We start from the raw sequence: 236,357 nt of genomic DNA, 5'->3' as shown, positions 1-236,357 counted from the left end.
GGGAAGTAAAGCAGGATAAATGACAGGTGCACAGGCTGCCTCAAATGCTCAGGCTGCCAGGGTAGGTGGAAGAAGGAGCTTCCTTACTGTCCAGCATTGTCCACTTGATGGTTGTCTCCATTCTGGGTCCCCTGGTCCTGGAGTCTCATGATGTCCCCCCCTTTTTTTTTTTGCCAATTCTAGGGCCTGGGCACTGTCTCTGAGCTTCTTTTGTTCAAGGATAGTACTCTACCACTTGTGCCAGAGTACCGCATCTAGGTTTTTTTCTGTTTATGTGGTACTGAGGAATCAAACCCAGGGCTTCATTTATGCTAGGCAAGCACTCTACCTCTAAGCCACAAACGGGAATGTGGCTCTTTCTGAGTGTGTCTTTCTGGATCTGCTTCCATAGTAACTGACATTAATTCTGGGGGAAAAAAGTCTTCCAAGCCAGAAGACATCTTAATCGCTACAAACACACCTCCTCTGATCACAATGTCCCACCCTTCCTGAAGTGATAAATAGGACATTTTTCTTCCTTAAAAGACAGTCAATTTTTTTTAGCTCCTTCAGTTCTTACAGTAGCCTACCAAATAGGATTGGTTTTTTGTTTTTGCTGGCCTGGGGGCTTAAACTCAGGGCCTGGGTGCTGTCCCTGAGCCTCTTTGTGCTCAAGGATAATGTTCTTATCACTTGAACCACAGCACCACTTCTGCCCTTTTCAGAGTAGTTTATTGGAGATAAGAGTATCCCAGACTTTTCTGTCTGGGATGGCTTCGAACTATGATCCTCAGATCTCAGCCTCCTGAGTAGCTAGGATTGCAGGTATGAGCAATTGGTGCCCAGCTCCGATAGGGATTTTACCAGCTTCCCTTTCTAGGCGAGAAAGCTGAGAGCCAGAGCAACTAACCAGAGCCATGTCCTGGCCAAAGCAGATGGGGGTTCCTCCAATGCTTCCATTTCCAGATTCCTCACCAGGAAAGGCTTTACCTGCCTTCCTTCCATCCGTTTGTCCAGACATCCTGTCTGGGTCACCCATAGCCGTTGGCCCTTTGGTAAAGTGTGCAATGATATGGGTAGACAAGTCCCCACGCATCACACCTGTTGATCTAAGTGTGCAGAAGGCTGGGCTGCCAGATACTGTTTGGAGCCATATCTCATCAATATCCACACCGTATGTGGGATTTCACTTTTAGCTCAAATTAGCCTGCTCATCTTAGATCTGCAGGAAGATCTACTCCTGGAACAACATGTTCTTTCCAGCCATACAGGTACCAGACGCTCCAGCTTTTTGTTTTATGTGGAAAGCCTTCCTCCTTGGCCTGGCTTCATGGCCTGCATGAGATAGCTTATCCTGTGAAGGCCAGAAGGTGAGCTCTCACTAATTTCAAATGTGACTGAACATCAGGCCACACCCAAGAAGCGGGCTGTGTGTGTGTGTACTGGGGCTTGAACTCAGGGCCTACGGTGCTGTCTCTTAGCTTTTTCACTCAAGGCTGGTACTCTACCACTTGAGCCATGGGTCTACTTCTGGCTTTTTGATGGCTAATTGGAGATAAGTCTCAGGGACCTTTCTGCTCAGGCTGGCTTTGAACTGCAACCCACAGATTTCAGTCTTCTGAGTAGCTAAGATTGCAGATGTGAGCCACCGGCACCCAGATCTGCTCTCCATTATTATTATTTTATTTTTTTTAAATAACTGGCCTGAGTTCTGCCACAGTTCACCAAGGCACCACTGTAAGGTTGTATACTTAGAAGCTTCACCCAATGGACACATTTGAAGACAGAAGACCTTTCAATGTGTAGGAATGTACATGGGGGGGGAGGTATTGAAGCTTGGCGTTGGATAAGCAAGATTTCAAATCAAATGTAGAAAATCACTTTATTGAGCAGTAAGGGCTATAAAGGAACTATAAGCTAAAGGGGGTGGTAGTGGGGTCTTGATAAACTTTCTCCTGGTAGCTGGTCTCCCTGGAGCTCTTTCTTCTGCTTCTTGCAGATACAGGCAAGAGGCTTCTGGGGCATACACTTGTTTCACCCCACTTCAGCCCCTCCTGGTTTGTGCTGGTGGCCACTGGCAGTGACTCAGGAACAGGAGTCTATCTGGTACATTGGGCTTCTACTAGGCCACTCTGCACCATTTCTGTATACTTGGCTCTTTCTTGGTTTGCACAGTGAAGATTATTCTTTCTTCTGCCCGAGAAAAAGCCTTTGTCCAGGCCAGCTTCAGCTCTGGGAAATCAAAGCAGCCTCATCTCTCAAACCTTCTTGCCTGTAGCCAGTTGGAATAGAAGGGGAGCTCCTGGCTGTGGAGGGCTCAGGCAGAATGGCTCAGGTTCTATTTCTAGAGGCAGGCAGTGGCAGTCACTCTTACATGCTTGTCCTTTCAATAGATTAGGTCGTTTCGCCAGCTTCTTTGGGGTCAGCCTTCTGCCACCATGGTTCAAAGGACGAATTTTGGAGTTAGAGCAACTTAGATCTTCATCTGGTTCTGGAGCTCGATGTCTCTTGGGAGCCTGCCTGGGTGCTGGCTTCTCTGTTTTGGTCTTTGCTGGAGTGGCCAGGGGAGCATCGCCATAGAGCCGGTAGCCACCCACCAGACAGTACGTCTCCCCATGCCAGCCTATCTGGGTTTCTCCATACCCTTGGTAGAGGACATGGTAGTAAACAGGCGTAGGAGGCGGCATGGGAGGCACTGCAGGAAAGAAAGCCAGAATGGATCCGTCACTTCTGCTTTATACACTGCGCTGCTAGGACCTTCCTCTCTCACATGATTTCCTGTTTCTGGCTAAAGCCCCTTTTATCTGTTTACCATCCCAAACATAGTCTTAGCCTGCCTCCTCTCTGGGTTACCTAGAAAGGGATGCTTGCTATAAAACCATTTGACTTCTGTGGAACCAATGGCAACAATGGGAGACCAGGGTATATTTCCTTATTCCCAGGGAGAACCAGTTAACCTCAAAATAATTGTAGTTGGCACCCCTCTAGTGTCTCCCTTTCACAAATGAGAACATTTTCTAAAGGCCTACCATTTCTGAGCTTTAATAATGGTTTTCAAGTTATAGAAAAACATGTGATGGGATTTAAATTGGTTGTGAATCCCTCCCACCATGGCACTCATTTCTCCAGTACTCAGCAGCTCAGACTGGGAAGTACCTGAGGGAGCTTAATCTGTTTGTCTCCAAGGCAATACAGCAAAGATTACACAGGTCTTAAGTGGAGGTTCCTGTGAGGTCTTTAACAACTCTACCTTAAACCACTCCACCTAGACAACAAAAGTACACTTGGCTTTTTGCTATCAACTTAAAAAGTCTGGCCGGGTGCTGGTGGCTCACGCCTGTAATCCTAGCTACTTAGGAGGCTAAGCTTTGAGGATCTCCGTTTGAAGCCAGCCCAGGCTGGCTTATTTCCAATTAATCACTAGAAAACCACAAGTAGCACTAGGTCAAAGTGGTAGAGCACTAGCCTTGAGCAAAACAGCTCAGGGACAGCATTTAGGCCCTGAGTTCAAGCCCCACAACTGACACCCCCCAAAAACAAACAAACAAACAACAAAAATCTCTGAAGGAAGCATCTTGTAGCCCAGAGAGGAAGGTGACATTGATAAAGATCAAGAGACTTCTCTGAAGTCTTGCCCAGAGATGATGTCACTTGCCCTTAGTGAGCAGGAACACTGTGGGCTCCTGAATGGGGAACCGTTCACTGGTCCTACTCACAGTTGAGGACGTTCTGAGGTGTGGTGACCAAACCATAAAGCTATATGGTGGCCCACAGTTGTTTGCACCAAGGCTTCTTGTACAGGTGAGTGACTTTGACCTACCTGTTGCACTGCTTTCCCAGGGGACAGAAGACATGTTGGAATGAATATAGAAGATTCGGTCAGACATTTTCTTTCAGGCAACCAACCAGATCCGTCTCTTGTAGAGAAAAGATAGGGAAGTTTCCTCAGGGAGATGGCGTTTGCGTAGTTCTCTTGCCATGGAAACTGAGGCCTGTGATGTCATTACTACCCAGTGAGACCACATAAGCAACTTCTGACAAGAGGTCTAACCCTCTGTGGAGAAGCACAGGGAAAAAGCTGAGAACCCTTTCTGGACCCTCCTGTTTGGCCTCCCCACCCATATACTAACTACTTAGCCACTCCCTAGGGAGCACAACTTGTGGGTGGGGACAGTTCCAGTGACCACAGGGAGGGCTAGGAAAACCAAAAATTGTCCCCAGTCAAGATTAGCCTGAGACACACAGAATGCACTGTAAGCATTTGATAGTGGGAGAGGCAGAAATCTGGGTGGATTAGGAGACCAAGCGGCACTCCTTAGAAGTGGCCTGGTGAGAACAGGATAGGTAAAACGGAAAGGCATCCCAGTTGGGAAGAATCAAAGCAGAGACAGGCTCTTCTTGACTGTGTTCTGTTCTGTTTTGCTTTTTGCCAGTCCTGGGGCTTGAACTCAGGGCCTGAGCACTGTCCCTGGCTTCTTTTTGCTCAAAGCTAGCACTCTACCACTTGAGCCAGGGTGCCACTTCTGGCTTTTTCTATATATGTGGTGCTGAGGAATCGAACCCAGGGCTTCATGTATACGAGGCGAGCACTTTACCATTAGGCCATATTTCCAGCCCCTTTGTTCTGTTCTGAGTGTAAATTAATGGACCCCTCATCTTTTGTTGTTGTTGTTGTTTGCCAGTCCTGAGGCTTGAACTCAGGGCCTGAGCACTGTCCCTGGCTTCTTTTTGTTCAAGGCTCGCACTCTACCACTTGAGCCACAGCGCCACTTCGAGCTTTTTCTATATATGTGGTGCTGAGGAATTGAACCCAGGGCTTCATGTATAAGTAAGGCAAGCACTTTACCACTAGGTCATATTCCCAGTCCCCCCTCATCTTTTTAAAGTGAGGTCTCTTGTTTTTTTTTTTGTTGGTCACAGGGCTTGAACTTTGGGCCTGGGTGTTGTCCCTGAGCTCTTCTTCAGCTCAACGCTATTGCTCTACCACTGGATCCACAGTGCTATTTTGTTTTTTTTGGAGATAAGTCTCATTGGCTTTCCTGCCCAGATTTGGCTTTGAGGCATGAGCCACTGGTGCCTGGCTTTTAAGTGCAGTTTCTAACAAGTGAAAGGGAGTTAGATGCTGGTGGCTTGTGCCTGTAATCCTATTACTCAGAAGGCTGAGATATGAGGATCCCACCAGTCCGGACAGAATGTTTGTGAGAGACTATCTCCAATTAACCACCAAAAAGCCAGAAGTTGAAGTGTGGCTCAAGTGGTAGAGCACCAGTCTTGGGCAAAAAAGCTAATGAAGCTAATGGACAATGCTCAGGACCTGAGTTCAAGCTCTAGTACCAGCACACACACACAGCTCAACAATAGGGCTTTCTATTGGAGCTCTAGGACAAGTTCATCACAATTCTAGGTGTTGGACATTAGGAAGATGATGCTCCAAGGCAAAATGTAGGTCACTAATAATTTTAAAGGTGAGAATGACAATCCACCCACTCACGCTCATGCTCATAATCCTAGCTATTCAGGAGGCTGAGATCCAAGAATGGAAGTTCAAAGACAGCCCGGGCAGAAAAGCCCAGAAGGCACTGTCCCAGTCATGTCTAACAGTTTGTGACAGACTTTTGCCATCACAAGCTGCACTGAACCCTACATGAGTTGAGAAAAAATAACCTGTGTGTTTGTGTGTGTGCGCATGTGGGCCTGGGTTTGACCCACAGCCCCTCTTTTGGCTTTTTTTTTTGGATTAGAGTCTCACAGACATTCCTGCCTAGGCTGGCTTGAACCATAATCTTCAGGATCTCAGCCTCCTGAGTAGCTAGGGTAATAGTACGAACCACTGGTCCCCAGCCATTTTTAATTAGGGCAGAGAGGAAGTGCTTCCCTTGCTGGACCAGAGGAAAGTCTGACTGGTACAAACACAATCCTTTGATTGTGCAATTACCTCTGTCATAGTCTTGAAGCAGACTGTTTACTAGAATCTGGTGTTGCAGTATTATATGCAATGAAAAGCTTCTGTTGAAAAAAAAAATCCCATAAAAACTATCATTTATTGTTAGAAATCATAATAAAGTCAAAATCCACTTTATTTTTCACACTCCAGTGCTGGCCAGCAGCTTACCTTTCAAAGCCACAAGGAGAAAAGCAGGGCTTCAGGGAGAAGACAGGGTATGTCCAATGCTTCCTTCTGACAAATGTGCTCACCCACCCAGGACAAAAGCAAATACCTATCACCTTTATGTCAGCCAAAATCAGGCTGGCTCAGGCAAAGGATCTTTCACTGAGGATTCTAGTCCTGGAAGGCTTCTCCTTCGACGAGCTGCCAGTTCAATCTTCTGAACCAACCTCACATCCCAGGGATGGGTCACAAAACTGATAACCGTGCCTGGTACCTCGCTCCCCACTCGGCCTACCCTCCCTGCTCTGTGTATGTAATCCTGAAGGGTGAGGGGGAAATCATAATTAACAACCAGCTCCACATGGATGCTGTCCAAGCCTCGAGAAGCTATGTCTGTGCAGAGAAGTATGTCTCGGGAGCCTTTTTGAAAGCACTGGAAGATACCTGTTCTCATTTTGGCTGGCATTTGCCCCTGCAGCCTTAGGTGTCGAATTTTGTGATCATCCAGAATATATCCCAGCCAGTTCACAGTGCTAGAGCTGTTGCAGAACACCAGAACAGTCCCTGATGGTTTAGTCTTATCTGTTTTGTCATACTTCTTGAGGATCTGTACCAACTCAGCCACCTTCTCTGCTCCTTTCAGTTTCATAAACGTCTGTTTGACATGAGGCATGATGCAGTGAAGCTTAGTGCTTGTGATGGTGGTGAGAGAGTCTGGACTGGCAAATTTACTGAGCAACTGGCTTACGCCTTCAGGAAATGTGGCTCCCACCAGCACTAACTGAGCTTTGGGATTGAAGGGGTCTTCTAAGTCAGCTGGGCTTTCTGCTATATGGCTTTTCTCCAGGATGTAGGTCACAAGTTCCAGGAAGCTTTCATCCAGCAGTGTGTCTGCCTCATCCAACACCATGAAGGAGAGCTGTTTTAGGCTGATCAGTTGACTTTTCAGAGCCTTCCACAGAGCCCCTGGAGTGGCCACTAGTACATCTGCTGAAGGTTTTCTAGACAGTTGCAGCTTGACCCTATGCAGGCCATGACCTCCCTCTAGATCCTGTACTTGCAGGCCCAAGTACCTGCCCAATGGTTGCGCTACAGCCTGCACTTGTTCGGCTAATTCTCGGGAGGGGACAAGGACTAGGCTGCGGGGAGTGGCGATAGAGCTGGAGTCCAGGACAGGCCCACCCAGGAGCCGCTGAAACAACGGCAGTAGGTAGGTAAGAGTCTTTCCACTGCCCGTTTCCGCGGCGCAAAGAACGTGGCGGCCACGGACCAATGGGGGAATGGTGCTTGCCTGCACAGTGGTGGGCCGAACGACTTCCGGCGCGGCCTCCTCAAGGGCACTCAGCACGCGGGGCTCCAAACCTAGCTCCGCGAAAGTGCCCTGCGACGAAAGTTTCCGCAGGGCAGGTGGCTCTTGCTGCGCGCGCTCAATGGAAAAATAGTCCCCACGTGCCCGCCGATGCTTCCAGCCGCGCGAGGCGAGCGGCGCGGACTCCCACCGGCTCAGAGTGAGGCGCGCCGGCTGGTTCAACTGCGGGCGCCGCGCCGACACCAACAGCGGTCCAGGTCGCACTAGCACCGGCTGCGGGAGATTCCGACGCCCGCTCTGCTGCTTTTCCTGCCGCCGCTGCAAAGCACGCGGAATGCGCACCACCGGCAGAGGCTCGTCGGTAGCATGGACCGCTAGATCCCGCCGGGGCGCTGGAAACAAGCGAACGAAGAACGACCACAGCGGTGACCGACGCGTTAGAGCCATCGTCGCCCTGGTTGTGGGAAGGGCGCGGGTCGATGACGTCACGCGCGCGTCTCCGCCTCGCCTACGGTGGCCGGCGGGGCTCTGAGCCGTGTGGCCCTGCAAGCCGTGAGGAAGGAGGGGAGGACCTTAGAGTTCAGTGGCTTCGAGGTCTGTAGATCCAAACGAGGGGCGGCACTCTCCAGACCCGGGCCAGCTTGGAGGAAGGACGTGCGGTGGAGGCGAGGGTGGGGGTGGGGGCTGGAAAGTCGAAAGGCGACAGCGGGGCTCTGGCCAGATGGACCAGGGGTGCGGGTGGCTCCCGGCAATTGGGTGGTAAATCGGTTAGCGTTTGTCGTGCTCCCTGCTCCTGGGATGGTTTGTTTAGCGTTTGTCCCTCTCCACCCACTCTGGGGGGTGCCGGGTGTTGTAATGCTTCCCCACACGTGGACTCCGAGCAAGCCGTGGTAATACCTGTGTGAATGAATGGTAGGTGAGTCTGGGGTCGTGGATCCAGGCTCATTCCCGGGTCGGAGCGCAAGGTGATGATGGCTTTCCTCTTAGTTCTTTTCTCAAGTGGGAGGTAAAGTCTTAAGGCTTTCTTTTTAGAGGAGGCTTGAACTCGGCTTGGGCGCTGTCCCTGAGGTCTTCAGCTCAAGGCTATAGCACTCTACCACTTTGACCACAGCTCCACTTCCGGTTTTCTGGTGGTTAATTGGAGATAAGAGTCCCATGGATTTTCCTGCCCGGGCTAGCTTTGAACCGCTATCCTTAGATCTCAGCCTCCTGAGTAGCTAGAATTACAGACATGAGCCACCGGTGCCCCGCTGGAGTCATCTCTTCTTTATGTTTTTTCCCCTTCCAACCAAATTTTAATTTCCATTCCCTTGTCACGCCTGGCTTCTCATCCTGAATCCATCATTTGTTTCCCCATTTCTATTTGCATGTATTAGTTGTACACAGGTATTTCGCTATAATAGTTCCATATGTATCCTGATAAAACGCTTCCCCTTTTCATCTTCCACCCAGCAGTCTATCATTCTTGCAGTTTGCTTACCTCCACTGGCTTATTGTTAGATTCCTAACTGGTAATGGTAAATAGTAGTACTATTACCAATAGTGTTCTGCTACATCTATGAACTGATTAGGTATGAGATTTATCTCATATATATTTGAATTATCTGAGGTGCCTGGTGTGACAGATCAAGCAAATTAAAAAAATTTTTTTGGACTGATTACCCTGAAGTTTCTTAACACTTAAGGAAAATACTTTAATTGAATACAGTTAGCCTTTCATATCCACAAGTTGGGCATTTGTGAATTCAAAATTAACCATGGGCGAGGGCGTTGGTGGTATAGTGGTGAGCATAGCTGCCTTCCAAAATTAACCATGGACTGAAAGCATTCACGGAAAGAATTGTATCTGTACTAAACTTAAAGATTTTTTGCTTGCCCCTAATTTCCCAACAATATGGTATAACAACTAGTTACATAACATTTGCATTGTATTATGCACTGTAAGCAAAAGATGCTTTAAAGTATATGGGAGAACACTAAGGATATAGCTTAGTGGTAGAACACTTGTAGAGTTGGAGCTCACAGATGACTGGAAGAAATTCTGAACTTTATATATAAAGAACTACGGTAGCAACTAGAATTGCTCAGATCTGCTTGGAATATACTGAGTTTTCTGTCATTGATAAGTTCAGTACATAGCCAGGTGCTGGTGGCTCATACATGTAATCCCAGCTAGTCAGGAGGCTGAGATCAGGGGATCAGGTTTAAAGCCAGTAGCAAAAAAAGGGCTACAAGAGTCTATGTCCATCTCTAATTAACTAGTGAAAATGCTGGACTGGAGATGTGGCTTAAGTGGTAGAGAGAAAAACTTGAGGGAAGCATAAGGCTACTCGTTCAAGCCCCAGTGAAAACACACACACACACGCGCACACACACACACACACACACGCACACTGCTCAGAAAGCAAAATGAATAAAATATCTGTCTGTGGAATTTACATTCTGATTGTCTTGAGGTAAGATCTAGAAACTGGTATTGTTTTTGAAAATGCTCTTAGCTAGGCACCAATTTGCTCATGCTTATGGTCCTACCTACTCAGAAGGCTGATATCTGAGGACTATGGTTCTAAGCCATCCTCAGCAGGAAAGTCCATGAGACTCTGTATTTCCAATTAACCATCAGAAGTCCAGAAGTGGAGCTGTGAGCACTAACCTTGAACAAAAAATTAACTAGGATTACAGACATGAACCCCTGGCACCTGGCTGTAAACACTGTTCTTAATGAACTGTTGTTAGATGAATAACTGAACATGCATACTTTAATTTTTTATTACTATTATAAAAATGATGTACAGAGGGGCTACAGTTACATAAGTCAAGTAAAGAGTACATTTCTTTTTGGGTAGTGTCACCCCTTCCTTTGTCCTCTCTCAGTTTTTCCCTCCTGTCCCCATCCACAAGTTATGTACTTCATTTCAACATAGTGTCTCCTGAGTATCACTGCTGAACATGCATACTTCTTAATGATCAAAGGAAAGAAATGAAAATGAGTAGAGGAAGGAGGAAGGGAAGCCTCCACTGGATGATAGGAATGACTTTCTTCACTTTTGTTACTACTCTTGTTTTTCCTTTCTTTAGGCATAGCAGAAGAGGAATGATTGTGAATAATATTTCCCTGTGCTACCACAACAAAATCATCCTAGCCCCTATGGTTCGGGTGGGGACCCTCCCAATGCGGCTGTTGGCCCTGGATTATGGAGCAGACATTGTTTACTGTGAGGTAAGGTGCTTTTGATTTTCAGTGTGTTGGGGTAGCTTTCCTACAAAGTAGGAGTGAAGGAAACAGAATGGGAACTCATCTCATAGGTGCTCATGGAGCGATGGAGGGATGAACATACAGGACCCTGATGAGTTCTGTCCCCTCTTCCCCAAGGCTAGCAGCCTAGGCAGCACAGAGGCATTGTTGAGGGTCATTTCCCTGGTCCCCGTTGAAGGCAACACACATCCAGTGCATTGATGCATGAACTCTGAGGTTAGGAAGAAGAGAGAAAGGTAAGCTGGATACAGTTGATTGATAGCCAGAGGATTTTCTTGTGGTAGCTCCCATTATAGGTTTAGAAAAAATTGCTAGGAAAAGTAGAATTCTAGAGGTAGCTGATCCTGAATAGTGAGGGATTATCAGCTGTAGTTCTCTCTCTCTTTTTTTTTTGTGCCAGTCCTGGGGCTTGAACTCAGGGCCTGAGCACTATCCCTGGCTTCTTTTTTGCTCAAGACTAGCACTCTACCACTTGAGCCACAGCGCCACTTCTGGGTTTTTAAAAAATACGTGTGGTGCTGCGGAATTGAACCCAGGGCTTCATGTATGCGAAGCAAGCACTCGACCACTAGGCCATATTCCCAGCCCAGTTGTAGTTCTTTTTTTTTTTTTTTTTTTTTTTTTGCCAGTCCTGTGGCTTGGACTCAGGGCCTGAGCACTGTCCCTGGCTTCTTTTTGCTCAAGGCTAGCACTCTGCCACTTGAGCCACAGCACCCCTTATGGCCATTTTCTGTATATGTGGTGCTGGGGAATTGAACCCAGGGCCTCATGTATACGAGGCAAGCACTCTTGCCACTAGGCCATATCCCCAGCCCCACAGTTGTAGTTCTTAACTGAACATTTATTGGAATTTTCTGGTATTATTATTACTGAGATTCCCACAATCCTAATATGTTGCCCTATGAGTGTGAGACATGTAAGAAGCAGCTATCCATGTGCTTAGTGCTTCTGGTATTATTGTGTGTGTGTGTGTGTGTGTGTGTAAGGAGTGATGCTGGGCTTTAAACCCAGGCATTGAGCTTGCTGGGCAGTGCTCTACTTGAGCTATACCTGATATTTCAAGTGTTTTAAAGCTGCTTGGGGTTGGGGTGGGGGCAGGATGAGGTGAGGAGGTGAATGTGGCTGTAAAATAACAGCACAAGTAATTCGTTATAGTGATGGAACTGTGACTCTAGTGGTAGAGCATTAACCTTGAGTGAAAAAGGGAAGGGACAGTACCCAAGCCCTGAGTTTAAATCCCAGTCCTGACACCAAAAAAAATAGTATCAGGAAAGGCAGAAGTGAAAAGCTATGTCATTTGATACACAGAAATCCAGTTGCAAGAAGACCAGAAGTGCTGGGGATATAGCTAAGTAGTTATGTGTTTGCTTAGCATGCATGAGGCCCTGAATTTGATCATCACTATCACTAAATAAGTGGAGCTTTAAGACTATTTTTTTCAGGGATCATTTCTATAGTTTGTTACTAGAGAAACTCCACTGATTGTGTAGAGCACCATCTTGAGAATTTCAAAGATTAGCCATACGATAAATGTTTTTGTTTTAAAAATAATTAGAGCTTTTCACTTTTTTTTTGTGGGAGAAGGATTTTTCCTGGTTACTATAGTTAAGTATTGTTCTAGGGTCACAGCATCTTGTCTACATATGCTACCATTTTCCAGTTACTCTTGTTGTCATGTGAGTAAGATGTGCCTATTACCCTCAAGGAACTACAGAAAGCTGTAGCTCACGCTGTAGAGAAGATGAGTGTATAAAAGAAGAAAGTTGGGGCTGGGGATATAGCCTAGTGGCAAGAGTGCCTGCCTCGGATACACGAGGCCCTAGGTTCGATTCCCCAGCACCACATATACAGAAAACGGCCAGAAGCGGCGCTGTGGCTCAAGTGGCAGAGTGCTAGCCTTGAGTGGGAAGAAGCCAGGGACAGTGCTCAGGCCCTGAGTCCAAGGCCCAGGACTGGCCAAAAAAAAAAAAAAAAAAGAAGAAAGTTGAAAGTACTTTCTGGAGAACAAGGTGTTTGGGAATAGCTGTGGCACATTGGGTGAATGTCTAAGGAGTTAGGGAATTGATTTTAAAATACACGGGATGAGGCAGAAATAAGGCTTCTATCCACCTGGTCAAGAATTGAAGAGGTTAAGCCAGTAAAGAGGGCAGGCAGGTGGCCTGAGGTATTGAAGAAGTGGGGTGAAGGGAGTTCTTTGAAGATGACTTGCATGTTTATAAAATAAGAGGAAGGAAAGACTTAGATAGGGGGTAGGAGGAGGAGATTAGGGTGCTGAGCTAAGTTTGGAAACCTTTTCTTTTTCTTTTTTTGTACTATGGGTTGAACCTAGGGTCTTTCCTATGTTAGGCAACAAGCACTCCCAGCACAAGATTCTGTTGTTTTGGTAATTTTTTTTTTTTTTTTTTTTGGCCAGTACTGGGCCTTGGACTCAGGGCCTGAGCACTGTCCCTGGCTTCCTTTTGCTCAAGGCTAGCACTCTGCCACTTGAGCCACAGCGCCACTTCTGGCCGTTTTCTGTATATGTGGTGCTGGGGAATCGAACCCAGGGCCTCATGTATACGAGGCAAGCTCTCTTGCCACTAGGCCATATCTCCAGCCCCGATTCTGTTGTTTTGGAGGGAGCGGGTTTAAAGTGCTTTTCCATTTGAACCACCTCTCCATGTTTTTTTCTTGGCTTGGACTCAGGGCTTGAGCCCTGTCCCTGACTTTTTTTTTTTTTTTTTGCTCAAGGTTAGCATTCTACCACTTGAGCCACAGCACCACTTCTGGCTTTTTCTATATATGTGATGCTGAGGAATTAAACCCAGGGCTTTGTGATGCAAGGCAAGCACTCTACCACTAGATCATATTCCCAGCACTGTTTTTTCTTTTTTAAGACAAGGTCTTGATAGGTAGCTTAAACTGGTCTGGATCTCTTCATTTTCTTGTCTCACCTTCCCAAATGTACATCACCACACCCAAATGCCAGCCCAGGATTCTGTTGTTGTTGTTGTTGCTGTGGGACTTGAACTCTGGGCCTGAGCTCTTCAGCTCAACACTAGTGCTCTACCACTTGAGCCACATTTCCAGTTTTCTGGTGACTAATGGGAGATAAGAATTTCAAGGCCTTTCCTGCCTGCGCTGGCTTTTAACTGTGATCCTCAGATTTTAGCCTCCTGAGTAGCTAGGATTACAGGTGTGAGCCACCAACACCTGGCTCTACTATTCTTTTTTTTCCCCCTCTCAAATTTATTTTACTTTTTTAAATTAAGTAGCTGTACAAAGAGGTTTCAATTCTAGAAATCAGGTTGTGAATACAATGCATCTTGACAGCCTTGGATTCTTTTTTTTTTTTTTTTGCCAGTCCTGGGGCTTGGACTCAGAGCACTGTCTTCTTTTTCTTTTTGCTCAAGGCTAGCACTCTACCACTTGAGCCATAGCGCCACTTCTGGCTTTTTCTGTGTATGTGGTGCTGAGGAATCGAACCCAGGGCTTCTTGTATGTGAGGCAAGCACTCTACCACTAGGCCATATTCCCAGCCTGCCTTGGATTCTTGACAAGGCCCAGCCTTCCTCTGAGCGGAGACAGAGTGGGGAGAGTGGGGGAAGAGAGAAGCTGAGGGGGTTCTATGGCTAAATACTTGCTGGGAGATGTAGGAAGTCAGTCTTGAAATGAGGGTGACAGGATGGTGGGGGTAAGGACTCGAACATAGTCAAGTTCTAATCCTGTCCCTGTGGGAGGAGACGGGCATTTTGCCTGGCAGCCAGGTGTGCAAGGTGGTACTGGATCACAGCCTGGTGGGAGGAAGAACTGGAAGCCTGGCAGTCGGTATGGCCATGGCTGGGGACTGGCATGCCTGTGCCTGCAGGCAGGGCCTGAGGTTTCTAGTGTGCTGACAAGGTGAAATGGGAAGGCTGGGAATGGAGAGAAAAGGGAAGTGTTTTCTAGAGGTTTAAGGTGTTTTCTGAGTTCAGGATCTGAGGTCCATATTCTCACTTATAATGTTTTGTAGACACATTGGAGAGAGACTGTTAGTGTACACATTCATCTACCTTTCAGACTGCTAGAACACGTCCAGGGCAGGAGAAAGAAACTGGTTCCCTGAAGCCCAGTCCTAGGGGCACTGAGCATTCATTACTCTCCACGTCTCAGCTCTTCCTGATCTGTCCCTTCAGTAAAAATGAGAATTGACCCATTGAGTGCTGGCAATTCGCTTCTGCTCCAGCCATGGTCATTATACTGCTCTGTTTCCACCTCCCTTTGGTCTTTACTTTTTTTTTTTTTTTTTTTTTTTTGGCCAGTCCTGGGGCTTGGACTCAGGGCCTGAGCACTGTCCCTGGCTTCTTCCCGCTCAAGGCTAGCACTCTGCCACTTGAGCCACAGCGCCGCTTCTGGCCGTTTTCTGTATATGTGGTGCTGGGGAATCGAACCTAGGGCCTCGTGTATCCGAGGCAGGCACTCTTGCCACTAGGCTATATCCCCAGCCCCTGGTCTTTACTTTTTCTGAGAACCCAGAAAGTAAGTGTTTTCACTGGGAGAGTGTGGAGTGCAACTCCAGGGCAGGAGGCAGTGGCTCTCGTGGTGCAGTGTCTGATCCAGACAGCCATGCTGTGCTGACAGCCATGGGCATCTGTGCTGGTGTAGGAAGCTGGGGAGTGGAATCAGAGCTATCACAGGAAACAGCCCGTCTTCTGACCCTCCCTCAGCTAATTCTTTTTTTTTAATTACTTTTTAAAATTTTTTTGCCAGTCCTGGGCCTTGAACTCAGGCCCTAAGCCCTGTCCCTGGCTTCTTTTTGCTCAAGGCTAGCACTCTGCCACTTGAGCCACAGTGCCACTTCTGGCCATTTTCTACATATGTGGTGCTGGGGAATCGAACCCAGGGCTTCATTTATATGAGGCAAGCACTCTTGCCACTAGGCCATACACCCAGTCTTCCCCCCCCCCTCGGCTAATTCTTTGAGAGGTCTTAGTGTTGTTACCAAACCCTTTTGAAGTTAAGGGCATAAGATGTATGTCATGACTTCAGTATGTGGCCCTTTTACCTGGACAAAGTTTAGTTTTTCTAGTAAATGTAACTAATCTTTTCTTCAGAGTCCAGTGCAAATTTGTAGTAGAGGAAATACTAACTTTAATGCTAGCTTTAGTGTGGCTTATAAGCAAATCTACACTGGAAGAGACCTAGCAGTCAGGTAGGCCCATGACTGGCATGAAGTGGTTGAAGGCTACACCCTGAGTACTGAACATGGCACAGTGTGGTATCTGGTGCCCCCTAGTGGATAGAGGGTTGCATTACAGGCAATCTTGGAGGTCCCCTGGATGTGCTTTTTGGGTGAGTTTATCATAGGCCCTCCATTTATGAGCTTAGGTACTCAAACCAGCCCTTAGATTTGTCTACCAGGGATGGCTTCAAACCTCAATTCTGAGATCTCAGCTTCTGAGTAGCTAGGTTTATAGATGTGAGCCTGCCACTTGGCTCCCTCCCTTGCTTTCTTGCTTGCTTTTTTTCTTGCCCTTCCTCCCTGTTTCCCTCCCTCTCTCCCTCTCTTCTTCCCTTCCTTTCTTCCTTCATTTCTTGAGTCTGTTAGACTATATCCTGAGTTAGGGAGCTCATTACATTTGTTTGCACACAGGTAGACCTTTCTTGTGTTCATTGTGAATCTTTTTCCCGTGCTTCTGTTTCCTAGTTCCCAGTTTTGTTTTTGGATATTTCCTGGGAGCCCTTCACTGCCTGCCCTTCACCTAGTTCTTGAGGTGGGAGGTTCTTTGAAGAGATTGGGTCTGAGCTGAGACTGATAAGTGAGGAAAATATCCCTGTGTCTGCTGAGCAGTTGTCTTCCCTCTGGCACTCTTGAGTGGCTTATCCTTTCCCAAACTCAAATTGAAGGAAGTTCATTCAGGGCTTGTGCTTAGAGGGAGTAAAAAGGGCATGTCCCAAAAGCCATGATTTGTTGATAATAGGGTCATTTACCAAGTGATGGTCATCAGGTATGTAATGAAAACCTTCCTGTGCCCAGGGTCTAGTGTCTAGGCTGATGAGTATCCTCTGATTACTCTGCAGGAGCTGATTGACCTGAAGATGCTTCAGTGCAAGCGAGTTGTCAATGGTGAGTGCAACCCTGGCTCTAGGATTGTGTGTGTGCCCTGCTGGCTCAAGTGGCACCACCACCAACCTTGTTCACATTCCATCCTGTCTGCATTATGTAACTATGTGTGTGAATCATTTGTTCTCTTAAGAGCAGTCACTCCTCTCTAGAGGCTGTGACTGAAAGCCAAGTGAGAAGGGTGGGGTGTAACTCAGTGGTAAGATTGCTTGCCTAGCATGTATGAGGCTTTGGGGTCCATCATCGGCACTACAAAAGAGTAAAAGAAATATGGAAGTAAGTGAGCAGATAAGTAAATTACCAAGCCACCTATAGACTTTGTGGCTAGAAATTCCCATTTCATAATGCTTTGGAGCCATTCAGCATTGGTCCTGGCATAGATACTCCCTAGCTGTGTGATGTTAGACAAGTCACCTGACCTTTCCCTACCTCAGTTCTTCTCAGTAAAAGGAAAATCAAAAGATTTGCTTTACTTAAATCATAGACTTAAGAGGAAGGATCAGATGAGCTATGGTGCCAGTGAGAACTTTGTACACCTTAAGTCCTGTGCTAATGGGAGTGATTGTGATGAACTATGGTTTTTCTTATACTTTATTGATGAGGCCAATTCTATTTGGTTGCAATTGTAATCTTTGAGGTTTTTCCTTAGAAAATGAAAACCCTAGCCGGGCATGTTGTCACATTCCTGTAACCCCAGCACTTGGGAGGTTAGGCAGGAGGAGGATCACAAGTTCAAGGTCAATCTGAGCTACAAAGTATGTTTCAGGCTCCATAATTCCATACTTAAAGAAGTAATCACAAAGAAGAATACTGTATGTTTTCCTAAACATACAGTGTGAGTAGTGTGTGTGTGTATACACACATATAAATGTGACAAGTTGATCTCCCAACTTCTCCACGCATAATCTTTGCCATTTTTCTTCTAGAGCATTTTTTTTTTTTTTTTTTTTGCCAGTCCTGGGCCTTGGACTCAGGGCCTGAGCACTGTCCCTGGCTTCTGTTTTGCTCAAGGCTAGCACTCTGCCACTTGAGCCACAGCGCCACTTCTGGCCGTTTTCTGTATATGTGGTGCTGGGGAATTGAACCCAGGGCCTCATGTATACGAGGCAAGCACTCTTGCCACTAGGCCATATCTCCAGCCCCCTTCTAGAACATTTTTACATGTCAGAGTTGATAGGTGACTGTGTCATGCTTTGTTTTGCTAATGCTATAATGGGGGGTTTTATTTTGCTGTTATAAATAAAGCTGCATTATAAACATCAAGTTTTTGTGGTTCTTTCTTTTTGCTAGGCTTGAGCTGCCTCTGTCAAGATTCAGTTTGATTATTTGACTCAGTGTATCAGTCCTCTATTTTACCTTTCAAAGCTTTCTAGGGGCTGGGAATATGGCCTAGTGGCAAGAGTACTTGCCTCATATACATGAAGCCCTGCGTTCGATTCCCCAGCACCACATATATAGAAAATGGCCAGAAGTGGCGCTGTGGCTCAAGTGGCAGAGTGCTAGCCTTGAGCAAACAAGCCAGGGACAGTGCTAAGGCCCTGAGTCCAAGCCCAGGACTGGCAAAAATAAAAAAAAATAAAAAAAATTACAGCTTCCATTTATGGATGTGCTTTAAAATATGTATGTATGTATTTATTTATTTATGTTCTGGTCCTGAGGCTTGAACTTAGCACCTGAGCACTGTCCCTGAACTTTTCTGCTCAAGGTTAGCACTTTACTGTTTGAGCCACAGCTCCATTTCTGGCTTTTTGGTGTTTAATTGGAGATAAGAGTATCACAGGCTTTCTGTCCCAGGTAGCTTCAAACTGAAATTCCCAGATATCAGCCTCCTGAATGGCTACAATTACAGGTATGAGCCACCTGTGCCCAGCTGTGTCCAGCTGTGCTCAGCTCATTCTTTCTTTTTTTTTTTTTTTAATAAATATCTGTACAAGAAGTCAGGTTATGGGTATAATGTATCTTGACCAATGTTACCCTTTCTATTCTCCGTGTGTGTGTGTGTGTGTGTGTGTGTGTGTGTATAAGTGTGAGAGAGATAGGGCTTGAACTCAGGGCCTGGACCTGGGCACTGTTCCTGAGCTCTTTTGCTCAAGGCTAGCCTTCTTACCACTTTGAGCCACATCTCCACTTCTGATCTTCTGGTGGTTAATTGGAATCTCATTGACTTTCTAGCCTTACTGACTGGCTGATTTAAATCATAATCCTTAGATCTCAGCCTCAGCCACCAGTACCTGTCTATTCCCCATATTTCCCCCTCCTATCCCTACACTCAAGTTATATAGTTCAAGTTTTACATAATATACATTGAATATAATGACTACATTTGCTCACCTTTCTTCCCTCTATTTGTGTACCTCCTTGCCCCCCCCCCCCAAAAAAAAAAGTGCTTTTAAGATCTCATTTCTTGAGCTGGAGTTAGTGCCAGACAGACACTGGTGGCTCATGCCTGTAATCCTAGCTACTCAGTAGGCAGAGATCTGAGAATAGTGGTTTGAAACCAACCTGGGCAGAAAAGTCCCTGAAAGACTCTTATCTCCAATAAAATATTCAAAACAAAACAAAACAAAACCTGGAATTGGTGCTGTGGCTCAAGTGGTAGAGCTCTAGCCTTGAGCAAAAAGAAGCCAGGGACAGTGCTCAGGTCCTGAGTCTAAGCCCCAGGACTGGCAAAAAAAAAAAAAAAAATGCTCTGTGTTTGTGTGTAATTGGGTCATTAACACTGAACTCATAGCCAAGAGCACTACAGTTTCATGCCTGAATAAAGTTTAGTCAGGCCTATGGATATAGCTCAGTGGTAGATCTTCAGAGTTCTATTTTCTGGGGGCAGTTTGGGTCCAAACTGAAATAGAAACATAGTAAATTTTCCCCCAGCATTTTAAAAAAAGAACAAAATGTCAGGGTGTTGGTTGCTCACATCTCTAATCCTAGCTACTTAGGAGGCTGAGATATGAGGATCAAGGTTTGAAGCCAGCCCTGGGCAGGGAAGTCTATGAGGCTCTTATCTCCAATTAAATCACAGAAAAAGCAGGAAGTGGTGTTATGGCTCAAGTGGTAGAGCATCCAGGCCCAGAGTACTAGGGCCCGCAAAAAAAACACACAACCCACTAAAACAAAATGTAGCTGGGTGCCAGTGGCTTTAGACCTGTAATACTAGCTGCTCAAGAGACTGAAATCTGAGGATTATAGTTTGAAGTTAGCTTGAGCAGAAAAGTCTGTGAGATTCTTATCTCCAATTAACCAGCAAAAAGCGAGAAGTAGAGCACCAACCTTGAGTGAAAAAAGGCTAAAGGAAAGCAAGAGGGCCTAAGTTCAAGCTCCAGTACCAGTACACACACAATGAAGCAAAATGTTAACCTAAGAAACAAACATGCATTTGAACAAGTAATTGTAAAGTGAACAACAGTCAGGATGAGGAGATACATTATTGCCAGTACTTTAGAAGCCTCTCATGGACATTCTTACTTTAAGATGAGTAGATACCTAGAGTTTTGTTTTTTATTTCCAGGAAACATAAACAGCCTAGGTTTATATCAGTTTTCTATTTTTCCGTGACAATACTGGGAATTGAACTTCGGGTTTTATACTTGCTAAAGAGGCACTGTAGCTCTCCCTCTAGAGTCATGTTCCAAGCCCTTTTTATTTTATTTTTAACTGTTCTGGGGTTTGAACCCAGGGCCTCATGCATGATAGCCTTTTGCTTTACCACTTAAGCTATTCCTCTAGCTCTGCTTTTTTATTTGTTTTGGAGATGGAGTTAGCAAACCTTTTTGGCTGGTCTGGTCTGGAACTCTGATCCTCTAGACCTCAGCATCTTGAATAGTAAAGATTTCAGGCATGAGCCACTGGCACCTGGCTTTGTTTTGGTTATTTTTGAGGTAGAGATTTTCACTTAGGCCTGAGTAGGCCTGAACCTCAGTCCTCCTATTTCTACTTCCATATAGCTGGAATGATAGATGTGTGGCACCATACCCAATTTTATTTAGATGTGCAGTCTTGAAAATTTTTGCCTGGCTAGCTTTGAACCATGATCCTCCCAATCTCTACTTCTGAGTAGCTGTGATAACAAGTGTGAGCCACCAGTGCCCAGCTTGAACTTGCATCTTAATTTAGTGGTCCCACGTGTTTGTGTTTTCTTGCAGAGGTACTCAACACAGTGGATTTTGTTGCTCCTGATGACCGGGTAGTCTTCCGCACATGTGAAAGAGAACAGAGCAGGGTAGTATTCCAGATGGTAAGAAGTAAGAGACTCCAACGTCTCAGGTTCACCTGAAGTTTCCTGTCCTATGGGATCTCCTTGTGTCAGCCAGTGTTCAGTACCTAGCCTATGTTACACAGTGCTGGCTCCCTAAAGAATTGGCTTGTGAGGTTGGAGGGGTGGGTCAGTTTGGTAGAGTGTTAGCCATTGAGTGAAAGTGTCAGGCACTGAGCTCTAGGCCTGGTCTCAGCCCTAAATAAAAAAGAAAAGGAAAGAAGAATTGGCTTGAACATTGTTCAGATTCTCTCATGTGTGGTTACACTATTGGAGTTTGTGGAAATCAAGCTACTTACAGTGGGTTGCATGCCTCTACTCTCCAATTAATTTACTTAATTATACCAGTTGTTTCTTTGATATGCTTACTTTTGTTAATCCCTGGTATTGATTACTTAGATCTTGGTGTTTGTTTTTGTGTAGTCTATATGTATTTCTTGTCCAACGAAATTAAGTTTTCTCAAAAGTTGTTCAGGAGCCATGTGTGTGCACACATAAACTGTGTGTTAGAGACCTATGGCTGTGTTTGTATCTGTGTGTGTACTTGTGCCAAGGCAGTGCTTGATACAGCCTCTTGTGTTCCTAGGGGACTTCAGATGCAGAGCGAGCCCTTGCTGTAGCCAGGCTTGTGTAAGTTCCTCCCTCCTTGGGGCTGTCCTTGTCACTTGGGTCAAGTGTGAAGTCTTAATGAGGGGTGAGCTTAGAGGTGGCCCCTTCCTTTCTGCCTCCTGGCCCATAACTTTCTGTTTTTAGGTCAAGATCCCATTTTCCCACTATGGTTAGATCTCAAAGACCCTCTGTTTAAGGACCTGATTTAGTGTTTATTCGTGGGGCTTTCTTTGCAGGGACTCTGCTGACTGTGAATCCTCAGGCTCAACTCTCATGAAGTATAGGTGTAACTCAATGCTTCCCAGCATAGGCACGCTAAAGAGATGGCCTTTTGAGCTCTGGCAGATTGAATTTTTGGCTGTGCTCCTTGCTTACTGGGTAGCCTTAGGTAAATTAGTTAACCTCACTGTGAACTTAGTCACCTTTTCTATAAAATTATGTCAGAAGTACTACCAACTTCTGGCATTCTAGGGAATGGAAAATGAAAGAGTGCATGTTATACCATGTGGCATACTATGAATGCTTAGTGGGCACTGATACCTTGCATTGGTAATCCTAGGTATTCAGGAAGCTGAGATCTGAGGATCCCAGTTCAAAGCCAGCCTGAACAGGAAAGTTTCCAAGACTCTATCTCTAAATAACCATCAAAAAGCCAGAAATAATGCTATGGCTCACATGTTAAAGCACTAGTTTTGAGTGGGAAAAAAAAGCTCTGGGACAGTGCTCAGGCCCTGAGTTCAAGCCCCCAGTACCTGCACTAAGAAACAGGAGCTGGGTGCTGGTGGCTCATCCCTGTAATCCTAGCTACTCAGGAGGCTAAGATCTGAGGATCACAGTTTGAAACCAGCCTAGGCAGGAAAGACCATAAGTCTCTTATCTCCAATGAACCACCAGCTGTAACTTAAGTGGTAGAGCACTAGTCTGTTGAACAAAGAGCTGAGGGACAGCTCCCAGGACCAGAGTTCAAGCCCCACAACCAAAAAAAGACAAATAGATTAAAAGAATCCTAGGCAGTCATTGCTGCTGAGCTCAGACTGTTAATGAAGTCTAAATCAGAGGTTCTTTCTACATCTGAGAATTATAAGTCAACAGTGTAGCTCAGAAAATGAAAGCAGTCCAATCACTTCTGTTAGAAAGTAGTGCTCTGGCAAGAGACTCAATGCTCATTCATGTTACTCTTCTGCACTGACAAATGACTTACACTATTCCAGTCAGAACTGTGACCCTGGAATCAAGTTGTGTATCGCTCTGTATTTGAATCACTTTATTTAATCCTAGTATAGCAAAAGTCCTCTACATGCAGCTCTTCATAGATATGTGTATATTATGTCTCTCCTAGGGCACATGGCGTGGATAGGCAGTCACACATTTTAGGGACAAGTTTCTTTCCTGATTTTCAACGACTGTCATTGTGTATTGGTGTATTTTGTAGGCTTTGGGACATGGTAAGAGGTTCACAAGCAGAGATCCCTTCATGTCTTTGATTTTATCTTCTTCCCTTAAGTTGAGTGCTTATTACCTTTTATCCATTTTTGTTTTCCAGAGAAAATGATGTTGCTGGTATTGATGTCAACATGGGCTGTCCAAAAGAATATTCCACCAAGGTAAACTTTTTATTCCTCACAAATAGACTTGTGATTAAAGCAGATTAAAGGAGACTAGCAAGATGTGACAACTAAGTAGACTTACCTAACTCTGGACTAGATCCTATGCTGGATGGGCAAAATGCTCAGAAGGATATCATTAAAGCAGTGGGCAAAGTTGGAAAAGAGGCCATAGTATGTTAGCTAAACAGGCTATATCGAGGTAAATTTATGAGGTTGCTAATTCTTTTGTGGTTATATAAGGGAATATCACTATTCTTAGAAAAAAATGTACTGAATGGCTTAGGAGTATGTCTCAAGTGCTAGAGTACCTGTCTAGGCCCTGACTTCAAGCCTCATTATGGCAAAAACAAAACAACCAAGGTGCTGGTGGCTCATGCCTGTAATCCTAGCTACCTAGGTGGTTCAGATCTGAGGATCACAGTTTGAGGCCAGCCTGGGCTGGAAAATCCATGATACTCTTTTTTTTTTTTTGGCCAGTCCTGGGGCTTGGACTCAGGGCCTGAGCACTGTCCCTGGCTTCTTTTTGCTCAAGGCTAGCACTCTGCCGCTTGAGCCACAGCGCCACTTCTGGCCATTTTCTGTATATGTGGTGCTGGTGAATTGAACCCAGGGCCTCATGTATACGAGGCAAGCACTCTGCCACTAAGCCATATCCCCAGCCCCCCATGATACTCTTATCTCCAATTTAAAAAGTCAGAAGTTGGGCTGTGGCTCAAGTGGTAGAGTACTAGCCTTGAGTTCAAGTCCCAGTATTGATGTGGTTGGGGGAGAGGAAGTCTTTAGGGGTAAAGGTCTATGATATATAGAACTCACTGTCAAATGATTTAGAAAAGAAATTATACTCCTCCCCACATTTACATACTACATACACATATATATATTTTGCCAGGGATGGTGTTATATACATGTAATCTCACCATTCAGGAGGCTGAAGCAGGAGGATTGCAAGTTTGAGGCCAGCCGAGGTTACATAGTTTAAGGTTAACATGGGCTAACAGTCAGACTGGAGTGTTATGGTGATCCAAAGAAGGGAGTAGATTGAGAGGGATTTTAGAGGAAAAAGTGGCCCATGGGGAAGACATTTGGGGCCCTCCAAACAGAGGGAGTGGCTATGAGCAGGGGGCTGTAGACCAACATGAGGTTGAGAGACAATTGGGAGTAGCTTGATTTGACCAGAGCACTGGTGGAGAAGGAGCTGAAGAGAGGAGGAAGAGAAAGCACGGAAGGAAAGTCTTGATTAGGATCAAGTCAGCTGAACCTGTGCATTAAGTACTTTTCACCTTTCTGGAAAAGAAGAGGCATGTGATTAGACTACTTTAGAAGCCTTAATCTGGAAATCATAATCTGGTGGGTTAGAATGGCAGGAAACTAGAGGGAGAACAGAGACATTGGAGATGCATGCCTGGGGATCAGAGTGATGTCTTCCAGAACTCATCAAATTTTCATCTTTGATACATGGATGATGCCATCTTCTTACTTGGTGAGGAGAAATGCCAGTTGTTAGGCGACTTTGGTTACAAAGTTGATACACCAAGTTGTTATTCTGTAGGGAGGGGCTGTCCTCCCCCAGCTGTAAGAAGGCATTCTGTGTGCTTCTCCATAGGGAGGAATGGGAGCTGCTCTGCTGTCAGACCCTGACAAGATTGAGAAGGTAAGTCCTACATGGTAAAAGTAAGGTCTTTGAACATGCCTGTGAACTGTAACTCACGGAGTTCCCACAATGCCTCTTCCCCCTACTCCAGATTTATCGAAGTCCATCCAGTCTCTGTACTTGGGGTTAGGATATTTTTTCTTTTTGCTGGTCCTGGGGCTTGCACTTAGGCCATGGGCACTATCCCTGAATCTCTGTGCTGAAGGCTAGCACTCCACCACTTGAACCATGGCACCACTTCCAGCTTTTTCTGAACATTTTATTGGAAATAAGAGTCTCATGCATACACTTTGAGACTTTTTTTTTTTTTTTTGGTCCTGGGGCCTGGGGGCTATTCCCTGAGCTCTTCAGCTCAAGTCTAGTGCTCTACCACTTGAGCCACAGCACCACTTCCAGTTTTCTGGTGGTTATTTGGAGATAAGAGTCTCACAGACTTTCCTGCCTTGGCTGGCTTTGAACCATGATCCTCAGACCTCAGCCTCCTTTGAATGGCTAGGATTACAATTGCAAACCCCCGGCACCTGGCTGGCTTAGGATGTTTTTTAAAAAGCTTCCCAGTGATTCTCATATGTAGTTGGTTAAGTTAGCCTATAGCAGCCTTGAGTTTGGTAAAAGTCTGGAGCTAGGGATCTATCACCCAAGAAGCAGAGGGTCTGAGGACTGGGATGGAGCCTCTCTTCTGTATTGGCCCCTCTCCATTCCAGGATGTTCATTAATGAAGAGCAGCGGCCAGACTACCTTGGGTGAGGATGAATTCAGTGATTGGGTGGGGGTGTGTATGAATGGGTATTTACCAGGAGGTTGGAAAAGAGGAGCAGGGAATCGAGTCTACCATAGCCCTTTGAGAGCAGGTCAGCCAGGGTCATACGAGGCAGGCTTCCCTGGTGATTTTGCAGACGGGTTTAATGATGCCCTGGGGAGAAGTTGGCAGTTGCCACCTGGGGTTGTGGGCTGCCAGTGCAAATAGGGGTGACAGTTCTGCCACATTGTACTGCCTTTTACTTTCCTTTCCCAGGCCACCAGCTCTCAACTTGTTGGTCCTTTCAGCTTCTCTTTTCCTTTTCATTCCCTTCCTTGTCTGGGCTTGACACTCTTGGTGCTTCCCGTAGGCTGGGACAACATGGGACTTAGATGCACTTGTGCTGGCTATGCTGGCTCAATCCTGTGTATTTCTGTTGAGTGTCTCTGAAATGTAGGAGGAACACTTGTGTGTCAGCGAGGAGCCTTCTCATTTTCTCCATGTGTGGCCACAGATAATGCCCCGCTAATCTGCCTCTAATGTACCTTTACCCTTTTAGACTAGCTTCCTTTTCAAAGTATATTCTAGTATACATTCTTTTGTTCCCCAAATCCTTTGAAGTAGACAGTAAGGGCATTTGTTCTCTCCTCCCATTTGTTTATTTATTTATTCATTGTTGGACTTGAACTCAGGGCTACTGTTCTACCTCTTTGAGTTACAGCACCACTTCCAGTTTTCTGGTGGTTAATTGGAGATAAGAGTCTCACAGACTTTCCTGCCCAGGCTGGCTTTGAACCAGGATCCTTGGATCTCAGCCTCCTGAGTAGCTAGGATTTCAGGCACGAGTCACTGGTGCCTGGCTCCAACCTGCAATCTACATTTGGTAAAGGAAGCCTGCTTATGGATAAGTGTACTATACTTCTGTATTTGGTCTTTTCCTAAAATACTTTCATGCTTTAGGAACTTGAAGTATGACTTAGATCTGGACAGTTAGGTGCCCAGAAGAGTTTCATATAAAGCCTGGATAGAAGATAAGATAGCCCCTACTTGCCCTTCTTTCTTACTGTGATCCTCACAAGTGGCTAGGGCTTTTAATGACCCATTTTCCTTAATGTATACATGAAATGATAAAAAAATTTTTAATTTACTTTATTGTTATTATAAAGGTGATGTACAGAGGAATTACAATGATATGAGTCAGGTAATGAGTATGTATCCTTTCATCAGTGTCTTGTGTTCCCTCATTTTCTCCCAATTCCTCCCTCCTGTCTCTATCTACGAGTTGTATAGTTCACTTTCATCCATGTCCAGTAAGCTCTACTGCTGCACTTTTTTACCCTTTTTCCCTCGAGTTCTGTGCCCTCCCCCCACCTTCCTGAAGATACACATTTGAATATGCCATACATAAAGAATAAAAAATAAAAATAAGAGAGACCTCTTGTTTCCATATCTGAGTTCATTTTTTTTTTTTTTTTTTGCCAGTTCTGGGCCTTGGACTCATGGCCTGAGCACTGTCCCTGGCTTCTTTTTGCTCAAAGCTAGTACTCTGCCACTTGAGCCAAAGCGCCACTTCTGGCCATTTTCTACATATGTGGTGCTTGGGAATCGAACCTAGAGCTTCATGTATACGAAGCAAGCACTCCTGCCACTAGGCCATATTCCCAGCCCTGAGTTCATTTTAATACATATATTTATTTTATATAACTATAAAGTTGCATGTAGACATTGCGACTTTTTGTTTCTCTCCTAAGAATGTCCTCTTTTGGTCTCACTGTGTGTGAGTATCTAGAATCCTGTCTAATTTGTAGTATCTTTTAGATCTAATTTCTGCATGTCAGAGAGAACATGTGCAGTTCTTTGAGCTTGGCTTACATCACTTACCATGATTTGTTCTAGTTCCACCCATTTTCCTGCAAATGACATTATTTTATTCTTTCTAATGGCTATGTAAAATTCTATTGTGTATAGGTATCCCATTTTTTGGATCCTCTCAAGTATTGTGGGGTACCTGGGCTGTTTCCATATCTTGGCTGTTGTGAATAGTGCAGCAATGAACATGGATGTGAAAGTGTCCTTATCATATCCTGGCTCATCATGTTCAGGGAAGATGACCAGGAGTGGTATGGCTGGGTCATAGGAAAGACCTATGTTTAGGTTTTGAAGAACCTCCAGACTGCTGTCCAGAGTGGTTGTACTAGTTTATATTTCTATCAACAGTGCAGTAGGGTTCCTTTTCCCCCATATCCCTGCCAAATTTTGTTGTTTGAACTGAATTTTTAATTTTTTTTGGTTGGTCATGGGGATTGAACTCTGGGCCTAGGCACTGTCGCTGAGCTCTTCAGCTCAAGGCTCTAAAACATGAGCCACAGCACCACTTCTGGTTTTCTGGTGGTTAATTGGAAATAAGAGTCTCACGAAATTTTCTGCCCAGGCTGGCTTTGTACCATAATCCTCAGCTCTCAGTCTCTTGAGTAGCTAGGATTACAGCCATGAGCCACCTGTACCCAATTGAACAAAAATTTTGATGAAAGTAACTTAGAGCTGCATGGATAAAATAACCTAAAAAGAAGTTCCATAACTCAGAGCATTGGATCAAACCAGTTAATATGGCTTAAATCATCACATTTTAGAAGATTACAACTGAACACTTGCAAGGGAACTTTCCAGAGACATTACTGTGATATTTTATGTCACAGACATACATAAGTTAAATAAGTAAAATGTCTCTGAACATTTTATTTTGTTTGTTTATTGTGTTTATGGATCAGTTTTTGTTGTTTCTTTTTATTGGTCCTGGGGCTTCATCTCTGGGCCTGGGCACTGTCTCAGAGCTTCTTTTGCTCAAGGCTAGTGCTCTACCACTTGAGCCACAGCGCCACTTCTGGCTTTTTTCTAAGTAGTTTATTGGAGATAAGAGGATCATGGACTTTCCTCCCGGGGCTGGCTTTGAAGCACAACCCTCAAATCTCAGCCTCCTGAGTAGCTAGGATAACAGGCATGAGCCACCAGTGCCCAGTTCAACCTGTATTTCTTAAGCAGTTCACCTTATCTCATTCTCACCCCTTAAAAGGTATGCCCCTTTAAGCCCTGTCAGAATGACTTTGGACCTTAGACAGTCTGCTGCCTGTGACAGCACCTGAGGACTGGTCCTCCTTATCTGGCAGTTGTACATGGGCCAGAAGGCCTTGTCTTACTCTTGAACCATCTGTCAGCCCTGTCTCTTGGTGTAGTATTTGCTAGAGTCGTGATCTGAGTCAGCCTTTCCTTAGAGAAAGTCCTCTCTTCATTCTAGTAGCCAGCTCTCTGCTCCCTTGCCTATCTAAAATCAAGAATAGCAGCAACTGCCTGGGTATGCTGTGCTCTGCTGGACAGAGGTCCACTTCTTGGAAGAGAACTGCTCTCACCTGGTTGCCTAGTCCAACATTTTTTTTGTGTGTGTGTGTCCAGTCCTGGGCCTTGGACTCAGGGCCTGAGCACTGTCCCTGGCTTCTTCCTGCTCAAGGCTAGCACTCTGCCACTTGAGCCACAGCGCCGCTTCTGGCCGTTTTCTGTATATGTGGTGCTGGGGAATCGAACCTAGGGCCTCATGTATCCGAGGCAGGCACTCTTGCCACTAGGCTATATCCCCAGCCCCAGTCCAACATTTTTGATGCAGGAAAATAGCACTGCCACAGACATTCAGTGTTATCTGCATCTCTTTTCATCTTTGTTCTTGTGTGGTCATGTCTTAGTATCTCCCTGATATTTTCCTGTGTGATCTCTCTCTCTCTCTCTCTCTTTCTCTCTCTCTCTCTCTCTCTCTCTCTCTCTCTCTCTCTCTCTCTCTCTCTCTCTCTCTCTCTCTCCCCCCCATCCTTGTGGTTACTATGGAATAAACAGTTTCTTATCTATTGGGCTTTTTCCCTCCTTTGTTTCGTCTTGTATATCTGGCTTCTTTGAAGAGTGGTATACCTGAGGGCAGAGCCATGCCCTTAAAAATCTTCCTGCTATCTCACTCTGTAAGCCCTGGGACAGCATTCAGGGAATATTTCCTTTCTTTCACTCAAGAAAGCAGCTGTAGGGGCTGGGGATATAGCCTAGTGGCAAGAGTGCCTGCCTTGGTATACCCGAGGCCCTAGGTTCGATTCCCCAGCACCACATATACAGAAAACGGCCAGAAGCAGTGCTGTGGCTCAAGTGGCAGAGTGCTAGCCTTGAGCGGGAAGAAGCCAGGGACAGTGCTCAGGCCCTGAGTCCAAGGCCCAGGACTGGCCAAAAAAAAAAAAAAAAAAAAAGAAAGCAGCTGTAAGCATGTCTTCTTAATCAGAGGTAGGCCTCAGAATCATGCTGAGGATAGAGGTCTTTTGGCAGAGCCTATGGAAAATGTACATTCTTAAACTGTGGCCCTAAAGACTCATTCAGAAAATATGGGGCAGAAACTAAGAGTTTGAGTGTCTTAAGCTCTCCAGGTAATTCTGATGCTTGCCCTGAAAAGGATCACTTGTGTAAAACACAGGAATGCCAGTAGATTCATGCACACGTGTGCGCGTGCACGCCTGCACACACACACACTCACGTATACACACAACACAAACACATGGTCCCAGGGAGGAGGTTGCTGGGGCTGAGGCTCTAACATAGAACAAGGGCAGAGTCCTTGCTTTTTAGAGATTATAGGTATATGCACACAACAGATACACATATGTGCTCTCAATTACACAAGCTGTTCATGCACTGGAATGCTCAGATCTGTAGCAATATTCATTAGTCCAAGCAGTGTGGCAATTTGTTCCAGAAGAGGTAGGTGCTCTTGTTTCTTTTCTTTGCAGATTCTCAGCACTCTTGTTAAAGGGATTTGTAAACCTGTGACATGCAAGATCCGAATACTACCTTCGGTAAGAATGATGTATAACATTTGCTGTTCTGATCTCTCTGGTGATGACAGGTCTGGGGATGTGAATTGTTCATGAGGCTTTGAATTAAGTTTGGTGGAGGGAGTGCAGCTAAGCAAACTTTGGGTACTGGCATCTGGTCCTCTAGGGCCTCAGTAACCACCCTGTGCTGTCTTCTTTTTTAGTTGGAAGATACTCTGAACCTTGTGAAGCGAATAGAGAAGACTGGCATTGCTGCCATTGCAGTTCATGGGAGGTGAGTGGTTGCCTTTCTAGTGACTGAGTGGCAGGAAGAATTATCAACCCCTCTTCACAATCCCTCACTAGACCCTAGGTGATATCCAGCCTTTTTCCTATGTTTGTATTTAGCCTACTTCTATCTAGCTCTTTGACATCTTGTGAGTCCAGAGGGCATACAAATTCCCCATGCAGCTTCTGTATGGACTTGTGTTTATCTGTGTTTTATCATTTAGCACCTGCTAGTGGTAGCCATAGCACCAAGCTTAGAGACAGGAGTGGAAGGATGTATATGTAGTAGATCTGCATTAATTTGCTCAAATTTGTATAACGCAGCCAGGAAATGGTAGAATTAGAAGTTGGACCCATTTTCTCTCTTTCTCTTTTTTTTGCAGTGTGTTTGTATATAGAGGGTACTGGGGATTTAGTTTAGTGCTTTGTGCTTATATACCCTCTTTTTTGTTTGTTTGTTTGTTTTTCCAGTCCTGGGGCTTGGGACTCAGGGCCTGAGTACTGTCCCTGGCTTCTTTTTGCCCAAGGCTAGCACTCGACCTCTTGAGCCACAGCACTACTTCCACCTTTTTCTGTTTATGTGGCACTGAGGAATAGAAGCCAGGGCTTTAAGCATGCTAGGCAAGCACTCTACCTCTAAGCCAAATTCCCATTCCTACCCTCTTTTTTTAGCCAGGGTCTTGCTAGATAGCCCAGGCTGGTCTTGAACTCACAGTCCTTGTGCTTTAGCTTCTAGGAGTTCTAGGATTACAGGAATATGCCAACACACCTGGATGAATCTTGTTTTCTTTCCACTTCATTGAACAGTGGCTTCTCCCTCAAATGGCCCTAGGCAAATGGCTGTTCTTTTAAAGGCATTCCTCTTTTCTCAGTCCTTGGTGGACTGCAAGCTGTCCCAATAATTGCTTTAAACAGTCCTTATATCTGTAGCTCATGGGTTATTTGCAAAAAGCTGACATGTTTCTAAAGGCTGTCCTCGGTTTCCCAGTCAAACCTGCTTCCTGTGCTCAAGATGTCCTTCTGTGCACAATTCTAGTCAGCAGTGGCTGGTGCCCTTTCTAAATGTTGCCCTTTTAGATTCAGAAGTCCAAGCAACCGTTGCTTGTGTCTATTACAGCATTTTCAGAATATACTTAAAGCTCTGACATAGAAAAGCTGAGCTAGGCTTGGAATGTGGTTTAGTGGTAGAGTGCTTGCCTAGCATGCATGAAGCCCTGGGTTCGATTCCTCATAAACAGAAAAAGCAGGAAGTGGTGCTGTGGCCCAAGTGGTAGTATGCTAGCCTCGAGCAAAAGAAGCTCAGGGGGCTGGGGATATGGCCTAGTAGGCAAGAGAGCTTGCCTCCCATACATGAAGCCCTAGGTTCGATTCCCCAGCACCACGTATACGGAAAACGGCCAGAAGGGGCGCTGTGGCTCAGGTGGTGGAGTGCTAGCCTTGAGCGGGAAGAAGCCAGCGACAGTGCTCAGTCCCTGAGTCCAAGGCCCAGGACTGGCCAAAAAAAAAGAAGCTCAGGGACAGTGCTGCTTGAGTGGAAGTGAGGAGGGGTTAATGAGAGCTGCACATGTATGTGTAAGCTCCTTCCTGAGACAGCAGGCTTTTCACTCCAACAATCTGGGTTCAAATCTCACCTCTGCAGCTTGTTAGCTTTATGTCCTTGGGAGAGACACTTAACCTCTCTGATACATTGCTCATTTGGAAATTAAGAGCGTTTCTACTTCTTAGGATTCTGATGAGCTTTTCTGACAATATAAAACTAAATCCTTGCAGGTAGCATTCTTAGTACATGAGACTGTTGCTTTTAGCAGAAGTTTGAGACACTAGGAAGACAGATTTGGGTGAATTTAAAAAAGACTTTCTGGGGGCTGGGGATATAGCCTAGTGGCAAGAGTGCCTGCCTCGGATACACGAGGCCCTAGGTTCGATTCCCCAGCACCACATATACAGAAAACGGCCAGAAGCGGCGCTGTGGCTCAAGTGGCAGAGTGCTAGCCTTGAGCGGGAAGAAGCCAGGGACAGTGCTCAGGCCCTGAGTCCAAGGCCCAGGACTGGCCAAAAAAAAAGACTTTCTGATTATCAGAGCTATTGAGGATGGTCTAAGATGAGGGCCTTTGTGTCCCTACAATTTATATAGTCATACTCAAAGCCTTCTTTTTTTTTTTTTTCTTTTTTTGGCCATTTTGGACTTGAACTCAGAGCCTGAGCACTACTGTCCCTGAGCCTTTCTGTGTCAAGACTAGCACTCTACGACTTGAGCCACACACCACTTCTGGCCTTTTCTGTTTATGTGGTACTGAGGAATGGAACCCAGGGCTTCATGCATGCTAGGCAAGCACTCTACCACTAAGTCACATTCCCAGCCTAGAAGCCTTTTTGTAGTTGACCTTAGAGGGAAGGTTTACAGGTTCTGTCCTGCTGCTCCTGTGGCTTGTCATGACAGCTATAGGCTGTGACCTGCCCTGCCACCCTGGGTAGGAGGCTTACTCTGTGTCCGGTGCTTCTCCCTAGGATCAGCTGTGCCGCGTGGCCTTGGCCCAGGCAGCTGTGTGGGAGTGGCCTATCTGCGCAGTGGCAGCTGTCCCTAGTCCCTTGGGGGGAGGGCAGGACTGGGACAGTACAGGGAGCATTCTTAGAGCTCTGTCTTTCATTTCTGGCAGAGAATAGGGAAAGGTAGGAGAATGCAGCATGACCTTGGGAGCTGGGCCACCCACATTGGTCCCCTGCAGCTATGTTTCATCTGCAGGCTCCTGAGAGTTGGCCTTGTTCTTCCCAGCATGGACCTATGCTGCGCCTGCCCCTCAAGATAGAGTCCTTCCCCCTAGAGGTCAGGGAGACCACCCCCAATCTGCCCGAAATAGCCACATGGCTGCCTGATCTTGAGGTTCAATAAGGAGTATCCGCCTTAGGATTTGGCTAAGGTAATCTAGTGTGAGTAATGACATAGCCTTTGGTCCTTAGCCCTTAGACCCATCTCTTTATCTCCAAGGAAGCGGGAAGAGCGACCTCAGCACCCTGTCAGCTGTGAAGTCATCAAAGCCATTGCTGGAACCCTCTCCATTCCTGTCATAGCTAAGTAAGTCTCTCTTCTTCCACATTTCCTTTTTATTATGCCCTACTTTCTTCAGAAAGGACTTGAGTTGGTATATAAAAATGAAATTAAAGCTGGGTGCCCGTGACTCATGCCTGTAATCCTAGCTACTCAGGAGGCTGAGAGCTGAGGATTGTGGTTCAAAGCCAGTCCAGGAAGGAACGTCCATGAGTTTCTTATCTCCAATTAACCACCAGAAAACCAGACATGGTGCTGTGGCTCAAGTGGTAGAGAGCTAGCCTTGAGCTAAAGAGCTCAGAGACAGCGTCCAGACCCAGAGTCCAAGCCCCATGACTGACCAAAAAAAAGAAAAAAGAAATTAAAGAGCATTTATTTGGGGCTGGGAATATGGCCTAGTGGCAGAGTGCTTGCCTCATATATATGATGCCCTGGGTTCGATTCCTCAGCACCACATATATAGAAAAAGCCAGAAGGGTTACTGTGGCTCAAGCAGTAGAGTGCAAACCTTGAGCAAAAAAAAGCCAGGGACAGTGTTCAGACCCTGAGTTCAAGCTCCAGGACTGGCAAAACAAAACAAAAAAAAAAGAGAATTTATTTTATTTTGCTCGATTTGTAATTTAATTTTATTGTGAAGGTGATGTACGGAGGGGTTACAGTTGCATACATAAGGTAATGAGTATATTTCTTGTCGAACATTGTTATCCATTGCCTCGTTTTTTTCTCCCACTTTCCCTCCCCCCAGCTCCCCCCAGGAGCATTTAAAGAATGAATATAACTGTGATAAGTCTCAAGCTTGAGATCATAGCACTATGGCTCAGGCAACATAAGGCAGGACATGGAAATCCAGACAAGCATTCTGAGCAGCTATAGGGCCAGGAAACTGGACTGGTAGCTGCAGGGTCCCAGTGAACAGCCCAAAGGTTTAGCAGTAAGACCATGTATAGTTGCCATTGGGAAACTGGCCTGTGTAGGCTAGCTGGGAGCCCAGCTCAGCCTTGCTACTTATGATGGCACAGACTCAGAGAGTCTAGAGGGTGGGAATAAGCAAGTCCTGATAACAGATAGGCCTGATTGGTAGAAGAAGGAGTGTAAGGGTGAGGATGGTAGTCAGGCCCTGTATCCCCCAGGTAAGAAGATTTTTAGGGATGGCTTCGTGAGTGAAGTGAGGTTTACTCAAGACCTTGAAGCCTGTTGCTTCTGCTGCCACATTGAGACTCCTCCCTACATGGTAGTGTCTGAACTATGGCTACCACTTGACTCTCATGATACAGATGAGAAGAGAGTAGTTTCTAAGAGGGTCCTTGGAGCAGCATGGTAGAGGAAGGGTAATTGTAACTAACGAGTCTCCTTCCATTCCCACACGATCACCAGTGTATCCCCCTCTCCAGTGTTTTGGCCCTGTCCTTAGAGGGGTTATAGAAGGCTGCTCAGCTCTCCTGTGGCCCCAACACCTCAGTTTTGGGCACTGTTTCAGATGACGGAAAAGGAATGTAAAATTTCTAGAATTTCTGTTAAATGCCAGGCATAGTTCAAGGTGCTTTACATACTTTGTTTCACCTAGTGCTCCTAACTTCATTAAAGAGTACACATTATAATCTTAACTTTGCTGAAGCTCTGATAGCTGAAGAGGTCATACTATTAATGAGTGGCAGATCTGGGAGATGCCTTTCTTCTGAAAATGCTGATAGGTCCTATGCTGCAGACACTCCTAGTCCTTGTTAATTTTTTTTCTTTTCTGTCAGTCGTGGGGCTTGAACTCTGGGCCTGGGCCCTGTCCCTGAGCTCTTTAGCTCAAGACTAGCACTCTACCACTTGAGCCACAGCGCCACTTCTGGCCTTTTCTGGAGGTTAATTGGAGATAAGAGCCTCACAGACTTTCCTGCCTGGGCTGGCTTTGAACTGCGATCCTAAGAGCTCAGCCTCCTGAGTAGCTAGGATTAAAGGTGTGAGTCACTGGCTCCTGGCTTCCTTGTTGATTTGTAGTGGTGGATCTCATGACCACATCCAAAAACATTTGGACATAGAAGACTTTCGACAAGCCACAGCTGCTTCTTCAGTGATGGTGGCCCGATCAGCCATGTGGAACCCATCTATCTTCCTCAAGGATGGTCCTCGGCCCCTGGAAGAAGTCATGCAGAAGTATATCAGATATGTGCGTATCCATACTCTTTCAAAAGCCACCATTTCTTACTATCAGCCAAGTTCTTGCCAAGAGCACTTTGTGGGGATCTCCAGGTGCCAGCAATCCCTGTTGTTCCTCTTCTTTTGTTCTGAGTTCGTATACCTACTAGAGCATTGGACCTTCCTTGCTGATATGCAGAGAGGATTCTGGGGTGTGTGCCCCTACCATCACCTCCTTCTAAAGCTTCTAGGGGTACGGAGGTTATCTGGAAGGACTTTCTAGGTCCAGAATGCTGCCAAGGCCTCAAACACATACCATCCTATTTCTCCTTCATACCTCCCACATGTACATACTTCATGCACATGGACAATGAGGTTCTTTGTCACTGAAAACAGACATGTATAGGTTGCTGAAGGTGCAGCCACAGTCAGGAGGAGCCATTGTAGCAATTGTTGCTTACAGATTACAGATTATCTCCATAGAGACTTCCTATCAGATTTGACTCATCTGTTAAGTTTGCTATTAAAACTTTTCTATTGTTGACAGGTTGCGAGTGGCCCACACCTATAGTCTTGGCTATAGTCAGGAGGCTGAGATTCGAGGGTCACTGTCCAAAGCTAGCCTAGCCAGGAAAGTTTGTGAGACTTTTTTTTTCTAGAGCTGAGGACCAAACTCGGGGCCTTGCACTTGCCAGGCAGGAGCTCTTCCACTGAGCTAAATCTCCAGCCCCATGAGACTCTTGTTTCCAATTAAGGACCAGAAAAGCCAGAAGTGGAACTGTGGTTCAAGTGGTAGAGCACTCATCTTGAGCAAGAAAGCTCAAGGACAGCACCCAGGCTCTGAGTTCAAGCCCAGGACTGGCACAACAAAACCCCCACAATTTTTCTTTAGATAATTTTGAGAATGTTTTGCTATGTGTTAGTGAATAGCTTGACTTTAATCCTCTCCTTACAGAATAGTTTGCTTGCTTGTTTGCCCCTCCCCCTTCTCTCTCTCTTGTGCCAGTTCTGGGACTTGAACTCAGGGCCTGGGCACTGTCCTTGAGCTTCTTTTGCTCAAGGCTAGTACTCTACTAGTTGAGCCACAGAGTGACTTCCAGTGTTCTGGTGGATGATTGGAGATAAGAGTCTCATGAACTTTCCTGCCCCGGCTGGCTATGAACTGCCATCTCAGATCTCAGCCTCCTGAGTATCTTTCTGCCTTCCTTTCTTTTTCCTTTCCTTTCCTTTCCTTCCCTCCCTCCCTCCCTCCCTCCCTCCCTCCCTCCCTCCCTCCCTCCCTCCCTCTCTCCCTCCCTTTCTAATCTATTCTTTTGCTGGTCCTGGAGCTTGAATTCAAAGCCTAGGCTTGTCCCTGAACCTCTTTGTGCTCCAAGCAAGTGCTCTACCACTAGAGCGACAAAGACACTTCTGGATTTTTCTGAGTAGTTTATTGGAGATAAGAGTCTGATGGACTTTCCTGCCTGTGCTGACTTTGAACCATGATCCTCAGATCTGAGCCTCCTGAGCGGCTAGGATTACAGGAGTAAGCCACCAGCACCCAACTCGATATTCCTTTTCTCAAGGCTAGTGCTCTAGCACTTGAGCCACAGCCACTTCTGGCTTTTTCTAGCCTCATGGTTTTTCCTACCTGAGCTGGCTTCAAACGTCTATCCTCAGATCTCAGCCAGCCAGAATTACAGGTATGATCCACCAGCACATGGCCAACACAGCTTTTTCTTTTCTTTTTCTTTCTTTCTAGTAGGTCTCACTGTGTAGCTCAGGATGGCCTTAAACTAGTGACCCTTCTCCCTTTGCCTCCTGAATGCCTGGGTTACAGGCATGCACAACCACAATAGTCCAGAAATAGTATTTTCTAAAGCAATTCCTTCTCACTAGGAGCTTGATGGTTGTGCCTAGGACATGTCCTTGCAAAGGAAGTTTTTGATGATTTCACTTTCCACTCTCTCTTGTCACAATCCTGGGACTCTGTGGGTTTCTGTGACCAGCTGTACATAGACATGGGTAGAGGCAGTGAGTGGTCCTCTAATTCTTCAGTGAGTTTGGCCTGAGCAGGACGCTGACCCTTGTTTATTTTTTTTTCCGTCCTAGTGACCAGTCTGCATGAACTGCCCTCTGCTCTGTCCACACCATGGCTGTGCCTGGACAGCTGTCACATGGCTTGCGAGCATTCCCATGGCTGGGGATGGTAGAAGGCTCTGAGGCCTGTGTCCAGTTCTGAGCAGCTTCTGTCCTAGAGCCTCTTTTCTCCAGTGCTGCAGCCCTGCAGATCCCCTTGGTTCTGAGTGTGTGGCGTTGGGCAGACTGGAGTCCATTAACTCTCCGGCAGTTTCGGTCAGCTGGAGGCAAGGGGCCTTGCCTCAGCAGAGATCAGCTGTCCAGCTATTCTGGCCAGCTGGCAAGTACGTAGCAGAGAAGACATGTTGAACAGTGTTGAGCCTCCTCACTGGGTGAAAGGTGATATTATCACTCCTGCTCAGCCCTCCCTTGGCAGCTCTGAAGAGGCTGTATTGTCGTGGAGAAAGGAAGTGGCCTTAAGCATCTGCAAGGCTACTTCTGGTCTGTCCAGGTACCTTTTGGCTTCACCAAGCTGAATCATGGTCTGCCTCAGGCTTACTCCTTGCTTTATTCCCTAAATATTCCATGGTACCAGGCATAGGCCCAGGTGGAGATCCTAAAATAGTGTACCGTACAGGGTAAAGGAAGGGAGGGATTTCTGGAGGGTTGTATAGGCAGCCTTTACCCACTACTGTTCTTCTGTTCTGTCCCTAGTTGGGTGAACATCTATGATATCATTAGAATTATCTTCTTGCTTCCCTGAGCCTTGCTTCTCAGACTGTGGAATGGAATACTAGTTGCATCTTTTATATACATACACAAAATGGCAGGAAATGCATGTGAATGCTCTATGCATGGGAGAAGTCAAAGAGAGGCTTGTCAATACTTGGGAGGGAGAGATGCTCACCCTGGTGATAAGTAATAGAAGGACCGTACTCATGTTATGGGGCTAGGCCCACCATTCTGGAATTTGCTGTGTTCCCTCCTCCCTATGCTAGTAGATACTTATGGTAACTGAAGCAGGAGGGTGTAATCTGTACTTCTGGGCCCAGGTAGACTGTCTGGGCAAGTGTTCTTCTGATCTGGGCTTTAGCTATGACCCTCAAGCTTTGTACCACAAGATGGAGAAGTGGATGGCAGGTTAGAACTGGCTGTAACATGAGGTCACATTGCCTCCGCTGTAAACACACCTCTGATGTCCCCTTTGGAACCCACTCCTTGCCAGCAGAGCTTGGGCCTCAGTGCTTGCTGGCAGCAGATGGGCCATGCCCGTTCTTCTCTTAGGCAGTGCAGTATGACAACCACTACACCAACACCAAGTACTGCTTGTGCCAGATGCTGCGGGAACAGTTGGAGTCGCCCCAGGGAAGGTTGCTCCATGCCGCCCAGTCTTCCCAGGAAATTTGGTAAGAAGGGCAATGGGCTATCCATCTGTCCTTACAGACAGTTCCTAGGCTTGACCTTGAGCCCTAAGCTGACTCTTTGGGGGGAATCAGGAACAAGGTTTCTGGATGCAGATGTGGAGGAATGGAGTGGTAGTAAGCTTTGCCACACAAAATGGAGAACTTTAAACGCTTTCAAGCATTTCATCTTTGAACTGGTCTCCGAAGTACAGTTTTTGGAAATAGGTCCCTAGTAGGGTGGAAGAATACAAAGGATTAGTTGGACATTGGTGGCTCATGCCTGTAATACTACCTATTCAGAAGTCTAAGATTTAAGGATCAAGGTTTGAAGTCATCCCAGGCAGAAAAATCCCCAAGACTCACCTCTATTAACTAGCAAAAAGTTGGAAATGGAGTTGTGGCTCAAGTGGTGGAGCACTAGTATTGAGCAAAAAAGCTAAGCAAGAGTCTTGAGTTCAAGCCCCATTACTGGAAGAAGGGGAGGGGGTGAAGATGGGAGAGAGGAGAGAGGAGAGAATGGGCTTGGAAATTCCTCAGGAAGAAGGAGGCTTTTCCATTAGTGAGCCTGTCACATATCAGTCCAACCAAACACAATGGTCAGGAAAGACGGAGTTGTAGAATGAAGCCCCTAGTCTGTACTTACACCTATCATGCTGCAGTCTGAAAGGTAGCCATTGGTCTTTTATTTTTTTGGTCAGTCCTGAGCCTTGAACTTTGGGCCTGGGTACTGTCCCTGAAGTTTTTTTGCTCAGGGTGAGCATTCTACTACTTGAGCAACAGAGCCACTTTGGCTTTTTTTTTTTTTCTTTAACAGTCCTGGGGCTTGAACTCAGGGCCTGGGCACTGTCGCTGGCTTCTTTTTGCTCAAGGCTAGCACTCTGCCACTTGAGCCATAGCACCACTTCCAGCTTTTTTTAATAGCTTATTGGAGATAAGAGTCTCATGGAGTTTTCTGTGCAGGCTGTCTTTGAACCTTGATCCTCAGATCTCAGCCTCCTTAGTAGCTAGGATTACAAACATGAGCTACCGGTGCCTGACTCCCATTGGTCTTCTTGATCTGATGCAGCTCCAACTCAGGCACTGGAGGGCTCTTCACAGTTTAGCCTAGTCCTGGCTACCATAGCTTCCTGTCATTATGTCTCCTTCCACAGCTCCTCATGGCAGCTTCCTGCACCACACTTGTTCCAGGGGGAGTGGGGGGGTCTACCTTCAAGATGCCTCCTAGAGCTAGGCGCACACCTGTAATCTTAGCTACTCAGAGGAGGCTGAGATCACAGGATCATGGTTTGAAGCCAGCCTGGGCAGGAACCCCCTCATGAGACTCTTATTTCCAGTTAACCACCAAAGAAGTAGAGCTATGACTCAAGTGGTAGACTGCCAGCCTTGTGTGAAACAGCTAAGGGACGGCACCCAAGCACTGAGTTCAAGCCCCAGTACCGGTACACACACAGACATACAAAGGTTCTTCCTAGAAGGGAAAGCCCTACCAGAAGCCTTCTCCCACACCTAGCTTGTGGCATTGGTTCTGTCTCCATCACACGTAGTTTAAGCAGCTGGACCTCGATGTCTTCTCAGTTCAGGAAAGGCCTGTGGCAACTGTGGAGGGTGAGGAACCACTCAGTTGTCAGACCTCAATATTTCCTTCCATGGTCCCCGATCCTCCAGGTGCTTGGTCAGCATAGGTCAATTCAGTCATGGCTGACTGTGGATATCTACCTGTGTGGTCATCCTTGAGGTGATCTCTAGAAACCTTTCTACCCACCCCAGCTTCCCTTCAGTGTCCATGCTCAGGGTTTTGAATTTATTTTCCACCTTCCAGTCCAGGTGATCCCAGGAAGTACCTTCTCCTGGCCAGGCCCTGGTTTAGTATGTGGTATGAGAGTTTCTCAGTTTGAGTTTCCCTGGCATCCTGCAATGCCCTGGATGCTACTCTACTAAGGTGTCCATCCTGCTCTGCTTCTTCTTCTGAAGTGAGGCCTTTGGCCTTGGTGCCTTCTATGAGGAGACCACACGGGAGCTGGATACCCGGCGGGCTGACCTCCTGGCCAGGACTCCAGAGGAGGTGGAAGAGTCAGCTGAAGATATCACTGGCATCATTAAGATGGCTGTTAAGTTTGATCGGTAGGTTTTCACCTTGGCTTCAGCATGGGTCAGGGTCTGTGCTTTCAAGGTTTGAGTGAACCAGCAAAGTAGCTGCTGTATTTGGTTAGTTTCCAGCTTAGGGGTCATTGGTCTCCTTGGTTTGGATACTTGTTCCCAATTTTCTGTATTTCAAAGAAAGTAATTTCAGGGAAGACAGTCCTGGAAGCCCAGGAAGCACTTTTGGGGATATATATGTGGTCCCTAAGTGACTCAACTCACTTTTTTCCTGACCTACCATCTTCCACAATTTGGAGCAGAGGGACTTGTCTTCTGTTTCTAAAAGTCTGTGCTATTCTCTTGGAGCTGAACAGGTACAAGAGCCTTGTCCTTATTTGACTTTGTTACTTGCCTCCATACCATTACCCCCCATCAGCCCAAGGGTTCCCTCATTAGGCAGAAGTAGTCTCAGATTGATTTATCCCTCAGATTGTGACTCATCTTTGAGTGGTCTCCTTATCCTTCTATACCATCTGGATATGAACCTTTCTCCAGTCCCAAGGCTCAGACCAGGAGCTGGTCTTGTCTGATAGGGACTTGGGATGGGGTGGGAAGACAGCTGTTGGGCAGTCATATGCCAGAGAAGATCCCAGTGGAAGTTGGAATATGTCCTTTCCACCTTGTCACAGATGGACTCTGAAGCCAGAGTCCATTGTCTCCCTGGCACAGCAGAACATCTTGCACTCCACAGACAGAATCAAAGTGGACACTGAGCCCATTGTATGATCACCTGCATTTCCCACCTCCACCTCTTCCCCCTGATAAATGTCTTACAAGACAAACTGAACCTTCCTTCATGGAAGGAAGGGCTCAGAGAGCTCGGAGTTCTTTGCTGCTCCAATTTCTCAAACATGAGGAAGTTTATCTTCCCTTTAGGTAGAATCTAAGTTTAAACTGCTTGTGGGACAAGAAGGAGAGCCCACAGGAGTAGGCACAGGAGCCTTAAGACCGAGCCTGGACTCATTTCTCTAGCTCCTGCAGCTCCTCTGAGGAGCTGCATGTGCTCTTTGCTGAGGGAGAGAGTAGAAATGGTGAATGGAGCCAGGCTCTCGTGGCTTAGGCTTGTAATTCTAACTACTCCGCAGACTGAGATCTAGAGGATTGCAGTTCAAAGACAGCTTGGACAGAAAAGTTCACTAGATTACATCTTCAAATCATTGGCAAAAAGCTGGAGGCATGGCCATGCCCTGAGTTCAAATTCCAGTGCTGCCAATAAAAAGGAAAAAAGAAGTGATGAGTAGGCACTGATTGCCCTTCTTTTTCCAGGAGAGCTTACCCACCCCAAATCACCCCTAAGATGTGCCTGCTGGAGTGGTGCCGTAGAGAGAAGTTGGCACAGCCTATGTATGAAACGGTGAGTTCCTGCCTGAGAGTGCCTGCAGCCATAACGCTCCCCTATGGGAGCCATTAGTCTAGTACACCCACAGTTTATATCCTCAACTCTAAGCTGCTTGGCCAACATCTAGCCTTGCCCTTCATAGGTTGTACAGAATTGCTGGTGGTGGGATCAATTACTGATTAAGCAACCTTCAGACTTTGGCCTGTGGCCACCAATTCTGGCAGATGTATCTTTGGATATGTCTTCTTTTTCCATTTTTCTTTTATTTCACAGATCTGCATCTAAGCCATGGAAATCTTGGGTTGAAATCCTCCCCCTTCCCCTGTCCCCCTCCCTGCTCCAGTCCTGGGGCTTGAATAAAGGGCCTGGGCACTGTCCCTGGCTTCTTTTTGCTCAAGGCTAGCACTCTGCCACTTGAGCCACAGCGCCTCTTCTGGCCTTTTCTATATATGTGGTACTGAGGAATTGAACCCAGGGCTTCATGCATGTTACACAAGCACTCTACTGCTAAGCCACATTCCCAGTCCTTGGGGTTGAAATCTTAAGATTGTTTCACTTCCTTTGGTCACCATAGCTATGCCTTGTTGAGGCTGCTCTGTCTCTTGTGGACTGGCTTTCTGGCCCCATACTTTGGTCTTGTGTCCCCTTCTACCAACATGATGTGTGTGTGTGTGTGTGTGTGTGTGTGTGTGTGTGTGTGTGTGACAGTATTGGGGCTTGAACTTAGGGTCTTGCACTCTCACTTGGCTTTTTCACTCAAGGTTGGTGCTCTACCACTTGAACTATACCTCCAATTCCATCTAAAGTGACTTTTGTGAAGCAAATCTAACCTCTGTCTCCCCTCCCCTCCCCTCCCCAGTGACTTTGAGCTCAAGCCCCAGCCCTTCAGCACAGAGCACAGGGCCTCTCACATGCCTTGCTGCTGCAGGTCTCATCCATTCAGCTCTCTGATCCAGCTACATCGCCTGATCCCTTTGCCAGGTGTGCCTTCTCTGTCACCATCCTTGTTCCCTCTTTATTGCCATCTGGTAGATGGGGGCCTTTGGGGACACAGGGACCATCTAGCTGTCAGTAGGAGGAGGCCTCCTAGTGTACTCAGGCACAGCTTAGGGCACTGATAGCCTCAACAGAACTCTAGACATATTCGATGTCATTGTCAATTTGTATATCTGCCTGTGTTTCCTGGAAGATATATCAGGCACTTTTGCATGGGAGGAGCATGTGATCAGGCAGCCTTCACTTGACTTAGGTTGATAGTGCTTCCCTCTATCTGCCTCTGATGTCATGAGCCTCTTTCCTTTCCTCTTTCTGGATCAGGTCCAAAGACCACTAGATCGCCTATTCTGCTCTGTTGTCACTGTCGCTGACAAAAAGTACCAGTCCACCTTGTGGTGAGTTTCATCAGAGAGTTTGAGGCTTGGGGTGGGGGAGCCTGAATCTAGCATGTGGCCTGGGAGAGCTGGGTGAATGGCTTTTGTGGGAATTGATGAGCCTGGATTATGATCTCTAACCTAATTTGTTAATATCTCTGCCAAGTGTACATACAGTCTGGCCTCCCAGTCTCTAGTCCTTTGCTCACTTGCCTTATTACCTGTGCCTCATCTGCCCAGGGATAAGTCCAAGAAACTGGCAGAGCAAACTGCAGCCATCGTTTGTCTGCGTAGCCTGGGCCTCCCTGAGGGTCGAGTGGGTGAAGAGAGTCCTTCCTTGCACAAACGGAAGCGGGAAGACCCTGACCAAGACCTCAGCGACCCCAGGGCTCAGGAGCCAGCACTGCCTGAGGATCTATGCAAGAAGTCCTTTGTGGCCTTTGGAAGTGGTGAAGACAACCCCCTGGAAGGCTGGTGACTGTTGTCCTTGCCCTGGTCTCTCCCTCTATGGGCCTGCCAGAGCACAAACCAAATGCCAATGGACAGTTGGTTCCTGCCTTGCAGGAGTTAGAGGTCCATGTCCAAGCGTAGGCTTTCAGCATGGAGCACCAGCCAAGGAATGCTCAGGGGTGATCCTGTCTCCTCTGATGGGTCTGAGTGGCAGGGCTAAGTTCCAGTGCCCTGAGTACTTTGAAAAATAAGCTTTTCAGTCAGCCCCTCTTCAACTTGACATTGATACAGTGCAATAAAGATACCCTCATCCACGACTGCTTCAGTCTTGAATATCAATACACAGGACTGTGTTCTGGCATAATTATTCTACTACCCTCTGTGCAGAACTAGAGATTCTCCAAGTATGGTCCCTGCTCATCCTTATAGGAATAATGGTGGTGGTTGGAGATAGGCTCTCTCCTTTCAGGTCGATTGGACTTTGGCTTAACCAGGAAAGCCCAAGAAACCCATTCTACTGATGGGAAACTTAAGATACTAGACCCTAGTTGACTTGCCTGATAAGAAGTTCTATGGACTCTAGGGAAGGATTGGTACTATGGAATTTGGTACGTGTAAGGGACCAGCACAGAGGTGTTAGGGTAAGGAATTGGTCTGACTCACAGTTTCTTTTAAACATGACAGCTGCCTAGCAAGCTTAGACCTGATGAAGGGGCCTGCCCTGGGCAGGAGACACTAGAGGCTGCTAAAGATGGCAATTTGCCTACTGCAATTCACAGGTTAAGCTCTTCTCTTCCCCTCCCCTCTCCAGTCCCACTTGGGGCGGAAGGAAGTGGCAGAGCCTCTTTAATTTCCTCTTGGCAGTGAGAAGCAAACAAATGGGCTACCACCACATCTCATGGCGCCTCCCCTGCTTACTGGGAGGGGCGTTCTGACCAAAGGTCCCTGCCATACCCCACCCCCACTTCCTCTGCTGTAAACATGTTGTGTGTCCTTTCTTTGCCAGCCTCTATCTGGTGGAGGATTCTCCTCTAGGCCAATCCTATCTTCTCCACATCTCTGTGGGTCAGCCTGATGGCTCTGTTACAGCCCTGTCAAGAGGTGAGACCTCTGCCAGCCAGCAAACCCTGACCCTGTTGGTCCCTCAATCAAGGGTTTGGTGGGTGAGGCTTTGCCTTAGTCCTGGTGCTGCCCCACCCTGCCACCCACACTTGCTCTTCTCTGTGCAGATAAGGATACTTTATTCAGCTTCCTCCAAAGAGCTCCTCACCCTTTTGATCTTGGGCAACTCACTTCTGGCCCTCTCTGCTCAGAAGCTCTCCTCTAAGAGTGGGATCAGCTGCCTTCTGCCTAGGTGAAACTGGCTAGAAAATAACAAGCTCACTCTGTGATAGAGGCACTGCATAGCCTATGGCATCATTTCATGTGAAGGCAGGTCTAACTTCCCAAACCAGTGCTCCTAGAGGTGGGGCCCCACCCAGAAAGAAGACAGTCTTGGTTTAGTCTTAGCCACCAAGGTTTAGGCACAATTTATTATTGTTGTTGTTGTTGTTGTTGTTGTTTTTCAGGGGCAAGGGGAGTGGGGCTGGTCCTAGAGCTTTAACTCAGGCCTGGGTGCTCTCCCTGAGGTTTTTTTGTTTTGTTTTTCTTCAAGGCTAGCACTCTACCACTTGAGCCACAGCTCTACTTCTGGCTTTTTTGGTAGTTTATTGGAGATAGAGAGTCTCCCAGAGTTTCCTGCCCAGGCTGGCTTTGAACCACAATCCTCAGACCTGAGCCTCCTGAGTAGTAAGGATTACAGGTAAGAGCATTGGTGCTCAGCATTTTCTGTTGTTGTTTTGCCAGTCTTGGAGCTTGAACTCAGGGCCTGGGCACTGTCCCCGAGCCTCTCTTTGCTCAAGGCTAGCACTCTATGACTTGAGCCGTAGTGCCACTTCTGGGTTTTTCTGTTTATGTGATACTAAGGAATGGAACCCAGAGCTTCATGCATGCTAGGCAAGCACTCTACTACTAAGCCACATTCCCAGCCCTTCTGATTTTTTTTTAGACTAAAAACAAAATCAAAGTGCCCCCTCCCCTTAGTCTTGGCAGCTGGGGGCCCTTCTCCAGGCATGGTGAGTGAGGACTCTGGGGAGACCACAGGTCACATGCTGAATCCAGTGTGGTTTTTCTGAGAATAGCCCCTTCCCTGGCAGGGCTAAGTTTACTTTGGGGCTGCAGGAAGGAGAAGTAAGGATAGATGACTGCTGTTAAGATATAGGCTGGAGTGTAGCATTCCTGAGTGCACCATTGAGAGGCTCATTCATGTGTGATCCAGGTGGGGAGGGACTGGTTAGTGTGTGCCCCATGGCTGAGAATGTCTGACAAAGGTCCTGGTTGAATTAGGTTGGTCCTTAAAGGATCTCACTTAGCATACCTCTCTAGTGTCTGCTCTGCTCTCAAGTGTCCTGAGTTTAGAACTGACTGAGACACCCAGGCAGGTCTAAAAGATCTACTACTGTTTAACTCCCCATGTCTACCTTAAACTAGGCCACTAAGAATCTCAAACTCCTACCTGAGCTAGTAGTTACAACACTTATCCATCCTTTCTTTTTTACACCAGTCCTGGTACTTGAACTCAGGGCCTGAGCTCTGTCTTTGAGCATTTGTGCTCAAGGCTAGCATGCTACCGCTTGAGCCACAGCACCACTTTCATCTTTTTTTTTTTTTTTTTTTTTTGGCCAGTCCTGGGGCTTGGACTCAGGGCCTGAGCACTGTCCCTGGCTTCTTTTTGCTCAAGGCTAGCACTCTGCCACTTGAGCCACAGCGCCACTTCTGGCCATTTTCTGTATATGTGGTACTGGGGAATTGAACCCAGGGCCTCATGTATACGAGGCAAGCACTCTTGCCACTAGGCCATATCCCCAGCCCTACTTCCATCTTTTTTGGTAATTAGTCTTTGCGGAATTTCCTGAAGGCTGGCTTCAAACCTTGATCCTCAGATCTCAACCTTCTGACTATCTAGGATTACAGGCATAAGCCACTGATGCCCAGTTTATTTTGCCACTTTGAGGCCCTCTCCTGAGCTCATCACTTTTTAGGGACAAATATGATATGACCATGGGAGGAAGGCTATACAAGTGGAGAAGGTGACAGGGCTTCCAAAAATCCAATAAGCAGACTTGGATTTGTAGAGTTCCAAAGGGGAATCACTGTCTATACTCCCACATAGGATTTCCCAGGTGCTTTTCCTGTAAAGGACTCTGCCCTGGCTCTCAGACTGCCCTCTGGACCAAGTCCAAACCCCTCAGCCCAGCATGAGAGGACAAAGTGCTAGCCTGTCTTCTTAGGCCTGTGCTGACTTCAGCAACTAACCTTTTGAGGTTGTAGCTGGCTGGTCTTAATCCTGTCTGCCAGATTCTGAGCTACTCAAGGGCAATCCTTGTGTCCTCTCTGGCCAGTGTTGGCACAGGGGTGAAGTACAGGCTATGAAAATTAAAGCAAGGGCTCGAGGTGAGGGGGTGCATGGCATGGAGATGAAGAGCTTTTCTAAACTCTGACTTTCTTCCAAGGCTCCTATTTTCCCTAGGGTGAAACAAGGGCTTGAGCTGGAGTAAGCTGTATCATACCATGACTCTATGGAACTGAAGAGCCTTCAACAGTGGGGCTTCAAGCCTAGGCATGTGGCAATTGGTGAAGAAATGATTTGCACTGATTCTCAGGCCTGGCATTCCTGCAGAAGGGAGGGATGGTATACAGAGACCCCTGTAGTCTCTACCTTGGAGTTTAATGTACTACACTGTCCCCCTAGGCCTGTATTTCACAGGGCTCCATGGTGGGTTAGATGACCTGCAAGAGCTTTGAAAGTACCTTGAAGAAAAGCTCATGGGGCAAGGTCTTAGCCTTATAACCTGGGGAAGGGAATAAAAAGAGTGGGTATATTGGTATGTGTGGGTGGGGTGGGATGGAGCAGCCATTGCTGCCTGTCTTACAAAGATGATGCTTCCTGTTAATGGTCTCTTCTCTACCTGAGCCCTCATCACTCCATATTAGATTCTGAGTTTACTCCAGACCAGAAACCCTGCCCCTGATGTGTTCTACAGTGCGGGAGAACACACATGTACCACCAAGCATTTAATGAACGGGTTTTCCCCTACTATCTACAGCTTCTTATGGTTCCTCTGCAGTCAGGAGCTGACAAGCCAGTATCTCCCTTCTACCTCCCCTCCCCTCTGGCCTGACTGGCTGAGGCTCTGGTTCAGGTGAGGTCATGTCCCAAGATGGGGAGGGACTAGATAAAGGTCCAATCCAGATGACAACCTGGGTGACATAGGGAGAAGGGTAAAGAGGAGGAGGATGCTTTACGTTTTGTAGGCATGGGAGGTAAGCTGGCTAAGCTTTCTTTTTTTGTTGTTGTTGTTGGTCATAGGGCTTGAACTCAGAACCTGGGCGCTGTCCCTGAGCTCTTTTGCTCAAGGCTAGCATTCCACCACTTTGAGCCAAAGTGCCACTTCCAATTTTTTGAGTGGTTGAGGATAAGAGTCTTAAGGGGACTTTTCTGTCCAGGCTGGTTTTGAACTATGATCCTCAGATGTCAGCCTCCTGAGTAGCTAGGATTACAGGTATGAGTGACCAGCACCCAGCTTGGCTAAGCTTTTGGGAAGGCCTTACAAAATACAAGAATTACGTGTGTGGTAAAAATATGATGACAGGCAAGCATCTTTCTGAGGCAGAGGATGGCATACCTAGTGTGGCATTTAGGCCCAAGTTTTACACTCAGACCTTCAAGGCTTTTGACCCTCTGAAGGAAGGAAAGCCTATTGGGGAATATTTTTCACCCACCTAGTGCCATTGGTTCCCTTTCATTGATTGGTGTATGTTGTCCTAGTGGAGGTGAGAGATGGGCTATCTCCATGCCGGCCCACTGCACATCACATCCCTCTCATGTTCCTTCTAGATATCTGCCAGGTAAGTCCTCTGCTGTAATCCCTTCTATGGTTCTCTACTGCCCTCAGGGTAAAACCCAGATATCATGCAGTGGCCTACTAGAGTGTATCCACCCATCCAACTCTACCTTTGGCTTCTGCCCATTGCAAGTATTTTCTGATCATCCAGTCTTTGGGAATCTATTCTCTGCTTAGAGCAAACCTTCATACTCATCCTGTGGAAGCTGTGTAGCCAGGTGAGGTTTGGACCTCCTCAGAACTTCTAGCACAGCTCTACTCTCTGTACAGTGACTACAAATATGTTATTCCTCTCTCTCCTAACCCTGAAGGGAGACTAGTTTATTTCTGCATCCCCAGGCCCTGCATAAAATACTGGCAGGAATGAGCCAATCCAAGATGAATGTCTTATGTGCTGGCCCAGTATAGGTACCTGCATAAAGCACTGGCAGGAATGAACCAATCCCAGATGAATGTCTTACGTGCTCAGAGCATTTCTTGCTCTCCAGACCTAAGGTCTAGTTGAGTTCACCCTAAGGGGCTCCCTGATAGCTCAGGAATTACTAAGGCACTGAGACGTTGCAAACCCTTCTGCCCCGGAGTTTTTGTGGGTGGTGTGAGATATGTTGTGGGTCCCTTGAGATGGCACTGTGTGTGTGCACACACATGCTAGTACAGTGGCTTGAACCCAGAGCTGGTGCTGTCCTTTAGCTTTTTTTGCTCAAGGCTGGTGCTCTACCAGTTGAGGTACAGCTCCACTTCCAGCTTTTTGGTGGTTAATTGTGGAGATAAAGGCCTCACAGACTTCCCTGGCAGGCATCAAATGATCCTCACACCTCAGACTTTTGAGTAGCTAGGATTATAGGCATGAACCACCAGCACCCAGGGGCGCATTTCTGATACCTCTCACTTGCACCCAAGCTCTTGGGACGGGTGCCTTGAGTTCCTCCAGCAACGCTCACCAAGAGATGCTAAACCCTGTGGGCTCGGGGCCTGGGATGTGGAGCTGGGGGAGGCCGTCACTGCTGCTTCTCCAACTCCCTGTGTAATCATGTGCCTTGCTGGAGCCCTAAGTAAACAAGCCAGGCTCAGAGTCCCCAGACCCCAGATGGTATCTTAAGCCATCTCAGGGGAAGAGAGGCCCCTTGGGGAGGGAGGCAAATGCGAAAACGGTTCTTCAGGCAGTGTCACTACTTAGTCACTGGCAGCCATGGGTTTGATATCTCCTGCTCTCAAAGCTGTGCACCAGAAGCTGCATGGGGCGCGTTCACAAGTGACGTCCTTAGTCTGCTCAACTTGTAGCCGGGGACCAACCAGCTGGTCTGGCAAGAAAGCCGTGGCCTACAAGGTGGGGGTGCCACCCCACGGGGGGGGGGTGTCTCTGAGATGAGACTCAAAGGCACACTACAGGTTTCCCTAATCCACCACCAACGTTTCAGAGGCTTGGTCGAGATACCCGCCACCGAAGTTAGGGTAGAGGTAGTAGGTGGATGTAGGTGATGTCCAGGTAATCCTGAGGGGCCTCGACGCACCCCCTAAACTCAGCCTTAAGGAGTAAATAACAACCCGGCCACGCATCACCCAACTCCTCAACCAAGCACTCCGGAGCCTCGACGTGAACTCCGTCCAATAGGGAAACGGGCCTCCTCCAATTGGCCTGTGGTGGATACCCAATCAATTTGGAGAGCTCAACACTCGTCCAGCGGTAGGAGTCACAGAGAGAATACAGGCCTCACTGCAGCTCCCGAGAGGAAGCGGGGCTCGGCAGCGCTCGGGGCTCACGTGACTTCCTCCTCCAGGCGGAGGGGCAGTCGCGCGATAGGCTGCCAAGGGGGCGGGGCCCGAGAGCGGGGCCGCCGGGCCGCCAGTGGCCTATGGGCGGCTCCGCCGGATGGGCGCGCGGCAGGGGGCGGGGCCAGGTGCGCGGCTCGGCGCGGGAGCGCGCCGGCGGCGGCGGCGGCGGCGGCGGCGGCGGCGGCGGCCACAGTTGGGGGGCGGGGAACTTTGGCTCCGACGACGGTGGCGGCTTAGGCACCCGCGACTAGCAGTTCTGGAGTCTCTTAGTGCGGCTCGGCGCGCAGCCAGCTTTTCAGTTCGGAACGGAGCGCGTGGTGTTGCGGGCCCCGCCCGGAAAGTTTGCCGTGGAGCGGCGACCTCTTGGCCGGTGCGGCCCGGCATGAAGCGGCGTTGAGGAGCCGCCGCCGCCGCCGCCGTCGCCGTCGCCGCCGCCGCCTGAGGAGGAGCCGCAGCACCCTGGGCCACGCCGATGACTACTGCAAACTGTGGCGCCCACGACGAGCTCGACTTCAAACTCGTCTTTGGCGAGGACGGGGCGCCGGCGCCGCCGCCCCCGGGCTCGCGGCCTGCAGGTGGGTGTCGAGCCGGGCGGGACCGTGGAGCGTCCCCTTTGCTTCCTCACGCGAGCTCGTCCTTCCTCCGGTCCCTGGTTGTCCGAGGACCGGTCAGCCTGTGTGAGTGCGTGTGGCGAGGGAGGATGGATTGAATTCCAGGAGGAGGCGTGTGGATCGCCGCGACGTGGAAGTGGCCTCGGGCTTGGCTAGAAGTGAACTGGGGGGGTGGGGTGGGGGGGTGGGAGAACTCCAGCCCGGGACGTTAAAGGCCGAGGACACCCGGAGCGTGGAGGTTGAGGGTTGGGGCCGCAGCTCCGGTGGCGTGCGTTCGTCGTTGCTTTGCCAGCGTGGTGTAGAGAAAATGCCCCCTGTGAAGTGTAGGCTCACTTGGGGCTTCATCTATTTTAGGTTGTTAAAAAAAATTATTTACAAAACATAGACGTTCTTGAAGTTTAAGGATCCTTCTAAATCCCTATACATATTTCTTGAAATCTACTTTGCTGGGAGATGGATATATTCCCGATAACTTACAAATTGTACACGTTGATGGGCCACGCTGAATTCAAAGTGTGACGATAACGGGACTTCTGGAAACGGTTTCCTTGGTTGAGCAAAAGCGTTTCAGATTTTTTTTAACAACAAAAACAATTTTTTTTTAAAAGTTCTCATTTTCCTAGAAAGTTCTGGGAGTCAATTGTTTTAAGAAAAAGCTCTCCTAAGAAGATATTTTAAAGGGGATTGTAAATTGGAAAAGCTGGGCACCATTATTCTGGCAGGTCAGACCAATCAGGAAATAGAAACAGGATGACTGGGGACTTGGAGCTCTTCTGTGACCTGGTTTGGAATATTGTGGTTCATCAAGTTCAGCTTCCCTATTGCAAATGCAGGCAAACTTTAAAAAAGTTATTCTTTCTGAGTGTTAAGTGAATTATTTAATAGTGTTCGTATTGATGTTCAGTAGATCATTTCAGAGTTGTATTGAAAACCTTAGTTGAGCAAAAAAGGATTCTCTGGGCAGTACAATACTTGCTTTATTAGTTCATTTTCAGTCTTTGTACTTTACGTGTCTTTTTCAACATAGTAAATATTTTATAATAGCCATGTGTTGGATGTAGTTATTTTCAGTTCCACCAGCATTTGAACACTTACTGTTTTGAAGATAATATTAGATAGTTTATACTGTTGCTGGTACATAAAGAACTGAAGCTTCCCAAGGACTTTGGGAAAGAAATAGTTGGAAGGTACACATAACACAAAGTGGTACAGGCAGACGGAATTGTGATGCATTTTAAAAGAAGAAACGAAAAGTTATTTGTGGAGAGAGTATCATTGTACTTAGGTTATTGAGACTGAACAAAGTAGCTTAATGAGTGTTTTTGTTATATAGAATATAAACAGTTGATAGTGGCAAAGCTTTGTTGCATAAGCATTATATATTAAACATTAGATCATAAAAGTGTGAACCAAAATAAATAATAAAGGAATGTCAACATATAAGTATGAATTGTATGCACAATCAAAATATTAAATTACATTTTTAAAAACCATGAAAATAGCTTTTTAGATCATTTTGCTAAAGAAAAACATTTTGATACTTAAAGGGAGTCTAGAAGAGGCAGACAGGCTGTGCCTGTTCAGAAGGCTGAGACCTGGAGGTTGAGACTGGGAGGTTTTGAAGCTAGCTCAAGCAGTAAAGCCTGCTAGACTCCATGTCCAATTAACTAGCAAAGTATTGAATTGGATGGAGCCATGACCCAAGTGATAAAGCATCAGCCTTGAGCAAGAAAGTCAAGGGAGAAAGAGCATTAGGACCTGGGTTCAAGCCCCAGTACTGGCACACACAGTCTAGAACAGATTAAAATTTGTAACTTGATTTATAATTGTAATTTCTGTATGTGAACACAAGGAATTTCATTTGCAACTACAAGTTCATTTGGAATAGTCTAGCATGTAATTTAAAAAATTCCTAAAGAAAATTACTGTGAAATATATATATATATATATTTTGCCAGTCCTGGGGCTTGAACTCAGGACCTTGGCATTCACCTACCCCTGAGCTTCTTTTTTGCTCAAGGCTAGCACTCTCCCATTTGCCCCATAGAGCCACTTCTGGCTTTTTCTGTTTATATGGTACTGAGAAATCAAACCCAGGGCTTCCTCCATGCTAGGCAAGTGTTATACCACTAAGCCACATTCCTAGCCCTGCGAAATACTTATGAATCAATAAATCATCTTAAAATGAACAGTTTAGTGACATTTAATTTTCAGTACTGCATGGGTGCTTGTGGCTCACATCTGTAATCCTAGCTACCCAGAAGTCTGAGGAGGGGACCCTGTTTGAAACCAGTCCCGGCAGAAATTAATCACCAAAAAGCTAGAAGTGGAGCTGTGGCTCAACTGGTAGAGTGCCTGGCCTGGAGTGAAAAAGCTGAAGGATAGCTTCCCAGCTCCAAGTTCAAGCCCCAGGACTGGCACCAAAAAAAGAAAAAAAAAGAAAAATGAAAAAAGGGGGCGGGGAGGATTTCCATTTCTGTACATATACATGTACACACCACAATTTGTTTATCCCTTCATTCATTGATTAGCTGTTTCTACCTTTTGGCTAGTGTGCTTTTTTTTTTTTTTTCGTTTTTGTTTTTGGTTTTTTTTTGGCCAGTCCTGGGCCTTGGACTCAGGGCCTGAGCACTGTCCCTGGCTTCTTTTTGCTCAAGGCTAGCACTCTGCCACTTGAGCCACATCGCCACTTCTGGCCGTTTTCTAGATATGTGGTGCTGGAGAATCGAACCCAGGGCTTCATGGATACGAGGCAAGCACTCTTGCCACTAGGCCATATTCCCAGCCCCTAGTGTGCTTTTTTGAACATCAAAGCTATCAGAATTTTTTGTTCACAAAAATTAAGTTTTTATTTTAATAAACATAATTGTGAGTATAGGATTTAGTTTGAAGGATTCAAGTGGATTAACTAAAGCTTTTAGGAAGATATGTGCAGTCAAGAGAATAAAGAATTCAAATTGATGTTGGGTTGTATCATTGTGTTTTTTATTTTCTTTTGTGGAATATAATTTCCTTGAGAGCAGAAACAAGGTTTGAACATTGTTTGTGGTTGTATTATCAGTACCTTTACATATTTGACACCTAGTATTTGTTGAAGTAATAAATACTACTTAAGTTTTGAGTCGATATTCACTGTTTTTTCATGGTAGAGGAAGTGGATGAACATTGCTTGAGAGCCTTGAATTTTATTGGTTAGTTCCATAAAATAGCAGCTCTTGTTCATTTTGACCTGAAGGTTTGAAAGTACTTGGGGTATATCTAAAATTCCATAGAGGGAAAATATTTTTGAAAAATATTTGGTGGGAAGAGGTAGTAGAGAGAGGACAAGCAAGGGGCCGGATTTAGTGAGCTCCCTAAGCAAGCTTGTTTGAGTATACATTAAATTAGTCAAGGGCTGGGAATATGACCTAGTGGTAAAGTGCTTGTATACATGAAGCCCTGGGTCCGATTCCCCAGCACCACATATATAGAAAGGGAAAGGGGGAGGAAGGAGGGGGGGGGTATGAGGGATGAGGTAACAAACAGTACAAGTAATGTATCCTATGCCTAACGTATGAAACTATAACCTCTCTGTACATCAGTTTGATAATAAAAATTTGAAGAAAAACCCCAGCACCACATATATAGAAAGGGAAAGGGGATATGAGGGACGAGGTAACAAACAGTGCAAGTAATGTATCCAATGCCTAACGTATGAAACTATAACCTCTCTGTACATCAGTTTGATAATAAAAATTTGAAAAAAAAAAAAAAAAGAAAAAGCCGGAAGTGGTGCTGTGGCTCAAGTGGTAGAGTACTAGCCTTGAGCAAGAAGAAGCCAGGGACAGTGCTCAGGCCCTGAGTTCAAGCCCCAGGGCTGGCAAAAAACAGAACAAAACAAAATTATTCAAGGTGCATTTGGTAACATTGAATAGATTTGTGACTTTTATTAATGCTTGTACTAGGGTTTAAATTGAGGTCTTCTGCTCCTGCTGGGGCTTCCTCCCCCTTTCACAGCTGGTCTTCTGCCATATCTCCAGCCTTTCCCCTTGTTAATTGGAGATAAGAATCTCCTAGATTTTTCTGCCTGGGAAGGCTTCTGAGTCACTGAGGGGCTGGAGAGGATATGTGCTATAAGGTTTGTGGTGTCTTTCTTCCTCCTTTCTTCCTCTTTTTCCTCTTCTTCTTCCTCTCCTCCTTCTCCTCCCCTTCCCCCCTTTGGTCAGTTGTGGGGTTTGAACTCAGGGCCTGGGCACTGTACCTGAACTTTGCTAGCACTGTACCACTTAGAGCCAGAGCTCCACTTCTGCTTTTTGGGTGGTTAATTGGAGATAAGAGTCTCAAGAACTTTCCTACTTTGGCTGGCTTTCAACTGCGATCCTCAGATATCAGCTTCCTGAGTAACTAGGATTATAGACATGAGCCATTGGTGCCTGGCTATGGTGTCTTTTCTAAGAGAGGAGAAATAGGTTATTATAAAATATATATTCTTATCAGATGCTTAATACATGTTTCATATGAGACATTGATTGTTTTGCCTTAGAGTACAATTTATAGTTACTTTAATTTGTCTAGTACTTGGAGATCTGATTCATGTGTTCATTATAATTTTACTGTCTCAGGCAATTTATCTTGTGGCTTTGCAGTATTTATTTGGTTTTGTGGCAGTCTCACTGTGTAGCACAAGCAAGCCTCCTGTGGAGATCCTCCTGCCTCAGCCTTCTGAGTGCTAGGATTACAGGAATGTGCCACCATACCTAGATCAGTTTTTGTTTTTTGCTTTTTGCCAGTCCTGGGCCTTGGACTCAGGGCCTGAGCACTGTCCCTGGCTTCTTTTTGCTCAAGGCTAGCACTCTGCCACTTGGGCCATACCACCATTTCTGGCCATTTTCTGTATATGTGGTGCTGGGGAATTGAACCCAGGGCTTCATGTATACAAGACAAGCACTTTTGCCACTAGGCCATATTCCCAGTCCCCCTAGATCAGTTTTTGTTTTTACTTACAGTTTAAAAAAATCTTGTAGAGTGTACGTAAAGCTCTTAGCACTGTCTTAGTTCAGTGGTTCTCTTTAAGAGGTCATACTCTTTTGGGAGAGGGACAGTAATAGAACACTGGTGTTCTACTACTTGAACCATGCCTCCAGCATTGCTTTTTGCTTGATTGTCAGAAATGGGGTATCTTGGACTTTTCTGCCTGGTTTTGGCTTCCAACCAGGATCCTCTCAGTTCAAGTTACAGGTATGAGCCACCAGTGCAAGCACATATATGTAAACTGATAAGCTAATTTGTATATGTGTGTTATTCCTAAGGCTTGAGTTCAAAGCCTGGATGTTGTCCCTGAGTTTTTGTTGTTGTTGTTTGCTTTGTTTTGTTTTGTTTTTATCAATTGTGGTGCTTCAACTCTGGGCATAATTGCTATCCATGAGCTCTTTTGCTCAAGTTTCACAGACTTTTCTGCCTGGGGCTTGGAACTGCAATCCTCAGATTTCGGCTTTCTGAGTAGCTAGGATTATAGATGTGAGCCACTGGTGCCCAGTTGCTTTTGCCACTTGGATTTGTGTCTATTCATATAGGATTTTGCTGTATAGTTTTGTTTTGCTCTCTTCGGCTTATTTTGGTATCTGGGAAATCAGCTGGCCCCTTAGAACATAATAGAAAGTGTTCTGTTTTGTTCTTTTGTCTGTCTTGGGGCTTAACCTCTGGGCCTGGGCACTGACCCTGAGCTCTTTTGCTCAAGGCTAGGGCTCTACTACTTGAGTCACAGTACCACTTCTGGTTTTCTGGTGGTTAACTGGAGATTAGAGTCTCTTGGACTTTCCTATCTGGGCTGACTTTGAACCACTATCCTGAGATCTCAGCTTCCTGAGGTAGGAAGTAGGCTTGAGCCACTGACAGCCAGATAAGCTATTTTTTTTAAATTTCTTCTTTCCTAAACTCTTCTCTATGTAGTTATAAATTAAAACACTAAAAGAAGTTGAGTGCTGGTGTCTCATGCCTGTAATCCTAGCTACTCAGAGGCTGAGATCTGAGGATCACAGTTTGAAGCTAGCTCAGGCAGGGAAGTCCATGGGACTTGCCTTCAATTAACGGCCAAAAAAAAAAAAAAAAAAAAAGCTGGAAGTGGCGCTGTGGCTCAAGTGGTAGGCTATCCTTGAGCAAAAAAGCTCAGGGGCAGTGCCCAGCCCCTGGGTTCAAGCCTGAGGACTGGCTTGAAAACTCAACACTAAAGTAGGAACAAATTAGAGATCCAGAAGCTTAAACATTACTTACATTTTAGAATATTTGGTTTTATACTTTTTTTTGTTTTGTTTTGTTTTTGTTGCCAGTTCTGGGGCTTGAACTCAGGGCCTGAGCACTGTCCCTGGCTTCTTTTTGCTCAAGGATAGCACTCTGCCACTTGAGCCACGGTGCCACTTCCGGCTTTTTCTATATATGTGATGCTGAAGAATTGAACCCAGAGCTTCATGTATATGAGGTGAGCCCTTTACCACTAAGCCATATTCCCAGCCCCTATACTTTAAAAAAAAAAAATCCTTTTAAGTTTGTCTGTTTTTATACCAATCCTAAGGTTTGAACTCAGGCCCAGGGCCTAGGTGCTGCCCCTGAGCTTCTGTGCTCAAGGCTAGTAGTGCACTACCACTAGAGCCACAACTGCACTTTTGACTTTTTACTGCTTAATTGGAGATAAGAGGATTTAATCCACTGGAGTTGGGCTATAGAGGAACATTTGATTTCTGCTACTCCGTATTTTCATACCACAGGCCAGTTTTCCTTTAGACTTGGATGTAATACCAGGTGTTATATATACACATACATACCATACATACATACATTTGGTGACGGGTAATTTTATTGTGCTACTTGGAAGAACAGTTTAATATTCTATTTCTTTGACACTTTTCCTGATTAGGGATTGAAGAAGAGGTTTTTTTGTTTTTGTTTTTTTTTTTTTGTCAGTTATGGAGCTTGAATGCCAGGTGCTACCCCTAAGCTCTTTGGCTTAAGGCGAGCACTCTACCACTGTGAGCCACAGTGCCACTTCTAGTTTTCTGGTAATTAATTGGAGGTAATAGTCTCATGGACTTTCCTGCCTGGGTTGTCTTGGAACTGGGATCCTCAGATCTCAGCCTCCTGAGTAGCTAGGATTATAAGCGTGAGCTACCAGGGCCTGGTTTCAGAAGAGGTTGTTTGGGGGTGGGGGGTTGTTTTTTATTATTGTAAAGGTGATAGATACAGAGGGGTTACAGTTACATATGTCAGGTATTGAATACATTTCTTTTTCAACAGCGTCACCTCTTCATTTTCTCCCAATTTTTGCCTTCCAATGCACCTCCTCCATTCCGAAGAGTTTTTTGATGGAGATTTATGAATAAATGCATTTGAGTGAACATGAGGGAAAATCCAGGGGAAAAAAAGTTTGTTATTTTATTTAAAATGTTGCTCAGTGTATGAAGTAAAGTATTCCTGTGTTTTCTAAGGTTTTCCATTTGCCAGTACAGAAGAGATATTTTATCATACTTTGCGAACAATTCCTACATGTTAACTTGTTAACTTTTATTAAATGAAATAGAAGTTAAAACTTGTTTATTATGTAAATGACCAAGGAATTGTGAGGGATCCAGTAATGCTTGTATCTAAAGCATTAAAGGTATTAATTTAGGTTGAGTTGTAGAAACAATTTATTATGACTTGCCTTTCTGAAGTAACTATAATATTTTTGAGGTTCCTTATTTGTGTGTGTGTGTGTGTGTGTGTGTGTGTGTATTTTTGGTGAGAAATTGTACTTTTTTTCTCAAGTCACAAATACTAATGTGTTACATTGAAATAAGCCTTTTAAGAAATGGTTTGCATTACTGATTTCCTTTTCATTACTGGTAGTTAAAAGTGGAATGGTTGAATTTGGTAATACTGTATTTAAATAGAGGTGGGGTTAAGGAAGCCATAATGTTGTAAAGGCAATTACATTACTTCAAAGACTTAGGAAACCTGAGTAGGTTGAGCTTCATTTGATAGTAAGTGGCAGTTTGCTCAGGGCAGTAACATAAATAAGGGAGGTGTTGTCTAAAGCTGTGTTGGTGGGTCAGAGGAGTAGACACAGCAGACTTGGCAGTAAGCCTGGCTTCTAAAACTAAATCCAAGTCATCAAATTTGCCCAGGCATGCCATATGAGGTTCAAGTAACAGTGGAATTTAAGAGGAGTGAGTTTGTTCAGGGAGTCTGAGGAGAGTCACAAGCAGGAACAGGCTTCCCCCCCCCCCCCCCCAAGCTTGAACTCAAGGCCTGAGCACTGTCCCTAGCTTCTTTTTTGCTCAAGGCTAGCACTCTACCATTTGAGCCACAGAATGACTTCCAACTTTTTCTGTTTATGTGGTCCTGAGGAATTGAACCCAGGGCTTCATGCATGCTAGTCAAGCACTCTACCGCTAAGCCATATTCCCACCCCAGGAGCAAGCTTCTTAAAATGTCATTATTTGAATTCACATAGGAGTCTACCAATATTCAAGTATCTCTGATAATGTCTGTATATTTTTATTGTATGGTTCTCACCTGTTTGCCTGTACTTTTGTATCTGTACGATTTAAGTAGTATATCCTTTCAACTGGTAGGTTACCAACAACTGACAATTGTTCTAGATAACATATTGGTTTTCCTGTGTGAAAAGGAACTACATGTCATTGAAAGCCTGGATTCTTTTTTTTTTTGGACTCAGGGCCTGAGCACTGTCCCTGGCTTCTTCCCGCTCAAGGCTAGCACTCTGCCACTTGAGCCACAGCGCCGCTTCTGGCCGTTTTCTGTATATGTGGTGCTGGGGAATCGAACCTAGGGCCTTGTGTATCCGAGGCAGGCACTCTTGCCACTAGGCTATATCCCCAGCCCGAAAGCCTGGAATTCTTAGTGCACTGGAGAAGTAACTTGAAGGCTTCATTTTCCTTCAAAATATAGTCTTAGTAAGTCTTATGTTAACAGCAACAGTGAAAGTGAAAGCTTTAACACCACATATATGTATTTTAGTATCTTAAAAACTTCTTGGGGGGGGGGTGGGGGCTGGGAATATGGCCTAGTGGCGAGAGTGCTTGCCTCCTACACATGAAGCTCTCAGTTCGATTCCCCAGCACCACATATATGGAAAAGGGCCAGAAGGGGCGCTGTGGCTCAGGTGGCAGAGTGCTAGCCTTGAGCGGGAAGAAGCCAGGGATGGTGCTCAGGCCCTTAGTCCAAGGCCCAGGACTGGCCAAAAAAAACAAAAAACAAACTTCTTAGGGGGCTGGGAATATGGCTTAGCAATAGAGTTGTTTATCTCGCATGTATGAAGCCCTGGGTTTGATTCCTCAGTACCACATAAACAGAAAAAGCTAGAAGTGGCACTGTAGCTCAAGAGGTAGAGTGCTAGCCTTGAGCAAAAAAGAAGCCAGGGACAGTGCCCAGGCCTTGAGCTCAAGCCCGGGATTGGCAAAACAACTTCTTAGGGGCTGGGAATGCAGAATGTTTGCTTAGCATGCATGAAGCCCTGGGTTTGATTCCTCAGTACCAAGTAAACAGAAAAAGTCTTAAGTGTCACTGTGGCTTAAGTGGTAGAGTGCTAGACTTGAGCAAAAGACTGAGTGGGGGGGGAGCAAAAAACTCCTTAGTTGTTTTTATCAGCTTGTTTGTTTAATTAAAAATAGGAATAGGGGCTGGGAATATGACCTAGTGGCAAGAGTGTTTGCCTCGTATGCATGAAGCCCTGAGTTCGAGTCCCCAGCACTACGTATATAGAAAATGGCCAGAAGTGCTCAAGTCCCAGGACTGGCCAAAAAAAAAAAAAAGGAATATGTGAGCTCTGAAATTGGGTTACTTTCAGATTATTTTCTCATAGCCTTTTTCAGTATTGTTGACTGATCTAACATTTCTTTTAGATATGTTTCATTTTTATTTTTGGCAGTATTGGGTTTTGAACCTGAAAGGCTTGATTGCTAGTCAGGCTATCACTTGAGCTATGCTTCCCAGCACTAAAACTAAAACTCATGCATGTGTATGTATTTGAAGTCAGGGCTTGTGTGCTATCTGTTCCCTGAGTTTTGTTTGTTGTTTTTTTTTTTTTTTTGGCCAGTCCTGGGACTTGGACTCAGGGCATGAGCACTGTCCCTGGCTTCTTTTTTTGTTCAAGGCTAGCACTCTGCACTTGAGCCACAGTGCCACTTCTGGCCGTTTTCTGTATATGTGGTGCTGGGGAATTGAACCCAGGGCTTCATGAATGCGAGGCAAGCACTCTTGCCACTAGGCCATATTCCCAGCCCTGTTCCTGGCTTCTTTTTTGCTCTAGGCTACCTAGTATATTCTACCACTTGAGCCACTGCCCCACTTCTGGCCTTTTCTATATATGTAGTGCTGAGGAACCGAACCCAGGGCTTCATGAATGTGAGGCAAGCACTCTTGTCACTAGGCCATATTCCCAGCCCATCCCTGAGTTTCTTGTGCTCAAGGCTAGCACTCTACCACTTGAGTCATAAGTCTGGCTTTTGGGTGGTTAAATCGAGATAAGAGCAGACAGACTTTCCTGCTCAGACTGGCTCTGAACCATGATCCTTTTTTCTGAGAGCACTGAGGATAGGTTCTGTTTTTCATTTTGTGGTTTCATCTTATTTTGCATAGTCTTTTCCTTCTGCATTTCTTGTCTTTTTTTGTCTCTGTTTTTGATGATGAAACTGTTTCATATGTTTAGTGATAATTACTATCTGCTTATTTTTTTTTTTTTTTTTTTTTGCCAGTCCTGGGGCTTGGACTCAGGGCCTGAGCACTGTCCCTGGCTTCTTCCTGCTCAAGGCTAGCACTCCGCCACTTGAACCACACCGCCGCTTCTGGCCGTTTTCTGTATATGTGGTGCTGGGGAATCGAACCTAGGGCCTCGTGTATCCGAGGCAGGCACTCTTGCCGCTAGGCTATATCCCCAGCCCCTGCTTATTTTTTTAAAAAAAAAGAGGCACAAATATTGTGCCTCTAAAAAATTGGTACTCAATGGCCACAAGTGGCCCTTGCTATTTTACTACAGGCATTATAGGAGTTTTTTTACTACTTACTCTAGATGTCATTATCTGTAGGTCTTTTCTCTTAGGCTAATTAGATTCCCATGAGAGCAATCTTCTAGTCTATTGCCTACAGACTGAAGCCTGTTATTCCATGAGCCAAGGGAATAAAAAGCACTTAGGATTTCAATATACAAGTTTTAGAGAGACTTATTTCATCACCTTGTTTTCAGTGTGTGTCATTGTCCAGGCTCTGGGTCATCTTTCTCTCTTTCCCTTTCAGAAAATTTTGTCTTATGCTTAAAGGAAAAATCATCCAGCAGTACAGAGTGGGGAGGTGTGAGAATTTGGGAGGCTTCATTAAACAAAGCTTTGCTTTTCACATCCACTTCCAAAAGAAGCTGGTAGTATATTTCCTTAAAGTTTTAGGTTCTTTGTTGCAAATCAATTTTCTTCTTGGCCTTCCTCACTGCTAGCTTACATTTAAGCATCTCTTAAGTTACCACGTATCTTACAGTCCAGCATTCATTCATTCATTTATTTATTTATTTGCCAGTCCTGGGGCTGGAACTTAGGGACTAGAAGTTGTCCCTGAGCTTCTTTGTGCTCAAGACTAGCACTCTACCACTTGAGCCACAGCCCCATGTTTGGCCTTTTCTGAGTAGTTTATTGGAGACAAGAGTCTCATAGACTTTCATGCCTGGGCTGACTTTGAACCGCAATCCTCAGATCTCAGCTTCCTGAGTAGTTTGGATTGTAGGCATGAGCCATCAGCAAGTACCTGGCTAAATTTTTTTTAATAAGTATAAACTGCCTTTTTTTTTTTAATTTATTATTTTTTTTGCCAGTCCTGGGGCTTGAACTCAGGGCCTGAACACTTTCCCTGCCTTCTTTTTGCTCAAGGCTAGCACTCTACCACTTGAGCCACAGCACCAGTTCCGGCTTTTTCTATTTATGTGGTGCTGAGGAATCGAACCCAGGGCTTCATGTATGTGAGGCGAGCACTTTACCACTAGGCCATATTCCCAGCCCCTAAAATTTTTTTTTTTTTTGCCAGTCCTGGGCCTTGGACTCAGGGCCTGAGCACTGTCCCTGGCTTCCTTTTGCTCAAGGCTAGCACTCTGCCACTTGAGCCACAGCGCCACTTCTGGCCGTTTTCTGTATATGTGGTGCTGGGGAATCAAACCCAGGGCCTCATGTATACGAGGCAAGCTCTCTTGCCACTAGGCCATATCCCCAGCCCCCCCCCTAAAATTTTATTACTATGATTTCATCTCCTTTTTGTTCCTGTGAGTTTACCATCTTACAACATTGACTACTATCATTTATTAGCATTTCAGTAAGATTGAATAAATATGTGTTTTCAATCCTTGTTTATCTGCACATTATTTCAAATTGTGTGTGCGTGCACGCATGTGTGCATACCTGCTTGTCCTGGTGCTTGGTCTCAGAGCCTGAGTGCTGTCCCTGAGCTTTTGTACTTAAGGCTAACACTTTACCACTTGATCCATAGCTCAGCTCTGCTTCTGGCTTTTTGGTGATTAATTGGAGATAAGTGCCTTGGGTGGGCTGGGAATGTGGCTTAGCAGTAGAGTGCTTGCCTAGCATGCAGGAAGCTCTGGGTTTGATTCCTCAGCACCACATAAAACAGAAAAGGCTGGAAGTGGCCTTGTGGCCCAAGAGGTAGAGTGCTAGCCTTGAGCAAAAAGAAGCCAGGGACAGTGCTCAGGTCCTGAGTCCAAGCTCTAGGATTGGCCAAAAAAAAAAAAAAGGCCTTAGGGACTTTCCTGCCTGCTGCCTGCTGGCTTCGAACCATGATCCTCAGATCTTAGCTTCCTGGGTAGCTAGGATTACAACTACCCAGCACCAGATCAATTTATTTATTTCTCTCTGTCTGTCTGTCTGCCTGTCTGCCTGTCTTTCGAGGGACTTTAACTCTGGGCCTGGGTGTGCTCTCTAAGCTTTTTCTTTTCTAGCACTCTTCCACTTTGAGCCACAGCACCACTTCCAGTTTTCTGGTGTTTATTTGGAGATAATAGTATCTCAGACTTTCCTCTGTAAGTTGACTTTGAACTGGGATCTTCAGTTCTCAGCCTCTTGAGTAGCTAGAATTATAGATATGAGCCACCAGTGCCTGGCTTAAATTGTATATTTTTAAATGGCTAAGTGTATTCTGTATGGATTCACTTTAAAAACAACTGGCTAGGTACTGATAGCTCACACCTGTAATCCTAGCTACTGAGGCTGAGATCTGAGGATTGTGGTTCAAAGCCAACCGTGGCAGGAAAGTCCATAAGACTATCTCCAATTAACCACCAGAAAACTGGAAGTGGGACTGTGGATCAAAATGGTAGAGTGCTAGCCTTGAGCAAAAAGCTCAGGGATGCCCAGGCCCTGAGTTCAAGCACCAAGACACACACACACACACACACACACACACACACACACACACAATTAAATGGTATTTAATTATACTTCATTGGTATTCACAATGCTGTATGATCACCAGCTCTGTTTAGATTTATCACCCCATAAAAATACCCATACTGGCTGGGAATATGGCCTAGTGGCAAGAGTGCTTGCCTCGGATACATGAAACCCTGGGTTTGATTCCTCAGCACCACATATATAGAAAAGGCCAAAAGTGGCGCTGTGGCTCAAGTGGCAGAGTGCTAGCCTTGAGCAAAAAAAAGGTTAGGGACAGTGCTCAGGCCCTGAGTTCAAGGCCCAGGACTGGAAAAAAACAAACAAAAAAACCCATACTATTCACACCCCATTTCTCTCTATATATCTCCTGATAAACGAATCTACTTTTTATCACTGAATTTTGCCTATGTAAAAAACATCAAATAATAGATGGCATTTGTATCTGACATCTTTCACTTAACATATAATTTCTCAAGGTTTGTTGAAGATGTAACATTTGTCTGCTTTTTTATGTCCTTTTATTTTTGCTTTTTTTCTTTTGTCCACACTGGTCTCTAAATTTGTGAGCTCAAGTGATCCTCCTTTCTGTCTCCTAGTAGTTGGAAATACACATATTGGGTTTTTTGTTTGTTTGTTTGTTTTGTTTTTTATGGTTTCACATGGCATATTGATAATAATTACAACAGTGGTATAACTCTTGTCTCCATAACGTGGAGTTCATTTCACTTGGCATCATCTTATACACATACTGTTATGACTAGCTTACTTTGTCCTCCCAAGTTTTTATTTTTTTTTATTTTTTATTTTTTTTGGCCAGTCCTGGGCCTTGGACTCAGGGCCTGAGCACTGTCCCTGGCTTCTTCCCGCTCAAGGCTAGCACTCTGCCACTTGAGCCACAGCGCCGCTTCTGGCCGTTTTCTGTATATGTGGTGCTGGGGAATCGAACCTAGGACCTCGTGTATCCGAGGCAGGCACTCTTGCCACTAGGCTATATCCCCAGCCCCTCCCAAGTTTTTAAAAAATTGGCATATATTATTAGTCCAGTGGGGTTTTATTGTAACATTTCTATACAAATATATAAAGTATCCCATCAAGCTCATCAGTCCTCTGTTTTTCATCTTCCCTCTTCTTAAAACAAGTTCAACAATTTTTGTTGCTCTATATTGATATATGCATATAAAGTACCTTGACCATATTCATCCTCATTTATCCTATCAACTCATTGGTCACTTTCTTTGGTACCTACCCCTCAACCGAATATGTGCTATTTTATATTCCACTGAGTATACCACGACTTGCTTATCTATTAGGAATATTTGGGTTGTTTCGACCTTTGGCAATTACGAATAATACTGTTATAAACGTTTGTGTACAATATTTTGTATGAACATGTTTTTATTGCTTTGGAGGCATATGTGTGTGCATTATACTTACATACATACATGCATATGCCATTATGTGTGTATGCTTGAACTCAGGGCTTCTCTTGATCAGCTTTTTCCACTCAGAACTGGTACTTTGCAATTTGAGTTACACCTTCAGCTCCAGCTTTTGACAGTTGAGGGTAAGAACCTCTTCGATTTGTTTACTCATGCCAGCTCCTAATTAAGATCTCATTTCTAAGTCTCCTGAGTAGCTAGAATTATATGTGTGAGGCACCACCACCCAACTTAAAAGGGTAGCCCACACTGATCTCAAACTCATGGTCCTCCTGCCTCATCCTCTTTGCCTGGGTGATTTGCAATGAATGCCACCGTGACCTGTTGTAATTCTCCATTTCTTACAGTGTTTTCCCCTATGTTATATTGTCACCAGTAGCATATGAAGGTTCTTATTCTTCCATGACCTTGCCAGTGCTTGATATATAATTTGTTTTTATTTTTTGCCAGTCACGGGGCTTGAACTCAGGGCCTAGGCAAGAAGCTCAAGGCTACTACTCTACCACTTCAGCCACAACGCCACTTCTGGCTTTTCCTATTTATATGGTACTGAGGAATCAACCTAGGGCTTCATGCAAGCTAGGCAATCAATCTACTGCTAAGCCACATTCCGAGCCCAATTTTTTTTTAATTAAAGCTATCCTGAAAACAAAAAAGCCATCGTGGTGAGTGTGAAATTGTATCATTGTGATTTTGATTTGTGCTTTCTTAATGGACATTGATTTTGACTGTCTTTGCATGTTCTTGCTGATCATTTGTATATCTTCTCTGAAGAAATGTCTGTTATATGCTTTAACCATTTTCTCTTGAATTTTTTTTATTGCAGTGGGAGAGTTCTTTATTTTGAGTACTAAGTTTTGTTTTTTTTTAATCAGATATATGTTTTATAGGGCTTCTTTCCTGTCCTGTAGGTGATCTTTTCACTTTCTTTTGTTTATTTGTTTTGGTTTTTTTTGTTGCCAGTCCTGGGCCTTGGACTCAGTGCCTGAGCACTGTCCCTGGCTTCTTTTTGCTCAAGGCTAGCACTCTGCCACTTGAGCCACAGCGCCACTTCTGGCCGTTTTCTGTATATGTGGTGCTAGGGAATCGAACCCAGGGCTTTATGTATACAAGTCAAGCACTCTTGCCACTAGGCCATATTCCCAGCCCTCTTTTCACTTTCTTGATAGCCTTTGGATGCATAAAAATTTTCAATTTGTGTGAATGTGTGCGTGTGTGGACTGGTACTAGGTCTTGAACCTCAGGTCTGGGCACTGCCCCTTAGCTTTTTTTTTTTTTTTTTTCTTCAAGGCTAGAACCCTAGGGCCATATCTCCACTTCTGGCTTAAAAAAAAATTGTTACTATAAGGGTGTGATGTACAGTTACATAAGTCAAGTAAAGAGTACATTTCTTTTTAGACAGTGTTACCCCTCCCCCCACTCTGTTCCAGTTTTTCCATCCCGTCCCCGCCCACAAGTCTTTTTTTTTTTTTTTTTTTTTTGGTCTGTTGGCGGGGCTTGAACTCTACCTGGGCACTTTCCCTGAGCTCCTCAGCTCAAGGCTAGTGCTCTACCACTTGAGCCACAGTGCCACTTCTGGTTCTCTAGTAGTTAATTGGAAATAGAGTCTCATGGACTTTCCTGCCTGGGCTGGCTTTGAACCTGGCTTTGAACTGTGATCCTCAGATCTCAGCCTCCTGAGTAGCTAGGATTACAAGTGTGAGCCCCCAGCCCCCAGCCTCACAGTCTTACAGTTCATTTTCAACATAGTGTCTAGTAAGTACCAGTGCTGCATTTAGTTCCACTTCTAGGGTTTTTTTTTGGGGGGGGGGCATACTTAATTGGAGATAAGAGTCTAGTGGACTTTATTGCCTGGGCTCACTTAGATCCATGACCCTCATATATCATCCTCTTGAGTAGCTAGATTACAGGCATGAGCCATTGGCACTTGTGCAGTTTTTTTTTTTTCTTTTGCCAGTCCTGGGACTTGAATTCAAGGCCTAAGCGCTGTTCCTGAACTCAAAGCTAGTGCTCTGCTTGAGCCACAGCTTACTTCTGGCTTTTTCTGTGATTAATTGGAGATAAGAGTTTCAGGACTTTTCTGCCCTGCTGGCGTGGATCTGCAGTCCTCAGATCTCAGCCTCCTGAGCAGCTAGGTTTACAGGTATGAGCCACCAGTACCTGGCTTGGTTTGCTAACTTTTTATTGAGGATTTGTGTCTGTATTCGTATAGGATTTTGGTATATAGTTTTGTTTTGCTATCTTTGGCTTATTTTGGTATCTGGGAAATCAACTGGCCTCTTAGTACATAACAGAAAGTGTTTTGTTTTGTTTTGTCTGTCATGGGGCTTGACCTCTGGGGCCTGAGCTCTGTCCCTGAGCTCTTTTGCTCAAGGCTAGTGTTCTACCACTTTGAGCCTTAGCCCCACTTCGGGTTTTCTGATGGTTAATTGGAGATAAAAGTCTCATGGACTTTCCTGCATGGGCGGTCTTTGAACCATGATATTCAGATCTTACCTTCCTGAGTAGCTAGGATTACAGGCATGAGCCACCAATGCCTGGCTTAGAAAGTATTGTTTCCAGGCTGCGAATGTGGTTTAGCAGCAGAGTGCTTGTCCTGTACACATGCGCCACCTGGGCCAAGCATACAATGTATCCTTTTAGTATAGCCATAATGTCATTGTATAATGCTTTGTCATCTAATTTGATAGCCAAATAACCCACTGAGTGTAACGCTCAGAGTCCGCTCTTTTTGTATTGGTTATGATGGCTATGTACTGGTAATTAAATAATAACAACAAAACAATAATAAAGTACAACGGGTGGTGGTGGCTCAGGCCTGTAATCTTAGCTACTCAGAAGGCTGAGATCTGAGGATTGTGGTTCAAAGACAGCCTGGGCAGGAGGCTCTGTGAGACTCTTATCTCCAATTAACTTCCAGGAAAGCTGAAAGTAAAGCTATGGCTCAAAGAGGTAGAGCTCTAGCCTTGAGCAAAAGAGCTCAGGGACAGCACCCAAAAGACTCCAAGTTCAAGCCCCATGATTGACCAAAAAAAACCCCCAAAACTAGAATTTGAGTCACGTCGCTATACATTTTAAAGTTTTCAGCCACATAAGTCCATTCTTAAGCTAAGCATTCGTGGCTAACACCTGTAATCCTAGCTACTCAAGAGGCTGAGTTCTAAGGATTGATGTTTGAAACCAACCCCAGACAGGAAAGTCTGAGACTCATCTCTAAGTACCAAAAAGCCAGAAGTAGAGTTCTAGTTCAGGTCATAGAGTGATTAACTATGAAGGGGGAGGGGGAAACAACCAGGGACAATGCCCAAGCCCTGAATTCAAGCCCCAGGATGAGCACAAACAAAACATTCTTAGGACTGGAGGTACATATAGCTCAGTGATTAGAGCACCAGCATAGATGCATAAGGCTCTTATTTCAAACCTTAATATACAAAATAATAATAATAATTCCATAGCTTTTACAGTGTAGAATAACAATAGGTCTGACTGGCTCACAGACTATTTTGTCATTTTTTAGCTTATAAAAAGTAGACATAGGCAACCTGTGTTCTCCAGCTTTCTGTATGCTTCACTGGGGCCCCCTCTGGTGGTTGGCAGAATATAGAACAAACAAGTCTTGATAGGTCAGATTTCTTAAGCACCATGAATGTGAAAATTCTAGAGTTGGAAATATGAACCTCTGTGTGTTTATCATGGTGAGTCTGTAGTAGCTGTACCTATCCTTTTCAGAGCTTGGATGTTGGTGATGAAAATGGGAAAATGAAGCAGAACTTTCTCCAAATTTTTGTTGATGACTTTGAATTACTTTAAGATATTCCTATATAAAATACATTTACTTTATAGTTCATAAAGTGTGAATTTCAGCACTAGTCAACCACTGAAATGGCATTCATATAACCTTTACACTAGATTAAAAGTATAAAGTATTTCGTGAGTGGTTTTCTATCCTTTTTCCACTCTGAGTTGAGATTTAATAATTTTTAATATCAAGTATTTTTTTTTGTGCCAGTGCTGGGACCTGAACTTGGGGCTCCACAGCCCTACTTGGCTTTTTTGCTTATTCTGGCATTTACCACTTAAGCCACACCTTCACTTCTAGCTTTTTGCTGATTAGTAGGAGATAAGAATCTCATTAACTTTTCTGCTTGAACTGGCTTTGAACGTGAACCTCAGATCTCAACCTGCTAAACAACTAAGGTTATTGGCATGGGCCTGGCTATAAAATGTACTTTCATTTCCTAGCAGTGTGGGGTTGGAGCTCAGTGTCTATTGTCACTTGGCTTGTTGGCATGGCTGGAGGTCTACTTACTTGAGCTGTGTCTCCAGCCTGACCTTTTCTGATTGTTTTGGACTTTTCTGCCTGAGCTAGCTTTGAATCACTGTCTTTGAGATCTCGGCCTTTGAGTAGCTAGGATTATAGGCATAAATCACCAACACCAGTTCATTTTAAACTTTAACTGAGTAGTTTAGTGCCATTATGCTTATTTGTTTTTGTTTAACTACAAGGATGACTTTATTGAATGCTATTTCAGTAGGGTACCATTATGCCTTCTGAAATTCCATTCATTTTTTTGGTCAGTTGTGGGGCTTGAACTCAGTGTCTGGACACTGTCTCTGAGCTTTTTGTGCTCAAGGCTAATACTGTACCACTTTGAGCCACAGCACTACTTCCAATTTTCTGGTGGTTAATTGAAGATACGAGTCTCATAGACTTTCCTACTAGGGTGGCTTTGAACTGCTATCCTCAGATCCCAGTCTCCTGAGTAGCTAGGATTATAGGCATGAGGCAACAGCACTCAGCTTGAAATACCATTTTTACAATAGTTCAGGAAACTATGGTGTGTTATACTTGACTTACAGTTTTGTTTTTTCCTCCAGAACCCCATGCATGGTTTCCTTGCTCATGACTGACATTAACCACTCGAGCCATACCTCTAGCCCCTTGACTGTTTTCTCAAATCCAGTGATTTCTATCTGTTCATCCATTTGCCAAAATCTGACTTCTTACCCTTCTACTTGTGGAGCTGTCAAACCAAAAGAAGTAAATAAAATAAGTTTCTTGAGCTGTTGGTGGTGGTAGGAGGAGATCCTGGAACAAGATTTTGCAACTTTCAACTACAGGAATAGATAGCAGCTGGAACAGTGTATACTTTGCTAAAGCTAAAAACATTATTGTAATGAAAAATTGGGAAGGAAAGTATAAGTTGTTTACATTGAGCCACAAAGCCATTTCTGGTTTTCTGGTGGTTAATTGGAGATAAAAGTCTCACAGAGTTTCCTGCCTGGGCTGGCTTTGAACTGCCTCCTGAGTAGCTAGGATTACAGGTGTGAGCCACCTGCACCCTGATATACTGTTGTTTTTTGTTGTTGTTGTTGTTTGTTTGTTTGTTTTGCCAGTCCTGGCTTGGACTCAGGGCCTGAGCACTGTTCCTGGCTTCTTTTTGCTCAAGGCTAGCACTCTACCACTTGAGCTGCAGCATAACTTCTGGCTTTTTCTGTTTATGTGGTATTGAGGAATTGAACCCAGGGCTTCCTGCATGCTAGGCAAGCACTGTACCACTAAGCCACATTTCCAGCCTGGTGCTGGCTTTTCTTGTTAGGCACTTGCTCTAATCCTAAACCATACTTGCAGCTTTATTTATTTATTTATTTATTTATTTATTTATTTGCCAGTCCTGGGCCTTGGACTCAGGGCCTGAGCACTGTCCCTGGCTTCTTTTTGCTCAAGGCTAGCACTCTGCCACTTGAGCCACAGTGCCACTTCTGGCCGTTTTCTATATATGTGGTGCTAGGGAATCGAACCCAGGGCTTCATGTATACAAGGCGAGCACTCTACCACTAGGCCATATTCCCAGCCCAGCTTTTTTTTTTTTGTACTTTTTTGCTCTAGTCCATGTTTAGACTGTAATCCTAATTTGTTTTCTACTATAGCTAGGATGATAGGCACATATCATTATTCCCAGCTCCTTCCATTTAGATGGAGTCTCATAATCTTCTTTTGTCCCAACTGGTATGGAACCACAGTCCTCTTAAGCTCAGTCTTCTTTATAGATGAGGCGAAGTGTGTGAGACACCGCTTTCATATGTTGGTTGAGAAGTGGTCTTTCATACATTTTTCTTGAGTTGGCCTTCAACTACCACTCTCCTGATCAGCACAGGATTACAGGTGTGAGCCATTGTGTCTGGCTCAAAAATTCCTTTTTTTTTTAGACAGGGTCTTACTATGTGGCTCAGGTTGGCCTGAACTCAAGATATTCTTGCTTCTATTTCCCAAGTACTGGGATTACAAAGTAACTGTTTTCAGAATATTACCATCAATACACATAGAGTTCCAATGTCTCCATTTCTCTAAGACTTCGACATTTGTTATTTTTGGTTTTGTCTATTGTATAACTTTTTTGGAAAAAAAATCTCTAATCAGGAAAGTGCTAGACTAGAACATGGCTCAATTAGTAGAGTGTCAGCTATGAGCAAGAAAACTAAGCTCTAGGAACAGGCTTTTTTTTTTTTTTTCGCCCTGATGAATTGCTTCCTACTGGCGTAAAGAGTCTAGTGGTATCCTATGGCTTTTACAACCTGGTACACTATGAGCAAACATGAATTCTTGATGATATGACTGTAGAGGAAGAAATGTCAATTTGAATTGTAAACATGTCTGGCCAGGTGCCAGTGACTTATTCCTGTAATCTTAGCTACTCAGGAAGCTGAGGTCTGAAGATGAGGGTTCAAAGTTAGCCCAAACAGGAAAGGTGGTGAGGCTCCTATCTCCAATTAACCACTAGAAAAAATGAAAGTGGCACTGTGGTTCAAAGTGTAGAGCACTAGCCTTGAGCAAAAAGGCCCAGGCCTTGAGTTCAAGCCCTGCAACCAACAATAAATAACTCTCTTTAAAAAATATCCTGAAGGAAAAGAGTAATTTTGAATATTACTACAAGAAAATTGCAGCCTACAGAGACTAAATGATGTGACTAAAAGCTTAAATTAATGGCAGTGATAGATTAGATTCTAGATTGCCTGAGTTGGACCCTTTTTGTTCATAAACCTTGGTGTGTGTGAGTGTGTATAAGTTATATGTTTAGTTTATATGTATATATGTATTTGCATATATTTATATGTTATATATACATACATTCATACATCACACATAGACACGTATATAATTTTTTAATAGCATTTCAGGTTAGAGGTACAGTTCAGTGATAGAGCACATACTTGGCATACAAAACCTCTGGGTTCATTTTCCGGTGCCAAAACAAACAACAGAACAATACACCTTTCAAAGACTTTGCTTATCTTTTACTCCATTTTAACCTATGAATTCTAAATAATGCTCAGTTTATATGATTATAGTGTCCTATAGTTCTGTGAGTTTTAATTTTAAACATATATGACTATTTCTTTTATATAAGCACTCATTATTTTCAGACTTTTATGCTAAGCATCTTTTAAGATATAGGAATAAAAAAGAAAAATCAAATGTATAGAGTAATAGGTCTGTAGAAGTAAATACATTCATTCAAACAACCCTATAGTGGAGTTAACGATATACATTTCATATACTACTATTTCCTCTCAGGATTATTTCCTTAGTAATTTATATATCTGAAATTTGTAATTTCTTGTTATGTTGACTTTTTTGCCATCCCCACAGATCTTGAGCCTGATGATTGTGCATCCGTTTACATCTTTAATGTAGATCCACCTCCATCTACTTTAAACTCATCACTTTGCTTACCACATCATGGATTACCGTCTCACTCTTCTGTTTTGTCACCGTCGTTTCAGCTTCAAGGTCACAAAAATTATGAAGGAACTGGTGATATTGCTGAATCTAAATACAGCTCATTAGGCGGTCCCAAACCCTTTGAGTGCCCAAGTATTCAAATTACTTCCATCTCTCCTAACTGTCATCAAGAAACAGATGCACATGAAGATGACTTACATATAAATGACCCAGAAAGGGAATATTTGGAAAGACCTTCTAGAGATCATCTCTATCTTCCTCTTGAGCCATCTTACCGGGAATCTTCCCTTAGTCCTAGTCCTGCTAGCAGCATTTCTTCTAGGAGCTGGTTCTCAGATGCATCTTCTTGTGAGTCTCTTTCACACATTTATGATGATGTGGACTCGGAGTTGAATGAAGCTGCTTCCCGGTTTACTCTTGGATCTCCTCTGACTTCTCCAGGTGGCTCTCCAGGAGGCTGCCCTGGAGAAGAATCATGGCATCAGCAGTATGGACTTGGACACTCCTTGTCACCCAGACAATCTCCTTGCCATTCTCCCAGATCCAGTATCACTGATGAAAATTGGCTGAGCCCCAGGCCAGCCTCAGGACCATCATCCAGGCCCACTTCTCCCTGTGGGAAACGGCGGCACTCCAGTGCGGAAGTTTGTTATGCTGGTTCCCTTTCACCCCATCACTCACCTGTTCCTTCTCCTGGTCACTCCCCTAGGGGAAGTATAACAGAAGATACCTGGCTCAGTGCTTCTGTACACAGTGGGTCAGGCCTTGGCCCTGCACTTTTTCCATTTCAGTACTGTGTAGAGACTGATATCCCTTTGAAAACAAGGAAAACTTCTGAAGATCAAGCTGCTGTCCTACCAGGAAAATTAGAGCTCTGTTCAGATGATCAAGGAAGTTTATCACCATCCCGGGAGACTTCAATAGAGGATAGCCTCGGATCTCCGTATCCTTTAAAGAAAGATTCATCTGGTGACCAGTTTCTTTCAGTTCCTTCACCTTTTACTTGGAGCAAACCAAAGCCTGGCCACACCCCTATATTTCGGTGAGTTGATGGAAGTGGCTGCTGATATTTTTCATGCTCACAGGTCATTGGTAGCATAAACTATATTAGTAATGGTTATAACTTCTCCTTCCCTTCCTCTCTCCTTTTCTCCCTTTCCTTCCTTCTTAAAATTATACCAGATAAGGGGCTGGGAATATGGCCTAGGGGCAAGAATGCTTGCCTGGTATACATGAAGCCCTGGGTTTGATTCCTCAGCATCACATATACAGAAAACGGCCAGAAGTAGGGCTGTGGCTCAAGTGGCAGAGTGCTAGCCTTGAGCAAAAAGAAGCCAGGGACAGTGCTCAGGCCCTGAGTCCAAGGCCCAGGACTGGCAAAAAAACAAAACAACAACAACAAAAAACTAATTAGAAATAAGCTTATTATTTTTATGTTGTTAAGAGCTCAGGATTTGTCCTGTCATATTTGAAGCAAGTGTTTTTCCAATTTATTAGTTTTTATTCATATTTTTTTCTTTGTTGGTACTGGGGATTGAATTTAAAGCCATGTACTTGCTAAGCAGGTATCCTACCACATCCCCAGTGCTATATTTTGCTGTAATTATCTTTTGAATAAGATACAGTGTTTTTGGCCTAAGAAAAGCAAACAAAAAGATTTATATTAATATGTATCTTCCTAGTAGAAAGACTTAAGTTAGACTGAGGACGATGTATATACCCCAGTACTAGGACTTGAATTTAGGGTATTGTGGTCTTGCCTGGCCTTTTTTTTTTTTTTTACAAGTCTGGGGCTTGAACTCAAGGCCTAGGCACTGTCCTTTTATGCGCAAAGCAAGTCCTCTACCACTTGAGCCACAGTTCCGGCTTTTTGTTGGTTAATTGGAGATGAGTCTCTCAAGTATGTCTGCCTGGGTTCATCTTACCAGCAGAGAACTAAACTAAGAGGCCCTAGTTGACTTAGGAAGGTCTTAGCTGTAAATGCTTGACTGTATTAAAGACACGAGAAAGATTTGCTGTTATGGTATTTGTGCAGTGGGATTTGCCCAGAAGGGGATAAATTAGGAGTCTCAGACTTTGCTGCCAAGGTCAGTTTCAATCCTTAGTTCTTAGTTTCCTGAGTAGCTAGGAATATAGGCATGAGCCACCTGTACCCAACTCACTTAGTTTTTTGTTTTTGTTTTTCTTTTTGTCAGTCATGGGGCTTTGAACTCAGAGCCTGGGCGCTGTCCCTGAGCTACCACTTTGGGCCACAGCGCCACTTCCTGCTTTTCTGGTGATTAATTGGAGATAAGAATCTCAGACTTTCCAGGCAGCCTCCTGAGTAGCTAAGATTACAGGCATGAGCCACTGGTACCCACTTTACTTGGCTTTTGGGGTCATAGCTAGGGTTCTACCACTTAAGTCACACTTTTACTTTTGGCTTTTTGCTGGATATTTAAAGATGGATTTGTCTGCCCCTGGCTAGCTGCAAACCTTGATCTTCTTAATCTCAGCATCCTGAGTAGCTAGAATTAGAGACCTGATTGACCAGTATCAGCAGTCTTTTTTTTTTTTTTTTTTTCTGGTGCTAGTACTGGGTCTCAAACTCTGGGCCTCATGATCTTACTTGGCTTTTTTTTTGCTCAAAGCCGGGCTCTTCCAGTTGAGTTATACCTTCATTTTTGGCTTTTGTGGTTAGTTGTAGATAAGATTCTCATATACTTTCCTGCCCAGGCTGGTTTAGTATCATGATCCTCAGATCTTAACCTCCTGGATTAGGATTTATAGGTATGAGCCACTGGTGCCTAGCTCTCATTATCTAATTTCTATGTTCTTTTGATGGCCTTTGTTAATTACATATATATATATATATATATATATATATAGTTTAGAGACAGTTTCAGTTTCACAAATTATTAGAACTTAGTCTTAAAAATTCAGGAAACCAAAAAGTAGAAAATAGATTTTAGTCTTCAGTTTAAATAATTTTTTGTTAAGTACCTACAATTCCCAGTGTTACAACTTACTAAAGAAAGTTTTATTTTGTAATTTTTGTTTTGAGGATCACAGGAAGAAATGTTGGTATTATTGGCAAAGAAATGAGTTGAATCAGAGATAATAGCATAGTGAAATGCTTTTTTTGTGTTTTGTTTACAGCACGTCTTCATTACCTCCACTAGACTGGCCTTTACCAGCTCACTATGGACAATGTGAACTGAAAATAGAAGTGCAACCTAAAACTCATCATCGAGCCCATTATGAAACTGAAGGTAGCCGAGGGGCAGTCAAAGCATCTACTGGTGGACATCCTGTTGTAAAGGTATGAACTTTTGGGGCCTGTTTTGCAGATACCATATATTTGTTAGTGGTTATGCAAATTTATTCATTTAGGTACCTTACACACCTAAGAGAGAGGACTCAAATCTGGATTGCATCTTATCTCTGTTAAGAGATAAAGGTCTTTTTGTTGTTGTTGTTATAATACAACTTTATTTGAACAAATAAGCAATAGAAGAGATAAACGTCTTATCAACTTTTCTCTTTTTTTCTTTTTCCAGTCCTGAGGCTTGAACTCAGGGCCTGAGCACTGTCCCTACTGTCCCTAGATTCTTTTTGCTCAAGGCTAGCACTCTACTTTTTTTTTTTTTTTTTTTTTTTTGCACTCTACTTCTTGAGCCACAGCACTACTTCCAGCCTTTTCTGTTTATGTGGTGCTAAGGAATCAAACCTAGAGCTTCTTGCATGCTAGGCAAGGTACTCTACTGCTAAGTCACATTCCCAGCCTGTTTCAGTTTTGAACTGACTCCTTGATCTGAAAAATAAAATAACTGTCTTCTTTCCCTTTCTCTACCTTGACCTAAATTATTGCTTATTAATTTTTTTCCTTCTCTACAACCGCCTTCCTACTCTTACTTTATCATAATTGTGTATATAATTAGATTCAGTGCTATTTATCATTTTTTATTTCACCAATTTACTGTTTTTTGCTTTTATTCAAGGAGGTGGTTAGATCCTGTAGACAATTTTTCTTATTGACTTTGAATATTTCAGTGGAGAAACTAATTATACTGGATTGATTTTTCTTCAGTCATTATAATTTATGGACAATTCTCTCTCTCTGTCGTTCTCACTCTTGTGTTTGTTAGTACAACATAACATTCTAGTAGATAGTCATCTGTAGTGACCCTTTCTGTGTCTGCCAGAGCCCTGGAGCAGGATGTAGGGTCTTTTGTCCTTCTATGTTTTTGTTCTTTTTGCCAGTCCTGGGGCTTGGATTCAGGGCCTGAGCACTGTCCCTGGCTTCTTTTTACTCTACCATTTGAGCCACAGCACCACCTCTGGCCTTTTCTATATATGTATATATGTGGTGCTGAGGAATTGAATCCAGGGCTTTTTATGTGTGTGAGGCAAGCACTCTTGCCACTAGGCCATGTTCCCAGCCCAGGTCTTTTGTTCTTTAAAAAAAAAATTTTTTTTAATGCCAAATACCAGGCTGATAGAATGCTTGCTTAGCACTCATGAGGCCCTATGTTCTATTTTCAGCACTGTCCTCCCACTGAGAAAAAAAAGAAGCTTACATACTAAGAACTAGGAAGTGAAGGTGTGGCTCAACTGCTAGAGCAACAGGGCAAATTTGATGGGGCATTCCTGTAATACTAGCACTTGGGAGGCTGAGACTGTAAAATCAAGAGTTCAAGGCTAGCCTGGCTACATAGCAAGATCCTCCTCTCTAAAGACAAAAAATTGTGAAAGACATTTACTGATAAGTGGCAAATAAGCACGTGAAAAAATGTTCTACATCATTAGGTATTAAGAAAATGCAAATTAAATCCACAATGAACTTCACTACATACCTATTAGAATAGCTAGAATAAAAAATGATGAAGCTGGGCATCGGTGGCTGATGCCTATAATCATAGCTACTCATGAGACTGAGATCTGAGGATTGTGGTTCGAAGCCAGCCTAGGCAGGAAAGACTGTGAAACTTTTTTTTTCTGTTGGTTCTGTGACTTGAACTCAAGGCTGAGGCCTTCTACTCAAGGCTAGGGCTCTACTACTCTGAACCACAGCCCCACTTCAGTTTTTGAGTGGTTAACTGAAGATGAGAGTCTCACAGGGATTTTTCTGCCCAGGCTGGCTTTAGCCTCAGATCTCAGATCTCAGTCTCCTGAGTAGCTTAGGGTTACAACAAGCATGAGCCACTGGCACTTAGCACCTACCTATAAGACTTGTATCTCCAATTAACCACTAGAAAACCAGAAATGGCACTATGGCTCAAAGTGGTAGAGCACTATAGCCTTAAGAGCAAAAATTCAGGGCTAGTGTCTAGGCCCCGAGTTCAAGCCTCATGGCTGACAAGAAAAAAGTAAATGCTAACAAGGATGCAGAGAAACTGGATTGTGTGCAACTACTCTGGAGTATAATTTTTCAGGTTGTTAGAAAACTAAATTTGGCCAGACACCTATGGCTCATGCCTATAATCCTAGCTATTTGAGAGGCTGAGATCTGTGGACCATAGTTTAGATCCAGTCGAGGAAGGAATGTCTGTGAGATTCTTATCTCCGATTAACCACCAGAAAACTGGTAGTGGAGCTGTGGTTCAAAGTGATGGTAGACCACTAGCCTTGAGCAAAAGAGCTCAGGGATAGAACCCAACCCCCAAGTTCACAAAAAGCCAGGGATGAAAAGTAAAAGGAAGTAAACTATCCACCTGCAGGATCATATAGTAGAATAAAACTCATTTCATACATTTGAAGAGCTATAGAAAATTTCAGACTAGATCCATGGATGCTGTCTCATAGCTAGTTGTTGTCCATTATTAACTATATATCTAACACTATAATAGGCATTCTATACTTGATATCATGTGTCAGGATACTTCTACAGTATAGAAGTAGAAGAAGAAGAATATTTGTAATGGTTATTAATAGTTCATTAAATCTCAAGCTTGGAAGCTAGGTGACGTACAACTCTTTTAGTCCTGCTATTGCAAAAATAACTACTGGCACTGTGGCTCGGTACCACAACTTGTACTATCAGCACTGGGGCTGGATGACAAAAACTCTACCACTACAAGTGCGAAGACTTAGACATCTTCTCCACTGTACTTTCTGAAAAATGGATTTTGATTGTTTGTGGATGTAAATTTTTCTTGTGAATGCAAAAAATTTAGGGCCAAAAGTATAAATGGTAGTTACTGAGAAAGATCTCTCTGAAACTTGTAAGACTTCACCAAATATGAAGATGTCACTGTTCCCAAAACAAGAGGCATGCCAAGAGAGCTGACTGACCTGCTCACTTCATACTTTTACCTGCTTGAGACTGAGACAGCTTAAAATACTCTCAGCTGTAATTTACAGAAAACTAGAGTGGTAATTAGAAGAGCTGAGAGAAATTCCTCCAGGGCACGTCTATAAGACCCAGGTTGAGGGGCTGGGGATATGGCCTAGTGGCAAGAGAGCTTGCCTCGTATACATGAGGCCCTGGGTTCGATTCCCCAGCACCACATATACAGAAAACGGCCAGAAGTGGCACTGTGGCTCAAGTGGCAGAGTGCTAGCCTTGAGCAAAAGGAAGCCAGGGACAGTGCTCAGGCCCTGAGTCCAAGGCCCAGGACTGGCCAAAAACAAACAAACAAAAAAACAGACCCAGGTTGAGGGGCTGGAAATATGGCCTAGCGGTAGAGTACTTGCCTCGCATACATGATGCCCTGGGTTTGATTCCTCAGCACCACATAGATCGAAAAAGCCAGAAATGGCACTGTGGCTCAAGTGGTAGAGTGCTAGCCTTGAGCAAAAAGAAGCCAGGGACAGTGCTCATGCCGTGAGTCCAAGTCCTAGGACTGGCAAAAAAAAAAAGAAAAGACCCAGGTTGAGATATCATTAGTTAAAGAGATACCTTGAGAGAAAAGAATAAAAAATAAAATTAAGGGCTGGGGATGTGGCCTAGTGGTAAAGTGTTCGCCTCATATACATGAAGCCCTGGGTTCAATTCCTCAGCACCATATATATAGAAAAAAGCTGGAAGTGGTGCTGTGGCTCAAGTGGTAGAGTGCTAGCCTTGAGCAAAAAGAAGCCAGGGACGGTGCTCAGGCCCTAAGTTCAAGCCCCAGGACTGGCAAAAAACAAAAAGATAAAATTAACGAACAAAGAAAACTCATAGATCCCAAATTAAGACTGGTCTTCTAATAATTTTAAAGGGCTGGCACCTTGACTGTGGAACTATAAGCAGATCTCTGGAATCTGGCGAGTGCTATTCCAGACATTCCATGAAAACAAATTTTACTCATACTAAAAGGCAGAAAGAGAGAAAACAATATTAGCAAACTGACAGATGGCTTAAATTCGATTTTTGAGTTGTCAGAGACTTTGAGAATAACAAGATAAAAATGCTAAATTTTCTATAGAAGAAGAGAGTTCCATATAGAACAAGAGAGAAAAGGGAAATGTGGAAACTCCATACATTTTTTTAAGTCAAAAAGAAAATGTGGTAGACAGATAAAAGGAAAAAAAATAGAAACTATAGATCTTGTCCTTTACAATTGTAGTTACAAAAACATTTAACAGAATACTAGCAAACCAAGTATAACAACACATCAAATAGATTGTAGCTAGGCACAAGTGGCTCACTCCTGTAATCTTAGGTACTCATTAGGCTGAGATCTGAGGATCCTGGTTCAAAGACAGTCCAGGCTGGCTTTGAGTCTGTGAGACTCTTACCTCCAATTAAGCACCAAAAAGCTGGAATTGAAGCTATGGCTCAAATGGGTAGAGTGTTAGCCTTGAGTGAAAGAAAGAAGCTCAGGGACAGCATCCAGGTCTTGAGGTCAAGATCTAGGACTGGCACAAAACAAACAAAAACACAAAAGTACATCCATTTGTAATGTATTCCAGTGTTTTCTAACTCTTAGACAAATTTAGAAATTTGGAGGACTGTTTGCAGACTTTTTTAACATAATAGTATGTGTAATACTGATACAAACTTATTATAAAGTGTATGGATAATGAATTGTCTTTTTGTGTTTGTTCTTCCTAATTAGCTTCTGGGCTACAGTGAAAAGCCAATAAATCTACAGATGTTTATTGGAACAGCAGATGATCGCTATTTACGACCTCATGCATTTTACCAGGTGCATAGAATCACTGGAAAGACAGTTGCTACCGCAAGCCAAGAAATAATAATTGCCAGCACAAAAGTTCTGGAAATTCCACTTCTTCCTGAAAATAATATGTCAGCCAGGTACCTTGAAACATTTCTCAAAACATTTATTTTCTTGAGACTTTTGAAAATAATAAACCTCTTTCTTCTTCTAGTATAAAAATAAAATGCTGGGCTGGGGATATGGCCTAGTGGCAAGAGCGCTTGCCTCGTATACTTGAAGCCCTGGGTTCGATTCCCCAGCACCGCATATACAGAAACTGGCCAGAAGTGGCGCTGTAGCTCAAGTGGCAGAGTGCTAGCCTTGAGCAAAGAGAAGCCAGGGACAGTGCTCAGGCCCTGAGTCCAAGACCCAGGACTGGCAAAAATAAATAAATAAACAAACAAACAAACAAACAAACAAACAAATAAATAAAATGTTCGTTTTTCTAAGTTAACCAGAAAATAATATAAGTAACTTGCATATTTGCTAAAGATAGTAGCATATTTCTAGAAAAAAATTCAACTCAGTAAATAAATATTTATAGAATATATCCTACTAGCTAAGCATTATCTTAGGTGATAAAGATAAAATAGGACTTGTATCAGGTTTCTTATTTGTAATAGAAAAAACAAGTGCATTACCTTCTCGGTTGTCAAGTGTTTTTAAAAAGTTTATTAGCACCAGACACTGGTGGCTCAAGCCTGTAATCCTAGCTATTCAGAAGGCTGAGATTTGAGGATTATAGTACAAAGCCTTCCTGGGCAGGAAAGTCCATGAGACTCTTTATCTCTAACCACCAAAAAGCCAGAAGTAGATCTGAGGCTCAAGCAGAACAGTGCTAGCCTTGAGCTAAAAGCTCAGGAACAGCACTCAAGCCCTGAGTTCAAGGCCTAGGATTGGTATCTTCCCTCCTCCCCCAAATTAATATTATAAAGAGGTTTCATTTTATATTTCTGTACATGCACCTAATGTACTTCGATGCTTCTTGATAATTGTCGCACTTTTCATTGTTTTCACCATTTCCTCCTTCCCATCCTTATCCAGACCTGTTTTTCAGTAGTTCATTTTATGATAGGGTCTCGCTTCTCACTCAGGCTCCTGTTTTGTCAGTTTGTTGGGGAAGAACTAAATACTATAATCAAGCTTATTTATTTTTTGGTCAGTTGTGGGGCTTGAAATTGAATTGTTTAGAACCACTATTATCAGTAACATATGTGATTTTTATATTTTTCTTCCTAGTATTGACTGTGCAGGTATTTTGAAGCTACGTAATTCAGACATAGAACTTCGAAAAGGAGAAACTGATATCGGCAGAAAGAATACTAGAGTCCGACTTGTATTTCGTGTACACATCCCACAGCCCAATGGAAAAGTACTTTCTCTACAAATAGCTTCTATACCTGTTGAGTGCTGTAAGTGAGCTTTTTTTTTTTTTTTTTTTTTTTTTTTTTTTTTTTTTTTTTTTTTGCCATCCTGGGCCTTGGACTCAGGGCCTGAGCACTGTCCCTGGCTTCTTTTTGCTCAAGGCTAGCACTCTGCCACTTGAGCCACAGCGCCACTTCTGGCCGTTTTCTATATATGTGGTGCTGAGGAATCAAACCTAGGGCTTCATGTATATGAGGCAAGCACTCTTGCCACTAGGCCATATTCCCAGCCCATAAGTGAGCTTTTGTGTTACTTTTTTTTTTTTTTTTTGCCAGTCCTAGGGCTTGGACTCAGGGCCTGAGCACTGTCCCTGGCTTCTTTTTTTGTTCAAGGCTAGCACTCTGCCACTTGAGCCACAGCGCCACTTCTGGCTGTTTTCTGTATACGTGGTGCTAGGGAATTGAACCCAGGGCTTCATGTATACCAGGCAAGCACTCTTGCCACTAGGCCATATCCCCAGCTGTGTTACATTTTAAGATTCAAAAAATTATTTTCGGAAATGGAGCCGTGGCTCAAGTGGTAGAGCACTAGCCTTGAACAACAAAGCTCAGGGACAGTGCCCAGGCCCTGAGCCCCATACCAACAACAAAAAAAAAAAGAAGGAAAAATGGAAGCCTCATGTTACAATGATGATCTAAGTATTCTCTATTTATTTATTTAAATTTTATTTATTTTATTTTTCATTTGGTATGGAGGAATTGAACCTTCCAAGGTCTCATGCATGTGAGGCAAGCACTCTACCACTAAGTCACATTCCCAGCCTTCTCTTTTTATTTATTTAAAAATTTTCATTGTTTTTTAAATTTGATAGTACTGGAATTTGACCTCAAGAGTCTTGGAATTAATAGGTAAGTGCTGTACCACTTGAGCCATGTCCCAAGCCCCACATTGTTTTTTTTGTTAGGACATTACTATTGTCTTGAATTTTAAATGCCCGAATGGCAGGTTAGTAGTCGCTTATGCCTGTAATCCTAGCAACTCAGGAGGTTGCCATTTGAAGCTCACGTTTGAAGTCAGGCCCAGCAGGAAAGTCCTTGAGACTCTTATCTTCAATTATCCATCCAGAAACCAGAAGTAGAGCTGTATGTAGTTCCAGTGGTACAGCACTAGCCTTGAGCAAAAGAACCTCAGGGACAGCACCTATGTCTTGAATTCAAGTTCCACACCAGCACCATCCACCTGAATTAATAACCAAATTTTACGTGTATTTTAAATTGTTTTTAACTTGAAGTTGTCTTGTATAAAACATTTTAAACTAATATTTTGTTTTTCTAAACTGTTTAAAAAAAAAACAGCCCAGCGATCTGCTCAAGAACTTCCCCATATTGAGAAGTACAGTATCAACAGTTGTTCTGCAAATGGCGGCCATGAAATGATTGTGACTGGATGCAATTTTCTTCCAGAGTCCAAAATAATTTTTCTTGAAAAAGGACAAGGTAAATAATATATGTTGATTGACTTCAGTGTAAGTGACACAAGGATTGAAATAAATTATTTAGGTTTTTCAGTCATATTAATCACAAGTAGTTTTCCTAAAGTCTCATGCATTATTTATGCACTAAATTTTTATTTCAAACCAGTTACTAAATTTTTACATAAATGTTAAGTTATCTTTAGAATGTCTCAAGAAATATTTTCTATGTAAAAGCATGTTCACACAAAAGCTAAGATATAAATTTTTATGGCAGCATTATTCATAATATTCCTAAAGTAGGTATATCACAAATATTTGCCTACTGATAGAATGTGATATATCCATACAATAGAATATTATTCACCCTTAAAAATTAATGAAATATTAACATGTGTTGCAACATAGGTAAAAAGTGGCAGAGGAGAAAAAATCCTCAGCACGGAATTAAAAGCTTTAGTATTGGTACACCCACGCAAAATATTTCTAAGGGAATGAAGAAAGAGAAAGGAATCAGTCTGTTTAAAACACAGTACATGAGTATGTAAAACATTACAATTAAATACCTTTGGGCAATTAACACACTTAATAAATGACAAAGATGCATTCGTTGTACACATAAACTGCTTTGTTAAATGGCAAAAAAAAGATTGATACATAACTCAAAATTAAGTAAGGGGAGGGGTGGGTGAGAATGTTGAAAGTGGTGACATTGATCAAAATGCACTGTATTGGCCTGGGAATATGGCTTAGTGGTAGAATACTCTAGCGTGCGTGAAGCCCTGGGTTCAATTCCTCAGCACCACATACACAGAAAAAGCCAGAAGTGAGTGGGGCTGTGGCAAAAAGAAGCCAGGGACAGGGCTCAGGCCCTGAGTCCCAGCCCTAGGACTGCTCCCCCCCCCCCCAAAAAAAAAAAGCACTGTATTCATAAATGCTTTGGTAGATGGCAACTCCTTTGTACAACTACTTAAAGATAATTTAAAAAAAACATTTGTTTTAACCAGGTACCAGTGGTGGATCATGCCTATAATCCTAGCTACTCAGGAGGCTGAGCTCTGAGGATTGTGGTTCAAAGCCAGTCCAGGCAGGAAAGTCTGTGAGACTTATCTTCAATTAACCACCAGAAAACCAAAAGTGGCACTGTGGCTCAAGTGGTAGAGTGCTAACCTGAGCTGAAGAGCTCAGGGACAGGGCCCAGGCCCAGAGTTCAAGCCCCACAACTGATACTCCCCCCACCCCCCGAAAAATTACTTTAATGAAAGAAGAAGTAATAAGTCAGCCAGTGGATGTAGGTGAATGTAAATGATTGCTAATTGGTATAGTGTTTCTTCTGGAGATTATGAAAATGTTTTGGAATTAATGACAATGTTTGCACCGCTTTGTGAATATACTAACAATCTAAATTCCATTCTTGGTTTTTGGATATACTTTTCCGTCTCTACCTTCCTTTCTTTCTGACAGTATTGGGGTTTGAACTTAATGCATTGTGCTTGGCAGTTCAGACACTCTATTACTTGAGCCACGCTGTCCTAGAACTATGACTCTCCTGTTGCCTCTGGGTAGCTAGGATTACAGATATGCACCATATGCCTGCTGAATTGTGTGTTTTAGAAGGATAAGATTAATAGTATGTGAATTCGGGGATTTCTTTTTATTGTTGATGTTTTTTGCTGGTCCTGGGGCTTAAACTTAGGGCCTGGGAACTGTTCCTGAGCTTCTTTTGCTCAAGGCTAGCATTCTACCAATTGAGCCACAGTGCCTCTTTCGGCTTTTTCTGTTTATGTGCTACTGATGAATTGAACCCAGGGCTTCATGCATGCTAGGCAAGCACTCTACCACTAAGCCACATTCCCAGCCCGCTTTCTCTTTTTTATCTCTACTACTACACTTTTTTTCATATTGGAGATTGCTGAGAAAAAGATTCCATTTGCCAATAAATTTGTAATTATTATATGGTTTAGACTTTGTATGCTTTCTGACATGAATTGCTTTTTTGTTGTTGGTTGTAGGGCTTGAACTCAGAGGGCCTGAGCACTGTTCCTGAGCTCTTCTGCTCAAGGCTGGTGCTCTACCACTTAGATCCACAGTTCCACTACCAGTTTTTGGTGGTTAATTGGAGATAATCTCATGGACTTTCTTGGCTGGGCTGCTTTTGAGCTGTGATCCTCAGATCTCAACCTCCTGAGTAGCTAAGATTACAGATGTGAGCCACCAGTGCCTGCCTCAAATTGAATTGCTTTTAATTGAAAATTATTTCTTTCACTAGATGGACGACCTCAATGGGAAGTAGAAGGAAAAATAATCAGGGAAAAGTCTCAAGGGGTAAGAAATTTATTGTGTGTATCTATGTGTTTGTGTGTGTGTTACTTAGTTTTGAATTCAGGGCCTTGCACTTGGGTATACACCACTCTACCTCTTGAGCCATGCCTCCAGTCCAGAAATTTACCTTAATTTTTAAGATATACTTCAGAAACTATGGTGAAAACTGAGTAGTGCTGCTTTATCGAGTAATGAGGATATTTAGTAATAGAAAAGTAAATTCAAATTTTTTTAAGTTTGAGAGTAAAAGACCTTTCTAGTATTAAAATTAAAACGGGAAAAATAAACATTGACATCGTCTCTTTTTATGTAATAAATGGGAATTAGAAATGAAAGACTTTAATGAGAAGTCTCATTGAAATTGGCATTTTATTGAATTCAGTGAGGGAATTAAAATTAAATGCAATAAAGAACATATATAATGGCACAAACCCTTAAGGACTTGTGATTTAATATGCTGCTCCTAACTTCACAGCTGTGTGTATGGGGTGTGTGTGTGTGTGTATGTGTATACATGTGCATGTGTCCCCACTAGTCCTGGGGCTTGGACTCAGGGTGAGCCCTGTCCCTGAGCTTCTTTTGCTTTAAGGCTAATGCTCTACCACTTGAGCCACAGTGCCACTTATGGCTTTTTCTAAGTAGTTTATCGGAGATAAGAGTCTCACGGACTTTGCTGTCCAGGCTGGCTTTGAATTGTGATCCTCAGATCTCGGCCTTCTAAGTAGCTAGGATTGCAAGCATGAGTCACCAGTGCCCGGCTGTTGGGACTTTGAGATTCCACTCTGCAAGCTGTCCCTTATCCTGTCACATTGTTCTTCATCCTGGTTACATTGAAGATGGAATCTTCTCTGGGCTAGGAAATACTATTTCTTTTTTTTTTTTTTTTTTTTTGGCCAGTCGTGGGCCTTGGACTCAGGGCCTGAGCACTGTCCCTGGCTTCTTCCCGCTCAAGGCTAGCACTCTGCCACTTGAGCCACAGCGCCGCTTCTGGCCGTTTTCTGTATATGTGGTGCTGGGGAATCGAACCTAGGGCCTCGTGTATCCGAGGCAGGCACTCTTGCCACTAGGCTATATCCCCAGCCCAGGAAATACTATTTCTATGTATAATGCTTCCCACAATTTGGAGCAGTTAAATTGAGAATTACTTTCATTTTTTTCTTCTTTCTTCCTTCCTTCCTTGTGTGTGTGTGTGTGTGTGTGTGTGTGCATGTGTGTGTATGTGCGCACGCGTGTGTGCTGGTACTGGGGTTTGAACTCAGGGTTGGAGCTCTATCTCTTGAGGCACACCTCCACTTCTGGCTTTTCTTAGAATGTAATATTAATTGGAGATAAAAGTTTCATAGGTTTTCCTGCCTAGGCTTACTTCAAATCACAGACTTCAGATCTCAGCCTCCTGAGTACCTAGGCACACAGCTGAGGATTGCCTTTGATTTGGGCTAAACATTGTATTCTACTTGTGTAAAATTATTTTTGATATGGATACAGATTTGTGTATGAGTTAGGAGCTTGAAATCGGGATCTGAGGGGCTAGGTGCTGTCCCTGAGCTCTTTTGCTCAAGACAAAAGCTACCACTTAGAGTCACAACACCACTTTCATTTTTTGAGTGGTTAATTAGAGGTAAGAGTCTCACAGGAACTTTTTCTGCCCGGGATGGCTTTTTCTGCCCGGGATGGCTGCGAACCACAATACTCAGATCTCAGCCTCCTGAATAGCTAAGCTTACAGGTGTGAACCACTGGCATGCATTTTGATGATAAAATTTAAAAGGAATTTTGCAGCTTGTGAAATATTAAACATAATTTGAAAATCAAGAGTGAACTTCCTATTAAAATATAGTAACATGTAATATCCAATATTATAAACATTGTAAACTATTTCACTACATATTATGTAATAAGACTATTTCTGTTACAACTAAAAACTCAATTGAATGGGTAAAAAGCAGTTTCTCAGTCAAGTAACAGTGGCTCATATCTAATTCTAGCTATTCAAGGGGCTGAAATCTGAAGATCGAAGTTTGAAGCCAGACAGGGAAGGAAAGTCCACAAGATTCTTATTTCAAATCTACATAAAGCCAGAAGTAGAGGTGTTGTTCAAGTGGTTGAGCACTAGCCTTGAACAAAAAGTTCAGGGACAGTACCCAGTCCCTGATTTCAAGCCCCATGACTGGTGTGCATACATACATACATGCACACACACGCAGCAGCTTCTTCATTAATAGTTAAAGGATTTGTCTCTGGCAGGAATCCCCAGAAATGAAGGTATGGGTCATTTGGTAGCATGGTAGCCTTGAGCAGAAAAAGCCAAGCAAGCTCAAGGCCCCAAGTTAAAGCACAAAAAAGAGTGAACTATCTTTAAATCTCTAGATGACTTATGTGACCAGTTGATGTACATAATTTTCTGTGATGGGAGAGCTCTGTAGTTAAGGTGAATAAGTTGAATTGAGTTTTTGTGGGTGCATTTCATGTTTAGTTTTGACTGTAATACAATCTTACTTTCCTTGCTCCTTTAGGCTCACATTGTCCTTGAAGTTCCTCCCTACCATAACCCAGCAATCACTGCTGCAGTGCAGGTGCACTTTTATCTTTGCAATGGCAAGAGGAAAAAAAGCCAGTCTCAACGTTTTACTTACACACCAGGTATGAGTTGTAATAGCTTACTGTAGTGTTTTCTTTCATACTGTAGAAAAAGTTACTTGGTAATGGGCTAGGAATGTGGCTTAGTGGTAGAGTGCTTTCCTAGCATGCATGAAGCCCCACGTTCAGTTCCTCAGTACCACATAAACAGAAAAGGCTGGAAATGGTACCTATGACTCAAGTGGTGGAGTGCTAACCTTGAGCAAAAGAAGATCAGGGACAGTGCCCAAGCCCAAGGACTGGCCAAAAAAAAAGTTACTCAGTGCATCTTAGAACGTTTAAGGCAGACTGATTAAGGATATGTTGACTTGATTTTTTTTACTGATTATAATCTAAGTTTGCACTCACTTTAAGTATTAAATGTGCTATCCATGACTAATTTGTAGTGGTTAAGGAATAAGGAAATTAGAAGATAGAGTTTAAGGGCTGGGGATATGGCCTAGTGGCAAGAGTGCTTGCCTCGTATACATGAGGCCCTGGGTTCAATTCCCCAGCACCACATATACAGAAAATGGCCAGAAGTGGCACTGTGGCTCAAGTGGCAGAGTGCTAGCCTTGAGCAAAAAGAAGCCAGGGACAGTGCTCAGGCCCTGAGTTCAAGCCCAGGACTGGCCAAAAAAAAAAAAAAAAAAAAAAAAGATAGAGTTTAAGTTTGGTTTTTTGTTTGTTTGTTTGTTTGAAGTCTTTTCAGAAGGAATCAGAAATTACCAGCACTGAGTACCAGTAGCTCATGCCTATTATTTTAGCTACTCAGAATGCTGAAATTTGAAGATCGTGGTTTGATCTGTGAGACTCTTATCTCCACCTAGACAGCAAAAAGCCAGAAGTGGAGCTGTGGCTCAATTGGTAGAGTGCCAGCATTGAATAAAAAACAAACAAAAATGCTAAGGGACAGCATGTAGACCCTGAGTCTCATGAAGATTTCTGCCTGGGCCAGGCAATGGTGGCTCATGCTTATAATCCTAGCTACTCAGGAGGATGAGATCTGAGGATCATGGTTTGAAGCCTGGGCAGAAAAGTCTGTGAGACTCTTATTTCTAGTTAACAACCCCCAAACTGGGAGTTGTGCTATGGCTCAAAGCAGTAGAGCACTAGCCTTGAGCCCAAAAGCTCAGGGACAAGAATAGGGATTTCTGCTTGGAAGGCCTTGAACCCACATCTCAGCCTCCTGAGAAGTTAGGATTACAGGTAGGAGTCACTGGTACCTGGCTCCATGTAACTTTTAGGATGAGTTTTTCACTTTGCACAAAAGTATCATGTGGATTTTTGGTAGTAATTACAGTGAAATCACTTTATGAGTATGTTGTCATATTAGCAGCATTAAAGTTTAAATCTATCCAAGTACTAGTAGCTCATGTGTGTAATCCTAACTATTTAGGAGGCTGAGATCTGGGGATCTTGGTTTAAAGCCAGCCTGGGCAGTAAAGTCAGTGGAACTGTTATCTCCCATAAAGTACGAAAGTGGAGTTCTGTCACAAGTGGTAGAGTACTAGCTTTGAGCAAAAGACACTCAGAGACAGCACCCAGGCCTAGTTCAAGCCCCATGACCAACACAAACTCAGAAAGAAAAAAAATAATAGCCTTTAAATCCATGAACCTGAGGTCTTTCCATTTATTTAACTCTTTTCCTCCTCCCTTCTTCCTCTTCCTTCTCATCTTCATCCTCCCCTATTCCTCCTCTTCCTTTTTCTTCCTTCTCCTCCACCTCCCTCCCTCCCTATATAGTCTAGGCTAGCCCAGAGCTCTCGATCCTCGTAAGGCTCAGCCTTCACAAGTGCTGGGAGTTTACAGGTGTATGCTTCTATACTTGGCCCAAGATCCACCTTCCTTTTCCTTTCTCTTTCCCTTTCTCTTTCCCTTTCCTTTCCTTTTCCTTTTCCTTTGCTTTCCTTTCCTTTCCTCCCCTTCCCCTTTCCCTTCCTTTATTTTAAATTTTTGTCAGTCTTGCCTTACCTGATTAGATTCTTTTTGAAGTTTCTGTAAATTACTCTTCTAGTTATCCTCAAACCACATCATTTCTCTTCCTAGCAGAAAATCCATCAGTTGCTAGTTTCTTATGCATCTTTGCAAATAGATATATGTAGTATATAAAATAATGTATATAGTATAGAGAGAGAGACACATATCTATGTGCAGAATTGTCTATGTGTGTATATATTATCCACACAAGCACAAGATTTATGTTTACTTTGCTCTCTGATGACATTTATGTCATCATTAATTATGCCACCCCCTGGTTTAGATACATAACTATAGCTGCGTAGCCTATAATAAGGCCTGTCATAATTATTTTATGTGTTACATAATAACATTTGTTATTATAATTACTCTCTTCTCAGTAATGATGAAGCAAGAACACAGAGAAGAAATAGATTTGACTTCAGTTCCACCTTTGCCTGTGCCTCCTCCTACCCAGACCCAAAGGCCTTCTTCAGATACAGGGCACCCACATGACAATGTAATGTCACCCCAGAGAAGCTTGGTTTGTCCCATCCAGCAAGCATATGCATCCATGGTAACCTCATCCCATCTACCGCAGTTGCAGTGTAGGGATGAGGGTGCAGTTAAAGAACAGCATATAATACCTTCTTCAGTTGTGCACCAGCCTTTTCAAGTTACACCAACATCTCCTGTGAGGTCTTCCTATCAGCCTATGCAAACTAATGTGTATAATGGACCAACTTGTCTTCCCATTAATGCTGCCCCCAATCAAGAATTTGATCCAGTTTTGTTTCAGCAGGATGCAACTATTTCTAGTTTAGTAAGTCTTGGCTGTCAACCACTGTCATCCTTGCCATTTCTTTCTTCAAATTCAAGCTCAGCAGGACATCTCTTAGCACATACACCTCATTCTGTGCAAACCTCACCTCATCTTCAGTCAGTGGGATACCATTGTTCAAATACAGGAGCAGGACAAAGACCTCTTTCTTCTCCGGTAGCAGATCAGGTCACAGGTCAGCCTTCTCAGTTGCAACCTATTACATATGGTCCTTCACATTCAAGGTCTGCTACAACAGCTCCCCCAGCAGCTTCTTGTCCCCTGGTTAGTTCATCACTTTCTGGTCCACCGTCCCCTCAGCTGCAGACTATGCCTTACCAGTCTCCTAGCTCAGGAACTGCCTCATCACCATCTCCAGCCGCCAGAATTCATTCTGGACAGCATTCAACTCAAGCACAAAATACAGGCCAAGGAGGTCTTTCTGCACCTTCATCCTTAATATGTCACAGTTTGTGTGACCCAGCATCATTTCCACCTGATGGGTCAACTGTGAGCATTAAACCTGAACCTGAAGATCGAGAACCTAATTTTGCAACCATTGGTCTACAGGACATCACTTTAGATGATGGTAAGCTCACCTTTCTGTTCTATAAATTACTTACTGGCATATAATTGGGCTTCTTAATAAGTAATAAAAGAAATAAGTTAATATACAACTTTGAGCACAGAGCACTATAATGCAGAATATAGCATTTCTTTGTTTTGAACATATGTCTGAAGAATGAAATCAGGAGCGTTAATTCAGAAAACATTGCTGAGACACTGAGCTAAATCCTAGAATACCAGGAATGTATTAAAGAACAACTATCTTTATTTTATTTTTTATTTTTGCTGGTCCTGGGGCTTGAACTCAGGGTCTGGGCTTTGTTCCTGAGCCTCTTTATGCTCAAGGCTAGCATTCTTTCACTTGAGCCACAGTGCTACTTTGGCTTTTTCTGTTTGTGGTTCTGAGGAATTGAACTCAGGACTTCATGCATGTTAGGTAAGCACTCTGCCACTAAGTTACATTCCCAGCCCAACTACTATCTTTAAAGAGACTCACAAGTAAATAACCTGCTCCCCTCTTGCTCTGCCAGCTTACCTAGTTAGGTACTGTTATTACTGTTACTACAGTCATTGCTCAAGGACAAAAACAAAGTATTGTTTTAATCTATCTCAGTGTAGTAAATTTGTATACATTACTGATCTTATAAAATTAATATACTGGAATATTACTTATAAGAGTAGTAAATAGAAATAAGAAGGAATATAATCATTTACAGGTTCTAAATAGGGATTCAGTGAAAGCTATCTCTGTTAGTCCAGTGTGAAAATTGTAAGATTCTGAAGCATCAAAACAGAATTTTAGACTGGGAATGTGGCTTAGTGGTAGAGTGCTTGCCTAGCATGCATGAAGCCCTTGGTTTGATTCTTCAGTACCACATAAATAGAAAACATCGGAAGTGGAAGTGGTGCTGTGTCTTAAGTGGTAGAGCCCTGTCCTTGAGCAAAAGAAGCTCAGGGACAGTGCCCAGCCCTGAGTTCAAGTCCCAGGACTGGCACACATAAATAAAATAAAAGTAAAATAAAATGAGGGACAATGCAGAAACAGATAGGTATTTTTAAAATACAGAATTTTATTTCTCTCTGATTCTGTATTAATCTGCTATAGGAAAAGAAGTCTAGATCACCAATCTTTTACAAACCTTAAGAGGATGGGTTTACTCCTTAGTTGCAAAGCTGGCATTAAATCTCAAGTCTTGAATACAAGGAGCAAGGAAGGCAAATAAAATGTAGTATTAGCTCCTCGGGCTTTCTAGCCAAATAAGTATATGTCTTCAGATACTATAACCAAGGCATAAAAGCAACATGTAACAACAATTTAAAAAAGAAAAGAGACATACAGAAGAGATTAGTAGCAATATGTAACAGATTTTTTAGTATTTCAGGAAGGTTTCTGTGAGTCAGTGACATTTGAGCTGGGTCTTGGAAGATGAGAACATGTTTACAGTAAATGAGGTCCAGAGAACAACTCAGACAGTAAAAAACAGAAACATAGAGATATGTCTGAAAGAACATGATTCTTTGGCTAGGAAACAAATGTTACAGTAGAAGATGATTTTCAGAGGCATGGAGAGAGTGGCTTAGATCATTTGTGTGTAATCACAAAATATATATATATATTATATATATACCAGAACTGTCACCTAAAATTTGCAAAGGATTTCCTACTTGTTATCTGAGAACATTCTTGTACCTCTGAAGTAGATAATCACATTTATACATTTGGATATTCCAAAGGTCCCAGAACTTGTAAACAGCAGAAATAAAACTAGATTCACTTCTATTTATTTATTGTTTTTTATGCCAGTTGGGGGCTTTAACTCAGGGCTGGGTCCTGTCCCCTGAGCCTTTTTGCTCGAGACTAGTGCTCTACCACTTGAGCCACTATTCTACTTCCAGATTTTATGGTACTTAATTGGAGATAAGAGTGTCAAAAAAAAAAAGTGTCACAGACTTTCCTGTCCACCTTGTCTTTGAACAACTATCCTCAGATCTCAGCCTCCTGGGTAGCTAGGATTATGGGTGTGAGCCACCAGTGCCTGGCTGAATTCACTTTTTAAAATTCTAGTCTTTTGCTTCTACAGAGTTGCTGCTCGGCAGCAGGTAGTTGAAACTCTGTGCTCTGTGCTCAGTGTGTGTTTTAGGGGCAGAGTCTCCCTGTGTAGTCAAAGCTGGCCTTGAACCTAAATCTTCCTACTTCAGCCTCTCAAGTACTAACTAAAGGTTTTTTAAATTCCTACAATATAGAAAAGTTTTGATATGTCTGTGCATGAACACATATGGCTACATCTCAGAATACTTACAGGATCTGTTATTAAGTATCTTTTACTATTTATACATAGCTGATATTACCATTGCCTACTTAATGGTGAAGTATATCATTTGAAATACATAGGCATTTGTTAGGATATTTTGAGGCAGTAGTACATGCTGGCCTGGAACTTATTATTTAGCCCAGGTTGACCTCAAACTCAAAATCGTCTTGCTTTTGGCTCCTGAGTGCTGGGATTATAGGAGTGTGCCACCTGACCACCTAGCATCCATGCGTATATGTGTGGGTGTGTGCGTGCGCATGTGCGGCTTAAAATATTACCTACTACACACACACACACACACTTTTTTTTCTTTTTTTTTTTTTTGCCAGTCCTGGGGCTTGAACTTTTTGCTCAAGGCTCTGCCAACTTCAGCCACAGTGCCACTTCTGGCCTTTACTATATATGGGGTGCTGAGGAATTGAACCTCGGGCTTCATGTATACGAGGCAAGCACTCTTGCCACTAGGCCATATTCCCAGCCCCCCACACTCCTTTTTTTTTTTTTTGTAAAGCAATTTTAGATTTAGTAGTCACAGTATTTTCACCCTGAAACAAAGAGTAAGCTGTGAATAATGACTTATCACCCATTTGAGGTGCAACTTTGAAATGCCAGATTTATTGATATTTATTGCCATCTACAGGTATTTCAGCTCATTTTAAAGAGACCAAATCTAGAACCTGCTCTTATTAACTATAGATTGAGTGATATTTGATTTGTTTTGTTTTGTTTTTGTTGCCAGTCCTGGGGTGTGGACTCAGGGCTTGAGCACTGTCCCTGGCTTATTTTTGCTCAAGGCTAGCACTCTACCTCTTGAGCCACAGCGCCACTTCCGGCCTTTTTCTATATATGTGGTGCTGAGGAATCGAACCCAGGGCTTCATGTGTACGAGGCAAGCACTTTACCACTAGGCCATATTCCCAGCCCTAGATTGAGTGATATTTGAGAGAGAGTGATACAAGTTGACATTTCTAGAAAGATTTTCTTAAATTTTAATTTATTTTACTTTTGAATATATAAAGATATTACAAAAACAGACTATCTTAGGGTACCAGTGGCTTGTGCCTGTAATGCTGTTAAAGATTCTGAGATCTGAGCATCTTAGTTCGAAGCCAGCTCATGCAGAAAGTCCAAGAGACTCCCATCTCCAATTATCCAGTGAAATTCCAGATTGGAGATATGACTCAAGTGGTAGAATACCAGCCATGAACAACCAAATCCCAAAAGAGAGCTCAAAGCCTTGGTATACAGATATATATGCAGAGAGAGAGAGAGAGAGAGAGAGAGAGAACAAAATCTGGAGAGATATTCACCTAATGAAGGTGGGTATAAAAGCAATTTTATTTTTGCTCCATTCATTACATAGGATACAAAGTTTTAAAAAAAAAGTTTCCAGATTTTATCCTCAAAGATGACAGAAACTGGCTATTGAATTATCTCATTGTTATCCATGAAAGCACTTGATAGAAGCTTAGTGATACCAAGCAATAATTTGGAGGGAAAAACTAATATGTGTTCTCGAAACTTCAGATTATAACATGTATAATTTTTTTGTTTTTTTTGTTTTTGGCCTGTCCTGGGCCTTGGACTCAGGGCCTGAGCACCTTCCCTGGCTTCTTCCTGCTCAAGGCTAGCCCTCTGCCACCTGAGCCACAGCGCCCCTTCTGGCCTTTTTCCATATATGTAGTGCTGGGGAATCAAACCGAGAGCTTCATGTATAGGAGGCAAGCACTCTTGCCACTAGGCCATATTCCCAGCCCCAACATGTATAATTTTTTGCAGTCTTTTGGTTGTTGTTGTTGTTGTTCATTTTTTTGTTAGTCATGGGGCTTGAATTCAGGGCCTGGGTGCTGTCCCTGAGCTTTTTACTCAAAGCTAATGCTCTACCACTTTGAGCCATAGCACCACTTCTACTTTCTGGTGGTTAATTGGAGATAAGAGTCTCATGAAGATAAGAGTCTCCTTTACAAGTTGGCTTTGAACCACAATCCTTAGATCTCAGCCTCTTGAATATCAGCCAGGATTATAGGCTTGAGTCACCAGTGTCTGGCTGTGCAGACTATACTTTAATGTTGAACTCAAAATGTATTGCTTTTCTCTTGAAAGAGTACTTCTGCTCTCTCCTGCTAGGGGGTGAGGCGAAATTCTCCTTCAGAGTAATGGTAGCAGAAACTGGACTTTAACCAAGCAATATTCTCATTCACATAATTTGTTATTCAGCCAATTAAGGCATTGTTCAAGACTATTTTGTTACTTGCCTTTCGTACTTTTTGCTACCTAATAATATTTGTCCCACCTTGAAGAGTGTGTTCTGCAGTACCAAATTATTATTGAGTTACTGATCACATATTATAATTTGTGTGCCTAGAGTTGTGATTTTCCTTAAACCTTTCTGTATAGTATGGAGCGTGTACCCCAGTTTTTGGACCAAATAATATATCATAGAAGTGTTTTTTGGTGTTTTTTTTAACATACGTATAGGGGTTGGAGGCATGGCTTGGTAAAGCACCAGTTGAACTAAAGTGTCAGGTACCAAATTCAAGTCACAGTCTTGGAGAGAGAAATTGTCACAGTTGGGTTTTTGGATATTTTTGGTTTGGGGGTTTTCTTTGGCCAGTCCTGGGGCTCAGCTGGTTTCTAAACATCTTAATTGAGATTATACTATTATAAAACTAGGCATTTCAGACCTTTAAACACAAGGCTTGTTTAATTTATGATTGAGCTAACTGAATCCTCTTACAACTTTACCTTAGAGTTCTCCCTCATTTTCTACTTGTCTTCCTTTGTTCACAAACTTAAGAGAAACTGTAATGGGGTCCCCCAAGGGAGGGGACCACAAGGTAATGGGGGGGGGGATCCCCCATCCCTCCAAGAGTCCACCACTCAGAGACAGTCTCAAGTAAAAAGATGGATTTATTGAGGAAGTAAAAAGCATACTGACTGGCCAGGGTCACTATCCAGACTCGCGAGCTGGAACCACAACCGTAAAAAGCAGGCTGGGACCGCACACCCGGGCCATGCTCCGGTCAGGTTATAAAGGCAAATACCACATGGTCAAGCTTGCCACACGCAGGTGGCCAATGAGGTTACAACACTTACAGAGCATGCCAGGTCATACGCTGGTGGCCAATGGAGTTACAGTCTGTCTCATAGCAACTGTTTGAACCAACCTATCATTTTAGGTAGACTTGGCGCTCGGATTTGCGGGGCTCACATGATGCAGGCAGATAAGCCTACTCATGGGAGGGCACAAGTTTAACCTTGAATGCTCTACTACTCAGGTGGTCAAGCAGTTTACACAGTCTTATCACAGCGAAGGGGAACTTCCCTGGATAGGGCAGGGGAGATCTTAGTGAAGATGGAGTCGGCTTCTGCTCTCTTTAACTAATCTGAGATGGAGTCAATCTGACACCCCTCAACAGCCAATGATGGTGCTGGCCAGATCTGACCTCCATATTACAAAACCACAGCTGCAGCTTCATCAGAGAAGATGCATGTTAAATATAGCTTGACCTGCTGCAGTGAAAACTGACACTGACACTTGCAGGCTCTGCAGCAACATGCTGATCCTGAATGTAGGGCAATTGCTAACTTGACAGTGAAGGACTCCAGACATGATCTTAGCTGATTCAGTTCAGGATATAAGTGACAAACAGATGATCCTCCTTTTAAATGGATACTTTTTTCCCCCTGTTGAGACAGAGCTCTTGCTTTATAGTCCAGTTTGGTCTCCATTTCATAGTCCTCCCAAGTGCTAGGATTACAGGTGTCTGCCACCATGCCCAACTTACTAGGTGTTTTGTTTTTGTTTTATCGCAGTATTACAGTTTGAATTCAAGGTCTCACACTTGCTGGGTAGGCACTCTGCCTCTAGAGGCATATCTCCGGCTCAGTACATACATTTTTCAAAGAATAATAGTCACAAGAATCATATTGTTACTTGCCAAGAAAGGCAGGAGACTGATATATAGGAAGAACAGAGAGTAAAATATGTAACTTTTTGTGGGCCTATGGGATAGTGGTTTCACTTGTGTGTATTTTTTTATGTAAAGTATTATATCTAAATGAGTAAAAGAAAGTCATGCATAGCCCACGGGGAGAGCATGCAGTGAATCAATATGTTAATCTATTGACCTATAGGCACAAAAAGTATGAGAAAATAATAATACTGAACTTTCTAGTCTAACTGGACACTAGGCCCTAATTGAGGATGAATACATATACTATGTAAACCTAAACATTTATGGGTAATTCTAAAGATCCCAAATATACCCATGTAGGTTTTAGATTGTAGTTTATGCAAGGGATCCAGGACCTTTTTGACACTACTATTATGTAATATACCATTAGAAAAATTAGTTTCCAAATCCAGTGAAGAAGGAAAAGACATTTGATAAGATTTTTTATATCAAATGTGTTTCTCTATTACAACACAAATTAGTTGTACCTCTTTTTTAAGTAAATATATTATTTCTACCATTTGAACAAAGTTGTTGTTTTTTTTTTAATCAGTTTGCCATTAAAATTGTGTGAGGTGTTGGTGGCTCACACCTGTAATCCTAGCTACTCAGAAGGCCAAGATCTAAAGATGACCATTCAGAGCTAGCCATGGCAGAAAAACATATGAGACTAATCTCCAATACCAGCCAAAAGCCAGAATTAGAGCTGTGGCTTGAAAAGGCTCAGGGACAGCACCTAGGCCCTGAGTTTAAGCACTACCACTAGTTTGTTGTTCCTATCTTGAAAGAACATTGAATTTTGTCAAATGCTATTCTGAATTAATTGAGATCATGGGGTGGAGGTGGAGTCCACTTTCATTCTATTCATCCTTGAATTCTGGATGAAACTGAGTTGCTCATGAAGTATAATCATTTTATCATGCTTCTAAGATTAGTTTACTAGTATTCTGTTGGGGATTTTTTCCCCCACTTTTATAGTAATAGGTAGCTAGCTAGCTAGATAAACTTGGGGAAGGAGTATGCTTAGGATTGAATTTAGGGCTTTGTGCTTGCTAAGTTCTCTATCATTTAAACCACACCCACTAGACATAAAGATTTCTTTTTAATATGGTGCTGGGCTTGATCTCTGAGCCTTATACTTTTTAGGCAAGTGTCATGTATACATTTGAAAGCTATTTTGTAAGTCTTATTCCCTCCCCCCTTAAATCTTTCTTTTTCTTCTTTTCAGTACTATTATACCTAAGGTTTGTGTATGTTAGTCAAGCACTCTACCACCAAGCTATATCCTCAGCCCTCTTACAGTGTCCTTATCTGACTTTGGTGTCAAGGGTAATGATGGCCTTCCAATTTAGTTAGAATTTCAGAAAGATTAATTTTGATTCTTAGTGAAAATGTTTGGTTAGAATTTGTGTGTGTATGTGCCAGTTATGGGGCTTGAACTTAGGGACTCTCACTTTTCCTTACTTTTTCCTTTTAAGGCCGTTGCCCTATCACTTGAGCCACTCTTCTACTTCTAGCATTTTGCTGGTTAATTGGAGATAAGACCTCTGTGTCCAGGCAGACTTCAAACCTTGGTACTCAAATGTGATCTCATTTTTCCAAATAGTTAGGATTATAGGTGTGGCGGGGGGAGGGGTTGCCAGTCTTAGCTCTTGAACACTGGGTCTGAGCACCATTCCTGAGCTTTTGTGCTTAAAGCTAGAGCTCTACCACTTGAACCACTGCTCCACTTCTGCTCTCGCACGCTGTATGTGTGTGTGTGTGTGTGTGTGTGTGTGTGTGTGTGTGTGTGTGTGTGTGTGTGTGTTAAACTGGTTTTGTTTTTTTGCCAGTCCTGGGGCTTGAACACAGGGCTTGTCCCTGGCTTCTTTTTGCTCAAGACTAGCACTCTACCACTTGAGCCACAGGCGCCACTTCCAGCTTTTTTTCTGTATATGTGGTGCTGAGGAATGGAACCCAGGGCTTCAGTATACGAGGCAAGCACTCTTGCCACTAGGCCATATTCCCAGCCCTGCTTATTTTTTAATCAGGAGAGATGAGTGAAGTCTTGTTTTGCTTTTAATTTGCTAATACTGCTTAAAGGAATTAGAAGGATGTGTAGAGGATTGTAAATTTCCATAAAGCACAATCTGAAATTAGCATCGAATTATCATTTCAAGCCCCCAGTGTGCCAGGTGCTGGTGGCTTACACCTGTAATCCTAGCTACTCAGGAAGCTGATATTTGAAGATCATGGTTCAAAGCCAGCCCAAGGAGGAAATTCTGTGAGACTTTTTTGGGGGGAGGGGCAATTCCTGGTGCTTGAACTCAGGGCCTGAGTGCTATCCCTGGGCCTCTTTTTGCTCAAGGCTAGCACTCTACCACTTGAGCCACAGCACCACTTCCAGCTTTTTCTGAGTGGTTTATTGGAGGTAAGAGTGTCATGGTCCTTTCTGCTTGGGCTGGCTTGGAGCCATGATCTTCAGATCTCAACCTCCTAAGTAGCTAGGATTACAAGTGTGACCCACGGGTGCCCAGCTTCCCTGTGACTCTTATCTCCAATTAGCCACCAGTAAACAGGAAGCAGAACTATGGCTCAAAGTGGTACAGTGCTATCCTTGAGCAAAAGAGCTCAGGGACAATTCCCTGCCCCTGATTTCAAGCCCCATGACTAACCAAAACAAAAAAAGTGTTAGGCTAGGGGCATAGCTTAAGGAATAAAGCACTTACTAGGCCCTTGAATTAAAACCCCATTACTGCGCTCGTGTGCACACACACACACTCCTAGTTCCTGTTAGTCTCTTAGCCATGCTTCTGCACTTGTTTATTCTTATGTATATACTGACTTCCCTGGGATTTCATGTCATACATTTGAAATTCTGTTTGGAGAATGCAGTTGTAGAGATTTATCATTGCCAGCCAAGTGTCAGTTGATCACACCTGTAGTCAGTCCTAGCTACTCAGAAGGCTGAGATCTAGAGAAGATTGAACTTCAGAGCCAGACTGAGAAGTCCTAGAGACTCCGTCTCTGATTAACCAGCAAAGTGCTAGACTGGAGTTGGGACTCAAGTGATAGAATGCCAGCTATGAGCTAGATTGCCAGCCCCTAAGTTCAAACTTCAGCACTGGCAAAAAAAAAAAAAAAAGGTGGGGGGATACTTCACACAACATATATATTCAGTTTTTTTTTTTTGTTGTTTTTTGTTTTTGGCCAGTCCTGGGCCTTGGACTCAGAGCTTGAGCACTGTCCCTGGCTTCTTCCCGCTCAAGGCTAGCACTCTGCCACTTGAGCCACAGCGCCACTTCTGGCCGTTTTCTGTATATGTGGTGCTGGGGAATCGAACCTAGGGCCTCGTGTATCCGAGGCAGGCACTCTTGCCGCTAGGCTATATCCCCAGCCCTATATTCAGTTTTTTATTTTTTATTTTTTTTTTTATTTTTTTTTTTTTTTTTTTTGGCCAGTCGTGGGCCTTGGACTCAGGGCCTGAGCACTGTCCCTGGCTTCTTCCCGCTCAAGGCTAGCACTCTGCCACTTGAGCCACAGCGCCGCTTCTGGCCGTTTTCTGTATATGTGGTGCTGGGGAATCGAACCTAGGGCCTCGTGTATCCGAGGCAGGCACTCTTGCCACTAGGCTATATCCCCAGCCCTATATTCAGTTTTTTAAATGCTTGACATGACATACTGAAATCTTTAAATCATTCCTGAAAACTAGGTGAGTGGTATCAAATTTAATACCAAAGTTTGAAGCAGAAAAAATTCTGCATAAAGTAAAGGATTTCTGGGTTTTGTTTTGTTTTTACCCCTTTAGTGAAAATACACATTATATATATTGGATCTTTTTTTATTTTTCTTCTTTTTTTAAGAAGAAGGTGTTAATTAGTACATACAAAGAGTATGTATAGTACAGATTCTTCTCTTCCAAAGTTAGGTTCTTTTGTTTTTGTTGTTGTTGTTGTTTTGTTTTGTTTTGTTGTTGTTGTTTTTTTGCCAGTCCTGGGCCTTGGACTCATGGCCTGAGCACTGTCCCTGACTTCTTTTTTTTTTTTTTTTTGGCCAGTCCTGGGCCTTGGACTCAGGGCCTGAGCACTGTCCCTGGCTTCTTCCCGCTCAAGGCTAGCACTCCGCCACTTGAGCCACAGCGCCGCTTCTGGCCGTTTTTCTGTATATGTGGTGCTGGGGAATCGAACCTAGGGCCTCGTGTATCCGAGGCAGGCACTCTTGCCACTAGGCTATCTCCCCAGCCCCCCTGACTTCTTTTTGCTCAAGGCTAGCACTCTGCCACTTGAGCCACAGAGCCACTTCTGGCCGTTTTTTATGTATGTGGTACTGGGGAATCGAACCTAGGGCTTCATGTATACGAGGCAAGCACTCTTGCCACTAGGCCATATTCCCAGCCCCAAAGTTGTTTGAAGTTGTACAACAGAGGTTAAAAATATTTTTTATAGGGGCTGGGGATATGGCCTAGTGGCAAGAGAGCTTACCTCGTATACATGAGGCCCTGGGTTCAATTCCCCAGCACCACATATACAGAAAACGGCCAGAAGTGGCGCTGTGGCTCAAGTGGCAGAGGGCTAGCCTTGAGCAAAAGGAAGCCAGGGACTGTGCTCAGGCCCTTAGTTCAAGGCCCAGGACTGGCCAAAAAAAAAATTTAAAAAAAATATTTTTTATAGACCAAAGGAAGAGATGTTGTAAATGACAAATCTAGTATAATAAAAACTAATTTAAAATTTTATTCCTTAAAACCGCTAAAAATCATAATTTAACTCTTAGAAGTATTGCCTGTATGTATATGTATATATGTGTGTGTGTGTGTGTGTGTATATATGTATGTGTGTATATATTATGTGTTTTTAACTTATCACTCTCTCCCATCCTCCCTTCCCGCTCTGTCCTCTCTATGTCATTGGTACTGGGGCTTGAACTCAGGGCCTCATGCTCTCATTCAGCTTTTTCATTCATCACTGGCTCTCTTATCCTTTGAGCTACATCTCCACTTCTGGCTTTTTGCTGGTTAATTGTCAGTGACAGTCTCTTAGATTTGTTTGCTTGGGCTAGCTTCAAATCCTAATCCTTAGATCTCAGCCTTCTGAGTAGCAAGGATTATAAATATGAGCCACCAGCACCTGGGTAATGTTGCCTTTTTAATTGAAAACCTAAACTATCTGAATACCAGTGTTTATATATCTAATAAAATGTGGGAACTCATGACAAATAATTGACAAAGGAGAGCTAAATTATTATTGATTACAGAAAGAAAAATAAAATAAAAAAGAAACAGGCTGGGCACTGTAATAGATTAAGTTCACCCTCTGGTTTGTTCCATTCAGTAGTGATGTTGTCTTCTTTGACACAGACCAGTTTATGTCTGACTTGGAACACCAGCCATCAGGTTCAGCAGAGAAATGGCCTAACCACAGTGAACTCTCATGTCCAGCTCCTTTCTGGAGAATCTAGAGGGTGAGTGTTGATTGAACTATGTCATTGTTTTGTGCCCTAGTCTGGTACTTGCATGCAGTGGCTGGATTTGCATGTGCTACAGAGGAGGGGGTGTGCATAGGCACTTTCTTGGTAGATCCACTTGTTATCCAAAGATAACATTATAAGATTCTGCTTTTTCAGTTTAACTACACTTAGGTTCTCATGCTCGTACTTAATATTTTAATGTGGGTTTAATGTGTGAGTGGAAGCCAGATGTTTAATTTCTTAAACCAGAGCAGCAGAGAGGACCCATATGTGTAAATTGTATGACTTGGATGTTACCTACATTCAGTTGCTGATCAGATATGCAAGTCCATCATTTCTGGTCAAGTATTTCTTTAAGTTTAGGTGTGAGGCACTATGGAATAGAAGAGGAACAAGAAATAGGATCATTTTCAGAGGCAACCCAGACTTTTCATTTTTGGCCTGCAGAATATACCCACATTTACACTCCTGGTAATTCTTCTAGGCCTCCACTGGAAATGAAGCCATAATAATGGAGCCCAGTATCAGTGAGGGAGGATCTTAGGCCTCAGCCTACCAGGAACACAATCTTCCCTCATGGTCATGTTAGATCCTTTCTTCAAGATTTGAAGCCCTTAAATAAAATATGTACCTAGGTATTGTGGTGCATACCTGTAGTCCCAACTACTCAAGAAAACTGGGACAGAATGATCACAAGTTTGAGACGGGTCTAGGCAACTTAGTGAAACCTTGTATCAAAATAAACAATTTTAAAGGGTTAGCAACACAGCTCAGTGGTCAGAATGCTCTTGTAGCAGGCATAAGGTCCCACATTCAATCCCCAATACTGCCAGAAAAAAAGTGATAGAAATTATAAAGATTGTAATTCCTCAAATTTTCTTTTTTATTTTAAAATGAGTTTGGATTTGGAAGAGTCCTTAAGAAGCATGTCCACTACAAAATCTTTAGGATTTTGAACCTCCTAATTAACTATCATACATCAAAACCCTGGCTTCTCTCAGAATATAGGCCTATCCTGGTGTCATTCTTGTCTAACCATGGTAGGAATAAAAATGGTAACTATCTGGAGATGGCTTAGCAGTAGGGTGCCCAATTAGCAAATGCAGGGTTCTCAGTTTAAACTCTTAGTACTGCCAGTTAAAGTTTGCCAAACTGGGTGCTGGTGGCTTACACCTGTAATGCTAGCTATTAAGGGAGGCTGAGACCTGGAAGATCACAATTTGAAGCCAGTCTGGTAAGAAAAGTCTGAGAAACTGTTTCCAAAATAACCACTACAAAGCTAGGCTGCAGACATGGTTCAAGTGGTAAAGTGTCAGTTGTGAGTAAGCAGTGAGGGTCCTGAATTTAAAGCCTTAGTTGGGAGAGGGAGGAGACTCCTTTATATACTTTAAATGCAGAAGGAAAGAAGGATTCTGAGTTTGCAGCCAGGTTGGGATACCTGATATTAAAGGATCGTGATTCAAGACCAAGTCTAGGCAATGAAGTCTGTGAGACTTTTGTCTCCAGTTAACTACCCAGAAAGCCTGAAGTGGAGATGTAGTTCATGTGGTAGAGGGCTGGGCATCAGTGGCTCATGCCTGTAATCCTAACTGCTTAGGAGGCTGAGCTCTGAGGATCCTCATTCAAAGCCAGCCCAGGAAAGAAAGCCCATGAGACTCCTATCTCCAGTTAAACACTAGAAAACCAGAAATGGAGCTGTGGCTCAAAGTGGTAGGTAGAGTACTAGCCTTGAGCAAGAAAGCTCAGGGACAGTGCCTAGGCACTGAGTTCAAGCCCCATGACCAACAACAACAACAACAAAAAATCTTTTTAAAGAAATTCCTGGAGGAGGGCTGGGAATATGGCCTAGTGGCAAGAGTGCTTGCCTCATATACATGAAGCTGTGGGTTCGATTCCTCAGCACCACATATAAAGGAAAGGCCAGAAGTGGCTCAAGTGGCAGAGTGCTAGCCTTGAGCAAAAAGAAGCCAGGGGGCTGGGGATATAGCCTAGTGGCAAGAGTGCCTGCCTCGGATACACGAGGCCCTAGGTTCGATTCCCCAGCACCACATATACAGAAAACGGCCAGAAGTGGCGCTGTGGCTCAAGTGGCGGAGTGCTAGCCTTGAGCGGGAAGAAGCCAGGGACAGTGCTCAGGCCCGGAGTCCAAGGCCCAGGACTGGCCAAAAAAATAAATAAATAAATAAAAGAAGCCAGGCACAGTGCTCAGGTCCTGAGTTCAAGGCCCAGGACTGGCCAAAAAAAAAATTTCTGGTGGAAGTTTGTAACAGAATATTATATAAACATTAAACCTCCAGCTGAGTAAACAATGTGAAGATACTTGAAAGAATACTCAAGTATTAACATGTATGTACCCTTTGGGATCAACAATAACTGAAATATAAAAATAAATAGATACTTTTTTCCGTTTGTGTTAAATTGTGTAACTCAAACTTTCCCCACCACTGCCCTTTCATCCTGAGGATAGAACCCCAGAGCCTCATCCATGCTAGGCAAGTGTTCTACCCACTGAGCTACATTCCTAGCTCCTCAGAAGCATCTTAGAAATACTAGAAGAATCCCTTTATCTCTAAATAACCTTGTTCACTGATAATGCCTAAATCTAATACTAGGGGCCAAACCCGGGCTCCAGGGGCATAAATCCATACCACTCATTCTTCTACCTGTGGTCTGAATACTTTTCATTTTCAAGACTTTTACTCTCCATGTCTTTTGTCCATCTCAGTCTATCCATCTCTCCTTCTGTATTCTCATCAGTCCTTAATTTGGGTAAATCTATCTCATAAAAGCAGCCCAAGCCAGGCCCCAGTAGCTATAATCCTAGCTACTCAGTAAGCTGAGATCTGAGGATCAAAGTTCAAAGCCAGCCTGGGCAGGAAAGTCTGTGAGACTCTTACCTCCAATAAACTTATTCAGAAAAAGCTGGAAGTGGCACTGTGGCTAGCGCCAGCCTTGGAACACAAAAAAGCTCAAGGACAGTGTCCAGGCCCCAAGTTCCAGGACCAGCCCCCCCCCCCAAAAAAAAAAAGCAATCCAGGAAAAAAAAATATCCTAGACCCCATATTTTCTTTATGTAATTCTGTCATGACCTTATTTATTCTGTACCCAATACGTTAGTTTGAACTCAGGGCCTGGCATTGTCCCAGTGGTCAGAATTCAAGGTCAGTGCTCAAGGCTGGTGCTATACCATATGAGCCACAGCTCATATGTTTGTTAATTAGAGATAACAGTCAGATTTGTTTGCCTGGGCTGGCGCTTTGAACTGTGACCTTTAGACCTCAGATTTCTAACTAGCATTGCAGGAATGAGCCACCAGCACTTAGCTATGACTTTAGTATCTTAAAGGAGTTATTTGTACTGCTCTTTCTGTGCTCTCACCTTCCATTTACTAGACAGAAATGATTTTTTTTTTTTTTGTAACAAGATCACTAGTGACCAACTTTTGCTTCACATATGGGAGGGAGTACTCTGATAAACTTTGGAAAAAATAAGCTTTCATCTTGTCTGGCTATGATACAGCTAAGGCAGTTCATCCACAAGTCTTTCTGCTTCAAATTTTCTTGCCTATAATATGAAGAAATTACTTCAAATTCTTTTGATTCTAAATCACCTGAGAGTCTTACAGATGTTTGGTTGTCAACAGTTGTAAGATTGAGTCTTAGCATTTAGAAACAAGGAGCTGGGTGAAGAGAGGAAAGAGGGAGGCCAAACAAACATTACATTGGAAAATTCTCAGTGGTCATACCTAGCTTACAAATGGGAAGCTGAGAAATGTAGGCAGTATCTGGGTAGGCCTGTGACTAGAAAAAATACACAATTACTAGAGAAGAATGAATTGAGACATATTACCACAGATATTCTCTAAATTTCTTTTTTGTTTTTGCCAGACCTAGGGCTTGAACTCAGGGCCTGGGCACTGTACTTTAGCTTGTTTTGCTCAAGGCTAGCACTCTACCACTTGAGCCACAGCACCACTTCTAGCCTTTTTCTGTTCATATGGCACTGAGTAATCGAACCCAGGGCTTCATGCATGCTAGACAAGCACTGTATGTACCTCTGAGCCGCATTTCCAGCCCCCTCTAAATTTCTTTTAGAACTTATTTCTATCTTTAGCTTGAAAAGACAGATTATTCAGAATACCCATTCTTGGTGTAATTAGGTGAGTTCAGTGTTTGATATGTTCAGTTTTGGTGTTCTTAGAACTTATTAAACAGCCTAAAACCTTTAGCAAAACTGCTATAGTGTAATAAATCATAAACTAGACATCCCAAAATACTCTTTACCTGCATAGTGAATTTCAGGCCATCTAATATTACTAGACTCATTATCCCCTTAAAATCATCCACTGGATTCCTCATCCACTGACATATCTATACTATTAATTTGCTTTCAGATAACTTGTTCCTCTTCCTCCTCCCCCTCCTCTTCCTCTTCCCCCTCCTCCTCCCCCTCCCCCTCCTCCTCCTCCTTCTACTTTTGGCCAGTCCTGGGGCTTGGACTCAGGGCCTGAGCACTGTCCCTGGCTTCTTTTTGCTCAAGGCTAGCACTCTGCCGCTTGAGCCACAGCGCCACTTCTGGCCTTTTTCTATAAATGTGGTGCTGAGGAATCGAACCTAGGGCTTCATGTATATGAGCCAAGCACTCTTGCCACTAAGCCATATTCCCAGCCCAGATATCTTGTTTCTGCAAGTAAAATTGGTGAATGTAGTTTCAGGAGAAAATTATGTATAAATGGAGTCTAGTAGAACCCAAAATCTTCTATGAAGATCCTGGTTAGAAATACCCTTTTGGATTCCCTCACCACAAAAAAAGGCATTGGGGTTTTTATGTATGTGGCAGAGTGTCAGAAGAACATGCCCTGGGCTACCCTGACCCTTTCGATCTAGTTGTTAGATTTCAAACTATGCCTTGCTTGTCAGCACTAACTTTGATTTTGTCTTGGGGGGGCGGGAGAGCGGGGTTGCCAGTACTGAGGCTTATACCTGAGCATTGTCACTTTTTTTCTCTCAAGGCTACCACTTGAGCCACAGCTCCATTTATGGCTTTTTGGTGGTTAATTGAAGATAGTCTCATGGATTTTCCTTCCCCAAGCTGGCTCAGATCTCAGCCTCCCAAGTAGCTAGGATTACAGACATGAGCCATTGGCACCCAGCTTAAACTATGAATCTTTAAGCATAGGAAATAGCTGTAAAGGAGATGCCTGTTGCTACTCAGAAAAACACTCAATTCTTGTTTGTAGGAAGGCATTCCAGTACATGGCTAGTAGACATTTCTCAGATAAAGTAGCTGTTTTGTTTTGTTTTTTATAACAGCAGATACAACTGATGGCCCTCATTCTACTCTTGTTGTGTTAGCACAGGCAAATCCAGGTGTTGGGGTAGTAGAAGTTAAGGGTGGTGGTTGCCAAAAGTGGGTCAGATGCTATGACCTACATAACCTGTAACAGTGGCACTGAGGGCTGTCATTTTAGTTTTTAGTTCACTTTACTTTTGGGAAGGAAAGATGATAGAGCTATACATTAGAGACATAAACAACTTTTTAGCTTTTATTTTAAGTGGATGGAAAAATAAAGCCACCTCATACATAGTGAACTGTAATTTAATAACTCAATAAATTCATCATATATTCAAAATAAAATTATACTTAGTATTAAAAAGAACAACAATGTGGGGGCATATAAGTGTTTGCCTACTAGGCAAGAGGCATGAGTTCAGTCCCTAATACTGCCAACAAACAAGAAGAGTTCAGGCAAGCTGGGTGCTGGTGGCTCACACCTGTAATCCTAGCTACTCAGGAAGCTAAGATCTGAGGATCATGGTTCAAAGCTACCCCAGGCCCAGAGTTCAAGCCCCAGAACTGGGGCAGGGGGTGGAGGAAATTAGATGCTTTCTGGGCACCAATGGCTCATGCTTATAATTCTAACTCAAGAGGCTTAAGATCTGAAGATCCTGGTTTGAAATTAGCAGAAAAGCTAAAGGATATTGCCCAGGCCTTGAGTTTAAGCCCCAGTGAAACACACACAGACATACACACACACACACACACACACACACACACACACACACACACAGAGAGAGAGCAGATGTCATACATTGCCCTTAATGACATTCTGTAGTCCTCTTCTTAACCCTCACCTAATGAGCTTTTTACTGTACTAGCTCTTAATTTCCAAGTGATTATATTAAGACCCATTTATTCACTTATAAATTGATGTTAGTCAGGTTCTGGTGACTCACAACTGTAATCTCAGCTACTAATACTAAGGAGGCCAAGATCTGAGGATCTCTATTTGAAGCCAGCCAGGGCAGACAAAACCAAAAGACTGATGCTACCCAACTATAAAGTAATAGCAGGGCTCTTGCTTGGCATTTTTGCTCAAGGTTAGTGCTCTACCACTTTAGCCACAGCTCCACTTCTGGCTTTTGGTACTTAATGGGGGATAAGAATCTCACTGACAAGCAGTGCACCCGTGGCTCACTCCTGTAAGCAATTATAACTACTTAGGAGGCTGAGATCTGAGGACTGTGATCCTTTTATAGCTGAGATGCTGCCACACACAGCTCTGTATAGTAAGATGGGGTCTCATGAACCTCTTTTTGGCTGGCCTGGAATTCCAGTTCTCCTGATCTCAGCCTCCCAAATATAGTTAGGATAATAGACATGAGTGCCTGGCTAGTGTAGAATCGTCAGTTGAAGAATCGACAGCCAGAAAGAACTACAAACTATACCAATGTCACAGCTTGATAAAAGGGTAGGATAATAATATTAAATATGATAAAAAGCCAGGCACTGGTGGCTCACACCTGTAATCCTAAACTACTCAGGAGACTGAGATCTGAGGTTTGCAGTTCCAAGCCAGCCCCAGCAGAAAAGTTCCTGAGACTCTTAGAAAAAATTACTCAGAAAGAGAGAAGGTGGCTTACTGGTAGAGTGCCTAGCATGCATGAAGCCCTGGGTTCAATTCCTTAGTACCACATAAACAGAAAAGGCAGGAAGTGGTGCTGTGGCTCAAGTGATAGAGTACAAACTTTGAGCAAAAGAAGCTCAGGCCCTGGCCCAGGCCCTGAGTTCAAGCTCCAGGACTGGCAAAAAAAAAAAAAGAAAGGAAGAAAAGAATCTCAGAGATAGCATCCAGGCCCTGAGCTTAAGTCCTAGGACAGGCCAAATATATATTGTACACATATATGTGTACACACACACCCTCTATGGTTTGCTCTGGCTAGAGTATTTTCATTCACTTTATATGATGCTAAGTGGCACTATCTCTGCTCTAGAGCCTGAGCCTTTGGAGTGAAGATGAGAACATTTCCAGATGCTAGTCTCCATAGCTCATACCTGTAAGTCTAGCTACACAGGAGGCAAGACCTAGAAGATTGGGGTTTTTACCCAGCCCAGGCAGAAAAGCCCTTGAAAATCCAACTCCACTTAACTAGCAAAATGCTGGACTTGGAGGTATGACCGAAGTGTAGATTTCCAAACTTGAGTACGAAAGTCCTAAACTCACACCCTTTTTCCAAAACACCCACACACTCCTGTCCCCTCAGCCATTTCCTTCCCAACTCAAACTAAACAGAGAGAGAGGCAAAGGAGTCTGGAGCCACTTGGAGAATGGTGTTTCTTATTTTGTGTGTGTACGCTGGTCCTGGGGCTTGAACTCAATGCCCAGGTGCTGACCTTGAGCTTAAAGCTTAAGGCTAGTGGTCTACCACTTGAGCCACAGCTCCACTTCTAGCTTTTGTGGTGCTTAATAGGAGACAAGAGTCTCGGACATTCTTCCCCAGGCTGGCTTTGAACTGCAGTCATCAGATCTCAGCCATCTACAGGCATGAGCCACTGGGAATGTGGTTCCTGACTTTAACTCCACTCATCTGTGGAACAGGTTTCAAAATGTTAGGTCTGTCTTTACTGAAAGCTATGGGAAAGGCAATGGCTGGTGTGAGATTCATGTTACAGCATCATTACTCACTCTTCCTTTTCTTTTTCAGTGAACGAGATAATCGGGAGAGATATGTCACAGATTTCTGTTTCTCACGGCTCAAGGGTGAGCACAGAAGCTCCTCTCCCAGGTTCTGAGTCCCTGGATTTAGGAAGATCTGATGGGCTCTAACAGTGCACACCTGCATCCCTGTGCCCACCGTCAGCATCTCAATCAGACCTTGGGGTTTTTGACTCTTTGGCCTTCAAGACCTGTACCAGGAGTTGAACTCAGCCATTTGTGGGGAAAGCATCTGTTCACAGAAGAACAGGAGTGGCATAGGCTGAGTGGTGGGAAAATGAGCTTTGCATTTTTAAAAATATTTAAATAGAATACTTTTATATGACAGGTGCTTTGAGTGTGAATGCAGCAAGCTCTCCATTTTAGAGATGCTGCTTTTGCAGGTGACCTGGTTGTGTAGTTAGGATTAGTGATTTATACTGCTTTCTGGTCATTTGGAGGCCCTTTAGTTTTGATATTTTTAAAAATAAGAAATTTTGATAAAATTCTAGAGGTAAACAAAAGGAGAAAAAAAGTATCTTAAACCCCCACTTTATTAATGCCTCAGAAACTCAGCATGTGTCCTGAAGCCTTTCATAGATTCATAGGAAATAAAGCCAAATGTAGCTCACACTCTTTATAAAAAGTAAACTGTTGTTGTTAGATAAAATAAGAAGAGACCATTCCATCACTGAAGTGTTGGAATATAAAGACATTCCAGAGCATAGCCTTTATATAACTTTCTGGGTAATCTTCCTGCAGTCTCTCCATGTTACTAAAACTTTTATGCGTTTAGGACCTTGAGTAGATAAGATAGCCACTTGTGAGTTTGAAAGGTGGAGTTTAAACTAATAGCCTGTGGAGTGTTCTTCCTATTTATGTCTTCTGACCGCAGAACCTTTTCTGAGTGGGAGCTTCTGCCTTTGGTTGCTCTGTAACGTTTGATGGTTCAAGCAGCTTGTAGTTCTAATTATTTTATAGAAGACAGGCCAGCTGTGTCAGGAGCTAAGTGTAAATGAGTTCTGCATTAAGATAGGTAGAGAAAATGCAAGACTCCAGATCGAAAGGCTTATCCCCTATTCTGTTTACAGCCTGAAATGATTCTGGCCCACCCTTCCCTGTCTGTGACCTAGAACCCAGCCTTTTTCTCTAGAAGGCTTTGAGGCACATCCAGAAATGAGGTGATCATAGACCTCACCTTCTACACCAAAGACGCCCTGGTCCTGCTGCGGGTGCAACTATCCCAGGCAGCAGCCTGCAGAAACTCCAGCCTGCTATCTACCAAAGGAGGCACACATGTTGGGCACCTACCCTGCCCTTACCTTCTCCCTCTTAATGGGATTTGTTGCCTGTTTCTGGGCCTGTTTTTATGTCCCTGAACTTTACAGTATGCTTTCAGATGAAACAATGTGCTTTCATTTATTCAGGAAGAAAAAATGTTGAGTGCCTACATATAAGACAATACCGGGCTGGCTTCAGACAGGACACTGTTACTCCAAGCAATTGCAGACCCTTAGTGCCAGGACTCTATTATGGTCACATAAGGCCTGAGCAAAGGGTTGGTCTTTGTCCACCACCTGAAGTCAGCAGAGTAGAAGCTGCTGACCCAGGCTGAGGAAGTATGGGTTATTTTGTTTTGTCATTTAGATTTCTTTCCTCAAACAAGCTAGAGAACAGTCTATCCTCCAGTACATAACTCTGGACTGTCTTGGAGCTAAGTGTCTTAAGTTTTCTTTGAAAGTAAGTTTTGTGTCCGTATGGATATAAGATTATGCTTCAGGGCCTGTGGTGGAATCCCACAGCTTCCTTTGAAGAAGAGAGGGTTAGCCTCTGAGGTAAAGTTCCAGAAACATGACCAGACTTGTTTCTGCCCTCTTGTCCCTGGGCTCTGGGGTATTTTGCCTCATGTGGGGTCCTTTTGGGGCTGCTTTGCTCCTTTCAAGAATAAAAGCCTCTGTGATCCAGCGTTGCTATGCACCAAATTTTGATGCCTTTTAAATACCTTGATGCCTGTAGCACTAGAAATGCTTTCCTATTTAAAACAATTTAAAGTAGAGCTTTGTATACTATGTAAGCAGTTTTATATCCGCTTTGTAAAAGCTTTTGTGTAAGAATATTTTTGGCTCGTAGATAAAGACTGAATTTTTGTGTAACATAATGGTTATAAAGCACACATCCATTGGACTATGCAAATTGATTTTTAGTAGCAGCACTGAGTAACTGGGCATGTGCTAGCACACATCTCTCTCAAACCTGTGCTAAGTCTTGGGTTGAGGAATAGAGCAAGCAACATTCTGCCTATTAGATATATTAGAAACATGGCTGAAAACAACTATGTAAGGAAGAGATGCTTTGGGTTCGCATGTGGTGCTGCTGCCCAGGGTACAGCCCACACCCTCCAACCCCCTGGCAAGATGGTTGATTACCTTTATGACTCAAGATGGGCATAAGTTGAAACCTTGTGTTTTATAAAATGGATGCTTAGTAAAGAAACTGGCTCTCAGTTACGTTTACAGCACTTGGGATTGTGTTTTCTTGTACATTTTGTATTTTAAAACCCTCTTATAGGAGTGCAGTGCTCCTTTCCACAAATATAAAGGGAAAAAGAGCCACTAGTTCAGGCTCTTCCTCAGTTTTAGTGCTGAAATAATAAACGGCGACAGATTGACAGTCCTCTTGCAGTCTTGAGTTTTTCTCTGCTGGAGGTCGTTATGGAGCCTTTCACTCTCAGGCCAAAGCTTAGGACGCTGCAGCTTTTAAAGTCCACTTGGTCAGGAACTTTTGTTCATTTTACAGAGAGGACAGGGTTCCAAATTCCTTGAGGCTTCAGTTCTGACCCTATAATGGGTACAAAGGACAGGCCATTATGTTTGCTTGGCACTGGACAACTGGCCTTCCCAAGGTGTTGCAAGAAAGTTGTCTTTTCAAATTCATGCCTGAGTTTTTGTCTGGAAGAGGGCTCCTGCCCCCTAGTGTTCTCTGAAGACAGTGCAGAGTAGTCCAGAATAGCTTAGTGTTTTGCTCTCTACGTTCCTTGTGCTGGAGTGGGGCTAGCATTCTTAGGTGGGGCCACCCCTGGCACATTGTGGTTGCTGACACCCAAGTATCCTGAGGGCAAGGTCTGCCCCTCTCTTCTTTCCTGCCCTCACAGGACAGGAAGTGGAATAGAGAGCCTTGAGATCTCTATTCTGGAGGTTCAAATGGACCTTTGGTCCCCCCATTAGTCTTACATCCATGTTACTAGGGCTTACATGTTAAAGAAGCACAAGCCCATTGTGTTCCTGTTAGTCCCACAGTGTGTGTGGGTACAGGCCTGTCAGGAGGCCTAGGCATGCCACTGGAAGCAGGGCAGCCCCATTCCACCCTCAGCCATCATCTTGGGTGAATAGGTAGGGAAATATACAGAAGATGGATTTGGGCTTGAGCTTCTTAGTATGCCATCTGAGAGCTTTGACAAGCTAGAAGGAAGCCATCAGGCTGAGGATGCTCTGGACCCAGGAGAGGCATCTTAGCTGCGGAGATCAGCTCTTATTTATTGGCTTCCTCCTACAAACACACCCACTCCTTGGGGGTTTGTAACACAGTACGTGGTGGATCACCAACCGGCATCAGAGTGGTGTAGTCATCAGGGGCCAGCTGTGGAGGAACACAAATTTAGGGTATGCTGCTCCAGGCTCACCCAAGCCTTCAAGCCCTCCAGCCACATAATCTCACCTGGTAGGCCTGGAAGACACTGAGCAGATCCTTCATACCAGCTGTGTATGGGACACCCTGCATGCGGACCAAGGCCCCTGGCTGAGACAACACTGAAGTGGGAGTAGAGGCCAGAGCAGCAGTGGGGGTGGCAAGGTAGCCCATGGTGGTAGGGGAGACTGGGGGGCTAAGATGGGAGGGACAGGAGTTTAGTAGTGGCCTAGATCAAGACCTGCCTCTCTCCTCCCTTGCCTCTGTCTTGTGTTTAGTTCTTCCTTCACCCTAAAACCCCTGCCTCCAACTTGTATATAGGTAACATCAATCAGCCACCTATATACTTCTTGTCATCTCAGAACAAAGTCCAAGACTGCATTATCCAGATGGGTATAGCATGTCTGTGGGGTTCTGACAGCAGGGTACCTGGGGTAGTAGGCTGTGTAGTTCATGTAGAGTTGAGTGGCTGGTCCTGGGTAGTAGGCAACAGGAGTGGGGGCAGCAGGCACCCTGGCAGCTGGGAGCAGTGCTGAAGAGGAATACAGAGCTGCCGTCTCAGTGGGAATGAGGGCTGGGGTGGCCTGGAAGGCGGCGTAGGTGGGTGGCGAGAGGCCTAGAGGTAAGTAGAAGGTGCATCTGCAGGGAGCCCAGGACTACCCAAGAGGGAGCCCCCACTGTAGGAAGAGGCAGCCTAAAACCCCTGGCCTTCATGTGCCTTTGCCAGACCCTGGAGCACTCACAGGGCAGTTTGCAGGGTGGAGGGGACATGCCACTGCGACCCAAGGTGCCCCCCATCAGCACACGGCTCATCTCCTCTGTGGAGCAGGGGACGACCTCCACATAGCGTTCCTTCATCACCTTCTTGTGGCAACGCTGAGCAGCAGCTAGGGCACGCTCTGCTGATGTCATCTGGATGAAGGCATCGCCACTTGGCCGGCCCTGTGCATACCCTCTTGTAAGCAATCTGTTTTGTGCAAGAGCATGTGTGTTCCCCTCCCAGTAGCAGCCTCACCTGTTGGTTAAGTACCATGTGCACACCATGAGGCCGTATGTCAGCCGCTGCATCCCCCAGAAAGATCAATATGTCTTCGATGGTGGCTGTGTAGGGTAGGCCTCGAAGGCGTACACAGTCCCTTCCAGTGCCAACTGCCAGTGGAAAGGGGATGGGCAGCAGTGGAGCAGTAAGTGTGGGAAGAAGTGGGCTGGATGCATAGCGGTTTAGAACCTAATGAGAAAGGCAGTGGGCTTTTCACACCAAGAAGCACAGGGAACTGAAGCTTCACCCTATGGAAGCAGCTTGTGGGGTGGGGGAGGGCCAGGAGCCAGGGGCACTTACCTGCTGCACCTCCGCTGCGGTGCTCCGGAAGAGTTCGATATATCGCTTACCCAGCATGCCCTTATGCTTGCGCAGTGCAGCCTGTGCCAGCTCCTCACAGGCAAAGAGAGCAAAGGCATCCCCAGTTGGCCTGCCATCTGGGTGGCGCACAAAGAGCAGCCCCTCGGTGCCTCCAGTTACTGGGCACTCAGGCCCTAGGAACCCTAGCACATCGGTTGGCCCAGCTGAGAAGGGCAGTCCCCGCAGCCTCAGGATCACTTGGTCTTCCTGTGACAGGAAACGAGCCACCTCTAGTGATGTGCCTGCAGAGGGAATGGAAGTCATGGTGGGAGTTGAACACGTGCTCAGCTGGGAGCAGAGACAGAGGTGGTACAAATAGGATAGAGGTCAAGAAGCAAAGGCACACTCACCTCCTGCAATCTTTACAAACTCCTCTCCTGTGGCTTTATATACCTGGAAGCATAAAGGAAACAGCCCATGGGTCTCAGGCCTGACTCAGCTTTGCCCTGCTCCACTCCTGGGGAAAAGCCCCCACCTCAATATAGCGGATGCCCATGTGATGTTTGTGTCTCTGCAGTGCTAGGTCCCGCTGCTCGCTGTCCACAAATCGGATGAGGGCCTCGCCATTTCTGCGGCCCTGGGCGTTGAGGCAGAGTGCTACACCACCCCTGTGGAGCCAGCACTGTTAGTGCCTCCGGGGGTGGGTCTGTCCTGATGGCCCTCCCACCCTGTCACACCCACCTGGCAATGTTGAGCCCTTGGAAGAAGCGAGCCACATCCTGGTCTGAGGACTGCCAGGGCAACCCACGGGCCCGGACCACAGTCTCACTGTCCACCACATCAGCCTTGCTGCTGTGGGGGTAGGCAGGGCATGGGGTCAGAGCTGTCCAGCTGTTGTCACCCCCGCCCCTGCTCCCATACTCACCAAGGCCCCGTCTCATATTTCTGCTTTACCACCTCGGGTTTTGAAAACAAATGACCTGAGAGGAGATGGCATGGGGGTCAGCAGGGTCTGGTGGAGGGGAGGGGGTTCTCCCCACCAAGCTCTGCAAAAAGAGGACAGGTGAGGGGAATGAGGTGATAATGGGGTGTCTCCCCTGTGTTGGCTTAGGGAAGGGGTCTGGGAGCTTTTCTGCTCAAGGCCAACACTCTACTGCTTTGAGCCATAGCTCCACTTCCAGTTTTCTGGTTAAATGGAAATAAGAGTCTCATGGACTTTCCTGCCCACGCTGGCTTTGAACCACAATTCTCAGATCTCACTCTCCTGAGTAGCTAGCGCCCAGTGTGGCAAGGGAACTTTGAAGAAGGAATAGGCCTGACAGCAGGTAAGAGGCCAAGTGAGGGAAACTTACCATTGGGCCCTTCAAGCAGGTGGAGGATGACAGCTACCATTGTCTTCACTTCCCAGACGCCAAAGTCATCCTCTGTGGCATCTGTCTCTAGTCCCAAGTCTATGGGTAGGGAAGTGGCAATAAAGAAATCCCAGCTTAAGAGGCCCTGAGGGCTTCTGGCATGAGTACTAACCATGTTCAACCTGGGCCCAGGTCTCTTTTTTTTTTCTTTTTTTGCCAGTCCTGGGCCTTGAACTCAGGGCCTGAGCACTGTCCATGGCTTCTTTTTTTGCTCAAGGCTAGCACTCTGCCACTTGAGCCACAGCACCACTTGACCTTTTCTATATATGTGGTGCTGGGGAATCGAACCCAGGGCTTGCCACTAGGCCATATTCCCGGTCCCTCAGGTCTCTTTCTTAAACACATGAAGAATCCCCAACATGCACTTTACAGGCCCCCAGCCCAAATACAGAAATACACTCACATTCCAAATGCAGTCCAGCATAGACATAGCCCTGGGCACAGTCAAGGACTCAGCAGATAGCGCACGTCTGCAACCCATCTAGCAGCATGCTCATGCTCACATACAGCCCACAGCCACCCTCCACTTGAGCTGAGTCATGAGATACCCTGTGCCATGGTGGCCACTGTGAGGTCCCTGGCAGAGCAGGTGCTTGGGTGCTGCATATGGAACTCTCTGCGGAGGTCGTAGAAGGAGAAGAAGATGTCGGGGAGCACCAGGTTCTGGGGACACATGGAGTGGGGATGAATGAGGGAACTGAGGTGTGTTGGACACCCCTACAGTGGGAATCTTGGGACCCCAACCACCACTGTGCCTTTGGTGGCATACCTTCCTGGAAGCCTCGGGGTGCAGGACTTGTCGCAACAGCTGCTGCCCATCAGTGCAGAGCACGTAGGGGCCCCCGCCCAGCTGGGCCACATCCCCGCTCACCAGCTGTGAGAACTGGGGACAGGGAGTGAGGAGACTCAGACTCACAGACAGGCAGTAAAGGGGGGTGGGGAGGATAGGAGGAGGGAGGACTCAGGCTGCAAAGCTGGTTCCTCCAGATGTTCAGCCCTACCCGGCTTGGGGAGGAGGCCACACCTAGTGGGCCTGGTTTTGTGGCCTAACTTCCTACACACACCCCTATCCCTATCCCAGTCCACTGTCACCTTCTCCAGGCCGAATGAGGGCACTCGCACATAGCCCAAGCCCCCATCACACACACTCCAGGAGCTTGGAGTGGGGCCAGAGCAAACACCTGGTGGAGTGGGAGAAGCAGGTGGGAAGAGGCGGGGTAAAGCAGGTTAAACCAGTCCCAGGCCAGGCACCGCCCTCAGACAGGTGGGGGAGGCCCAGGCCTGCCTGAGGGACAGGAGGCTCATGGTCAACAGCAGCCCCGCCTCCTGGTCCGACCAACCCAGGGGCAGCGAAACTCCAAGGACACAACTCCACACTTGGACACCAGAGATAGCATGAGCTTTGACCCACACCCATCGACCGGCTGGCACTGAGCTGTTTGCTTTTAGAGGGGGTGGCACTCCAGAGGCTGCCCGGCACCCCCTCCCCAAGCCCCAACCTAGCTGAAAGACCGGTATAAGCACAGATTAACAGATCCCCACCACCACCCCCACCCCCGCCCCTGCCAATTCTATGTCACTTTACAACTTCAGGTTGACAGAACAATGCACCCACCCAGCTTTTCTCCAGGACCCTCCCCAGGTAGAGGCTAGATTCAGCCAGCACCTTTGTATTTCTTCATTAAGAATCCCCAGGTTGGAAAGAGGAAAGCATTTGTGCGTGTCAAGCAATGTACACGGAGTAAGCCAGGAGTCAGTCACAGGGTGCAGGCAGCAGTGAAGACTCGAAAACAGCAGTGGGAACTGCCTTCCACCTTGGCCAGGATTGGAAGCACCCCAATCTTAACACTCAGGAGGAGGAAGTTAGCCCCCAGGCAGGGTACGGACAGCGCCCACACCGGCCAGCCGGCAGAGACAGGCCTAGACGAGCAGCTTACACCTGGCGGCGTCTGCCCCAGAGGCAAACACCGCCCGACGCCCCCGCCCCAGATATTCCCAGACGGGCGGGCAGGACGAGGGCGCAGGGCGGCCAACCCCGAGCCCCTCGATCCTCGAGCCTTTTACCCTCCACCCCTCACCCCTGGCACGTTTCCAGAGGGCTCTGGGCCTCCCTTGCTCAGGCCGCCATCTCCACCCCTTCAGCATGCCTGGGAAGGGCCGGCATCGATCAAAGTTTCCAGTTAAGACCCCGTCCCCGCCGCCCCGGCCGGGAAGTGGTGGCGCGCCGGGCCTCGCCTCGCCTCGCCTCCCCTCCCGCTGCCCCACGCGGCGACACGACCCCGCAGCCCGGCCTCGCGGCCACCCACGCCGGGCCCGGCGCTCACCTGCTGCAGCACCTTGTCCAGGGACTCGGCCTGCGCCAGGCTGTCGGCGCTCAGCCCGCTCGCCTCGCGGCACTGCGGGCTCAGGGCGGTCGCCTCGGCGCGAACCAGCGACTTGTGCAGCGTCCCCACCTGCGAGGGGCAGCGGACGCCGATCAGCCGCGGGGCCCCGCGCGCCCCGATCGCCACCCCCCTCCCCACCCGCGTCTCCGGTCCACCCTACCTGGCGGCTCCTCAGCTCCACCACTTGCCAAACGAGGAGAATCAAGTCGGTTTCGTCGGAGCCCAGGTCTGGCCCCAGCGCACCGGCCGTGGCCCCGAACAGCACGACGAGCGATCCGGGCCCGGAGTAGGGGTCTGCGGCCGAATCGACGGCGGGGTCTGGACCCGGGGGCGGCGGCGGCGGCGGCGGCGGCGGCGGGGGAGTCATGGCCGCGGAAGAGGGGGGCGCTCGGCCACACACACGCGGACCGACGAGGCGCACGCACGCACGCACGCACCGACCCGCGGCGGACACCGAGGAGCCAGGGCGGGACCCCGAGTGTTGGGGGCGGCACCGGCGGCGGGGCCGGCGCTGTGGGTGCAGCCGGGACCCGCCCTGGGCGTCCGGCGGGGCGGGGCGGGGCGGCTGCCCGCCCCCGCCCTCCCGGGAGAGTTACCTGCCGCCCCGCCGGCCACGTGACCGGGAGCGCCCGGGAGAACTTCAGGCCGGAACCCGCCCTGCCGTGGAGAAGTCGCCCTGCCGCCGGGTCGCGCGGGGACCCGGCCCTCCTTGGTTTGCTGGCTTGGCTCCGGTCCGACTCGTGCAGTGAACCCATTCTTCGTTCTTCCTTCTCTCCAGCGCGGATCACGAGGCCTCCGCCAGAGCCGCGTGCCGGCGCCGAGGCCTTCCCCGGTCCCGGAGCGTCGCGCGTCACCAGTTGAAGTCATCCCGAGGCAACCTGAGGGTTGGAGGGAGAGGGGAGCCGAGACTCCCGGGGGATGGTAGCCACCGGGGGAGCAGGGGGGGTTGTGAGAGCTGCCGGGTGTCTCCGAGGCCGGGCTGGGGCGCACAGAGACGATTTGGGGAAGGAAAGCCTAGATCCCGCGTCTTCAGAGCTGTGGGCGGTCACTAGAGAGCATCGTTAAGGCCTCGTCCGCACGGCCAGCCTTCGCCGGGGGCCGCGATGGGCGGTCCCCAGAGTGCTGGCCTTGATGCCCGGCAAAGAGGAGGCTCCTTTCCCCCCTCCGGCCCCCAGGCGGTCCGCGTCTGAAGCCTCCTCGGCCCCGCGCCACGTGGGGGCGCCTGCGGGGTGGCAGCCTGGAGCCTTCATCTTGATCCAACAACCCAACACCCCATTAGCTTCATTCAACCACCACCACCTCCCTCGGATCTTTGCAAACTCCTTTCCTGAGCGTCCCTGGCCAGTCCTGGACCTTCTTAAAATTCCCCACTTCTGTAACTGACTAGTGAACTGCGGGAAGAAAGGGTCCCGACCTGAGATGGCCCAAACCCACCCGGGTCGGAAGCTAAAGCCTCACCTGGTGCGTTCGGAAAAGCCGGGGCTGTGGGCAGGAGAAAGCCCAGGACTCGGGCGCATCCCTTAGCTTATGTCCAGGGAGAGGAGAGAGCCATGGCCCCCGGGGAGAAGAGAGGTTGGGGTGCGCCTCCCAAGCCTTGCCCCTGCTGGGTGGCCCCCTGTGACAAGTGGAGAGACGGAGGCCCCCGGAGCAGACGTGACTCATGCTGGGACACGAGAGTGGAAGGGGAACGGCAGGTGGACGGCCAAGTCCAGCGCCTGGAGGTGACCAGCTCATGCCCTTGGGATCCAAAGCTAGTGCGCACACCTGCTGGGGCCAGCCCGCTCACCCGGCGCTGGCGACCAATAAGACGCCGGGGAGGGGGAGGGCTACTTTCCCGTGGCCCCGCCTTCGGACAGGCCAGGAATGTTAAATATTTGTCCCTGGGGCGGAGCGCAACCCCGAGGGCCCGGCCTTCCACCTCCCATCCCCGAGGGCCTCTAGGGCTGGTAGCGGTCCCGCCTTCCTCTGGGTCCCCGCGACCTCTTAAACAGCTCCTCTTCCCCTCCCCTACCTGAAGGAGCCCCGGGGTCCCCACCGAGCTCTGCCGGAGCTGCAGGCCTGGTTGTCACGGGTCCTAGTCCCCCTACCCGTTGGAGATCCTCCCTCTCCAGCTGATGCCGCGGTGTTGGCAACCCTAGCGGATTCCCACTGGAGAGTCGCCCGTGCGTGCCCAGGTCTTCTCTGAGAGCTGAGCCTGAAGCCCCAAATTGGCGGCACTGGGTGGTTCCCTCCGTGCCGGCAGGCCCACGCAGCCTCCCCCGCGGCAAAACTAGACTCTCTCTCCCTGCGTTCATGTCTGTATATACCCTGATCAGACCCATACTCTCCATCACTCTTCTGATCCGCTGGCCACTTCCCCAAATAGGTTTTAACGAGTTTCATTGTTTCATTTTCACACGTGTACTCGTCTGGTATTTTGTTACTTCCTCCGACCTCTCTGTTCTCCCCTCCTCTCTTTACTAACATTCCTGTCATTTTTTTTGTGTATGCTAATTGTTCAAAGAGGTTTCACCTTGCTGTTTCATACATGCATGTGCAGTATTTTAACTTTTGACTCTTGAAAACAAAACAAATTAATAGCCAGGAGTGATAGTGCACAACAGCAATCCCAGCTACTCCCGCAGGCTGAGGAAAGAGAATTGAGAGTTTGAGACCAGCCTGAGTTACGTAGCTAGACCCTGTCTCAAAAAAATTAAAATGAAATAAAGCTATGCACTGGCTCATGCCTGCAATCCTAGCTACTCAGAAGGCTGAGATCTGAAGGTCGCAGTTTGAAGCCAGACTAGGCAGAAAAGTCCCCATGAGACTCATCTCCAACTAACCACTCAAAAATCTGAAGTGCAGCTGTGGCTAGCCTTGAGCAGAAGAGCTCAGGGACAGTACCCAGGCCCTGAGTTCAAGCCCAATGACTGACAACAACAACAAAAACAGTTTGTGTGTAATGATTTAGCAGAACACAAAAAAAGCAAGAATGTGTCACTATTATACCTATTGAATGATGAGTTACATCACTAGCATGTGCAACTTTGTGTAGTACTAGCTGCCAAAATAAACTTCCTTCCCTATAACTTAAGATATACATGTACAATAACTTTTTTTTTTTTTAAGAATGCCACCCTTAAGCCTCAGGTCGCTGAGAGGATCCCAGATGTTTCCCTGCCTTCAGTGGCCTACTGGCTCGTAGCTGACCCGGCTGGTCCCCACCTGGTCTGCAGAGTCGCCCACCTGGGGAGCTGGGCTTTTCCCAGGCTCTCCCATCTGTGTGCCTTTGCAGAATATCAACAAATGCCCAGCAGAGGGCGCACGGACACAACTGGATGGTGAGGAGCTGGAGGAAACTGCCTACCGCACTGACGCTGCCCCCACCCCCACCTCCAGGCCATTCCCTTTGACCTTTGAGTCTGTGGGGCTTCTGGCTGGGAACATAGGCTGAGTTTTAAACCTTGTTCGCTTGTTTTGTGGCCCTAAGGAACAGAACCTTCAGCATGCTAGACCACAACTATCCTAACTTGAACCATATCAAGCCTTATTTTTTTTGTCAGTGTTTCAGTAGTCTATTTCTACATAGCAGGTTCTACAAGCAGGGTTTTTTTAATAATGTGTATTTTATTATTGTTATTATTATCATTTTTTGCCAGTCCTGGGGCTTGGATGGACTCAGGGCCTAAGCACTGTCCCTGGCTTCTTTTTGCTCAAGGCTAGCACTCTGCCACTTGAGCCACAGCGCCACTCCTGGTCGTTTTCTGTATATGTGGTGCTGGGGAATCGAACCCAGGGCTTCACGTATATGAGGCAAGCCACTCTTTGCCACTAGGCCATATCCCCAGCCCCTACAAGCAGGTTTTAAAATTAGCAAGTTTGCATCTCATGATTCTGCAGTCTGGGCTGGGTTCTGAGGGCATTTCTGCTCCATGAGATGCCTGCCTTTTACCCACTTATTTAGTGCCCAACAGTACAGTGTTTTTACTGGTTAGAGCTTATTAGAAAGTTTGGAGGGGATGACTGGTTATGTTTATCTTGTTCTATGGGGACTCTCCGAGTTGCTAACCCTGACCTCACACAAGTAGGATCTTTGAGTAGTTCTGATGTATTATATTGTTCAAAGCAATCACATTTCCAGCCCAGCTCCCACCATTTAGTGTGTGAAACAGCTACGATGTACAGGAGAGGAAGAGCTGATCTTAAGCAATATCTGTCACATTCTTTCCTGAGACCACAATCATGTACATACTTCCCATTTGAAAACTATGCCAAAGCCTCTTCCCATACACACCACCAAAATCTCATTTAATTATGGCATCAAGTTCAAAATCTTGCATCTGATAATTTGTATCAAAATCCAGATGTGGCTAAAGCATCTCAAGTACTTCCTTCTCACTGTGAATAATGCTATCTTTTCCATACACATCTCCTCAATGTAAAATGATGATCAAGCCTTTTTTTGTATTGTTTTGGTTTGTTGTTTTTTTTTAATTTTATGTGGAATCAGGGTCTCCTGACCTTTGCTGGTCTCACACTGCCCATCCTCCCCAGAATAGCTGGGATTACTGTACCACACCTAGTTCAAAGCTTGGTTTTCAGGGTCCTCAGTTTCTATTCTGCTACCATTGTCCTGGGCTATTCTGCTAGCCTTGTCCTGTGCTCTGGACACAGTATTGAAGCACTTACTTATTTGTAGGGTTTTTGTTGTTGTTGTTATTGTTTTTGCCAGTCCTGCAGCTTGAACTCAAGGGCCTGGGCACCAGCCCTGAGCTTCATTTGCTCAAGGCTAGCACTCTACCACTTAAGCCATAGGACCACTTCCAGCTTTTTCACTTTATGTGGCACTGAGGAATTGAACCCAGAGCTTCATGCATTTCATGCATGCTAGGCAAGCACTTTCCCACTAAGCCATATTCCCAGCCCTTACTTGTAGATCTTCCTTGGGATAGACTTCCTTGAGGTGATTAGGATACTTGCTCCATCCTAGGCCCCCTTGCCTCCAGGGACCTGGGTTGGGTCACTGGTGGGATCAGAATTTGGACTCTTGGGGCTGGGAATATGGCCTAGTGGTAAAGTGCTCATCTCGTATACATGAAACCCTGGGTTCAATTCCTCAGCACCACATATATAGAAAAAGCCGATGTGGCGCTGTGGCTCAAGTGGCAGAGTGCTAGCCTTGAGCAAAAAGAAGTCAGGGACAGTGCTCAGGCCCTGAGTCCAAACCCCAGGACTGGAAAAAAAAAAAATAGAATTTGGACTCATACTCTGGGGAGCCTCTGGCAGAGATGAAAAAGGTCTGCTGAATCTTGGGCTCTACAAAGAATCTGCTGGCCTCCCCTAGGGCTCCACTACAGCTGTAAGAAGCAACTTAAAAGATATTTTTGTCTGGATGAGGCTGAGATCTGAGGATCATGATTCAAAGCCAGCTGCGTAGGGCAGGAAAGTCTGTGAGATTCTTATCTCCACTTAACCACCAGAAAGCCAGAAGTGACACAGTGGCTCAAATGGTAGAGCATTAGCTTTGAGCTGAAGAGCTCAGGGATAGTACCCAGGCCCAGAGTTCAAGCCTGATGACTGACAAAAAATAAAAATAAAAATGCCTTTAGAGGAGGAGAGAAAGGAAGGGAAAGGCAAAGAACAAAAAAAAGATGCTTTTAAGGTGGGCCCTGGTGGCTCACCCCTGTAATATTAGCTACTAATGAAAGACTATCAGATTCTCTTTTTTTTTTTTTTTTTTTTTTTTTGTCAGTCCTGGGGTCTTGAACTCTGGGTCTGGGGACTGTCCCTAAGCCTTTGTGCTCAATGCTAGCACTCTACCACTTGAGCCACAGTGCCACTTCAGGCTTTTTTCTGAAGAGTTTATTGGAAATAAAAGTCTCAGACGAGGCTGGGAATATGGCCTACTGGTAAAGTGCTCACCTCGTATACATGAAGCCTTGGGTTCGATTCCTCAGCACCTCATATATAGAAAAGGTTGGAAGTGGCACTGTGTCTCAAGTGGTAGAGTGCTAGCCTTTAGCAAAAAGAAGCCAGGGACAATGCTCAGGCCCTGAGTTCAAGCCCCAGGACTGGAAAAACAAACAAACAAACAAAAAACAACAAAGAGTCACGGGCATGTCTGCCATGGCTGGCTTTGAATCATGATCCTCAGATCTCAGCCTTCTGAGTAGCTAGGATTACAGGTGTAAGCCACTGGCTTCAGGCAACCATGAGATTCTTATCTCCAATTGAGCACCAGAAAAGGCCAGAAGTGGTGCTATTGCTCAAGTGGTAGAGTGCTAGCCTTGAGCAGAAGCTCAGGAACAGTGCCAAGGCCCTGAGTTCAAGCCCCATGAAACACACACACACACACACACAGAGCTTTTGCTAGTCCCTTTGAATTAACTATAAATCTCCTGACTTTGTATCTACTCTTTGTCTGTTTATTTTAGTGCTGGTCCTAGGGCTTGAACTCAGAACTGTTGTGCCAAGTTGTGAGACGACCACCAAGAAGGCCACCGAGACTCCGACGTTCCAAAATGCAAAAGCAAGGCAAGGCTTTATTCAAGCGAGCTGCAACTCGGGCCTCGTCCTACCCACCGACACAGCGGAGGTTAAGAGGGAGCCCCAAGCTGCGATTACACAGGGCTTATAAAGGCAAAAACAAAGTTACAACAATCAGGTGTTCAAGCAAGCAAGATTAGGACACGGGTACAAATCTGATTGGCTCAGGGCTCGAGGCATTCTGGGGGCAGTTAGAGTTAAGCATTCCCAGTGGTTAGAGTTCTTGACCGACTGGGCCCTAATAAACTTGTCCTGGTTTTGCTCACAGGGCCTGCTTATCTCAGGTTCACGTGGTAAAGTGGGGCCTGACTTCAAAGTCTGGCACTTCAAGAACCTGTGTGCTGTCCCTGAGCTGGTTTACTCATGTCTAGAACTCTAACTTCAGCCATGGCTCCACTTGCTCCCTTTTTTTGGTGGTTAATTGGAGATAAGAGTCTCACAGCTATTTCTACCAGGACTGCCTTCAAACCATAATCCTCAGATCTCAGCCTCCTGAGTAGCGAGGATTGCAGGCTGGTGCCAAGCTTTCTGTGTGACTCTTATCTTTAATTAACCACCCAAAAGGCCAGAAGTTGGAGCTGTAGCTCAAGTGGTAGAGCTCTAGCCTTAAGCAAAAGCTCTGGGATAGCATCCAGGCCCTGTTCAAGCCCCAAGACTCACTTGAAAAAAAGAAGAAAAGAAATATCCTACAAGTGTAAGAGGCAACTTAAAAGATGGTTTTGCTGCTGGGTGCCATTGGCTCATACCTATAATCCTAGCTATTCAGGAGGCTGAGATCTGAGAATTGTGGTTCAAAGCCAGCTGGGGCAGGAAATTCCATGAGACTCTGATCTCCAGTTAACCACCAAAAAACTGAAGATGGCCCTGTGACTCAAATTGTTAGAATGCTAGCTTTGTGCTGAAGAGCTCAGGGACAGTGCCCAGGCCCAGAGTTCAAGCCCCACAACTGGGAGAAGGAAAAAAAAAAGATTTTTTTTTTTCTGGATCTGTAAACTCCCTATAAGCTGGATACTCAGCAGGTCAACTTTGTATCTGCGCCCTTTGATTAGAACTATTTCCTCCTTATAGTCATTTAACAAGCATCTGATCAGCGCATGATAAATATCTGATAGACAGACAAACACAACCAAAGACAAACTGCTCCTCACACAAACAATGCCTTTTTGCCCTTATTTCTTTTTTTGCTGGTCCTGAGGCATAGACTCAGGGCCTGAGCACTGTCCCTGGCTTCTTTTTTCTCAAGGATAGCACTCTACCACTTGGGCCACAGCGCCACTTCCAGCTTTTTCTGTTTTATGTGGTGCTGAGGAATTGAACCCAGGGCTTCCTGCATGCTAGGCAAGCACTCTACCACTAAGCTACATTCCAAGCCCAAGCAATGCCTTTAAAAAAGGCAAAAACAGGGCTGGGGATATGGCCTAGTGGTAGAGTGTTTACCTCGTATACATGAAGCCCTGGGTTCAATTCCCCAGCACCACATATACAGAAAATGGCCAGAAGGGGCGCTGTGGCTCAAGTGGCAGAGTGCTAGCCTTGAGCAAAAAGAAGCCAGGGACAGTGCTCAGGCCCTGAGTTCAAGGCCCAGGACTGGCCAAAAAAAAAAAAAAGGGGGGGGGGCAAAAACACAAACCTTAGAGCCTGAGGGCTGGGAATGTGGCTTAGTGGTAGAGTGGATGCCCAGCATGCGTGAAGCCCTGGGTTTGATTTCTCAGCACCACATAAGAAAAGCCAGAAGTGGCACTGTGGCTCAAGTGGTAGAGTGCTAGCCTTGAGCACAGAGAGGCTCAGGGACAGTGCCCAAACCAAACCCTAAGTTCAAGCCCCAGAACTTGGTAAAAAAAAAAAAAAGTAAAAAGTAAACAGGACCTGAGCACTGTCCCTGAGGGTTTTTGCTCAAGGCTAAAACTCTACTACTTGAGTCACAGCTCTCTACTTCTGGCATTTTAGTGATTAATTGAAGATACGTGTCTCTTAGAGTTTCTTATCTGGGCTGACCTTGAACCTCTGAACCTCAATCCTCAGATCGTCAGATCTCAGCCTCATGAGTAGCTAGGATTACAGGCATTAGTCACCAGGTAGGACTGTTTTAATGATGCATACCTACTCATTCCCTGGCCCCGACTCTTCCCCTGTTGAATTTAAGATTTTTTTTTATTATACTCCAGAGATAATCTTGGGGTCACTAAGACCCTGTGCCTTGCAATAAATTTGATTAAACCTTCCTCTCTTCACTGTTGCTCTTCTGTGTGTATGCTTGTGTATATACACGTACACAAATACTGGGGCTTGAGTTTTGAGTTCAGTGCCTCACCTTCTCACTGGGTTTTTTGCTCAAGGATGGTGCTCTAGGGCTGAGAATGTGGCTTAGCAGTAGAGTGCTTGCCTAGCATGCATGAAGTCCTGGGTTCCATTACTTGGCACCACATAAACAGAAAAAGCTGGAAGTGGTTCTGTGGCTCAAGTGGCAGAGTGCTAGCCTTGAGCAAAAAGAAGCCAGGGACAGTGCCCACGCTCTGAGTTCAAGTCCCAGGACTGGCAAAAAAAAAAATGGTGCTCTACCACTTAGGCCATGCCTCCAGTTCTAGTTTTTGCTAGTTAATTGGAGATAGGACTCTCATGGATTTGTCTGCTGAGGCTGGCTTCAAAAAGCAATCCTCAGGTGGGCTGGGGATATGGCCTAGTGGCAAGACCCAAGACCAGCATAAGAGAGAGAGAGAGATGGTGGGAAATTTTCTACCCAGCTTCTCAGTTTCCAGGAAAATAGCATCATCCAAACTTATTAATTGGAAGATTAACGAAGGTTTTCTTAAATCAGAGTGTGAGAGCCTCCAAAAGCTGAGCTGTGAGACCTGAAAGGATTGGAAGGGTGGAATGTCTCCTCCCAACATGCACTCTCAGAATGTGAGAGTTTCCTGAAAGGGTTAATTGGTCTTGGCTTGGTAGGAATTCAGATTTCAGTACTGGGTATGGGGCTAATGCCATACCAAACTTTCTGGGAACTTAGGGATAGACAAAAATATTTACATACCTTAAGTCATTTAACTGCTTACACCTGCTTTTTCTTTGCCAGTTCTGGGGCTTCAACTCAGGTCCTGAGTTCTTTTACTGAAGGCTAGTGTTCTTCTACTTGAGCCATGGCTTGTTCCACTCCTGGCTTTTTGGTAGTTAGGAGATGAATCTCACAGACTTTCCTGCCTGAGGAGCTCCAGTTACAGGTATGAGCCTCGAGTCTCCAGCTAGTTTGGCTTTTTGAGAGTAGAGCCAGAAAAACTTGACCATCTAGGTAGTGAGTCTGAAAAGCAAGGAGATATTCAGAGCCCAGAATAACCCATCTTTATAAGCAGGGACATTGGGTCGATTACAGGGTCATTGTGAAAAAGGCAACCTTTACCTCCTTTGTCTACAGTGACACACAAAGGACATTTTCAACCAGGTTTTGCTACCCCTTCTCCAATAGTCATGGTTCTGATACCAGAGAGTCATTGCTGCTATGTATTTCTTGTTCTTGTTCTTGTTCTTGTTTGGTCCTGGCCTTTGAACTTGGGGCCTGGACACTGTCCCTGAACTTCTTTGTGCTCAGGCTAATGTTCTACCATTTGAGCCACAGTGCTACTTCTGCCTTTTTCTGAGTAGTTTATTGGAGATAAGAGTCTCACAGACGTCTCTGCCTGAGTTGGTTTTAAACCTGATCCTTAGATCTTAGCCTCCTAAGGAGCTAAGATTACAAGCAGGAGCCACCAGTGTCCAGCAAGCTATCTACCTCCTTTTTCTTTCTTTTCTTTTTTTTTGCCAGTCCTAGAGCTTGAACCCAGAACCTGGGCATTGTCCCTGAGCTTCTCTTACTCAAGGCTAGCACTTGACTACTTGAGCCATAGTGCCACTTCTGGCTTTTTCTGTTTATGTGGTACTAAGGAGTTGAACCCATAGCTTCTTGTTTGCTAGGCAAGCACTCTACCACTAAGTCACATTCCCAGTCCAAGCTGTCTACTTTGGTTTATTTGTTTTGTTTTTGTTGCCAGTCCTGGGGCGTGGACTCAGGTCCTGAACACTGTCCGTGGCTTCTTTTTGCTCAAGGCTAGCACTCTACCTCTTGAGCCACAGCGCTACTTCCAGCTTTTTTCTATGTATGTGGTGCTGAGGAATCAAACCCAGGGCTTCATGTATATGAGGCAAAGCACTTTACCACTAGGACATATTCCCAGCCCCCAAGCTATCTACTTTCTATCTACCCTGGCCCTAGCATGGGATGAGAAAAGTTTTCAGGCAAGTGAATTGCAGTAGACTGGAAGGGGCATTTCTAGGGTGAAAATACCAATGATTTTCACTCCAGCAGAAGTTTTTGCTGAAGTATGAGATCCCTCCTCAGGACCAGTCCATGGGACAGAGTCACTGTCCCAAGGCAGAGATATTCTGACTCACATTTGACCTCTAGGGATGGTTTGTTGGCCTGGACAGATAAGTAAGTTAAGGATGTACTGTGCTAAGAACTATTTGTTGACATGCTTTAGGACAGAATGAACCCTTTTTCCAGTCATTGTTGGCTTATTTCTGTAATCCTAGGGACTCAGGAGGTTGAGAATCACAGATCACAGCCAAAGCCAGCCTGAGTAGGAAAGTCCATGAGACTCTTCTTTCCAATTAACCACCAGAGGGGCTGGGGATATAGCCTAGTGGCAAGAGTGCCTGCCTCGGATACACGAGGCCCTAGGTTCGATTCCCCAGCACCACATATACAGAAAACGGCCAGAAGCGGCGCTGTGGCTCAAGTGGCAGAGTGCTAGCCTTGAGCGGGAAGAAGCCAGGGACAGTGCTCAGGCCCTGAGTCCAAGGCCCAGGACTGGCCAAAAAAAAAAAAACCAATTAACCACCAGAAAACTGGAAGTGGGGCTGTGACTCAAAGTGGGAGAGCATTTTCCTTGAACAAAAAAGCTCAGAGACAGCACCCAGGCCTTGAGTTCAAGTCCCATGACTGCCAAAAAAAAATAAGAAAGAAAAAAATTGAAGCCTTTTATTAATCCTTAGGTAGATGCAAAAACAAATGGTGTGATATTCCCTACTATGGTGGTTCCCCTTTTGATTTCACCATCACACATAGCTAACTGCTACTTGTCAGTTCCTAACACCTGAAGAACATACGGAGGGGAGGGGCACAGCTAATTTCCTAACGGGGCTGCCTGTCCAGGGGCCCATGGTCACCTGAGACTGTTCTGACATGCTGACAAGATGCTTAGACTGGTCAGAGTCCAAGGCTGTCCAGCCTCTCCTGATCTCTTCCCCACCCCCATCCCCTGGGCTGTGGACTTGTACTTGTCCTCACTCAGGCAGAAGGGTCTTTCTAATCACCCACATTTCTTCCTTCACAGCTAGCCACCTTTTGCTTTGCTGGTGCCAGGGTTGAGGTGAGAAGTCATGGTTTAAGGTAATGGACAGTTAGACCTCAAGAGAGTAGAGGGAGTTGGGTGCCAAGTGCTTGGTGCTGGTGGCTCATGCTTGTAATCCTGCTCAGGAGGCTGAGATCTGATTATTGCAATTCAAAGCCAGCCTGGGCAGGAAAATCCAATTAACCACCAAAAAAAAAAAAAAAAAAGCCAGAAGTGGAGATGTGGCTCAAATAGCAGAGTGATAGATATGAGCTAAAAAGCTCAGTAACAACGGTCACTGTTACGCCATGCTGAATCCAAGCCCCAGGACCAGCACACACACCCACACACAGACACACACACATACACACAAAGAAAGGGCTCCTGGGCTGGGGATATAGCCTAGTGGCAAGAGTGCCTGCCTCGGATACACGAGGCCCTAGGTTCGATTCCCCAGCACCACATATACAGAAAACGGCCAGAAGCGGCGCTGTGGCTCAAGTGGCAGAGTGCTAGCCTTGAGCGGGAAGAAGCCAGGGACAGTGCTCAGGCCCTGAGTCCAAGGCCCAGGACTGGCCAAAAAAAAAAAAAAAAAAAAAAAAAAAAAAGAGGGCTCCTTATTCACTTGCTTCATTACAGGAACTCACAATGGGCAGGTCAACATAGTGATTAACTTTATCATGGGTCAGCTGCTTACCAGGATGGAAGGAAGGAAGAATCAGGACAGAGATCTTTAGATCAAGCAAGGATGACCAGGGTGTAGCTGGCCCTGAGGTAGGGAGGAGAAGGTGAGAGAATCAAATCCTTCATTCTGTGCAGAGTAGTGGTATATGTTTATAATCCCAGAATTGGGGCCGGAGGATCGCAAATGTCAGGGAAGCCCGGGCTACATAGTGAGACCCTGTCCCAGGAAATATAAACCTAAAATCCCCCACTCCCCAAACACACTGGTTTCACTGCCCTAGAGCATCATTCCCGCTATACAGAGTATATTCCTGCTGTTCAGTCTTTGCCCACTTGGCAAAAAGACTCCTGGCACCGTGTGTGTTGTATCACCATCCCTTCCCCCGCCTCCCTCTCCCCCCCCTCCCCGGTTTGCCTGGTGTAGGGGAGCAGAAGGCAAACACTAGTACTGATGTCCAACCTACTCTGCATGGGGGAATTTAGGAAAGACCGGAGTGCGGGGTTCAAGATTAAGCCCACTTCCAACTCCATTCCCAAATGGCTTCATCTGGTTGGGTTACCCCATCCTCCCTGCCCCTAAATGAAGCAGACACACCCCTCACTTGGAAACTGAGCATGCTGACTGGGCCTTGGGCCCTGGTTGGTGTCCTTGGGGGAGAGTTGGGAAGAACCAGGGAGTTGCACAAAAGTCCTGGTCAGGTACTGGCCACTTAGGATCCAAGACTTTCCCCGGGTATTATGTCCCTTCTTGCTCGGGAGGGGGTGGCTCAGCACAGCCACCGCTGGGCCCCATCTCCCGCTCTTGGCGCCTCAGGTGTGAGGTGTCAGGAGTGTGTGTTGTGCAGCGTGGATTTCGGGCTCCTAAGGTACTGGGCTCGGTTGGGCTGCGGACACCGCAGCCGAGCGGAGAGCGGGGCTGGGGCAGGGGGTGGCTGGGTGAGCCGCCCGCCAGCCAGGGCCAACCCTCCCCTCACCCATCGATGAGCTCGGCGCGCAACACTTCCGAGGGAGCTGGCCCCGAGGTGGGCAAGGGCGGGGCGACGAGCTCGGGTGGGCGGGACGCGCCGGGAGGCGAGCCCTTATTGGCAGATTGTTTGCGAGAGCTGGGCTCTGATTGGCTGAGAGGCTGCGGGCGGCGGGGTTAAGCACGTAGCTGCCGGCCTGGCCTAGGTACAAGCCCGGAGCTTTAAACGCGCGCGTCGGTGCTGCAGCTGTACACAGCGCCATGGACCACCGCATCCGCCCCTGCCGCGCAGCCCTGCTCCCCAATGGCCTCCTCCTGCTGCTGCTAATGCTTCTCGCGGACCCGGTGCTCCCGGCCCGGAGACATCCCCCCGTGGTGCTCGGTGAGGCGTGCATTTCATGGTGGGTGGGTCCTGCGGGAAGGGGTGCCCGCAGGGAGGTCTTTCCTGGTCCGCATCTGTTTTAAGCACCCACCGAGAGACGTCTTGGTCACCTTGGTTACCTTGATCTTGTCACCTGGATGGGTTGGCTCGCCTCCCGCCTTGCTGGGCTGGGCACGGGTGTGGTCATCCTCCTACCACCTGTGTCCCCACCCTCGCACAAAAAAAGGGGGTTGCTGTCTGAACACCCCACCTGCCCACAACATTGGTTCCAGTCTTTGCCTTACCACATACTCCCCCCACCTTTTTTTATCCAAGCTGGGAAGCCTGAGATGGTTCAGTTCCACTTTTGAGGGCTGGTGACCTCAGAATTGGGTCCCAGCTGTCACCCTCAATGCCTCTGTGTTTCAGAAGGCATTACTGGAAGCTAGTTTCCTGGGAAGAAATTATCATCCTAGCTGGACACCAAGTTTATTTTCCCTTATCCTCACCTTATCAGAGAAGTGATATTGGGCCCGAGCACAGAGGCCTAAAGCAAACAGGGCGCCAGGGAAATGCTGAAGGCAGGGGAAATGATCCACCTTTGACTATGAACAGGTGTCTGGGAACATGGCTATACTTTTCACTCCTGCCAGACCTAGTTTGAGCAGCTTCTGTTGGGGCTAGGTGACCTCTCCTGCCCACTCCCTTCTTGCTTCTAGACTGGGCAATTGAATAGGAGCCACATGTTTAATATGGTGTTGAGAGAATGTGGCTTCTGTCTAGGGAGCTTTTAGGTTCCTCCTTTAGCCCATGGCTCCCATTTAGTTCTGGTGTGGCTGGTTAGGACTCCTGAGAGCAGAGACGGATTGAGTCACAGGTTCCACAGGGAATCTGATGGAGCATGACCTCCCGTTCTCTTTCTGTTGGGACTTTTTTTTTTTTTTTTAAATGGGGATGAGAGGCAAAGTGATCCCAGGAGGCCTCAGTAAGAGTTCCAGGACAGGAAGTGACTCGGAGATTCTGGGTTCAGGTTTACCTTGAGATTTGTGCCAATTTGGCCCCTGTTTCCCCAAACTTCTAGGTGGGGACTAACTGATCTCAGAAGTGTGGTCTGTCTGAGCAGAGCCAAACTGGAATGTGTGTGTGTGTGTGTGTGTGTCAGGCAAGTCTTCCTGAAGTATTCTGGAGCTAAGGCCACGAGAGATTTCCAGGCAAAAGGAACTAGTCAAGGGAGGCTGGAATGGGAGTGGACTCTGCAGGGCTCGTGACTTACTGGATCATGTGCATTTTACCCTGAGGGTCAAAGGAAGCCATGTGTGGGTCTGAAGAGTTCCTAGAATGAGGGATATGGTATTGGGAAGTTTTCTCTCTGTGGGCACAAAGGTTTTGCCATATTTTTGCTAGGAGTGGTGCTGACTGCCCTTATTAGTTCTTTGATATCCAAGGTTACAGAAAAGCTGGAATTTTGAACAGCTGGAATTTCAATTTGCTCATCTTCTCAGGGAGTGAGGCTGATAGTGTTAACTCAGAGATCCCCTTGTGGGCAATGGGTGAGCTGCTCCTAGATACAGAATAGGAATGTGATTTTGAGGTTTGAAATTCTCTAGGTGTAGGTCCTGAATTGGTGCAAGAGGCATCAGAGCCAGCCAGACGACCCTGGGCAGGAGAAAAGGGACTTAGGCAAGAAACTCCTACCTCTCCCAGTCTCAGTTTCCTCATCTGTTAAAATGAGGAAAAGACCTCCTCCTCCCAGAGTTATTTGAGGTGAAAGGTATCTTGTGTAAGGCTCTTGTGCCTAGTTCCTAGGCACAAAGGGCTTCAGGAAATGGCCACTGCTATTTTTAGAAACCACACAGCCTGACCAGGGAAAAGGGTGTCCAGTCAAAGCAGATCTGGTAGCTTCCTCTTTCAGCCATTTCCCCTTTGGTGGAAACTGACCATATATACATATCAAGAGGTTGTGCAACTCCCTGCATCAGCATGTAAATCATCATGACAGGAGGGGAAGGCAGGTGCCATACCTATTTCCCATGGTACAGATATGGTGCACCAGGAGGGGAAGTTCAGGCATGGCTTAGGCTCATAGGACTCCTAGTCAACATTCAGTGAATGCCCAGGACATTTGAACCCTGTCTGTCCCCTCAGTGATCATGGATCCTAAATAGGGCTCTGTTTTAAAACTGTCCAAAGGATGGAATGAAGGGATCAATGGGAGAAAGCAGTAGACTGTCGAAGGTTTTGAATGTTGGACAGTAGAACAATGGGACGGCTTGGGTGTCACAAGGGCCCCATAGTTCTGTGTCTCTATGTGGACTGAACAGATTGGCTGAGATGGAATCAAGTCTTCTTTGTGGCCTCGTCACATACAACCCTTCTGGCTGTGTCTGGAATGGTATGCTGTTTCAAGGTAGCTATCTGTAATGTTAGGGGCTTCTAGATCATCTATATCCTGAAACTTTACTGTCCTGTGATAAGGCCTGGGGTCCTTGGCAAGCCTTATCTAAGGTGAAGCACCCAGATGATACAGTCCTCTTTCTCTCTGAAAGTATTTTTGTGTGTGTGCTAGTCCTGGGGCTTGAACTCAGGGATCAGGTGCTGTCCCTGAGCTCTTGTACACTTTGAGCCACAGCTCCACTTCCAGTTTTTGAGTGGTTCATTGGAGAGAGGAGTCTCAAGGACTTTCCTGCTCAGGCTGGCTTTAAACTGTGATCGTCAGATCTCAGCCTCCTGAGTAGCTAGGATTACAGATGGGAGCCACCCATGCCCAGTTTAGATCTCTTTTGACAGATAAGGAAACTGAAGCCTTGCATGGGGAAGTAACTTTACTGAGATCTCCTTGTATCTCTAACCCAAAAGGAAGTTCCAATGAAGATCTAGATTATTTATTTACTTATTCAGGATTTTTTTTTGGTGCTGGTTCTAGGGCCCGAACTCTGGGCCTGAGTACTATTCCTGAGCTTTTTCTGCTCAATGCTCTCAGCCTCCTGAGTAGCTAGGATTATAGATGTGAGTCACTGGCATCCTACTAGAGGATTTTTTTTTTCTGGAGTTGGGATCCTCCACCAAAAAATGTCATGTCTTTACTAAACTCCCCGTAATCTAAGCCCCCAAGCTTCTTTCCCATTAAGGTGCACCCTGTGGCAGTTGAGCTTGAACGTGGTAGAGCCTTGGCCTCTGATTTTCCTGCCCTTGGTACTGTGGAGTGAAACTGCAGAGGTCTGCTACAGTGAAATCTTCTTTAGACTTCAGGGTTCTTGGGCAACAATCTCCAGCCTTCCAAGCCCAGGGCTTACACATATTCTTTGTCCTCCTGCAGTGCCTGGTGATTTGGGCAATCAGCTGGAAGCAAAGCTGGACAAGCCAAAGGTTGTGCACTACCTTTGCTCCAAGAAGACGGACAGTTACTTCACACTCTGGCTGAACCTTGAACTGCTGTTGCCCGTCATCATTGACTGCTGGATCGACAATATCAGGTGAGGCCTGGGGCTCACAGATGGGGTACATTGGGTTCCAGAGAGGCCTCTAGATTCCATTTCCTTCCTTTTTTTTTTTTTTTTTTGGCCAGTCCTGGGCCTTGGACTCAGGGCCTGAGCACTGTCCCTGGCTTCCTTTTTTTTTTGGCCAGTCCTGGGGCTTGGACTCAGGGCCTGAGCACTGTCCCTGGCTTCCTTCTGCTCAAGGCTAGCACTCTGCCACTTGAGCCACAGCGCCACCTCTGGCCGATTTCTGTATATGTGGTGCTGGGGAATCGAACCCAGGGCCTCATGTATACGAGGCAGGCTCTCTTGCCACTAGGCCATATCCCCAGCCCCTGGCTTCCTTTTTGCTCAAGGCTAGCACTCTGCTACTTGAGCCACAGCGCCACTTCTGGCCGTTTTCTGTATATGTGGTGCCGGGGAATTGAACCCAGGGCATCATGTATAGGAGGCAAGCTCTCTTGCCACTAGGCCATATCCCCAGCCCTCCATTTCCTTCTTATCCAGCCTCCAGAAACCTGGAGGTCAGTGACCCCTTTCTCTGTCCCCAGGCTGTGGTCTAGACTGATCTAATCTCATCTGCTATCTCTACCTCTGAACTCTTTCAGGAAGAACTTTCTTTTCCTTCTGCTGGTTTCTTTTGCCTCTCTTCCCGTCAGCCCTCAGGCCCTATAGAAGTTTTTGATATTTTTGTTTTGTTTTGTGCCAGTCCTGGAGTGTGAACTCAGGACCTGGACTCAGGGCTTTGAGTGCTCTTGTTCAAGGCTACCATTTGAGCCTCAGTTCTACTTCTGGCTTTTTGGTGGTTAATTGGAGGTGAGAGTCTCATGGACTTCATTGACCTGGCTGGCTTTGGACTGCTGCCCTTAGATCTCAGCCTCCTGAGTAGCTAGAGTTACAGGTGCGACGCACCAGCACCTGGCGTGTTTTTGTTTTGGTTTGTTTGGTTTTGTTTTGAGACAGGATCTTAAGATGTATTTCATGATGACTCACCTCAAACTTGCTGTGTGGTTCATATTCTTCTCACACTCACAATCTTCCTGCCTTAGCCTCCTGAGCACTGGGCTTACTGGGGTTACAGGTGTGTGACACCACACCTATAGTTACACACAATTTCTATACTTCAGTCTGTGCATGACTCTACTCTTTCCTTGCCTGGGCTTCCCTCACAGCTGCTTCTCCAGGATGCTCTTCCTGGAGCACATTGTTGCACATGCTGTTCTTTCTACATGCAATCTTTGACTGGCAAGTTCCCACCCATTTGCCATTTAAAACCTGACCCTCGTTTCTTTTCAAATACCAAATGGCTAATAAGGATGAATTCCCGGGCTGGGAATATGGCCTAGTGGCAAGAGTGCTTGCCTCATATACATGACGCCCTGGGTTCAATTTTCCAGCACCACATATACAGAAAACGGCCAGAAGTGGTGCTGTGGCTCAAGTGGCAGAGTGCTAGCCTGGAGCAAAAAGAAGCCAGGGACAGTGCTCAGGCCCTGAGTCCAAGGCCCAGGACTGGCAAAAAAAAAAAAAAAGGATGATTTCCCAAATTAAATATAAGCACTGCACTTAGCTAGGAGTATGTACATTTTACATGCAATGATGTTCTGCCTAATGACATTTTTTGTTGTTGGTTGTGGGAATTGAACTCTGTGCCTGGGCATTGCCCCTGAGCTCTTCTGCTTAAGGATAGCACCCTACCACTTTTAGCTCTAGCTCTACTTCCCATTTTCTTTCTTTTTTTGCGGGGGGGGGGGGGGGATGGAAATAATTTTATTGAGTGAGAAAGTACTGACTGCCAGGACTGCACTCGAGGTGCGGATATCAAGATGCAGCCCCAAGCTGTCTTACCAGGCTGCTTATAAACCCAAAACCACAGGAGTTTTCCCTTTAGCTTAACTATAGTGGCTTGTTACATTCAACCATCCAGAAACCAGTCATAAACAGGTTAGGGCCTCTTGACCTTCACTGGAAATCATCTAACCCTCACTTGACAAAATGGGATGAAGATGAAACTCTCCTGGGTGGGGTTGGGTTACAGATGGGGTCCGTACAGAGCAAAACAAGTCTAAAAGAAGTTGGGTAAATACAAGTATATAACTTCACAGCAGGGGCCAGCTTCAGAAAAGTATTACATGAACAATGACATTAATACTGAACAATGTTACTTACTATGTGAAGTTAGTATAGTAACAGATTAACTATTTACATCACTTTACATTCACGAAAAAGATCTTAAGTTGTGCAAAATAAATATGGACTGTACATTTTCCATCTACTTCCCATTTTCTGGTGTTTAATTGGAGATAAGAGTCTCACTGACTTTCCTGCTCAGGCTGGCTTTGAACCATGGTCCTCAGATCTCAGTCTTCTGAGTAGCAAGGATTTACAGGTATGAGCCACCAGTGCCCAACTTTTAATAAAAATTCTTAAAATTAATTACTATCTTTTGAAGATGGTTTATTTATGTGTCTATCTTTGGGAGGGTAAAGGGGCACACAACTTGAGGGAAAAAGGTGAAAAGAACACTGTGTTGAAAGTGAACCCTACACCGAGTGGAGGGGCTGGGAATGTGGCTTAGAGGTAGAGTGCTTACCTAGCATGCATGAAGCCCTGGGTTCCATTCCTCAGCACCACATAAACAGAAAAAGCTGAAAGTGGCTCTGTGGCTCAAGGAAGCCAGGGACAGTGTTCAAGCCCTGAGTTTAAGCCCCAGGACTGGCAAAATTGGGTGGGCATGGGAGGTACTGGAAGAGAGTAAGGGAAGATACTGTATGAGAGGAAATGTTCTTGTTACCTGACTTATATAACTATAATCCCTCTGTATATCACCTTTATAATAACAATAAAGTAAATGTTGTAGGAAGCAGAGCTGACTCCATCTTTTTCTTTCTTTTTTTTTTTGCCAGTCCTGGGGCTTGGGCTCAGGGCCTGAGCACTGGTCCCTGGCTTCTTTTTTTTTTTTTTAGGACAAATTACTCAACTGTTTATCATACATAAGACCGCATGACTATAATACAAAGGGGGTTCTTGTTTTCATTTAACGTTACAATATACACAGCAAGTCCGGACTAGATCTTACAGTCTGAACACAGGTATTTAACCTTTTCCATGCTGCTTATGTTTACAATGCACAGGAGTCCTGTAACCAAACTGTGGAGTAAAGCACACAAAACTGGACTGTAACATAACACAGTATACAGAAGCATTGGATTTTATGATTCGCTTTATGTAAATATCGGCTCCCTGGCTTCTTTTGACCTTTCCTATATATGTGGTGCTGAGGAATCGAACCCAGGGCTTCATGAATATGAGGCAAGTACTCTTGCCACTAGGCCATATTCCCAGCCCTGATTCCATCTTGATTAGGGAACCATGGTAGGAAATGTTAGGGGCAGTAGACTAGGTCAACCTGACCCCAAAATTATGTTTCTGTAAATGGCTTGCTTAACTTGTTTGTTGCTTGCTCTACCCCCTGCGTCAACCTCCCACAGCTGTGCCACGCTTGCTTTGTTGTGTGCTCTACCCCCTGTGTCAAGTCCCTACATCTGTGCTACGCTTTTATCTTTATAAACCCCAATTTGAGGATTGCTCGGGGTCACGGTGGCAGCTCCCGAGTCTGCACTGTGTCCCTGGCTGTCAGCCCACTTCTTTAGGGTCGCAGTTTCAGCTCCTGAGTCTGTGCTGCGTCCCTGGCCAGTCAGTTCACTTTATGCTTCCCCAATAAACCCATCTTTTTGCTTGAGACTGTCTCTGAGTGGTGGACTCTTGGAGGGATGGGAAATCCCCTCCCTAGAGCCCTAGAGTAGTATTTCTAACCCTGTAACAGTGAATTTTCAAAAAGAAGTTGTACAAAGGGGTTGTGTTGGAATCTCTCAGGAGCAAGTGCTGTAACCCGCCTTGACCTGGAATAAGGCAGTAATGGAGACCCTATCGTGGAACTGTTTTGGGGGCACCAGGGAGCCTGTTACCTTTAGCCAGAAAAAGCCACCCAAAGGTCCAGTTAAGAGGTCCCCACTAGGGCTGGGAATATGGCCTAGTGGTAGAGTGCTTGCCTGGTATTCATGACGCCCTGGGTTCGATTCCCCAGCATCACATATATAGAAAATGGCCAGAAGTGGCGCTGTGGCTCAAGTGGCAGAGTGCTAACCTTGAGCAAAAAGAAGCCAAGGACAGTGCTCAGGCCCTGAGCCCAAGGCCCAGGACTGGCAAAAAAAAAAAAAAAAAAAAAAGAGGTCACCACTAACAGAGCCTTTATTGATTTGGACACAGAAGGTAATTACAGACACAAGCATGAGAATCACAGATCATAGCTAGCCTGGGCAGGAAAGTCTGTGAGACTCTTATCTACGATAAACTACTCAGAAAAGCCAAAAGTGGCATGGTAGCTCAAGTGGTAGAGTGCTAGCCTTGAGCACAAAGAGGCTCAGGGACAGACACACCAGTCCCCGAGTTCAAGCAAAAAAAAAAAGGCTATTGAAGTAGAGTGGCGGTTCGCTACAATGAAACGGGGTCCCCCCAAGAGTCCACCACACAGTCTCCAGCTACAAGATGACAAAAAGACAGATTTATTGGGGAAGTAAAAAGTGAACTGACCGGCCTTGGTCGCAGCCCAGACTCGGGAGCCGAAACTGCCGACCACGTGTGCAGGATCAGGGCCCAGACTTGGGAGCTGGAACCGCCCCGTGCGTGTGGCCTTCCAGCCTGGTTATAAGGCAAACATCACAGTCAAACTTGCCACACGCAGGTGGCCAATGAGGATACTACACTTACAGAGCATGCTAGGCCGCACACAGGTGACCAATAGAGTTACAGTCTGTCTCATAGTATCTGTTTGAATCAACCTAGTTAGAATTGGCGCATGGATTTGGCGGGGCTCACATGATGCAGGTGGATACGCCTACTCATAGGAAGGCACGGGTTTAACCTTGAACGTTCCTTGAACTTTCCATGCTTCAGGTGGTCAAGCAGTTTACACAATCTTATCACAGCAAAGGGGAACTTCCCTGGATAGGATGGGAGAGATCTTAGTGAAGATGGAGTTGGCTTCTGCTCTAATCTGAGCTGGAGTCAACCTGAAGTTCCTCCACAGCTAATGATGGCACTGGCCAGATCTGACCTCCCTATTACAGTTATAATAGAGTTAAAAATATCCTGTCATCTAATGACTGTAGCTATCAAACCCTAGTATGAAATGCGTTACTCACTTGCTTGTGATACTAGTATAAGCAACTTAGTACACAGTACTTAAGGTTGCAGCTTTTTGTGTTTACTACATGCGTAACTGTTACTATATACAAAACTTTTTATTTTGGAATATATGCTTACTTACAAAAAATAAATGAAAATCTAGTTGGTTATGGTGACACATGCCTATAATCCCAGCACTAGGGAGGATTAAGTTCAAGGCCAGTCTGTGCTACCTAGCCAGACTCTTTTTTTTTTTTTTTTTTTGGCCAGTCCTGGGCCTTGAACTCAGGGCCTGAGCACTGTCCCTGCCTTCTTTTTGCTCAAGGCTAGCACTCTGCCACTTGAGCCACAGCACCACTTCTGGCTGTTTTCTGTATATGTGGTGCTGGGGTGAACTGAACCCAGGGCTTCATGTATACGAGGCAAGCACTCTTGCCACTAGGCCATATCCCCAGCCCCCGTCTCATGATTTTTTTTTTAAATTATTTTTCTTTTTAGTCAGACTCTTTGTAACCTAGATTGGCCTCAAACTCACATCCTCCTGCCTCAGACCCCTAAGTATGTGCCATCATGCCCAATTTTAAAATTCTTTTTCTTTCCCTTTGTCTTTTTCTTTTCTTTTTTTTGAGATAAAGTATCTGTCTGTGGCTTAGGTTAACCTTGAAATGAATGTCCTCCAGCCTCTGTCTCCCAAGTGGCTGGGGTAACAGGTGTGTGCTACCACATCTGGCAAATCTCATGTTTACTTAGTCTTTTGATTGCATCAAGAAGCCACAGTTTGTGTTAGGAGGCCCTGATGATGTTTACATCATTCACTGAGTTGTATGTTTCTCAGAATGTATTTGGTCCTCAGATGACACATGACTTTTTTCATTTGGTCTTATTGTTGTAGGAAGCAGAGCTGACTCTATCTTGACTGGGGAAACATGGTAGGAAATGTTGGGGCGAGTAGAGTGACTCCATCTTATTAGGTCAACCTGACCCCAAAATACTGCTTCTGTAAATGGCTTGCTTGTTTGTTGCTTGCTCTATCCACTGTGTCAACCCCCTACATCTGTGCTATGATCTTACCTTTATAAACCCTAACTTGAGGACTGCTCAGGGTCACAGTGTCCCGAATCTGTACTGTGTCCCTGCCAGGCAGCCCGCTTTTCACTCTTGCAGTTTCAGCTCCTAAATCTGTGCTGCGTCCCTGGCCGGTCAGTTCGCTTTTGGCTCCCCCAATAAACCCATCTTTTTGCCTGAGACTGTCTCTGAATGGTGCACTCTTGGAGGGACGTTGAGTCTCCCTCGAACCCTGTAACACTTATGACCTTCCTCTTGGAACAGGTGCTGTTTCTAAACCTGCCTCACAAAGGCCTGGGGATGCAGCTCATGGTTAGGACACTTGCCTAGCATACATAAGGCCCCAGGGTTTGATCCTGAGCACTGCTTGCTTTATGGAAATCTGGAAGCTCCAGGAAGTTACAAAATTGCCTATGCTCACTCAGCTAGTAAGTAGCTGAGTCAGAATTCAGGCCCAGAATCCCTTGACTCTGTACTGAAGTTTCTTCCCACACCGAGTTCTCTGACAGGCAAGGCTGTATCTAAGTTTTTAGTCACTGCAGAACCAAGAACAGTCAGAACCCTGTGTGTGGTTGAGCTGATTGGAGCTTCACAAATTAAGTTCCTGCCAGAGACCTGTTTTCTGGTTCTCCAGGCACTTGGACCATTCCTTTTTTTTTCTTTCTTTTTTTTTTTTTTGCCAGTCCTGGGCCTTGGACTCAGGGCCTGAGCACTGTCCCTGGCTTCTTTTTTGCTCAAGGCTAGCACTCTGCCACTTGAGCCACAGCGCCACTTCTGTTTTTTTGGTGGTTAATTGGAGATATGAGTCTCAAGGACTTTCCTGCCTGGACTAGCTTTGAATCGAGATCCTCAGATCTCAGCCTCCTGAGTAGCAAGGATTACAGGCATGAGCTAACCTGGCTAACCTGATCATTCTTGTCATTTATATTGTCTGCTTTGTTGACACTTTCTTCCTTGGTAGATAACTGGGGTTATTTCTGGGCTGTTGATCTGCATTTCTATTTTTATAATAAGAGACATGGCTCCAGATACTGGCAATTGGAGGTGTAGTCTGGTTCTGAGAGGAGTCTGTCTCCCTTTATTGCTCTGATCTGTTTTGATTTCTTCTAGCACAGAGCTACTTTTGCTTTCCAGAACTAATTTTGATGGATTTTTTTTTTTTTTTTTTTTTTTTTTTGCCAGTCCTGGGCTTGGACTCAGGGCCTGAGCACTGTTCCTGGCTTCTTTTTGTTCAAGGCTAGCACTCTGCCACTTGAGCCACAGCGCCACGTCTGGCCATTTTCTATATATGTGGTGCTGGGGAATAGAACACAGGGCTTCATGCATGCTAGACAAGCACTCTACCACTAGGCCATATTCCCAGCCCCTCCAGAACTACTTTCTATGCTACCCAGGGTGGTCATCTACATATTGGAGAAAGTAGGCCCCTAGGACTTATTTGATCTTTTTTTTTTGTCGGTCCTGGGGCTTCAACTTAGGGCCTGGGCACTGTCCCTGAGCCTTTGTACTCAAGGCTAGTGCTCCACCACTTGTGCCGCAGCGCCTCTTCGAGCTTTTTTGAGCAGTTTATTGGAGATAAGAGTCTCTTGGGGACTTTCCTGCCCAGGCTGGCTTCAAACCATGATCCTCGGATCTCAGCCTCCTGAGTAGCTAGGATTACAGGCATAAGCCACTGGTCCCTGATCTTATGATTTTTTGTTTTTTTCCAGTCCTGGGGCTTGAACTCAGGGCCTGTGAACACTGTTTCTGGCTTCTTTTTGCTCAAGGCTAGCATTCTGCCACTTTGAGCCACAGCGCCACTTCTGGCTTTTTCTGTTAATGTGGTGCTGAGGAATCGAACCCAGGGCTTCATGCACGCTAGGCTAGCACTCTACTGCTAAGTCACATTCCCAGCCCTCTGTGATTGGTCTTTAAGGAAAGACAGGACTCAGGATCACCAGGAACTTCAGGAGTTTGAGGGTCTATTTGCCTTTTTTTTTTTTTGGTCAGGTGAGTCCAGAGTAAGTTTCCTAGACTACCACCAGGCTTTTCTACACTCCCCTCATCTCCTTTATTTTTCCATGCCCTGCAGATCCCCTGCCTAAGGAGGGAGTGTAGAACAGCTATGTATATCCTCAGTCCTGAGATACGCGTCTGTTTTCAGCTTGTCTTATACCATTGCTACAGAAAGTAGGAGATAGTAGTAGGCTTAGTGTTAAAAGCTGCTCAGTTGTGCTAGCCTTGAGCTGAGCTCATGGACAGCTCCCCAGCCCAGAGTTCAAGCCCCATGACCGAGGCCGCCCCTCCCCCCACACACACAAAAAAGCTACTAAATCTATGGCAATTTGTTCCCACAGCGATAGAAAAATTTTACCCAAGGGCTATTAACAATCCCAAGTAGCTAGCAGTTCATATGTCATATGTCACTGCTTTTAGGAATTTGCTGGGCAAATGGTTGTTATGGTTGGCTGGCAATTGATAGGATACCAAGCAGGCCATGTGTTCATTTCCGTAATGGATGGTATGGCTGGTATGGTTCAGACCCTTAGGCCTGAACTCTTCACTGTCTCCTTTGCTCTGTGAGACATTGAAGTGGATGACCGTGATCCATGGAGATGGAGTAATGGGAAATGACTAGGGTAGAATGCTTCTTGGGGTCATGTGAAGTTTATGACAGAGCCAGGATGGAGGCAGCTGCTGCTGCTGCTTCCCTTCTTCTTCCTCCTCCCCCTCCCCCTCCTCCCCTTTATCCTCCCTCCTCTCTCTCTTTTTTTTTTTCCCCCAGTCCTGGAGCTTGAACTCAGGGCCTGGGCACTGTCCCTGAGTTTCTTTTGTTCAAGGTTAGCACTCTCCCACTCGAGCCACAGAGCCACTTCCAGCCTTTCCTGAGGAATCAAACCCAGGAATTCATGCATGCTAGGCAAGCACTCTACCACAAAGTCACAGTCCAGCCTGAGGCTTCTTTTTCACCAGCCCAAGACACTGGGGAAGAGGGAAATTTGCTTTGGCAGGAGTCCTGTGGACAGTCTTTAGAGCAAATAAGCTTTGGTGACATCCTTTTAGATTGAGTTTCTCTCTTTCTTCCTCCTCCTCCTCCTCCTCGTTCTCCTTCTTCTTCTCCCCCCCCCCCCCCCCCCGCCCAATCCTGGGGCCTGAACTCAGGACTTGGGCAATGTCCCTGAGCTTCTTTTGCTCAAGGCTAGCACTCTACCATTTGAGCCACAGTGCCACTTCTGACTTTTTCTGTTTATGTGGTACTGAGAAATTGAACCTAGGGCTTTATGCATGCTAGACAAGTACTCTACCACTAAGCCACATTCCCAACCTAGATGGAGTTACTCTTGTCTGTGTTTTACAAATCTACTTTGTTACATGTTTTTCTTTTGGGGTACTGGGCATTTGAATGGAAGGCCCTATGCTTACTAGGCATGCTCTCTACCACTGAGCAACACCTTCAGTGCTTATCGTTATCTTTTCAACTCATTATACTGTGGATGAGATTATGGCCTAGGTCACAGGACAGTGTTGTGACGTACCCACCTCAATGTCACCTCTGGGTCACTGCCTCAATCTCCTCCTGATAGGCTGGTTTATAACCGAACATCTCGGAGAACTGAGTTCCCTGATGGTGTAGATGTGCGTGTCCCTGGCTTTGGGAAGACCTTCTCATTGGAGTTCCTGGACCCCAGCAAAAGCAGTGTTGGTATGTATGTGGCTCTTGGTTAGGACCTCCAGGGGATGGAGCTGTGGGGTTCTGCTGAATTCCTAGAAGGGTGCTGTCTGTGATCAGCATGGTCACAGATCCCTGTCACCTTCCAGCGATGAATGTACCACTCTCTGTGGCAGGTGTGGTTTGGGGGGGAGGGGGCGATGGCGGGCATAGGCTATACCTTGGCTAATCCTGTACCTTTCTGTCTTTAGGTTCCTATTTCCACACCATGGTGGAGAGCCTTGTAGACTGGGGTTACACACAGGGTGAAGATGTCCGAGGGGCCCCCTATGACTGGCGCCGAGCCCCAAGTAAGAACTCACCCTCATTCCCTCTCTGAGGTTGTGGGAGGAGGGAACAAAGCTGTCAGCCACCACAAGTCTTGGTCTGTGTCCTAGTCCTGGGCCCCTGATATCTAGCCCAGTGGTCACAGACACCATCACTGGTTAGTCTGGTCCTGTCCTGCCTAATCCTTCATCTCAGAACCTCTGGGCCTCTAAGTCCTTGGAGGGGAAGGGCATAAGACTGGGGGTGGGATGGGGAAGCCTCTTGGGCATCCCTTCCTGGAAGCTGAGGTGGGGGTGGGAGGGACCAGATGTCTCCCATTTAGGTTTTAGTACTCTCCCTAACTCCTAGTCTTGGGTCTTGCTTGAAGATTGGTTAGTGGTTGCCTCCTGACCCCTGCCTGGCTCTGGCCTGCAGATGAAAATGGGCCCTACTTCCTGGCCCTCCGCGAGATGATCGAGGAGATGTACCAGCTGTATGGGGGCCCTGTGGTGCTGCTTGCCCACAGCATGGGCAACATGTACATGCTCTACTTCCTGCAGCGGCAACCCCAGGCCTGGAAGGACAAATACATCCATGCCTTCGTGTCATTGGGCGCACCCTGGGGGGGTGTGGCCAAGACCCTGCGTGTCCTGGCCTCAGGTAAGACCTACCTGGCCAAGTGTCCTCTTGTTCCCCAAAATCAATCAGTCTCCCTCCCTCTCTCTCCTTCTCCCTCTTTCTCTCTCTTTTTCTCCTACTGGTCTAGTACTTCATGATTCTTTCCCTGAGCATCTTCTTTTTCCAGACTAACATTCTTTTTCAAATACTTTTTTCCCCCAAAAGATATTGACACTACTCATTTCACTTCTCTAGTTGACAGCATTTGACAATCTGTGTAGTTTCTTAGGCCTCATCATGGAGTACATGACAAGGTACTTTGCTTGTGTATACAGACACACATCAAAGGCTGGACAACAGTTTCTTGCTCATGAGTTCCACGTCCCTGTGTGAGCAGAAGGAAGTCTCTGTAGGCAGTGCAGGGAGGAAACAGGCGTAGATCTGTCTGGGCTTGCTCGCTCGGCAGTTGGGAAAGTTACCTTCTTGGTCCCTCTCCAGATCACTTGCCTTTTCATGACGGTCAGAACCTGCCATCTGCAGCTATGGGGTGGGGCTTCCTGCTATAGAGGAAGCTTTCTCTCTTATGCCACTTTGGGGGCCTTGAGACAGTCATGCCAGGAAACTCATGAACTTTCTGCAATCACTGGCACTGTCTGATCCTCTCAGCTGATCATTGTTGATTGGGTTAGATCCACACTCTGTCCCAGCAGTGAGTCTGATTTAACTGGACAATGAGTCCCTGGCTCAGACATTCACTTATCGTGAGGACCCAACATAGCCAATCTTCTGCCTATCCTGGAACTTGAAAAGAAGGGTACCCCCTGAATTTGGACAGGGAGCCATGATAAGAGTGAAGCCCTTGCTTGAGAGCCAGTGGCTCATGTCTGTAATCCTAGCTACTCAGAAGGCTGAGATCCACGGTTTGAAGCTAGCCCGGGCAGGAAAGTCTGTGAGACTCTTCTCACCAACTAACCATCAAAAAAGCTGATGGAGCTGTGGCTCAAGTGGTAGAGTGCTAGCTTTGAGCAGCAAAGTTCAGGGACAGTGTCCAGGCCCCAGGACCCTAAAACAACAACAACAACAAAAAAGTAAAGCCTGGTCTTCTACAGCACTTCCTTATGAGACCTCACAGAGCTTTACCTTATATTCTGGGAAACCTGGCAGTCCTGGCTGTTGGGGTGTGGGGGAGATGTGAGGAGAGGGAGATGTACAGATTCTTAGAGGCTACCCCCCAGCAGAAGGCCCTGTTTTTAAGGTTAACTCACCCCTTCCAGAAGTCTCACTGGGGATGTTTATGGAGTTTCCATGCCTGAGTGCAGTGGGATGACTATCTGAGCTTCCCTACCACCCTGTCTCCGGCAGACCCAGCCACCCAGGTCACCGAAGAGGCTGCTAGGTGGGATGAGGCCAGGCTGGCCCAATGTTGGTCTGGGTCCACAGAAAGAAAAATGTCAGTCAGGTGCCAGTGGCTCACGCCTATAATCCTAACTTCTCAGGAGGCTGAGATCTGAGGATCACAGTTCAGAACCCAGCCCAGGCAGTAAAGTCCGTGAGACTCTTATCTCCAGTTCACTATCAAAAAGCTGGAAGTGGAGCTGTGGCTCAAGTGGTAGCAAAAGGAAGCTTAGAGACAGCAAACAGGCCCTGAGCTCAAGTCGCAGGATTGGCACACACATAATACATTCAGAGAGAAAAAGGAATGTATCATCTGGTTTCTTCACCTTAGATATGGCTGGTGCCCAATGGCATGATGATACACTGGAAGAAGAACTATTGGTAGATGAGGAGATATAATAAATCACCCCAGAGGTGAGTCTTGCTTAAAACCCTGATGAGGTACTGCAAAAGAAACAGAGCAGGGCTTGGAAGTGTTCTTCCTAAATGGAGACGAAATAAAGGGGAACAATATAAGCCAATGCAGAGATAGGAGTTATGATGATGATTGACAGTGTAGGGATTCTGAAGTGTTGGCTGGGCCGCTGTCCTGCCAACCTGCTGCTTAGTCAGCTTGCCCTGCTGGGCACAGCCTGACTGGGGCCTTCTCCCTGCAGGAGATAACAACAGAATCCCTGTCATTGGGCCACTGAAGATCCGGGAGCAACAGCGGTCTGCTGTCTCCACCAGTTGGCTGTTGCCCTACAACTACACCTGGTCACCTGAGAAGGTGTTTGTGCACACACCCACAACCAACTATACACTGCGGGACTACCACCGGTTCTTCCAGGACATTGGCTTTGAAGATGGCTGGCTCATGCGGCAGGACACTGAAGGGCTGGTTGAAGCCATGGTGCCACCTGGTGTGCAGATGCATTGCCTCTATGGGACCGGTGTCCCCACACCAGAGTCTTTCTACTATGAGAACTTCCCCGACCGGGATCCTAAAATTTGCTTTGGCAATGGCGATGGGACTGTGAACTTGGAGAGTTCCCTACAGTGTCGATATTGGCAGGATCAGCAGGAACATCAGGTGTCATTGCAGGAGCTGCCTGGCAGTGAGCACATTGAGATGTTAGCCAATACTACCACCCTGGCCTACTTGAAACGTGTGCTCCTTGGGCCCTGATTCCTGCACCAGGCTCAGTTGCTGGATGGCTCAGCCATGGGGCTTCTCTTGGCCTACAAACTTAGCAGAGTTTGTGACTGACCATTCAGAGTCCTGGGTCTTAGACTGTGACGTGTCTGGGGAGGGGGGGTAAGTGCTGTTTCTTATCTTTCTGTGGCAGGGGGAAGGAAGAAAAGCATGTGGACTCAAGGGATCCTTGATGGAAAGAATACTGCCCGCGGTGAAATTGCTGTGACTTCACACCGGCTCTGCAGGGTGGATTGGGTGGCTCCTCACCCTGTTCCTCAACATGGGGAACATGCAGTCCTGCCAGCCCATGGCCTTTGTCCACTTATCCACTGGACCCTGGCCTTCCTGTGAGGGTTATTTTTGAGCTGTGGTCCTTGCTTGTGAAGGTCTCAGGTGATTCTTCCCATATTCTGGCTTCTGGTGTACCACTGGTTGTGGGTAGCAGGAGCTGCTGGCTTTCCCGTGGCCTCTCCTCTGGACAGCCTCGTACCCCCCTGCAGGCAGGGGCAGTTTGGAGGTTTTCTCCGTGGTTCCCAGGTCTTGGGACATTCACTCCACTCCTACCTCTCACCTCCAGGAACAGCCTGCTTATGGAATGGGCAGTAGTTCTGGGGGCTGTGTCTCAGGAGTCTTGATCTCCTTGGTTGTGTTATGGATTCCAGTATTAAAGCTGCCTCCTATGGCTCTGGCTCTGGGGTCCAAGGACAGCAGGACTCAGTGCTTTAGTCTTCTAGGTGCCTGTGAAGAAAGAGAACTCAAGAAGCAACCATGGCTGCTCAGAGCTATCCTGAGCCGTCTGCTTGCAAGCCACACCACCCTGCTGATCTCTGCCCTAGTCTTTCTAGTGCCCAGCTGGGCTGGCACAGGACTAAGAGATGATGGGACTCTTGCCAAGCACCTCCTTTCACTGAACGATATGTCATCTGCAGGGATTGGCCCAGACACAATGGGCCCTGCAAGGGCCAGGATCCTAGAGCTCAGGGATGCTGCATGGGTTCCCGGTGAGAGCAGCGATAGAGGCTAGGCCTACCTTAATGGCACTGGGCTCCAGGTGGGCACCTGCAAGCTTGGCAAAGTTTGCAACTGACTATTCAGGCTTCTCTGTCTTAGGTTGTGAAGCATCTGGGGCAGTTTCTTATCCTTCCTTTATGGCAGGGAAAAGAAAAAAAAAAACAGATGAATCAAAGGACCCTTGATGGAAAGAATGGTGCTAATGGTGGAATTGCTGTGACCTCAAACTTGGGTCCAACCTCCTTCAGATTGGGGTTCCAGAGACACCTTGAGGCTGGACTCTGCCACTCTCCCACAACATTTTTGTGGCACTGGATCTCCTGTTGTGCACATGCCCAACATCTGTCTCCCTTGGTTCCTGCGTGGTGGGTCCCACAGGGGACTCTGAGCAGGCTGCACCTCAATTCTGGCAATAAAAGTATTCTGAATGCTGTAAGGTGCCGTGGTCTTCTCTGAGCTAGAGAGGAGGGTGGTGGTGGTGGAGGTAGAAGGGTGCTAGAGAGGTAGGTAACCAGGGCTGGACTGGGCTCTCAGCACTGGAGCTCCTTCCTCGTCTACCTCCTTGCGCTTCATCCTCCTCATCCAGTTTTTCTTTGGGTCAAGAACTAAAATCTGAGCCATCTCCTGAGGCTCATGCCATCTCCATAGTCCTTTTTTTTTTTTGGCCAGTCCTGGGCCTTGGACTCAGGGCCTGAGCACTGTCCCTGGCTTCTTCCTGCTCAAGGCTAGCACTCTGCCACTTGAGCCACAGCGCCGCTTCTGGCCGTTTTCTGTATATGTGGTGCTGGGGAATTGAACCTAGGGCCTCGTGTATCCGAGGCAGGCACTCTTGCCACTAGGCTATATCCCCAGCCCCATAGTCCTTTTTGGTCAGCAAGCTCCACATGCTGCAGAAGTGGGGGTAAAGACAGTTCTGCACGTCCCCTCCTCTAGGGTTCCTAGCTCCTGCCCTCTCTAGTGTACAGGTCTCAGATCCTCTGAACTTAAGAGTTTCTTTTGTGTGCTGGTACTGGGGATTGAACTCGGGGCCTGGATGAATTTTTTCCCTTCAAAGCTTGCACTCTATGATTTGAACCAGTTCCACTTTCAGCTTTTATTTATTTTTGTTGGTTGTGGGGCTTGAACTCAGGGCCCGAGTGGTGCCCAACCAGCTTTCCCCCTCCCCCAAATTATTTATTCTTTATTATAAATGTGAAGTACAGAGGAATTACAGTTATATAACTCAGGTAAGAGTTCCTTTCTTTCCTTCCTTCCTCCCTCTCTCCCTTCCTTCTTTCTTTTTCTTTCCCTCCCTCCCTCCCTCCCTCCCTCCCTCCCTTCCTTCTGTTGTGGTGCTTGTACTCAGGGGCTCAGCTCTGTCCCTGAGTTTTTTTGCTCAAGGCTAGTGCTCTACTACTTTGAGCCACAGCACCACTTCTAGTTTTCTGGTGGTTAATTGGAGATAAGAGAGAGGCTCACGGACTTTTCTGCCTGGGCTGGCTTCCAACTGTGATTCTTAGATCTCAGCCTCCTGAGTAGCTAGTTTTACAGGCAGGAGCTCCTGGCACCCAGCTTAAACCTACAGTTTCTTTTTCCTTTTTTTTTTCTTTTGTGCTAGTCTTGGGGCTTGAACTCAAAACCTAAGTGCAGTCCCTGAGCTTTTGTGTTTCAAGACAGTGCTCTGCCCCTGGAGCCACAGCTCTGCTTCTGGCTTCTTTGGTGTTTAACTGGAGATAAGAGTCTCACAGAGGGCTGGGGATATAGCCTAGTGGCAAGAGCACTTGCCTCGTATACATGAAGCCCTGGGTTCGATTCCCCAGCACCACATATCAGAAAATGGCCAGAAGTGGCGCTGTGACTCAAGTGGCAGAGTGCTAGCCTTGAGCAAAAAGAAGCCAGGGACAGTGCTCAGGCCCTGAGTCCAAGGCCCAGGACTGGCAAAAAAAAAAAAAAAAAGTCTCATGGACTTTTCATGCCTTGGGCTGTCTTTGAGCTGTGATCCTCAGATTTTGGCTTTCTGAGTGGCTAAGATTGTAGGTGAGAGCCACGGTGCCTGGCTAGAGTTTCTTTACGATGTCATTCTCTTGGAATTTTCAGTTCATTTGCCTGCTACATGGCCTTCTTTGGGAAAGAATGTGGGAGAGGGAGAGACTAGTCTGAGACTGGCTTGGGAAGAGATAGAGAGCAGCGACAGGGACCAGAATATGGTACAGATGGAAATGGGCAAAGAGTCAGACAAGGATGTATGTGTGCATAGGGATGGGGTCCCAGTGGGAACTTTGTAAGGCCAGCAGGGTGGAACCCTGGTTCCTGTCCTTCCCATTGAAAAGCCCGCCAGTCTGGACTCCAGGCTCTAATACAACATGGACCACTAGGGGGCACCCTCAGTCTTCTTACTGCCCCACTACAATGAGGTTATTAGGCTAGATCTGGAAAGGAGTAGCCAAGAGAAGTGAGTCAAATGAGGCAGGTGGACATAAGTCTAGCCCCAACTCTGGCCTCAGTGAAAGGATGACAACAGAAAAGGAAGCCTCATACTCAGCTCTTGCCAGCCTGATGCCCACTCATGCCATCACTTGTGGTGACATGGCCGCTACCTGTTTCAGTCCCACTCACTTTCAGTTTTACAGGTAGAGAGAGTATGGACTAAGCCAACTTTAGGATCAGACAGCTTGTGTTCAAATCTTAGTTCTACCACCGCCAACAAGTAGCTTGGGATAGGCTCTTGCCCTCTGAGCCTCAGTCCCCTCATCTGAAGAATGAGGACAAAGTTCTGAAGGATGGTGGTCTTAAGGAACAAACACTGATGGTCTTGGAGAACATCTGATTTAGTAGTGTTTCACAAACAGTGGGTTTTCTGCTGATCAACTGATTTAACTGTGAGATTATAAAGAGATCTGGAAAGCTAGGCGCTGGTGGCTCACACCTGTAATCTTAACTACTCAGGAGGCTGAGATCTGAGGATCACTTAAGTCCAGGCAGGAAAATCTGTGAGACTCTGCATAATTCAACTAATTCCACTAAACTACCAAAAACAAACAAAACGATCTGGGACCAGCGGTTATTTTGTTTTCTGGCACAGGTACTGGGTTGGAACTTTGGGCATGGGTACCATCCCTTAGGTTTTTGTTTTTTTTTTTTTTTGTTCAAGCCTGATGCTTTTACTATTTGAGTCACAGCTCTACTTCCAGCTTTTTGCTGGTTAACTGGAGATAAGAGTCTCATGGATTTTCCTGCCTGGATTGACTTCAAACTACCATCCTCAGACCTCAGCCTTCTGAGTAGCTAGGATTATAGGTGTGAGCCCCTGACCCCAGGTTTCTTTTTTTTGGGGGGGGAGGGTCAGTCCTGGGGCTTGGACCTAGGGCCTGAGCACTGTCCCTGGCTTCTTTTTGCTCAAAGCTAGCACTCTGCCACTTAAGCCAGAGTGCCACTTCTGGCCATTTTCTATATGTGGTACTGGGGGATAGAACCCAGGGCTTCATGTATATGAGGCAAGTGCTCTTGCCACTAAGCCATTTTCCCAGCGGCCCCCCCCCCCCCCCGGGTTTCTATATGCAGCTGCAGCCACACAAGTGCACTGGCTGCCAGGGAGTGGCAAGTATCCAGAGCTGTCCATTCTGCCCCCTCTAGAGGGTGAAGTGTCAGACAATTACCCAAATATATATATATGTATATACATACACACATATATATATATCTATACATATATATATGGGCTCCCCCACCCCCTCTTTGGAAGGTGTTCTTGGCAGAGTACAGGATGAGGACAGCACAAGGATGGACCCCTAGATCTCTATGGAGGAGGATGAATGGAAAGGGTTTTTTCCATTGCAATCTGCATTTAGCACCTTCTACCGTGGGATGGGCTGGCAGCAGCAGGTTGAGAGATGGGTAGGCTATCAAGCTAGGGAGAAGGAAGCCATGGGATGCCGGCTCTGGGGAGGGGAAGGATGAAAAGTCAGGGTGCTGCCACTTTTGTGGCTTATGCCCTCTGTGGAGGGGCAAGGGTCTGCGTGTGACCTGAGAGCGGACAGTGTGCAGGGTGGACACAGGGCCTGGGAGAAATGGCTCTACCAGTCAGGAGTCTGAGCTGGCAGTGTAGGCAGGAAGCCAAGAGGAAGGGTGAGACCTAGAGTAAACGAGGAAAGGCAAGTAGGGGGAGAAGAGGAGGACTAGAGGGTGCAGCGTTTTAGGGGGCACCAGCTGGGCTGGGCAAGGCCAGGACAGCACCCCAGGAAGGTCTAGGGTGGCTAGGGGTGTCGGAGGAGGTGGCTGGGTGGAGGTGGCTGGGTGGAGGTGGACAGGGGCACTTGAATGGGAGCTTTGCGTGAACTTACCCGGGGTCTCCCGGGTGTGCGGGCTCCCGGCCCAGGCCCTGAAGGGCACAGAGTGGTGTCCAGTCAGGCATCCCTGTGTGGAGGCCGGTGAGCTGCCCGGTCCCGCCCGGATCCGCGGGTCGCTGGGGGCCGCCGGACCATCTGCTTCCCTACCCCTCCCCCCCTCCCCCAGCCGGGCCGCCCATCGGCCCCGCCCCGGCGTCCGGAAGCCCCTAGGCCCGGAAGGGCTCCCCCATGGAGTCGGGTCTCACCGCCGCTCGCCAGGCAGCGATCCGGTGGCGGTGACGCAGGACCGGGGCGGGCGGGGCGGGGCGGGGCCTGAGCGGCTGTGGAGACCACGCCACGGAGCATCCTGGAGGAGGCGCCTGGCCAGGGAGAGGTAACCGGCCGAGGGGTCTGAGGGGCCCGGGGGGCGGTGGAGGGCCCGGGAGGGCCGGGGGGCCGGGGCGCCGCGGCGCCGGGGGGCTGGGGTCGGGCTCACGCCTCATCGCGGGCAGCCGGACGCTCGGAAGCCGCCGCGCGCGCGGGTGCTGGATGCGGGCTGGGCACCAAGGGCGCGCGGGGCGCGCGGGCCGCGTGAGCGACGCCGACCCCGCGGGCACCGGGGACGCCAGGAGGGCGGGAGACCTGCCGAATGGGAGAGTGTGCGTGCGCGCGCGCGCGTGAGAGCGAGAGCGAGCGAGCGAGGGCGAGCGAGAGAGAGCGCCGACGGCCGCTCCGGGAGCCGGAGCGCAGGAGGATGCCCCCGGGCGGAGGTGCGGCTCCGCCGGGCTTCCCGGCAGACGTGGGAACGCTGCCCTCGGGGTCCCCGGCCTCCCTCGCTGAGGGAGAAGTTCTGGACGGGTCCCGGGGGTGAGAAAACTTGGCCGCGCTTTAAAGTCCACCGGCGGGCGAGCAGACAAAAGGCCGACCGACACCCCCCCCCCCCGCAGGGCCGGGGCGCCCCGAGTGCGTGGGCTCCCGGGGGGGGGGGGGAGAAGACCCCGCTCCCTGGGCTGTTGGGGTGCTCAGATGGTGAAGGCAGGGGGGTCCGGCTCTAAAGTTACGCGCAGTGGGGTTCTTTACTCCAAGCACGCCTGGAGTGACTTTCTGAGTTTCCTGGTAAGAATGCAGTCCTGCTTGAAAACGGACCCTTATCCGGGGGACGAGGCGGCGCCCCGCAATCCGCGTTTGGGGGCTGGTGGCCCAAGGTGAGGGAAGGCATACATCCTGTCAGACACAAGTGTTCATTCTTGGGGTGTGAGGGGTGCGTCCTGTTGTCTCCCTTTGTAGCAAAGTTGGCACTTGTATGTTTCTAAATACCGTACTTCCGAGTTGCCTGCATCAGGCCTCAGTTTCCTGAAGTTATCCTGCTCCAGAGGACACCCCGAGTGTGGAGGGGGAGATGTGTGTCTGTGTGAGAAAGAGAATGCTCTAGAGCGAAGGTGACTGTAGGGGAGACCATTGTGTGAAAAAGGGATCGTCTGGCGTGAGGTTCATTGAATGTGTGAGGACCCTGAGTGTGAGGAAAAAGACCCTAGGGAGAAAGCCAGGGCTGCGAGGGTGACCCTGAATGTAGAGGACCTCGTGTAATGAAAGAGGAAACACCTGGTGTGGGGGGACGGAGTGTGGGGGTGAAGGTGATTTGGGGCGGGGGTGGGGGGAGAGCACTGTGTGTGAAACAGGAAACACACTTTTTTTTTGGTTTGTTTGCTGTTCCTGTAGCTTGAACTCAGGGCCTGGGTTGTCCCAGAGCTTCTTTTGGTCAAGACTAATGCCTCTATAGCTTGTGCCACAGCTCCACTTCTGACTTTGCTTTTAGTTTAGTGGAGATGAGAATCTCACACTTTCCTGTCTGGCCTGGCTTCAAACCATGATCCTCAGATCTCGGCCTCCTGAGTAGCTAGGATTACAGGCGTGAGCCACCAGTGCCTGGCTTTTCTTTTCTCTCTTTGTTGGTCATAAGGACTGAACTCAGAGCCTGGACACTGGCCCTCAGCTTTTTCACCCAAGGCTGGCACCCTACTACTTTTTGAGCTTAGGCACCACTTCCGGTGCTGCTTTATGGGGACTGAATATATATGTGTGTGTGTGTGTCCCTGAGAGTGGGGAAGACACATGTGTGAAAGTGGAAAAAAAACAAAGGGTATGAGAGGACTGTGCACAAGACCCTGAGTGTGAAGGTAGAGTCTGGCCACCATATTGTGTAATGGTTAGTGTGAGTAGGAATCAGCATCTCATTTACGGGAAACTTCTCATGGGCACTGGGCTGTGTCCTTGGTGACACAGTTAAAAAGAATTCAGTCTCTGCCCTGAATTGGTGGGAGAAACCCACTGCCATAGCCAGCTAAGGTAACAGCATCATGGCAGAATGCAGCTAGCTGTCTGTTACCTCGTTTCTGAGATGCTGTTTTCCGGTTTGAAGATCTAGGAGCAGTGGATTTAAAAGTCTGCCATTGCTTCCTGAGACCCTTTTCACCTCTTTGCCTGTTGAGGTCCTTCCGGAAATTACCCAGACAGCCCACATTACTACGGTCCCATTGTGGTTGTACATGAATGACTTTTGCTTCCTGATTGAAGTCTCAGCCTGTTACATGACTCTTTAATATTTACTATTTCTTTCAAGCCTGGTTTCTTCCTTGCCTGTACTGCCTTCCTTTATTTGACTGTAGATGTAGCATAGACCAAAAGCATATTGCAATTAAGTGACCAATCTCCCTTGAACTTTTTTTTAATGTTGGTCCTGGGTCTTGATTTTTTTTTTTTTTTTTTTTTTTTTTTTTGGACAGTCCTGGGGCTTGGACTCAGGGCCTGAGCACTGTCCCTGGCTTCTTTTTGCTCAAGGCTAGCACTCTGCCACTTGAGTCACAGCGCCACTTCTGGCCATTTTCTATATATGTGGTGCTGGGGAATTGAACCCAGGGCCTCATGTATACGGGGCAAGCACTCTTGCCAGTAGGCCATATCCCCAGCCCCTGGTCCTGGGTCTTGAATTCAGGGCCTGGACACTGTCCTTGAGCTCTTTTTGCACTCTACCAGTGGAGCCACAGCACCAATTCTGGCTTTTTCTGTGTATGTTGTACTGAGGAATTGAACCCAGGGCTTTGTGCATGCTAGATAAGCACTACTAGGCCAAACTTCCAGCCCCCCAAGCTCTTTTTGCTCAAGGCTAGCACTCTACCACTTTGAGCCATAGTCCCACTTCAGGTTTTTGAGTGGTTAATTGGTGATATGAGTCTCATGGGGACTTCTCTGCCCTGGCTGGCCTTGAGCCGTTACCTCAGATCCTCAGTAGCTAAGATTATAGGTGGGAACCACCAGAATCTGGCTCCCTGGAAATTTTTGGCAGAAGCAATTTCTACAGAAGTTAAGCTGTAATGTGCTCATTGGTCCTGGGGTCCGGGAGCAACAACTAGCCTCCTTAACATGCATGATCTGAGATGATAGGGCTCCTTTGCTGACATATTGGTAGTGATTACTTCAGTCATACGCCCTGTGATAGGATGGGTATGATGGAACTCAGCAGTTGAGGGCTTATAAATTTAGATTTTACAAAGGGAAACACCATCCTGCTGTTTAATAGGCCCATTTTCTTTTCTTTTCTTTCTTTTTTTTGGGCAGGTTACACCTATTCTTTGATGCAAATTAAATGACAAAAGCAGACAAGTGGAACTAGCCCTTGCTATAGTGAATTGGTTTTCCTCTCAGAATTGGATCCATTTGTGATGAAGTGGTTTCTAAGAGTGTGATTTTTGCTTATTTGGTGGCAGGTGAGTATTAGTGCTGTCTTTATTAGATTTCTTTGGTCTTTGTGATTTATTAGGTAGCATATGAACAGAAAACTAGTAAAGATGGCTTAAGCCAGCAATGGTGACTCACACCTATAGTCCTAGCTACACAGGCGGCTGAGATCTGAGGATTGAGGTTTGAAGCCAGCCCAGGCAGGAAAGTCCATGAGACTCTTCTGTCCAATTAATCATAGAAAAAGTGGCGCTGTGGCTTAAATGGTAGAATGCTAGCCTTGAGCAAAAGGAGCTCAAGGATGGTGCCCAGGCCTAGTTCAAGCCTCAGGACCTAAATATATATATATATATATATATATTAAAAAAGGATAATAGCTTATGTTAGTGATATATCAGTGTTACATATGTAACACTATAATTATTATTATTATTTGCCGATCTAAACTCAGGCTTGGGCATTGTCCCTGAGCCTCTTTGTGCTCAAGGCTATGGCTCTGCCACTAGATCCACAGCACCACTTTGGCCTTTTCTGAATAGTTTATTGGAGATAACAATCTCATGGCCTTTCCTGCCCCAGCTTGTTTCAAACCTTCATCTTCAGATCTCAGCCTCCTGAGTAGCTAGAATTACAGGGCAATTCACCAGTGCCTGGCTCTGTAATTTACTATATAAATTATAATGTATAAGTAAAGTACATACTTAGATCTCTTCCTAAAGAGTACTTATCAGGGTGAAAGCTGATTTAAAAAAATTGCAAAGAGCTTCTGTGACTACAATAAATTTGAATTCGTTTTTATCATAGAAGTCATAGAAATACTACCTATTCCTCAAGATAAATCTGTATATATATATATATATATGTATATATATATATATATATTTTTTTTTTTTGGCCAGTCCTGGGCCTTGGACTCAGGGCCTGAGCACTGTCCCTGGCTTCCTTTTGCTCAAGGCTAGCACTCTGCCACTTGAGCCACAGCGCCACTTCTGGCCGTTTTCTGTATATGTGGTGCTGGGGAATTGAACCCAGGGCCTCATGTATACGAGGCAAGCTCTCTTGCCACTAGGCCATATCCCCAGCCCCTCAAGATAAATCTGTAATCCAGCTTTTCTTATTTTCTCTCTCTTTATCTCTCTCTCTGTCTCTCTCTCCTCTCTCTCTCTCTTTCTGTTTTTTTGAGACAGGGTCTTATATAGCTAAGGCTGGCCTCAAACTTAAGATTCTCCTGGTGTAGTCTTCAGAGTGCTGAGATTATAGGTAAGTACCAGTATGTCTCCCTCTACAGCTTTCTCCCTTTCTCCCTTCCAGGTGTGTGCGCGCGCGTGCGCGTATGCTTGAACTCAGGGCCTTTTGAACTCTTTTTTTTTTTGGGGTGGGGGCCAGTCTTGGGCCTTGGACTCCGGGCCTGAGCTCTGTCCCTGGCTTCCTTTTGCTCAAGGCTAACACTCTGCCACTTGAGCCACAGCACCACTTCTGGCCATTTTCATATGTGGTGCTAGGGAATTGAACCTAGGGCTTCATGTATACCAGGCAAGCACTCTTGCCACTAGGCCATATTCCCAGCCCCCTTTTGAACTCTTAATTCAGATTTTTTTTTTGTTGTTGTTGTTGAGGCCAGTACTCTACCACTTGAGCTACACCTCCACTTTCAACTTTTTGCTTGTTAGAGATAAGAGTCTCTTGGATTTGTCTATCCGAGGTGGCTTTGAACCTCAAATCTCAGATCTCAGTCTCCTGAGTAGCTAGGATTATAGGCATGGGACACCAGCACCAGACTTTGAGTACATTTCTTTCATTCTTTTCTTTTTCTTTTTTTGTTATATGGTCTTATTATATAGCCCAGGCTGGCCTCAAGCTATACCCAAGCTGTGTAACTCTTTAATCACAGTCTATCTTTAAATAATATTACATTGTTTCACATGTAATATAAGAACCTTACAACAGTATTCTCTTGATTCTTCCTGTTCTTTGTGCTATTGTTAGTAGCCATTTTATTTTTACATAGGTTATAAACCCATAATAGATTGCTACTAGTTTTTGCTTTAAGCATCAGTTGAATTTTATTATTTTATTTTATTGTTTTGGCTAGTCCTGGGCCTTAGACTCAGAGCCTGAGCACTGTTCCTGGCTTCTTTTTGCTCAAGGCTAGTACTCTGCCACTTCAGCCACAGTGCCACTTTTGGCCATTTTCTGTATATGTGGTGCCGGGGAATTGAACCCAGGGCTTCATGTATGGGAGGCAAGCACTATTGCTACTAGGCCATCCCTAGCCCCTATCGGTTGAATTTTAAAGCAGTTAAAGGTACATAATTTTTTTTTTTTTTTTTGGCCAATCCTAGGGCTTGGACTCAGGGCCTGAGCACTGTCCCTGGCTTCTTTTTGCTCAAGGCTAGCACTCTGCCACTTGAGCCACAGTGCCACTTCCGGCTTTTTCTGTTTATGTGATACTGAGGAATCAAACCCAGGGCGTCATGCCACATTCCCAGTTCTACATAATGTTTTATATTTACCTCAAACCATTTGATATTGTCCTCTATCTCTTAAATATTGTATCCTGTTTTACTTTTGCCTTTTTCTATTTTGTCTTAAACAATTTTCTTCTGCTCAAATTCCACATTTCTTCCCACCTATCCGAATTATCTCTAATGTATAGTCATTTTATTTTTAATTTTTGGAGGTTCTTGGGATTGAAAAAGAACATGTTTTAGATGAAGGTCTTGTTATGTTGCTTAGGCTGGTTTCAAACTCCTGGCTCATGCAAATCCTCCCACCACAGCCTTGCGAATACCTGAGACCACAAGTGTGCATCCCAGTTCTTGACTCCTCATATTGTGTTTGACATTTTTAATCTGGATCATCTCTTATGTCTGGTCCTGTTGATTACTTTGCCTCTTGATAGTGGGTAGTTTTCTTGTATTTCTTTGTGTGTGTTGTTGCTTGTCATTTGTTATTGATTGATATCATCTGAGACTGAACTATATATTCTGGGGAATGATTACACCTTTTCTTTTGTTAGGTTATTGGTAATAGAGTTTGAGCTCATGAGAAGAGTTGTGTTTCGGTTTTGTTGTTGCTTTGGTTACTTAGGTAAACCTTACTTCAGATCCCTAGGGTGGTTCCTTCACAACCCTCTTGGGTTTAGGGTTGCTTTGCTTTGGTAGGGACTTTTTCTCAGTGTTTATACATTGCCCTCAGCTTTAGTTCTTTTCCATGTACAATCTACCACACTCTGGCAGACTGCCATTGGTTATTCCTGGGTGCTTGCCAACATGGTGGTGGGGAGCTGAGAGGTTCTCTGTTGTCTGGTTCAGCCTCAGTCTTAGGAGGTGTTTTCTTTTTTTTTTTTTTTTTTTTATTTTTTTTTTTATTATCAATTGAACATAAATTTTTTTTTTTTTTTTACAAGGTGCTGTGCAAAGAGGGTGCAGTTACATAGTAGGGCATTGTGTACATTTCTTGTGATATCTTACAACCTGTTTTCCCATCCCTTGTCTAGGTCAGGTAGACCCATATGCAGTATACAATGTATCAAGCACATATACAGTGTTCACAGACTTGGTCTCTACTGTCTCTCCATCTCCCTTTGTTAACAGTCATATATCAGGGAGATCATGCCCCTTTGTTTTCTGTGTTCTAGGCTTGTCTCACTCAACATTATTTGTTCGAGTTCTGACCATTTCCCTGCAAATAACAATATTTCACCATTCCTAATCGCTATGTAGTATTCCATTGTGTATAAGTACCATATTTTTTGGATCCATTCATCTGTGGAGGGGCATCTGGGTTGTTTCCAAATTTTGGCTATTGTGAATTGTGCTGCGATAAACATGGAAGTACAAATGTCTTTTTGATATCTTGGGTTTTGCTGTTTAGGATAGATGCCTAGGAGTGGTATGGCTGGGTCATAGGGTAGGTCTATATTGAGCTTTTTGAGAAACCTCCATACTGTTCTCCAAAGTGGCTGTACTAATTTGCACTCCCACCAACAATGGAGAAGGGTTCCTCTTTCCCCACAGCCCCTCCAGCATTTGTTGTTTCCTGAGTTCAGAGTATAGGCCATTCTAACTGGGGTGAGGTGGTATCTCAGGGTTGTTTTTATTTGCATTTCCTTTACTAGCAGGGATGTTGAGCATTTCCTCATGTGTTTCTTTGCCATTTTTATATCTTCTCTTGTGAAGTCTCTCTTTAGCTCTTTTGCCCATTTCCTAATAGGTTTATTGGGCTTGGAGGGGCTTAGTTTTTTGAGTTCTCTGTAGATGACAGATATCAGGCCTTTGTCTGTTGCTGTGCTGGTAAATATCCTTTCCCATATCGTTGGCTGTCTTTCTATTTTGGTGGCTATGACCTTAGCTGTGCAGAAACTTTTTAATTTGTAGTAGTCCCATTTGTTGAGTCTTTCCCCTATTTGTTGTGCGCCTGGGACTCTATTCAGGAAGTTCCTTCCTGTGCCTATAAGTTCTAGTGTCTTTCCTACTCTGTCCTTCAGTAGTTTCAAGGATTCAGGTCTGATGTTGAGGTCCTTGATCCATTTTGAGTTGATCTTGGTGCATGGTGATAGGCTTGGGTCTACTTTGAGTTTTCTGCATATGGCTGCCCAGTTCTCCCAGCACCAGTAGTTGAAGAGGCTATGTTTATTCCATTGTATGTCTTTAGCTCCTTTGTCGAATATCAGTTGGCTGTAAGAGTGCGGTTTTATTTCTGGGTCTTCAATTCTAATCCACTGGTCTTCCGATCTGTTTTTATACCAATACCATGCTGTTTTTGTTATGATGGCCTTGTAGTAGAGCTTGAAGTCTGGTATGGTGATACCTCCTGCACTATGTTTTTTGCCTAGAATTGCTTTGGCTATTCTAGGTTTTTTGCTGTTCCATATGAACTTATGGATTGGTTTCTCTATTTCAGTGAAGAATGTGGCTGGGATTTTGATAGGTATTGCATTGAATTTGTATAACAATTTGGGCAGTATGGCCATTTTCACTATATTGATTCTGCCTACCCATGAGCATGGGAGGTCTTTCCATCTCCTTGTGTCTTCTTTGATTTCCCTTATTAGATTTTTGTAGTTTTCATTGAATAGGTCCGTCACGTCCTTGGTTAAGTTGATCCCTAGGTACTTTATTCTTTTTTTGGCTACTGTAAATGGAATCGTTTCCATAATTTCCTTTTCTGTTTGTCTATTGCTGGTGTACAGAAAAGCTGCTGACTTTTGTGGATTGATTTTGTATCCTGCTACTTTGCCAAATTGGTTTATTAGATGTAGGAGTTTGGGTACTGAGTTTTTTGGGTCCTTGAGATATAAGATCATGTCGTCTGCGAATAGGGATAACTTGATTTCTTCCTTGCCGATGTGGATCCCTTTGATGTCCTCCTCTTGCCTTATTGCTATGGCTAGGGATTCCAGTACTATGTTGAACAGAAGTGGGGAGAGTGGGCATCCTTGTCTTGTTCCTGTGTTTAGGGGGAATGATTTAAGTTTCTCTCCATTTAATATGATATTAGCAGTTGGTCTGTTGTATATGGCTTTTATTGTTTTGAGGAATGTTCCATCTATTCCTGTTCTCTCCAAAGCTTTTAATAGGTATGGATGTTGTATTTTGTCAAAGGCTTTTTGGGCATCGACTGAGATAACAATGTGATTCTTGATTTTAGTTCTGTTTATGTGGTGAATTACATTGATTGATTTACGGATGTTGAACCATCCTTGTGACTGAGGGATGAAGCCTACTTGGTCATGATGTATGATATTCTTGATCACTTTCTGGATCCTGTTAGCTAATATTTTATTGAGGAGCTTTGCATCTGTGTTCATTAGTGATATTGGTCTGTAGTTCTCTTTTTTTGTTGGATCTTTGCCTGGTTTGGGGATGAGTATGATATTAGCTTCGTAGAATGAGTTCGGGATTTTTCCCTCCGTTTCTATTTCGCGGAAGAGTTTGAGGAGTATTGGAATTAGCTCCTCACTAAAGGTTTTGTAGAATTCATTGGTGAATCCATCTGGGCCTGGGCTTTTCTTAGTAGGGAGGTTCTTGATTACCTCCTGTATCTCACCGTAAGTTATTGGTTTATTTAGTTGATTTATTTCTTCTTGGTTCAGTTTGGGCAGTTTGTACTTCTCTAAGAATTGATCCATTTCTGTAAAATTATTGTTTTTTGTTGAGTAGAGGTTTTGGAAATAGCTCCTTATGTTTGTTTGAATATCGTGTGTATTTGTTGTAATTTTTCCTGTGGAGTCCCTGATTTTACGTATATGAGTCTCTTCTCTTCTTTTTTTTGTGAGTCTTGCAAGGGGTCTGTCAATTTTGTTTATTTTCTCAAAGAACCAGCTTTTAGTCTTATTTATTTGTTGAATGGTCTTTCTATTTTCAATCAGATTTATCTCTTCTTTAATCTTTGTAATCTCTCCCCTCCTAGTCGTTTTAGATTCTGTCATTTCTTGTTTCTCCAGTTGTTTTAGTTTCATCGTGAGGGTATTCACCTGCTCTGCTTCCATTCTTTTAATGTGGGTACTGAGTGCAATGATCTTGCCCCTCAGTACTGCCTTAGCTGTGTCCCATAGGTTTCTTTGTGATGTGTTTTCTTTGTCATTGTGGCTTATGAATTCGTTGATTTCATCTTTAATTTGATCTGTGGCCCAAGTGTTGGATAGCAGCGTGGGGTTTAGCCTCCAAGAGTGTGTATAGGCTCTGTGGTATCCTTTGTTGTTGAGGGTTACCTTTAATCCACTGTGATCAGATATAATACATGGGATGATGTCAATTCTTTTGTATTTGCTGAGGTTCTTTGTGTGGGCTATGACGTGGTCTATTTTGGAATATGATCCATGGGCTGCTGAAAAGAAGGTGTATTGGGTCTCTGTAGGGTGGAAGGTTCTATATAGGTCTGTTAGATCCATTTGGGCAATGGTGTTATTTAGGTCCTCAGCTCCCTTACTAATCCTCTGGGTGTTGGATCTGTCTCTTGGAGAGAGAGGAGTATTAAAGTCACCCACTATGATTGTGTTTGCATCTATCTTGCTCTGTAATTCTGTGAGAATTTGCTTGACATATGTCGGGCCTCTTTTGTTCGGTGAGTATACATTTATCACCGTGATGTCTTGATTCTGGATTTTTCCTTGTATCAATATGTAGTGTCCTTCTTTGTCTTTTTGAGTGGACTTTAAAGAGAAATCCAGCTTGTCTGAGATCAGGATGGCTACACCTGCCGTTTTGGTGGGTGCATTTGCTTGGTAGATCTTGCTCCATCCTTTCATTCGAAGCCTGTTTTTGTCCCTTGCTGTAAGGTGGGTCTCTTGTAGACAACAGATGTCAACTTTTTGCTTGCGGATCCATTCTGCCAGTCTGCTCCTCTTGATCGGGGAGTTTAAGCCATTTATATTTAAAGAGATCAAGGATAAGGGTGTTTTTTCTCCTTCCATTTTCTTGTTGGGCTGTTTTTTCCTGTTGTTTTTTTTTTTTCTTCTTGTCTTTAGTGAGCTTGTGTTTCTGCTGGACTTTGGCTATTGAAGTTTCTTTCTGAATCTGTCTGTGTGTCTTTTACGATCTCTGTTGGGTGGGCTTCCCCTCTTAATATTCGCTGTAGGGCTGGTTTTTTATTCACATACTCCTTTAGCTCCTCTTTGGTGTGGAAAGATCTGGTTCTCCCTTCGAATGTGAACTCCAGTTTCGCTGGATATTTGATCCGAGGTTGTAAATTGTTATTCTGAAGTACTTGGATGGTGTTCTTCCACTCACTTCGAGCTTGGTAAGTTTGTGTGGATAAGTCGGATGTTATTCGAATCCTCTTCCCATTGAAAAAAGTTTCCTTCTTCGCTTTGGCTGAATTCAGAATTTGCTCTTTAATCTTGAGGTCTGTAGTCTTGAATATTATGTGCCTTGGGGTGGTTTTCCTGGGGTCTGGCCTGCCAGGTGTCCTATAGGCTTCGGTTACCTGGATGGGTTCCCCTGTGAGATTGGGGAAGTTTTCTGCAATAACTTTATTGAGAACATGATTAAGCCCTCTGCTCTGATATTCGGCTCCTTCTTCTATTCCAATTATACGCAGATTATATCTCTTGTCTTTGTCCATTAGTTCCTGGAGTAATCTTCCCTGAAGCTTCACCTTTTCTTGGAGTGTGGTCATTTTCTGGTTGTTGTCAGCTGCTTCATCGTCCAGGCGAGAGATTCTGGATTCCATATGGTCCACTCTTTGTGTTATGGTTTCAATTGCGGAGTTTATGGATGTCAGAGAGCTATTCATGGTTGTCATATCAGCTCTGATCGTGGAAATTTCTTCCTTTAAAGAGTTGTATTTTAAATCTATTTTTTCATGCATTTCAATTCTCAGGGTGTGGAGATTTTCTTTAAAGGCGGCTTGCATTGTATCCATTTTTGCTTCCATTTCTTTAAACGAGGCTTGCATTGTATCCAGTTTTGCTTCCATTTCTTTCTTGGCTTCCTGGGTGTCCTTCCAGATTTCCGCTCTAAACTCCTGGAATTGTTTTCTGATTTCATTTCTGACGGTTTCGATCATTCCTGTTAACATGTCCTCATTTGCTTTTTTATTCTCCATCTCCTCTCCAGTCGTGCTGCTTTTTGGAGCTGGCGAGTTGGCTTGTCCTTTGATGAACTGAGTTATGTTTCTTTGTGATTTGCGCATCTGGAAGTCTGTGTAGTTCTTCCCTCCCTTCTGTGTAGGCGTGTCTGCGTCAGCAGGTGCTGTCGCTGTGGCCCCGCCCACCAGTGCAGGGCACGCCTATCAGAGCGGGCGCTTTCGCCGGGGCCCCGCCCTCCTGTGCACTGTGAGTCCCCTACAACAGGCACTTAAGTGGGGTCTGCCTCCCAGAGCGAGCCCTGGGTTGTTGGGTTGTGCTTGCGCCCTCCCGCGAGTCCGTTGGGGGGGGGAAGCAGTATGTGTGGGGCCCAGTGGGATCGACTGTCCGGGTGTGGCTTGGCACCCTCAGACCTCGCCTCCGCTTCGAGGAGGGGGAACGAGATCAGGCTCAGGTGACCCTGCTGGGCTGGTATTGCCCACCAGCGCCTGTGATTTTAGTTGTAAGAGTCCGCAAGGTCTAGGCGCCTCGGGTGGGGCTTGCCCTGCCGGCCGTCCCTGGCCCCTGTTGGGAAGGGGACGGGGCCGGTTCTGCCAGTTCAGGAACCTTTGGGGGCTTGGGGCTGTTCCGCCCTTCCCCTGCTAGACTGGCTTCCCAGTGCCTGCTGGGAGCTTCCCGCCTGATTTGGGGAATCTTTGTTCCCACGGGAGTGGGGAGGGGGAGGGAGGGAGATATATCGTCTTTGTCGGGCTTGGGTCTCCCGTTGGGGGAAGGGATTATGGGGGACTCACTTTTGCTGCTTTGTGTGCGTGTCCCGCACCGCCGTTGGCCCTTCAGGGGTTGGCGAAGTGTCGTGGTGGCTCCCCCGTTCCCTCTTTCTGCCGCGCTGGGTTCCCTTGTCCGAATCCGGTGTGGACCCGAACTTCTCGTCGCTGCTGGGTGTGTCTTGGTCCGCACCCTGCTTTGTGTCCGTGGGGTCTCCCGCTATATGGATTCTGCGCTCCTGGCAACCTGTCTGCCGATCGCCGGGTTTCCCTTTCCCAGCCTGACCCTGTTTGGGCCAGGGCCGGCTGGTGGGGGGAGGGTGCCCCGATTAATCTCCGGCTCCGTGTAGGTTTTCGGTTCTTCTTTTTTGCTCCTTTTTGTTTTCCTGCGTTTCTCCACTGCTTCTGGATGCTGGTTTTGCTGGGTTCTTGGTGGAGTGTTGGGTGTTGGAGTTCCCAGCTCGCTATTCAGTTGGTGCGAGTCGGGGTGCCTCCCTATTGTCTCGGCGCCATCTTTCTCCTCAGGAGGTGTTTTCTTGAGTCTTCAGGATAGAACTTTCTAGGTGTTTCTGTCTTCTAGATGTAGGATACCTCTAATGGTCTTGACAAGAATTTCCTGTCTCTCCTGCCCCTCTCTACCCTCCCAAGCATAAAGGGTTTGTCCAATTTTCTTTGTTGTTGTTTTCTTTTACCCTGTTCCAGTGACAGAATTTGTTGACATTTTATCAGGGGTTTACAGTTTTTTATTCTTTAGAGGAGAAGGATTTGGGTGGATCTTGGCATTTTCCTCCTCCAGGCCCAGCACTACTAAGAAAGGTTTTCTTCTTGTTTCCTGCCCAGTATTTCTCATGAGCAACTACTGAGTGTGGAGAAAAACATCAGTGTCTGTGTTTTTTGCTAACTTGCACCTGGTCTTTAGTAGCTCATTAAACATTGTACTTGAATTCTTACCCACCTCTATGGTCATCTTCTCTTTTTCCTATTGCCACAGGGAAGCCAGACCTTGCATTTCTTTCTCCTTGAGAGTGCCTGTGTTTCCTTCTGTTTTTTTTTTTTTTTCCTTTTTGCTGATACTGGGTTTGAACTCAGGGCCTCATGTTTACTTAGCTTGTTTTGTTAGCATTCTACCACTTGAGTCATGTCTCTAACTTGGTTTTTGCTGGTTGCTTTGGAAATGTAGTCTTGTGGACTTTCTGTCTCCAACTGGTTTTAAATCTCAAATCTTTGGGATCTCATCCCCAATAAGTAACTAGAATTACAGGCATAAGCCACTGGTACGTTATACTTTACATATTTTATATTTTATACTGGGTTTGACCTTCCAGTGAAATGAATTTTTAACTCTTTTCTTTCCTTTGTTTCTTCTTTGCTTCCAGAATTTGTCTCTCAGCCACATTAACCCTGTTAAGGAAGGCTTCACATTTTATCATAGTTTCATGTTGCCCAATTTGATTCTGACAAAAGGTCAGTGAAACTGGGAAGAGCTGAAGGGCAGAGAAAGGTGAGGTCCATCTGGTTTGTGATCCCATGTTTTTCTCCAAGGACCTGGTCCACTTTCCTGTCTTTCCAGCAGAGTCAGATATGTAGGTGCTGGGCACCTATCTCTGTATTTAGAGTTTAAAAACAGAGGAAAGGTGAGGGATGGCTTTGGAGATGTGTGACCAAGTAACTGTGGGACTTGGCTATCTGGCTTCAGGGAACTTACTAGTGTTATATCATAATGGTGCTCTCTTTAGCAAAGAAATAGCAACTTTAATTACTTTGGCCAAGAGTTGGCTCCTATTGATAACTTGCACTTTGTCATCAATGAGGAGAAAGAAGCCTGGGTTGCTCTTATTTCTGTGTGAGTCCTGAGCTGAAGGAGGAATCCTTCCTAAACTCTAGCAAGACCTGTGTTTCTCATATAGGTGCTAGGACTGAGATTCTAGACAAGAAGGCTGCAAGTCTGTGACTGCCACTAAGCAGTTTCCCTCAGTGTATCAGACATACTTAAAACAAACTACCTGAGAAACACCAGGACCAGCTTGTACAAAGACAAAAGGAATATCTGCTAACAGTAGTTCCCTACCTCCCCCATCTAAAGTCTGAGAGAAGAGGGGAAGTTGGAGAGGCCACTGGGGCCGGTTTGGTAGAGAAAGGCAACCTAGGACACTGCATAGGACTCTTCATATGAGAATGAATAACCAGTTAGGGAGCTGGTTACTGGTTTTGTTCCCACGGGTGCCTGAGCTCACCTGACGGGACATGTGAAAACAAATATACTTCCACATGCCTGCACAGAGAAACCTTCATGGCTTGGTCCCAAGAGTGAAAAGAAAAGTGGGGCTGCTGGAAAGCCCAGCCTCATCTAAGCAGGTGTAAATAGATTCAACTTTCCTGGGACGGGAGAAGGCTGCTCGTGCCCCAGTGGAGCTTTTTCACTTGGGTTGAGAGTCAGATTCTGGAAAAGAATTGGGACCGGTAAAGCAGGGATTTTAGTTGCGGGGGGAGGGGGGCTGTGGAGATTAGAGTTTTCCAGAACTACTCATTCTCAAGTGACAGAAGCTCTGAGCTTGTTCTGAGCTCCTTGAGATCAGAATCAGGGACATATATCTGTGGTGAGTAGAGGGGAGGATTCTGGGAGGATTGATGTATTGATCTCATTCTTATTCCTGGAAGGTACCCCTTTGACCTTCAAGGCCTGGCTCCTGGGTGGGACTCACCACCCAGATGGGCTTTGATTAGTCTGATCCATAGGAAGTAAGGGAGGGAGAAGGCCACAATGGGGTACAGGGTCAAGAAAGTTCTTTTCTTCCTCTGACAGATTCTGGATCTTTCAAGGGTAGGTTACTGTGGGATGTAACATTCTTGAGGTTTCTAGATTAACTCTCACCCAAAGATGGTAGGTGTGTGTGTGCCATCTCTCCACAGCATGCTTTCCAGTGCCAGGTCTACGGCCAAGCCCATGGCTTTAGTTGGGTTCTTGAGTATTGGTGTGGGCGAATCTCTTTGTAGCCTAGGTAATAATGAGGATTGTGCGGCTGAAGACTGAAACAAACAAGCCAATAATGACTTAGTCTCAGATTAGGACATCCCGTGGATGATCTAACTACCTCTTCTTTCATTCTATAATCTTCTTCCTTTTGGGTATTTGGGAAAAGTATTGATTGTGCTAGAACAATGTGGAGAGTAAAATAGGTGTATGGCACATGGCTGTACATAGAGGACCTCTCCTTGGTTGTCTCTGCAGTAGTGATATATATATACACATATATATATACATATATATGTGTATATATATATATATATATTTTTTTGTCAGTTATAGGGACTGAACTCAGGGCCTGGGTGCTATTCCCTGAGCTCTTTTTGCTCAAGGCTAGTGCTCTACCACTTTGTACCACAGCACCACTTCCCATTTTCCAGTAGTTAGTTAGAGATAAGAGTCTCACAGAGTTTCCTACCTGGGTTGGCTTGGAACCCCAATCCTCGGATCACAGCCTCCTGAGTAGCTAGGATTACAAGTGTGAACCATTGGCGCCTGTCAAGACATGTTTCTTATTGGAATTTATCAAATCATGCCTTATCTCATGATGTCTTTTCTAGGAGCAGTGGAGATCTGCCTGCCTTCATTTCCCTGTGCCTTGAGGAGGGAATCGAGGCTTATTGATTATGTGTGTGGCAAGCTGTCCCTAAGCAGACCCTCACCAGCAACTGACCTAGACTTGACATTACTAGTTTTCTTCACCGGGCCACAGAAAACGCAAGCGTATAGGAACGATTTGCTATGGAAGCTCAGGAGCATGCGGGACCCCCTCCCACCTACCACCTCCTTGCCTCAGCCAGCCAGCCCAGGGTGGACCAGGAAGTCAGCTCGCCATCTAGAGAGAACTCAGAAACTATGCAGCTGAAGAAGGAGATCTCCTTGCTGAATGGGGTCAGCTTGGTGGTGGGCAACATGATTGGCTCAGGGATCTTTGTGTCACCCAAAGGAGTGTTGAAACACACGGCCTCCTATGGCTTGTCACTAGTTGTATGGGCCATTGGTGGACTCTTCTCCGTTGTGGGTGCCCTTTGCTATGCAGAGCTGGGGACCACCATCACCAAGTCAGGGGCCAGCTATGCTTACATTCTAGAGGCCTTTGGGGGCTTCATTGCCTTCATCCGCCTGTGGGCCTCACTGCTAATTGTTGAGCCCACCAGTCAGGCCATCATCGCTATCACCTTCGCCAACTACATCATCCAGCCCTCCTTCCCCACTTGTAATCCCCCCTACGTGGCCTGCCGTCTTCTCGCTGCTGCCTGCATCTGTAAGTATGAGGCTGGGTGTAGGAGAAGGTGTGAGGGTATGGGGTGCTGTGATAATTGTGAGGGTGTCTTTTGTGTGTTTTTTTCGTTTTTTTGGTACTGGGGATTGAACCCAGGATGTATTGTGCTTGCTAGGCAAGCACTTTGCCACTGAGCTATATCCCAGTCCAGGTGTCATTTTATTTGAAGAGCATGGTTTGTTCTTTTGGGAAGAGGGAGGTTTTCTTGATGTTTGAAGATGCCATTTCACCAAAGTTGCTTGGTCCTGAGAGATAAATAAGCATAAAGGATGGGGAAGGGAGAAGTCTGAGTTTGTTACATGGCTGTCCCTGAAATCTGTGTGACAGGTTGGTGCATGTCTTACATATGTCTTCTCATGTTTTTAGTCAGATTTGTGTGTGTGTGTGTTTGTGTGTGTGTGTGTGTGTGTGTGTGTGTGTGTCCGTGCGTGTTGGTTCTGGGGCTTGAACCTTGGGCCTGGGCATTGTCCCTGAGCTCTTTTGCTCAAGGCTGATGCTCTACCACTTTGAGCCATAGTGCCACTTCCCATCTTCTGGTAGTTAATTGGTGATAAGAGTCTCATGGGGACTTTCCTGCCTGGGCTGGCTTCGAGCCATGATCCTCAGATCTCAGTCTCCTGAGTAGTTAGGATTATAGACGTGAAGCATCAGTGCCTGGCTAGTCAGATGTTTTGATTGGTGCCAATATCAATACTTACCATTTAACAAAGAAAAAATACTAATGTTGAGACATCTGTTGCATAGAAAAAGTAGAGGTGGGGTGCTGATGGTGAAGGTAGTGGTATTTTACGTCCAAGCTTTTCATCTTAAGGCTGTTTAAAGGCATCGTGAGGCAGTCAACTTCTCTAGGCTATGGCAGGGCCAGGGGTGGGGGTGGGGGTGGAGGTGGAGGTGGGGTCCCAAAGCTTTATGCTTTAACTCACAGGACCCCTCTTTCCTGCCACTGCCATTCTTTGTGTTCTATTCTAAGCAGCAGGCACCACACCAAAATGGCTTTTATCTATTGATGTTTCAGATTTCTTTAAGCTGAATTTGTAAACAAGCTCTCCGAAAAAGAATAGTCCATAAGAAGAAGGTAGCTTCCACATTGCGTTCGGTCTTCTGGTAATCGCCTGAGAGACTTCAGTAGATCCCTATTTTCCTTTCCTTCTTATGGGGTAGAAAAGAAGGTGAAATCACAAAAAGGAAAGATTACTGTGAATGTAATTCAGCCATGCAGAATTAGTGCTTTAGAGAGCCCAGAATTCCCTGTGTTCCTTAGCACTGTGTTGCCAGAGGCACTTGATTATACTGTTTGCTTCTTATTACTGCTTGCAGAAGCTTTGGCTGCACATATAGTTTATCCACAAGGCTAAAAATAGACTGAGCGAGCTGGGTGCCAGTGGCTTATACCTATAATTCTAGCTACTCAGGAGGTTGAGATCTGAGGATGGGGGTTCAAAGCCAGCAATAAACTACTCAGAAAAAGCCGGAAGTTGTGCTGTGGCTCAAGGGCTCAAGTGGTAGAGCACCAGCCCTGAGTACAAAGAGGCTCAGTGACAGTGCTCAGGCTGAGTTCAAGCCCCGGACCAGCAAAAAATAAATAAATAAATAGAATAAAGACTGAGGGTACTTTAGACTTAGCAGTAAAGAACTGAATATTACACTCTGTCTCTTGACTTTAAGGATTAAAAAAAAAGCAAACAGAAAAGAGAATCCCTCCATATTCCTTGAGACAGTGAGGGGGGAAAACAAATAATCTTGGGAGGAAGAAGAAAGCTGGGTGCTTAGCTAGGTGTTTCATAGGCTTCAGCCAGAGATTCTAGTCTCACTGAACCTCTTAAAAGGAAACTAATTTTGTGATTGTAGAATATGTTCATCAAGGGGTTGGAGGTGTGGTTCAGTTATAGAGCACTAGTCAGTGAATGAAAGTGGCAAGTACTGAGCTTGAGTCCCCATCGTGGACCTAAAAAAAGTATGCTCATTGGGCTGGGAATGTGGTCTAGTGGTAGAGTGCTTGCCTAGCATGCCTGAAGGCCTGGGTTCGATTCCTTAGCACCACATATACAGAAAAAGCCAGAAGTGGCGCTGTGGCTCAAGAGGAAGGGTGCTAGCCTTGAGCAAAAAGAAGCCAGGGACAGTGCTCAGGCCCTGAGTCAAAAAAAAAAAAAAAAAAAAAAGTATGCTCACCAAGGAGAAAATTTAAATACTCTCATATCTACCAAAGATGAGTGGTTTAATAGTTTGATAGTGTTTGATATATATCTTTTCCTTATTGATACTGGAGATTAGACCTAGGACATTGCACTTGCTAGGCAAGCACTTTGCCACTGCTCTACATCCCAGTCCTGATAGTGTTTTTTTTAATAGAATTGTCCTCAGACTTTGCTGCTTGCAGACTTATAGTCGGCTTTTGTTTAAATGTACTTCTTTTTTTTCTGTCTTTTCTTTTTTGTTATGGGATATCAAACCCAGGATATTGTACATGCTAGGAAAGTGCTTTGCCATGGAGCTACTCTGCTTTTTTTCTTTTGTTTACAGTACTATGTCTAGAACTAAGGGCCTTGTACTCTGGCTTGGCTTTCTTGCTCATGGCTGGTATTCTACTACTTGAGCCATATCTTCTATCATATATACCACTTTATTTTTTTTCCAATCCTGGGCCTTGGACTCAGGGCCTGAACACTTTCCCTGGCTTCTTTTTGCTCAAGGCTAGCACCCTACCTCTTGAGCCACAGCGCCACTTCTATATATGTGGTGTTGAGGAATTGAACCCATGGCTTCATGTATGGGAGGCAAGCACTCTACCATTAGGCCATATTCCCAGCCCCAATATTCTGCTTTTTTTTTTTTTTTTTTTTTGGCCAGTCCTGGGGCTTGGACTCAGGGCCTGAGCACTGTCCCTGGCTTCTTTTTTGCTCAAGGCTAGCACTCTGCTACTTGAGCCACAGCGCCACTTCTGGCCATTTTCTGTATATGTGGTGCTGGGGAATTGAACCCAGGGCCTCATGTACACGAGGCAAGCACTCTTGCCACTAGGCCATATCCCCAGCCCCAATATTCTGCTTTTTAAATATAGTATACCACTCTCCCCCACCTTTATTTCATGAAATGTTCTTCAAGATCAACATTTTAAAATTCTTTTCTACCTGTCCTGGCTTTAAGCCATGATCTCATCTTCCTGAGTAGCTAGGATTATAGATGTGATCCACTGTCACCTGGCTAAAATAAAATTTCAGATTGTTGCCTAGCTGAAAAGATTGTTATGAGGAATATCATTGAATCAATGTGTGTGTAAGTGCTTCTTCCTATCTGATATATACTAAGTGCTCTATAATGTTATTTTTATAAATAATGCTGTTGTTATGATCTTTGTACAGAAATTATTCTTATATTTCTTTTTTTTTTTTGGCCAGTCCTAGGCCGTGAACTCAGGGCTTGAGCACTGTCCCTGGCTTCTTTTTTGCTCAAGGCTAGCACTCTGCCACTTGAGCCACAGCGCCACTTCTGGCCATTTTCTGTATATGTGGTGCTGAGGAATCGAACCCAGGGCCTCATGTATACGAGGCAAGCACTCTTGCCACTAGGCCATACCCCCAGCCCAGAATCAGACTTTAAACAGAACAAGAAGATATTGGAAGGAAGTCTCTTTGGGTAAGAATGGGAATAGTCTGAGCTGAAGAGACATAAATTGTTGGAAGAAACTAACAGGTTGTAATTCAGGAGAAAGAACACTAAAGCTTTGTACTCAACCCAGAGTGAGGCTTAGGTAGGATAAGAGGATGAAGTTTTGAAATGCAAAGATAAGAGAGGTTCAGCTTATTGGTTGAGAGACTGCATAAAGAAGTTAAAGCTATGCCAGAGTAAATAGTAATAGTTCCATGTTAGAACAAAGGATCCAGGAAGTCTCTGTGTAACCAACTCTAGGGGAAGAGCCACACACAGGCTGGTAGCTACTGGGCTAGACTTGGTCCACATGGATTTTTTTTTTTAGGCCTGTATAATGTTTTAAATAATTTTGAGTTAGTTACCAGCATTTGAAAAATCAGGTCACTATCTCTCTCTTTCTCTCTCTCTCTCTCTCTCTCTCTCTCTCTCTCTCTCTCTCTCTCCTCCCTCCCTCTCTCTCTCTCTCTCTCTCTCTCTCTCTCTCTCTCTCTCTCTCTCCCTCACAGCCCAGGTTTTTTGTTGAACTTGGGATCCTTTTGCCTCAGCCTCTCAAGTGCTAGTTTATAGGCGATGTATCACGGTGTTCAGTTCTTTTTTATATGGAGTATACATTTCTCCCACATTTTCTTTTTTTTTTTTTTTGGCCATTCCTGGGCCTTGGACTCAGGGCCTGAGCACTGTCCCTGGCTTCTTCCCGCTCAAGGCTAGCACTCTGCCACTGGAGCCACAGCGCCGCTTCTGGCCGTTTTCTGTATATGTGGTGCTGGGGAATCGAACCTAGGGCCTCGTGTATCCGAGGCAGGCACTCTTGCCACTAGGCCATATCCCCAGCCCTCCCACATTTTCTTGCCTTTGTCCATTCAGGTTACTTTCTTGGCCCCTGAAGGCACTGTTGCTTGCTGTACTCCCTGGCTGTACCCAGCACATTTATAGGTTATACTAGTGGAGAGATCTAAGCAGCTTTAGGGGTATTTCAGACTGTCTTAGCTACTTAATTACCATAGAGTAATGGTTCTCAGATGGAGGTGAGTTTGGCTTCCAGGAGCCATTAGGCAATTTTTGGATAAATTTTTAGTGGATATCACTACTGGGAGGTGGTACTGCTGGCATCTCATGGGGCTAGAGATGTTGCTGAAAAGCTGCTATGTACAGGCCAGCCCATATGGACTTATCCCACTCCAAATTTTAATAGTGCTGCTGTTGAGAACCCATACTAGAGATGCACTCTACTAGAGATACATTCTGGGGTCTTAGAATTTTCTGTAATAGATGGAGTCTTATGTTGCTGACAGAACGCTGAATGCTTAGGTACTGTTACTCACTTATGGGACTATGGAGAGGAACTGATTTTATTTTCCTTCCTTGGTTGTTTGGCTTTGGGGCTTGTGATCCCCCTGCCTCTGCCTCCCAAGTGCTAGGATTACAAGTGTGTACCAACATTCCTGGCAAAATGATAGCTCTTAATAGCCTGGTGCTGGTGGCTCATATCTGTAACCCTAGCTACTGAGGAAATTGAGATCTAAGGATCCTGGTTCAAAGACAGTCTTGGCAAGAAAGTCTGAGAGTCTTACTTTGAATTAACTACAATAAAAAGCTAGAAGTGGAGATGTGGCTCAAGTGGTAGAGCACTACCCTTGAACAAGAACAATTCAGTGACAGTATTTAGTCCCTCAGTTCAAGCCCAGGACTAACACTCTCTCTCTCTCTCTCTCTCTCTCTCTCTCTCTCTTTGGAATATAAATTAGGAATATAGGATCTCTTCCTTGGCTAGTGGCCAATGGTATTTTTTTTCCCCAGTCCTGGGGCTTGAACCTGAGCTTCTTTTTTCAAGGCTAGCACTCTACCACTTGAGCCACAGTGACACTTATGGCTTTTTCTGTTTATGTGTAACTGAGGAATCGAACCCAGGGCTTCATGCATGCTAGGCAAGCACTCTACCACTAAGCCACATTTTTAGCTGATCTTGTCTCTTTTGCTTGGCTTTTTTTTTCTGGCTCAAAGCTGGTGTTATTTCTTGAGACACACCTCCACTTCTGGCTTTTTGCTAGTTAATAAGAGATAAGGGGGCTGGGAATATGGCTTAGTGGCAAGAGTGCTTGTCTCGTATACATGAAGCCCTGGGTTCGATTCCCCAGCACCACATATATAGAAAACGGCCAGAAGTGGCACTGTGGCTCAAGTGGTAGAGTGCTAGCCTTGAGCAAAAAGAAGCCAGGGACAGTGCTCAAGCCCTGAGTCCAAGGCCCAGGACTGGCAAAAAACAAAAACAAAAACAAAAAAAAGAGATAAGGGCTTCTTGGATTTGTCTGTCCCACCTGGCTTCAAACAGTGATCTTCAGATCTCAGTGGCGTGAGCCTTTGGTACCCTGCCCTGAATATCTTTCCCTGGTCTCCTGCTTTCTTAGACTCACACCTGGTCAGGATTTTGATTTAGAAAGATATTTCCCCCTCATTTAGACAGTCCTCATTTTGAGAGTTACAAAGGCCTAATACCAAGTCTTCATCTTATTTATCATGTTCTGATTATAAGATGAAGTGTATTTGTATAATAAAAAGCAAAGATACTGTTTTTGTGTGTGCCTGGAATTGAACCTAGGACCTTTACACATGCTAAGCATGTACTCTCCTGTTGAGCTGTACCTTAGTTCCAGATTGGGTTTTTCTTTCTTTTTTCTTTTTTGGAGGGGGGAGTTGAAAAGCAAGCCATTGTTTAATTGTTTGGCTGGCTGGTGCTGTGAAAAGTAAATTAATCAGTCTTGACTAAAAGTGATTCCAGCTGATCCTTACAATTTAGTACTGTTTAGAATTGCTATTACATTATTTAAATGGACAAGTTTTTTTTTTTGTTTTGTTTTGTTTCTTTTGCCAGTCCTGAGGCATGGACTCATGGGCTGAGCACTGTCCCTGGCTTCTTTTTGCTCCAAGCTAGCACTCTGCCACTTGAGCCACAGTGCCACTTCTGGCCATTTTCTGTATATGTGGTGCTGGGGAATTGCACCCAGGGCTTCATGTATGGGAGGCAAGCACTCTTGCCACTAGGCCATATTCTCAGCCCCTTCTTTCTTTTTTTTAAATGTGGTCTCAAACTCCTAGGTGCAAACCTGGGCACAAATGATCCTCTTCAGCCTGTAGCTGGGAGGACAGCTGTTCAATACCAGGATCCTCTTTAAGAATACTTTCGGGGAAAATATGCATGTAATCAAGCATAGGCTAGGAGATAGCTCTGGATTCCAGATGGCCATTGGGTAGGGTTGACCTTCTGTGGACTCACCTACTGTTGTTGTTGTGTAGGGCTGTACTCTGTCCTCAGATGCCCTTTGGCCACACCCTGTCTGTCTGTGGGAGGGATTGGATGGTTTCACTGCCCTCCCCTGTGGGAATGGTGAGCTGTGACTCTCAGCATAGCTAGGACTACAGCTTCAGACTGCCCAGCCACCTCCTGTATAAGAGATGCCGTTCTCTCAGGCGGTGCATGTATTATTCAGGATTAGTGTGGGTTTCCTGCATCAGGAAACCTAAGGCAACATAAGTCAAACACTGAAGTTTATTCCCTATCTTACAGGGGGACTAGGCTGGTAGGACAACTTCAAAAATGTTTCAACAATCCAGGTTCCTTGTGTTTTACGTCTCTGCCATCCTCAGCTGTCCTCAGCGTGCCATCTAGCCATGATCTCAAACTCCTGATGTCAGGTCTGCCTTAGGAAGGAGAAAGAGAAGCACACCTTCTCTTTTGGAGTGCTCTCTCTCTCTCTCTCTCTCTCTCTCTCTCTCTCTCTCTCTCTCTCTCTCGTGTGTGTGTGTGTGTGTGTGTGTGTGTGTGTGTGTGTGACAGTCCTGGGGCTTGAGGGTGTTGTCACTGAAATTTTGTGCTCAAGGATAGCACTCTTACCAGTTGAGCCACAGCTCGACTTCCACCTCTTTTGATGCTTAATTGGATACAAGAGTCTCATAGACTTTGCTGCCTAACCTGACTTTGAATTGTGATCCTCAGATCTCAGCCCCCTGAGTAGCTAGGATTACAGTCGTGAGCCTCTAGCACCTGTCCAGAAGTGCTTCTTGAGATCTTATATGAAACATCTGTTTACAGCCCCCTTGGAGGAAGTGTGTTAGTTTCTTTTCCATAGCTACTTGTGAGAGAGGCTGGGAAATGTTTGATTTAGTCATGACTTCAGCTAAAATTCCTATGAAGGGAAAAAGGAGAGAGTAAATACTGGAAGATGATTTGCAAGTCTCTGCCAGAGAGAGTGCTCAGGGATTTATTTCTGTCTAGGGGTTGGGTTTGGATCTGCTGTTAGAATGTTCTTTCTTGGCAATATGTTGAGTAACCAAAACTTGAGTAATCCAGCTGGTAGAGTACTTGAAGTCCTCAGTTTGATTTGCAAAAACATAAAAACAATAAGCAAACAAGTAAATATCTGCCAAAAAAGCAGGCTCCCAGGGATGCTTGAAAACCTCGAGTGGGTCCCATGCTTATACATGCTGGTTTGTCCAGAAAATGAGAAGAGGGAAGGCTTAGGGTGTGAACTGTAGCTGTGGAATCAGAGCATCTGGTCTCAAGGCTTGCCCCTGTTATCTTTGTTTGAGCTCTGATAAAGTTTGGGGAGCTAAATGGCTGGAGGTATTGGCTGGCCTGGAGGGCTGTGACTCAGATGCTGAAATTGTTTTTCTTTTTTGTAAATATATATATATTATGAAGGTGACATACAGAGGAGTTACAGTTACGTAAGTCAAGACATTTTATTTCTTAATTAGAATCAGGGAAGTAGACCAGGTACTTGGCATCAGCGTGGTAGTCTGTGTTCTCTGGCAGGACTGAGAGCAGGATGAGGCAATCTATGTGCCTGGGGCTGGTCTTAAAGGATATACTCACTCTCAGTTTCCTGGAGTTGGTCCACTACAGTGTGCTCCTTTTGCTATGTACCCTAGACACCTGCTCCTTTTGTTACGTACCGTAGACACACTGCTCCTGGCCTTAGCAGCACATCTTGGCTAATTAACTACTTGAATGAAGAAAGAAGCATGTCTACATGATAACTAAGTGAAAGTATAAAGATAACTAAGTAGCCGAGTGCTGGTGGCTCACTCACGCCTGTAATCCTAGCTACTCAGGAGGCTGAGATCTAGAGGCTTGAGGTTCAAAGCTAGCTTGGGCAGGAAAATCTGTGAGATCTCCAATTTATCTCTAGAAAACCAGAAGTAGAACAGTGGCTCAAAGTGGTAGAGGGCTAGCCTTGAGCAAAAGAGCTCAGGGATGGTGCCCAGGCCCTGATTTCAAGCCCCAGGACTGACCGAAAAGAAAAAAAAAAAGAATAAGTGAAAATATAAAGAATAAACTGTGGGAAAAGTTTTCCCTCCTTCAGATTTTTTTGGAGGTACTGGGATTCAAACATAGGGCCTTGATCATGCTAGTTAGACAGGCACTTTACCCTTGGAGCTATGTCCTCAGTCCCTTTGCCTTGTTTTTGCCCAGGCCCACCTGGACAATGATCTTCCTATTTATGCTTCTCTTGTAGCTGTGAAGACAGTGTGAGCTATCCAGTATTCTCACTCCAGATTTCCTCTGTAGAGACAGGCTTGCTGACCCAGCTTCAGTCTTCCAATTCACCCAGCTAGTCATGGAAAGGGTCCTTCAGGGATGTCCCTGAGAAACAGCTTTCATTCATTAGAGTGGTTATTGAATTCCCACTGAATTGTATGTACTGTATGCTATGCAAAGAGAATCAAGCCTGCAGGAACCCTGTAGGATGGAGGGAAGAAGTGAGACATAATGCCTGGCACTGTGAGCAGAGGGGCATATCAATCTCTTTCTCATCTTGAGACTATAAGCAAGCTTATTGAGCCAGACAGGATATCAATCTGTTTCTGTGAATATATCCATTTTTCCTGTGTCTCCATTTCATACCTTTTTTTGTCTTTTATCTCTCTCTCTTTTTTTAAAAAATTTGTCTTATTCTCAACGCTGATGCCTTCTCACTTCTGCTTCTATTTATAGTCTTGCTTCCTTTTTCTCTTCCTGTTACTAAGGGCTTGTATGTTTTTTTTTCTTTTTGCCAGTCTTGGGGCTTGAACTCAGGGCCTAGGTGCTGAACCTCTTTGTGCTCAAGGCTAGTGCTCTACCACTTGAGCCACAGTACCACTTCTGGCTTTTTCTGAGTAGTTTATTGGAGATTAGAGTCTCACAGACTTTTCTGCCTAGCCTGGCTTCAAATCATGGTCCTCAGGTCTCAGTCTCCTGAGTAGCTGGGATTACAGGTGTGAGCCACCAGTGCCCAGCTGTTTTTTGACATGTAGTTCTTGACTCAGTGTAGCCCAGTACTATAGAAGATTTTGTTTCTTGGCATTCTGACACTAAGGATAGTTCCTTGGAGAGACAAAGGCTCAACTTGGGCTCATTATCTGGTCTGATGGATCATGATATATGGAAGTGGGCACAATTCCCAAGTGGTAGAATGTTAGCATACTCAAGGCTCTGAGTTTGATCCCTAGGACTGGAAGGATACCAGACACCCCTCCGGTCCCCACACAACTAGCAAAAGCAAAACCCAAACCAACACAAGGGGCTGAGCAAGCAGTACCTCAGAATGTACTTATTGTATTGCACATGGGCCTGTGGCTTGCTGGTTAACTGCCTATGTTAGCTAGTCTAGGATAAGTCCACACAGAGAACTTTGATCTGCAGTTTAGCAGTTTCTCCCTGACACTCTTGGCTGTTGCGCCTCACCCCTACTCCATATAATTGTTGTTAATGGACACCTGTATGATTTACCAGTGTAGTGAGTGAAGCTCTTGAAACACCACGGAGGCCATTCCTACCATGTGTTCATTTTCACAGCTAGACCCGGGGAGCTTCTCTCCTTTTGAAAGGAGAAATGTCTTATCTTTCTTTTTTTTTTTTTTTTTTTTGCCAGTCCTGGGCCTTGGACTCAGGGCCTGAGCACTGTCCCTGGCTTCTTCCCACTCAAGGCTAGCACTCTGCCACTTGAGCCACAGCGCCGCTTCTGGCCGTTTTCTGTATATGTGGTGCTGGGGAATCGAACCTAGGGCCTCGTGTACCCGAGGCAGGCACTCTTGCCGCTAGGCTATATCCCCAGCCCCTTATCTTTCTGAAAATTTGCTTGCTCCAGGAAATTGGCTATTTAATCAGAGTCATCAACCCCTTAATTTCATCCATGGTTCATCAGTTTTCTTTTTTTGCTGAGAAATGATTTAAGAATACACTATGTTTTTTATTCCCCTCTGCGGATTTATAATCTTGGGGTAACAAAGCCCAAACACCCGAGAGAGAGATCTCCTAGAGACATGTCCACAGGACACTGAGCTGTGTTGTGGAGTCAGACTTGGAAGTGGGTATCGCTAAGGCTGGAGGAGTAGGTAAGGGAGGCCATTTCTTTTGTGTATATATGTCTGGTGTGAGCCACTGGCACCTGGTTGTTTTTTGACTTACTGTCAAAGTGGGTAAAATATAGATACCAGTGACTAAGAGGATGGGCCTGAAAGCTTTTGGGATAACATTTGAGTCCATCTTTAAATTCCCTTTTTCAAGGTTAGGGGCAGTATTTGGAGGTACCACTGTGGGTTTTTTTGCTGTAGAATCCCAGTGGGGGTGAGGTGCTAGACCAACTCCATAGGGTCCAGATATCACTGAGGTGCACGAGGGAGGAGCTGGAGCTCAGGGCAGCACTGCTGATAGGAACCTTGGGAGCACTCGGTAGGCTCATTTCTCCAGGGACCTCACTGAGAGGTTTGGATAGGGCTGTGGGTTTGGTGATCGTTTGGGCTTTGGAATGGTAGTTGGCTCCCCTTAGCCTCAGTTTTCTCATCTATAAAATGGAAATATTATATATATATATATATATATATATATATATATATTATATATATGGGGGTGTTGTGAGAATTGATTGAGGGGTATCTATGAAGTTGTCAGTTATGTAACATTGTTGTTGTTGTTTGCCAGTCCTGGGCCTTGGACTCAGGGCCTGAGCACTGTCCCTGGCTTCTTCTTGCTCAAGGCTAGCACTCTGCCACTTGAGCCACAGTGCCACTTCTGGCTGTTTTCTGTATATTGTGGTGCTGGGGAATCGAACCCAGGGCTTCATGTATACGAGGCAAGCATTCTTGCCACTAGGCCATATTCCCAGCCCGTAACATTGTTTTTTAACACTTACGTACAGAACATTGTCTCTCTCTTGAGCTGCTGCTCAAGTAGTAGAGTGCTAAAAGAAAAAAGTGAGCAAAAAGAAAATAAATGAAAAACTGCTCATGGACAGCAACCAGGTCCTGAATTCAAGCCCCAGAACTGTCACAAAAACAAAACAAAGAAAAAACAAACAAACAAAAAGAGCTCCAAACATTGTTTCTTTTAATTCCTCAGTAATCAGTCATATGCATTCAGATTTACCTGACTTTTTTTTTTTTTTGCCAGTTTTGGGCACTGTCCCTGAGCTTGAGCTTCTTTTGCTTAAGGCTAGCACTCTACTGTTGGAGCCAAGTGCCACTTCTGGCCTTTTCTGTTTATATGGTACTAAGGAATCAAACCCAGGGTTTCATGGCTGCTAGGCAAGCACTCTGCCACTATGCCACAGTCCCAGCCCTACCTAACTTATTAATGTACATATAGGTCCTCTCTTGTCCCCACTGTCTAATGTCCATAGAGAGTCCTTGTGCCTCTTGCACTTTTTTTTTTGTCTAAGACTGGGACTCGAACTCAGTACCTGACACTTTTGTTCATTGGCTGCCACTCTATCAAGTGAAGTAACCCCTCTTGTTTGTACTTTGGCACCTTGGGAAGGAATGTGGATGAGGAAGATTGGGTGAGGTGAGGTTCACCTTTCTTGGGTGTGTGGAGAATTTCCAAAAACGATTCTGGCTATCAGAATGTATGAATATAAGTTCCTACATGCTTTTGTAATTTTGGATATTCATGAGTACTGTCAGTTGGGGCAGGTCCCCTGTTTGCCTGTTCTTATGTCCACTGGCCCATGGTTCCCTCGACGTTTGTGAGAAAAGGCAGAAGCGATGTTTTTCTATGAAGAGAGGTTGGGTCCTCTATGCCTTCAGCTTATGCTTGCCAGTAACTTTGTGGTTTTCCCTTCTAGGTCTGCTGACATTTGTAAACTGTGCCTACGTCAAGTGGGGCACACGAGTACAGGATGCGTTCACTTACGCCAAGGTCTTGGCGCTGATTGCCATCATTGTCACGGGCCTTGTGAAACTGTGCCAGGGTAAGATGGGCTTGCGGTGGGAAGGAGGGTGGATGTCCCAGGATTTCCTTTGCTTCCCTGAGGAAAATCTGGGGACACCTCTAGCTTTATTGCTCAGCTCTTTCTGTGTTATGCTAGAGGGTGTCAGTGAGTGCAAGAGATGGCCATAAATCTCTTCCCGGATTTAGTGGGCCAGGCTGGCTTGGCCAACTGGACATATTGGGCCACCTTCAGGGAGGCTGGGAACATTGAAAGAAGCCACGGGCATAGGAGTTTGTGAAACTTTTGTCATAACTGGGTCACAGATGTCATCTGGGGGTGAGGGTGGGGTGGGGGTGGGGCATAGACAGCAGGGTGAGCAGCCTGTAGGAAAACTTGGTCTTTCTATAGAGGGGTGACGGGGTATAGGTGTATTCTGGGAGGTTAGCTCTGTGGTTATTTTGCAGCCTTCACTTTTCCTCTGGATTGGGTTCAGCTTTCAGCTTTCAACAAGCCAGCTCACTGATCAAAATATTAGAATATTGTGAAATTGGCACTGCTTTTTCCACATGTTGGCTTTTGAGAGCTTTTCATTCCTGGATCTGAGCACACTGGTTGACCATGAGAGTAAATAGGCTTCCCATAATCTCCTGGGCTCACAGGGAAATCTTGAGGGTCTTTAGCCAAGATTTCTCCCTCATTTAATAGCCCCTTCCTTTAGATGATCAGTCTCTAAATGCAGCTGTGTTTGAAATCACCTGGAGAGCTGAGCCCCTCAACTCAGTGCCTGGCTGGCTTTAAGTCTAAAAGGTTAGGTTTGTTTGTTTATTGTTGGTCATGGGCTTGAACTCAGGGTCTGCGTGCTGTCCCTGAGCTTTTCTGCTAACACTCTACCACTTTAGGCCACAGCTCTACTTCTGGTTTTCTGGTGATGAATTGTGGATAGGAGTGTCATGGACTTTCCTGCCCAGGCTGGCTTCAAGCCACAATCCTTAAATCTCAGTCTCCTCAATAGTTAGGATTACAGGCATGAGCCACTAGCACCGAGCTTTTTATTTCTGTGCACTGGGGATGAAACCCAGGACCTCAGGAATAGTATACAAATGCTTGGTCCTCGAGCTATACCTCAGTGCAAGTTTGTGCTTTTATGAAGTGCCCTAGGGGGTTCTTAGGCAGTTGGTTTAGGATCTGAGTTGTGGAATATGTTCATGCCAAGTAAGTACAGGCAGTCCTCTAGATGTCCCTGGAGTCTCAGGAGCATCTTGGGGTCAAATTGGATTGTTGAGCAATCAATCTGAACCTCAAGATGAACCTCAGGGAACCACTGCTGTGTCCAATGACTGGCAGCTCTGGAGGACAGGGGTCTCTGTTTATCTTGCCCTTGCTGCACACTTATCGTTTTTTCCACACTGAGATCTGGGTCTGCCTTTCTACAGGAGTCGGTAATAAGCTCCCTTAGAAGGCTGAGTCTTTGTTAAAAACCCGAATGTGTCCAGGAGATCTCTGTTCTGGGCATTTGGGGGCGGCCCTGTGGGCTCCAGGCCTGCGGTCTCCAGAGGCTTTTAGGGAGAAGGACATATAGTAGGTATCTTAGCCTGAATTGGCTCCATGAAGAGAGGAGGTAACCCAGTATTAGATAAGAAAACCTCAGTTCCTCTTAGCCTGTAATTTCCTGTCCCTATAACCCCACACCCACTGCTAATAGAGCAGTGGTCTGTGCAACTGATAAACCCATGTGACCTTGCAGTGATCTGAGCCAAGACCTTGCACTGCTAGTAGAAAATGTCTCCTTAGTGGGGTGCCTGTGGTTCATGCCTGTAATTCTAGCTACTCAGGAGGCTGAGGTCTGAGGATCATGGTTCAAAGCCAGCCTGGGCAGGAAAGTCCATGAGGTAAATCTCCATATAACCACCAGAAAAACTGGAAGTGGCGCTGTGGCTCAAGTGGTAGAGTGCTAGCCTAGTGTTGAAGAGTTCAGGGACAGTGCCCTGGCCCAGAGTTCAAGCCCCATGACTGACAAAAGAAAAGAAGAAAATACCTCCTTTGTGCGAAACAGCTAGTGGTATTAGAAAAAAATTGGAACAGAAGTTGGCCTGTTGTGAAACCACTTACAGGAAATAGAAATTTGACAGAATTTGGGGAAAAAATGTCACATCAGCCAGGAAGGACTTTTATTTTTCTGAGATTGTCCAGTTTTCCTAAGGAGATAGGAACTTTTCTAAGTGAACAGGTGGGGTGGTAAAGTGTGGGGGAAATTTTGGGATTGTTCTTTTGGTGTTAAATAATGTTTTTGTTTTTTTCTTTCCCCATTTTCCCTTTTTGTTTGTCCCTGTTTATCTTCCTTCCCCTTCTTGCTTTTTTCATGTTTCCCACCTCTTGTCCTTTCTTCACATCCTTCCTCTTCTCCATATATTTCCCATGTCTTTTCTTCAACCTCTTCCTTTTCCCTGAACCCTCACCTGTCTTTGCCTCCATAGGACACTCTGGGCACTTCATGAACGCCTTTGAGGGTTCCTTCTGGGATATGGGGAACCTCTCTCTTGCCCTCCACTCTGCCCTCTTCTCTTATTCAGGTTGGGACACCCTTAATTTTGTAACAGAAGAAATAAAAAACCCAGAAAGGTAAAGGCAAAATCATACTCTCATTCTCCAATTTGACTGAAACTCCTGCTATAGTGGGTGTACTGGCCCTAACCCATACCTCCTCCTTCTGCCTCTCATCCTGTCTTCCTGTCCACCCTTCTCCAGTTAGGAGAGGTCAGGAACTAGGCTAGGAGTTAGTGAAAGTAGGAAGACCCCTGGCTGTATCTTCACGTTCCCACTGGAGAGTCCCCAGGGTCCTCCCTAGAGGAGAAGCCAGTAGCAGACTCAGCTGGGGCTGAAGTGTCAGGAACTCGCACTCTGGTGCTGAGATTATAGATGGCAGAACCTGAGTTTCTTTTGGCCAGCTGGGTTTCATAGCCTAGCCTCCATCCCTAGTGATCAGAGACGCAACATCATAAAGTTCTGTGGCAAGGGTAAAATATTGATCATGAGCTATCTTCACATGAAAAGTGCTCCTCCCTCCTCTCAGATCCCTTTTCTCTCTCCCTCTCTTCCTGTCCCTTTCTCCTTTCTTTCTTCCTCTTTCTTCTCTTACTCAGTAGAAAGAGCCCATGGGCATAAGGTACACACTTACTTTGGGGTATAAGGTGAAGAGGTGCCAACCACAACAACCCAGTGGCCAGTAAATTGTTAAGTGTTAAGACCTTTCAGTGGATACTTGGTGAACCTTGGTTCCCAGGAGAGCTTGGTTTTAGGTGATCCTGTCTCACTTGTCCTAACAGAAATTTGCCCTTGGCTATTGGGATTTCTATGCCAATTGTGATGTTCATCTACATCCTGACCAACGTTGCCTATTACACAGTGCTGAGAATTTCAGATGTCCTTAATAGTGATGCTGTGGCTGTGGTAAGTTTCTTGGGATCCTCAAATGAGGATCATCAGCTCATGATACATAGTACCCCTAAATGACCCATTCTTTCTCTCTGCAGCGACACCAGCTCTGTTGTATGAGGGGATAAGTCTAGGGCAGAGGGTGGGTTGCTCAGCAATGACTGCATTTGATTTAAGATTGTAGATACAGGCTGATTCCAAGTCTTGTCCTGTGTTGAATGTCCCTTATATGCTTTTTCCCCAGACATTTGCTGACCAGACGTTTGGCATGTTCAGCTGGACCATCCCCATTGCTGTTGCTCTGTCCTGCTTTGGGGGCCTTAATGCATCTATCTTTGCTTCATCAAGGTACTGTGTGTCAGCTTTACCAATGATAGACAGACAGACAGACAGACACACTTACTATATGAACCCAGGCTACCCTTGAACTTGTGATTCTCCTGACTCAGCCTTTTGAATGCTGGAATTACAGGCATGTGCCACCATGTCCAGATGCAATACTTAACTCTCACCAGTCAACTCAAACACCTTGCCCTGAAACGTCTTTCCCAGTGGTGTCATCAACTTCTAGGGTTCTTCCTTGGTGGCTTGCAAACATCTCAGACTTACTCTTTATTCCACATGTGATTTCTTTCCAGTTGTGCCATTATGGCTGTTTTCATTGCTTGGCATCTTGGCATCTGGAATTTTCCTTTAATGTCCATGTTTTTCCCACCAGTTGAAACATGCATACATATATACATGTATGTTCTCTCTCTCTCTCTCTAGCCAAACTTAACTGAGGTTATCATTTCTCTCCTCTACCAGGGTGCCTTCATCCCTTGAGTCATACCTCTAGCCCAGGGCCTCTATTCTAATGCGACAGCTGTGATCCTCCATCATGTCCTCTCCCCCAATAACGTGTCCTCTCACCTGCTCATGCCAGATGTCTCTGACATTAATTAGGCCACACTGGCTCCTAGTATTGTTCTGACTTTATAACTTGACCTTAGAGGCTGGATATTCCAAGAACTCTCTCCTCACACACTTTATCTTGAACTGTAGATACTCTAGCATCCATTTTTTTTTTGGGGGGGGGGCAGTTGTGGGGCTTGAACTCTGGGCCTGGGCCCTGTCCCTAAGCTCTTTTGCTCAAGGCTAGTGCACTCTCACTTTGAGCCACAGGGCCACTTCCAGTTTTTGAGTGTTAATTGGAGATAAGATTCTCATGGACTTTGCTGCCTGGGCTGGCTTTGAACTGCAATCCTCAGATCTCAGCCTCCTGAGTAGCGAGGATTATAGGCATAAGCCACTAGTGCCTGGCTGAGGCTACATTCCTTAATGACGCTGAGGTCTTTTGTTTTTTAAAAGTGTGCTGGTTCTCTGCGCACACACTTCTGGGAAACTTCTGCTCTTCTTCCAAGCTCGGATCTGATCCTCTCTTTGAAAGCTTTTTGCTCCCTCAGCCAACTCTCAGGCCGAATGAGTGAATGCTATGGTGGAGGCTACTTTGGATGGTATTTTATTTCTACATTGGTCTTTTTTTGGGGGTGGAGGGGCTTGAACTCAGGGCCTGAGCACTGTCCCTGGCTTCCTTTTGCTCAAGACTAGCACCCTACCACTTGAGCCACAGTGCCACTTCCGGCTTTTTCTATATATGTGGTGCTGAGGAATTGAACCCAGGGCTTCATGTATACAAGACAAGCAGTCTACCACTAGGCCAGGTCTTTTTCCCAGTTAGTAGAGCATTTTAGATACAGAGAGGAGGCCTGGATTGTCTCTGATCCCCTAGTTCACCCTATCTATCAGATATCAAACCATGGAAGATAAATGGAGGGCACAGATACTGCCCTTGTTTAAAAAGGCATGTAAATTTACAAATTTATTTACAAATTCACAAATAGCAGAGTGAAGGTACTCCTGGTTGGATGGGTTGGGGTGCTGGTAGGTGATGCCAGAATGTAGCTGTTGGTGAGGTGTTTGTGGTTGTGGGAGTGTTGGTGGGGGATGGTTGAATTTTACTGCTGAGGATTGGGGGAGGGGTGGCCAGTGGATAATGATAATGGTAATGGTAGGATGGTACAATCCAGGTAGTGGTGAGTTGCTAATAGTTGGAGAGGGTGGAGATGTGGGTATTATCAGTAAGGGGCTAGGCATGAAAGACTATCCCCCTGCTTTTTTGTGTGGCTCTGAGTCAAGTTTATCTAAGTGATGAGTATGGCTGTATGGTTGAGTAAAAGGATCCTGCTGACACATTTTTTATCCTTACAGGTTGTTTTTCGTGGGCTCCCGTGAGGGCCACCTCCCAGACCTCCTATCTATGATCCACATTGAACGTTTCACACCCATTCCTGCCTTATTGTTTAATGTAAGCTATGCTGGGCAGGGCAGGGGAGGGGTGGGGAGGGCAGGGTTCTTTCTCATTTGCACTAAGGATATCCAAGATTTGAAAACAGTCTGTCTATCTGCACATACTTTTTATTTATGCATTGCTGGCGACAGAACCTATCGTCTTCCACTTGCTAGGGAAGTGTTCTACCACTGAACTGTACTCCAAACTCCTCCCCCCCCCCTCTGTCTCTCTCTCGCTCTCGTTCTCGTTCTCGCTCTCGCTCTCTCTCTCTCTCATTTAGACAGAATCTCAGTGTGTAGCCCAGATGGCCTTACACTTTAGATCTTTCTGTTTTAGCCTCCGGATGCTGGAATTAGACATACATCACTAAGCTTGAACATTTTTCTTAATACAGAGGATCCTTCCTGTCTCTCTAGAATAGGCTCTTCTTGCCTTAAATTGTGTTATTTTGAGGTAAAAAGATACATGGGGATACTGTTTATTTGTTTTGTTTTTGTTGCCAGTCCTGGGGCGGCATGGACTCAGAGCCTGAGCACTGTCCCTGGCTTCTTTTTGCTCAAGGCTAGCACTCTGCCACTTGAGCCATAGCGCCACTTCCAGGTTTTTTTATATATGTGGTGCTGAGGAATTGAACCCAGGTCTTCATGTATATGAGGCAAGTGCTCTACCACTAGGCCATATTCCCAGCCCAGATGGGGATATTCTCTATACTTGACATTTAGGCAAATTGGACCTTGTCCTTGGACTTCAGTCCTTGATCTGTCCTATGGATTAATTTTGTGTTTATGCATCCCCCCTCCCCCCCAAGTAGGACACTGTCCCTGGCTTCTTTTGCTCAAGGCTAGCACTCTACCACTTGAGCCACAGCGCCACTTCTGGCTTTTTCTGTTTATGTGGTGCTGAGGAATCAAACCCAGGGCTTCATGCATGCAAGGCAAGCACTCTATCGCTAAGCCACATCCCCAGCCTGTTTATGAATTTTTCAGGCCATAGGCCATTGAGATGTTTCTGGAGGCCTTTCTTCCAATTCTGTCCTAAGGATTTGAGACCCAGGTCTAAGCCCACTGAATGTAGAGTCTTCGGGTTGGCTGGAGGTGACAGTGCTCACTCCTCTTCCCTGTCGCCTTCTCCACAGTGTACCATGACACTCATCTACCTCGTTGTGGAGGATGTTTTCCTTCTCATCAACTACTTCAGCTTCAGCTACTGGTTCTTTGTGGGGCTCTCTGTTGTTGGACAACTCTACCTTCGTTGGAAGGAGCCTGACCGGCCCCGGCCTCTCAAGGTCAGATTTGGAAGGGTGGGCCCCCTCTCCAAGGTGCCTTCTTGCTTATGGTTTGTACCATCGTCTCACATATTCTCATTTCCTTCCACTTTAGCTGAGCCTGTTTTTTCCCATTGTGTTCTGCCTATGCTCCGTGTTTTTGGTGATTGTTCCCCTCTTCAGTGACACCATCAGTTCTCTCATTGGCATTGGGATTGCCCTGTCTGGGGTTCCTGTCTACTTCATGGGTGTTTACCTGCCAGAGTCCCGGAGGCCACTGTTTATCCGGAATGTCCTGGGTGAGTATGTGCTCTGTTACTCACTAGCAGTGTGAAGATGTATACAGATGCCTGCGGAAGCTGATCCTCCCCCTCCCTTACTTATAATTTGCTGGAGGATAAGACCTGGCTCCCCACATACTTCTCTTTTGATTACTTTAGTGTCCTATTCTGGGGTTAAACTGTGCTGCCCATTTGGGAAGACAAGTAGTTTTACTTGTATCTTAGACTCTGGCTGGGCATGGAATGGAGAACAGATGCTTGTTGGTGGGGCAAAGCCAGTTTCAATATGCCCAAGGGACAGGTGCAAAGGGAGCTCCAGATGTGCTTTCAGCCTGCTGGTGTTTAGGTTGGGGCACTATCTAAATGCATTTGTTAAACCCTATGCGCTTCTGTTTTCATGTAGCTACTATCACCAGAATCATCCAGAAGCTGTGCTTTTGTGTCCTGACTGAGCTAGATGCAGCTGAAGAGAGAAAGGTTGAGAGGAAAACTGACTAGAGGCCAAAGGTGACATCCCCTGAAGCCCAGAAGGTTGTGGCTACAACCACCAAGATCTAGATAAAAAAGACTGGGGCCAATGCTCCTGAATTAAGAGAGACTGTAAGGGCTAGTGCTTCCCAGTTGGTATAGTAGGATACTCAGGGTTCAGACCAGTCTGAAGGTGGGGATCTCAGGGTAGAGGGGAGGCTGAGATGCAGGGGAATGGTTTTTTTCCTGGTGGGTAGGTGCAGTCCTGATCAGCCTTGGAGAGCTGCAGCAGGGGAAGACGAAGTGCTAGGTTGATGCTGTGCTGGTGGTTCAGAGCTATTGAGGTTTGAACCATGAGTCTCTGCAGAAGACCTTCTTGATGGGAAGTCTTCCTCTGACTGGGTGCAATCTCCTGACTTTAGAGACCTAAAATGATATTTCTTCCTGTGATTCAAACTCTTTGCTGAGGAGAGAACTGCATTCTTGTTTTGTTGCTGGTTGGGGTGGCATGAAAAGCAAAGCTGTATTTAACTGATATAGGAACTGTGTGTATCACAGTTCCTGAATTTCGCGAGGACCCTGTGCTGGAATTTAACACTTAAATAGGCTTGATGAGAGGAAATTATTTCAGGGCCTCAGCTGTGCTCACTGAACATTTTTGTCAAGACTGGTTTCTCAGCTGTGGGTCTGTATGTCTGGGGAGCCACAGCTCCCATTGTCTACCGATTATGCATCTCCGTGAAGAGGTCCTGATTGACTTTGCCTGGATCATGTCTACACTGTGGTCAAAATCTCATGGAGAGGCAAATTACCAGCTTTCTCATGAGTTGATCTTAGTCACCTGACTGTGCCCCTCCTACCTTGAACTGTGTATGATTCATGAAGGATGTGGTCCTGAAACAAAGGCAGGGAAAATGCTGCAGCGGCAGAGCGAGCAGGAACTTTTTTTTTTTTTTTTTGGCCAGTCCTGGGCCTTGGACTCAGGGCCTGAGCACTGTCCCTGGCTTCTTCCCGCTCAAGGCTAGCACTCTGCCACTTGAGCCACAGCACCGCTTCTGGCCGTTTTCTGTATATGTGGTGCTGGGGAATCGAACCTAGGGCCTCGTGTATCCGAGGCAGGCACTCTTGCCACTAGGCTATATCCCCAGCCCCAGGAACTTTTTAATATCATGTATCTGGCTACACTTTTGACCTGTTAGGTTACTAGCATCTGGCTCAGGTACAACAGACAGATGAACAACTCCATGAGTCAGAAGTCTGGTAATACTGATATTTTGAAGGATAATCCTTTATTTTATTGAGACCTTAGGTCTTTGTACTAGCTGATAGAAAGCAAATCTCTGGGATTCTAGAATGAACTTTAGTGGGGCTGGAATGTTCTGGAATCCAGGTGAATCACCTGAATTCTACCTGTTGTTACTGACTTGGAGAGCATCTCAGAGACCCATGTCATAGCTTGTTCTCTGTAAGGGCCTGCTGTGCAGACCCAGGCAAGCCCACCCTGGTGCTGGAAGTGATCCTTTTCTTCTTTGGAAAACCTCATACCAGACTGCATCCTCTCTTCTGTCCCCGGCACCAGGCTTTGTTTACACTCTAGACGGCCTTGGTGGGTCATGGGACAGTGCGTTCCTCGCCTGCATGCCCTCCCTCTCTCACCCCCAAGACCTAGTTGGACAGCTGCTTCAACCTCATTCTGGCTCCTCAGAAAACTGCAAAAGTGGAAGCAATTCATTTTGGTGCTCAGGCTGGGCTACTGGGTAAGGCTAGAGCAACAGACTTGGCCTACTTGGAGCTTTCTTCATGGGCACGCCTGTTGCATTGGATTGTACAACTGTTCTGGAATGCTCTCAGACCTGGAATGCCCCACTGTCATCCTGTGCCCTGAAGAACCTGTTGGCTTGGCATACCCTCGAGACAATCTCCCTTTCTATCCATTCTTCAGTCCCAGTTGCAGAGGAGTAACATTATAAAACATGTATTTGTTCAATAAAGATTTAGGGGAGCACAATTACAGTTACCTTTGGTTTAAATTACTTATCTGTGAAACTATAGGGGGACATTGCTGTCATGGGTTAAGGATTTGTATAGTAGATTACTTCCTGAGGACAAATCTTGTGCAAAGGCTGACTTGCCTGAACTATATAAACGTGATTTCTTTATGAGCCAAACTGGCACTCATCCCACGGTGCCCTGAAGTTAATCCTTTAAGCAGAGTATGCTTGTCCCTGACCCTGGCTTTAATGTTTTCTAACCCATAACCTGCTGATCCTAGGAATTTGCTGCCTCCCAGTGGTTTCTGGAGAAGCAAGGGTCTCACAATACAGGTGCCCTAGTACTTGCTTAGTGAACCATGTCAACTCCTCATTACATTCTTAACTCTGTGCTCTGGATACAGACTGCTCCCAGGAACCTTCCATGGGAGCGAAGCCAGACTAACAGCACTCAAGCTTCATGGTAGAATTAATTTCCACCAAGTCTTTGTTGTTTGCCTCCTTAAATCCATCTCCTGGTGTGCTAATCCCTTTTGCAATGGTACAGTTTGTACACCTTTTACTGAGGGTATATAGTTTATAAAGTTGTTAGCCTCTGTTTTTTCTTATTTTTGGACAGTCCTGAGGGCTTGGAACTCAGGGCCTGAGCGCTGTCCCTGGCTTCTTTTTGCTCAAAGCTAACACTCTACCTCTTGAGCACCACTTCTGGCCAGTTGTTAGCCTCTTTAAGGTTCATAAAATCTGAACACATGCAGCACTGAATACATTATAATGGCAGAATAGTTTAAAATCCTTTATTTCTGTGCCTGCAAGAGGGTAAGAGGATAACTTTTGTACATTTAAGTTGCTGTCTATTCATAGAACATTGAATTTTAAAAAACTGGGTCTGTTGGTCTATAATTGGTTGCAATAGTAGGACCTAAATATACAGAACTGAATCACTCTGACAAGTTCAATAACTACATGTAGAGACTAATATTGTTTCCGGCTTACAAAATGAAACAAATGTAGAGAAGCATGTGAAAATAAAAAGTAGAATGAAGGAGCTGGGCATGGGAGGATGGCAGTTGGAGGCTAGCCTGGGGAGTTTATAAGACCCCCTTTTCAGCCCACAGCTAAATACAGTGATGTACTTTTAAATGATGTGGAAGGCTGAGACTGGGAAGAGCAAAGTTCAAGGCCTGTCTGGGCAAAAAAAGTCCATGGGACTCTATCTCAATGGAGGGAAGCCCGACAGTGCCATGTGCCTTTCATCCTAGCAACAACAGCAAGCCTAAAATAGGTAGATTATCATCCAAATGTGCTTTCAGGTAGAAAGTGAGACCCTAACAAAAACAACCAGCACTAAAAACTGACATGACTACCGCCTGCTTAGCAAGTACAAGGCCCTATGCTCAAAACCCAGTACCACCAAAAACAAAACGAAACATCCACAAAGGCATTTTTCTGTGTAATTCATTTTCCCATGTAATGGAGTCAGAAATAAACTCAATGGCCAACCTGGAGCATGGCTCAAGGTAGAGCACTTACCTGATGAGCATGAATAGGTGCACTTCTACACGCGCGCATGCACACACACACACACACACACACACACCTACTTTTAGTAAGATTTTGAAACTTGTTTCACTAGCTCGTGTGTGTGTGTGTACTAAGAAGACACGTGAAACATTCAGATCTAAAAGATTTAAAAGGAATTGCTTTCTTCTATATTAAAAGTTAACTTTTATTAGCTGGGCACTGTGGCTCATACCTGTAAATCCTACATAGGAGGCTGAGATCTGAGGATCACAGTTTGAAGCCAGCCCCCACAGGAAAGGCTATGAGACTTTTATCTCTAATGAATTGCTCAGACAAAGCTGGGAATGTCATTGTGCCTTGAGCAAAAGCAGCTCAGATGTAGCACCCACATGCTGAGTTCAAGCCCCAGGACTGGCACCAAAAAGTTTTTATTAAACTGAGTATCGCATTAATACATATTGTTCCTTAGCATCAATGCCAAAAGATGACAATAATGTTTGTATCATTATCAGAGTTTCAAGGGACACAGAGATGACTATTTACTAAAGACTTAAATGGTTTAGACAGAGTCTATTCTTCCCCTAACAGCTCCTGCTACCTAGGCGGTGCAGTATATACTTTTTTTTTTTTTTTGTGGCCAGTCCTGGGGCTTGGACTCAGGGCCTGAGCACTGTCCCTGGCTTCTCTTTGCTTAAGGCTAGTACTCTGCCACTTGAGCCACAGCGCCACTTCTGGCCATTTTCTGTATATGTGGTGCTGGGGAATTGAACCCAGGGCCTCATGAATACGAGGCAGGCACTCTAGCCACTAGGCCATATCCCCAGCTGGTATATAGTTCTTTTCTACCTCTTTTATCAGAGAGAATGGGCTTGCACTAGAGGCAGGAGAAGTAGAACCTTACTGCTTCTTCTTTGGCCTTTAGCACAGATTTATACTAGGAAAAAAAAGCCTAAGCCAGAAAGTGAAAGAAACTTTTCATTTTTATAGTATTTTTCTCCAATTGTAGGATCACCTCTGGTTGAGGCCAACAAGTTCTACTTTGTAAGAGGAAAAAACTGACTCTCTTAGGTTAAGTTTTCCCTGTTTCTGGGTATGCTTTCCCTCCATATGCTCAGTTAGGAATCCTAAAAGGATGTCACCAGGCCAGCTGACATTAGTCAGATCCCTCAAGAGCCTGTGGAAGAACTACATGGACATCACAAGACTGTCAGTCCGAATCAAGGTCCTGGGGGTTGTCGTAGTCAAACGCCTTCCGTACATCCAAAGGGTACTTGCTCCACACCTGTCGTACGTGACTGTCTCCTTCTTCACTGAAGCTGTCATCAGAGCCAGAGCCTAGATGGAAGGAATCAGGAACAGACTTACTGTATGATATAGGCTACTTACTGCAAGAGCCTCTTCCATTCTCAAAAAGCCATTTTTTTGTTGTTCCTCTTTCTAAAATAAGTGTTCAATTTAGAAGATTTAGAATATAAAATACCCCTTTCTGAAAAGCAATCATATTGAGACAGAGTGATGGAAGGGGTGACATCCAAACAGAAAACTTGTACATGAAAACTTGTAATGTGATAAAGGTAGACTAGGGTTAATTTAACTGCTGCACAACTGCTGGTACCTGACTTATGAAACTGTAACCCCCCTGTATATCACCTTCATAAAAATTCAAAAATCTTTTTTTGAGATCTGAGGATTGCAGTTCCAAGCCAGCCTGGATAGAAAAGTCCCTGTGACACTCTTATCCAACTAACAACTCAAAAAACTGGAAGTGGTATTGTGACTCAAAGTGATAGAGCTAGCCTTGAGCCCAAGAATTCAGGGACAGTGCCCAGGCCAGGCCCCGAGTTCAAGCACCACGACCAACCAAAAAACCCCACAGAAACCGCAATCATATTCTCACGAATGCAGGTCCCTTAACACTGGAGTACTTATTTCCTTTATCCTGTTGTTTTGACAGTTTCTCTTTGTAACTCAAGCTGGTCTCAAGTGCTGGGATGACAGATATGCATCAACAGGCTCAGCAAAAATATGATTTTTTTTAATTGTTGGGGATTCAACCCAGAGTCTTATGCATGCCAGGCAAGCATTCAATCAATGAGCTACATTTCCAGCTTCTATCACTTTAGTATTTTGTTGTTACGCCACTGTTTATCTGTTCCTTTGCCAGGCAATATGCAGTTATTTCTGTTGGTTGCACTTGGAAGGATATAATTATCAAAGGAACTGGGCTGCCAGGACATCTTTCCTTCCTCTTCCCCCAGGTTTATGTCTGTATTGGATATTTTGAAAACAATAAATGGAAAACAACAGTTTCTTAGAGCTAAATGACTCTTGACAACCCTGAGCCTACTGCTAATGGAAAACTTTTTTGTTTCTGAGACAGGGTTTTGCTATAGTCTAGGCTGACAACAAACTCCCAGTCCTCCTCAATGTCCCAAGTGGTGGGTTACAGGCCTAAGCCTAGCTTCATACTTAATTCTGGCTCATGCTGAGGCTGAGCCACACTTCCAGTCTAGCTTTTGTTATTCTTTAGTTGGAGATAAGAGTTTCAAGGAGGGGCTGGGGATGTGGCCTAGTGGCAGGAGTGCTTGCCTCGTATACATGAGGCCCTGGGTTCAATTCCCCAGCACCACATATACAGAAAATGGCCAGAAGTGGCGCTGTGGCTCAAGTGGCAGAGTGCTAGCCTTGAGCAAAAAGAAGCCAGGGACAGTGCTCAGGCCCTGAGTCCAAGCCCCAGGACTGGCCAAAAAAAAAAAAAAAAAAAAAAAAAAGAGTTTCAAGGATTATTTTACCCAAGCAAGCTTCAAACTGATCCTCAGATCTCAGCCTTCTGGTAGCTAAGATCACAGGTGTGAGCCGCTGGTGCCTGGTTTAATACTTTCTTGATAAGAATACAGAAAAGGACAGAAAACGAAGCTCAGGAAAGTAAAGTAACTTGCCTGAAACCATAGATAGGCAATGACAACTGAGGATAGGCCTATCTGATTAACCTCACATTAGCAGTTACCCTTGAAACACTGTTCAGTGTTAGAGAGGGAAAGTCATTTATAACAAACATGTCAATTACTCCCTGACCTCAGTCCCCTCCCTATCTGGGCTGCCACTAACCTCTGGAATCTTCATCTCTATCACTGCTCTCTTCCTCTGGGTACTCATTGCGCCAATTATTTTCACTGTTCTCATCATCTTCGTCTTCATAAATGTCCTCTGCTGGTTGTTCATCGTTCACCTGCACATCTCAAAGCAAACATGAGTCTAAATGAAAACTTCTAAGGTTATGCAGTTTGTGGGAACTATTAGCATATTACTGTAGGAAGATTCAGAGAAAGGGGCCACGTGATAAAGGCAGACTAAGCTAAGGGGTTAATTTAACTGCTGCACAAGAGGCTGAAGTAATCTTAGGCTATGAGTGGATGAATTATAGCCCTGCTTCACCCAGAATCCAATTTCAGAATACCACATTCGAACTCCATCAGCAGAGTAGAAGAGCAACAGCTCTGAGCATGTAATGCAACCATCTTCAAATTCCTGAATGGCAGCCAAAGGGGAGAAGTATTGTATAGAATGTGGTTAATGCCAAAATCAGGAACAAAATTTAAGAGCACCAGCTATGGGAAGGCAGGAGTAGAGGGCCATGCAGTAATCCAAACAGGTGTGTGACTGTGAAACTGGAATTAGTGCAGGTGGGAGGATAAAGTGCTTGTCTTACAATATTAGCAACAAACAGGTGCTAGCTATACTTTTCCCATTAATGTTACAACCTAAGAATAATGGTGTTCGGATGTTACCTTTCACCACTCAAGTATTTCTCCTCTTTTAAAATATAATAAAAAATTGGGCTGGGATGTAGCTCAGTGGCAAAGTGCTTGCCTAGCAAGTGCAACGTCCTGGGTTCGATCCCCAGTACCAAAAAATAAGACAAAAAATAAAATACAATAAAACACTAAAATTACTATGCTTTCATTTGTATTAAAAATATCTGGTTTGGAGCTTGGAAGGTGGTTTAGTGGTTGAGTGCTTGCCTAGCATGCACGAAGCCCTGGGTTCAATTTCTCAGTACCACATAAACAGAAAAAGCTGGAAGTGGTGCTGTGGCTCAAAGTGGTAAGAGTGCTAGCCTTGAGCTAAAGAAGCACAGGGACAGTGTCCAGGCCCTGAATTCAAGCCAGGACTAGCCAAAAAAAAAAAAAAAAACAAAAACTATAAATGCTGATGGTTTTTCCTCAGATTCTCTGCACTAAACCAGGTTTGTAGAAGTATTTGAGGAAAGACCACACACACATGTGCACACATTCCATTCACATATATTTGGCAGTTTGAACTCAGGAACTTGCACTTGCTAGGCAGGTCCTCTATCACCTTAGCCACTGGCTCCAAATTTTTCCTTTTAAGTAACAAGACCTAAGAACAATGTTATCAGGGTTGGAATGTTGAGAGGCAAAGCACCCTGCCTGCTCCTTATGGAATCCCTTACCAGCTCCCACTCCTGGCTATAGGGCTGCACAGAAAGGATGTTCTCAATCCATCCTGGAGTGGCCATATCTAAGTAGTAAATGTCATACACATAGTCTTCATGCTTCCGTTCTTGGTGCCCATCTCCTGGTCCATCCTCAGATACAACTAAACGCTCACGTAACAACTCTACAGAATTGCAGAGAATCACATCTGGGTCAGCTATCTGTAAAGAAAATACAGATAACGGATAGATGAATGACTCAGAACAAGATATTCCAAGAGATGGATGAAAAAAAGCCTGCTATAGTTCTCTATATTGTTTTCAATTTCCTTAGTCCCATGGAATACTGTCCAGTTACTAAAGAAATCAAGAATGGGGGCTGGGAATATGGCCTAGTGGCGAGAGAGCTTGCCTCGTATACATGAGGCCCTGGGTTCGATTCCCCAGCACCACATATACAGAAAACGGCCAGAAGTGGCGCTGTGGCTCAAGTGGCAGAGTGCTAGCCTTGAGCAAAAAGGAAGCCAGGGACAGTGCTCAGGCCCTGAGTCCAAGGCCCAGGACTGGCCAAAAAAAAAAAAAAAGAAATCAAGAATGCCTAGTCCCCACCCTTCCTTTGATCAATTTCCCCCATCTACTTTGCTCCAGTGATCCAGCATTTCAGTAAAAGTGAAAAGCAACTTTCTTACAAACACCACAGAGTCTAGAAAGCATCCCTTCCAAATCCTTACTACTATACTATCTCTCTGGACTTAAGACAAACTGACTTGGTATACACAAAACAGCCTGTGTTCTTGCAAGACCTCTGCCCATCAAGCCTATCTCCAAGATAATCCCCAATGCCTCTGCTACTCAACTTCTTTAGACCTTCTTTCTTTCAAATGTCCTTTTCATTTAAGTTCAACTTTAAGAAAAATAAGGACCACTCGTTTGGTGCGCTGTACCTCCTAATCCGTATTGCCATCTCACATTAATTTATCTTTTACACACGTCAAAAGTAAATCAAATCGGTAAAATGAGGCCATCACTCCAGACAGATCGCACCCGTCCCTATTTTCGGTCGCAGAGTACTTTAGGGTGCTTACTATGCAGGAGTCCGTGGCATCAGCCTCTGGGTCTTTCTCCTCGTGGATCAGGTCCAACAGCTCGAAGCCTACATCCTCCGCAGATTCGGGCGCGCACTCGGCTTCCAGACTGCCAGAGGTCGCCGAGGCCCGGCGGCTGGAGACCACCCGGTAGCGGCCTTCTTTGCGGACCTCTCGAGCTGAGGCGCGGAGATCGCGGCGGATACGCTGCTGGCTGTCCCGGGATGGGCGAAGGGCAGCCCGCACGAGGGGCTGAACTGGCTCCTCCTGGGGAACGGGCAGGAGCGGGGAACGGCGTCAGCCAGGGCTGCGAGGGGGTTCGGGCATCCCGTGACATTCCAGCGGGCGCCCTAAGATTCCTCCCCGCCCCCCCACAGACTCCCTCGCCGCCCGATACCTGGGAGCGCACGGTGGCCACCAGCTGGAAGACATTGTTCTCTGCCGTGCTCTCCAGACACTCCGGAGTCTTCTGAGCGGCCGACGCACCCTCGGCGCCTCGGAGGCGTTTACAAGCTAGCACCAGAGCCTCGACAGGCTCAGCGCTGCGCTTCCGCTTCACTCGGAGGACTGCCGTCCTGCCGGCCTCCATAGCCGCTGTTGCGGAGGACTGTGGGAAAGCGCGGGGCGGAGACGGAAGAGGCCTGTACTTCCGGGGGCGGTGCGCTCGGCTTTGACGTCCGGATGCCCCGCCCCCACGCGCTGGCCGCGGCAAGATGGCGGCGGAGATGAGCGGCGTGGTGCGGGACGCCGGTGAGGTGCTGGGTGTTCTGAGACGGTGGGGGTCGTGTGGTTGGAGTCCCGGGGACAGCCAGCATCCTGTCTTTACCTCTAGAGTTCTGGTAGAGGCGTCTGGTGTGGCTGTACCTGGACGCCAGGACTCGCGGCTCCTCCCGACATTCTCCTGAGTCCGCGTGGAGACCCTGGGAGTCCCGTGGCGGATGGGATAGCGAGGTTGCAGGCCTACCCCGCCCCTGCTGTCTGGCCAGGTGATCGCCTCTGCAGGGGCTGTGGCCGAGTCCAGCGCGGGGCCTGGGTCATTCACGGTACCCGTGCCCGGCGTCTTCAGCCAGAGAGAGCCGGACCTCACGCTGCCTCAGCCTTCGCACCCGAAACTGGCCCTGCGCTCTTAGGTCCCGGGAAGTCTGTTAGCTTGCCTTTGTTAAGTCACTATTACGAGTACGTGGAAAGCGCTCTAGTGACTGTGAGGTCACCCGCAGTACTTTTGTGAAGGTGTGCACCTTCCACTAGGTAGACACATCCACGGTAGACATACACTCAGGGCAAAATCCTTTCCGAAGTCTGGTGTCATTTGCAGGAGCCCATCAGTTCCTCTGCTCTTTGCACTTCAGGCAAAGCCTGAAGGGACCTTGTCACATTTTCCTTTTGCATCTTGTACTTCTACTTTAGGGCCCTATCATGGAAAAGTTGAGTTAATATCCACATATTAGAAACTACTCTTCCTCAACTTTAGCCTAACCTGCCCGTCCATGACCTGTTCTTTTTCTCTGTGGGAACTGGGGATGTAGCTCTGTGGTAGTAGTGAGCTTGCCCTGCACCAGGGGGGTACTTGATCTCCAATACTAGAACCTCCAATGATTATGGCTAGGTGGATTATGATTGTTCTTGTTAGGATTAGGGTTTGGGAAGGTGATGTCCATTTATTCCTTGTAAATGGCTCTGTGAGTTCTCAGCTCTTGAAGAATGAGATCTAACAGCTCTCTTGAATCCAAAGCATGGGCTTTCTTTGAGAGAGAACAAATTATAGCAGTGCCTACATATGTAGTTTTTAACTAGAACCAGTTTATTCATAAAATTGAAAACCAAGACATGGTTCCATCCTCATTATGTAATGATAGGATGTAGCACAGAGGTAGAGTTTGCATGTGTGAGACCTTGGGCTTGATTTCCTACCATCATGTCCCCCCAAAATAATAATTTAGATTTATACCAAACTAATAAGTTATGTATAGTTTCTAGAATTGGGTATTGGCCTCCTGCATGTTAGGCAAGTGCTCTATCATTGAACCATGCCCTTGGCCTTTATAGTTGTGAAAAAAAACAATGTGACCCTAGTTAGAGCCAGAACCACATCACAGACAAGAATTTCAGGGCTGGGAATGTGGCTTAGTGTTAAAGTGCTTGCCTAGCATGCATGAAGCCCTGGGTTCAATTCCTCAGTACCACATAAACAGAAAAAAACTAGAAGTGGTGCTGTGGCTCAAGTCCTAGAGTTCTAGCCTTGAGCACAGAGAGGTTCAGGGACAGTGCCAAGGCCTTGAGTTCAAGCCCCAGGATGGGCAAAAAAGAAAGAAGGAATTCCATTGACTAAAGTTCTTTACAGGCTTTTTTTTTTTTTTTTTTTTTTGGTTGGTCACTTGAACTCTGGGCCTGGGCATTGTCTCTGAGCTCTTCAGCTCAAGGCTAGCACTCTACCACTTGAACCACAGCGTCACTGCTCGTTTTCTGGTGGTTAATTGTAGATAAGAGTCTCATGGACTTTCTTGCTGGGGCAGGCTTTGAAATGCTGTCCTCAGATCTCAGCCTTCTGAGTAGCTAATATTCCAGGCATGAGCCACTGGCACCTGGCTACAGTTTTAACTTTTAAATAGTTTTAGAATTGATTTCACATGAACCATAAGATAAGGGCTTCTGGATTCTTCCTCATGAAGACCTTATGGACATATTTGTTTTGGTTTTGGCCAGTCCTGGGGCTTGGACTCAGGGCCTGAGCACTGTCCCTGGCTTCTTTTAGCTCAGCGCTAGCACTCTACCACTTGAGCCACAGCACCACCTCTGGCCTTTTCTATATATGTGGTGCTAAGGAATCGAACCCAGGGCTTCTTGTATATGAGGCAAGCACTCTTGCCACTAGGCCATATTCCCAGCCTTATGGATATGTTTGTTTCTTTGTTCATTTTAACTTTAGCCAAACTAATATAGTGTACATAATAAAAGCTCAGGGGCAGTGGCTAGGCCCTGAGTTCAAGCCCCAGGATTATTAAAAAATAAAACAAGGGCTGGGGATATAGCCTAGTGGCAAGAGTGCCTGCCTCGGATACACGAGGCCCTAGGTTCGATTCCCCAGCACCACATATACAGAAAAAACGGCCAGAAGCGGCGCTGTGGCTCACGTGGCAGAGTGCTAGCCTTGAGCGGGAAGGAGCCAGGGACAGTGCTCAGGCCCTGAGTCCAAGGCCCAGGACTGGCCAAAAAAAAAAAAAAAAAAAACCAAAAGAGCAATTTAAGGCCCAAACAAATTAGAAACTATGTATACAGAATTTTTTTTTACAAAAGCAAATAAAATGAAATAGAACAACATATCGGAGGACTTTCTCCTGAGACAAATTAAGTACTATTTTGTTAACTTTTTTTTTTTTTTTTTTGCCAGTCCTGGGCCTTGGACTCAGGGCCTGAGCACTGTCCCTGGCTTCTTTTTTGCTCAAGGCTAGCACTCTGCCACTTGAGTCACAGCGCCACTTCTGGCCATTTTCTGTATATGTGGTGCTGGGGAATCGAACCCAGGGCTTCAAGTATACGAGGCAAGCGCTCTTGCCACTAGGCCATATCCCCAGCCCTATTAACTTTTAATAGTGACACTCAAATATGAATTTAGGGCCTCATGGTTGCTATGCAGGTACTTTACTGTTTAGCCACCCCCTTCAGCCCTACTTTGTGAAATCTTTAGTTAAATGTATATTGATTTCATATAAAATATATTTTCTAATGGAGTTGTCAAAACATATGAGAACTACTAGATTAGAGGCTAGAGGTGCTAGGATTTTAGAAGGTGAGTTTTGTGTGTGTGTGTGTGTGTGCTAGTCCTGGAGCTTGAACTCAGGGCCTAGCCACTGCCCCTGAGCTTTTGTGCTCAAGCCTAGCACTCTAACCACAGCTCCACTTCTGGCTTTTTGGTAGCTAATTGGAGATAAGAGTGTCATGACTTTGCTGCCCTGGCTGGCTTTGAACTGGGATGTTCAGATCCTCTTGAGTAGCTAGGATTACAGGCGTGAGGCACTGGTACCTGACCTAGAAGGGTTTTACCAGAAGACAATTTGAGTACTTTGAGTCAGGCTAGTGACTGCATCATTTCAGGAAAGATTGTTTTTCTGTCTCTAGAAGAATTTAAACTCTGGCTAATAAAATACTGTAGGGAGATTTATGAGATAAGTTTTGTTGTTGTTTTTGGTGGTCCTGGAGCTTGAACTCAGGGCCTGGGCTCTGTTCCGGAGTCTCTCTGCTCAAGGCCAGCACTCTAGCACTTGAGCCACAGCACCACTTCTGGCTTTTCCTGTTTCTGTGGTACTGAGGAATTGAACCCAGGGCTTCATACAGACTAGGCAAGCATTCGACCACTAAGCCACATTCCCAGCCCATAGGAGCTAGTTGTGGGTTGTTGTTTTTTTTATATTGGTCCGTGGGTGCTGTCCTGAGCTCTGTAGCTCAAGGCTAGTGCTCTACCAGTTGAGCCACAGCACTACTTCCAGTTTTCTGAGTGGTTTATTGGAGATAAGAGTCTCACAGACTTTTCTGCTGGGCTGGGCTTTGGACCCTGATCCTCAAATCTCAGCCTCCTGAGTAGCTAGGAGTATAGGCGTGAGCTACTGGCGCTGGCTAGGAGCTAGTTTGGTGAGTATAGAACAGCCATTCTGTGATTTTCCTTTTTTCCATTGTACCCTGATTTGAATTTAGGCCCTTGAGCTTGCTAGCAGGTACTCTTAGTTGACCTATACAGGCCTTAAAAAATTTTTTTTGACTCAACATGACATTATTGATTTCATGTTTGTGTATACCTGTGATTTAGTCTTAAAAGTCAGATCAGGAACTTTTTTCTGCCAACGGCCATTTGTACATTTCCAACCCATCATTACAACCCATACACAATTGTCATCATAAGGAGATGGGCCATGGACAGCATTTTGACTCTTTCCCGTTGTGTACCAAATGATTTCATGGGAGGAAGTAGAGCTATGGCTCAAAGTGGTAGAGTGCTATCCTTGAGCATAAAGAACTCAGGGACAGTGCCCAGGCCCTGAGTTCAAGCCCTACAACTGATCCCCTCCCTCCCCCCAAAAAAGTCACCCAAATGATTTCATGGGCTATAATTTGGTCTGCAAACCAGATGTTCTCTATTCTGGGGAGATTAACTTTAGATGAAATTTTCTGATTTGACCAAGGTTTTGTATTTTTTCTTACATTATTTTTTAAAAATTATTATTATTCCTATTATTATTTGCCAGTCCTGGGGCTTGAACTCAGGATCTGGGCACTGTACCTGAGTCTTTCTGTGCTCAAGGCTAGAGCTCTGCCACTTGAGCCACAGCAGCTCTTTGTGTTTATGTGGTACTGAGGAGTTGAATCCAAGGCTTCATGCATGCTAGGCAAGCACTCTACCACTAAGCCACATTCCCAGCCTTTCCTTACATTAGATGATTAATATACTGATGTCTCATCATTCAGTTTTCTTGTTCTCTTCCTATAGCCCTTTGCCTGGATTATTTCTGTTCTTACTCTCTTTACTAAGGGTTATACACAGATGGTCCTTGAGGCTCACTTGACCCTGTTGGGATCTTTCATGACAGCTCAAGTTTCCAGATAGCCTTATGAGCTTATTGTAGTTGTGTTTTGGGACAGGGATTCACTATGTAGCTTAGGTTGATCTGGAACTTGAGATCTTCCTGCCTCAGCTTCCTAGGTGGTGAGTTTACACATGTATTTCACTCTGCTTAGCTCTTTTTTAAAAAAAAATTAAAAATTCATTATTTTTAATTATTACTATAAAGGTGATGTACAGAGGGGTTACATTTACATAATGAGTACATTTCTTTTTGGACAATGTCATTCCTTCCCTTGCTTTCTCCCAGTTTTTCCCTCCTGTTCCTACCCCTGCTCAGCTTTTATTGTAGCTCTTGATATATGCTGAATATATAATTACGGGTCTTTTGCTGGAAATATTAAAATACTGATTAATAAATACTTTGAATAGTTCAAGTTTTTGTTAATTTCTTGATTTTTCTTTCCTCTTGTTTTCTTGTTTCTGTCCCTCCCACCCCCCTTGTTGGTGGGCATCTTGATTGAATAGATCTCTGACTATCAAATTTGTCCCTAAGAAGTTAACTTGGAGGACTGCTTCTCTATCCCAACACCGGGAAGCTGGTTGACAGCATGAAGGTCTTCTGTGGGCGAGCCAATCCAACCACGGGATCTGTGGAGTGGCTGGAGGAGGATGAGCACTACGATTACAACCAGGAGATTGCCAGGTAATAGGGGTTGGTTCACAGTAGGCTACAGCTGGGTGGGGCACTTCGTTTCAGAGCAGTCACTGAGTGGCTGTGGCTCAAAGTGGTAGAGCGCTGGCCTTGTGCTGAAGAGCTCAGGGACAGTGCCCAGGCCCAGAGTTCAAATCCCACAGCTGTAAAAAAGAAAAACAAAGTGTTTTATTTTTCTCCTGAGAAGGAATGTTTAAAAATATATAGTTTAGGGCTGGTGATATGGCCTAGTGGCAAGAGTGCTCGCCTCGTATACATGAAGCCCTGGGTTCGATTCCCCAGCACCAGATATACAGAAAATGGCCAGAAGTGGCGCTGTGGCTCAAGTGGCAGAGTGCTACCCTTGAGCAAAAGGAAGCCAGGGACAGTGCTCAGCCCCTGAGTCCAAGGCCCAGGACTGGCAAAAGAAAAAAAATATATATATATAGTTTAATAACCATAAAGTCTGTTTAACTTGATAGCATAGTGCTAGGGTAGGACTATGCTAATGTGGAGGTGATGAGGTTCCCAGCCTCAAAAAAACGTGCAATTTTGTGTGAGAGACAGATGATTAAACAACAACAACAAAAAGTTAGAGCACAGGGGGATAAAAGCCTCTGGAAAAACACAGCAGAAACCAATTGGATTGGGAAGAGTGATGTTATAACCTTAGTGTCATAACCCTGCTCGTCCCATAGTGCACGTATATTGTGCAAGGATAAGTTAGAGGCAAAAGACATTGAGTCAGTTCTTCCTGAAGAGAAAAACAACTAATGCAGAATATGAATAGATGCTTGTGGCTATGGGATTGTGAATGAGCTAACTGCCAGAGCATTTTGAGTCTGAAAGCACGTGTTTCTAAGATTATTTTCACAGTACTAGAGAATAACAGCTTCTGATTTGAGTAAAAATTTGGAGAGAAGGGAGGGTTTGTACTCAGGGCCTCAAACTCTCGCTTAGCTTTTTCACTCAGCTGATGCTCTGCCACTTGAGCCACAACTTCACTACTGGCTTTTTGCTAGTTAATGGGATCTCACCAATTTTTCTGCCTAGGCTGATTTTAAACCTTGCTCCTCAGATCTCAGCTTCCTGAGTAGCTGGGATTATAGTTATGAGTCACCACTGCCCAGGTTTGTTTGGGTTTTGCTATGCAGTACAGGCCGCCTTTATTGTTTTGTTTTGCCAGTCCCGGGGCTTGGACTCAGGGCCTGAGCACTGTTCCTGGCTTCTTTTTTGCTCAAGGCTAGCACTCTACTTCTTGAGCCACAGTGCCACTTCTGGCTTATTCTGTATATGTGGTGCTGAGGAATTGAACCCAGGGCTTCATGTATAGGAGGCAAACACTGTACCGCTAAGCCACATTCTCAGCCCCTACCTCAGACTCCTGAGTACTAGGATTATAAGTGTGTGCTATCAGCCTGGCTATTAAAACTTACAATCGGTGCTGGGAATATGGCCTAGTGGCAAGAGTATACATGAAGCCCTGGGTTCAATTCCCAGCACCACATATATAGAAAACGGCCAGAAGTGGCACTGTGGCTCAAGTGGTGGAAGCCAGGGACAGTGCTCAGGCCCTGAGTTCAAGCCCCAGGACCGGCAGAAAAACCAACAACACAAAAACTTAGAATCAACAACATGTTTATTCTATTTAATTAAGATATTAGTTTATATATAAGGATGTTTCCTTGTGTTGATAATTATCAGAGGTTCCTCACCTGTCTTTTTTTAGGTCATCTTATGCAGATATGTTGCATGACAAAGATAGGGTAAGTATAAGAGGAAACCGTGTGTGTGTGTGTGTGTGTGTGTGTGAATGCTGGGAGCAGAAGGTGTGTGTGTGTGTGTGTGTGTGTCCAGGAGCAGAAGGTGTGTGTGTGTGTGTGTGTGTGTGTGTGTGTGTGTGTGAATGCTGGGAGCAGAAGGTGTGTGTGTGTGTGTGTGTGTGTGTGTGTGTGTGTGTGTGTCCAGGAGCAGAAGGGGTGTGTGTGTGTGTGTGTGTGTGTGTGTGTGTGTGTGTGTGTGTGTGTGTGTGTCCAGGCTGGCTTCAAATCGAGATCTTCAGATATCAGCCTCCTGAGCAGCTAGGATTACAGGCAGGAGCCACCGACCCTCAGCTTTGTGTATGTGTGGCTATGTACTTGTGTGTGTGTGCGTGGGTGTACACGTGTATGCATAGTCATGCTGCCCGTAGGGTTTGAAATCAGAGCCTGGGCCCTATTCCTTAGAGGTTTTTTGTTTGTTTTGCCAGTCCTGGGGCTTGAACTTAGAGCCTAGGAACTATGCCCCCAAAAAACTAAGGGACAATGCGTGGGCCTTGAGTTTAAGCCCTAGTAGTGAGACAAAAGGAAAAATGATATTTTTTTTTGGTCAGGATTTTTTCTTCTATTTGTCTGTCCTAGTGGTAATACTGGGGTTTCAACTTCAGACTTCCCATTTGTGAGGTTGAGAAGTTCTACTGCTAGGCCATCTCCATCACCTCTCTATGAATGTAGAATAGTGAATGTGGAAGAGACAATTCCTTAATCAGGGTGGGGAGCTAAGCAAGTACTCCTTGAGTCTTCCAAGCCCTGCCCAACTTAGCTGAGCAGTGCTATTCCTCTAGAGACCAAAAAGCCCAGAGGATCCTGGCTTGCCAACTCAGACTCTCCAGCTGTATCCAGCATTTCACTTATTTTTAGTAACAGATACAAAGTAACAGCTATTTCTTCTTCTCTCTTAGAATATAAAATATTACCAGGGTATTCGGGCTGCTGTGAGCAGGGTGAAGGACAGAGGACAGAAGGCCTTGGTTCTTGACATTGGCACTGGCACAGGACTCTTGTCAATGATGGCTATCACAGCTGGTGCGGACTTCTGCTATGCTATCGAGGTATGAGAAGATCCCTATGTCCTTGCATTTTTCTTTCATGAACAAAGACTGGTGGAGTACTTGCTTCATGCCAAGCACAGGACCAGATTCTTAGCGCGTAGAGATGAATCAAAATTACTTCCTCCAAGAGATTGCTTTCTCCTTGAGAACAGTAGCTTTTGGCCTTGCTCTGACATCAGACTCATTGAGATGGCTTTAAAAACTCATGTTTGGGGGCTGGGAATACGGCCTAGTGGCAAGAGTGCTTGCTTCATATACATGAAGCCCTGGGTTCGATTCCCCAGCACCACATATATAGAAAACGGCCAGAAGTGGCGCTGTGGCTCAAGTGGCAGAGTGCTAGCCTTGAGCAAAAAGAAGGCAGGGACAGTGCTCAGGCCCTGAGTTCAAGGCCCAGGACTGGCAAAAAAAGAACAAAAACAAAAAACCTCATGTTTCGTCTACCCCACCAACTCCCATAGGGGTGTGTGTGTTGTGTGTGTTGTGTGTGTGTAGTATCTCCACCTTGATAATATTTTTAATGTTCACAGTTGATACTGTGGAAAATATAGAAAAAGATTTAGAAAAAAGTGACAATCTTGTCATTGTGACAAGTCATGTTTATTTGTAATCTGTGTGTCAGCATGAGTTTGTGTGTTATACACTGATGTGGTTGGTATTATGACGTCTAGACTGGGATGTTGGATGTAAGAGTTAGAGGTACTGGTGTCTAAGGAGCTCTGAAAGGCTCAGGAAAGACTTCTGGCAAGGGGAGGGTTTGCTCTGCCCTGGGAAGTTGGATTTCATTGGACAAGTGGGGCTAGGGCTAGGGCAAGCCCTTAGAGGCTGAACATTGGTTGTAGGGTCTAGGAGGAAGGGGAAGATATTGCGGGGAGATAAAGTGGACTATGTTGTGGAGGGTTCCAAGTACCATAAGGAAATTCAGATGCTTTCTGCCAGCAATAGGGGTCTGGGGCAGTTTTGAGTGAGAAGCTTACTTATTTCATACTTATCATCTTACATGGTAACAGTCTATTTCTCTGGCAAATGATGGGCACCTGTCCCCAAGTTCGTGAGGCAAGATCTCTTCCATCACACAGTGTAAGAGTGACATCTACTGCCCTTATTTGGTACTGCAAGATCCCCTCAGCCCCATTTAGTGGTGGGAGCTAAGCATGTTGTAGAAATTTCTCATGATGCCTGTACCTTAAATCTGAATCTCATTCTCCTAGGTTCATTTTCATGACAAATGTTTGTAGAATAAAGCATCTTGATTATAAATCTTAGAACCAGAATTCAGAACTGTTTTTCTGACTTTGCAGGGTTTTTTTTTTTTATTAGCCTATTAGTTGGATAAGGGAGATTTCATTGTTTCCCTCAAAGTATATTTGTATATATTTATACATTGTGTATCAACTTCAATCCTTCTGTTATTTTCCCTTATCCCTTGGTAAGATATTTTAAAACTTATTCCCCCCCCCCTCCCTTTTTTTTCCTTCCGGATTTTGGCTCTGCTTTCCAGGTTTTCAAGCCTATGGCTGATGCTGCTGTGAAGATTGTGGAGAAAAATGGCTTCAGTGATAAAATTAAGGTTATCAATAAACATTCCACGGAAGTGACTGTCGGGCCAGGTAAGATCTACACATCTGTATGGAAAGCTTTACTCATTCTTATATGAGGGAGGAAAAGGTTGTTTCAAGTTACATTAAATAGATGTAGCTTCTTTAGTCCTCTTTGATATTTATTTGTCTATTGAAGCAAGTAGCTAATCAAGTACAGCAATCACACAAATGACACCTTTTGCTTTTAGTTGGACTTCTTTGTTTTTTTGTCGGTTGTGCGGCTTGAACTTGGCCTGGGCACTGTCCCTGAGCTCTTCAGCTCAGGGCTAGCACTCTACTACTTGAGTCACAGTGCCACTTCTGGTTTTCTGGTAGTTAATTGGAGAGAAGAGTCTCATAGACTTTCACCTTGTCTGGGCTGGCTTTGAACTGAGATCCTTAGATCTCAGCCTCCCGAGTAGCTAGGATTATAGGTGTGAGCCACTGGCCCCCAGCAAGTTGCACTTCTTGAGTGGCTCAACTCTCTTAAGTTGGTCAGACAGAAGTAAAATGAAGGTTTCAGGAAGAGACTTCCTTGTGAATCCTGCCCCAATATATAGCATGTAAGATTATCCTGTGTGGACAAGCCCCCAATGTATCCAGAATATTTTTTTCTAAAATTTTACATACTCTTTGATAGTTGGAGAGCACATTTGAAAGATTTGAAAAATAGTGAAGAATTTCCTAAAATGGATTTTTTAAAGAGTATTTTAGATTTGAAGCATCTACCTAAAGCCAACTTTTTTCCCTCTGTTCTGTTTTATCTAGTTATTTTTGTGCTGGTTCTGAGGCTTGAACTCTTGAGTCTTGTATTTCCACTTGGCCTTTTTTGGGGGCTGGCACTCTACTACTTCAACCATGTCTCCAGTTCTGACTTTATGTGATTAATTATAGATAAGAATTTGTGGGCTGGGAATGTGCCTTAGCACTAGAGTGGTTGCCTAGCAGGCCTGAAGCCCTGGGTTCAATTCCTCAGCACCACATAAACAGTAAAAGCTGGAAGTGGCACTGTGACTCAAGAGGTAGAGTGCTAGCCTTGAGCAAAAAGAAGCCAGGGACAGTACTCAGGCCCTGAGTCCAAGCCCCAGGACTGGCAAAAAAACAAAACAAAGAATTTGCCAACATTGTCTTAGCTAGATTTATAGGCATGAGATATGGGCACCCAACTTTTTTTTTTTGGCTGGTCCAGGGGTTTGAACTCAGATCCTGGGTGCTTTCCCTTAGCTTCTACCACTTGAGCCACAGCACCACCTCAGTTTTTCTGTTTATGAGGTACTGAGGGATTGAACCCAGGGCTTCATGCATGTTAGGTAAGCACTCTACCACTAAGCTACATTTCCAGCACCCCCAACTTTTTTTATTCTAAAAATATTTTGGGCTTGACTTAGCGATGCACTCCTGTAATCCCAGCACTTGGAAGGGCAAGACAAGAGAATTGTAGATTTGAAGCCAGACCAGGCAACATAGGAAGACTTTGTTTCAAAAAGGAAAAAAGGAAGAGTGGGGGGGAGGGGTGTGTATGTATATTTGGGACTGGGGAACTAGGAATGTAGCCATTTTTTTTTACCTGACATGAAGAATTTATTTTATAGGAAACCTCTAGAAAATGCCACAGATAGCTTTAGTATGTCTATAGTACCATATACAAAAGGACCATTGTTTATAATGACAACACTAAAGCGCTGAAAGATAACACAGTATTTTCAGAATGGTAGTGTTCCCCTCTCTCCCCCAGTACTAGGGTTTGAACTCAGGGCTTCATACTTACAAGGCTTGTTTGGCTTGGAGCTCTACCATTTGATCCACATCTCTAACCCTGGCTTGTATTTTAAAATAGAAGTCCTAAAATGTACAAAAGAAGGGACTGGTAACCCTTTTATTTTTATTTCAGAAAGAAGTATACAGAGAAGGGCTTAAATCATTTTCTTCTTCATTTCTTTTTAAACAGAAAAGAACACAAAAAGTTTATTACAGCTAGTGTTCTACCACTTGGGCCATTGCACAAGTCGGGTAGTTTGCTAGTTAATTAGAAATGTAATCTAGCAGACATCTTTGTTTTGGCTGGCTTTGAACTGCAATCCTCTGTGTCTCAGCTTTCTGAGTATTTAGGATTACAAACATGGGCTACCAGTGTTTGGCCCCCCCCTCACCCTTATTTTCTTTGTTGGTCCTGGGGTTTGAACTTGGGACCTGGGCAACTGTCCTTGAACTTGGTTGACAGTCTTATGCCACTATACCCAACTTTTTATTGGTTAAGATGTGGTCTTATTTTTTTCCAAGCTAGCCTTGAGTCGAGATCCTTCTGATCTCTGCCTCCTGAGTAGCTAAGATTAAAAGTGTGAGCCACCAAGCTTGATGTAAAACTTTTCTTTTTTTGTTTTGTTGGTGGTGATACTTGAACTCAGGGCCTAATCACTGTCCCTGAGCTCTTTTGTTCAGGGCTAGTGCTTTACCACTTTGAAACACAGCGCCACTTCTGGTTTTCTGGTGGTTAATTGGAGATGAGAGTCTCACAGACTTTCCTGCCTGGGCCGGCTTTGAACTGTGGTGCTCAGAACTGAGCGCAGATCCTATCCTCCTGAGTAGCCAGGATTACAAGCATGAGCCATCAGTGTCAGGCAGACTTTGTTCCTAATCCCCCATATCAGCATGTAACTTTCTTGTTTTCAAGTTGGGTGTCCTCTGTTTCTTTTTTCCAGTTTTTGTAGCATTGGTACTTATCTGCCATTTAGTCCTTCCTGAAACTTTGTCTTAGTAATATCTCCTAATATTGGTTGTCCTTTGTTACTTTAAATCCCAATGTGTTTTCTCTAAGATTCTGTTTTCAGCCTTCCTTAAAATGCCATCTAAATTTATGGTCTTTTTCCTGGAGATGGATTGCACAGAGCAGATGTAGCAGCCTTTACCCATTCATGTGGCAAAGACTATTCCACACCAGGGTAAACTCCTCTCTAGGCCCCTCTGCATTGTTCTCTCACATGCTAAATGTCAGGCCCCCACAGAGTAGTCGTTAAAATTCAGTGGGTCGTAAAGTCTTGTTTTCATTTTAATGAGGCACTTTTGAACAATATATCATTTTTATGTTGCATAATTAACTTAAAAGATTATTCAGGAGGTAGAACTGGCAGGGGTTTGGTGATTGATTGGCTGTAGGATAACAGAGGGAGGAATCAAGGATTCTGTTGGTATCTACTCCTCCTTATGGGGTGCTAGGCACGAATAAGGTAGTGAACAGAGTACCTGTTCTCCTGGAGTTATTAGTGATATTTTCTGGACAGTATGACTGAGACTGTTTAGTGAGACAGGAGCCAAGTGTGTAGCAGTGAGGGAAGGGGTTTACAGACTTATGTACTTGTGCTTGAGATAGTGTATCAGCATTGTGACATAGGATGGGCAGGGTCCCTTCAGGGAGTGGTCCCTGTGCCAGAAGACAGAGTTTCTTCTGTTTTTTCTTGGTATTGAGGCTTGAACTCAGAGACTGAGCCTTTGCTCAGCTTTTCTGTTCACAGCTGGTGCTCTACCACTTGAGCCATACCTTCACTTTTTTTTCTTGTTTTGCTGGCCAATTGGAGATAAGAGTCTCTTTGATTTGTCTGCCAGGGATTGGTATAGAACAGAGATTCTCAGATCTCAGCCTCCTGAGTAGCTAGGATTGTAAACATGAGCCACTGGCACTTGGTTTGAAGTTTCTTAACATCTGTTTTACTTCATGTTAATATGGACCCAAGTGTACCACCATATGAAGCAGAAGTCATTCCCCCTTCTTGCCCTTTACCATCCATCCCCCTTTTACAGATGAGATATTTGATGGTCTGAACTGAGGGCTCAGGGTTAGACAGACAGACGATCAGATTTATAGGACTCTAGGTTTAAATAATCGTCTCTGAACTATGTTTCAGAAAACTGTTTTGTTTTGTTTTTTGTTGTTTTTTTTAGTACTGGCGTTTCAATTCAGAACTTTGTACTTGCTAGGCAAGTGTTCTACCATTTGAGGCATGCCTCAAGCCATATATATATATATATATATATATATATATATATATATTTTTTTTTTTTTTGCCAGTCCTGGGGCTTGGACTCTGGGCCTGAGCACTGTCCCTGGCTTCTTTTTGCTCAAGGCTAGCACTCTGCCACTTGAGCCACAGCGCCACTTCTGGCCATTTTCTGTATATGTGGTGCTGGGGAATCGAATCCAAGGCCTCATGTATATGAGGCAGGCACTCTTGCCACTAGGCCATATCCCCAGCCCCGTTCTGGTTATATTTGAAACAGGATCTACTTTATGCCTTGGTCACCCTGGATTGTAATCCTATTTGTACTTCCCACTGTAGCTGGTTAGACAGGTGCTTACCACCACACCAATTTTTTTGTTTTTTTTTTTGTTTTTTGGCCAGTCCTGGGGCTTGGACTCAGGGCCTGAGCACCGTCCCTGGCTTCTTTTTGCCATTTGAGCCACAGCGCCACTTCTGGCCATTTTCTGTATATGTGGTGCTGGGGAATCGAACCCAGGGCCTCATGTATATGAGGCAGGCACTCTTGCCACTAGGCCATATCCCCAGCCCCCACACCAATTTTTTTTTTTTTTTTTTTCTGTTGAGATGAGGTCTCAAGAATTTTTTGCCTGGGCCGGCCTAGAATCTTGATCCTCCTGATCTCAACCTCCCTGATAGTGTTACAGGCACAAGTCGCCAGCTCTTGCCCTTCTATGAACTATTTTAATACTTCTATTTTCTAGAACCATCTGTCAGACTTGTCTTCTGTATAAGGAAGATGAGTGGATTTTTGTCAAATTATAATTTATGAGCTGTTAGAAATGTTTACAGTAATTCTCTGTGATGAATAGTCCCTTCCAAAGTCTATTTTGTTTCTTGGTTCATTAAAAGTTTTAATTATAGAAGTAACTTATTACAGAAGTTTAGAAAACATTTAACAAAAAAATCCTTCAAAGTCCCACGTTAACAGTTGTTTTTGGAGAGATTATTTGGTAGCAAGATACCAACTTAATTGAGAGAATTTAATAGCAAGACTCTGGGGGAGTTCCAAACCATGGGTTTCAATTTTGGTGGTGTAGCTAAGTGACTGGAAGATTATCAGTCAGCTCCCCACTTTGTATGCGAGCACACATCAGTGCCAGCCAATGTGCACCAGTGCTAGGGCTTGAACTCAAGGCCTTGATTTCTTGCTTTTTTTTTTTTTTTCATTCAAGACTTTTGTCAGAGCTCCACTTACTGCTCTTTGCTGATTAATTAGAGGAGGTAAGGGTCTCTTGGTTTTGTCTGCCCACGTTGTCTTCAGTGATCCCCAGGTTTCAGCCTCCTGAGTAGCTAGGATTACAGTGTAAGCCACCAGTGGCCCAGCATAACCTCTCTCTTGATTTGATTTTTCTGTCCCTCTCTGTAGTCTGGAAATATTTGGAATACCAGTGTACTTTTTCTTCTCAAAATAATTTTTGTTGATAGAATAGAAACATTTCTATATATTTAACTGCTTTTGATTTGGAACTGTCTGTTTCGTTTCTTTTTCCGGCGTTTATTTTCCATCTAGTATACATTTGGGGCATAGTATTTATAGTTTCTTATTTTTTCTATGTCTTCTGCCTAAACTTCAACATACAGAAGAGTTAAAAGAGCAGTGCAGTGTGTCCACTTTACCTGATCCTGTTTTTTGTCAGTTATCATTTGCTTAACTTTGAGCTTTCAGTCATCCTGCCTCCACCGTCCTGGTGCTAGGATTATAGGCCTAGGATGCCTAGGTGCTAGGATTATATACCACTATGGTGGTATGTGGATTTTTTCATTGTTGAACCATTGGGAAATCAGTTGCAGACATGATATTTCAAATCTATGCATATGCACTTCATTTCAGTTTAATGAAACTGCTTGTCTCCTCCCCCCTCCCCTCCCCCGTTGTGAGACTTGAACTCAGGGACTGAGCTCTCCCTGAGCTTTTTTGCTCAAGGCTAGTATTCTACCACCACAGTGCCACTTCTGGTTTTCTGATGGTTCATTGGATATAAGAGTCTCACGGACTTTGCTCCCCACTCTGGCTTTGAATTGTGATCCCCAGATCGCAGCCTTTGTTTGTTTTGTTTTGTTTTTTCCAGTCTTGGGGCTTGAACTCAGGGCCTAAGCACTGCCTCTGGCTTCTTTTTGCTCAAGGCTAGCACTCTACCACTTGAGCCACAGTGCCACTTCCAGCTTATTCTATTTATGTGATACTGAGGAATGGCACCCAGGGCTTCATGCATGCTAGCTAGGCAAGCCACATTCCCAGCCCCTGATCACATCTTTTGAGTAGCTAGGATTACAGCTGTGAGCTACCAGCAGTGATTGGCTTGGCTATCATTCACTTATTTACTACAAATACTTTTCCTATTTTGTTGCTTGCTTTTGATTCTGTTCTGTTGTGTTTTCAGATGGTGATATGCCATGCCGTGCCAACATCCTGGTCACAGAACTGTTTGATACTGAACTGATTGGGGAGGGAGCACTTCCATCCTATGAACATGCACACAGATATCTTGTGCAGGTAGTTGGTACACACAATGCTTACTGCTAAACCACGCTCAGCATATTAGTACCTCTTTGTATACCCTGGGATATTCCTCAGTTCTGAGAGGAATCTGGCTCAGGTGCTGAATAGACACCAAACCTGGGACCAGAATTGCTGCTTAGCAGTAAGACCTGGACTGGGAAGTAGAATAATAACATAGCTTGATGTCTTTTTGCTTTTTGTTTTTGTGCTGGTACTAGGATTTGAACTCAGGACCTGTGTGCTGTCTCATTAACTAGAGATAAGAGTCTCACATGAAACTCAGTTCTCGGTCTCACTGAGCAACTGAGGCAGGAGAATTGGGCTACATGGAGAGAGTATTGCCATAGAAAAAGTGTAAAAACTGGCTGTGGTAGTTCATGCCTATAATTCCAGCATTCAGGAAGCTGAGGCAAGAGGATTTTCGATCTAAGGGTTGTTTTTTTTTTGTTTAAATGATGATTTTGGGGCTTGAATTCAGGGCCTGGGTGCTGTTTCATAGCTCCTCTTCCAGCTCTTTTTTTCAGTTAATTGGAAAGAAGTCTCACAGAATTTCCTGTCCAGGCTAGCTTCAAACTGTGATTCTTAGATCTCAGCCTCCTTCAGTAGCTGGGGTTACAGGTGTGAGCCACTGGCACCCAGATGTATATATTTTTAAAATCTAGCTTCATGGGGCTGGGGATGTAGCTTAGCGGTAGAGTGCTTGCCTAGCATGCATGAAGCCCTGGGTTCTATTCCTTAAAACTGCATGAACAGAAAAAGCCAGGAGTAGTGCTATGGCTCAAGTGGTAGAGTGCTAGCCTTGAGCAAAAAGAAGCCAGGGACAGTACTCAGGCCCTGAGTTCAAGCCCCATGACTGGCCAAAAAAAATTAATAATCTAGCTTCTTTGTTATCCTTTCCCCAAGGGCATATGACTAAAAGCAGACACTATCCTGATAGCAGGAAGATGTTACAAAATTTTTCTTGCCAAATGTAGGAATTACTGTGGGTCAGATGCCTGATTTGTTGTCGTTTTTAACACAAACTTAGGAGAATTGTGAAGCAGTGCCTCACAGAGCAACTGTCTATGCCCAGCTGGTGGAGTCCAGAAGAATGTGGTCATGGAACAAGCTGTTTCCTGTCCATGTTCAGACCAGCCTCGGGGATCAGGTCATCGTACCCCCCTCAGAACTGGAGAGGTGCCCTGGTGCACCCTCTGTCTACGACATTCAGCTGAACCAAGTATCACCGTCTGACTTCACTCTCCTCAGTCCTGTGCTACCTATGTTCAGGTACCAAGAATCCTCCCTAAGTGCTGGTGCTTTGAAACTTTTGATGGAGTTTGAGAGTTGGGAAATTCTATTTATCTAAGAAGAAAACCTGAGTTCTTTGCAACGAAGTATCATAGAGAGATCTCCCTCCATAGAAGTTTAATAGTAGAATGTGTAATGTCAAATTATATGGTAGTTCCCGAATATTCTTTCACAGTGTGGACTTCAGCAAGCAAGTCAGTAGCTCAGCAGCCTGCCACAGCAAACAGTTTGAACTTCTGGCATCTGGCCAAGCTCAGGTGGTTCTCTCCTGGTGGGACATTGAAATGGACCCCGAGGGGAAGTTCAAGTGCACCATGGCTCCTTTTTGGGCACATTCAGACCCAGAGGAGCTCCAGGTAAGAGGTAGTAGTTGAGCATGTTTGCTTAGAGGGAAATTTTTGTTCTTGGGAAAATAGCCTGTTGAACATCTGGTCACAAAAATGTAGGCAGTAGTATCTGTCAGTCAAAAGGAAAGAATAGTTTCTTTGAAAAACAAACAAAAAAAGGGGCTGGGGATGTAAATTTACTATAGAATGTTTGCCTAGTACACTTGAGGCCCTGGGTTTTGTCCCTAGAACTACACACACACACACACACACACACACACACACATTAATAAGGTACAGAGTCCGCAGAACTACACAAAATAAGTAGATAGATAGATAGATAGATAGATAGATAGATAGATAGATCTACCTATAGAAAGACCTCTTGGTGAGTTCATGGTCAGCACCTCTGGTTAAAATGAGCCGCAGCTGGGTGCTGATGGCTCATGCCTGTAATCCCTAGCTACTTAGGAGGCTGAGATCTGAGAATCAGAGTTTGAAGCCTGGGAAGGAAATTCCCCTGAGACCCTCATCTCCAATTAACCACCATGAAATGAAGTGGCACTGTGGCTCAAAGTGACAGAGTGCTAGCCTTGAGCGAAAAAGCTCAGAGATAGCACCCAGGCCCTGAGTTGAAGCCCTACAACCAACAAAAATAAAAAATAAAATGAGCAGTAGAGAATTCTTTGTGTATTAGCTCTGCCTCTCCCTCATCCTGGCATAGCCATGAAGACAGCCTTCCACTAAGATACTACTAGGGACTCGGATCAATTTGGAATAGACAGGTACAGCCTTAAAATCCACCTTCTCTAACTTAGTGGAAAGTGAGCAAAGAACATGAATTACAGAATAGGACATACATATTATTTTTAATGTGTCCCTACATACTGGATAAGAACGAAAAAGAAAAAGCTATATTCAAGCTGGGAATATGGCCTAGTGGTAGAGTGCTTACATGAAGCCCTGGGTTCGATTCCTCAGTACCACATATGTAGAAAAAGCCAGAAGTGGTGTTATTGCTCAAGTGATAGAGTGCTAGCCTTGAGCAAAAAGAAGCCAGGGACAGTGTTCAGGCCCTGAGTTCAAGCCCCAGGACTGGCAAAAAAAGAAAAAAAGGATTAAGCATTGACAAAAAGGCATATTTGGAAAGAAACTCAATAACAAGAGAGATCTATTAGTATTTTATTTTAGTCTCAGCTGGGCACCATGTCTCCTTACATACTAGCTTGGCTCTTGGTCCCTGGATTAGAATTACTATTGTTGTTATAGCTTGGTAACTGCTATCTCTCTGCTCCCCATTTCAGTGGCGGGACCACTGGATGCAATGTGTGTATTTCTTGCCACAAGAGGAGTCTGTTGTACGGGGTATGGCCCTCTGCTTGGTCGCCTACCATGATGACTACTGTGTATGGTATAGCCTTCAGAGGATCAGGTATGCCATGCCTTGGACTGGAGGACTGGAGCTTCTTAGAGACTGCACATTGGTGTAAATTTCCCGTGTACAGACCCTGCAAAGATGCAAGTAGAGTGATACATACCTGAATAGAGTAAAATAAGAGCAAAGGGTATATACTATCATGTATACTCAAGAAGAGGCTGTCATGGGTTACTGTGACTTCTTTGGATGACATGCAAGTCTGGATGCTGTACCTGTTTGAGAGCTGGTGTTTCAACTCCGGTCTTCTAGAGACCTGCGCATGTCCTTATGCTTTATGGCATCTTACGGTTCAGTTTAATCACTTACGTCTGCTTTTTCCTTTCTTGACCTAGCCCTGAAGAGAATGGGAAAGTCCACCAGATGCGCCCTGTGTGCGACTGCCAGGCTCATTTGCTCTGGAACAGGCCTCGGTTTGGAGAGATTAATGATCAGGACAGAACTGATCAGTATGCTCAGGCTTTGAGGACTGTAAGTGTCCCATTCCAAGAACCCCAGCACCTTCTTTGTGATTTGCTAATTTTATTTCCCTTTTTTGCCAGTCCTGGGGCTTGAACTCAGGGCCTGGCTACTGTCCTTGAGTTTCTTTGCTCATGGCTAGTGCTCTACACTTGAGTCACAGTACCACTTCCAGCTTCTGTGATACTGAGGAATCGAACCCAGGGCTTCTTGCATGCTAGGCAAGCACTCTACCACTAAGCCACATTCTCAGCCTTAATTTTGAATTTTGCTCTCTGTGTCCCCTCATCTGAGTGTTTTCTGCTGACTCTGTGGAATAGGAATCTAGATCTAGAGCCAGAGATCCAAGGGCTTATTTTCTGGCTCCTGTTAGGGCTCTTCCCCCCATGCTTGTGTTACTGGACACCTTTACCTTTGCGATCACCAGCAGCTCCCCGTGACTGTACCCCATGTCTCACCTCTTTTCATCTGTTGCACCTTTCTAAAAAATTTAAAATGTAAATCTAGCCTGAAAACCTTTGCTTCCTGCTGCATGTAGCAAGGGGATCCAACTGGGGATCTTAAGTAGCCTTTGGAAGAGGCCTGTACCCCGTGGAGTTGGGTATATAAACAGTGTGCCTGTGTGTGAATGCCTCCATTTTTCAGGGAGAGGAAGGGTCCATGCTGTCCCAAGTTCCTATCTGAGGAGTCTGTGGTCCATAAAGTCCCCTGCCTTTGAGGAATCACTTGAGAACATGTAGGACAAAGAGGAAACATGTCATAGATTGGAAGGTAGATTCCTTCAAGTGGGGCAGGCATTTGGCCAGCCTTATGGCTCTGGCATGGGAGGGAAGAGATGAGTAAAGGTTGGGGCAGTTTACTGTATGGACCCAGGAGACAGACAGACATGAATCCATCTTAGTGGTGAGGTCTGAGACAAACTAAGTCAGCCTGTATTGATATTGAGCCTGCTCTGTTCTTACAGGTGCTGACCCCGGACAGCATCTGCCTCTGTGTCAGTGATGGAAGTCTACTATCCATGCTGGCACATCACCTTGGGGCAGAGCAGGTACTAGACACATACCTTTTAATCAGCTTCCTAAAGGTGGTACCTCTGTCTCTGTCTCTCTTTATCCCCTACCCCCTAAACACACACATTTCATTTTTTGTGTGTGTGCGTGCGTGTGTGTGTGTGCTCCATGCCCATCCTGGGGCTTGTTTTTTTTTTTTTTTTAGTGTACATGTGTGTGCATGCCAGTCTTGGGCTTGAACCTCAGGGCTTGGGCTCTGTCCTTGAGCTTTTTTGCTCAAGATTGGTGCTCTACTACTTGAGCCACAGCTCCACTTCTGTTTTTTTTGTTGTTAGTTGTAGCTAAGAGTCTTTCCTGCTTGGCTGGCTTCAAACTTCTTTTCTCAGATCTCAGTCTTCTGAGAAGCTAAGATTACAGGCATGAGTCCTGGGCTCTAGGTATTTCTTTGGTTTTGGTTTTGTTGGTCATGGGACTGGAACTTGGGGCCTGGGCACTCTCCCTGAGCTTTTCATTTTCAGTTCAAGGCTAGCACTCTGCCACTTTGACCCCCACAGTACCACTTCCGTTTTTCTGGTGGTTAGTTGGAGATAAGAGTCTCATGGACTTTCCTGCCAGGGCTGGCTTTGAACTGCAGTTCTCAGATCTCAGCCTCCTGAGTAGCTAGGATTACAGGCATGAGCCACTGGTGCCTGGCTTCTGTTTTTTTATAAATTATATTTTCATTTAAGTACAGTGTATTTTGATTGACATCACCCCATCACCCCTTTCTTCTTGAATTGCTTCATATGTTAAATGCATCTCTTGTAACTCATACCATGGTGCTGTCTTTAGGTATTTACCATTGAGAGTTCAGCAGCTTCCCATAAACTGATGAAAAAGGTAAGTGATAAACATTACTTGATTAATAAGGGGATCTGTTACATCTTCCTAAGTCTGGGATGGGTGGTTTTACAACAAACTGAAACTAAGGAACTGGCAGAAGTGCCACTATATTAAAAGTCTTGCCTTGAAGTGGTGGCTCTTGCCCGAAGTGCTGACATAGAAGCCCTTTGTGTTTGGACTCTGCTTTGGTTTTCATAACTCTTCAGGTTGAGCTTTCCTTACTTCACTTAAAATCTCTTCAGCTGTAGCTCTGTTCTTGGAACTCCAGTGCCGAGGGAGTCACTGAGCCCAACTGGAGATGGCAGGTCTCTGCTTGGCAACGTTAGTTTGACTTCCTCACTGGAGGGTAGTCTACCTCCTCCACAGCTGTAAGACGTGCTGAGAGAGTCTTTTGTTCATGCCCTCATTCTCCATTTATAGGAGCTGCTGGGGTGGAATTTCCACAAGCAATTAATTTGGTGCTCTAGAGTCATTTGGCCCAACAATTCAAAATCAGAGAATGCAACTTTGAGAAGTGTTTGTTTTTCCTCTCCTTTCCCTCCCTCTTTCCCCTTTCTTTTCTTTTCCCTTTCCCCTTCCCTCCTCTTCTCTCCTTTTCCCTTCCCCCTTTTCTTTCTTCCCCTCCCCTTTCCTCTTCTTTGCATCAAACTCCTGACTTTAAGCCCACTGGGCAGGATCTGTGCCACTGAACCACACCCCCACCCTCCTGGACCAAAATACTTCATTATAAATGCGTAATCAGAATTGCTTTCTTTCTAAGATCTTCAAGGCTAACCACTTGGAAGACAAAATTAGTATCATTGAGAAACGGCCTGAGTTGCTAACTTCTGCAGACCTGGAGGGTAAGAAGGTGAGGAGCAGGGGCTTTTGGTCATTGTGGGGCCACATGAGCAGGGGGCAGCACAGTGCTGAGGTAGTGCTGTCCTCTGTGCCTCTTGGTGTGTGATGTCCCTCAGCTAACTCACCAGCTGAAACCTTGCCACTGTGAGGATGCATGAGGTATTTGCAGAGAGAGGCCCATCGGTGTACAACTGTGCTCCTCTGAACTCAGGCTCATCTCCACCTTGGGGGAGGGCATACTCTGCCTTCAAAGCACCCTGCTTCACTGTTTTCTCTTCACACCATGTCCTAGCACAGCTACTCTCCAGCCCCCAGAACTGCTCCTACCAGGGACAGGGACCTTGGAGTTACTAAGCATTTATGTTGGGCTACTTGTTCCAGGTTTTCTTCGTTCTTTCCTTTCTGGCTCTTCCTTCTCAGTCTCCTTCGTGTTTGTCTCCTTCTACTCAGTCCTGCCATCTTGTCCCTCCTCTATGTATAGTTATCACAGCTAGAATCCAGTTTTAGAATATTGCTACCAAACTCCTGGGAGCCTATTTTTATAGTCAGCCAGTGCAGTGTACCCATCCGAGCCAGGCAGCTGCTCTTCTGGCTTCTGCCTCCACACAGTTGCCACTTCCAAGCAGTTTACAAAAGTGAAATACTGCAATATTTAGTCTTTTGTGTAAGGTTTCTGTCACTGAGCATGTCTTTCAGGTTCATGTGTATTGTAAGATGTGTCAATATTTTCTTCCTTTTTAATGCTGAATAATATTCCATAATATCAATTTGCCAAGTTTGATTTATCAGTCTACTGTTCCCAGTTTGGGGCTGTTTTGAATATTTCTGCTATGAATATTGGTATATAAATCTTTATGGAATGTTTTCAGTTCTCTTAGGAAGATGCCTAGGCATGGAATTGCTGGGCCCTGTGATAATTATGTTTAAGAAACTGTTAAAGTGTCATCCAGGGTGGCCACGTCAAACATCCCCATCAGTATGTATGTGGGCTCAATGTCCTCACCCGCACTTGCTAGATTTTCTCTTTTTCAGTATAGTTGTTGCCGTGGGTATGCAGTGGCACCATTCCAGTTTTAATTTGTATTACCTGGTGGCTAATGATATTGAACATCTTTTCATGTGTTTATTAGCTATTTACAGGTCTTGTTTCATGAAATCTATTCAAGACTCTTGCCCATTTCTCTTCATACTTTTTGAACAGCTTTATGATACAGTTCATATATCATAAGTTTTCAATTCATTTGGTTTTAGTATATGCATAAGGCAACTATAACCAGATTATTTCTAGAACATCTTCTAAGGCTCTCTATTACCATTAAGGTTGCTCTATTCATCCCTAATCTTTCTAGCCCTAAGGTAATTACTCTTCTACTTGAATTTGTCTATTTTGAGTACATAGGATTATAGGCAAGAGCTAGCCATTGTTGTCCAGCCCAAGTATCTGGCACTACAAGCAGGAGTGTACTATTCTGCCTGCCCTCTTCCTTCTCTTTATTGCTGGGCTATAGTCTATTGTATGGCTATTCCATATTTTATTTATTCATATACTAATTGGTGAACATTTGTATTATTTCCACCTACGGCTCTTATGAGTAGTGACATTATGAACATTCAGATACATGTTTAGATATCTTCTAAGATCTCTTAGATGTCTTCTTAAATATCCTAATTTCAAGAGGATTTAGAAGATGATTAAGAGTGTAAGCTCTTTCTATGATACTGGCTAGATCCCTATTGAGTAGAAATAGTGAGAGTAGGCATTTGTACAGGGGTGAGCATCAGAATTGACTTTCTTCTGTGTTTCTACTTCTCCCCAATTCCCAGCTCTGGGGAGTCTTGTCAGAGTCCTCCCTTTCTTCCTCTCCTCCTTTTGTGCAGCTTCATCCACCCACCCCTGGGCTGAATGTTACAGAAGCCTTCACCTGCGTAGCATGTGGTCCCCAGCTCCACCTCTAGAAATTCCCCCACATAGTTGAAAGTCCTCCGAAGGACTTTTAAAATATAGTCCTTACTTTAAAATCTTGATGAACTCTTGCCTCCAGAGTGAGTTGAGCCCCTTTTCCTGTCATCAGTTGCCTTTGAGTGATCTGGCTCCTGCCTTCGTCTCTGTCACAGCCCCACCCCCACCCCACCCCCCGCCCATGTCCTCTGTACTTTCTTCTGATAAGCTCCAGGAAAGTCTTATTCCTGCTTATACCTTTGTTTTATCTCTACTCATCACTGTGCTTTTGACACATCATCATGCATCTGTCTGTTTTTCAGCAAATGCTTACTGAACATCTGCCCTACCAGGCACTGTGCTGGGTGTCGGGTGCTGGGGATATCATGCTGCCAGTATCTCCCCTATTTAGTGCTTACGCCTAGTAGTAACAGTGACAGCTCATCTAGCCTTGATAAGTGGGTGATGCACCTTTAAATGGAGATGGGCAAGGTAGCATCCCAGACCCTGGGCACATCATGTTCTCTGCCTCCTTCCTTGCTCCTGTCGCATGAGGCTAGCTTCTACCCATCTTCTGTTCTTCACTCCTGAGAGCAGTACTCGTATCTTTCTCTTGTTTGTATCTTCAGGGACTGGTACAGACCGGGCATGCGTTGTTGACTGACTGAATGACTGAATGGCCTGTTCCTTCCGTGTTCTTGTGAAACTGCTGATCTGCCCTTCACTTGTCAGTTGAGCACTTCTGATACCTGAGTCCTGCTTCCTGCTCTGGTCACCAGGTCTCTCTCCTCTTGGGTGAGCCCTTCTTCACCACCAGCCTTCTGCCGTGGCACAACTTGTACTTCTGGTATGTCCGCACTGCCGTGGACCAGCACCTGGAGCCTGGTGCTGTGGTGATGCCCCAGGCTGCTTCCCTGTACGCCATGATTGTGGAGTTCAAGGTAGGCCACCCGGAGGGCTTTGCAAAAAAAGAAAACAAGGGGCTGGGAATATGGCCTAGTGGTAACGTGCCCACCTCGTATACATGAAGCCCTAGGTTCGATTCCTCAGCATCACATATATAGAAAAACCCAGAAGTGGTGCTATGGCTCAAGTGGCAGGGTGCTAGCCTTGAGCAAAGAGAAGCCAGGGACAGTGCTCAGGCCCTGAGTCCATGTCCCAGGACTGGCAACAAAAAAACGAATAAACAAAAAAAGAAAACAAAACCCCAAACCAACAGCAACCAAGCAAGAAGACGGTGGGGAATCTGTTCTTGCATACACCTCGGGTGCAGGTGGAAGAACGTGGGCCCTTTTTCTGTATCAGTGCACCGTAGGGTTGAATAGAGGCAGCTTGTGTCTTTAAAAAGAAGTAATTTGACATATGAAATAGAAATGGCTGTGTGTTGTCATTTTACAATTGCAGCTTATCAGAATAATTAAAAAATATAAATTAACTGTTTTAGAAGACATGCTGTGCAGCTTGCTCTGCTGTCATTAAGAGCCGAGGCTTCAGTTGTTAAAAAGTGTTCAGAGATGGGAAGTCAGCTTCTTTGTACAGGAAGAAACTTTAAAGCTTCGTTTTAATTTTCTCATCAAAGTGGAGCCACAGTCACAAAGTCATTTTGAGAAAAGGCTGCTTATTATTGTTGTTAAAAGGATTTCGAAATGCTTTTAAACCTGAAATGTAGAACGGATTGCACTTGATAGTTGTTTTTTTTTTTTTTTTTTTAATAAAAATGGCTCTGTCTGGGGCTGGGAATATGGCCTAGTGGTAGAGTGCTTGCCTCATACTGAAGCCCTGGGTTTGATTCCTCTGCACCACATATATAGAAAAAGCCAGAAGTGGCACTGTGGCTCAAGTGGTAGAGTGCTAGCCTTGAGCAAAAAGAAGCCAGGGACAGTGCTCAGGCACTGAGTTCAAGCCCCAGGACTGACAAAAAAAAAAAAAAAAAGCTCTGTCTAAGCCAGATGTGGTGGCACACACCTGTAATCCTAGCACTTGGGAGACTGAGGCAGGAAGATGATGAGTTTGAGGTTAGCATGGGCTACATAGTGAATTTAGGCCAGTCTGGACTCTAGGCCAGTCTGAAAACAAGTGATTCTGTCACTTGTTTTCTGGGCATTTCTTTAGTATAATTTACCTGGTTAAATTTCTTTCTTTCTTTTTAGTTGATTGTCTCCTTAGAGAAGAGGATTTTTTGATATTCTAATTTGTTACAGAAACACTGGCTTTTTTTTTGGCCAGTCCTGGGGCTTGAACTCAGGGCCTGAGCACAGTCTCTGGCTTCCTTTTGCTCAAGGTTAGCACTCTACCACTTGAGCCACATCGCCACTTCTGGCTCTTTCTGTATATGTAGTGCTGAGGAATCGAACCCAGGGCTTCATGTATGTGAGGCAAGCTCTCTACCACTAGGCCATATTCCCAGCCCAAACACTGGCTTTTTGATTTCGGCATCCTTTTAGTTCTGGGAATCTTAGTCTTAGTTGTACAAGAAGAGCAAGATGTACTCCCTGGTTCTTGCTGGCCTCCGAATTTTTTTCTTCTTGTTGCCTCCCTTCCTTGTGCCTCTAGTGGGTATAGATAGGGCTGTTTCTTCTCCACAGGACCTGTGGCGCATCCGGAGCCCCTGTGGTGATTGTGAAGGCTTTGATGTGCACATCATGGATGACATGATTAAGGTAGGCAGGTCCATAGCTCTGAGCATTGTCCTACCTACCCTTTCTACATGAGCAAAGGCAGGCCTCACTGGTGTTGTTTTGCTTTCTCCGATATGAATGTTAGCCTGAGAACCACAGTGTGGTATCAGGTGTCTGTTCTTAGGCCCATTCTTGGCCCCAGTCTGTATCTCTGAATCAGAATTCAGCCAGGACTGGGTGCTGGTGACTCATGTCTATAATCAGAGCTACTTGTAGGTGGCTGAGACCTGAGGATCAAAGTTTGAAGCCAGACCACGCAGAGTAGTCCCTGAGATGATATCTTGAAGAAACAAGTAAAAATGCCAGACTGGTGGCTCAAGTGGCAGAGTGCCAGCTATGAGTAAAAAAGCAAAGCAAGATACAGGCCCAAGTACTAGCCCTAAAAAGAAAAAACAAAGGAATCCAGCTAACTTGAGTGTCACCATGCCATCAGAACTGCTCCTGCCAGTGCTAGCAGCTTGTTTTCTATTAGAACAAAACAAGATAACGAGGTCACTTTCTATGGCAATCATTTTCACTCTGAGGACTCTGTCTAATAGGAGAGTGCTGGAGTGTGGAGAAGGATCTGTAAGGAAGGCCTTGCAGGTGTTGACAGTTTCATGGGTGTCAAACAGAAGTGGGTGACCACCCAGGGCTGCATATCCCATAACTCAGGGCAGTCGTGACAGACTCCCAAATCCCCTTCTCTTCTCAGCGGGCCCTGGATTTCCGGGAGAGTAAGGAGGCGGAACCCCACCCACTGTGGGAGTACCCCTGTCGCAGCCTCTCTGCACCCCAGAGGATCCTGACCTTTGATTTTCAGCAGCCTGTCCCCCAGCAGTCTGTGCGTGCTGAAGGCTGCTTGGAGCTGAGGCAGTGAGTAGAGGCCCTGGAGGGGCTGGAGTGAAGAACTGGGAGGAGGTACAGGCCATGCAGGCCACTTCCTGTGTACCACTCAGTGACCTCATGTCCTCATCTCATCTTTTCTGTCAGTGCTTTGTGGCACCATCCCACAGCCTCAAGGCATGTGTAAAGGAAGGGGCCCCCATCTGAGACCTCCTTATTGGATTATACTTGCAAAGAAATGTGATCTTGGTTACTATGGTTACCCATTGGCCCATTTTCCTGAAGTCTCTTGGGATTAAAGCAGGTTAGGATTGGTGAAGGCTGTTTGCCACAAAGCATGGGAGGACCCCCCCCCCAAAAAAAAAAAAAAAACACAAAAAAACTCTAGCTCTTTTCAGAGAGGAACACGGGCTCCACCTATCCTAGTGGAGACCATGTGGGGAGAGCTCTGGACTCGGGGCAGATGTTACTGTCTGCTGGGCTGTTGCCTAGCATGTCTTCAGTGCCAGGACTCCACTCTGCACTCCTGGACCTCAACCTGTGGGGACTGATAGTGCAGCCTCACAGGTCTGCCCCAGGGTTTACTATGAGTGCTTGGCCAGGCTGCAAGGAGTGAGTGGGCTTCTGATGAGCTGTGGCTGCTCTTCCTCAGTCTTGTATATGTGGACTTGAGTAAACTGGGGTGTAGAGTGTTAGGAGTTCTCAACTTGGAGGAGGGCAGTAGTAAAGATCAGAAGTTTCAGGAAAGCGGAGGAAGGCCAACTGGGACTGCCCATCTCTGTGTGCCTGTCTCTGACCCCATATTCCCTCTCAGGCCTGGGAAGAGCCATGGGGCTGTTCTGTGGATGGAATACCACCTGACGCCAGACAGTACAGTCAGCACTGGCCTCCTGAAGCCTGTGGAAGACAAGGTAATCTTGGGCCCAGTATGTGCGATTGCAAAGCAGGCACTGCCTGCCTGTGTGCTGTGTATTCCTGTCCTGTGTCCTTCAGGCCACAAGATGACTTTTCTGTGACCCGGGTCACCTGGCCCCTGGGTAGCTGATTCTTACAACAATGTGCCTGAGCTAGACACTGGACAGGAAGTGACCCAGATGCCAGGGACTCTTAACAGTCTTCTTCATGCTTGTCCTACAGGGGGACTGTTGCTGGAACCCCCATTGCAAGCAGGCCGTGTACTTCCTTAGCACCACTCCGGATCCTAGAGTGCTGCTGGATGGCCCTCAGACAGTCAGCTATGTGGTGGAGTTTCACCCTCACACTGGAGATGTCACCATGGAGTTCAGGCTCATTCACACTCTGGTCTGACACCCCCAACCCCCTAATTGAGAAATAAAGGCTATAGACTCTGAATGGATTGTGATTAACTAGGGAGGCCGGCCAAGGCAGTCTTGTCCTTCCAGGGACCTGCTTGGCCTCTGCACAGAAGAATCCTCCGTCTTTGTGTTTTTGTACTGCTGGCTTCCGCCTCTAGGTGTGACAGACAATGTGGGTTATGACTTGGAGCTCTTGAGGGACCAAGGAGACCCCTCTGCTTGTGGCTCTGAGAGTTTGGAAGACTAGGCAGTGATATCCACTGCTCTACCATAAAGGGAACAGAGGCACAATCTCAACTGGGGTGGGGATGGGCTGCTTGTCTAGCTGGGCTGTGCCACTGTCACTGCACGCATACCTGGCATATCTGCTTTTTTTTTTTTTCCTGGTGCCTATCCTGGGCCTCAAACTCAGGGCCTGGGTGCTATCTTTGAGCTTCTTTTGCTCAAGGCTAGGACTCTACCATTTGAGTCACAGCACCGTTTCTGGTTTTCTGGTGGTTGATTGGAGATGAGACTTTCCTACCTGGGCTGGCTTCAAACCACAATATTCAGATCTCAACCTCCTAAGTAGCTAGGATTTTAGGTATTTTCACTGGTGCCCAGTATCCCAAAGCAGTTCTTTGGGGTACAGCCTTGGAAAACCAGCCACTAGGAAGGGCTCTAGAGGTCAGACCCTTCCTGCGTGCCCCCTCAGACATCTTGGGCCAATATGGTGCTGGATAGACTACCAGCCTTGCTCTGGCA

At 45.5% G+C, this 236,357-nt stretch overlaps 9 protein-coding genes, 2 long non-coding RNA genes and 1 pseudogene across 31 annotated transcripts; 7 read left to right on the top strand and 5 right to left on the bottom strand.

The window, feature by feature from the left end:
• Positions 1–1,886: 1,886 nt before the first annotated feature.
• Dpep2nb (DPEP2 neighbor) lies at positions 1,887–6,160 on the bottom strand. Of its 2 annotated transcripts, none has more exons than XM_048355290.1 (2): positions 6,092–6,160; positions 1,887–2,674 (listed from the first exon to the last, which is right to left on the bottom strand). In XM_048355290.1, exon 2 carries the CDS (start codon positions 2,664–2,666, stop codon positions 2,238–2,240), a length of 429 nt encoding a protein of 142 aa, XP_048211247.1. In that variant the 5' UTR covers positions 2,667–2,674; positions 6,092–6,160; the 3' UTR covers positions 1,887–2,237. The 2 variants fall into 2 exon arrangements, with proteins under 2 accessions (XP_048211247.1, XP_048211245.1); XM_048355288.1 differs by lacking the exon at positions 6,092–6,160 and adding an exon at positions 3,800–4,384.
• Ddx28 (DEAD-box helicase 28) lies at positions 6,002–7,856 on the bottom strand. The gene has a single exon (XM_048355278.1). It carries the CDS (start codon positions 7,842–7,844, stop codon positions 6,222–6,224), a length of 1,623 nt encoding a protein of 540 aa, XP_048211235.1. The 5' UTR covers positions 7,845–7,856; the 3' UTR covers positions 6,002–6,221.
• A 1-nt stretch (position 7,857) lies between these two features.
• On the top strand, positions 7,858–44,953 carry Dus2 (dihydrouridine synthase 2). Of its 5 annotated transcripts, none has more exons than XM_048355281.1 (16): positions 7,858–7,991; positions 10,485–10,617; positions 16,693–16,738; positions 20,875–20,966; positions 21,571–21,614; positions 23,137–23,197; positions 24,804–24,851; positions 30,399–30,464; positions 30,647–30,717; positions 33,697–33,783; positions 35,743–35,911; positions 39,223–39,344; positions 41,313–41,462; positions 42,747–42,834; positions 44,137–44,210; positions 44,430–44,953. In XM_048355281.1, the coding sequence occupies exons 2-16, from the start codon at positions 10,492–10,494 to the stop codon at positions 44,665–44,667; spliced, it is 1,482 nt and encodes a 493-aa protein (XP_048211238.1). In that variant the 5' UTR covers positions 7,858–7,991; positions 10,485–10,491; the 3' UTR covers positions 44,668–44,953. The 5 variants fall into 5 exon arrangements, with proteins under 5 accessions (XP_048211238.1, XP_048211240.1, XP_048211236.1 ...); XM_048355283.1 differs by having other exon boundaries at positions 7,906–7,991; positions 10,476–10,617; positions 20,875–20,951; XM_048355279.1 differs by having other exon boundaries at positions 7,906–7,991; positions 10,476–10,617.
• LOC125358911 lies at positions 12,079–12,168 on the top strand (annotated as a pseudogene).
• Positions 44,954–46,240: 1,287 nt separating the features above from the next.
• On the bottom strand, positions 46,241–59,066 carry LOC125358265. The gene is made up of 3 exons (XR_007212288.1): positions 58,930–59,066; positions 56,993–56,995; positions 46,241–46,258 (listed from the first exon to the last, which is right to left on the bottom strand). It is a non-coding gene; the product is annotated as an uncharacterized LOC125358265 (long non-coding RNA).
• On the top strand, positions 51,495–115,454 carry Nfatc3 (nuclear factor of activated T cells 3). Of its 2 annotated transcripts, XM_048355272.1 has the most exons (11): positions 51,495–51,930; positions 74,466–75,600; positions 77,697–77,859; positions 82,580–82,779; positions 83,921–84,093; positions 85,402–85,542; positions 87,787–87,842; positions 90,352–90,478; positions 92,815–93,822; positions 105,401–105,504; positions 113,496–113,632. In XM_048355272.1, the coding sequence occupies exons 1-10, from the start codon at positions 51,828–51,830 to the stop codon at positions 105,499–105,501; spliced, it is 3,207 nt and encodes a 1,068-aa protein (XP_048211229.1). In that variant the 5' UTR covers positions 51,495–51,827; the 3' UTR covers positions 105,502–105,504; positions 113,496–113,632. The 2 variants fall into 2 exon arrangements, with proteins under 2 accessions (XP_048211229.1, XP_048211228.1); XM_048355271.1 differs by lacking the exon at positions 105,401–105,504 and having other exon boundaries at positions 113,496–115,454.
• On the top strand, positions 78,551–79,096 carry LOC125358266. The gene is made up of 2 exons (XR_007212289.1): positions 78,551–78,763; positions 78,985–79,096. It is a non-coding gene; the product is annotated as an uncharacterized LOC125358266 (long non-coding RNA).
• Positions 115,455–116,902: 1,448 nt separating the features above from the next.
• Esrp2 (epithelial splicing regulatory protein 2) lies at positions 116,903–122,878 on the bottom strand. Of its 3 annotated transcripts, none has more exons than XM_048355274.1 (15): positions 122,465–122,878; positions 122,245–122,373; positions 120,690–120,803; positions 120,469–120,583; positions 119,861–119,959; positions 119,434–119,488; positions 119,250–119,360; positions 119,044–119,176; positions 118,919–118,961; positions 118,509–118,810; positions 118,185–118,397; positions 117,913–118,111; positions 117,599–117,785; positions 117,200–117,365; positions 116,903–117,121 (listed from the first exon to the last, which is right to left on the bottom strand). In XM_048355274.1, the coding sequence occupies exons 1-15, from the start codon at positions 122,669–122,671 to the stop codon at positions 117,032–117,034; spliced, it is 2,163 nt and encodes a 720-aa protein (XP_048211231.1). In that variant the 5' UTR covers positions 122,672–122,878; the 3' UTR covers positions 116,903–117,031. The 3 variants fall into 3 exon arrangements, with proteins under 3 accessions (XP_048211231.1, XP_048211232.1, XP_048211233.1); XM_048355275.1 differs by having other exon boundaries at positions 119,250–119,357; positions 122,465–122,807; XM_048355276.1 differs by lacking the exon at positions 118,919–118,961 and having other exon boundaries at positions 118,509–118,775; positions 122,465–122,807.
• Positions 122,879–136,044: 13,166 nt separating this feature from the next.
• On the top strand, positions 136,045–154,518 carry Pla2g15 (phospholipase A2 group XV). Of its 2 annotated transcripts, none has more exons than XM_048355269.1 (6): positions 136,045–136,219; positions 139,515–139,671; positions 149,490–149,608; positions 149,827–149,925; positions 150,317–150,541; positions 152,551–154,518. In XM_048355269.1, the coding sequence occupies exons 1-6, from the start codon at positions 136,099–136,101 to the stop codon at positions 153,060–153,062; spliced, it is 1,233 nt and encodes a 410-aa protein (XP_048211226.1). In that variant the 5' UTR covers positions 136,045–136,098; the 3' UTR covers positions 153,063–154,518. The 2 variants fall into 2 exon arrangements, with proteins under 2 accessions (XP_048211226.1, XP_048211227.1); XM_048355270.1 differs by having other exon boundaries at positions 150,442–150,541; positions 152,551–152,684.
• Positions 154,519–158,731: 4,213 nt separating this feature from the next.
• On the top strand, positions 158,732–215,355 carry Slc7a6 (solute carrier family 7 member 6). Of its 11 annotated transcripts, none has more exons than XM_048355260.1 (12): positions 158,732–158,780; positions 162,002–162,150; positions 163,309–163,381; positions 175,001–175,704; positions 188,469–188,594; positions 191,030–191,174; positions 191,879–192,002; positions 192,232–192,335; positions 194,238–194,334; positions 195,455–195,604; positions 195,699–195,882; positions 196,268–197,308. In XM_048355260.1, the coding sequence occupies exons 4-12, from the start codon at positions 175,182–175,184 to the stop codon at positions 196,360–196,362; spliced, it is 1,548 nt and encodes a 515-aa protein (XP_048211217.1). In that variant the 5' UTR covers positions 158,732–158,780; positions 162,002–162,150; positions 163,309–163,381; positions 175,001–175,181; the 3' UTR covers positions 196,363–197,308. The 11 variants fall into 11 exon arrangements, 10 of the variants coding, with proteins under 10 accessions (XP_048211217.1, XP_048211223.1, XP_048211215.1 ...); XM_048355258.1 differs by lacking the exon at positions 158,732–158,780 and adding an exon at positions 159,423–159,591; XR_007212287.1 differs by lacking the exon at positions 158,732–158,780 and adding an exon at positions 215,342–215,355 and having other exon boundaries at positions 161,723–162,150; positions 196,268–196,493.
• Positions 200,677–206,010, bottom strand: Slc7a6os (solute carrier family 7 member 6 opposite strand). The gene is made up of 5 exons (XM_048355268.1): positions 205,783–206,010; positions 205,386–205,652; positions 204,319–204,522; positions 202,953–203,073; positions 200,677–201,179 (listed from the first exon to the last, which is right to left on the bottom strand). The coding sequence occupies exons 1-5, from the start codon at positions 205,972–205,974 to the stop codon at positions 201,052–201,054; spliced, it is 912 nt and encodes a 303-aa protein (XP_048211225.1). The 5' UTR covers positions 205,975–206,010; the 3' UTR covers positions 200,677–201,051.
• Prmt7 (protein arginine methyltransferase 7) lies at positions 206,047–235,650 on the top strand. Of its 2 annotated transcripts, none has more exons than XM_048355254.1 (18): positions 206,047–206,135; positions 211,465–211,642; positions 213,360–213,396; positions 214,350–214,499; positions 216,001–216,109; positions 222,495–222,607; positions 223,641–223,882; positions 224,079–224,259; positions 225,534–225,661; positions 226,000–226,135; positions 227,088–227,171; positions 227,965–228,012; positions 228,776–228,865; positions 231,574–231,735; positions 233,380–233,454; positions 234,167–234,327; positions 235,112–235,208; positions 235,435–235,650. In XM_048355254.1, exons 2-18 carry the CDS (start codon positions 211,548–211,550, stop codon positions 235,603–235,605), a joined length of 2,079 nt encoding a protein of 692 aa, XP_048211211.1. In that variant the 5' UTR covers positions 206,047–206,135; positions 211,465–211,547; the 3' UTR covers positions 235,606–235,650. The 2 variants fall into 2 exon arrangements, with proteins under 2 accessions (XP_048211211.1, XP_048211212.1); XM_048355255.1 differs by lacking the exon at positions 206,047–206,135 and adding an exon at positions 206,142–206,160.
• The last annotated feature ends 707 nt before the right edge of the window (positions 235,651–236,357 follow it).

Source organism: Perognathus longimembris, chromosome 10 (genome assembly GCF_023159225.1).
Source record: "Perognathus longimembris pacificus isolate PPM17 chromosome 10, ASM2315922v1, whole genome shotgun sequence".
Classification (NCBI taxonomy): Eukaryota; Metazoa; Chordata; class Mammalia; order Rodentia; family Heteromyidae; genus Perognathus; species Perognathus longimembris.
The sequence above is the reverse complement of the archived record's forward strand: the minus strand, read 5'-3'. Positions and strand labels throughout refer to the sequence as shown.

Coding starts and splice junctions, on each gene's coding strand:
- Esrp2 (XM_048355274.1), bottom strand. CDS start 122,671: ATGACTCCCCCGCCGCCGCCGCCGCCGCCGCCGCCGCCCCCGGGTCCA. Junction 118,398..118,508: donor CCGCAGCGGAGGTGCAGCAG/GTAAGTGCCCCT, acceptor CTTTCTCATTAG/GTTCTAAACCGCTATGCATC. Junction 117,122..117,199: donor GTGTCTTCCAGGCCTACCAG/GTGAGATTATGT, acceptor GTTCCTCCACAG/CTGGCCCCTGATGACTACAC.
- Slc7a6os (XM_048355268.1), bottom strand. CDS start 205,974: ATGGAGGCCGGCAGGACGGCAGTCCTCCGAGTGAAGCGGAAGCGCAGC. Junction 204,523..205,385: donor ATGCCACGGACTCCTGCATA/GTAAGCACCCTA, acceptor TTTTCTTTACAG/ATAGCTGACCCAGATGTGAT. Junction 203,074..204,318: donor ATAGCCAGGAGTGGGAGCTG/GTAAGGGATTCC, acceptor TGAGATGTGCAG/GTGAACGATGAACAACCAGC.
- Prmt7 (XM_048355254.1), top strand. CDS start 211,548: ATGAAGGTCTTCTGTGGGCGAGCCAATCCAACCACGGGATCTGTGGAG. Junction 227,172..227,964: donor ATCACCTTGGGGCAGAGCAG/GTACTAGACACA, acceptor TGCTGTCTTTAG/GTATTTACCATTGAGAGTTC. Junction 228,013..228,775: donor CCCATAAACTGATGAAAAAG/GTAAGTGATAAA, acceptor TTTCTTTCTAAG/ATCTTCAAGGCTAACCACTT.
- Nfatc3 (XM_048355271.1), top strand. CDS start 51,828: ATGACTACTGCAAACTGTGGCGCCCACGACGAGCTCGACTTCAAACTC. Junction 75,601..77,696: donor GGCCACACCCCTATATTTCG/GTGAGTTGATGG, acceptor TTTTGTTTACAG/CACGTCTTCATTACCTCCAC. Junction 85,543..87,786: donor TTTTCTTGAAAAAGGACAAG/GTAAATAATATA, acceptor TTCTTTCACTAG/ATGGACGACCTCAATGGGAA.
- Dpep2nb (XM_048355288.1), bottom strand. CDS start 3,866: ATGTCTGACCGAATCTTCTATATTCATTCCAACATGTCTTCTGTCCCC. Junction 2,675..3,799: donor CTGGGAAAGCAGTGCAACAG/GTAGGTCAAAGT, acceptor TCTTTCCTGCAG/TGCCTCCCATGCCGCCTCCT.
- Ddx28 (XM_048355278.1), bottom strand. CDS start 7,844: ATGGCTCTAACGCGTCGGTCACCGCTGTGGTCGTTCTTCGTTCGCTTG.
- Dus2 (XM_048355281.1), top strand. CDS start 10,492: ATGATTGTGAATAATATTTCCCTGTGCTACCACAACAAAATCATCCTA. Junction 20,967..21,570: donor GCAGGGTAGTATTCCAGATG/GTAAGAAGTAAG, acceptor TTGTGTTCCTAG/GGGACTTCAGATGCAGAGCG. Junction 33,784..35,742: donor TCCATTCCTGTCATAGCTAA/GTAAGTCTCTCT, acceptor GTTGATTTGTAG/TGGTGGATCTCATGACCACA.
- Pla2g15 (XM_048355269.1), top strand. CDS start 136,099: ATGGACCACCGCATCCGCCCCTGCCGCGCAGCCCTGCTCCCCAATGGC. Junction 136,220..139,514: donor ACATCCCCCCGTGGTGCTCG/GTGAGGCGTGCA, acceptor GTCCTCCTGCAG/TGCCTGGTGATTTGGGCAAT. Junction 139,672..149,489: donor TGCTGGATCGACAATATCAG/GTGAGGCCTGGG, acceptor TCCTCCTGATAG/GCTGGTTTATAACCGAACAT.
- Slc7a6 (XM_048355260.1), top strand. CDS start 175,182: ATGGAAGCTCAGGAGCATGCGGGACCCCCTCCCACCTACCACCTCCTT. Junction 175,705..188,468: donor TCTCGCTGCTGCCTGCATCT/GTAAGTATGAGG, acceptor TTTCCCTTCTAG/GTCTGCTGACATTTGTAAAC. Junction 191,175..191,878: donor GAAATAAAAAACCCAGAAAG/GTAAAGGCAAAA, acceptor TTGTCCTAACAG/AAATTTGCCCTTGGCTATTG.